Raw genomic sequence first — 288358 nt, 5'->3', positions numbered from 1 at the left:
AAAAGTGTAATTCCTACTAAATTGGATTTATGCATGGAAAGATGCATAAAGAATTTATTTTAATCCAAAAGTGTCATTCTCATTTAAAAATGAATTTATGCATGGGAAGATGCATAAAAGATTGATTTTAATTCAAAAGTGTCATTCTCATTTAAAATGAATTTATGCATAGGAAGATGCATAAAAGATTGATTTTTAATTCAAAAGGGTTATTCTCCTTAAAATAGAATTTTTGCATATATAGATGCGTAAAGAAATCTTATATCAAATATAAGAATTCTCTTGTATTCTATAAATAGATATTAAGATGTGATAAGATGCATATGAGATGAGTTGGGATGTGATAAGAGGAGTTAGGATGTGATAAGATGCATATGAGATGTGATAGGATGTGATAATATATATATGGGTTATGATAGGGCGAGAATGGATGTGATGTGAAAGAATAGATGTGAATGGGAATGTGGAAATGGATGTATGAAGGTGAATGTGGATGTACAGATGTGAAAATGGATGTATGCATGTAGAAGTGGAAGTATGGATGTGAATGGGAATGTGGATGTGGATGTATGTATGTGGATGTGGATGTATAAATGAGGATGTGAAAACGGATGTATGTATGTAGAAGTGGATGTATGGATGTATGAATGAATGTGGATGTGGATGTATGAATGAATGTGGATGTGGATGTATGAATGTGAATGTGGATGTGTGGATGTGGAAATGAAAGTGTGGATGTATGCATGTAGAAGTGGATGTATGGATGTGAATGGGAATGTGGATGTGGATGTGGATGTATGAATGAGGATGTGAAAATGGATGTATGTATGTATGTGGATGTGGATGTATGAATGAGGATGTGAAAATGGATGTATGTATGTAGATGTGGATGTATAGATGTGAATGTGGATGTGGATGTGGATGTATGTATGTGGATATGGATGTGTTTGTATGAATGCGGATATGGGATTGGATGTATGATGTGGATGTACGAACGTGGATGTGTATGTAGAATAATGAATGTGAATGTGAATGTGTATGTGAAATAATGTGTCGTCGATATGAGTGAACGGATGAGAATGAGTACACATATGAATGGAATGTGGAATAAGTAATGTGGACTGAGGAGGGATAATGTGGAAAGACGAGAGTTCGAAATAGAAACTATATTTTGTGACCTGTTTGTAAATGATTGTTTTATGTCAAGAATGCTGGGGAAGCATTTTGACCATCTTGTGGATTAAGGTCATTGAGACCTAACTATTAAAGTTGCAACTGCTGACGGAGAGTCACTGGAGGACGTCAACACCATATTGGGGAATATGGGAATTTTCCACAAGTTTGGGACACGTGGTCAAAAGTTTGGATTAACCACCATAACTTGAACACCACTAATCCAAAATGAGCGCTTTATAGCTCTTTAGATTCCATTTTTCAAGCGCTTTCCAATGATAGGTCATATGATAGGGCTTTGAGAAACTTACAAACATGTTATCCATGTCCCCCTTTTTTAAGTATTCAAAAATGAGAATTGGAAAATTCCCAAATTCACTAATATGGTGTTCGTCTCGCGTAGCAAGGTCAATCGAGGTCTTGACCAGCCTTGGTTCTATTTAAACGGTGGATGAGGGACCAAGGAAGCGGCCTATGAGTGAAGCGCTAGGTCACCTGCGAAGGATCCTAGAGGGTGCTTACCATACGGTGCTCGGGCTCAGGGTCGCCGAAGATACCCACACGTGCGTCGTGGAAGATATTGGAACAAGGAGTAAGAGTTGTTTTCTGAAACCGGGCATGGATCTCGTTGATTGACCTTGCTGGTCCTCAATGGATGAGTCCATGGCTCTCTTATATGGATCTGTTGATTGATCTTGCTGATCTTCAACGAGGATTCCATCTTGATTTTTATATGTGAAAATATTGTCGGGTACTATGAGCTAGGAACTATTGAAAAGGCCCCTGAGTGAACAGGTGGTGAGCGTTCTGGTTGCCAATGATGCCATAAGTGCATCGATGAATGTATGATTGGAAATATGGTCCATTCAACCACAGATTTTGAGGATTGTCATCAGTGACATAATGGTTTCATTAATATGCATGAGAAAAAGGCAATTTCATATTGGGTGTGTAAGTGGTGTGACTATTTTTTTGTTTGCATGAAATTCCGGCTAGGGGGCCTGGGAACTCTTTTCCCTGGTACCCGGGACAAAACCTAACCAAATTCCTAATTGGATCCCATCACTACAGTGGTTGGGCAGTTGGCTAACCCATGGGACTGGATGGGGTTAGGCTGGACTGATGGATTCGTAAATCGAGACTCAATTTCTATTATTACGATAGATAAAGTAAATCCCGAATAGTAATTGTTCTATGGATAGGAATCAACGGCTGTGCCTCTTGATGGGGGAAAAAGCGTTGATCCCAATGATCCAAGTGCAAGTTTCTTCCTTGATCTGACCGAGTATCTTTATAGGTGCAGTCAGATCAACTTGATCAGTAATGGTCTTGACTACGCTAGAGTAAAAAGTTATCCTTTTGGAATCGCCTGTGCTTTCCAGGTAAGGGAAGTTTTTCCGAGTTCGGTTTTGGAAAAACCGACGGATTAGTCTCTTGTCCGGATATCCGTGGACGAGGCCCCGAGTGTGGGACCCTGCCACGCGCAAGAAGTGCTACTTCCGCTGCTAGCACCCCGAATCCATTGCGTGGTAGGGACGGGGATTTCACTGTTCGCACCGCGCAACGAATTCTGGGGTGCTAGCAGCGGAAGTAGCACTTCTTGCATGGGACAGGGTCCCACACTCGCGGGGCCTCGCCCACAGATACCTGGACAAGAGACTAATCCGTCGGTTTTTCCAAAACCGAACCCGAAAAAACTTCCTTTGCTCGGAAGGCACGGGTAGGAAAAAGTGAGCCTCTAACGAAGCCAACTGATTCTAGAATTTTCCAGATCAATTTGGTCAATTTTTGACCATTTTTAGGTCAATCTAGCTTACTTTTTGGATCTAGTGGAAACAAGAGAGAGGATAGATGAAAATACCTCATTATTTTTTAGTTTAAAACTCCTCCACACATGTGAAATAGGTGCCTCCTTCATGAGGGGAGATCCCCCACATTGAGGTGTCAAAAATGCATCATTTCTTCTAAATATCTCTTTTTTTTTAACTAATAAACCTTGTCCTTAGTCAACTCTTCATCTTATGTGAGCATTTACTCATTTTTGGGAGATTTTCTTTTATTCTTCAATTTATCTCCTCCCTACATTTGGATTAATCTTATTGGTTCATAGGAACCTTAATTGGAGCATAATTCAAAAATTTCTAAAAATCTGGATACTTAGGCTAAGGTCCTTTATACCTATTTTTAATTAATTCCAATTGCACATTGGAAAGTTCTTTTTGAATTTTTGTTTTAGGGGAAATCATTTTAGACACTAGGAGGACTTTAATATCCAAAAATATCTCAATTTTGAATTACCTCCCTCTAGACATTTTCTCTCTCCAGGCCAAAACAGATAGAAACAAGATCTGTTATTATTCGGAAAAGGGGATTGATTATAGGGGGAGAAACTAGACATCTTGAAGGGATGGGGAGGAATCTTACATCCTACCCCACTTAAAAAATGCGATACATCCTACCCCACTTAAAAAATGCCAGATGTCCTCATCTCGTAGGTAGAGTATGCTCTCTTTCATCTTCTTCTTCTTCTTCTTCTTCTTCAATCACTTCGCGCGTTACTGCCTTGGAAGTGGACGGCCGATTTGGGAACATCTCTTTTTGACTTCCCCTATTCTGAGGTGGAGGTCTTGCATTACTTTGGATTGAGACTGCGGGTTGGTTAGAGGCTCTACCTCTGGGATTTCCTTAATTTTGGTGGAAAGGAACCTGATTACTCTCGAAGGAAGGAGCTGGAGTCTGGAATCATGAGCCCTAATTTCCCTGCCCCGAAAACCTTGATACAAAAGGAGTTGGGAAATCCATACTTTGATGTCCAAATCCTTGACAGTTATAGCATTTCACTCCTTTGTTCAAGGGTGTAACTTCTGAAGTTGAATTCTAGGGGATTGGGTTTCGAGAAAAGGACATTTTTTCCATTCTAGAACTTCCCATATCCTAGGCTTGACCCTGATATCTTTTAGGCGAAGGAAGGTTGGAATCACCTTCTGGAATTAAAAACCTTTTAAAAGGTGATGGTGCTGGCTTTGTCGGGACTTTGATATCAAAGGCCTTGGCGAAATCCTTTGCCATCCACACTACTTCGGCCATGGACACTAGCTTGGAATTCTTCACCAGGATATTCAAAGGTTCGTTCAGTCTCCGAATGAACCTAACCATCAGCTGTTGTTCATCTAGCACTGGAGAGAATTTGAGGAGGAGAGCGAACGCTTGGTGATATACTTTAATAGTTCTGCTCCCCTGGGTTAACTCTAAGAGTTCGTTCATATTTTTTTCCAAAAAGCCGAGAGGACAGAACCTCATCCTTAGGTGGATTTTGAGATCATTCCATGTCTGGGTATTCCGATCCAGACAGTTTCTCTCGCAGTGGTTTCTCCATGCCACTCTGGCTGTTTCTACTATCTTCAGCCTTGCATGAGCCATTTTGCTCTTCTCATCGTACCCAGTGACATCGAAGTACTCTTCAATTGCTTCGATCCACTTCTCCACAGCCTCGCCCAAGTTTTCCCCTTCACCCTTGAAAGGTCTAGGCTGCAATCTATGAAGAGTTTTACGAAGATCCAAGTCGCCTCATCGAGTTGGGGGTTATCATTTCTACCACGACGACCTCGATCCATGCTCCTATCAATACAAAAATTCTTGTTAAGTCCCTTTATTTATGATTCAAATTTGATTTTAGATTCAACTGATTGTGGGGTTCTTTAGATTGGTCAGTTCCTCATCACAAAATCATGGGATAAAGATATTCATATAGAATTCATTATTAGATAACAATTCATTCAAAACATATCATTCATATCTTTTACACAATAATGGTCCATTAGACCGAAATTTCCATCTGAACAATCCTCCATGGGAATTACAATTATACAGATTTTTAATTTGTTATCCCTTAACTTGATCCATTGGGTGTTAACAGTAGCAATTTGTCAGCACAATCCACTAATCTCATAGTGATTTGCTAAAGTCATTATCGTCATTCCAGTTACGAACATTATCAGAGGGACTCATCCCATTCATCCTCATTGTGGTTTTTGCTCAGCTTATCGTTTCAACCAAAATTCAGGAATCATCATTTTTCAATCAGAATCCAAATCAACTCACATCAGTTCTTCTCAACCAGAATTTTAAAATCATATCAACCACATTCAAATTCATCATTTGGATAGCATTTATGCTTATAATTTCAAGGTCTTAGATTTACTCGTATATACTGCCAATAAAGAGCTGCAGTTATACCCTCGGTATATACTCCTTGGAATTATAAGGTAAATACCATCATGTCTAGGCCTCAAGCAAGTCAGGGATTCCATATAATTGTGGTACTTCCATCTGAAGACCCAATTACCAATTTATGAATTTCAGTCTGAATAACAGTTTGTATGAATTTCATCACACAATTTCAACCTTTTACTGCTACTTCATAAATTTTTGACATTTTTGGCTTCTCGGTTGATCCACATTAGCCAACGTGGCTCTAATACCAGCTGAAAGATCCTTGTCGCCCCCGCGCAACGAATGCAGGGGTACTAATAATGGAAGTAACACTTCTTGCGTGGGGCAGGGTCCCTCACTTGGGGCCTCACCCATGGATATCCGGACGAGAGACTAATCCATCGGTTCTTCGAACCCGAAAAAACTTCCCTTGTATGGAAAGCACGAGCGATTACTCCAGGATAATTTTCCTCTACCGTAGTCAAAAGCCTTAACTAACTGAACTGATTTGACCGAACCCATAAGTCCCATAGTCACATTAAGGAAAAGAGTGCACTTGGATCATAGAGACCAACGCCTTTTTCCTCACTGAGAGGCACAGTCGTCGACTCTTTTCCATAGAACAATTTTTGTCCGGGATTTACTTCATCTATCGTAACATAACAGAATTGAGTCTCAAGCCTAACCCCATCTAGTGCCATGGGTTAGCCAACCGCCCAACCACTGTAGTGATGGGATCCAATTAGGAATTTGGTTAGGTTTTGTCTCGGGTACCAGGGAAAAGAGTTCCCAAGCCCCCTAGCCAGATATTCATGCAAACTTAAAACTAGTCACACCACTTACACACCCAATATGAAATTGCCTTTTTCACAGATTCAGCTGTCTTTAAAACAATCATTTAATGAAATCATAGTGACACTGATCATAATCCTCCAAAATCTCCAGTTGAATCCTTATTTCCAATCATTCCTTCATCATCGGTGTACCTATGGCATCATTGGCAACTAGAACACTCACCACCTGTCCACTCAGGGGTCTTTTCGATGGTTCCTAGCTCATAGTACTCGGCAATATATTCACATATTAAAATGGAATCTCCGTTGAAGATGAGCAAGATCAACTAATAGATCCATATAAAAGAACCATGGACTCATCCGTTGAGGACCAGCAAGGTCAATCAACCAGATCCATGCCCGAATTCAGAAAACAACTCTTACTCCTTGTTCCAATATCTTCCACGACGCACGTGTGGGTATCTTCGACAACCCAAAGCCCGAGCACCGTATGGTCAACACCCTCTAGGATCCTTTGCACGTGACCTAGCGCTTCACTCATAGGCTGCTTCCTTGGTCCCTCGTCCACCGTACACCGGAAGCTCACCATTTGAATCAAATCGAGGCTGGTCAAGACCGAGGCCAACCTTGCTACGCGAGACGTCCTCCACTGACTCTCCGTCAGCTATTGCAACTTATCAAATTAGGTCTCCACCACGACCTCATTCATAAAGCCAAAATGCTTCCCCAACATTCTTGACATAAAACAGTCATTTTAAAAACAGATCATAAATATAGTTTCTATAGCAAACTCTCCTCTTTTCACATTGTTCCTCATTTATTTCATCTGTATTCCCATTCTCATCACATCATAATCATTCACATCACATATCACATCTATCCCAATTTAGATCACATCTCATTCATTCACATCTCGATTCACATGACATCACATCTCCTTCATTCACATCCTGACTCACATCACAACACATCAATTCACGTCCATCACATTCATTTACATCACATCCATTTACATCCATCACATCACATTCATTCATATCCATCACATTCGTTCATTCATATCCACCACATACATTCTCATAACCATCCCATCACATACATTCTATCCATATTATATCACATCACTTATATCCACATCATATCTTATTCATACACAATCGTTCACCTGTACGACTACCCACATCTATTCATACATTCATATCTATCACTTCACATCCACATATATTCATGGCACATCACATCTCTTTTCATCACATCACATTCTTTCGCACACACATCCACATCACATTCTTTCACATACATCCTCCACTCACATCCCATATCATTCATTTACATCCTGATTCACATGACATCACATCTCATTTATTCATTCACATTTATCTGATTCACATCACATCTCATCACCTCTATTCACATCACATCCATCCATCCATTCATTCACATCTAATTCATAGAATTTAAGAGAATTCTAATTTTGATATAATGATTCTTTACGCATCTATTTATGCATAAAAATCAACTTCAGTGGGAATAACAATTTTATAAAAATCCTTTTATGTATCTATTTATGCATAAAATCAATTTTAATGAGAATAACACTTTTGAAATAAAAATAAATCCTTTAGGCATCTTTCTATGCATAAAATCAATTTTAATGAAAATAACACTTTTGAAATAAAAATAAATCCTTTATGCATCTTCCTATGCATAAAATTAATTTTAATGAAAACAATACTTTTGAAATAAAAATAATCCTTTATGCATAAAATCAATTTTAATGAAAATAATACTTTTGAAATAAAAATAAATCCTTTATGCATCTTTTTATGCATAAAAATCAAATTTGATGAGAATAACACTTTTATAATAATAAAAATTTCCATTATGCATCTTTCTACGCATAGAAATTAAATTCAATGAAAATAACACTTTTATAATAAAAATTTTCATTATGCACCTTTCTATGCATAGAAATTAAATTCAATGAAAACAACACTTTTATAATAAAAATTTCCATTATGCACCTTTCTATGCATAGAAATTAAATTTAATGAAAACGCACATTTATAATAAAAATATTTCCATTATGCATCTTTCTATGTATAGAAATTAAATTTAATAATTAATATTAGTGATATCCATGCATATTCATAGGTGAATATGCACATGGAGTAAATTAGAATATTTCTTTTAGAATGCACAAACGGTGGGAATTACTCTTTTGGAATAACATAAAAATAAACTTTCTTTTCCACAAAATTCTAAAAAATTTTACCATAACCTCCTTTGTATGGCAGCTGATCATTTCTCATTTTTAACATTCTATTTTCAATTTAAATTAACCCCAATTAGATGTAAAGGACTCTAATCTACACAATTTTTAATTTCCAAGTGAATAAACAATAAGAAAAGTTTAATTATTCTTTTTCTTAAACATTCTAGGATAAAGAAAGGCTGAACTGTAAAGAAGAGAAGGGGATGGCCTTTTCATCAAGGCATAGCATTAGAATTTACTTTAATCAACTAAATAAATAAGAAAATCAAGAAAACCATAGATGTAAAATTACAAAGTAAGAAAAATTTAGCTTACATGGAGTTGTAATCTTTCCTTTGGCTTGAGGGATTGAGGGTTCTACTCTTGTTTGAAGCAAGAGTGGCCACCAATCGCTTTGGAGAGGATAAAGCCAAAAACAATTGAATTATCAAGAAAATTCAATGTAAATGGCTCTGGGTAGGAGTGGAGTAACAGTGCATAAAACACCATTAAGCTTTTACAAAGATGGAGGAGTCTATTTATAGGAAAAAGTGAGTCTCTAACCAAGCCAACTGATTCTAGAATTTTCCAGATCAGTTTGGTCAATTATTGACCATTTTTAGGTCAGTTTAGCTTACTTTTTGGATCTAGTGGAAATAGGAGAGAGGATAGATGAAAATATCTCATTATTTTTTAGTTTAAAACTCCTCCACACATGTGAAATAGGTGCCTCCTTCATGAGGGGAGATCCCCACATTGAGGTGTCAAAAATGCATCATTTCTTCTAAATATCTCTTCTTTTTTTTCTAATAAACCTTGTCCTTAGTCAACTCTTCATCTTATGTGAGCATTTACTCATTTTTGGGAGATTTTCTTTTATTCTTCAATTTATCTCCTCCCTACATTTGGATTAATCTTATTGGTTCATAGGAACCTTAATTGGAGCATAATTCAAAAATTTCTAAAAATCTGGACCCTTAGGCTAAGGTCCTTTATACCTATTTTTAATTAATTCCAATTGCACATTGGAAAGTTCTTTTTGAATTTCTATTATGGGGGAAATCATTTTAGACACTAGGAGGACTTTTATATCCAAAAATATCTCAATTTTGAATTATCTCTCTCTAGACATTTTCTCTCTCTAGGCCGATAGAAACAAGATCTGTTATTATTCTGAAAAGGGGATTGATTACAGGGGGAGAAACTGGACATCTTGAGGGGCTGGGGAGGAATCTTATATCCTACCCCACTTTAAAAATGCGGGATGTCCTCATCTCGCAGGTGGAGTATGATCTCTTTCATCTTCTTCTCGCAGGTGGAGTATGATCTCTTTCATCTTCTTCTTCTACTTCTTCTTCTTCTTCAATCACTTCCAGCGTTACTGCCTTTTGGAAGTGGATGACCGATTTGGGAACGCCTCTCTTTGACTTCCCCTATTCTGAGGCAGAGGTCTTGCATTACTTTGGATTGAGACTGCGGGTTGGTTAGAGGCTCTACCTCTGGGATTTCCTTGATTTTGGCGGAAAGAAACCTGATTACTCTCGAAGGAAGGAGCTAGAGTCTGGAATCTTGATCCCTGATTTCCCTGCTCCAAAAACCTTGTTACAAAAGGAGTTGGGCAATCCATACTTTGATGTCCAAATCCTTGACAATTATAGCATTTCACTCCTTTGTTCAAGGGTGTAACTTCTGAAGTTGAATTCCAGGGGATCGGGTTTTGGGAAAAGGACATTTTTTCCATTCTAGAACTTCCCATATCCTGGGCTTGACCCTAATATCTTTTAGGCAGAGGAAGGTTGGAATCACCTTTTGGAATTAAAAACCTTTTAAAAGGTGATGGTGCTGGCTTCGGCGGGACTTTGATATCAAAGGCCTTGGCGAAATCCTTTGCCATCCACACTACTTCGGCCATGGAAACTGGCTTGGCATTCTTCACCACCAGGATATTCAAAGGTTCGTTCAGTTCCCAAATAAACTCAACTGTTCTTTATACCAGTAGTGGGGATCCAGTAGTGGCGAGAATTTGAGGAGGAGGGGGAATGCTTGGTGATATACTTCAATAGTTCTGCTCCCTTGGGTTAACTCTAAGAGTTCGTTCATATTTGTTTCCAAAAAGCCGAGAGGACAGAACCTCGTCCTTAGGTAAATTTTGAGATCATTCCATGTCTGGGTATTTCGATCCAGACGGTTTGTCTTATAGTGGTTTCTCCATGCCACTCTGGCTGTTTCTACTATCTTCAGCCTTGCAAGAGCCATTTTGCTCTTCTCATTGTACCCACCAGTGACATCGAAGTACTCTTCCATTGCTTCGATCCACTTCTCCACAGCCTCGCCCAAGTTTTCCCCTTCACCCTTGAAAGGTCCAGGCTACGATCTATGAAGAGTTTTACGAAGATCCAAGTCGAGCTCTTCCTCATCGAGTTGGGAGTTATCATTTCTACCATGACGACCTCGATCCATGCTCCTGTCAATACAAAAATTCTTGTTAAGTCCCTTTATTTATGATTCAAATTCGATTTTAGATTCAACTGATTGTGGGGTTCTTTAGATTGGTCAGTTCCTCACAAAATCATGGGATAAAGATATTCATATAGAATTCATTATCAGATAACAATTCATTCAGCACACATCATTCATATCTTTAACACAATAATGGTCCATTAGACCAAAATTTCCATCTGAACAGTCCTCCATGGGAATTTCAATTATATAGATTTTTAATTTGTTATCCCTTAACTTGATCCATTGGGTGTTAACAATAGCAATTTGTTAGCACAATCCACTAATCTCATAGTGATTTGCTGAAGTCATTATCGTCATTCCAGTTACGAACATCATCACAGGGACTCATCCCATTCATCCTCATTGTGGTTTTTGCTCAGCTTATCGTTTCAACCAAAATTCAGGAATCATCATTTTTCAATCAGAGTCCAAATCAACTCATCAGTTCTTCTCAACCAGAATTTTAAAATCATATCAACCACATTCAAATTCATCATCTAGATAGCATTTATGCTTATAATTTCAAGGTCTTGGATTTACTCGTATATACTGCCAGTAAAGAGCTGCAGTTATACCCTCGAAATATATTGCCAGTAAATGCAGTTATACCCTCGATATATACTCCTTGGAATTATAAGGTAAATACCATCATGTCTAGGCCTCAAGCAAGTCAAGGATTCCATATAATTGCCGTACTTCCATCTGAAGACCCAATTGCCAATTTATGAATTTCAGTCTGAATAACAGTTTGTATGAATTTCATCACACAATTTCAACCTTTTACTGCTACTTCATAAATTTTTGACATTTTTGGCTTCTCGGTTGATCCACATTAGCCAACGTGGCTCTGATACCAGCTGAAAGATCCTTGTCCCCCCCGCGCAACGAATGCAGGGGTACTAATAATGGAAGTAACACTTTTTGCGCGGGGCAGGGTCCCTCACTTGGGGCCTCACCCATGGATATCCGGACGAGAGACTAATCCATCGGTTCTTCGAACCTTGGAAAACTTCCCTTACGCCCGGAAAGCACGGACGATTCCTCCAGGATAATTTTCCTCTAAAGTAGTCAAAAGCCTTAACTAACTGAACTGATTTGACCGTACCCATAAGTCCCATAGTCAGATCAAGGAATGGGCTTGACCCTGATATCTTTTAGGCTTAGGAAGGTTGGAATCACTCTCTAGAATTCAAAACCTTTTGAAAGGTGATGGTGCTGGCTTCGGCGAAACTTTGATATCAAAGGCCTTGGCGAAATCCTTTGCCATCCGCACTACTTCGGCCATGGAAACTAGCTTGGCATTCTTCACCAAGATATTCAAAGGTTCGTTCAATCCCCGAATGAACCTAGCCATGAGCTGTTCTTCATCCCAGCAGTGCGCGAGAATTTGAGGAGGAGAGCGAACGCTTGGTGATATACTTCAATAGTTTTGCTCCCCTAGGTTAACTCTAAGCGTTCGTTCATATTTGTTTCCCAAAAGCCGAGAGGACAGAACCTTGTCCTTAGGTAAATTTTGAGATCATTCCATGTCTGGGTATTCCGAATCATACGGTTTGTCTCGCAGTGGTTTCTCCATGCCACTCTGGTTATCATTTCTACATAAAGCTTTTACAAAGAGGGAGGATTCTATTTATAGGAAAAAGTGAGCCTCTAACCAAGCCAACTGATTCTAGAATTTTCCAGATCAGTTTGGTCAATTTTTGAGGTCAGTTTAGCTTACTTTTTGGATCTAGTGGAAAAACAGGAGAGAGGAGAGATGAAAATATCTCATTATTTTTTAGTTTAAAACTCCTCCACACATGTGAAATAGGCACCTCCTTCATGAGGGGAGATCCCCACATTGAGTATCCCATGATTCTGTGAGGAATTGATCAGTCTAAAGAACCCCAAAATCAGTTGAATCTAAAATCAAATTTGAATCATAAATAAAGGGACTTAACAAGAATTATCGTATTGATAGGAGCATGGATCGAGGTTGTCTCTCGTGGTAGAAATGATAACCCCCAACTCGATGAGGAAGAGCTCGACTTGGATGTTCATAAAACTCTTCATAGATCGCAGCCTAGACCTTTCAAGGGTGAAGGGAAAAACTTGGGCGAGGCTGTGGAGAAGTGGATCGAAGCAATGGAAGAGTACTTCGATGTCATTGGGTACAATGAGAAGAGCAAAATGGCTCTGGCAAGGCTGAAGATAGTAGAAACAGCCAGAGTGGCATGGAGAAACTAGTGTGAGACAAACTGTGTGGATCGGAATACCCAGACATGGAGAAACAACCAGAGTGGCATGGAGAAACCACTCCGAGACAAACCGTCTGGTTCGGAATACCTAGACATGGAATGATCTCAAAATTTACCTAAGGACGAGGTTCTGTCCTCTCGACTTTTTGGAAACAAATATGAACGAACGCTTAGAGTTAACCTAGGGGAGTAGAACTATTGAAGTATATCACCGAGCATTCGCTCTCCTCCTCAAATTCTCGCCACTACTGGATGAAGAACAGCTGATGGGAAGGTTCATTCGGGGACTGAACGAACCTTTGAATATCCTGGTGAAGAATGCCAGGCCAATTTCTATGGCCGACGTAGTGCGGATGGCAAAGGATTTCTGGAAGGCCTTTGATATCAAAGTCCCGCCGAAGCCAAGCACCATCACCTTTCAAAAGGTTTTTAATTCCAGAAGGTGATTCCAACCTTCCTCCGTCTAAAAGATATCAGGGTCAAGCCCAGGATATGGGAAGTTCTAGAATGGAAAAAATGTCCTTTTCTCGAAACCCAATCCCCTGGAATTCAACTTCAGAAGTTACATCCTTGAACAAAGGAGTGAAATGCTATAACTGTCAAGGATTTGGACATCAAAGTATGGATTGCCCAACTCCTTTTGTATCAAGGTTTTCGGGGTAGGGAAATGAGGGATCAAGATTCCAAACTCTAGCTCCTTCCTTCGAGAGTAATCAGGTTTCTTTCTGCCAAAATCAAGGAAATCCTAGAGGTAGAGCCTCTAACCAACCCGCAGTGTCAACACATGTTTTGTCAACATCTTTATGACACCAACGTAAAGAATTCTACATAACGCAATCACCTTCTATAAAGAGAGCAGTCACCTTTCTATAATAAACAATCTTAATTTTTAATCAATGGATAATAATTAATATCTTATCCTAGTACTCAAATCAAGTCGAGACATAGTTGTAAACATTGCATTACCAAACCAAATCCTAGGTCTTGGGAGCTCATATTAACTCCTGGAAGGAAGCAAGTCCTATCTTGTGAAGGATAAACCAATTTCGTATCATTATTTCAAATTTGGTCATAACCCAAGACAATTAACGAGAGTAAAAGTATTTTTTAAAGCATTTTATCAATGATCTCAACTCCTCATCAATCAGCTCAAGTCCTCATCAACAAACCAGTTCAAACTATGATCCCAAGTAGTGAAGTAAAATATTTTGAGTTAAGATCAACTTACTTACAGTTCCAAATAGAAACGAAGAGTAATGCAAGACCTCCGCCTCAGAATAGGGAAAGTCAAAGAGAGATGTTCCCAAATCGGCCGTCCACTTTCAAGGCAGTAACGCTAGAAGTGATTGAAGAAGAAGAAGAAGAAGAAGATGAAAGAGATCATACTCCACCTGCGAGATCAGGACATCTCGCATTTTTAAAGTGGGGTAGGATGTAAGATTCCTCCCCAGCCCCCAAAGATGTCCAGTTTCTCCCCCTGTAATCAATCCCCTTTTCAGACTAATAACAGATCTTGTTTCTATCTGTTTTGGCCTCTTGGAGAGAGAAAATGTCTAGAGGGAGGTAATTCAAAATTGAGATATTTTTGGATATAAAAGTCCTCCTAGTGTCTAAAATGATTTCCCCCTAATTTCTATGCATAGAAAGATGCATAATGGAAATTTTTATTATTATAAAAGTGTCATTCTCATCAAATTTGATTTTTATGCATAAAAAGATGCATAAAGGATTTATTTTTATTTCAAAAGAGTTATTTTCATTAAAATTGATTTTATGCATAAAGGATTATTTTTATTTCAAAAGTGTTGTTTTCATTAAAATTGATTTTATGCTTAGGAAGATGCATAAAGGATTTATTTTTATTTCAAAAGTATTATTCTCGTTAAAATTGATTTTATGCATAGAAAGATGCATAAAGGATTTATTTTTATTTTAAAAGTGTTATTCTCATTAAAATTGATTTTATGCATAGAAAGATGCATAAAGGATTTATTTTTATTTCAAAAGTGTTATTTTCCTTAAATTTATGCATAAATAGATGCATAAAAGGATTTTTATGAAAGTGTTATTCCCACTGAAGTTGATTTTTATGCATAAATAGATGCATTAAAGAATTTTTATAAAAGTGTTATTCCCACTGAAGTTGATTTTTATGCATAAATAGATGCGTAAAGAATCTTTATATCAAAATTAGAATTCTCTTAAATTCCATGTATTCTATGAAATAGATGTGAATGAATGGAAAGATGGATGTGATGTGAATAGAGGTGATGAGATGTGATGTGAATCAGATAAGTGTGAATGAATAAATGAGATGTGATGTCATGTGAATCAGGATGTAAATGAATGATATGGGATGTGAGTGGATGTATGTGAAAGAATGTGATGTGGATGTGTATGGGAAAGAATGTGATGTGATGTGACATGAATATATGTGGATGTGTATGTAAGAATGTGATGTGATGTGACATGAATATATGTGGATGTGAAGTGATAGATATGAATGTATGAATAGATGTGGGTAGTCGTACAGGTGAACGATTGGATGGATGTGTATGAATAAGATATAACGTGGATATAAGTGATGTGATATATTATGGATAGAATGTATGTGATGGGATGGTTATGAGAATGTATGTGGTGGATATGAATGAACGAATGTGGTGGATATGAATGAATGTGATGTGATGGATGTAAATGGATATGATGGACGTGAATTGATGTGATGTGATGTGAATCGGGATGTGAATGAAGGAGATGTGATGTGAATCGGGATGTGAATGAAGGAGATGTGATGTCATGTGAATCGAGATGTGAATGAATGAGATGTGATCTAAATTGGGATAGATGTGATATGTGATGTGAATGATTATGATGTGATGAGAATGGGAATACAGATGAAATAAACGAGGATTGGTGTGGAACAATGTGGAAAGAGGAGAGTTTGCTATAGAAACTATATTTATGACCTTTTTTTAAAATGACTATTTTATGTCTTGCTACTCCAACTCACCACGGCACTTCCAAGTGTAAAAGCATAACCACTAGTAGACCTCCTGTCATATGAGCTACCTGCCCAATCAGCATCTGTGTAGCCATGTATATCCAAGCTTTTACCACTCTCATAAAGTAGACCATAATGTGCAGTGGTCTTAACATATCTCATAATGTGTCTCACTGCATCCAAATGAGGTTTCCTGGGGCTCTGCATAAACTGGCTTACTAGCCCCACAGCATAACTCAAATCCAGGCATGTGATAGTCATGTAAATGAGACTACCAACCATCTTTCTGTACATAGATGGATCATCCAACTCCTCACCATAATCAGCCCGCAACTTCACATTCTGCTCCAAAGGTGTACTCATAGGCTTACACCCTGTCATGCCATATTTTGCAATGCATATTGGTGCTATACTAACCATGTACTTGCATGATCTTTGATCACTTCTATTCCAAGAAAGTATCTCAACTCACCAAGGTCTTTCATGTCAAATTGCCCACTCAATGCTTTCTTGACATGCATCACATCTGTACCATGATCACCTGTTATAATCAAGTCATCCACATAGAGTGAAGAATCCCATGCTCTGTCTTCTTCACATACAGTGAAGAATCTACTGTAGAGATCTGAAATCCAAGTGAGATAAGATATCTGCTCATCTTATCACTCCAAGCACGAGGTGCTTGCTTCAAACCATATAATGCCTTTTTCAATCTGCATACATGAGTGGGATATCTTGGGTGAACATAACCTTCTGGCTGTGCCATATATACTTCTGCTTGTAAATCACCATTTAGAAATGCATTTTTGACATCCATTTGATGCATTTCCCAACCATTAGCTGCAGCCATAGCAATGAATGCTCTCATTGTGCCCATCTTTGCCACTGGACAAGTAAAACAATCCCATGCTCTGTCTTCTTCACATAGAGTGAAGAATCTACTGTAGAGATCTGAAATCCAAGTGAGATAAGATATCTGCTCATCTTATCACTCCAAGCACGAGGTGCTTGCTTCAAACCATATAATGCCTTTTTCAATCTGCATACATGAGTGGGATATCTTGGGTGAACATAACCTTCTGGCTGTGCCATATATACTTCTTGTAAATCACCATTTAGAAATACATTTTTGACATCCATTTGATGCATTTCCCAACCATTAGCTGCAGCCATAGCAATGAATGCTCTCATTGTGCCCATCTTTGCCACTGGACTAAAGGATTCATCATAGTCCAAACCTTGGGTCTGTGCATAACCCTTTGCTACCAAATCTTGCTTTATGTCTTTCAATGGAACCATCAGATTTGCACTTCACTTTGTAAACCCATTTACATCCAATAACATTTTTGTCCCTTGGTAGTGCAACCAAATCCCATGTATCATTATGGACCAATGCGTCCATCTCAACATCCATTGCTTTCTCCCATACATGCTTTCCAATAGCTTCTGTATAGCATGTAGGTTCCACATGCTTTACCATAGATGTCATATATGCATAGTGCATAGAAAAATCTCGATATACCAATCTATCAACTGGATATCTGACTCTCTGGGATCTCCGCAATGCCTGCGGATCACTCTGAACACCTGTAACTCTAGCATGTGGTGGCACATATCTATCCTGCCTAGCACTAGGTGTGCGTAAAACAGGTATGCCAAGCTCCTCATCCAAACTCTCCGAACTAGATGACTCATAACCTGTGATTCCAATTCCTTCGACCTTCTTATTTCCTTTATCCATAGCACTACTCCCAGTGCTCACACTCTTATGCCTCAAACGTCCTGACCATGGACGTACAGTACTACTCTCAGCTTCTGCATGCTGCTGGCCCAGACATAGAAGTAGAACTAGAACTTGCTTGTAGCGGCAAGTTCACATGCACATCAGCCTCAAGTGACTCAATGACACCTTCATCTTTTGCTTTGTACCAACTAGCAAGCTCATCAAACACCACATCTCGTGAGATGACCACTTGTCTAGTTTATGGGTTGTAACATTTGTATGCCTTTTGATCCTATGCATATCCAACAAATACACATTTCTCTGCCTTAGGATCCAACTTCCTTCTTCTTTCATCAGGCACATGTACATAAGCTATGCATCCAAAAACTTTGAGGTGTCCAATGTCTGGCCTATAACCTGTAAGCTGCATCTCTGGCGTGCTTCCATGAATGGCTGCTGTAGGTGTTTTGTTCAGTATATACACTGCAGTAGCACATGCTTCTGCCCAATAATAATCTGGCATGCTCTTTTCATTAAGCATTGCCTTGGCCACTTCACATATGACTCTATTCTTTCTCTCAGCCACACCATTCTGCTGAGGTGTATACCTGCAAGTCAATTGTCTTCTTATTCCATGCTTCTTCAAGAAATGCTCAAAAGCTTTTGAGGTGTATTCACCACCTCCATCTGTTCTCAAACATTTAATCCAACAGCCATATTGCTTTTCTGCGTAAAAGCTTTGAAATCCATGAGCTTTTCCAACACTTCACTCTTCTCTATGAGAAAGTATATCCATGTCATCCTGCTGAAATCATCTATGAATGTCACATAGTATAAACTGCCTTTGATAGATGGGTTTTGTGTAGGACCCCATACATCACTATGTACGATCTCAAGTGGCCTACTACTCATATTTCCTTCTCTAGGAAACCTCAACCTTGCCTGCTTTCCAAACTAACAGGCTTCACAAACATGCATATTCCCATCATATTTAAATCTAGGCAATCCACTGACAATGCCTCTTGTCTGCATGTTCTTCAATCTTTGTATATTGACATGTCCAATCCTCTTATGCCACATATCAATGTCCTGTACCACATTCCTGCTTTTAGAGAACATGGTTGATTTTAGCTCAGGAATTCCAGCATCTAGCTTAAACAATCTGCCTTCTTTCTTGCCTTTAGCAATGACTCTACATCCATGTTTGAAATCTTCAACGAAGCAACCATGCTCGTTGAAACGAACCTGTAATCCCTGTTCCACCATTTGACCAACTGAGGCCAAGCTTTTTGTGATCAAAGGCACATACAATACATCAGACATAGATTTTGTTTGACCATTGTGCATAACCAATGGTACACTTCCAACATGTGTAATGACATGCTGGGTATCATCACCTGTCTCCACATAGCCTTTCACATCCATAGGCTTCATATGCTCAAACCATTCACCATGACAAGTCATATGGTTTGATGCTCTTGAGTCCATTTACCAAGTATCATCATTCTCAGCATTTGTCATCATCGATCCCACAACATGTTTCATGGCAAACAAATGATTTGCAGTGCCATCATTACTGCTTGATGCATAATTTCCACCACCATGTTGTGTATAATTTCCACCATAATGACCACCACGTTGTGCTCTACCCCCTCTCAAATCATTCTATTTGCGGAAACAATCTCTCGCCATATGTCCAAATTTGCCACAGTAATGGCATTCCACATCTTGCATAGAATTTTGTTGGCCTTGCCAACGTCCTCTACCATGGGGGTTACCTCTGCCTCTCTGAGGTGCATATCCATGACCACCTCTAGCACCATATGAAGGCTGAAAATTTTGTTGTGGTGACCTGTCCTGCCATCCACGACCATTACCACCATGACCACGTGATGAAAATCTCCCCCTGCCTCTAAAACCTCTCTGCGAGTAGAAAGCCTGATTTCTGCCATTATCATCATGGCTAGTAGATGCATCCAGAAATGAATCACCGAGTTTGATTTCCTCAACAAGTAAGAGTGAAACCAACTCATCAAAGTCTGGTAAACCTGTACTCCGAACCGAGATGGATGTATCAAAAGGTTTATATTCCTTGCCAAGACCACGCAAGGTAATATCCACCAAATCATCATCAGGCATGGGGGCATTTATTGTTGCCAATGCATCTGCAAACTTCTTTATTTCTTGCACATAATCATGGATGCTATCCAGCTTTTCGCCAACAATCTGTACTGGATTATCCGACATGTTTGGTCAATGCAATACACCTTCCGCACAATTCCAAATCTATAACCAAGCCTTCCTCATCTCAACCACACTCCAATGAGTGTTTTAGATACTCCAAAGTAGTCAACAAACTCCAAATTTGATGTAGAAAATCAACCTGTATGCATCCAAAATGAACTCGCTCACGCAGTCCGAGATACCCTGCTTTGATGCACTTTCCACGGCTCCAAATCACAATGTAGTGGTGCAATCAAGTATGGACAACTTGTATTGACACCTAAACAACCTCAATGTAGAGTATCAACACCATCTGACATGTGTACATATCAATTTTTGAAAACCCCTTTCTCTGTTTTGGGAAAAGCCAGAAAAAACCAAAATAACCAATAGCAAATTTGCTCTAATTTCTTCAATATTTGTCCAAACTCAGCAACCAGGCATTCATTAGCTTAGCAATAGTGTCCAATAACTCCATGTAAGAGGAATTTGTCCAATTGTTTAAGACCAAAGATTAATTGCTCAATTAAAATTGCTATGTTTCTCTGCTGCAACCAGTGGACAGGCTTTTTCATCAGCTCATTCCCAGCTCAATTAAGCATAATTGATCAAACCAACCATGTAACCCTCTTCTCCAATGTGTCTAGCAACCAATTGCTAAAGCAATTGTGAATTATATCAAGCAACAAAGTTGTAATTGATCTCCTCATACCAAAATGATCAATTTTCTGCCCTGTTTCTCTGTTGGAGCTACGCCGCCTACTCTACAGGGATTTGTGAGTGGTTGTAATACAAATTGATGATGAATATAAGTGCCCAACACACTTGGGTATGTGTGCAACCAATCAATGGTTTGATTTTAGCCAAAAACACGCTCCAAATGCATCAAATTTTGACTCCTTTTTCTCTGTTTTGTGAGAGCTCAAAAACCAGAAATTTTCATACATTCATATGCATCCAAATTGCTCCAAAATCAGTATAGGGCTTGCATAGGAGTTGCCAATACATCTCTCCTTGTGAGATACATGTTTGCTTTGCTAGATTTACATGTATTTCCACCATACATCAATGCTTTCAAGCTTTAATGGAAAGCTTCCAAAAACCAAAAATTTGCTTTGCTTTGAGTTGCTCTAAATTGCTTTGTTTTTTGCCTGTATCACCTGCAATCCGCTCAAGGATGTTTAGAAGACCTTACTCGATAGGCCAAGCTCTCAGATCTGATAGTAGTTGGTGTGCTCCAAGCTTCACATCTCCAATGGCAAGCTTCACAGCTTCTCTTCACAGCTTCTTCTCCCTCTTCACTCACTCACTCATAAACTCTAATAAACAGCACAAGGCTCTGATACCATGTTGAAAGAACGGTAGAGGGAGAGGAGACACACACACAGGAGCAAACCCTAATGTATATTGCAAACCCTAACCATAGAGGGAAGCCATCTCCCTTCTCACACAAAGCATAATGCCATAATCCATAATACACACAACACACTATGAGTTGTGTCCACACACATCTAACCCTAGCTAATGTCCACACACTATAACCAGCTAGACACGCGGTCATTTATGTCTCACACATGTTCCTACCTAACATGCCAGCACATAGCATAGCTGGCTCACACTGACATCGAGCTTGAATCTCAACAGCCCCTCTCAAGCTCATGATGTACTGCCAATGAAGATGTAGATGAGCTTGGGATATCACATCAACACCTGAGTGGACAGGTGGTAAGCGTTCTGGTTGCCACCAATAATGCCATAGGTACACCGATGATGAAGGAATGATTGGAAATAAGGATTCAACTGGAGATTTTGGAGGATTATGATCACTAACACTATGATTTCATTAAATGATTATTTTAAAGACAACTGAATTTGTGGAAAAGGCAATTTCATATTGGGTGTGTAAGTGGTGTGACTAGTTTTAAGTTTGCATGAATATTTGGCTAGGGGGCTTGGGAACTCTTTTCCCTAGTACCCGAGACAAAACCTAACCAAATTCCTGATTGGATCCCATCACTACAGTGGTTGGGTGGGCGGTTGGCTAACCCATGGGACTGGATGGGGTTAGGCTTGAGACTCAATTCTGTTATGGTATGATAGATGAAGTAAATCCCGGACAAAAATTGTTCTATGGAAAAGAGTCAACGGTTGTGCCTCTCAGTGAGGAAAAAGGCGTTGGTCTCTATGATCCAAGTGTAATCTTTTCCCTGATCTGACTATGGGACTTATGGGTTCGGTCAAATCAGTTCAGTTAGTTAAGGCTTTTGACTACGTAAGAAGAGAATTATCCTGGAGGAATCGCCCGTGCTTTCCGGGCAAGGAAAGTTTTTTCGGGTTCGAAGAACCGATGGATTAGTCTCTATTCCAGATATCCATGGGTGAGGCCCCAAGTAAGGGACCCTGCTCCACGCAAGAAGTGTTACTTCCGTTATTAGTACCCCTGAATTTGTTGCGCGGGGGGAACAAGGATCTTTCAGCTAGTATCAGAGCCAGGTTGGCTAATGTGGATCAACCGAGAAGCCAAAAATGTCAAAATTTTATGAAGTAGCAGTAAAAGGTTGAATTATATGGAATCCCTGACTTGCTTGAGGCCTAGACATGATGGTATTTACCTTATAATTCCAAGGACCATGAGTACCTGTATATATACCGAGGGTATAACTGCAGCTCTTTACTGGCAGTATATACGAGTAAATCTAAGACCTTGAAATTATAAACATAAATGCTATCCAGATGATGAATTTGAATGTGGTTGATATGATTTTAAAATTCTGGTTGAGAAGAACTGATGAGTTGATTTGGATTCTGATTGAAAAATGATGATTCCTGAATTTTGGTTGAAATGATAAGCTGAGCAAAAACCACAATGAGGATGAATGGGATGAGTCCCTATGATGATATTCATAACTGGAATTGTGAGATCCCTGTTCCCATCGAGCAACGGATTCGGGGTACTAGCAGCGGAAGTAGCACTTCTCGCGCGGGACAGGGGTCCCACACTCGGGGCCTCGCCCACGGATATCCGGACAAGAGACTAATCCGTCGGTTTGTCCAAAACCAAAACCGAAAAAACTTCCTTTACCCGGAAAGCATGGGCGATTCCACCAGGATAACTCTTTACTCTAACGTAGTCAAGATCATTACGGATCAACTGATCTGACTGCACCTTTAATGGTACTTGGTCAAATCAAGGAAGAAACTTGCACTTGGATCATTGGGATCAACGCTTTTTTCCCCATCAAGAGAGGCACAGCCGTTGATTCCTATCCATAGAACAATTTCTATCCGGGATTTACTTCATCTATCGTATTAATAGAAATTAAATCTCGATTTACGGATCCATCAGTCCAGCCTAACCCCATCCGATCCCATGGGTTAGCCAACCGCCCAACCACTATAGTGATGGGATCCAATTTGGAATTTGGTTAGGTTTTGTCCCGGGTACCAAGGAAAAGAGTTCCAAGGCCCCCTAGCCGGAAGTTCATGCAAACATAAAACTAGCCACACCACTTACACACCCAATATGAAATTGCCTTTTTCTTAGCATCAGCTAACTTTAAAACAATCCTTTAATGAAACCATAGTACCACTGATCACAATCTTCCAATTTATTCGGTTGATTCATAATTTCCCATCATTCCTTCATCAGAGTATCTATGGCATCATTGGCAACTAGAACGCTCACCACCTGTCCACACAGGGGCCTTTTCAATAGTTCCTAGCCCATAATACTCGGCAATATAATCACTTATAAAAATCAAGATGGACTCTCGTTGAAGATCAGCAAGATCAACCAACAGATCCATATAAAGAGCCATGGACTCATCCATTGAAGACCAGCAAGGTCAATCAACCAGATCCATGCCCGGTTTCACAAAACAACTCTTACTCCTTGTTCCAATATCTTCCTCGACGCACGCGTGGGTATCCTGGGCGACCCAGAGCCCGAGCACCGTATGGTCAGCACCCTCTAGGATCCTTCGTAGGTGACCTAGCGCTTCACTCATAGGCCGCTTCCTTGGTCCCTCATCCACCGTACCGGAAGCTCACCATTTAAATCGAACCGAGGCTGGTCAAGACCTCGGTCGACCTTGCTACGCGAGACGTCCTCCATTGACTCTCCGTCAGCAGTTGCAACTTTAACAGTTAGGTCTTCATGACCTTAATCCACAAGATGGTCAAAATGCTTCCCCAGCATTCTTGACATAAAACAGTCATTTACAAACAGTCACAAAATACAGTTTCTAAATCAAACTCTCGTCTTTCCACATTATCCCTCCTTAGTCCACATTACTTATTCCACATTCCATTCAATGTGTACTCATTCTCATCCATTTCCCCATCTCGACGACACATTAATTCACATTCACATTCATACATCCACATTTACATGGATACATCCATTTTCATATCCTCATTTATACATCCACATCCCATATCCACATTCATACATACACATCCATATCCACATCCATACATCCACATTCACATCCACATTCACATTCACATCCTCATTTATACATCCACATCCACATCCATATTCACATCCATACATCCACATCTACATGCATACCTCCATTTTCACATCCTCATTTATACATCCACATCCCTTATCTACATTCATACATACACATCCATATCCACATCCATACATCCACATCCACATTCATATTCACATCCATATATCCACATCTATATGCATACATCCATATATCCACATCTATATGCATACATCCATTATCACGTCCTCATTCATACATCCACATCCACATACATACATACATCCACATCTACATACATACATACATCCACATCCACATTCCCATTCACATCTATACATCCATATCTACATCCACATACATACATACATCCACATCCACATTCCCATTCACATCTATACATCCACATCTACATCCACATTCATATACATCCACATCCACATTCCCATTCACATCTATACATTCACATCTACATCCACATACATACATACATCCACATCCACATTCCCATTCACATCTATACATCCACATCTACATCCACATTCACATCTATGCATATACATCTTCATGCATACATCCATTTTCACATTCATACATCCACTTTCACATTCATACATCCATACTCCCATCTCCACATCCACACATCCACATACATACATCCATTTCCACATTCCCATTCATGTAACCCCATATGTCTTCACATCTAATCTTTTACATCACATCCGTTCTCGCCCTATCACAACCCATATACATCCTATTCTATCACATACACTTCTTACCTCATCCCATACACATCTTATCACATCCTATCACTTTCCATACGCATCTTATCAATTCTTATCACATCTCATACACCTCTTATCACATCTTATCACATTTCATATCTTTTTTTTTTAAAAGAGAATTCTTATATTTGATATAAGATTTCTCTACACATTTATTTATACATAAATTCCATTTAAGGAGACTAACACTTTCGAATTTAAAATCAATCTTTTATGCATCTTCTTATGCATAAATTCAGTTTGGTAGGAAATTACACTTTTAGAATAAAAGAATTTCTCTTATGCATCTAAGTTAAGCATAAAATCCATTTATGAGAAAAATCACACTTTTAGTATAAAAAGAATATCTTTTATGCATACCTATATGCATGAAATCCAATATGATAAAAGTAACACTCTTACAATAAAATAATCAACTTTTATGCATACCTCTATGCATGAAATTCAATTATGATATAAGTCACACTTTTATAATAAAATAATCAACTCTTATGCATACTTCTATGCATGAAATTTAAAAATGATAAAAGTAACACTTTTGATATAAAAATTTATCATTATGCATACTCTTATGCATGAAAATAGAAATGATAAAAGTAACACTTTTGATATAAAAATTTATCATTATGCATATTCTTATGCATGAAAATAGAAATGATAAAAGTAACACTTTTGATATAAAAATTTATCATTATGCATATTCCTATGCATGAAAATAAAAATGATAAAAGTAACACTTTTGATATAAAAATTTATCATTATGCATATTCCTATGCATGAAAATAAAAATGATAAAAGTAACACTTTTGATATAAAAATTTATCATTATGCATATTCCTATGCATGAAAATAGAAATGATAAAAGTAACACTTTTGATATAAAAATTTATCATTATGCATATTCTTATGCATGAAAATAGAAATGATAAAAGTAACACTTTTGATATAAAAATTTATCATTATGCATATTCCTATGCATGAAAATAAAAATGATAAAAGTAACACTTTTGATATAAAAATTTATCATTATGCATATTCCTATGCATGAAAATAAAAATGATAAAAGTAACACTTTTGATATAAAAATTTATCATTATGCATATTCCTATGCATGAAAATAAAAATGATAAAAGTACACTTTTGATATAAAAATTTATCATTATGCATATTCCTATGCATGAAAATAGAAATGATAAAAGTAACACTTTTGATATAAAAATTTATCATTATGCATATTCCTATGCATGAAAATAAAAATGAATAAAAGTAACAATTTTGATATAAAAATTTATCATTATGCATATTCCTATGCATGAAAATAGAAATGATAAAAGTAACACTTTTGATATAAAAATTTATCATTATGCATATTCCTATGCATGAAAATAGAAATGATAAAAGTAACACTTTTGATATAAAAATTTATCATTATGCATATTCCTATGCATGAAAATAAAAATGATAAAAGTAACACTTTTGATATAAAAATTTATCATTATGCATACTCTTATGCATGAAATAAAAATGGTAAAAATAACACTTTTGATATAAAAACTTATCCTTTATGCATGATATTAAAATTCAATTTCTCCATGATTGTAATGAAATTCTTTCAATTAATCTAGGATGATAATTCCTAGAATATGGTAGGAAGTCCTCTTTTTATGCTTTGAATGAGATTATTTTATGCATAATTTTTATAAAAATTTTGCCATAGCTCCGCTACTATGACTGATAAATCTCAATTTTTCTAAGGGATAATGCTTATCATTAAGGAAATAATTAAAATAATCTCTAATTGGATTATTAATCCATAATGGATTGAATCATTAATATACATAAACTAAAAGCATAGAAAAAAAGCCATTAATTTGGCCTCAAGCATAGCTTAATCTTGGGTTAAGGAAAAGCTTTATGAAAAGCTTCATGTGGATTGAGAATGGGTCATGAGTATGACCATTTCTTGAGTGAGAGAGAGAAATTACATAAAAACCATTAGAATTTAAACATAAATAAAAATTAACTTCAATAGCATTTTTTAAATTATGTAACTCTTCACTACTATTCACCAATTAACTTTAATAGCATTTAAAAAACCATACCAATTAAGCTTCTCAAGCTTGAGAGGGGTTGAGAAGAGAGAAACATTGAGAAATTATAGAAAAGAGCAATATTCACTAATTACCTTACAAATTGCTTGATTCTTTGTTCACGGTAGAGGCCCCCAACCAATCAATTGGTTAAGTATGTTGATGGAGCCACTAATGGGGATTGAAGAAAGAGGGAAGCTCCAAAAACTAGTGAATTATTAAATGAATTCACAGTTCTTGGCTTAGGTGGAGTAGAGTAACGATGCATAAACACTATCTATTTTTCAACAAGGGGGAGGCTTCTATTTATAGGAAAAATTGAGCTCCTAACCAAACAAACTGATTCTAGAATTTTCTAAATCAGTTTGGTCAATATTTGACCATTTTTAGGTCAGTTAAGCTAACTTTTTGGAACTAGACTTAAATGAGGAGAGAGGAGAGATGAAATATCTCAATTTTTATGAGTTTAAAACTCATTCAAGCATGTGAATATGCACCTCCTTTAAAGAACTCTCTTTCCTTACATAAGTGTCATAATGGAATCATTTTAATATTGCTCATAGTTTTTTACTAATAAACCTTGTACATTTTCAACTCTTCATCTTATGTGAAATATGCACATCCTTTAAAGAACTCCCCTTCCTTACATATGTGTCATAATGGAATCATTTTAATATTGCTCATAGTTTTTTACTAATAAACCTTGTACATTTTCAACTCTTCATCTTATGTGAGCATTTAAGGGACTCTCCTTCCTTACATATGTGTCATAATAAAATCATTATTCCCAAAATATCTCATATTTTTAATATTGCTCATAGTTTTTTACTAATAAACCTTGTACATTTTCAACTCTTCACCTTATGTGAGCATTTACTCATTTTTGGGTATCTTTTTTTTTACAAATTGGATTTATCTACTCCCTACACATGGATTGATGCTATTGGCCCATAGGAACCTTAATTGGACCATAGTCTAAAGATTTCTGAAAATCTAGACCCTTAGACTAAGGTTCTTTATACCTATTTCCAATTAATTCCAATTGCACATTGGAAAATTCTTTTTGAATTTCTGTTTCAGGGGAACTCATCTGAATTATAAGAGATATTTTTCTATCCAAAAATATTCAAAATCTGAATATTCTCTCTCTAGAATATTTTCTCTCTCTAGGCTAAAATAGTTAGAAACAAGGTCTTTATATTTTTGAAGAGGGGTTGATTACAGGGGAAGATACTAGACATCAAAAAGGGGTTGGGAGAGGAATCTTACATTCTACCCCACTTAAAAAACGCGAGATGCCCTCATCTCGCAAACTGGGGGTAATTTCGCAAGATGCACAAGTATGAGACTGAGAGAAATTTTTTTTAATTAAGATTAACCACCAATTAAAAAAAAGTCTCAAGAGAGCAAGATTCAAGATAAGAACAAGATTTAAACTTTATTCATTCTTGGAACTTATACAGTAAAGATAGAAGAACTCTTTACACTTCCATAAGTCCGTCCATCATATGGTCACAAAAGCAGTCCTCACAAGCTGCACAAGTATAGGGTAACTCATCTATGGGAATGATTCTGCTAGTTATTGCCGCACCTATCTCAGTGGTATGAGGCGATCTAACAAAAGGACCTCTGAGAGGCAAGCCAAAAACGGGATAAAGACATATCTTCTCATGAGGAAGAAAACACGCCAGTAAGAAGACCCGCTCAGAAAACCCAAGATGCCTTGATCTCATGACGCAGTAGTACCGGGGACCCAATCCCAAAGCTTCAATAGCCATGGCCAAGCGGACATTATTACGAAAATGTTGCTGACCCCAGGGTGTTACCCTAGTTATGTCTTGATAGGTCCGCCATTTGGTTTGCGCTACAGAAGTTCCCAAGTGAGGGAAAAGTGAGCGCTCATACTGCTCTATAAAATCCTTCTTCACAGACTCACTTGCGTCTTGAAGGTGAGGAATCATTATGGATAAAACTAGTTCTTGTTGCCAAGCCATGAAGGAGATTAAGAAAGAAAGGAGATCGATGGAAGTAAGATTACTGTGAGCGACAAGTAAAAGTTACGACTTATATAAAGGAAGGAGCTAGCGTAACTTAGAAGCCAACGGTAACTTGCCACTGAAGTTTTACCGTCTTTCCATGATTTGGGTTTGGCACGTTTTTCTATAGAAGGCATTCAAAACTTTGAGATGAGGAGATAAAAGAAGTTCGTAAGCTGAATCACCTACTTTCTTTGGTCCACAATATCTGGGAGATAACTTCTTATACTTCCCAAGAGATAAAGAACTTCTTTTGGGCCATACTCGAGACCAAAACCTTGATATCCAAAACATCGATTCTCACTTCTGAACTCGTTGTTCTGAATCCTTAAAACAGGTGGGACTCTTGAGAAGTATTCAGGAAAAAGGTTCTTCCTTTTTTAAACAGAATCTTTCTTTTATTTTAGAGAGAGAATAATTATAAGATCAGAAAGGGAGATTCTTACTCCTGTATACCTCTAAGGCTGGGGGAGAATCTTACATTCTACCCCACTTGAAAAGAGCGAGATGTCCTCATCTTGCAAGGTAGAGGACAACTCTTTTTCTTAAGATCCAATTTTATTCTGGGTTCCTTATATTCTGGTCAACCCAACAGAAGACTGGGATAATTATCCCTTAAATAGAACTCATCATTAAATAACAAATCATTTAAATCATATCATTCATAACTTTAACACGATAATGGTCCATTAGACCGAAAAAATTCCTTCTGAACATTCCTCTACGGAAATTTCAGTTTAGCTAGATCTCAATTTGTCATCCCTTAACTTGATCTACCGGTCAAGTGTTAACAGTAGCAATCTGACAGCACAATCCACTAATCTCATAGTGATTTGCTGAAATCATTATCATCATTCCAGTTATGAATATCATCACTGGGAGTCGTCCCATTAATCCTCATTGTGGTTTTGTTCGGATTTTTATATTTCAACTAATTTCAGAAATCATCATTTTTCAATCAGAATCCAATTCAATTCATCAATTCTCAAACAAAATTAAAAATCATATCAACCACATTCGAATTCATCATCTGGATAGCATTAACGCTTATAATTTCAAGTCTTAGATTTACTCGTATATACTGTCAGTAAAGAGCTGCAGTATACTCTCGGTATATACGGGTAGTCACGGCCCTTGGAATTATAAGGTAAATACCATCATGTCTAGGCCTCAAGCAAGTCACGAATTCTATATAATTGCGGTACTTCCATCTGAAGACCCAATTACCAAATTACGAATTTCAGTTTGAATATCAAATTGTATGAATTATATCACACAATTACAACCTTTTTGATTCTTGAAAATTTTTTGATATATTTGGCTTCTCGGTTGATCCTCATTTAACCAAAATGCTCTGATACCAACTGTGAGATCCCTGTTCCCATCGAGCAACGGATTCGGGGTACTAGCAGCGGAAGTAGCACTTCTCGCGCGGGACAGGGGTCCCACACTCGGGGCCTCGCCCACGGATATCCGGACAAGAGACTAATCCGTCGGTTTGTCCAAAACCAAAACCGAAAAAACTTCCTTTACCCGGAAAGCATGGGCGATTCCACCAGGATAACTCTTTACTCTAACGTAGTCAAGATCATTACGGATCAACTGATCTGACTGCACCTTTAATGGTACTTGGTCAAATCAAGGAAGAAACTTGCACTTGGATCATTGGGATCAACGCTTTTTTCCCCATCAAGAGAGGCACAGCCGTTGATTCCTATCCATAGAACAATTTCTATCCGGGATTTACTTCATCTATCGTATTAATAGAAATTAAATCTCGATTTACGGATCCATCAGTCCAGCCTAACCCCATCCGATCCCATGGGTTAGCCAACCGCCCAACCACTATAGTGATGGGATCCAATTTGGAATTTGGTTAGGTTTTGTCCCGGGTACCAAGGAAAAGAGTTCCAAGGCCCCCTAGCCGGAAGTTCATGCAAACATAAAACTAGCCACACCACTTACACACCCAATATGAAATTGCCTTTTTCTTAGCATCAGCTAACTTTAAAACAATCCTTTAATGAAACCATAGTACCACTGATCACAATCTTCCAATTTATCCGGTTGATTCATAATTTCCCATCATTCCTTCATCAGAGTATCTATGGCATCATTGGCAACTAGAACGCTCACCACCTGTCCACACAGGGGCCTTTTCAATAGTTCCTAGCCCATAATACTCGGCAATATAATCACTTATAAAAATCAAGATGGACTCTCGTTGAAGATCAGCAAGATCAACCAACAGATCCATATAAAGAGCCATGGACTCATCCATTGAAGACCAGCAAGGTCAATCAACCAGATCCATGCCCGGTTTCACAAAACAACTCTTACTCCTTGTTCCAATATCTTCCTCGACGCACGCGTGGGTATCCTGGGCGACCCAGAGCCCGAGCACCGTATGGTCAGCACCCTCTAGGATCCTTCGTAGGTGACCTAGCGCTTCACTCATAGGCCGCTTCCTTGGTCCCTCATCCACCGTACCGGAAGCTCACCATTTAAATCGAACCGAGGCTGGTCAAGACCTCGGTCGACCTTGCTACGCGAGACGTCCTCCATTGACTCTCCGTCAGCAGTTGCAACTTTAACAGTTAGGTCTTCATGACCTTAATCCACAAGATGGTCAAAATGCTTCCCCAGCATTCTTGACATAAAACAGTCATTTACAAACAGTCACAAAATACAGTTTCTAAATCAAACTCTCGTCTTTCCACATTATCCCTCCTTAGTCCACATTACTTATTCCACATTCCATTCAATGTGTACTCATTCTCATCCATTTCCCCATCTCGACGACACATTAATTCACATTCACATTCATACATCCACATTTACATGGATACATCCATTTTCATATCCTCATTTATACATCCACATCCCATATCCACATTCATACATACACATCCATATCCACATCCATACATCCACATTCACATCCACATTCACATTCACATCCTCATTTATACATCCACATCCACATCCATATTCACATCCATACATCCACATCTACATGCATACCTCCATTTTCACATCCTCATTTATACATCCACATCCCTTATCTACATTCATACATACACATCCATATCCACATCCATACATCCACATCCACATTCATATTCACATCCATATATCCACATCTATATGCATACATCCATATATCCACATCTATATGCATACATCCATTATCACGTCCTCATTCATACATCCACATCCACATACATACATACATCCACATCTACATACATACATACATCCACATCCACATTCCCATTCACATCTATACATCCATATCTACATCCACATACATACATACATCCACATCCACATTCCCATTCACATCTATACATCCACATCTACATCCACATTCATATACATCCACATCCACATTCCCATTCACATCTATACATTCACATCTACATCCACATACATACATACATCCACATCCACATTCCCATTCACATCTATACATCCACATCTACATCCACATTCACATCTATGCATATACATCTTCATGCATACATCCATTTTCACATTCATACATCCACTTTCACATTCATACATCCATACTCCCATCTCCACATCCACACATCCACATACATACATCCATTTCCACATTCCCATTCATGTAACCCCATATGTCTTCACATCTAATCTTTTACATCACATCCGTTCTCGCCCTATCACAACCCATATACATCCTATTCTATCACATACACTTCTTACCTCATCCCATACACATCTTATCACATCCTATCACTTTCCATACGCATCTTATCAATTCTTATCACATCTCATACACCTCTTATCACATCTTATCACATTTCATATCTTTTTTTTTTAAAAGAGAATTCTTATATTTGATATAAGATTTCTCTACACATTTATTTATACATAAATTCCATTTAAGGAGACTAACACTTTCGAATTTAAAATCAATCTTTTATGCATCTTCTTATGCATAAATTCAGTTTGGTAGGAAATTACACTTTTAGAATAAAAGAATTTCTCTTATGCATCTAAGTTAAGCATAAAATCCATTTATGAGAAAAATCACACTTTTAGTATAAAAAGAATATCTTTTATGCATACCTATATGCATGAAATCCAATATGATAAAAGTAACACTCTTACAATAAAATAATCAACTTTTATGCATACCTCTATGCATGAAATTCAATTATGATATAAGTCACACTTTTATAATAAAATAATCAACTCTTATGCATACTTCTATGCATGAAATTTAAAAATGATAAAAGTAACACTTTTGATATAAAAATTTATCATTATGCATACTCTTATGCATGAAAATAGAAATGATAAAAGTAACACTTTTGATATAAAAATTTATCATTATGCATATTCTTATGCATGAAAATAGAAATGATAAAAGTAACACTTTTGATATAAAAATTTATCATTATGCATATTCCTATGCATGAAAATAAAAATGATAAAAGTAACACTTTTGATATAAAAATTTATCATTATGCATATTCCTATGCATGAAAATAAAAATGATAAAAGTAACACTTTTGATATAAAAATTTATCATTATGCATATTCCTATGCATGAAAATAGAAATGATAAAAGTAACACTTTTGATATAAAAATTTATCATTATGCATATTCTTATGCATGAAAATAGAAATGATAAAAGTAACACTTTTGATATAAAAATTTATCATTATGCATATTCCTATGCATGAAAATAAAAATGATAAAAGTAACACTTTTGATATAAAAATTTATCATTATGCATATTCCTATGCATGAAAATAAAAATGATAAAAGTAACACTTTTGATATAAAAATTTATCATTATGCATATTCCTATGCATGAAAATAAAAATGATAAAAGTACACTTTTGATATAAAAATTTATCATTATGCATATTCCTATGCATGAAAATAGAAATGATAAAAGTAACACTTTTGATATAAAAATTTATCATTATGCATATTCCTATGCATGAAAATAAAAATGAATAAAAGTAACAATTTTGATATAAAAATTTATCATTATGCATATTCCTATGCATGAAAATAGAAATGATAAAAGTAACACTTTTGATATAAAAATTTATCATTATGCATATTCCTATGCATGAAAATAGAAATGATAAAAGTAACACTTTTGATATAAAAATTTATCATTATGCATATTCCTATGCATGAAAATAAAAATGATAAAAGTAACACTTTTGATATAAAAATTTATCATTATGCATACTCTTATGCATGAAATAAAAATGGTAAAAATAACACTTTTGATATAAAAACTTATCCTTTATGCATGATATTAAAATTCAATTTCTCCATGATTGTAATGAAATTCTTTCAATTAATCTAGGATGATAATTCCTAGAATATGGTAGGAAGTCCTCTTTTTATGCTTTGAATGAGATTATTTTATGCATAATTTTTATAAAAATTTTACCATAGCTCCGCTACTATGACTGATAAATCTCAATTTTTCTAAGGGATAATGCTTATCATTAAGGAAATAATTAAAATAATCTCTAATTGGATTATTAATCCATAATGGATTGAATCATTAATATACATAAACTAAAAGCATAGAAAAAAAGCCATTAATTTGGCCTCAAGCATACCTTAATCTTGGGTTAAGGAAAAGCTTTATGAAAAGCTTCATGTGGATTGAGAATGGGTCATGAGTATGACCATTTCTTGAGTGAGAGAGAGAAATTACATAAAAACCATTAGAATTTAAACATAAATAAAAATTAACTTCAATAGCATTTTTTAAATTATGTAACTCTTCACTACTATTCACCAATTAACTTTAATAGCATTTAAAAAACCATACCAATTAAGCTTCTCAAGCTTGAGAGGGGTTGAGAAGAGAGAAACATTGAGAAATTATAGAAAAGAGCAATATTCACTAATTACCTTACAAATTGCTTGATTCTTTGTTCACGGTAGAGGCCCCCAACCAATCAATTGGTTAAGTATGTTGATGGAGCCACTAATGGGGATTGAAGAAAGAGGGAAGCTCCAAAAACTAGTGAATTATTAAATGAATTCACAGTTCTTGGCTTAGGTGGAGTAGAGTAACGATGCATAAACACTATCTATTTTTCAACAAGGGGGAGGCTTCTATTTATAGGAAAAATTGAGCTCCTAACCAAACAAACTGATTCTAGAATTTTCTAAATCAGTTTGGTCAATATTTGACCATTTTTAGGTCAGTTAAGCTAACTTTTTGGAACTAGACTTAAATGAGGAGAGAGGAGAGATGAAATATCTCAATTTTTATGAGTTTAAAACTCATTCAAGCATGTGAATATGCACCTCCTTTAAAGAACTCTCTTTCCTTACATAAGTGTCATAATGGAATCATTTTAATATTGCTCATAGTTTTTTACTAATAAACCTTGTACATTTTCAACTCTTCATCTTATGTGAAATATGCACATCCTTTAAAGAACTCCCCTTCCTTACATATGTGTCATAATGGAATCATTTTAATATTGCTCATAGTTTTTTACTAATAAACCTTGTACATTTTCAACTCTTCATCTTATGTGAGCATTTAAGGGACTCTCCTTCCTTACATATGTGTCATAATAAAATCATTATTCCCAAAATATCTCATATTTTTAATATTGCTCATAGTTTTTTACTAATAAACCTTGTACATTTTCAACTCTTCACCTTATGTGAGCATTTACTCATTTTTGGGTATCTTTTTTTTTACAAATTGGATTTATCTACTCCCTACACATGGATTGATGCTATTGGCCCATAGGAACCTTAATTGGACCATAGTCTAAAGATTTCTGAAAATCTAGACCCTTAGACTAAGGTTCTTTATACCTATTTCCAATTAATTCCAATTGCACATTGGAAAATTCTTTTTGAATTTCTGTTTCAGGGGAACTCATCTGAATTATAAGAGATATTTTTCTATCCAAAAATATTCAAAATCTGAATATTCTCTCTCTAGAATATTTTCTCTCTCTAGGCTAAAATAGTTAGAAACAAGGTCTTTATATTTTTGAAGAGGGGTTGATTACAGGGGAAGATACTAGACATCAAAAAGGGGTTGGGAGAGGAATCTTACATTCTACCCCACTTAAAAAACGCGAGATGCCCTCATCTCGCAAACTGGGGGTAATTTCGCAAGATGCACAAGTATGAGACTGAGAGAAATTTTTTTTAATTAAGATTAACCACCAATTAAAAAAAAGTCTCAAGAGAGCAAGATTCAAGATAAGAACAAGATTTAAACTTTATTCATTCTTGGAACTTATACAGTAAAGATAGAAGAACTCTTTACACTTCCATAAGTCCGTCCATCATATGGTCACAAAAGCAGTCCTCACAAGCTGCACAAGTATAGGGTAACTCATCTATGGGAATGATTCTGCTAGTTATTGCCGCACCTATCTCAGTGGTATGAGGCGATCTAATAAAAGGACCTCTGAGAGGCAAGCCAAAAACGGGATAAAGACATATCTTCTCATGAGGAAGAAAACACGCCAGTAAGAAGACCCGCTCAGAAAACCCAAGATGCCTTGATCTCATGACGCAGTAGTACCGGGGACCCAATCCCAAAGCTTCAATAGCCATGGCCAAGCGGACATTATTACGAAAATGTTGCTGACCCCAGGGTGTTACCCTAGTTATGTCTTGATAGGTCCGCCATTTGGTTTGCGCTACAGAAGTTCCCAAGTGAGGGAAAAGTGAGCGCTCATACTGCTCTATAAAATCCTTCTTCACAGACTCACTTGCGTCTTGAAGGTGAGGAATCATTATGGATAAAACTAGTTCTTGTTGCCAAGCCATGAAGGAGATTAAGAAAGAAAGGAGATCGATGGAAGTAAGATTACTGTGAGCGACAAGTAAAAGTTACGACTTATATAAAGGAAGGAGCTAGCGTAACTTAGAAGCCAACGGTAACTTGCCACTGAAGTTTTACCGTCTTTCCATGATTTGGGTTTGGCACGTTTTTCTATAGAAGGCATTCAAAACTTTGAGATGAGGAGATAAAAGAAGTTCGTAAGCTGAATCACCTACTTTCTTTGGTCCACAATATCTGGGAGATAACTTCTTATACTTCCCAAGAGATAAAGAACTTCTTTTGGGCCATACTCGAGACCAAAACCTTGATATCCAAAACATCGATTCTCACTTCTGAACTCGTTGTTCTGAATCCTTAAAACAGGTGGGACTCTTGAGAAGTATTCAGGAAAAAGGTTCTTCCTTTTTTAAACAGAATCTTTCTTTTATTTTAGAGAGAGAATAATTATAAGATCAGAAAGGGAGATTCTTACTCCTGTATACCTCTAAGGCTGGGGGAGAATCTTACATTTGGAATGATGATAATGACTTCAACAAATCACTATGAGATTAGTGGATTGTGCTAACAAATTGCTATTGTTAACACCCAATGGATCAAGTTAAGGGATAACAAATTAAAAATCTGTATAATTGAAATTCCCATGGAGGACTGTTCAGATGGAAATTTCGGTCTAATGGACCATTATTGTGTTAAAGATATGAATGATATGTGTGCTGAATGAATTGTTATCTGATAATGAATTCTATATGAATATCTTTATCCCATGATTTTGTGAGGAACTGACCAATCTAAAGAACCCCACAATCAGTTGAATCTAAAATCAAATTTGAATCATAAATAAAGGGACTTAACAAGAATTTTTGTATTGATAGGAGCATGGATCGAGGTCGTCGTGGTAGAATTGATAACCCCCAACTCGATGAGGAAGAGCTCGACTTGGATGTGCGTAAAACTCTTCATAGATCGCAGCCTAGACCTTTCAAGGGTGAAGGGGAAAACTTGGGCGAGGCTGTGGAGAAGTGGATCGAAGCAATTGAAGAGTACTTCGATGTCACTGGGTACGATGAGAAGAGCAAAATGGCTCTTGCAGGGCTGAAGATAGTGGAAACAGCCAGAGTGGCATGGAGAAACCACTGCGAGAGAAACCGTCTGGATCGAAATACCCAGACATGGAATGATCTCAAAATTTACCTAAGAACGGCTCTGTCCTCTCGGCTTTTTGGAAACAAATATGAACGAACTCTTAGAGTTAACCCAGGGGAGCAGAACTATTGAAGTATATCACCAAGCGTTCGCTCTCCTCCTCAAATTCTCGCCACTGTTGGATGAAGAACAGCTGATGACTAGGATCATTTGGGGACTGAACGAACCTTTGAATATCCTGGTGAAGAATGCCAAGCCAGTTTCCATGGCCGAAGTAGTGCAGACGGCAAAGGATTTTGCCAAGGCCTTTGACATCAAAGTCCTGCCGAAGCCAACACCATCACCTTTTAAAAGGTTTTTAATTCCAGAAGGTGATTCCAACCTTCCTCCGCCTAAAAGATATCAGGGTCAAGCCCAGGATATGGGAAGTTCCAGAATGGAAAAAATGTCCTTTTCCCGAAACCCAATCCCCTGGAATTCAACTTCAGAAGTTACACCCTTGAACAAAGGAGTGAAATGCTATAATTGTCAAGGATTTGGACATCAAAGTATGGATTGCCCAACTCCTTTTGTATCAAGGTTTTCAGGGCAGGGAAATTAGGGATCAAGATTCTAGTCTCCAGTTCCTTCCTTCGAGAGTAATCAGGTTTCTTTCCGCCAAAATCAAGGAAATCCCAAAGGTAGAGCCTCTAACCAACCCGCAGTCTCAATCCAAAGTAATGCAAGACCTTCGCCTTAGAATAGGGGAAGTCAAAGAGAGACGTTCCCAAATCGGCTGTCCACTTCCAAGGCAGTAACGCTGGAAGTGATTGAAGAAGAAGAAGAAGAAGAAGATGAAAGAGATCATACTCCACCTGTGAGATGAGGACATCTCGCATTTTTTAAGTGGGGTAGGATGTAAGATTCCTCCCCAGCCCCTCAAGATGTCCATTTTCTCCCCCTGTAATCAATCCCCTTTTCAAAATAATAACAGATCTTGTTTCTATCTGTTTTGGCCTAGAGAGAGAAAATACGAAATTTCCATCTGAACAATCCTCCATGGGAATTTCAATTATACAGATTTTTAATTTGTTATCCCTTAACTTGATCCACTGGGTGTTAACAGTAGCAATTTGTTAGCACAATCCACTAATCTCATAGTGATTTGCTGAAGTCATTATCGTCATTCCAGTTAGGAACATCGTCACAGGGACTCATCCCATTCATCCTCATTGTGGTTTTTGCTTAGCTTATCGTTTCAACCAAAATTCAGAAATCATCATTTTTCAATCAGAATCCAAATCAACTCATCAGTTCTTCTCAACCAGAATTTTAAAATCATATCAGCCACATTCAAATTCATCATCTGGATAACATTTATGCTTATAATTTCAAGGTCTTAGATTTACTCGTATATACTGCCAGAAAAGAGCTGCAGTTATACCCTCGGTATATACGGGTACTCACGGTCCTTGGAATTATAAGGTAAATACCATCATGTCTAGGCCTCAAGCAAGTCAAGGATTCCATATAATTGCGGTACTTCCATCTGAAGACCCAATTACCAATTTATGAATTTCAGTCTGAATAACAATTTGTATGATTTTTATCACACAATTTTAACCTTTTATTGCTACTTCATAAATTTTTGACATTTTTGGCTTCTTGGTTGATCCACATTAGCCAACGTTGCTCTGATACCAGCTGAAAGATCCTTGTCCCCCTCGCGCAATGAATTCAGGGATACTAATAGTGGAAGTAACACTTCTTGTGCGGGGCAGGGTCCCTCACTTGGGGCCTCACCCATGGATATCCGAACGAGAGACTAATCCATCGGTTCTTCGACTCGGAAAAACTTTCCTTGCCCGGAAAGCACGGGCGATTCCTCCATGATACTTTTCCTCTAACGTAGTCAAAAGCCTTAACTAACTGAACTCATCTGACAGAACCCATAAGTCCCATAGTCAGATCAGGGAAAAGAGTGCACTTGGATCATAGAGACCCATGCCTTTTTCCTCACTTATAGGCACAATCGATGACTCTTTTCCATAGAACAATTTTTGTCTGGGATTTACTTCATCTATCGTACCATAACAGAATTGAGTCTCAAGCCTAACCCCATCCAATCCCATGGGTTAGCCAACCGCCCAATCACTGTAGTGATGGGATCCAATTACTAATTTGGTTAGGTTTTGTCTCGGGTACCAGGGAAAAGAGTTCCCAAGTCCCCTAGCCAGATATTCATGCAAACTTAAAACTAGTCACACCACTTACACACCCAATATGAAATTACCTTTTTCACAGATTCAGCTGTCTTTTAAACAATCATTTAATGAAATCATAGTGTCACTGATCATAATCCTCCAAAATCTCCGGTTGAATCCTTATTTCCAATCATTCCTTCATCATCGGTGTACCTATGGCATCATTGGAACCAGAACGCTCACCACCTATCCACTCAGGGGCCTTTTCAATGGTTCCTAGCTCGTAGTACTCGATAATATATTCACATATTAAAATGGAATCTCCGTTGAAGATCAGCAAGATCAACTAATAGATCCATATAAAAGAACCATGGACTCATCCGTTTTTGAGGACCAGCAAGGTTAATCAACCAGATCCATGGCCGAATTCAGAAAACAACTCTTACTCCTTGTTCCAATATCTTCCACGACGCACGTGTGGGTATCTTCGACGACCCAGAGCCCAAGCACCGTATGGTCAACACCCTCTTTGATCCTTCGTAGGTGACCTAGCGCTTCACTCATAGGCCGCTTCCTTGGTCCCTCATCCACTGTACACCGGAAGCTCACCATTTGAATCAAACCGAGGCTGACCGAGGCCGACCTTGCTACGCGAGACGTCCTCCACGACGCACGTGTGGGTATCTTCGACGACCCAGAGCCCAAGCACCGTATGGTCAACACCCTCTTTGATCCTTCGTAGGTGACCTAGCGCTTCACTCATAGGCCGCTTCCTTGGTCCCTCATCCACTGTACACCGGAAGCTCACCATTTGAATCAAACTGAGGCTGACCGAGGCCGACCTTGCTACGCGAGACGTCCTCCACCACTGACTCTCCGTCAGCTGTTGCAACCTATCAGATTAGGTCTCCACCACGACCTCATTCATAAGACGGTCAAAATGCTTTCCCAACATTCTTGACATAAAACAGTCATTTTAAAAACAAGTCATAAATATAGTTTCTATAGCGAACTCTCCTCTTTCCACATTGTTCCACATCAATCCTCATTTATTTCATCTATATTCCCATTCTCATCACATCATATTCATTCACATCACATATCCCAATTTAGATCACATCTCATTCATTCACATCTCGATTCACATGACATCACATCTCCCACATCTCCTTCATTCCACATCCCAATTCACATCACATCACATCAATTCACGTCCGTCACATTCATCTACATCACATCCATTTACATCCAGCACATCACATTCATTCATATCCATCACATTTGTTCATTCATATCCACCACATACATTCTCATAACCATCCCATCACATACATTCTATCCATATTATATCACATCACTTATATCCACATCATATCTTATTCATAAACATCCATCCAATCGTTCACCTGTACGACTACCCACATCTATTCATACATTCATATCTATCACTTCACATCCACATATATTCATGTCACATCACATCACATTCTTTCACATACACATCCACATATATTCATGTCATATCACATCTCTTTTCATCACATCACATTCTTTCGCATACACATCCACATCACATTCTTTCACATACATTCACATCCATTCTTTCACATACATCCACTCACATCCCATATCATTCATTTATATCCTGATTCACATGACATCACATCTCATTTATTCATTCACATTTATCTGTTTCACATCACATCTCATCACATCTATTCACCTCACATCTCATCACCTCTATTCACATCACATCCATCCATCCATCCATTCACATCTATTTCATAGAATTTAAACATAGAATTTAAGAGAATTCTAATTTTGATATAAAGATTCTTTACGCATCTATTTATGCATAAAAATCAACTTCAGTGGGAATAACACTTTTATAAAAATCCTTTTATGCATCTATTTATGCATAAATTTACTTTTAAGGAAAATGACACTTTTGAAATAAAAATAAATCCTTTATGCATCTTTCTATGCATAAAATCAATTTTAATGAGAATAACACTTTTAAAATAAAAATAAATCCTTTATGTATCTTTTTATGCATAAAATCAATTTTAATGAAAATAACACTGTTGAAATAAAAATAAATCCTTTATGCATCTTCCTATGCATAAAATCAATTTTAATGAAAACAACACTTTTAAAATAAAAATAATCCTTTATGCATAAAATCAATTTTAATGAAAATAACTCTTTTGAAATAAAAATAAATCCTTTATGCATCTTTTTATGCATAAAAATCAAATTTGATGAGAATAACACTTTTATAATAATAAAAAGTTCCATTATGCATCTTTCTATGCATAGAAATTAAATTCAATGAAAATAACACTTTTATAATAAAAATTTCCATTATGCACCTTTCTATGCATAGAAATTAAATTCAATGAAAGCAACACTTTTATAATAAAAATTTCCATTATGCACCTTTCTATGCATAGAAATTAAATTTAATAAAAACACACATTTATAATAAAAATATTTTTATTATGCATCTTTCTATGTATAGAAATTAAATTCAATAATTAATATTAGTGATATCCATGCATATTCATAGGTGAATATACACATGGAGTAAATTAGAATATTTCTTTTAGAATGCACAAACGGTGGGAATTACTCTTTTGGAATAACATAAAAATAAACTTTCTTTTCCACAAAATTCTAGAAAATTTTGCCATAACCTCCTTTGTATGGCTGACCATTTCTCATTTTTAACATTCTATTTTCAATTTACAATAACCCCAATTAGATGTAAAGGACTCTAATCTACATAATTTTTAATTTCCAAGTGAATAAACAATAAGAAAAGTTTAATTAATCTTTTTCTTAAACGTTCTAGGATAAAGAAAGGTTTAATTGTAAAGAAGAGGTTGAATTGTAAAGAAGAGAAGGGGATGGCCTTTTGTAAAGAAGAGAAGGGGATAAATAAAGATTGAATTGTAAAGAAGAGAAGGGGATGGCATAGCATTAGAATTTACTTTAATCAACTAAATAAACAAGAAAATCAAGAAAACCATAGATTTAAAATTAAAAAGTAAGAAAAATTTAGCTTACATGCAGTTGTAATCTTTGCTTTAGCTTGAGGGATTGAGGGTTCTACTCTTGTTTGAAGCAAGAGTGGCCACCAATTGCTTTGGAGAGGATTAAGCCAAAAATAATTGAATTATCAAGAAAATTCAATGTAAATGGCTCTGGGTAGGAGTGAATTAACAGTGCATAAAACACCATTAAGCTTTTACAAAGGGGGAGGATTCTATTTATAGGAAAAATAAGCCTCTAACCAAGCCAACTGATTCTAGAATTTTCAAGATCAGTTTGGTAAATCTTTGACCATTTTTAGGTCAGTTTAGCTTACTTTTTGGATCTAGTGGAAACAGGAGAGAGGAGAGATGAAAATATCTCATTATTTTTTAGTTTAAAACTCCTCCACACATGTGAAATAGGTGCCTCCTTTATGAGGGGAGATCCGCACATTGAGGTGTCAAAAATGCATCATTTCTTCTAAATATCTCTTCTTTTTTAACTAATAAACCTTGTCCTTAGTCAACTCTTCATCTTATGTGAGAATTTACTCATTTTTGGGGATTTTCTTTTATTCTTCAATCTATCTCCTCCCTACATTTGGATTAATCTTTTTGGTCCATAGGAACCTTAATTGGAGCATAATTCAAAAATTTATAAAAATCTGGACCCTTAGGCTAAGGTCCTTTATACCTATTTTTAATTAATTCCAATTGCACATTGGAAAGTTCTTTTTGAATTTCTGTTTTAGGGGAAATCATTTTAGACACTAGGAGGACTTTTATATCCAAAAATATCTCAATTTTGAATTACCTCCCTCTAGACATTTTCTCTCTCCACAAAACAGATAGAAACAAGATCTGTTATTATTCTGAAAAGGGGATTGATTACAAGGAGAGAAACTGGACATCTTAAGGGGCTGGGGGGGGAATCTTACATCCTACCCCACTTAAAAAACGTGAGATGTCCTCATCTCGCAGGTGGAGTATGATCTCTTTCATCTTCTTCTTCTTCTTCTTCTTCAATCACTTCCAGTGTTATTGCCTTGGAAGTGGACGGCCGATTTGGGAACATCTCTCTTTGACTTTCCCTATTCTGAGGCGGAGGTCTTGCATTACTTTGGATTGAGACTGTGGGTTGGTTAGAGGTTCTACCTCTGGGATTTCCTTGATTTTGGGGGAAAGAAACCTGATTACTCTCGAAGGAAGGAGCTGGAGTCTGGAATCTTGATCCCTGATTTCCCTGCCCTGAAAACCTTGATACAAAAGGAGTTGGGCAATCCATATTTTGATATCCAAAGCCTTGACAGTTATAGCATTTCACTCCTTTGTTAGAGTGTAACTTCTGAAGTTGAATTATAGGGGATTGGGTTTCGGGAAAAGGACATTTTTTCCATTCTAGAACTTCCCATATCCTGGGCTTGACCCTGATATCTTTTAGACGGGGGAAGGTTGGAATCACCTTCTGGAATTAAAAACCTTTTAAAAGGTGATGGTGCTGGCTTCGGCGGGCCTTTGATATCAAAGGCCTTGGCAAAATCCTTTGCCATCCGCACTACTTCGGCCATAGAAAATGGCTTAGCATTCTTCACTAGGATATTCAAAGGTTCGTTCAGTCTTCGAATGAACCTAGCCATCAGCTGTTCTTCATCCAGTAGTGGCGAGAATTTGAGGAGGAGAGCAAACGCTTGGTGATATACTTATTAGTTCTGCTCCCCTGGGTTAACTCTAAGAGTTCGTTCATATTTGTTTCCAAAAAGCCGAGAGGACAGAACCTCGTCCTTAGGTAAATTTTGAGATCATTCCATGTCTGGGTATTCCGATCCAGACGATTTGTCTCGCATTGGTTTCTCCATGCCACTCTGGCTCTTTCTACTATCTTCAGCCTTGCAAGAGCCATTTTGCTCTTCTCAATGTACCCAGTGACATCGAAGTACTCTTCCATTGCTTCGATCCACTTCTCCACAGCCTCGCCCAAGTTTTTCCCTTCACCCTTGAAAGGTCTAGGCTGCGATCTATGAAGAGTTTTACGAACATCCAAGTCGAGCTCTTCCTCATCGAGTTGGGGGTTATCATTTCTACCACGAGAGACAACCTCGATCCATGCTCCTATCAATACGACAATTCTTGTTAAGTCCCTTTATTTATGATTCAAATTCGATTTTAGATTCAACTGATTTTGGGGTTCTTTAGATTGGTCAATTCTTCACAGAATCATCGAATAAAGATATTCATATAGAATTCATTATCAAATAACAATTCATTCAGCACATATCATTCATATCTTTAACACAATAATGGTCCATTAGACCGAAATTTCCAGGGACTCATCCCATTCATCCTCATTGTGGTTTTTGCTCAGCTTATCGTTTCAACCAAAATTCAAGAATCATCATTTTTCAATCAAAATCCAAATTAGCTCATCAGTTCTTCTCAACAACCAGAATTTTAAAATCATATCAACCACATTCAAATTCATCATCTGGATAGCATTTATGCTTATAATTTCAAGGTCTTAGATTTACTCGTATATACTACCAGTAAAGAGCTGCAGTTATACCCTCGGTATATATACGGGTACTCATGGTCCTTGGAATTATAAGGTAAATACCATCATGTCTAGGCCTCAAGCAAGTTAGGGATTCCATATAATTGTGGTACTTCCATCTGAAGACCCAATTACCAATTTATGACTTTCAGTCTGAATAACAATTTGTATGAATTTTATCACACAATTTCAACCTTTTACTGCTACTTCATAAATTTTTGACATTTTTGGCTTCTCGGTTGATCCACATTAGCCAACCTGGCTCTGATACCAGCTGAAAGATCCTTGTCCCCTGTGTGCAATGAATTCAGGGGTACTAATAGCAGAAGTAACACTCCTTGCGCAGGGCAGGGTCCCTCACTTGGGGCCTCACCCATGGATATCCGGACGAGAGACTAATCCATCGGTTCTTCGAACCCAGAAAAACTTCCCTTGCTCAGAAAGCACGGGCGATTCCTCCAAGATAATTTTCCTGTAACGTAGTCAAAAGCCTTAACTGATTGAACTGATCTGACAAAACCCATAAGTCTCATAGTCAGATCAGGAAAAAGATTGCACTTGGATCATAGAGACCAATGCCTTTTTCCTCACTGAGAGGCACAGCCGTTGACCCTTATCCATAGAACAATTTTTGTCAGGGATTTACTTCATCTATCGTACCATAACAGAATTGAGTCTCAAGCCTAACCCCATCCAGTCCCATGGGTTAGCCAACCACCCAACCACTGTAGTGATGGGATTTAATTAGGAATTTGCTTAGGTTTTGTCCCGGGTACCAGGGAAAAGAGTTCCCAAGCCCCCTAGCCAGATATTCATGCAAACTTAAAACTAGTCACACCACTTACACACCCAATATGAAATTGCCTTTTTCACAAATTCAGCTATGAGAACAATCATTTAATGAAATCATAGTGTCACTGAAATTACCTTTTTCACAGATTCAGCTATCTTTAAAACAATCATTTAATGAAATTATAGTGTCACTGATCATAATCCTCCAAAATCTCCGGTGGAATCCTTATTTCCAATCATTCCTTCATCAACGGTGTACCTATGGCATCATTGGCAAAGCAGAACACTCACCACCTGTCCACTCAGGGGCCTTTTTGATGGTTCTTAGCTCATAGTACTCCGCAATATATTCACATATTAAAATGGAATCTCCGTTGAAGCTCAGCAAGATTAACTAATAGATGCATCATTAAAAGAACCATGGACTCATCCGTTGAGGACCAGCAACAACGTCAATCAACCAGATCCATGCCCGAATTCAGAAAACAACTCTTACTCCTTGTCCCAATATCTTCCACAATGCACGTGTTGGTATCTTTGACGACCCAGAGCCCGAGCATCATATGGTCAACACCCTCTAGGATCCTTCGCACGTGACCTAGCGCTTCACTCATACGCCGCTTCCTTGGTCCCTCATCCACCGTACACCGGAAGCTCACCATTTGAATCAAACCGAGGCTAGTCAAGACGGAGGCTGACCTTGCTACGCGAGACGTCCTCCATCCACTGACTCTCCATCAGCTGTTGCATCTTATCAGATTAGGTCTCCACGACCTCATTAACAATACGGTCAAAATGCTTCCCCAACATTCTTGACATAAAAAAGACATTTTAAAAACAGGTCATAAATATAGTTTCTATAGCAAACTCTCCTCTTTCCACATTGTTCCACATCAATCCTCATTTATTTCATCTGTATTCCCATTCTAATCACATCATAATCATTCACATCACATATCCCAATTTAGATCACATCTCATTCATTCACATCTCGATTCACATGACATCACATCTCCTTCATTCACATCCCGATTCACATCACATCTCCTTCATACACATCCCGATTAACATCACATCACATCAATTCACGTCTATCACATCCATTTACATCCATCACATCACATTCATTCATATCCATCACATTCGTTCATTCATATCCACCACATACATTCTCATAACCATCCCATCACATACATTCTATCCATATTATATCACATCACTTATATCCACATCATATCTTATTCATACACATCCATCCAATCGTTCACATGTACAACTACCCACATCTATTTATACATTCATATCTATCACTTCACATCCACATATATTCATGTCGTATCACATCACATTCTTTCACATACACATCCACATATATTCATGTCACATCACATCTCTTTTCATCACATCACATTCTTTCGCATACACATCCACATCACATTCTTTCACATATATACATTCACATCCATTCTTTCACATACATCCACTCACATCCCATATCATTCATTTACATCCTGATTCACATGACATAACATCTCTCTTATTCATTTACATTTATCTGATTCACATCTCATCTTATCACATCTATTCACCTCACATCTCATCACCTCTATTCACATCACATCCATCCATCCATTCATTCACATCTATTTCATAGAATTTAAACATAGAATTTAAGAGAATTCTAATTTTGATATAAAGATTCTTTACGCATGTATTTATGCATAAAAATCAACTTCAGTGGGAATAACACTTTTATAAAAATCCTTTTATGCATCTATTTATGCATAAATTCAAATTTAAGGAAAATAACACTTTTGAAATAAAAATAAATCCTTTATGCATCTTTCTATGCATAAAATCAATTTTAATGAGAATAACACTTTTGAAATAAAAATAAATCCTTTATGCGTCTTTCTATGCATAAAATCAATTTTAATGAAAATAACACTTTTGAAATAAAAACAGATTCTTTATGCATCTTCTTATGCATAAAATCAATTTTAATGAAAATAACACTTTTGAAATATAAATAATCCTTTATGCATCTTTCTATGCATAAAATCAATTTTAATAAAAATAACTCTTTTGAAATAAAAATAAACATCTTTTTATGCATAAAAATCAAATTTGATGAGAATAACACTTTTATAATAATAAAAATTTCCATTATGCATCTTTCTATGCATAGAAATTAAATTCAATGAAAATAACACTTTTATAATAAAAATTTTCATTATGCACCTTTCTATGCATAGAAATTAAATTCAATGAAAGCAACACTTTTATAATAAAAATTTCCATTATGCACCTTTCTATGCATAGAAAATAAATTTAATGAAAACACACATTTATAATAAAAATATTTCCATTATGCATCTTTCTATGTATAGAAATTAAATTCAATAATTAATATTAGTGATATCCATGCATATTCATAGGTGAATATGCACATGGAGTAAATTAGAATATTTCTTTTAGAATGCACAAACGGTGATGGCACGGAAGCGGTAGAGCTGTCTACGCCCTTATAGGATGCCACACTTGCACACATGCATATGAACACACCAGAACACCAGACCAAAAAGCATGAACAAGACTTATATTTCAGATCTGGCTGTTACAACTCGTACCCAAATGAACAAAGAAACAAAAGAACTCTCTGGCATCACCAAACACCAGCCACAGCTAATCAAGAGAAATTTACAACTCTGGCTTGAGTCCCCAGAAGAGGTAGAAAACCACAAAATACCACACACACGCACTCTCTCTCTCTGGCTCTATGTGCCTGTAGATCACCACAAAAGATAAAAAGATATCTCTCCTCTGCGGCTCTTTTATTTTCCTGTACATAGCCTTTCTTTTACATCTTGGCGGCCAGCTTTATCCCTTTCTTTTGGCTACCAACCCCTGCCAGTACTCTGCCAGTTCTAAGGTAGTCCTCTCACTTTGTCACACAGCTCCAAGGGCGTCTTAACACTTTCTCTTCACACGGGAGGCCTACCACCTTTGCAGCCCGTGAGTTCTTCGACTCTCCTTGCACTATCAGCTCGGCTACCGGCTACTTTAGTGGTTCACCCTTTGGCGCCATCACCTGTAGCAGCTGCCCAGCCTCTCGATCACCTTGTACAAACAGCCCCAGTCACCTTTGATGCTAGTCACACACGCTCCTTGACGACGGTCGTCAGCCTCTCGATCACCTTTTGTCACCTCCGCAAGGGCGACTCCCTCTCAGCCTATGACCAGGGCGCCTCCACGCTGTCGTTATCACCTCAAGGCCTTCTCCTCTTGCACCTCTTTGGCGTCTTCACGCCCTCTGCTCGCCAGCAGAGCAGCTTCACTCCTTGCTGCTCTACACAAGGGAGGCCTCGACACTTTTGTTGCAGCCCTGTCTTCTAGCTTTTCTGTCGCCAAGCTGCAGCTTCACTCAAGGACCCCCACGTCTCCATGATGGCCACTCTCCAGGCGCCCCTCTCTCAGTCTCACGCCAGCCCAACCAAATCCTTCAGGCGCTGTCCACTGCAGCTGTGCCTTCCTCTGCCACACCTGCCGTTGTGCTCCGAAGATCCCCCCTACAAGGCTCGTCTGTCTGCTGTGCAGCACCCCAGTGACCTTCGCACACCATCAGCCCTCTCTCCCTTCCACCAGAATCACCTGCGCGGCTGCTCCAGCCACCACACAAAGCACCAGCGCCTAGAGCCTTCTCCTTTCTCTTCAGCTACTCTGCCAGAGGGTCATCCTCCCTTTTGCTCACGAAGCCGCACACCCTTTTTCTCTCCAGCCGACTCCCCACGTTCTCCCAGGGCTGCTTTGCCAGCCTTCTGGTGGATGGCATGCGTTGGCAGCAGCTCATTGCCTCCATGCCACCTTTCCACGTTCATTTTTCCTATTTTATTTAACTTTGAAAAATGGCCACTATATTATTTCCTTTCATACCAAGTCCAAGGTACATGGCCCCTCATTGCCCTTTTCTCCCATGCTCCACATATCTCAAATGTGACCTTGAGTGCCCATTATATTTTTAACGCACCCACACATATTCAAACATCCGAGCAGCTGACATCTTCTCCATCATCTAACCTCTCACCCGGACAGGCCTGTATATGCTCACATCAATACATTTACTATGTACACCTAACAATGCTCTCAAAAGCAAAACTTCACACACGCCATGTACATGTATGTACACATTTCAACTCCTATTTTTGTCCACACATATTTAGCAACCCCCTACTTCTGCTGAGACATTCATGTCCAGCAGCTGTACAAACAGGGATGAAATATCCAGATTTTCCTCTGTACCTTCGACATCCTCCTGACATGCATTACAAGCTTCCTGATCTTCTTCTTTCACGGCTAACATCAATCAAGCAAAATATTTCTTTAGTCGTAAACCATTCACTCTCCTTTTATGCTTCTTTCCATCCAAATCAGCAAGCTGATAACTCCCATTATCAGATTTTCTCTCAACTTTATACGAACCTTCCCACTTTGTCTGGAATGCAGTATGAAAAGTGCTATCCAGCTTGCTATTATACCTGAGAACCAGATCACCCTCTTCAATTTCTTTCTGCTCCACCTTCTCATTCTCTCTCTCTTGTCTTTTTAATTGCATAGCTGCATAGTGATCAAATGCTAGCTCTTTGTCCAACTGGACTATTTGCAAAGCCAGTAATCTTTCTCTGTAACAATCAATAGGCTCATGTCCTTCCTCAATTAAAAGCTTCAATGCTGGAATTTCCACATCAATAGGCATGAGTGCTTCTTTCCCATAAACTAAATGAAAGGGTGAGAATTGTGTACCAAATTTCACAGCAACCCTGTATGCCCATAATACACGATTCATCTCTATATCCCAATTCTTGATATGGCCTTCTGTCATTTTGGTTATCATCAGCTTAAATTCACCATTGAATCTTTCATTCAAGCCATTGCATTGAGGGTGATAAGGAGTGGAGTATTTGTGGTTGATATTCAATCTTCTGCATAAATAGTCAACTACCTCTCCTCTAAATTCAGGTCCATTATCTGATAGTATCTCCAGAGGAATACCAAACCTGCAGCATATATGTTCATACACAAAATCAGCCACCTCTTTACTATCCACTCTCTTCACTGCCTTCACTTCCGCCCATTTTGATAAGTAATCTACCGTAGTAAGCACATAACACTTTCCTCTGGCTGTCCTGGGAAATGCTCCAACTGCATCCACTCCCCATCTTTCAAAAATGTCATATACCAGCATGATATTTCTCGGCTCCATTTTTAAGATCCTCTTCCCCATTCTCTGGCACTCATGGCAAGACCTGCACCAGTGCTGAATATCCTTCTGGATGGAAGGCCATACATAACCCTCCAGTAACATCTTTTGCAAGGTGATCTTAAATGCATAATGACCCCCACATGCTCCCTCATGATTTGAAGATAAAATATAATAAATCTCTTCTCTCCAGGGAATTCTCCTCAATACCTGATCAACTCCCTGCATGTATAATTCATCCCCAATCATGACATAATGCTTACTTTTCTTGATAAAATGATACCTTTGGCCTTTTTTGAGCTCTTCAGGCAAGCGTCCTGAGAGTAAGTAATCCACCACTCTCGACAGGTATTCCCTCCCTCTGTATAATGGCTCTTCAATTTTTGCAATTACTGGATCCTGATTAATTGCCTCCTGAGCCAACTCATGTGCCATATGATTTTCCTCCCGCCGCACATGTTGAATACTCCATGCTGTAAATTGATGTAGCAGCCTTCTAACATTAGCCAGACATTCTTTTAATCTCGGATTCTTTGCTCGCCAGCTACCCAAGACCTGCTTTACCACTAATAGAGAATCTCCCTTTATGATTAACTTTTGAATTTTCTGCTTTAAAGCAACCTGCAACCCTTGAAACAATGCTGTGTACTCAGCCTCATTGTTACTTTCAGCTTCCAGATGTATTCCATTCTTTAGAATCAGCACACCTTCTGAATCCTGGATTATATATCCCCCGGGGTGGCCTGATGTATACTCCTTTTATACGAACCATCAAAGAATAAAACATGAGCTCCAGGAATGATAATCTGCTCTTCTTTTTCTATCTTTGAATCCACTTCCTTCACCAGTATCGGGCCATCTTTGCATGTTAGAAGATCTGCCAGAGTTGCCTTACAAGTATCTTTAATCAAAAATGAGAAATCATACTCTTAAAGCTCCACTAACCATCGCATCATACCTTTTGAGAGTGAAGTACCATTCACCAGCTGAGGGAGTAGAGTATAATTTGTCAGCACCACAAATGGTCTCATCAGGAGATATGACCTGAATTTCCTGCAAGCATACACCAAACTTGACAAAACCAATTCAGCCTCAGTATATTTCCTCTCTGCATTTGTCTTCACTCTACTTGCATAATACACAGGCTTCATATATCTGGATTCATCTCCTCTCTGCATTAAGATTGCTCCAACTACATCCGGACCAAAAGATGGATTCACATAAAAAACCTGAGAGAAATCCGGAGCTTTCACACTAGAAATACCTCCCAATACCTCTTTCACTTTCTCAAACACTTCCTCGCATTCTTCATTCCATTGCAATGGTTCTTTCTTCATAGCCTGCTGAAGAGGATAAAGCAGTTGAGACATTAAAGGAACAAATCTTGCCATATATTTTACCTTCTGGACAAAAGTCTGCAAGCTGTCTGGATGTTGATGGTGCAGATAATAAGACAAGAGCTTTTATCTTCTCTGGATCAGGTTCAATTCCATTCTGAGATATCATATGCCCCAACAGCTTCACCTTTGAATGTCCTAAATGACACTTCTTTGGATTGAGCTGTCCACCTACATCATCCATTTTAGAAAATACTTGCTCCAATTTATTACCATGCTCTTTTTGAGAACTATACACACATATATCATCCAAAAAAGCTCTCACAAAATGATCTGTAAGAGGTGCAAGTACTCTATCAGTGTTCCTCTGATACCACGAGGGTGCATTTTTCAAACCAAATGGTACTACTCGGTAACAGAAGCAACCCCACGGTGTAATGATAGTGGTTTTAGCCTGATCTTCCTCAGCAATTGAGATCTGAAAGTATCCAGAGAAGCCATCGCATACACTATACCTCTCATATCCAGCTACCTTGTCCAAAATATCATCAATGAACGGCAGAGGATAATGATTGCTTTTTGTTGCAGCATTCAGAGGCTTGTAATCAATACAGACTCTCCACCCACCTGTATGCTTTGGAGTAAAGACCACTGGATTTGCCCAGTCTGAGTGATCTACTGGATAAATTAACCCTGCTTTTAATAACTTATTCAGCTCCTCTCTTAATACAGGCAATAACTCTCTATTTATCCTCCTCAGTTTCTGAAACACTGGCCTCACACCCTCTTTCAATACTATAGGCATTGGCTCACATTTGAATCCTCGGATCTCTTCATATGAAGTAATGAACAAATGAGGGAATTTATGTATTACCTTCATATACTCTTCTTCCTCCACTGGCTGCAATTTAGGATTCAGCATGCCCTGTAATAACAGCTTCTCTTTCTCTGCACTGGGTGATGGAGGCTGCATCAGACTGTCCATATCTTCAAGTCTGCTCTCTTCTTCCTTCTTTAACTCCTCTTCAGCTTGCATCACATGCTTGTTTTCTTCCTTCATTATAAATGATACCTGGCTCTCATCATCAGAAGTAGAACTCTCTTCTTCAGTTTTACTATCTGTATACTCATCAGCACTTGTTTCTTCAGGTTCACTCTTCATTTCCCACTTACTACTCATGTTGAATTTCCTGGCTCTCCCTCTCCTATTATGTACTGTTATGGTTCCTCTTTTCTAGTTTTGGATGGCACCCACCTGTCTGAGCCAAGGTCTGCCCAAACCAGCCAGCATAATATGGCAATTTATATTGCAAACCACACCAAAAGCAGTCACTGGCACTTCTGTGCATATACCCAGACACTTCACTTTTGCATGATTTGCCAGACGGAGTCTAAAGTATGAACTAGCATTCAGCTTCAACCCCAATCTCTCCATACACGACTGAGTCATCACACTGATTTGTGCACCGCCATCAACATATGCTTCTCCAACACTCACACTTCCACACCAGGCATCAACTGATGGACAAATATCAGGAAGGTCTTCCACAGACATGAGCTCCATTTCGCCTTGTGTGGGTTCCTGCTCATTTACTTTCCTCGGATTTGCCAACTTTTTCCACTCTCTCTTAAGCTTCGGACACAATCCAAGTAATTGGGCAAATGTTATATTGGCTACCCTTCCCTTTAAGTCTCCCATCAATGTATACTCCTCCTGACCTTGACCAATATGCAAATCTAAAGTTTTATAATGTCTTCTTGGCTTCCTCTTCTTCTTCTCTGGTTGAGGGCTTATATCAAATTGGACATGTTTACCTTTCTTAGAAGATGGTTCAGGTTCTGCCATTGTACTCCTCGTCCTCTTTGCCACAGGCATAATCTCTAGAATGGTCTCCACTCCTATCAAGCTGAGAGCCGGTCCTTTCCTTTTATCTTCCCATTTGACTCCACTGGTAGAGGGTTGATTTGGATCTTTTACTTCAACACTATGATCCCCTGATCTATCATTAGTCCTCTGCATCACAGGATATATTCCACCACCTGCTCTGGGCGGTTTGTCACATTGAGGGCTGATATGTCCCCGCTCCCCACAGTTCCAGCATTGGACATTACTCAAATAGTAGCCCCGTCCTCTCCCTGTTCCTCCCATGTTCCCTTCACCTGTTGACATATTATCCCTTCTATTATTTGGTGCACCTCGGCTTCTTCCCTTTCCACCTGCTTCCATCTAATTCAAACTTAGAGACTTCATGAGCTCCACTGCATCATGTATGTCCCTCTTCAAAGTGTCCTCCTGTTCTGGAACAATAGCAGCTTCCCTTTCAGGATGTATACTCTCGATCTCTGGCATCTTCACAAACTTCTTTGGCTCTTCCTGTATTCCCATTTGCCTCAGACGCTTCACCTTCCACTCCTTCTCACGAGCTACTCTGACAGCTTCCTCAAAGCTATCCAGGTTCTTCAGCTCCACCTTCAGACGGAGGGTTGGCTCCAGACAAGCCACAAACCGGTCTCTCTTTATCATCTGCGGGGGTACTTCAGGAATCAGAGCCTCACACCATAGACTCCACAGTCTACCAAATTCTATCAGGTACTGATCCACATCCTGACCATCTTTCTGCTGAATGTTACACAACTCCTTCCACACTTCATTCGGACTCCTCACTCGAGCAAACTGTGCCAAAAATGCAGCTCTGACTACACGGTACTCAGGATCCTGTTGATGAATGTTCCTGTGTGTAGTCACAAACATCTGTAACCAGGTTTTTGCATCACCCTGCAAGCAATAAGCCAAAATCTGAGAAAGGATCTCCGGGGTTGCCCTGTCTTTCATCAAGGCTGTAAACTCCATCTTTTCCAGAAACCTGACTGCACTTTCCTGTGGCAATCCCCAATACTCCGGAAAATCCTGAGCCATTTCCAAATCTTTCTTCACACAACCCCTATCTTCTTTCACAAACCAGAGGAAATCTCCTCCTCAGTGGGGGCACCAAAAAGTGATGGCACGGAAGTGGTAGAGCTATCTACGCCCTTATAGGATGCCACACTTGCACACATGCATATGAACACACCAGAACACCAGACCAAAAAGCATGAACAAGACTTATATTTCAGATCTGGCTATTACAACTCGTACCCAAATGAACAAAGAAACAAAAGAACTCTCTGGCATCACCAAACACCAGCCACAGCTAATCAAGAGAAATTTACAACTCTGGCTTGAGTCCCCAAAAGAGGTAGAAAACCACAAAATACCACACACACGCACTCTCTCTCTCTGGCTCTCTGTGCCTGTAGATCACCACAAAAGATAAAAAGATATCTCTCCTTTGCGGCTCTTTTATTTTCCTGTACATAGCCTTTCTTTTACATCTTGGCGGCCAGCTTTATCCCTTTCTTTTGGCTACCAACCCCTGCCAGCACTCTGCCAGTTCTGAGACAGTCCTCTCACTTTGTCACACAGCTCCAAGGGCGTCTTAACACTTTCTCTTCACACGGGAGGCCTACCACCTTTGCAGCCCGTGAGTTCTTCGACTCTCCTTGCACTATCAGCTCGGCTACCGGCTACTTTAGTGGTTCACCCTTTGGTGCCATCACCTGTAGCAGCTGCCCAGCCTCTCGATCACCTTGTACAAACAGCCCCAGTCACCTTTGATGCTAGTCACACACGCTCCTTGACGACGGTCGCCAGCCTCTCAATCACCTTTTGTCACCTCCGCAAGGGCGACTCCCTCTCAGCCTATGATCAGGGCGCCTCCACGCTGTCGTTATCACCTCAAGGCCTTCTCCTCTCGCACCTCTTTGGCGTCTTCATGCCCTCTGCTCGCCAGCAGAGCAGCTTCACTCCTTGCTGCTCTACACAAGGGAGGCCTCGACACTTTTGTTACAGCCCTGTCTTCTAGCTTTTCTGTCGCCAAGCTGCAGCTTCACTCGAGGACCCCCACGTCTGCATGATGGCCACTCTCCAGGCGCCCCTCTCTCAGTCTCACGCCAGCCCAACCAAATCCTTCAGGCGCTGCCCACTGCAGCTGCGCCTTCCTCTGCCACACCTGCCGTTGCACTCCGAAGATCCCCCCTACAAGGCTCGTCTGTCTGCTGCAGCACCCCAGTGACCTTCGCACACCATCAGCCCTCTCTCCCTTCCACCAGAATCACCTGCGCGGCTGCTCCAGCCACCACACAAAGCACCAGCGCCTAGAGCCTTCTCCTTTCTCTTCAGCTACTCTGCCAGAGGGTCATCCTCCCTTTTGCTCACGAAGCCGCACACCCTTTTTCTCTCCAGCCGACTCCCCACGTTCTCCCACGGCTGCTTCGCCAGCCTTCTGGATGGCATGCATTGGCAGCAGCTCATTGCCTCCACGCCACCTTTCCACGTTCATTTTTCCTATTTTATTTAACTTTGAAAAATGGCCACTATATTATTTCCTTTCATACCAAGTCCAAGGTACATGGCCCCTCATTGCCCTTTTCTCCCATGCTCCACATATCTCAAATGTGACCTTGAGTACCCATTATAAACCACATAGATGGAGGATGAGATTCATCAAAAACTAGACCAAGGTGGTCATACCAATGCCTTAGAAGAAAGCATAGATAATGCAACCGTCTTGTGGGATAAGAGCTCAGACATCCAACACGATTAACCAAGTATCAGAGATTATTCTTCCATCAATGATGCACGATGAATGCACAATGATATAGCACATGCAACATTCCCAACTTTGGCTATAGGATCACAGCAGACTGACCAATCCAACCCAGCAGTAAAGAGTGAACAAACTTGCAAATTTGACCCAACAGTAAAGAGTCAATAGATTGGCAGCTCCGAACCAGCAGAGAAGACTCAGATGATGGGGATAGTTATGGCCCATCAATAAAAGGTTAGCCAAGAATCAGATCTAACCCAGTGAAGAGTCAAATGACAACAAATCTAGCCTATTAATAAAAAGCAAGCCCATGAGTGGTCCCAACCCATCAATGACCCAACCCAATAAAATTGACTAATCAATGTATCATGCAGTCACTAAGCTATGAAATGACTAAAATCTTGTGTGAAGATTTCTTTGATCAAGTAAATATTTTGTGATGTTTCCTAGATATTATTAAAGAGCTAAAATCAAAGGATGATGATGATGATGGAAGCGAGTGCACTACATGTGTAGTTGTAGGTGGCATGGAACATCGGGGCACAAGGATACATATGTTCATATGATGGCTTTTGGTCAATGATTGCAAGATGTTGATGCCAAAGATTCATGTCTATTGGAAAATTATAATTGGTGTACCTTCTCACCAAACCAACATTTGTATGTAAGGCCATGGATTACTTATTCAAAAATTATCCAATTGTGAACTTTCTACCTCCAACCCATGTGATAGATCCGGCCTCAAAGATATGTAATATATGCGACCTTTCTACCTCTAACTTGTGTGATAGATCTGGCCTCATACATGTAATATATGAGACCTTTCTACCTCCAACCCCTGTAATAGATCCAGCCTGTAATATATGCTCATACGGATGCAGCATTGCAATCATCCGGTCAGTCAGATCTGATGGAGTCACTATAGTTAGAGGATGAGTCCAATCTATGGGAGCCTTAAGAAGACATAACCAGATCTGCTCAGGATGCTGCAACATGGAGGATGCTTCATGATGAAGTTTCCCATGGCAATGCGAATATACAATAAACCTTAAACCGAAGAACAATCCAACCTAGCATGCTAGGGTCCACTTCAATAAAATCATAAATCAGGGAATTTGATAGAATCTACAGAAACACTAAAAATGGGCAAAGAAGAGAAGGACTAAGAAGAAAAGAAAAGTTGGAGAAGAGGGAAGAAGGCCAACAAACAAAATGAAGAAGAACGAAGAAACTGGTGATGAACGAAACAAAGCAAGAAGAAGAGGACCAAGAAGGCAACCTAAGCAACAAGAGCAAGAAAAGAGAAGAAGCTAAGGTAAGCGGAAGTAGAGGGTGGAGTCAAGGGAAGAAGTGAAGAAAAAAGCTAAAGAAAAGCAATGGACAAGTAGAAGGGCAAGAATAAGAAGCAAAACAAAGAAGTGAAAAGACAAGGCAGACAACAAATGAAGTAAAGCTATAGAAGGGGCAACAAAAGTAAAAGCCAAGATGGCAAGGTGAAGGGCAAAAGAAAAGAACTAGTGCAAATAGAAGCCAAATGGACACAAGAACAAAGTGTGTCTAAGTCCAGTAAGTTTGATTGGAAGTTCACGAAGAAGGAAATAAAAGCCCACCACCGTTAAGAATCAACGTGCAAGTGAGACAAGCACACTACGAGAACAAGAAGTCTAAAAGCACAGCATTTTACCAAGCAAACCAAGCAAGAAAGTGACAAACAAGAGTCAAAAGTAGCAAAAAAGAAGAAGAGTAAACAAAGAGCACACAAGAATAATAAGAGCCATGAGAGCATGAGACCAAGCAAGAAAGCGACAAACAAGAGTCAGAAGTAGCAAAAAAGAAGAAGAAGAGTAAACAAAGAGCCAACAAGAATAATAAGAACCATGAGAGCACGAGACCACCAACAAGAAACAACTACCAAAAATCTGCTTCCTATAAGCACACATGAATTAACACTACCACCATCACAGTCGTGCCATTCCGGCAAACAAGTGTAGTAAGTTTTCTCAACCCTCGTTTCATTGCTTATTTTAGCTCCTACACCTGAGAGGGTAGAGATATTCTCCACTGAGTGTTTAGAGCAAGTAAACAACTATGTATGTTCTCATGCAGGTACCCACCCAGAAAGTCTAAAGGCATACACACAAAGTCCAAATGCTTCTAACCAAAAAGTCCAAGAAACCACACCAAAGCCTACATCGCCCATAAGATTCCAAACTTCCCAACCCACACATTCTCATGTAGGCATAGTACACATATTACATATCATAGTGCACATAGCTCATTCCAAGATCATAAGTGGCCTTCACCACAACTCATTGCATTGCACATAGCCCCCTCTCATGCATTGAGTCTTGTTTTGGCTAGCCCTCTTCCCCACATATGACTCTGCACATACTGATACTAAGGACTTAGTCCTTGTACAAGGAATAGCAACCATAGGCACCATGGCTGGCGACACTACCTCCACCTCATCCCCAATGTGGTAGGAAACCAACATAGAGTTAGAGATCTTCTTAATCCATTGGAGGACACTCGAAAATATTCTTACTCCATAGATCCTAAAATGCACCACAAGTTATTGGGATGTCATTTCATCTTTCACCTACCAAAAGTAGTCAGCTACCTTGATAAGGGCAGCCTCAATGCCATCCAAAACTAGCTATCATAAGGCCCAAATATCCCTCTCACCTTGCACTTCATTAAGTCCTACCAACATAGACAATTCAGGGGAGGTTGAGATATTGAATGGGCCAAAATGCACTCTCAAGGTACATCATAGAGGTTAGCATGAGAACATAGTTGTTTAGACAAAACCACCATCGACACTCTAAAATAAGGTGCATCATAGAGGTTAGGAGCCTCTTGGCCAAACTCACGTTAAAGAAGAAGCTCACGCTTGTCCATGATCACACAGTTAGAACCGTGAGACCAATTAAGCACACGATCAAAACCCAAATACTATCCAAAGTGTGCATCCACCATATCCTCATCATCATTCGCATTCGTTAAGGCACATCTTTGGATGGGAGGACCATGGTGGGTGAAAGGCTCGCCCATGTCCTCATCATTGACATGTGTCTAGGTTCATCTTTGGATGGGGGACCATGGTGGAAAGTTGGCCCATGGTATGACCCATCATCACCATTCCATTGAACAGTGCTCCATGCACAAGTGGGTGTTCTACCATTATTTTGGGTAACCCATTCTTCTCAACAGCCAACTCCGCAACATGACAAGCCTTGGCATGAGAAAGCCCCTTATTTTTTTTCCCCAACCAAGTGAAAAAATTGTTGAAGAAAGCATGCATAATAGTCAAAGAAAGCAGGCATAATAGTCAAAGATTGTCGGCATAATAGTCAAAGAAATGTTGCAATGTGTGGGAGCTCCAAAGCAAGTCATGTAGATACCAAGGTTTTATAGTGGAGATCCTGCCTTGGAGTTCTGACTGGTTCCGACTGACATTGGGTCAAGTACCTCCCATGGATGCATTGGAAGCATGGTATCATGGTCACCTATGGACGAAAGCTACAACTACAAATGTGTGTTTTAATGGCACCATGAGGATCAGTTATTGTGTTGGGAAGCTCCAATGCTTAAGCGATAATTGTCCATACTTCATCAAAATAGGGAGGTGAAATGGAACAATAGGATGAGGAGGAAAAGATGTGTCTTGGGAGAATCAAGAAATGAAGACAAACAAGTTAATTGCCACTATTGTACGCGACCACAAACATGCATCATGCAAGGCATACATTTACTATGTTATGCTTCACGATGCTACATTCATGCACCTAATAATTAACCTTGGAACCCACCACCATGAGGTCTAACCAAGCACATCAAAGGTGTTGATAGAAAGGACATGAGAAATGGTGAGGAGGGTATCATGGACAGGAATGCTAAGATCACATGCATCACATTCTAATCATACATGCCAAACTAGGATGATATATTGAGCATGTAAAGATCCTGAGTAGCCTATTTATGATGTACACCCCACACAGACCATATCAACTATACCTACCCGGACCATATGGTTACACCAGGATGACACCAAGCATATAAACATCTCAAGAAGATTGTTCTGACTATGTGAGGACCATATCAATCGTAGTAAATATGTTGGGACAACATCGACCATGTAAAGATTTGACAACCCATTCTAACCATGTATAGCCCATATGGTCCATGATGAGAACACACCATGAGAGATCCAAGCACATAGAGATCATGTAGAGCCCTTTTCGCCCAATATATATCACATGGACTATATAGAGCATACCTCAAGAGAGACCAAGCATATCATCAAGGACACATATGATCGGACTATATGTATGGTGCATTGACCATATAGGCCACACAGGGATAATGCTAACCACATAAAGATCTAAGGCCACACAGGGATAATGCTAACCACATAAAGATCTAAGGCCATGATCTACGGATGATCCAACCCTTTCCACACATGTACGAGCCATATGAACCATCCAAGTCTATATGGATAATAACTAGGCGCATAAAGATCTCAAGTAGTCTATTCTATCCATGTACAACTTCTTCACCTTCTGTCCTACCTCCTTTTCCACAAATTTAAAACACTGTTCAAACTTGCCAAAAGCTTTAGCCATATCATAGAGGAAATAAACCCGCATCTTCCTACTCTGATCGTCGAACTAATAACATAAAGTAAGAAGATCCCCCCAATGTAGTAGTAGACATCTTACCACAAAGATCAGCATGTACCAGCTCTAAAGGAGACTTTGCTTGATTGCTTCTCTCTAGTGGAAATGCCTTCTTTGTTGCTTTCCCATCATACAAGCTTCACATGGTTCCTGCAATTCTGCAAATGCATGCAAATTTTCAACCATCCCCATTTTCTACATCTCCTTCAGTACAGCAAATTCGATGTGACCGAATCGCTCATGCCAAAGTTTGCTTATGCCCTTATCTACAAATAGCTGCTGTAAGAGCACTTAGCTCATACAAATTGTTATTCCTCATAGCTTTGCTAACTGTCTTCCCACCATCAGCATTTAGAATCTTTGCTCTTGTTTTCTTGAAGCGTACTTCAAGGCTACGATCTATTATTGCACCAAACTGAGAGAAGGTTTCTCTTTATTTAAGGCATATAGAGCACATTAGACAGCTTCTTTTCTTCACCTATAGAGCTATCACAAATGAGATGGCTCCTGACCCTTCGGCTGGACATTTAGCATTATTCCAAATAATAACATTGATGGATTCTTGTTAAGGCTACCAGGAACTATACCAGTCCTCTTTACTGGTCATATGTCGGGATGCCCCACTATCCAAATTCCATGAACAATGAGCAGATGAGCAGCTTGGGAGTTGTTGGCTATTTCCTCTCCCTTCCATGAAGTTTTCATGGTGTCGTTCTTCTTATCAACTTACTTCTTTCTGTAGTCTTTGATGGCATGACCCTTCTTGTCACAATAGTAGCATGTACCAAAAAACTTCTTCTTTTTGGGCTTCTTCTTCTTGTCTTCAGAAGTAGCCCACCTTTTCCTTTTGCATCCGTAAATACGGTGTCACCACCATCATGGATCTTCAACCATCTCCTCCTCAAACAGCATAGCACTAAATTTTTCAAAAGAAAGATGTGGTACTCTAACCTGGGTGTTTAGTGTCATAACCAAGCCATCATACTTATGCGGTAGAATTCAGATGCATCTCCAAGCCAACTCTTTGCTAATCTTCATGATTTCCACAAAAGCCATCTGGTCTCGTAGGTTTTTGATCCAAGAGATAAATGCTTCTCTAGCCTCTCCTTAGCAGCAAGCTAATTCTCCAAGTTTTGAATCCTAGTTTGATTCCATTTGGTCTCGTAGGTTTTTGATCCAAGAGATAAATGCTTCTCTAGCCTCTCCTTCAGCAAACTTTTTAGCAGCAAGCTAATTCTCCAGGTTTTGAATCCTGGTTTGATTCCAAGTCTCATATTGATTTCTCAGTATGGTCCAAGCCACAGATGCCTTAGTCGTGTGTTGAATCATAGTAAGGATAGAATCACTTACACTCACAATGGCCCAAAGTGCATCTGCATTGTGCCACTTCCATGCCCGAAGAAGAACAACATCTGCTGGAATCATTGCTATGGTCAATGGTTTCCACTAATTCTTGGTCCGTTCTTAGAATAGTCTCGAGTAGCTCATAGAATCAAGGATGGCATTGATTTTGAACTTCCAAAGAATGTAGTTTATTCCATCTAACTTGCCTTGTGAAGGCAGGTGGATGGATTTGCAACACTAGAATAGCAGCAGCAGCGTACTGGACCCTGAAGCAGACATCACTCCAAGATACTTCTATGCAAAGAAAGACTAGAATTTATGTACTATTGTTGCTAAGAGCACCTACAGCTCTGATACCACGTATGAATATGGCACAGCAAAAAGAGATACAACAAGAGAAAAGTACGATAGACAATGCAATAGAGAGAATGGAGAGAATTTTAAAATTCTAGTTATACCAAACAAGAGATAGATACAATATGATGTTCTTGTCCACCCATGCGCTCTTGTGTAGAGCTTAGATGGAAATCTAGACAAAGTCTAGATGGAGGGTGTACTGAGAGTATAGGGAATATATGCTCACAAGAATTGGATGCCCTAGCTTGTGCCAACTATGTCCATTTATAGTATTACAAGTAGTGCGATGGGCGTGTCTAAGATGTGGGTGGCTATACTGCACGGCTCATCGCCCGCATATCCATAATCCATCCCAACCGACCACTGCCCACTAATGATGAAATTAGTATCTAAGGGAATTTCCCTATGCCCCTCAACATCTCCTAACCATCCAACGATCACAACTTCAGCCCCTTCTAGCATCTAAGCTGGGTTCCCAATAAAGATATGTGCACCCACTGGCTTCTCCTCATAATGGGGGGTGTACAAATGTGCACCATACATCAATGTGAGATACATGCTGAGAGGTGGGCATTGAACACACACTAAACACCCTGCACCACTTGTAGTAAGAATGGTAGATCAATGGAGAGTCATGTCTCTTGACATAGTATGAGGAGAATAAATAAGCATCAATGGATGTGACTTTTTTATTGTTTTCGTATACCCTATGCTATTGGGGATAGGGGATGGCTTCAATCAAATAGCATTAGAAGAAGGATTGGATCGTAATCCAAAAAGGGAAGAAGAAAATCAAGTGGTAGTAAATCCAAAGGTAGACATCATTCCTTCTATCCACCTTGTGCATGCAAAAGGCTTAAACCTTCTAGATAGGGTGGAAGACGATGAAGAAGAAGCAATCAACAAACAAAACCCAGAGATCGTCTCATTTTTCAATGTTTATAGTTTTCCTATGCAACCAAAAAATCATGATGGTGCATGCAAAACCTTTCAGTGTGATGAAAAAAGATGAGGATTTTCCATAACTATCTCTAGAGGAGACGAAGGCCGAGATGGAAGCATAGTAAACAGCACATAGTATAAGAAGAGACGAGATAACATACATGAACTTGGGTGATGCAGAATCATCATGGATGGTCAAGGTTAGAGTAAAAGTAAACTCAAGCAACAAAGTGAAGGAACCATTGAGAAACTTAAATAGTAAGTGAGGGAACCATTGATAGAATACAAAGCTATATTTTCCTAGAATTACACAGATCTCAAAGATATTTATCCCTCCTTGATCAATCTCAAAGAAGATGCAATACAGCTCTCGGATGAATCCAAAACTTTCAACCTATCAAGTTGCTCAAAGTGGGAGTAATTTATCTAATGGAAAAGGAAAGTTGGGTATCACCCATGGTAATATTACCAAAGAAAAATGGCAAACTCACTGAGTGTGTGTGGATTACAACAAACTCAATGTTGCCCCTATTTTCAACCTATTTCCACTACCTTTTAGAGATCTGATGCTTCATGCAGTAGTAGTTGATATGAAATGTACTCCTTCCTTGATGGATTCAGTGAGTATAATCACATCTGCATGGCCCTAGAGGACAAGGAAGGTACTCCTTCCTTGATGGATTCAATGGGTATAATCACATCTGCATGGCCCTAGAAGACAAGGAGAAAATAATCTTTGTAATAGAATGGGGAAGCTTTTTCCTCCAAAATGTAATGACCTTTGGGCTAAAAAATACACCTGCAACCTTTCAACGGATGGTACAAGAAATCTTTAAGTACCTCATAACATTAATGAATTTGTGTGGATGATTTTAGTGTTTGCACTATGTTCTCTTGGCTTGGTTCAAACTTAGTCTACTTGCTTCTTGATGAGGGTGTGGCATACAAGGCATCCTACGATTATTATTCTCCACAACTATATGTGACCATATTATTTTCTTTTTCCAAATAACAAACACTAGAAATAGAAAAGAAAAATTGCATCATCACTTTTTGTCTCTTCTATTGGTAACTGCACTTACTGGCATGTGCTTTTTCTACCCTTGCATGTACACTCCTACTCTCAAATCTAGTATTGGATTGTTGTAGACCAACCCATGATATGGCTGCAATTTGAATCCACTAACTGCTTTGGAAGTGGCATACCATCTGGTGCTTTTATTTATAACTGCACTTCTTGCCGGCATGTGCTTTTTCTACCCTTGATGGTACACTCCTCATGTCATACCTACTATTGGATTGTTGACTAGCCCCCATGATATGGCTTGAGTCTTAATCCACTAACTGCTTTTGGCAGTGGCATGCCATTTGGTGAAGTAAGATTGAATGTGCCCTTTGGCCCTGGTGTTCTAGTTATCTAAGCTTTTGGTGGCAGTGGCATGCCATATTGTAAAGCTAGACTAAACATGTCATGCCGTGGTGTTCCAATTATCTGAGCTTTAATTTTCCAAGATGTGAACCTATTCTTGAGTTGAAAAACTAGCACCTAGCCACCTTCTTGTAGACCCATTAATGAGTTCAACACTAGCACCCAGTTGTTAACTTTGCAGCAATGTGATGAGCTATGGGGGATCAAATGCTAGAATCAACATCATTAGAAAAGAGATTAGATGAGCAATTAACTGATAGCTTGATGTAGGCATGGATAATCAAAAACCAGCAAATTCTCATTAGGCCAATGCCTCAATTTATAGAGTTTACATCCAAGCATCTAATCCCACTGATCTCTCCTTGATTCACTCCATCTCTCCCATTGATCTCTCCTTGATTCACTCCACCTCTTTTGCTTGATTCTCTCCACCTCTTCCCAAAATATCTCCACACCTCCTAAATCTTCTCATGCTACCCTTTATTCTCTCCCAGTAGATACTTCTCACCTTTTCATTCTCTCTCATTTACAGATTCTCTTTTACAGCCTCTTGCTAAGGCCTTGTTCCCGCACACACCCTATTCACTTGTATATTTCAACACCAGTCACCTTCTTGGAAGAGTTTGTACTTTTTGTGTTCCTATCTACCCATTCTTTTCTTCTATGCTATGCATGACTTTTGCTAGAATGTCACTTTTTTCCTATCATCTTCTAGTGCTAACAATTGTTTTAGTTTGTGCTGCTTGCACAGACTAATTTGGGAAAAGCTACTCCTGCATTGTCACTCTTATGCTTGGCCCTAGGAGCTCCATGGGTACAATTACTTCTAGCCCATCCACTAATTTAAATGATTCTGATCCATTCTGAATGCCCATAGTGCATACTGTAGCTTCTGGTCCCAATCGACTTTTGGTTTGTCTGATTTTTGTTGATAATCGTTTTTAGTATTTTTAGCAAGACTTGGTTGGTTAGTAGACTAATGATTTTTTGTGTAACCACCATCTCTAAGGATTATTTTAAGAAATGACCAGTCATAATTTGAAATTAGTATAAGTCATAATCTGAAAGTAGCACCTTGCATATAAGTCACTTTTGTAGAGCTTTTGCTTACTTCTTGTATTGTTAACAATCTTGAAAGAAATACACTCCTCATTCTGGAACTAAGATTTGATTAAAAATTAACCACTCATGTGATTATAGATAGTGACTAAAATTAATGATCAATAGCCACTAAAATTGACAAGTTTGTGCTTGTATTTATTTAATTATATTAGTTTACACCATGAATATCACTTTTCACATGGATAGATTTCCATTAATTATGGTGGCCATGGAGACAAAATTTGTGCTCAAGTTACTCTTGACTCAAAGCCTGAGAAGTGAACATAAGATTACTGTTTCAGATGTGAAATAGTTCTTGGCAAAAATCTATTGTACATCATGAATCAACTACAGTTTTCATGAGTGAACTATTTGAATTCATGCTTGTATGACCTTTTAAGTATACAATAATTACACACATTACAACTAATTTTGTATAATATTTCACGTGGCATGAATCATTTTATATGACATTTTGCACCATAAATTAACATCGCTCACATACGTAAATGAACTTATTTTAATCATCTTGCAAGGTTGTTTGACATTTTGCACCGTAAATCAACATCGCTCACATGTGTATGAAGGAACTTATTCACATCATGGTGCAAGGTTGACAACAAAAAAATTCCTAAACTTTCAGGACCTTGTAGCCCTTCTAATCAGTGATGAGATGAATGATGCTAGGAATAAATCATCCTCTCTAGTAATATGCAAATGTAGGCCTTCCACAAACACATCATGTAGTAGAGATAGAGGCAGATCTTCATCTACAGGCCGAGGTGCAGGTTGATATGGAAACAAGAATCATGGACAACAAAATAGGATTCCAATTTGCAAACATGTGGAAGAGTCACTCTACAGGAAAGGGGAGCAGAGAGACCGAGGTGGATAGTCAGTGAATAGTAAATAAGTCACTGGAATTAAAACACCTTAGAGTGCTATTACTGGAAAACTAGGGCATATAGCAAAGAACTACTATAAAAATTAGAATGACATAAAAGTGAGAAGTTGTAGCAAGAGAACTATGCATCGTACATTATATGCTTAGCTCCATGAAGTCCTAAAAATGCAATGAATTTAGGAGATGTTACGTTGAGATACGAGGTGTATACAATCCATCATTATGCATGTATGGTCAAACATATCTGATATATGGTCAAAGATATACAAGAAGTAGAATTCGCATGTTTTGAGGAGGTTCTTGGACATAAGCATTGGGAAGATTCATGGATGAAGAGATGGTTGCATTAGATGCTTATGAGACATCGAATTTGGTGCCATTACCTACGGAAAAGAAGCCAACTGATGTAAGTAGATCTACAAAGTGAAGCATATTTATGATGGTTCTGTTAATGTACGATGCCAAAGAAAAGACCTGGAAGCCACCATTTTTCCAAAACCCAATCCATTAGGAGATATCTACCAAGTGTGAGCCTCAAGAAAAAGGTGTTATAGCCTCAACCTAAGCTATGTTTGGAACCTTGTTAGATGTAAAAATTGTGCACATATGCCATAAGTGTTATAGGAAAATCAATCATTGCTTCTCTATCGTCGCTCGTTCATCAACATCACATCTTTGAGCTCACCACCATTAGTAGCTTTGTTAGCACCATCATTATTGGCATTGACTTTTGCATGCTTGCCATTAACATTTCTACACCTCTACATGTTGCCATTTGTCATACAGTTTCCATGTCTCTTCACAATTAGTAATTTTTTAGTAGCCATATGGGTTGAATTCATCTCAGTGGGAATTAAGAGTACTTGTAGGTTGTTGGATATTTCATTTTGTGTTAGAGATTCATTATTTTTAGGGTGAAATAACAAGAAATGAGATGTATTTGGGATGCTTTCCCTTGAGGATAAAACTTGATGGGACCAACTATACCCATTGTGGTCCTATATAATGCGTTACGTATAATTGGCTACCAAAGTGCTTTAGAATGTCGTTATTGGCATTGAGGCATGATGGTACATGATAGTACAAGTGCTTCATATGATGATACTACTTCAGATGTAATTGTGGCATTCACCTTCACAACTAGTAGGCATGGATGCACATGCACATGCACATGCACATGCATTGGTGGCACTTTCTGTGAAAAGGAGAATTATCCCTCATATTTTCTCATGTAAAATTGCCCACTAGGCTTGGGATATGTTTGCTACACTTTACCAGTGCATAATGAGGCACACGTGGCTTATTTACACAATAATAAAGTCTGAGCATATGAGTGAGGTAGACTCGATCAATGAGTTTCTCACAAGGATCAAAGATCGTAGAAAGAGACTTGCATGTATTGATATGAGGCCTATTCGGACACTTCATTGGTGTCTATTATTCTCATAGCTTCACCCAATTTATCCCAGGGTTTTGTATCTACACTTTGAATAATGCTGAGGGGTACACATTTGCATGTTTTTGGTTGTCTTACTTATGCTCTTATGATTGAGAAACAATGCAATAAGATGGATGATAAGGCAGTGAAATGCATTTTTATGGGATACAGCTCATTGAAAGAAAAAAACATATAGACTCTACCATCCAGCCACACAAGGTGGATTTTGGTGATTAGAGATGTTTTCTTTATTAAGAACTCAATTTAGCCCATGATTTTATGCAAAAAATAGCAAAATGTATGCTCACAAGACATCTTTGACACTCAGGATACCTTTGTACCTACCTTTGTAAAATGTTGAGGACAACCATATGTGGGGAGAAACAAATGAACGCTCAACAAGGTGCTACAAATCCGCTCATAAACTACTGAAAATCAGCTCGAATTTCAATCCATAGATCAGCCTATTGATGAGTTGTGGATAATCCAGTGGATGAGGAAAGGGTATACATACATGCATCCAAGCATATGGCCAAAATGGCTGGTGTGCAGACATTGCAAGATAGTAAACTACTTTGCCTACCTAGAGATGTGTAGATTCTCATTATGCATTTTATTCTTTTGTGCCACTTTATGTGAACCAATCACATCAATATACGTCTACCGTATATGTGCAGATCCCAAAATCTCTTTAGACACTTAAAAAAAAACCATTGTATTATTAACAATTTGTGCGGAATATGCACCAAAACATTGTATAGCTAAAACCTATCACTGTTGACAATTGTGAAGAGTGTGTAAAAAAAACCTTGCAGGGCTAAAAAAATGAGATATGAAAAAATGACTTTGGATGGCAAAAATAACAATAGGATGGCCCTTCGTGCTCAAACAGAGTATAAACTATCCTTTAGCCTTCTCAAAGAGAGTTCTTCCCTAAGATATAAGAGTGTCCCTCCTTCTGTGCTTACTAGGCTATCCTTGACTAGTAGTTACCTATAGAGATTTACTTTTGAATCAAGGGGAAAGAGATAGAGTTACTCTTTTTCAAGACCTTTATGACACTTGGAGAGAATCCTTTTTCTCAAACACAAAAATTAGAGCAAACCATAGACTTGAAATAAATTAAGAGCATGAACCTTACCTAAACAAATTTTTACCTAAGTAAATAAGCATGAAAGCTTGAAAATAAGAGAGAGAGAGATCACCGCTGTCAACACAAGATTGGGTTTAATCTCCCATAGATGAGTGTGGCCCATCATACCACTCATTCATATTTATATATATTAATGCTTTCTTTTCAAAAAGATAACTCTAAAAATAATGCTTAAGAGGTTTTTCTAAAAATATAGCAAGCTAAAAATATCAAGTCTTGGGTCTACCAAAAGCATAAATACTAAATGGTATGTACAAAGGGTTGAGGCCTTATCCTTCCAAAATTATAAATGCCAAGATATGTAACCTTAATAGGTATTCATATGTCTTCTAAAGTATCTCATTGTGATCCAATACATGTTTCATCCACAGCTAATAAATAGTATGCCACTTAATCATCGCCTACATCAAAATAATATTAGTCATCAGTGCACAAAGTCGATTAAACATATTAACCTTGACTATATTATACAAGCGCACACAACTAATTAAACACATTAATCTTGAAAAATGATAGAAATAAAAGGTGCATCCCACACATAAATATCCCCGATAAATATACATCACACCTATGGAATTAATAATAGCATCATCCACATTCCCATGTGTAAGTAATGACATATAAAGCATCTCCACTTGATTATAGAGGTTATGATTAACCTTCCCTCTTGCTCGGCTTATAATTAACGTCAATTTCATGGATGGTATGAGTGGATGAGATTTTGGTAAGAATAAAAAAACCTTTTTGGCATCCATTTAATAGGATGATTCTTGAAAGTCACAAGATACTTTACATAAGTGTTGCCTGTGCGTGTAGTGGTAGTCTCATGGTCAATGATAGACTCAAGAACAAGGTGTTCTTCTTCATGTACTAACTCGGGAGATTCTTCTAATATAGGATGAGAAGGTAAAGGTCCTCTAAAAGGTCTCAAACGACTAATATGAAAAGAGTTATAAATATGCCAATTGGAGGGTAGCTCCAACTTAATTGTATTATTATATATCTTTGCAATAATCTTTAAAGGTCCATAAAATCTAGGAGCTAACTTTACCACAAGATTTGTCTCTATGGACTTCACTCTCCTTTTCTCAAGGTGAAGAAGCACAAGTTATCTTTGTTGAATATAATAACATTACCACAAGATTTATTTTTATGGACTTAGCTCTCCTTTTCCCAATGTGAAGAAGCACATAGCCATCTTTGTTGAATATAACATGTTTACGTTTACGATTTGCATACTTTATGTACTTTCCTTGACCTTTTTGAATGTTCAATTTCATTAACTCATGAATTTGGTCAAAGTATCTAATAAAGTTATTTGCAGCCTCAATAGAGTGCGAAAGAAGATGAGTCATAGAAGTCGGCAAAGCCTTACCATAGACTATCTCAAATGGTGCTTTCTTAGTAGCAACGTGAGGATAGTTATTATACGCAAATTGAAAAATGTGTAAATACTTATTCCACTACGTAGGCTGAGATAAAACATAAGATCTAAGCAAATCAACAATTGTACTATTTGTTACTTCAGTTTACCCATTTGATTCAGGATGAAAAGTAGTAGAAAAATCAAGTTTTTTCCCAGATTATCAAACAAAGTAGTTCAAAAATCACTACAAAACTTTCTCTCTATAAAAAAGAATGATAGTTGATAATCCATGATGCACAAACATTTATTTGATGAAAATGTGTACATCTTGATAGGTAATGGCATAAGCAAACCAATTTTCTTTCCTTTATGACTCTTAATGTTTTAACAAGTAACATATTTAAGCACACACTATGCAACATCTCAATATGTTTTAATAAGTAACATATTTAAGCACACACTATGCAACATCTCAATACATATTAGGCCAAAAGAAATCTCTGGCAATAATTTGTAAAGTATATGAAACTCCTCAATGACCAATAAAAGGCTGTTGATGAGATTCTTCAATAATAGCTTACCTAAAATTTGATCTAGTAATGCACAACTTCTTTTGAATGAAAAGAAAACCATCATCATAAGAATATTCCAAATGAGGTAACAATCATTTTTTGTCATTTTATTGTATGCATCAAAAAAATCAAAATCACTTTCATAAGTTCCTTTCATGTTATCAAAAGAAATCCCCTCAATATAACATATATATTATTAATGCTAGGTCTCCTACTAAAAGCATTAATAATATATAACATATATATTATTAATGCTAGGTCTCCTACTAAAAGCATCAACAGCAACATTCTAACAATTAGGTGCATATTGAATAGCCACCTAAAAACTTTGAATAAAAGATACCCAATAAATATGTCTATCCGACATTAAAGGTTATGAAAGCAAATGTTTAATACTTTGTTGATCAGTTTTAATGATAAACTTAGAACCCATAAGATAATGCTTTCAAATTTTTAATATATAAATAACAATAATCAATTATTTATCATAAGTACTATGCTTAACCTCAAATGGTTTCATTTTTCTACTTTAAAAAAATTTAGATGATTATCTTGCATAAGCACAACACCAATACCATGTCCACCAGCATTAGTCTCATGCGTGACCACAACGAATGGTCTAAGAAAATCAAATGATGTTAAAACATGTGCATGGGTTAGTGCATATTTAAGAGCATTGAAAGAATTTTTGTGCATGTCAGTCCAATGAAAAACTTTTCTTTTCAAAGTACATTACTTGACTAAATTTTTGAAAAAGGCTATCGAAGAAAATAACCATGAAATTTTGATACTTCATGAATATACGGTTTATCATGAGACTAAATGTAGCCAGAGCATTAGTAAGTCCAAAAGGTATTACTAAAAACTCATAATGACCCATTTGTGTGCAAAGGTAATCTTCTAGACATCTTCTTTAGCCATTCTAACCTAATAATAACCTAGTTTAAGGTCAATTTTAACACCTTGGCTCCTCTCAACTTATCTAAGAAATCATCCACATGTGGGATATGATATCCATTCTTTGACAAAATAACCATGAAATTTTGATACTTCATGAATATACGGTTTATCATGAGACTAAATGTAGCCAGAGCATTAGTAAGTCCAAAAGGTAATACTAAAAACTCATAATGACCCATTTGTGTGCAAAGGTAGTCTTCTAGACATCTTCTTTAGCCATTCTAACCTGATAATAACCTAGGTTAAGGTCAATTTTAACACCTTGGCTCCTCTCAACTGGGCTTTATGAGTTTGGATAGGTATGAGAGATTGGCATGTACTTCTTCAATCACTGCCACGTGCTATGAATGGCGCGAAGTTGGAGCTATGACATGCCTACTTTGGTCACTTGAATTTTAGTAGTTTGTTACACTTTAAAAGGCAAGAGATGGTGTTATATTTTCCAAAGCTTGAGGCCCATCTCAAAGATGTATGTGAGAGATGTATTTTGGGCAAGATGCATCATTCCCAAAAGATGGATCAATAAGATCAGTCCATAAATTACAGCTTATATATAGTGATGTATGTGGCCCTATGACTACTCTACGCACACTTGGGTGTATCTGTTTAAAAGCAAAGTCAAAGGTTTTTACATACTTTACACACTTTTTTCTATTGGCTGAAAATTGTCTACACGCAAATTTGGCACCCTTTGTTTCTATGGCTTTAAACATGTCTACATGTAAATTTAACTACTCCACACATACGTGGGTGTATCTATTGGAAGCAAAGTTATAGGCTTTTACATACTACAAATACTTTGTTTCTATGGCTGAAAATGTGTCAGCATGTAAATTTGTCACCCTATATACAGATAGAGCGGGGGGACATATGTCAAAGGAGTTTTATGCATATATGATTGAAAGAGACATGAAACATCAATGCATAATGCCTCACACACCTTAGCAATGTGGGTGACAAGAAGAACCGATCTCTCATGGAGATATGTTACATGGTTAAAGTCCAAGATTTTTCTCATGTTTTTTGGTTTGAGGCACTTATTAAAGAGAATGTGTAGGAGAGGGAGAGCTTGAGTTCCTTACAAGAAAACACACATAGATAAGAGAGAGATGGATGCTTGAATTTTCTTCTATCTTCTTCTCTTCTCTACAACCATAAACTAAAGAGATAAGAGTACATATGATAACGGAAAGTACTCTCCTACTATAACTTACAAAGGCTAATTGTCCTAGCTTCATGCAGTGTCCACACTTTGACTTATGCTTGAGTCTGTATTTGCATTGATAGTGTCCCATCATTCCACAATGGAAGCATTTCTTGGTGGTTTTGTTGAAGAGTGCTTGGTTGCTGTCATTTATGGCTCCTAAGGTTGATTCTTTAGCTTTATTTTTTATTCAAGAAGTGATGAGATGCATCCTTAAAATGTGGGTGATGGAAGATTCCTTAATGTGGTCCACTAATGCATCATATTCTAGTGGCATGCTCTTCAAGAGAATTACTAATGTATCCTTCTCTCCTACCTTTGCATTTATGCCTTCTAATTGGGTCTTCTAATTGGGTCTTCTATAATTGGGTCACGATGCTCTTACATTTTTTCACATGTTATGCTAGTGACTCATTGAACATTTCTATCCCATAAAACTCAATTTTGAGATGAATTTCTTGATTTTTTGCTTTAGCCCCAACACAGTTTCCATACATCTTTGGCATTATCCTTGTGAGGAAGGTGGTGAATGAGATTAGGCTCCAAATCTGATCCAATGAGTGACAATGCTTGCTCATCTTTCTCTACCCATTCATCAATTTTGTTATTAGGTGAATCTTCTTTAACAATCTTTCACAGCTTTTTATGCATTAAGAGGTGCTTTTCTTATGTCTACAAGGTGTGAAACCCTTCCCTACTACTAAACCTTTCAATGGATGAAGTGCTTACTGCCATTGAGAGGGTCTTAACAATGAGTACTACTTAATTGCCAGTGTTTACTCTCAAACAAGGCTAACAATGCACAAGGTTTTCAAGTACAAAATCAAGCAATGAAGTGATTTGAATGAAAGTAAGTATTTGCAAGTGTCAACAAATACTATCCTGACTTATGATTCACAACCTCATTTTTTGCCAATAACAATTAATTAATTGTTATTGATACTAATTAAATCTTAATTATTATGATTAAATCTTAATTAATTATTATTGATACTGATTAAATCTTAATTATTATGATTAAATCTTAATTAATTATTATTGATACTGATTAAATCTTAATTATTATGATTAATAGAACCAAAGCATAGAGTATCAAATTAAGCTTATATGAGTGGATTGATGGGGGGGTTTGTATGGTAATGCTCCCCTTGATGAGAGGGAGTGGCCCAAGTAAACACCTTCATCTCTAGATCTTCAAAACATTGTAGATCTAACAAAAAAGGAAGTGACTGTTTTTTCTTTGTTGCATTAGTCATTTATATGGTTGACTTGATTATTATTGACGATAGTGATGCTGACATACATACTGTCAAGATGCTTTTGAAGTAGAAGTTTGAGATAAAAGATTTGGTGAGCTACGATATTTCTTAGGTATAGAGATGGTAAGATTATCTCATGGAATTTTGTTGTAAACAAAGGAGGCAGTATGGCTTAGCCATGTTGTCCAACTATAAAATAACATGTTGTAGACGTATTTCAGTATCATTGGAGCATAACATAAAGATTTTTGCAGATATAAGTGAGCTTTTGGAAGACCCCACTATGTACAAGCGCATAGTGGATAGTTTGATCTACATAAACATCACTAGGTCAAATTTGAGCTATGTTATTAGACTTGTTAGTCAGTTTATGCAGGCCTCTAGGAAGCTACACTTGGATGTGGCCAAATGGATTTTGCACAATTGATTATGGACTTTTCTATGAGGCTACATCGAGATACAACTACATGGGTATACATATGTTGATTGGGTTGATAGTGTTGTAGACAGGAGAGCTATTAGTGGCCTTATGTTTTCTTTTAGGAGTGCTCATGTAAGTTAGAGCAATAAGAAACAGCCAATATTTTCCTTGTCGTGTACAAAGGCAGAGAGCACAAGGGCGTTGCACTATGGTAGCTTGAGAGGTAGCTTGGTTTCAGAAGCTATCTAGTGATATGGGTGAGCCCATGGATAGGGTTGTTGTCATTTATTATGACAATATGAGTAGCATACAACTAGCCAGTAACCCAGTATACCATCTTAAGATGAAGCACATTGAGGTGCATTATCACTTTGTAAGAGAGAAGGTTCTAGTAGGTAATGTAGATTTGGTATATGTTAGCACATAGAATGAGGTGGTTAACATCTTCATGAAGGCATTGGACACAAAGAAGACTTACAGGTCCAGGAGCTTACTTGGAGTGTAGTGTGTGGAATTGAGCTTTAGGGGAAGTGTTGAGATATCAAGCTCAACTAGTGTTAAACATTGATGACTCCCTTGGTTAATAGCTTTTGTACTTATGTCACTGGTACGATTGGTGGGATTATGGTTGATACGTTGCTAGTGGACGAAAGGCTCTGTTGTGACAACCACTTTTTGGAGTACTAGAGTTATTGCATAGTTATAGTGCCAGCTTATGGCCTTTTACTTCAATTTGTGTAGTCATCAGAACTTTGCAGAAAAAAGTGTAAGAAAATATGGGTCACTTTTCTTCTATAAGCACATTAGGTAAAACCCTCTTAGTGGTACTTAGACTACACGCTAAGGAATCTTTAGCCAAAATCTCTTTACATTTCATCTATAAAGCACAATCCCTCTATTTGTCTTTCTTCTCACATAGTGAAAAATCTACATTGGATATCTGAAATCCAATGATATCAAGATACTCCCTGATCTTAGTTGACTATGCTTTGGGTGTCTCCTTAAAGAAGCCATACAAGGCTTTGTGTAACCTTGAAATAAAATCTAGGTGTGCATCACTCTCATAACCCAATGGTTACATCATGTCTACTTTTTCTTACAAATCACCATACAAGAAAGCATTCTTTATATCCATCTGATGTAAAGAACAAACCTTTCTTCTGCTCTGCACAATTGGGTTGAATGTCTTCTCATAGTTAATACCGTACCCTTGTTAACTAATCTTGCCTTGTTCCTTCTTACTCATCTATTTGAGTTATGCTTGACCTTATGCATCCACTTACATCCAAATGCCTTCTTTTCCTTAGACAAAAACACTAACTATCATGTTACATTTACATCCAATGTTGCCAAATTCTCATCCATGGCATCTTCTCAATTTTTTTTTCCAAGTGCCTACTCAAAACAAGTGGACTCTAACTCTTGTATTACTTTAATCATGTAAGCATAATGACGGAATGTATATCTATCATACATTATAAGTCTGGTTCTCCTTACACTAGAAGTAACCACTACTCACAAAATGCTAAGCTCCTCATTAAGGCTCTGCTTAGACCCACTAGAGTCACGATCCCATACGAGTGACATATACGAGTGACATGTTGACAAATCAAGCACATTCAACAATTTTCGAACTTGTGATATATGATAAGATTTTGGGAGAGACAAACCCTTTTCCTCTTTAACACGGTCTTAAATCCTTTATCCAAATGCATATAGATCATAGCATATGATTGAGAGCTTATACCTACTTTATCACATATACCTTGAGTATTACTGACTATAAAAGCCTGATTCATCTTTTGTAAAAAATTTATCAAAGACTACTTTACATTTTGAACATTGGAGTGCATAACTCACTATGTCTTTTGTGAGAACTCTTGTAATTGCACTATCCCCTTTGTCATTTAGACTTATGAACATTTTCTATGATATTCTTACATGCTCTAATTTGACGCTTCCATGGCTAGCCTATTAATTAGTTTTAGCTCCCGTGGACCTAATAAAATCCTCTTCTCCAACATAGTTTGAATCTTCCTGGTAGTCTTCTCCATTCTCTGCACATTATCAGACAACTGAGAACTTTCTATTTGCATAAAACGCATTGCACCTATAAATAATCACTCCAAATGTATAAACACTATTTGCTTGGTTGGTAAGTCTTTTTGTGTATGACCCTCACGTACATAGTTAATAAAAGATGTGTGTATGTGAATATAATGATCCCTCCACCCAAAGATCAATAATTTTTTTTCTGTCTCTATGTTGTTGCATGACCAATTGCTGCATCATACTTTGTTTTATCCTCTTGTGTATAAAGGTGTATATTGAGCATCTAGTTGAAAGTGTATCTCTTTTTTTATTTCTTTCTCTATCCTATGTACAAAACTTATTGATTAATAAATTATACACTTAGATTAGTAAAAAATAAAAAATTAAACAATTCAAATTACTTCATGTTCAATAAACCAAGTTCAAGACAACACTGAGATTCACAATTTCTCTGTACAAAGGAGGACAATTAAGATAAATTAAACAATTCAAATTACTTCATGTTCAATAAACCAAGTTCAAGACAACACTGAGATTCACATTTTTTCTGTACAAAGGAGAACAATTAAGATAATAAATCAAACAATTCAAATTACTTCATGTTCAATAAACCAAGTTCAAGACAACACAGAGATTCACATTTTCCCTGTACAAAAGAGGACAATTAAGATAACAAATTAAACAATTCAAATTACTTCATGTTCAATAAACAAGTTCAAGACAACACTGAGATTCACATTTTCTCTGTACAAAGGAGGAGAATTAAGATAAATTGAAAAAGCACTCATAATATTACAAAAGAACACCCTAAAGACATGGATAGCTTAAAAATCTTATAACTAAATACAAGAACATTAAAAATTGAGCCATGAAAATAAAATCTACAAACTCTAAATTATTGAATAAAAATTTTAAAAAATACACAGTAATACTCTTTAAGCTCTAACCTAGACATGGATAAAAAGAAATTTCAAAATACGAAGCTTATAAGTAGATATTAAAAATATTAAAAGAGCTCAAATCTAATAAATTTGAGAGAATTTGAAAAGGAAAAGTCAGGTGATTAGTTAAGAGTGTCACAACAACCAAGCTGTATGTTTTTAGTTTAAATAGAAAAATATTTTTTGAGATTTTTAAACTTTTAGGAGATCTAGTCTTAGCCTTAGAAAAGGATACTGTCAGAATTAGAAAATGACTTAATCTATTATAATTTAGCCAAAACATCCTAAATGAAGAGAGTGAATTTTTTTATAATTCTTTTTACACTTTTCCTTGATTCATGGAAGACAAAGAAGGCTCTTATATATGATCTCTTTTAGAGTCGAAATTTTTCTTGATGGTACTTTGACTACAACATCACAATACCATAATCACATTGCATAAACTATATACCCAAATCATAATGCAGTAAACCCAAATCTATCATCTCAATGATACATGTAATTTAGCCTTGAAGGCTAAAATCTCCTCCTTATTATGGTCTGTGAGCAACATGTTATCAACATATAAAATGATGACCACTAATAAACAACCTTTACTCCTCATTACTTAGACGATAATCTCACATGGACTATTGTTACAAAAACCATTTACAACCAAGTATACATTTATCTTCTCATACCATGCTATGGGAGTCAACTTAAGACCGTATAAAGCTTTTCTAAACTTGCATGCTTTACTCCTTTCTCTTTTAAACAAAACTACGAGACCAAGCAAACCTCCTCATGTAAATCACCATTAAAGAAGGCAATCTTAATAGCCAACCAATGTACAATTGATCCATGATACACTGCTAATGTAATAATGTATCAGATTGTAGTCAGACAAGACATGGGAGCAAAGGTCTCATCATAATCTATGCCTAAGCATAACCCTTGCCCATTACAATGAAATCTAAGCCTTTTGGGCTTTAAAAGCATGCAAATTACTAAAAAACTAGGCTTTTTTCCTTCCAAGCTAAGCAAATATAATGTCTTAATACAAATAAACTTCAAATCAAAATGAAAAATAATAAGCTAAATACATCCAAGACTCCAAAACCGTATGTTGAAATGTGGCCTTTTATTTAACAATGGGCAATATTGGATAATCCTAATAGCTTGGAATACAACCTCCTAATCAACAATGGACAATATTTATTGTTAAAAATGACTTATATAATACAAGTGACTAATTTTCACATTAGACCAGTCAAACTTAAAATTAGTTCAACCTCTAGTACTAGTCTTTAACAAGTATGTACACGAAGTACTTAAACTTTTCCTATTTGATACTAGGCATAAGACAAGGTTGCTTTATGTGTTCCACTGCTATCTTACAAATGATAAGTGCTCATTCGAGTCGGTAAGATGGTAAAACATGTTGCAATAAGTTGGATGGGTGAAACCATGTTAAGCTATGGAGTGGTTGACACCATCCTCAAGCTCTCAATAGCAAATGATAGGACCTCTTCCAAGAGAAAAGCCCTCACTCTAGAACTAACAAAAAGATAAAGAGCTCTAAAAAAAAGCAAGAAGCGCTAACATAGAAAAGATTGTTCAACCTTACATGTACATACATATCAATGACCTTTGAGCTTAGTGTGATACTCTTGTGGCCCCTCTGTCCTTTTGGTCCTCTGCTACATGTTGTCGTTAACCAAAACACTTATCACTAAGTGTTGTGTGAACGTGGTCATACTCATGTGCTCCCTCAAACCAATTAGTCCCCGTGCTACATAACGATTGTCACTAATGCATTACCCTACGCTGCCAAGGGTTCCATGCATTTGAGCACTCGAATTGTCAAGGATCATGCTCTGAACGCTTTTGTGTGGCCATTTCTGTGAGCATTGTCAATGCATATGGTATGCCTACGTATAAGCAAACCAAGCATAAGCAAAGAATGTTTACCTTAGAAAGGATTTTTGGATGATTGATGGAAATACACGAAATTTCATTCTGAGAAGATTGAGCCAGTGCTCTGTAACCTAAGGCTTCATAAAAATTTACCTTTAATATATTAGCTCTCTTGCTCAGAAATCTCTAGTTGTGGAAAAGTATCAAGATATAAAGAGGATCCAAATGTAGCCATTTCACTTCCATCCTTGATAAAATCAGCTTTATGTCGATTGAATTTCGTGAATAACTCAAAAGCTATGGCAAATAAGCTTTCATTCAAAAGCAAGTTGATGTGCTACCTTGCCTTTTGCATGAATTCCCTCAATGCTCTTGGACCTTGATTTGGTTACCTTTTTTCAAACCAAGAAAATTGATAGGCCTTGGCTAGCCCCTATACTTTCTAAACCTATCCTTGATTATGTGCCTGATTCGAATCGTTATCCTCGACATCTATAACCACTCCATGAAGCCACTTCCTTGACACTAAGAGATGCAAAAATTGGGGTTCCAACGACATCAAACCAACACACACTGATTGTGTTGGGGTTGGTGTGTTTATAGGGGCCTTTCTTTTCTTTTTTTCCCCAGGGAAAAAGATCCTTCTATTAGTTAATGAAAAAACAGCCACAAAGGGCTAGATCAAACACAAAGGGCTGGACACAAAACTGCCTCATTTAAGGGCGAAAATCAAATGATCAAAAGGGGGTGAGACGCTTCTTCTCTGACGGGCCACTCTGTGAGGAGAAGGCTATCTCGGGGTTGGAGGGAGGGGACAACCACACATGTGTCTGTAATGCCAAGTGGGGTCACCACCTCTATCTATGAGAAATGGGCCAGGCCTCCAAAGCCTCAAGAAAGCTTCCCGCCGCTTCCGCATGCGGTCAAAACCTCCCTGAAGTTTCCACCACTAACCACGGAGGGCCGCGAACGGAATAGCTGAGTCGATGTCGATGCTGAGCTTATCACTACACCGGACCTTTGTCAGAGACCTCTCTTCTGTACCTCCAAGGATAACTGCCTGTGTGCAATCCAATCTCCAAGAGACCTGGTTGGTCCCATGCTCAAAACGCCCCATGATACATGTGGTCAAGCTCCCAACATGTGGCCACTGGGTAGACGGACCAGGGGGACGAAGTGATGTACCACATGGTGGCAAGAAGTACCTGGTTTGCCACCATTCTGTTCCCTAGGGAGAGCCTCGTTGAACTCCAGTATAAAATCTTCTTCCGAATACTCAGAAGAAGCGGGGCGAGCTGCTCCTCAGGGGAGAGATGAATGCCAACCTAAGATAACAAACTAGGGTGCCCCTTAGAATCCACTGGAAAGCCCTAAGATAACAAACTAGGGTGCCCCTTAGAATCCACTGGAAAGCCTCAACTAGTGGCCAAGTCGGGGCGGGGTGCTGAGCTTGCCCAAAAACCACACGACTTGTGCCAGTTGATCTGTGCTCCTCATGCGTGGCAAAAAATCTCTATCGCCTCCACGAATCTCTGGAGATTCCCCACATCTCCTGAAAGGAAAGCTATTGCCCAAAAACCACACGACTTGAGCCAGTTGATCTGTGCTCCTCATGCGTGGCAAAAAATCTCTATCGCCTCCACGAATCTCTGGAGATTCCCCACATCTCCTGAAAGGAAAGCTATTGTGTCGTCTTCAAAGTCTGGGTCAAGCAGCTCCTCCTGCGTGCAGAGGGGAAGATGCAATCCCTGAAGTCTAGTTTCCTAGGCTGAGAGAAAGCTGCTCATGGCCTCAATGATGAATAAGAAGAGGTAGGGTGCCAAAGGACAGCCATGTCGAACCGAGCGGGAAAAGGGGAATCTATCACGGGCTCCTTGAATGAGAACCTGGCTGTGTGAGGCTGAGTAAAGTCCTGAGACTCCATGAATCCACTTCATGGGAAATCCCATCCGACTCATTGTGCCTTCCAGAAAGCTCCAATCCACCCTCTCATAAGCTTTCTCAAAGTCTAGGAGAAGCACAATTGAGGTCATGCTACCACATCCTCACCGAGGTTGTCGCCTCCTAGAAGATAAAGATGTTGTCCATGATGCTCTAACAAAACCTATCTGAGTGTCGTGGACCAAGTCTGGGAGGAAAGGCTAAAGTCTCATGTTGATGGCCTTGGCCAAGATCTTATAGGCTGTCCCTAGAAGAGCGATGGGTCTCCACTACCGAATACTGATCCTGTCCTCCATGTGACACCATTCTCTGTGAGCGCGAGTGTATGCATACTCCGGACTCCATCGATCATAGTGGAGGTATCTATAAGAAGGGGGAAGAGGTACCGCGGCAGAAGTATGCATGAATACAAAGAGCAACACCTCCAGGCTGAAGGCCACCATCACCCCCGATATGTTGAACCTCCAAGCTCTATCCTAGCCAGAGGCTAAAAATGGGTGAGAATGTCGGTGATGCGAAGATTGTGGAGATGGTGGAAAAGCTCGACTGCCTGTCCCTAGATGGCAGTTGCCACCAACTCAAGATCCCACTCTGTCCCCGGGGCTGCATTGAGGGGGAAAGAGAAGATCATCGCGCCATTATCTGGCGTAGAGGGTATGGAGTGGTGAAAAACCACACATACCCATATAAGGGCTATTGTCTCCTCAGACATATCGGTCCCTTCCACCTGCAAACATTGCAAGAAACTATAGTCCACATGCTGCCCCAAGATCCTGGGGGCCCCACCTAGGAGCTCTGACGGGAGGGCCCTCAACGGGGAGGCAGCAACGGTCATCTCAACCGGCTCAGAAAAGCGGTGAATCAACCGACAGACGAAACTCGCTGACTGCCTCAACTCCGGGTTGGGAGCTGGGGGGGGGTAGGGCTGGGATGATGAGGACGAGGCAGAGTGAATTGCTGCGCGTAAAGTCGGTGTCGAGGATGGAGGGGAAGGGGGGGAGGCGGTGAAGGGCCGGAGAGGCCGGAGAGGGGTGCTACTGTGAGAGATCCATCGGAGAGGAAGGCTGTGGAGAGACCCATGTGCCTACAAATGAAGCATTGTCCTGGAAGGCCTGAATACTCCATGCGCTGCTATATGGGGTCACCCCGGAGGCTAGGAGATGGTCCAGTCTGCACTATCTGTCTATATCATTCTAGCACCAGCAAACACGTGCTGCTTAGAAGAACACAGGCATAAATGATGCTTTCAAGTATTGTATGCCCTGAAATGCAAGATAGGTTGTTTACCTGCTGCAAACACGATGGAAGTAAAATAATTTACAGGGAGATCTTGATGGTGAAAATGAGCTGTTACAAACAGAATGAGAAGCACAATAATTTACAGGGAGATCTTGATAGTGAAATGAGCTGGGAGTGCAATATACACAGTAGAGGGGCCCTCCAACCTTAGAGATAAAAATATTGCATCTACAACTGATCTCCTAACCTTACTAGTTTTCGACCCCACGGTATATAAATGTAGAGCTGTATCTTCCTTCAGCGATAGCCCATAGCATATTGAGCTAGATAAACTGGATTTTGAAATATATAGAAAGCAGGAAATTATCCTCGAAGTCCATCTGTTGGGGGGAGTGCATAGGGTGTCAATTCCCCAATCTCTTTATTTTCAGTCTGCACTCAAGGCAACAAAGATCTTTAATTAAATTAAATGTAACTGAGAGGCAACCATATAACAGTCAGACCTGATGAGCTTCTGTTACATATCAACATGCACCTGGGGGTCTAAAATCCCCTTTTCCTTCAGATGCCCTTCAGAAGAAGGAAAGTACATACATGCACTTCCGCAACAAACTATTCAACCAATAAAATTTAGGAAATGCTTTAGGTGTTTTATATTTCAGAATGTATACAAACTGTACTTTTTTGGTCTGCCATTTTGGCCTTCCATAAATGCTAATAAATCTCGACCTTCTCGCGCCGGCTCAGTTTTACCACCTTGAGCACCATGTCACAGTGGCCCATGAAGGATGTATTAGGGTGATATGAGAGCTCTCTGCTCATGTACCTACATCAGATTTTATAGCTCTAGATTTTTGTTACCTTTCTTTATTACTATTTTGTACCCAGGATGATGTACCTCATGGATATGATGTAACCTTTTTCATTTTGGCCTTTTGAGCCGTTAATACAACTCTCTCTCTCTCTCTCCCTCTCTCTCTCTCTCTCTCTCTTCACAGGATGCTATTGACAGGATGCAGACTGGGTGAGCATAGGATCATGATGGGCTCCTCACCGAGCATTTTGGCCTTTTGAGACGTTAATACAGCTCTCTCTCTCTCTCTCTCTTCGCTACTATTCGCCGCCTTAGGAGATCACAAAGGACATGGAGGGAAAACTCGAAGCCAAACAGTCAGGATGGGTTGAGGTGGTGAAGAAGAACATCCGTAAAGAAGTGAGGGAGGAGACTCAAAGGGAAGAACACCAAATCATTCACACCACCATTGAGGAGGAGAAGATGAGGCATGCCCGCCGCCTCAACATTCGAGTCACAGGTATAGCCGAGACACCTGACTCCACTCCCGAGAAAGATGGACAGCTTCTATGCATGAAGCTCGGCTATAGGGGAAGAGGACCCTCTCCCCTTCACCAAAGCATGGAGAGCCGGGAAAGACTCAACACGCAAGCGAGCCCTCATCCTACAGTTTGCAGGAGAGATGGAGGGGGTCACCTTCATGAGAAAGAGGGTGATTCTACGAGGATTACAGGGAGATCCCATCTATTTGGATGACGACGTTACAAGGATGCAGATAGAACACAGGAAAACATGCATGCCGAGAGTCCTACAGGCCCGGATAAAGGGCAAGAGAGCATTCTATCACGATGGCCGTGTCATCATCGATGGCAAGGCCACCGATTAGCGCCAAGCGGCCTATGGGACATTGGCTATGGAGGATCCAGATTCACAAATACACATAGCAGTTTGGAACTGCAATGGAGCACTTTGGACACATCCTGGGAGGATGGAGGAGGTCGTGGAGGGACGGGACATTATACTACTTAAAGAGACGCACCAGAGCCTAGAGAGGGGGCTACCCAAAGTAGAGGGCTATTAGTGGGAGTTTACATATAGGGGGACCACACGGCAGAGCACATCGAGAGGATCTGGAGGTATAGCGGTACTCTTCAAGCGAGAGCTACAGGAGCGCCTACAGGTGGTAGCACGTGACCAGGAGGCTAGATACATGTGGATTAGACTGCAGCTCTCAGCAGACAGGGTGTTCACTGTTATACATTGCTCTATGCTACTTCTCTCCTAGAGGATCAAGATATGTCATGACACCACAAGATGAGAGTAGAGGCGAGGAGGAGGACACAGGGCCATTGGGAGAGTCACCATATGCAGCCCTTTCAGATGAGATCATACACTACTCCAACCTGGGGGAAGTCCTCCTTATAGGGGACTTCAATGCACGGACACAGAGCCGACAGTGCGACATTTATGATTTTGAGCACCCCGAGGTGATGCACACACTGGAGGTGGAGGACACGGGAGCTGGGCCGGATAACACCAGATATGGTCATCACTTACTTGAGCTGGGAGCACAACACCATCTTGTTATTTATAAGAGGATGAGACAGTGACAAATTCAGGAGCACTGCATGCTTTCCACGATCAGGGGGGGTAGCACAGTGGACTACATCATGGGGTCCATGGAGACCACACAGGCAGTGACATCTTTCACCATCCCCCCGTCCTATTGGTGAGGATCACACGTACCTCTTACTGTCACTGGTGGCGAGCTCCACACCAGCACCCACACAGGCCACACAGGCATCGCATAGAACTTTCTACTTCACCCATGACTTGGCAGACATATATGAGCATCATGTATATGATGGGCTATTCCAGATGGATCCCCTGTCACCTCTAGACACACTCACCACCCAGCTGTCATCTCTACTACATACGGCCGCCACCCGCAGCTTCCCCCCATACACACATTGCACACACAGATAGATCTAGGAGCATGCCCCAGAATCGGTGGTATGATGATGAGTGCAGAGAGCTATATAGACACCTCTGTGCCCAGAGAGCACTGGGGACCATTACACAGAGACACGCGAGCCGACAGATGAGGATCCTCACATGCCGTAAGAGGCGTGCATATGAGGAGGCACAGTACTGGTTTATATACCACCTACTCATGAGCAAAGATGCAGCCACTGCATGGCGCAGGATGAGAGAGCCTCGACCTCGTACCCCGATTGAGGATCCACACACAAGGCACATATATGCAAAGAGCCTCTACCATATCCCTCAGGAGCCGCCCATACCACAGCCACAGGAATCCCGCCCTACCACCTCTACTTTCTTTACCGCCTCGATGCTAGAGAGAGCTATCCGCCGGTTACAGCATGGGAGATCGGCTGACCACAGAGGCATACAGAGTGAGCATCTTATTTATGCAGCTAACACACTGGGACCCTTTGTTGCTCACCCCTTTAATAGGGCACTAGTGGAGGGCCTCATGCCCTAACAGGCGAAGAGATGCTATTCACCGATTGCGTGGCCAGGATGGAGCTATCGTCTCTGACCCCCTCCCATGTGAGAGCCATTGCCACGGACTTTTCTTGGTACCTCCTCCCAGGTGCTCCATTATCCCCACAGTTGGTGGACGAGCAAGAGCGAGTCTGGGGCGGTACACGAGAGAGGTGGTTCCCCCCGCTCTCCGGACCTTCTTATTGACCCCCTTCATAGCATAGGAGCTGGCAGAGGCCTTGACGGCTTTTCCTAGGGGCAAATGCACAAGGGCGGATGGGCTTCCAATTTCCTCCTGGGATCTCATGGAAGACGGCCTTCGAGCAGCCTTCAATGAGATTATGATTACAGGCGCCATGCCAGAGAGGCTCTCAGAGGGTTTGATTCATTTGATTCCTAAGGAAGGTGGTGACAGATTGGAGATCCGACAGTGGAGACCCATCACCCTCCTTGGGACTGCCTACAAGATCTTGGCCAAAGCCATCAACCAGAGACTTCAGCCTTTCCTCCTTGACTTTATCCATGACCCTCAGACATGTTTTGTTCAGGATCAGAGTGTTCTGGACATCTTCACTTTCTGGGAGGCGACAGCTTTGGCCAGGCTGCGGCAACAGGACCTGATAGTGCTCCTCCTAGATTTTTAGAAAGCTTATGATAGGGTTGATTGAAGTTTTCTGGAGGACACGATGCCCCGGCGGATGGGGTTACCAGGGGAGTGGATCCGTGGTGTTTCAAGACTTTACTCAGCTTCCCACAGTCAAGTCCTCATTCAGGGAGCTTGAGGCGACATATTTACCCTTTCTCGCTCGGTCCCACAGGGCTGTCCACTGCACCTTACCTTTTCCTATTCGTCGCCAAGGCCATGAGCAGTTTCCTCTCCGCTCAGGAGACCGGACTCCAAGGATAGCATCTCTCCCTCTGTACTTAGGAGCTGTTGGACTCACACTTTGCAGATGACACAGCAGCATACCTATCCGGAGATGTGGGGAATCTCCAGAGATTCGTTGAGGCAATTGAGATATTTTGTCGTGCATTAGGAGCACAGATCGACTAGCACAAGTCATGTGGTTTCTAGGTAGGCTCCACACCCGCCCCGACTTGGCGCCCACTTGAGGCTTTTCAGTGGGTCTCGAGGGGCACTCGAGTCCGCTATTTGGGATGCCATGTAGGCATCGATCTCTCTCCGGAGCAACAGCTCGCCCCTCTTCTTCTGAGCATGGTACTAGAGCTCTACAAGGCTATCCTTAGTTGGTTGAGTGGTGGTGACGCACCAGGCCCTTGCCACCATGTGGTTTGGCATGTTTACTCGGCATGATATTCTCTTGGCAGTCCATGGCGAATGCATCACTAGTTTGTTTGGGTCACACGGTTCTGGGATAGACCGCCTCCCCCCATTTGAGTATAACTTGGACTCGCCCTTCCTTGATCTCTAACGACATGAGATCAACCGCATCATCTGTCTAGATCTGACTAGACTCCACAAAAACAGGACATGGATATCACCGAGTGAGCTTTCCCCAAAGCTTCATTGCTATAGAGAGCATTGCTTGAGGGTCACTGGGGAAGGTTTCATTGAGAGGCCCAGTTATCTACTCATGAGGGTGCTCTAACATTGCCTTCAGGTTGAGGTAGGGAGAAAGAAAGAAAGAAAGTTATATTTACGTCTTACAAAAGGCGTGATGGGCCTATCAGACAAGAGATGATTACAAATATCATCGAATATCATCATCATAGAAAACTGAAACAAAACTGAAACTGAAACTGAAACTGGAAACCTAGTAACTGAAGCTGAGTCCTAGATAAATGCACATAACAAATGGGTATGCAGGCTATGTAGTACTGGGGGGAGATCAAGTCTGAGAGCAGAGGGCATCCCACAAGACAAAAAGGTATGCAGGCTATGTAGTACTGGGGGGAATTCAAGTCTGAGAGCAGAGGGCATCCCACAAGACAAAAAGGTATGCAGGCTATGTAGTACTGGGTGGAGATTGAGTCTGAGAAGCATTACATACTTAGATGCCGAGTTTACTATGAGATACGTGGACGCTGTCTCCTTAGGGTGTCTCTTTAGAGAGGGATTCGGGCCCTTGTCACGGGTGATGCACAATAGAGATCAGAGAAGCTTGGGACTAAAGAGTTTAGACACCACAAAGGCAGACTATTGAGGCAGCAGCCTGAGATGTGCGATACCGCAGAGACATTTATCAATGACTTCTTTGGCTTCCACCAAAGTGCCCCAACTCATACTCAGCTTGTATGAGATTCCCCGAGGCATGTCGATGTCGAGACCATGACAGGTTGTACTTTGGCTTCCACCAAAGCGCCCCAACTCATACTCAGCTTGTATGAGGTTCTCCAAACATGGGATGTCGGGACCACGACAGGTCCCAACATCCCATGGAGTGAGCACCCTCCAGACCTGCCGCAGGCTGGCATCACGCACCTGGGGAGCCCTCCAAGAGAGAGCACAGTCCCTCCAGAGATCCAGATGCCCCCGCTCTCCCGATGACCCAGACTCCACTTGCCAAACACACAAAGCAGGGCATTAGCACCTAGTCAATTAGTCACACTTTTAATTGGGCCTTGTAGCTGAATTCAGTCTCAGAAAGCATTGTGCAAGTGTGTATGCTTTACTCTAAAACAAGGCCATTCATTTTTCACTTGTCAAAACTAGCAATATCAAACATTCAAAGAGTAAAGACATTTACCAATAGCTGTGTTACACTCCATTCATTTCGAAAAAGTAAGACCGGCCTTCCCCACTGTCAATAAGCAATACAAGCGTTCAAGAGTGTTGCAAGGTAAAAAGAGCATCAAACTCCAACTCAAATCATCTTACCACCAGACAAAAAACTAGAGTAGAAGCAATAGGATAAACACCAAATAAAGTGCTAGGCTATTGGTCGGATGCAAGTGTTAACAGAGATGATTAACACAATGGAAGACTTGAGAAAGCACAAGCACACATCAATAACCTACTACTACTATACTTCTAATGTACCTTAAGCAAACGCTCCATGTATAAAGCCAGTCAAGCGACTCAAGGATAAAACATAATTGAACAAATCCCCAACCACCCGAGGTGCATGAGAACCTTTGTTTGCAAGCAAACGCTGGGTGAAGATGGAAGGAAAAACTTACTGTCAAAGTTTGGGGCTGAAATCTGCACCTCCTAGCTACTTTGCGTATGGGAAGTCTTAGTTAAATGGAAACTTCAATTGCAAAAATAAAGAATGAGGGAAGAAGTGGGCCAGTTATAGGTGCTGAATATTCTTAGAGGACAAATTTCTTTGTGGTTAAGTTTGTTCTTTTTCCCTATTAGTCAACTATGAAAAGACCCCCTTACGCTCATCTTTAGGGTTCAATCTCTTGTCCCAACAATGTACTATGGTGAAGGCACGTTTCTAGCGACTTTCTCACCCGTTTACACCACTTTCTACTTCCCAACCTATTGCTAAATTATGATGTCTATTAGTATCCAAATGTCCTAGTGTCCCAAGGTCCAATTGTCGACCCTGGCCTGTGTGGACCTGTTTGTTGCATACATAGCTGTCCTAGGCACCGCCCATAGCTAGTGTGTCGAGCACCACTATCATGCACGTGCCTCTTCCTTGACGCAGGGAGGAGACAAGGTGACAGGGGATTTCTTCACGTCCACTGGCCCTCACCACTGCCAAGATGCCATCTGCCGCCTTCCTTGCATCCAATCCCTCACCTCTGACTCCTACCTAGCACTACCCCCAACCTTGAGAGATTTCTTGGACTCCCACTTTTCGGAGGACAAACTGGAGTAGGCTCTTCTAGCCCCCCCATGCTGGATATGCGTGGATGAGGAGCACTTTTCCTTTGGCACTAGGACTTCATGAACACTGGTTTTTGGATGGCCTTTAATGAGGTCAACAAGCTCCCTCCCTGATCACTCGTTGAGGGTCTCATCCACCTAATCCCCAAGGAAGTGTGCGATCGCCTGGAGGTGCAACAGCGGTGGCCTATCACGTTGCTGGGTACCGCCTACAAAATCCTCGTTCAGGGTTTTCTCCAAGGGAATGCTTGTGTATTTAAATGTACCCAAGAGTTCTGAGACTTTGATATGCAAAATTATCCCTTAGGTACTAAGGACATTACAAACTGAAGAGGTAGGTGAGGTTGCCTATAAACTTGAATCGCCTCCACGAGTGTTTGAATCGCCTCCACGAGTGCAAGTTAATCCAATTTTCCATGTAAGTAGACTTAGAAAACTCGATAACCTTGTGTCACCTTAGGAACTTGTTGAGGTTAAGGACTTGTGCTTTGTTCCACATGAACCGGAGTTCATAATAGAATTCAAGGAGAGGAAGCTTAGAAATAACTTGATTTTTCAATACAAGATTAACTACAAAGATAGGGCAGAGGAGGACTCAACTTGCGAAACAGTGGGCTAGTTTGAAACATAAATTCCCTGACTTCATTTTCGAGGACGTAAATGTCTGAAGAGGGGAACAATGTTATGTACCTGATACTAACCGTAGGCTTAATTGGCCTGACTAGGGGTTAGGAAACCCAGGGATTAGGAAAAGCAGGCTGATTTATAAGGGTCAGGGCTCAACCAAGATGGACTTTGGACCTAGGTTTTCCAAGCTTATAGCATTCCTTTTACTTGTCTTTGTGGACCAGCCCACAACTACTAACTTGTTCATATGTCTGGTTCATAGTTGCTCTCTTACGTCGCATGACACTGTCGTACAGTACGTACGGTATGGTATCGTGCAGTAACCGTACGGACAGTCCCCCCCCCCCCCCCCCCCCCCCTTCTTTTGTTTTTGACTGTTGCTGTTTTGACCTTTTTAATAATAATAAAAATGGCTGTTATGCTGTTTTTGACTGTTATGGGGCGTGCTTGCTTTTCTTTAAATAGAATCTTGAGCAGACTAATTGTGTTTCTTACCCAATCTTTTACTGTGGCACAGTTGTAAAGCTTTCCAGCCTTCTCAATTGCAGGCCAGCCTCGTGTAACCCATCTAGCAATGCTATAACCTAGAGGTTCAAGCTGTACCTCCACTCCATATTCACTCATCATCCTGTATTGTAATACCTGAGCAAAGAAAGAAACCCAAAAATTAGCCCCTGGTGTTGTGAAAAATGCATTGTTATAATGAAGCAATCATGTAGCATAGCTGTCACCGTGGCCAACCAGATACCAGTGACACAGTAGAACACAACCACGCCTCCCAACTTTGCTGGATGGCAGATTCAATGCCAAATGGGCCCTCTGCCAGTAGCAATTTTATAAAGGGGACAGCCACTCCTTCCACAAAGTCAGCCTGCTCAATCTAGACTGACCTTGTCCACACCCTATGCAGACGATGGGAGTGCCTTGTAAGACCGACGCGGACAGCTTTTCTATGCCACCAGACCTTTCTTATTTGGAGATGAGAATGAAATCACTTGGCAATACAAACCCCAGTGTGGCTCTTCAACCCTCATATGCAGCCTCCCTCTAAGAGCAGCATGGAGGGAGCCCTACTACTCTCTTTTTACCTCATTAGAGGGCTAGTATGTGTTACTTCAGATGTACATTCCTTCTATTGATGAAAGGATGTCATTTTCTTGAGTTGTAGGGGGGAGGGGGAAAGTAATGAAGTATGCGACAAATATAACCTCGAACTGCAGTTGCCCAACGGCTGCCAAAATTGGATCTGTTCTTCCTGTATCGATGGAGTAAAGCACCTGTGGGCATGCACACCAGAAAGACACAGACAGGTCATATCAGGTTAATCTTGAGAAATAAAGCTGGCATTTCAATGAAGTCTTGAAACAAGCCAATCAAACTGCAGGAATTATAGCAAGGTCTGTATGATTCAAAGCAACCACCTGAACTGCACCCTCACCCAGAAGCTCCGTGAGCCCCTTTTGGAACTGCTTGTATTTTGACGGGTTAGGATTCCGCATGTAGCTAAACAGTTCTGGCGAGAAAGAAGGGATTCCAGGAAAAGTCACACGGGAACCTGTGTATATAGTATCTCCAATGGCAAATGTATTCGGATTGTTCAACCCAATGACTGAAGCCACAAAATCAGAAGTCCATTAAAAGTAGAGGAGACAAACGCTAAAAAGAGCCAACAAAAACACATCAAACTGGTGTGATATCCACCATTTCCAAAACATGTCCTTTCAAATTTCGTAGTTCTAACAACAAATTGCAAATACTGCTTCACTATTCTTTAATGCTATCATACTCATGACGAGATCTCACCATCCCCTGCAAAGCCAGTCTCTATTGTCGAACGGTCTTGAGCAAACATCTTCTGTGGCCTTGTCAAGGACACCAGTTTTCCTGTCCGTGCTAGCTGCACTTTCATGCCCTTTGTAAACTGGCCTGGTACATAAAACAAACTCTCCATTTTATTCTAACCCATGATGGTTGTAGATGCTCATGCAAATCCTCTCTCTCTCTCTCTCTCTCTCACCGATCCATGATGATTCACAGTTGTATCCAGACACATGCACACTTTTTCTTTTGTTTCTTTTCTTCCGATGACCGGAAGAACACAGTTGTATTATTTTTTGTCTCATAGGCCGACTTTGGCCTCTCGTAGACGTTAATATATCTTTCTTCTTCTTCTTCTTTCTCTCTAGCCCCACTGGTCACAGATGCTCTCGTCCAAACCACTACTTACTTTCAGCATGTATACTCCCAGGACAGAGACCATCTCCCTCGGCTACCACTAGAGTCTTCTATGCAGCTGTATCATGAGAGGGAGACAGGCCAGACTTCCCTCCACAACTTGCAGAAAAGACCACCACCATCTTTAATTTCATGCACATGGATTGCAGATGGATCATCTTCCCCCATTTCAGTACAACCTAGACTCCCCACACCTTGACCTCTCATGACACAAGATCAACTAGATCATCCGGTTGGATCTACTCAGCCTACACATATGCCACACTTGGGTGTCATCATTAGAGATAGGGATGAAAAGTGAGCTTTACAAAGATCATTTTTTGAGATCCCGAGGTACATGCAAATCCACATGCTATGCGCACCATGATTGGTCAACTCAAAGTACCCTCTCACCGCTTCCAAGTAGAGATTGGGAGAGCTGAGAACAACCCACGAGAGGAGCGGATATGCACAATATGAACCATAGGGGAGGTAGAGGACAAGGCCCACTATATGTTCAGATGCCCTACATATTATAAGATATGGGGGAGATTTCACTGCCTCTTCCGGGAGGGGTTCGGGCTACAGGCACAGGTGATGCAGTATGAGGACGAGAGATGTCTTGGTATGTTCATTATAGAGCTTAGTCGACATAGGGACGGAGTATTAAGAGGACATGATGAGAGACAAGGCTGTTGGGAATCAAGGTCTTACCTGGGTATGAACCTTGTTATAACATAAGCAGTGATGTCACTGAGGCAACCTTTGTAACCTATAAAGGTACATTTCCTTCACTAAATCAAATATATAAGAATCACATCATTGAGTCATGTAGTACACTCTCTCTTGAGCATTGTCTCCTCTCTCTAGCTCTCTCTCTCCCCATGTTGCTGCTCACACAACCATAGCCATGAAGCTCTTAAAGCCTCAATAGCCTAGTGTATTGTGGGTCCCTACGCCTGCTGCCACTCACCATCTGCTCCTGCATATAAACGAGAGAGAAAGAGAGAAAGAAAGAAAGAAAGAAAGTTAGTGAGAACAAAAGTAATACAATGGTACCATGGATATATCAACAAGAGAGAGAGAGAGAGAGAGAGAGAGAGAGAGAGAGAGAGAGAGAGAGAGAGAAATGAAATGAAATGAAATGTTATATTAACGTCTTCAAAAGGCCAAAGTGACCTATGAGACCAAAGTTACAACCATATGACACCTGATACACTATCTGGAAAAGAAAAGAAAGGACTGAAGGTAAGTATCTAGCCCTACAATACATCAGTAGGGAGCATCCGGAAGCAGCAACTAGGGAGAGTGGGAAGCTAATGCTACTAGTCAAAATGGGGTACATGAGTACATGGATACATGAATACATGAATATGGGGGAGTACAAAAGTGACAGTGAGTGCAACAGTATATGGCTGGAGTGGTAATCATCCTAGGAGCTCTAGCATGGGTCTCTGCCGGATGGCCTAGATATCTGCCATAGTGAGATGCCTGGTCGGACGGGCCCAATGCCTCGCAATGATGCTCTGAATCCTCTGGTGTAGACACCGTCTCTGATGTAAGGATCCGCGAACCCTCGGGCGTCTGGATCTGCCCAACTGGATAGCTCTCTCAACTAGAGTCCCACGGGGTGCCCACTATTGGGCAGAGAGAGAGAGAGAGAGAGAGAGAGAGAGAGAGAGAGAGAGATTAAGCGTCTACTAAAGACCCAATGGGCCTATGAGACCAAAGTGATACAATAATGTCCATGGCATATCTCATCATGGAATGGAAAATAAAACAGAAATAAAACATAAACATAGCTATCTCATTGGGGTGATACAAAACTGTCCATGGAAACTCATCATGGAATACTAAGAACATAGAAACATGAGAGCAACATCAGCTCCGAGTAGATGGTATACCACTCTCCAAAATATCAAATATCAAGCATGGGGCTAATGAGTATGGCCGAGAGGTCTCCCTCAGCTATGTCACGTGGAAAGGTAGCTCAATGGCGGTGTAGCATGTCCTGGAGTGGAAACTACTGCATACCATACTCCAGAGTGACCCTCAAGTGCTAGCTGTCTCAAGGACTCCAGGGCAAGCCTCAGGTACCTGTGGGGATCCATGTGACTGATGTGATGGTGGTATGTGACTGTCTGGAAGAGTGCATCCACTACCATCGGGGCTGCAGCAAACTCTACCTGGATAATCTGGTGCAGGACTGATGGTTTGTTGCGGATCATACAGGACAACATCATTACCTGGGGCCTCTCAACTCGCTGCCAATCCACATCGGATAAATTTGGCCCCATACATCAAGGCTGGTGTGACGAGGGTGTCAAAAAGCCAGCCCTTCATCCTGGGCTCCTAGAAATGTGCTTGGAAGCACTGCCGCTCAAGTAAGCTCAAGGCTGCATATCCCCGTGTCACTGTGGCATGTGCTGCGCGAACTATGGTAAAGCGTGGGCCACTGAAAGTGACACCAAGGTAGACATAGGATGAGACAATCTCCGCAGGATCCCCTCTATATGTGAAGCTCAATTTGAGAGAGAGAGAGAGAGAGAGAGAGAGAGAGAAAGAAAGAAAGAAAGATATATTAACGTCTGCAAAAGGCCAAAATTGGCCTATGAGACAAACAAGTAGTACAATGATGTTCCTTCAGTCATCAAGAGGAAAATGTGGAGTGAGAATAAAATGTACAAGTAGGACAACACGACCATAGGGGACTCAATGGTGGTGTACAAACGAGAGGGTGTGGATGGAGTACCAGGGCTACTAAAGCATCTCTATATGCTGAAGGGGTGATACAAGTATGATATGTTATCTACTCCTAACTCCATCCAATCCCATAGTCTGGGTACAATATGTCATACATCCGATCTGAGGATGCCGTTGTCAGGCATTTTTCTGTAAAGGTGTTTTGAGTCCGTGTATATATGGGACGCATGGTGTGCAATAAAACTTTGCCCTGAATGCCCTGGCAAATGTATAGGCTGAGTGGTTTTGTTGTGAGCTGGTATATGCACGTGTTTTTTTTAAGGGAACAAACGCTGGAGATCTGGAAGTTTATTGCAACATATGGTGAGCGGGTGGTTACTAAATGCATGGCACCGAGACTGAATGGCAACTCATGATTGGTAAGTTGATGTAACTGATGATTTTGGGCAGTGGGCGGCTCTGGTTTTGGAAAGGTTGTGGGTACGGCGTGATGATCCGAAACAAGGAGATGCGAGGGCATTGGTGGCCACCATTTTGTGGCTTTGAAGCTTTTAAAAAAACAAAAAATAAATATGTTATGTGGCCACCCTATGATGACCACGTAGAAGGCTTGATTGGCTGCCAGCGCAGCATCCAGAAGCCGGCGAGAGCGTGAAGGAAGGAGAGGATGGCCGCCTCGGAGATATAGCCGCCGAGTAAGAGAGAGATGGCCTAGCACCAGCGAAGGGGAGCTGCAGAAGAGGGAAGCTGTCGAGAGCTGCCTGGAAAGATGACCGCCTTGCTGGTATGAGAGGGAACCAGAGAAGAGGAGCGCAGATGAGCTGGCAGCAGGTTGTGTGGAGCTAAGGAGCCGCCTTGTGAGGGACCTTGGTAGCTAGTGGATAGCGGCGCTGCAGAGACGCAAGAGGAGGTTGCTGCCTTGTGTGTTGGTGAAGCTGGCAGGCGAGAGGAGAGCGTGCATAGGTGGTTGGAGAGACCGCTTGCAGAGGTGCTGCGGCAGCCAGAGGCGAGGGAAAAGGACCGACTTCCTGGGGAGCTGGCGAGTCCAAAAAGAACAGCTGCAGGGACGGACAAAGAGCGTGGTAGCCGCCCAGGTGTGAAGAGCTGAGCATAGAGAGCTGGCTGGCGGCGGGTGAAAGTGGACTGGCCGCCTTGGGTCGACCAGAGGGGCTGTGGTGTGTGTGGAGAGCGCCGGCCATGGGGCTGGCGACTGGCTTTGAAGTGTGGTGAGCAGCCGGTGGGCAGTGCATGAGAGTTAGTGGGAGCGCCTGGTTAGTGTGGCTGCGGCGGCTGGAAACAGAGTAGAGAGAGCCGCCTTGGTACTATTGCAGATAAGGGTGATGGTAAGGTTTTGCTTGGGCTAGCTGTGGCTGTTGAAGATGGGCGGGGGACAACGACGTGTGGAAGGTGACCGCTTTTGGAGTGCAGGACAGCGAGGCTGGTAGGCCACGTTTGAAGTTGCTGGCGCCAGAGAGGGCTGGCTGCGTGAAAGGAACCGTCTCAAGAAGGCTGTGGTGACTGAAGCAGAGCAAAGGAGCTGCCTCTGGCAACTGTGAGACTAGGTGTTGGTGCAGCTGCTGGCTTTCTACTGGAGGTGGCCGTCTTGTTTCGAGGCCTCTGGTGTGATAAAATTTATGTGACCCCTTGTAAATGGACAACAGGGTGTGTGTTGATGATATGTGAGTGGCTTAGCCTTGCTGACAGATAAAAGGCTTTTATAATGAGATATGTGAGCTGTTGAAACTGCCTTTCTTTGGGTATCTCTGTGTGGTATTTAGAGAAATTTCTGTTTCCAGCATTGTGCTGGTGGTGCCCCTTGTGCTTGTGAGTGTTCCAAAGGTGGTGAGTCGGCGAGCTATAGCGGCCTTCTTGTGTTCCTGAGCTGCCTCACATCTTTCTGGTGCCCCCACTGAGGAGTTGCTCTGGCGTTGTCTGACTGAGGGATTGCTCTGCTATTTTCTTCAGTTTACCAGGGTGTAGGCCCTAGGTGTTGAGAGTTTCAGGGAAGGTTTTCTTGGATTTGAGGTGAAGTTTGGGGGTTAAAATGATGTCTTATCCAGAGTTTTATGGTAGCCCTAATGAGGATGTGGCAGATTTCTTGGAAAGGATGGAGGTTGCATGCATAAGCAACCACATCAATGAGTCGGTACAGGTGTTGCGGCCACTGAGCATCTGCTTGAAAGGGGATGCAAGGACCTGGTACAGAGCTTATGAGGAGTCATTGAGGGTTGCTGTTCCACATCTTGATATAACTGAGAATGGATTAAAGACAGCACTCAACAACAAGTTCAAGAAAGTAGAAGATCCCGACAAGGTTTGGCATGAGGTGCAAGCTCTGACACAAGGTGAGTTTGAATCATTAGATGATTATATGAAGAAATTTTCTTTGCTTTGGGAGACTCTATGCAGGGCTTTAGGGGAAGACCAGGTACCACCTGACATGATGAAGAAAAACAAATTTGTAGCCGGGCTTAAGAGGAGTATTCGCTGGAAAGTGGAATTGAAGAAGCCCAGGTCTTATGAGGATGCGGTGGAAATTGCTAAATCAAAAGATTGGAAGTTGCAGCGGATGAATCAGCTGGGGATGATTCCAGTTGTAGCACAGCCGGAGATTCAGAGTGGAGGCTACACCCATGAATGCAGTGATTGAGACGATGAAGCCCACTGAAGCCCAAGCTATGCAGATAGTACCACAAGCTAGTCAAGGAGTACCTATGGTTCCTGCAGGTTCTGATGAGGGATTGCGACAGGATATGAAACAGATGGTTGATCTTATGAAGAATTTGAGCTTAAATTTAATGGGAAGTACAGGTGGTGGACGTGGTAGAGGCAGAGGCAATAATCATGAAGGGGGAGACCCTGCTTATTATGCAAAGAAATGGTCCCATACCTCCAATCCTGTACTGCACCCACCACTCGCAACCAGGGTCGTCCAAGAATAATTGGAAAAGCACCAAGACCCGCAAGCATCACATGAAAATCTACAGTAGCTTTGACATTAAAAGCTTCAATTTCCAATTCCTTTATCATACCAAGACATTTTACCTTTTGATGATTAGCCATCCTGATTCGAAAACCAGAAACCCCAGACACCCTCAAGCCTGATTGCTCCACACATGATTGGGTAATCACACAGATTTGAGCTTCTCCATCAATATAGGCCTGACCAAGGTTCCTACCTTTACTCCACACCTCCACAATAGGGCAAATACCTGGAAGCTCTTCTAAAGATGGTACTTTGACTGACCTCTTCTCTGACTCCTTTTCCATTGGATTCACAAGTCCCTTCCATTGCCTTCTTAATTTTGGCACCATCTCCACCAACTGCCCAAAGGTGATGTTGGCCTTCTTGTTCACCATCAGATTTCAACTGGTTTGCCCATCCCCCAGTGGGAAGTCTGACACCTGGAACCTTCTACGAGGCTTCCGTTTCCTTTTGGCTTTCACATCTTCTCCTTCCTGCTGCTTCCCCTTCTTACGGCTGGGTCCAGCCACCCCTTTTCCTTCTCTTTCATCTGTTGTGCGCTTGCCAACGGGCATCACATTCCCTTCTTCTCTCACCTGTACATTCTCCAGAGTAACAACATTCATGACCTTTGCCTTCCCCTTCTCTTCAGCTGTGATTCCACTGGGACCTGCTTGATCCCTGATATCAATACCATAATCATTTGACCTATCAGGTAACTGTGAAGGTAGTGGGTACATATCACCACCCATTCGCTGAGGCTTATCACAATCTGTACTTAGATGACCAAGCTCACCACAATTCCAGCATGTAGGGATGAAACGACGGCCCCTACCACGACCACGTCCATACCCTGCTTGTCCAAAAATCTTTTGAGATGCATAGTAGGAGATCTTTGAATGAGGTGTGGGAGAGGCCACAGGATTCGAGTGAAGAGGAAACTACCACCAGTACTTCTGAATCAGAGATGGATTCATCGACTACTGCTACTAGTGGAGAAGAGGCAGATGTGGCTTTCCTAATATCAGAGCAACAAGGTAATGAAGATAAAGTAGTGCATGAAGTGGGTGCTGAGGACGAAGATACTTTGGGGTCGTATGAAGTGATCGAGGAATTACTGCAGCCAAAGATAGAAGTGAAGAAGAAGCAGGAGCTGATGAAGGAATGCTGAGTCCGGATCTCTCGAGTGGAGAAAAGGTTAGATATGTTAATATGTTGTCTCATTTTCCAGAATTGTTTATCACCTCTTATAGGGAGATTCGAGGATTTAAAGGGCCAGATTTGAGGATTGAATTGAAAGAAGGTGTAAAAACAGTTAGGCAAAAGCTTCGCAGGATGGGACGAGAATAAATGCAGGCCCTGAGAGAGGAAGTTGATAAGCTGTTGAGTGCAGGTTTCATTACACCAGTGGATACAGCTGAGTGGGTAAGTCCTACAGTGGTGAGTCCAAAGAAGGATGGCAGGTGGCGTATATGTGTGGATTTCAAGCCTTTGAATGCTGCTACAAAGAAGGATTCTTACCCCCTACCTTTTTTGGATGAGATCTTGGATACTGTAGCTGGATATGAAAGGTATAGTGTTTGTGATGGGTATTCAGGTTATTTCCAGTTAAAGATTGCAGAAGAAGATCAGCGCAAGACGACTTTCATTACACCGTGGGGGTGTTTCTGGTACAAAGTTCTTCCTTTTGGATTGATGAATGGACCAGCCTACTATCAGAAAAGGGCAAATTGGATATTATCTCCTTTTTTGAACAAGTTTGTGAAGGATTTTATTGATGATTTTTGTATATACAGCTCCAGGCAAGAGCATTGTGATAGGCTGGCTACAGTTTTTCAGCGTTATGATGAGTGTGGTGGTCAATTAAATCCAAAAAAGTGTTTTTTAGCTCAACCGAGGGTGAAGCTCTTGGGCCATGTTGTTTCAGAGAATGGTATTGATCCAGATCCTGATAAAGTCAAGTCTCTTCTTCTTCTTCCTACACCAAAGAATACAAGGCAACTGGCTACTTTTGTGCAAAAGGTGAAGTATATGGCTCGATTCATCTCTCTATCTTCACAGTTGTTATATCCTTTGCAGCAAGCAGCAAAGCATGATCCTTTGCATTGGACGGAGGAATGTGAGGTAGTTTTCCAAAAAGTGAAAGAGGTGTTGGGTGCTATTCCTACAGTGCAGGCGCCTAATTGGGAACATGTATTTTATGTCAACCCTTCAGTAGGTGAAGATGCTATTGGAGCTATGCTGTTACAGAAGGGGAAAGAATCACATTATATGCAACCAGTCTACTGTGCTAGCAGAGTAAAACTTGCCAGAGAAAGGTTGTTATCAGAGGTGGAACTTGTTATGGTTAGTGTGATGTATGCATGTAGGCGGTTCCACCATTACTTGTTGCCTCGCCCCTTTGTGTTTTTGACGAGCTACACTTTTTTGCCTCAGTTGATAAATAGCACAAATTTATCCAAGGCTATGATGAAGTGGGTGATTGAGTTGCAGGAATTTACTTTCTCATTCTTGGTGGAAGAGAGTACCCGGGCTCCCTTAGCTGATCTACTGACAGATAAGGAGAGTCCTCTTCTTATAAAGGAGGAGGCCATCAAGAAGCCAGTTGAGGATGCGGCTGAGTTGGTGAATGCACACTTATTATATTTTGATGGTTCTTACAGGAAAAGCCATGATGCAGCCTCAGGAGGTTTGGTGCTTTATGATCCACAGGGTTGCCTTGTTTTTAAAAAGGGTGTTAAGGTGGATGCACATAGCAACAATGAAGCGGAGTATCTGACTTTGGAAGTTGGATTGCAAATATGTTTGAAGCATGGTGTACATAGGATTCGCATTCGAGGAGATGCATTGCTTGTGGTAAAACAGGTATTGGGAGTTTGGAAGTCAAAGAATATGTTACTCAAAGAAATGTGTTTCAAGATTAAAGGTTTGTTGAAGGAATTTGAAGCTTGGAGTCTAAAGCATGTGGATCGAGGCCATAATGAGGAAGCTCATGAAGCAGCCCAGGGAATGATTGGTGAAGTTTTTGTTCTTAAAGCTCATGCACCATTTTATTGTGGCAGGGAGAATTTACAGGATGTTGAGGAGTTTTTGTTAACAGGGATGATTCCTAATGGTATTGACAAATCAAAAAAATATGGTTTCATCGAGAAAGCTGCAAGGTATGTGATGGTTGGTGATGCTTTGTATTTGAAGGGAATTGACTTGATAATGCGACGGGTACCTTGGAAGGAAGAAATCTACAAAAGTCTTAAGGAAAACCATGAAGGAGCATGCGGTGGACATCTTGCCTCAAAGATTACCATGCATAAGGTATTGCAGGAAGGTTATGTGTGGCCAAGTGTACATAAGGATGTTAATCATTGGTGCAGGTCATGCAAACAATGCCAAGCTCACAGTAGACGGATATTAAAGCCTGAGATGAGGAAGACAATTCTTGCTTATGATGTTTTTGAAAAATGGAGAATTGATGCTGTTGGACCATTGCCTATTACCAGCCGAGGGAAGTGCTACATCTTGACTGCAGTTGATTACCTTTCTAGATGGGCGGAAGCAAAGGCAGTGACAAATTACTGCTAAGGAAGTGGCAAAGTTTGTAGGAGAGAGGGCAGCCCTACTTCACACCAATGGTGCTGGCAATCATATCTGATAGTCCCCCTGGGCATCTAACTCGTCCAAACACTTGCTCATATAATCTCTGAATCCCCCACCACATCATGTCGGGGGGTATGCCCAGTGTCTGTAAGCAGTGGAAGAGGCGCTCTCTCAGGACTGTGTCGAAGGCTTTGCGGAAGTCCACAAAACAGCAATAGAGTCTCTGTCTCCATGCCCGAGTTTGGTCAATCAGGCATCTCAAGGTGAAAATGTGATCAATAGTAGAGAAGGCTCGCCGAAAACCTGCCTGACCAGGGGCACGAAGCCCCTCCCTCTCAGCGTGTGTGCTCAATTTTGCCTCCAGGATAGCCCCATAGAGTTTGGCCAAGGTATGACCAATCATGATAGTCCTGTAATTACCGGGGTCCAACATGTCCCCAGCTTTGTGGATCGGTACAATAGTGTGCATCGTCCACTCAGCCGGGAAACCTTCTATCAGAGCCCTGTTAAAGAGGTAAGCAATAAAAGGAGAGAGTGTGTCAGTTGCATAAATGAAATGCTCACCCTGTAAGCGGGTGTGATCCTTAGCTCTCCCATGTTGGAATCTATGTATAGCTCGAGATACCATATCGGTAGTATAGAAAACCGATGAGGTCAGTGGAGTCTCGGTGGGGCGAGGGATGAGTGGCTGGTGCGGAACATCATAAAGCCCTTCTGCATAACTCTGCCAGCGTTGAGGATCAGTAATCGGGGTGGGAAGGCGTGGCTCTCTAAGGCGTCGCCAAGGAGTGGCTGCATCTTTGCTCATGAGCATGTGGTAGATGTCCCAGTATTGAGCCTCCTCATATGTGCGTCGCTTACAGCGTGTAAGAGACCGCATCTGTCTACTGGCCTGCTGCTGCTGTGTTATTTCCCCTTTCGCTATCTAGGCTCGGAGATGTTGATGAAGCTCTCTGCACTCATTATCATACCATCTATTCTGGGGCATGTCCCCGGATCTAGGTGGCTTCCCTGTCTGGAGATGGTGTGGAAAGTTGTGGCTAGCTGCTGTGTGCAGTATGTGTGAAAGCTAGGCTATTAGTACATCGATGGGTGCTGTAGGGTCCATACCAAAGAGGCCATCATGTACTTTTGAATCATAAACGTCTGCAAGCTCCCGGGTAAAGTGGAAGATGGTATGAGATGCCTGAGTGGTCGGGGGTGGCAGATCAAGAGAGCTCCTAAGAAATGAAATGAAATGAAATGATATATTAACGTCTTCAGAAGGCCAAAATGACCTATGAGACCAAAAAGGTTACAACAATTGGTGGATTTGATACAATGTCTGTGTAAGAAAAGCTAAAAACAACTAACTGAAACTAAAATAACTATGAGGAAAAGTACGGTACTAGGAGCTCCTAATGGATAACATCTGGGAGGAAAACTCCAGCAACAAAGGTAAGCATCATACACATCACCCAAAGATGTCTCTCATCGGTCGATGGCGGATATCCTCAATGTCCTCCATGGTGAGTACTCTGACTGGACGTCTCCCATGCCGTGCTAGTATGGTCCTGATCCTCTGTTGTAGTCTCCGCCGGTGTCGAGATGGGCCTCTCATGCTCTGAGTGTCAAGATATGGTCAAGAGTGGAGAAACCTCTCCTGAACCCTGCCTGCCCTGATGCACGTATGCCCTCTCTCTCTGCCCATCTACTCAACTCCTGCTCAAGAATAGATGCATATAATCTAGCCAATGTGTGACCAATCATGATGGTACGATAATTCCCAGGAAGCATGGGATCCCCTGACTTGAAGATAGGCACAATCGTGAAATATTCCAAGTCTCAGGAAAACCCTCACACATGGCTCGGTTAAACATCATAGCAATAAGCTCTGCAAGCATATCTCTGGCATGAATAAAGTGCTCTGCTACTAAACCATCATGATCATATGCTCTCCCAGTCCTCATCCTATCAATAGCTTTCCTTACCATCTCAACAGTAAAGAAAGCACATGTCTCTGGGCATGGCTCCGATGGGTCTGGCAGGGGCGGCTGTCATGTTGCTGTGTACAGGCATGCTGCATACTCACCCCAAATCTCTGTGGTGAAAGAGTCTATCAGGTCTGTGCTCTCCCGCGAGCCCAATATGTAGTCCACAATGCTGCTGCCTCCTGATGATGGGAAACATGTGAGTCTTCCCAATTCTAGCCATTGTGACATCCCATTATAAATAACGAGATGGTGTCTAGCTCCCAGAGGTCCAGAAGGTGTTGCCCATAACCTGTACTGTCTGGCCCACTATCCTCTGACATCCTCGTGGTCCCTGCATATACATCGTCTAGTGCCTGTAGGATGAGGGGATCTGGGAAGTCGAATGATTCACACTGTCGATTCTGTGTGCGTGCATTGAAGTCCCCCATCAGGAGAACCTCCCCCATGGTCGAATAGTGTAGGATATCTGCGGATAGAGTGGCGTATGGAGACTCACTAGGAAGGGCCCCTCTCTCCCCTCCTCCTCCAATCTGGTCCTCCATGTGACCTGTGTTGAATCTCGACCCCTTCGGCGGGAAGTAGCATATTGCCAAGTAAATTGTTCTCACCTCTGAGAGCTGTAGGCTAATCCACATGTAGCGTGCCTCTGGGTCTCTCGACACCACCCGGTGTAGTGCTCGTCTGAATAGTATAGCGATCCCACCTGAGCCTCTGGAAGTGCCCTGTCGCATCCCTTGTCTATACATTGATTCCCATTGGTACCCTGCTACCCGTGGTAGGCCTCTCTCTGGGCTTTCATGTGTCTCTGTCAGAAACATGATGTCCCGGTTCTCCATAACCTCCTCTAGTCTGCCGAGAGAGAGAGAGAGAGAGAGAGAGAGAGAGAGAGAGAGAGAGAGAGAGAGAAAGAAAGAAAGATTTTATTAACGTCTTCCAAAAGACCGAACTCGGCCTATGAGACAAATCGGAGTACCTGTATGAGGTATCCTCTGTCATCCCAACAAAATGAAAAAGTACTGAATAAAAAAGCTGAATCTGGGTGTGCAGGGGATGGAGCTCTATTACTAGGAGAATGCAAAGCTATATGCATGGAGTATACAATCATGATATGCAACCTAGCTAGCTCCATCCTGTACCATACTGGGGGTATAAAATGGTATACATCAGTGAAGGGGGTGTCCACAGCTCCCTGAAGAACATGCCTGGGTGTGCTCTGAAGCGAGCCAGTCGCTCCGCACCCTCTCTGTGAAACTGAGCTCTGATCTCTGTCATCTCTCTCTGGTATAGGCGTGGTGTCCGAAAGCCAGGTGTCCTCTGTCTCCTGCGGGCTCTAAGTGTCTCTGCTCTCTGGAGAGTAATTCCCTGCCGTGTAGGGGCTGGGAGGAGTATGGATCTCTGAAAAAATGTAGTAATCTGTGTCTGTCGCCCCCCCTCTGGAGCTGTCTGAGCCTGTAATAATGTCTCTCTGTGGCGCTGTATGTCTAGAATGTATCTCCCCAATATGCGCTGGTCTGCTGTCTCAAAGATCTGGCGTAGGGAATGTGACTCTCTGAATAAAATGGGATATCTCTCTCTGATGGCTGTATATGCTCTGCATCTGCATACATAATGCTCCTCACTCTCCATCTCCTCTCTGCACAATCTGCATATCCTCTCCTCTCGGGGGATCCGTGCTGCTCTGCCAGTCTCAATCTCCAATCGGTGTGATGAAACTCTAAGCTGACCAATAGCCACTCGGGAGCCGTGTGGTAAAAAGCCCTCCATGTATCTAGGCCTCTCTATAAATCCATCATCAGTGATACTCATGAAGTGATCTCTGTAGTATAGCATCTTCGGTGGAAGAGGCTGTGTAGGCGATATCCATGTCTCTCGTGTATAGAGCTGCCATAGATCTTGTCTCAATACTCTGTTCCTCTCACTATGAGAGAGACGGATATGTGGTGCATCCCTGTCATACTGGAATGGTGGTAGATGATCCATGTCTAGGCCATGCTATGAGAACCAATGTGTGACCTGTGCATACCATGATCCTCTGTCTCCTGCCTCAGCCAACTGTCTAGATGCCTGAAAAGCTCTGTATGATAATCTGTCCTGTGGCATCTCTCTGAATCTGTCTAGCAGGCATATAGTTTGAAATATGGCCTCTACCATCATAGGAGGCGCAGCAAACTCTGCTCGGATAATGTCATGAGGTACTGACGGTTTGCTGCGTATCATGCGTGCCATCATGAGGGCCTGTGGTCTCTCTATCTGTGTCCACCAATGGGTAGCAAGGCCTGGCGCCCATACTGCTGCTCCATACATCAATGCCGGTGTGACTAATGTGTCAAATAGCCACCCCTTCGTCCGGGGCTCCTGAAAATGCGCCTGGTGGCACTGTCTCTCTAGCATAGCCAATGCTGCATATCCCCGTGTCAATCTAGCTCTGGCTGCTGAACCCATGGTAAAGCGTGTGGCTGCTGCAGAGAAGGTAACCCCTAGGTACACGTATGATGTCACCACCTCCACCTGGCATCCTGCGAGAGTGAATGTCAGCTGACTCCTGCCCTGTCTCGATGTATGAGAGACCATAACCTTGGTTTTCCCAAGGTTCACAGTAAGACCCCTCTGTGTGCAGAAATCATGGAGTGCATGTAGATGCTGCTGTAGACCACCTGGGGACTCAGACACTAATACAATATCATCAGCATAGAGCATAATATGTACTGAGGTACCTGCTAAATCAACTCCATCTCCGCCTCCCCGTGTAATGAAGTCAGCCACCTCATCAATGTATAACCCAAATAGCGTGGGGGAAACATCCTTGCTTCACACCAATGGTGCTAGCAATAGTCTCGGACATACCTCCTGGACATCTGACTCGCCCAAAAACCTGCTCATATAATGCATAGATGCCCCATGTCATATCTGCTGGTATGCCAAGAGACTGCAGGCGCTGAAAGAGCCTCTCTCGTGGTACTGTGTCAAATGCCTTGCGGAAATCCACAAAGCAGCAACAGAGCTTTCTCTTCCTCACTCTGGCCTGATCAATCATACATCTCAAAGTGAATACATGGTCAGTGGTAGAGAAAGCTCTCCTGAAGCCTGCCTGCCCTGATGAGCGTAAACCTGCTCGCTCAGCATATAAGCTAAGCTCCTGCTCCAGCACTGCACCATAGAGTTTGGCCAGCACGTGGCCAACCATAACCGTCCTGTAGTTGCTCGGATCGAGCATATCCCCTGTTTTGTGAATCGGCACAATGGTGTGCATCGTCCACTCCGCAGGCAAACCCTCTGCTAGTGCCCTGTTAAACAGGTGTGCAAGAAAAGGAGCTAAAGAATCTACTGCATATATGAGATGCTCACCCTGCAGGCCCATATGGTCGGTGGCCCGTCCATGCTGTAGGCGGCGGATAGCTTCCTGTACCATCGAGTGGGTAAAGTAGCTGTGGTAGGTCGAGGCTCCTGTGGCTAAGGTATAGGTGGCTGCTGTGGGGCATGGTATAGACCCTCTGCATATGTGTGCCATGTCTGTGGGTCTGCAATAGGTGTCGGGGTCCGCGGCTCTCTGAAGTGCCGCCATGAGACAGGGCTATCTCTACTCATGAAGAAATGAAAGATCTCTAGCTCCTGTATCTCTGCGAAGGCCCACCTTTTGCGACGAGTAAGTCTCCTCATCTCTCTCCTCGACTCCTGCTCTGTGATGGCTCCCAAGGCTCTCTGTATGCGGAGTCGTGAGTATAGGGCTCTGCACTCGTCATCATACCATCTGTTCTGGGGCATAGTCCCAGGTCTCGCAGGCTCTCCTGAGTGTACACGATGTGGGAAGCTCTGTAATGCAGCCGTGTGTAGGAGTGATGCGAGCTGGGCTGTAATGGTATCCATAGATGCCAGGGGATCCATGAGTAGGAGCCCATCCTCTACTCTGCCAGTGTATATGTCTGCCATGTCATGTGTGAAGTAGATGGTAGTGTGTGGCGTCAGTATGTGGGGGGCTGGTGATACTGGTGATCCGGCTAGTGAAAATGCCAAGTATGTATGATCTGCCCCAATAGGACGAGGTGGAATGGAGAATGAGGTGACAAGCTGTGATGCCTCCAAAGACCCCATAATGTAGTCTACCACCGTGCCTCCGGTCCGTGTATGACCCCCATGTGGGAAGCATGTCAGCCCTCCTGATCCCGGCCACTGTAGCATCCCGTTATAAATAACGAGACGATGCCTAGCTCCCAACTCTAGTAAGTGGTCCCCATAATGTCCTCTGTCTGGTCCAGTGTCCTCTGATGCCCGACTAGCCCCTATCTCCTCTGGATCCACAGGGTGGAGGATCTCCATGTCATCATAGTCATACACCTCACACTGTCTGCTCTGTGTGTGGGCATTGAAGTCGCCCGTAAGAAATACTTCCCCTAGTGTAGAATAATGCATAATCTCCTCTGACAGACAAGTGTATGGCGAGGCTCCTATCTCCTCCTCCTGTGGCATGTCCTCTGTAATGACATAGGAGGATCCTGATGGAGAAAAGTAACATAGAGCTATGTATATAACCCTGTCCTGTGAGAGCTGTAAGCTGATCCACATGTATCTGGCCTCTGGATCCTGTGCTACCACTCTCAGTCTCCCCTGTAGCTCCCGTCTGAATAGGACTGCTACTCCCCCCGACCCTCTCGAGGTACCCTGGCGTGTGGTCCTCCTGTATGCTGACTCCCACTGGAATCCCTCTACTCGAGGTAGCCCTCTCTCTGGGCTCTGATGTGTCTCTGTCAGAAGTATGATGTCTCTCCCCACCATAACATGCTCCAGTCGTCCAGGCTGCACCCATAGTGAACCATTACAGTTCCATATTGCTATGTGTATCTCTGTCAGTGGCCTGGTCTGTGTCCCATAGGCCCCAAACCGCTAATCCATGGGCCGGCCATCAATGATGACCCGACCATCTCGATAGAAGGCCTTCTTGCCTTCTCTCCTCGCGTGTAAGACTCGTGGCATGCAAGTTCTCCTATGCTCAAGCTGCATCCTCGTGAGATCATCATCCAAGAAAATAGGAGCTCCCTCTAAACCCCGTAGTATGACCCTCTTCCTCATGAAGGTGACCCTCTCCGTCTCTCCTGCAAACTGTAGGATGAGGGCTCGCTTGCGTGTTGAGTCTTTCCCGGCTCTCCATGCTTTGGTGAAGGGGAGAGGGTGCTCTTCCTTGTAGCCGAGCTTCATGCAAAAGTTGTATTAACGTCTACAAAAGGCCAAAATAACCTATGAGACAAAAAGGTTACATCATGTCCATGAAATACATCATCATGGGTACTAAAAATAAAAATCAAAGAAAGTAATAAGAGCTGAAATGTCAGATCTGATCCCAAAATAAAAATTGTCAAGCTCTCATCTCACCCTAAAATATCTTGCATAGGACGCTACAACATGGCACCCAATGTAGTTGTTGGGGTAAAGGCACTATGCCCACCCTTATAGTGTGTACAAGCCCATAAGTTATAGTACATAGTACACTTAGTACTTTTAATGTACTAAGTGCACTATGTGTACTAGTGCAATATACATGTGTGATAGGGGAGTCACACACTCATATCTTCATGAGTTGACTTATCCCCACAACTCTCTCTCTCTCCCTTGTTTCTCTGTGTATGTCTCCCACATGAACTCTAACCCTAATTCTTCATTCTCCCATTCAGAGGGAGGTTTGCCCAGCCAATCAGGCGCATACCCAGAAGCTCCAACTCGTTGAAGAAAGCACGGTGACCAGCATCTGTCCAGTGGCGCTAGAGGGAGGTTTGCCCAGCCAATCAGGTGAGCGTTCGTAGAAGGCTGCTCAGGCTGCCTAGCGCAATTAACCTACAGCAGCTGGGCGTAGGCAGCCCAGCCAGCGTGGGCTGCCCATTCAAACTCCAGCCAGTAGCGTACAAAGGGCAGGCGTGTCAGGCGCCACCTGAGCCGTCGACTGCAAGCGTCGGCTGGGCGTCAATACAACTAGGCGAGGGCGCCAGCGCTAGGCGAAGGCAGGCGGACACGCCCAGCAGGCGCACTTCAGCGCACCAACAACTGGGCGTGAGTGAGCGTAGGCGAAGGCAAACGCAACAGCGCTCACAGCAGCGACCAGATACAAGCAGGCAGCGCAGCAGGTAGCGAGGAGGCCAGCGAGGAGACGTCTCACGAGGAGAGCTATGCAGCCTAGCATCCGTACACGCACAGCAATCTGCAGGCGCATCAGCATCAACCTGCGTGCTTCCCAATAGTGTGGTGCTGCTTCAATAGCCGCACGAGCTGCTGCAAAGGAGTCCTTCATGTTGCACTAATACTGCAACAACATCAGCAAACCCCTCTTTCCTGCAACAAAAATTCAGAAATTACAAGGTATCTTGCTTCATTTTTTTTGGGATTTGCAATTGAGCAAGTACAGAAATCAATTGAGCAGGTACAGGTGCCCAATTGCTCAATTTTTGAGCAAAATTGGCAAAATTGGGTGACATTGGTCACAATCAGGATCAATTTGCAAGAAATTGGTCACAATCAGGATCAATTTGCAGGAAATTGGATGTCAAAATTTGGGGCTTTTGATGTAATTGTGCAATTAAGCACTCATACATGCTGTATGATGTGAGAAATCGCACATTTGGGCAAAATTGCAGCAAATTGCAGTGCAATTCAAGGGGCTTTTGTGCCGATTGGGTTGATTTGCATGCAGGCACTCGCAGTTGCTGCTGTGGATAATGTGTTGATGCCTTACAAGCACTCAATGTGCCTGTAAATCAAGGGGCTTTCATTATTTGGATGTATATGTGGCCAGGGGGAAGCATTGTGAACACTCTGGATGCCTTCATGTGCGTCAATGTACCATGTATGATCAGAAATTGATCTTAAATCAAGGGGCTTTTTCAAGTTTGTATGCTTGTTAAGCTTGGCAAAGCAGCAGGCAAGACATTCATGCCTTAAATCCCCAGAAATCAGCTTGCAGTCAAGGGGCTTTTGCCCAATTTCTGTTCGGGACTGTTGTATGCAGTGTACGGGACTGTAAAAGTCCGATTTTCACTCATTTTGACAACCAGGAGAGCATTTATTGCTACTGTACCTGCTGGTACAGATTTGGCACAGCTTTGTGCAAGTTTTGGCATGGCTGTACACTGTTTTGAGTGACCAAAAGGTTCAATTTCAGCTGCTGTACTTGCCGGTACAGGTTTGATACATCATTGGTGAGCAATTGGTACTGTTTTACAGTACTTTGGAAGGGCAATTGAGCACATTTAAGGTGCTGTCCAAAATCTGCAGCAACCAGATTTTGGTGATTTCATCACAAACAGTGGGAGAAAAGTTGCATTCTTGCTTCCGCAGTGGGAGATAAAGCTTGGGAGAATAACTATGAGCACTTTGTGTGCTTTTGGTGCAGTGTTTGCACATTTTGCAGGGAGTCAGGCATTGACAGGTTGCATATTGCTATGGCAACCACAGGTGAGAGCTCTTCATTGCTTCACATCAAGAAGCTTGAAGGCTCACATAACTATGATATTTGGCAAACCCAGTGCTATAATGTGTTGCTCCAGAAAAAGCAGCACAAGCCTATCAAAGAAAGGGGTGTAATGCCCGCTTCTCTTACTGCTTAAGAGTGGGAAGATATGGATGAGCTGGCAAGATCTACTATCATGTTGTCTGTGTCAGACTCATTACTTTTCAGCATTCGTGAAAAGAAGACAGCTTGGGGAATGTGGCAGAGATTGCAGGACTTGTATGCCCAGCAAAGTGCCTCAAGCAAAGTGTATTGGTTGAAGAAACTCATAGGTCTTCAGATGAAGGAAGGGGCGTCTATGACAGCCCATCTAAATGAGTTTAATGGTATTGTCAGCCAGGTCATTAATCAAAAGTTGGCAATGGACGATGAGTTCAAAGCCACTTTTCTGTTATGCACTTTGCCAGAGAGTTGGGACACATTCAGGACAGCCACTAGCAATTCGCATGCTATGCTGTCATATGCAGATGTTGAGGGTGCTCTTCTTCAAGAAGAGATGAACAGGAAAAACAACTCTGTTGGAAAGTCCAATGCAATGAATGCACGTGGGAGATCCCAGCAAAGGGGGAAAAGCCAAGAAAGGGGAAGGAGCAAGTCTCGCTCCAAAAAGGATTTGGAATGCCATTATTGTGGCAAGAAGGGACACATTAAAAAGCAATGCTACAAATGGAAAAATGATCAAAAGGAAAAGGCAAAAGGCAAAGACAAAGAGAAAGACGAAGCCAAAGATGTAAAGCCAAAGGGCAAAAGTGGAGTCAAGATTGAAGAAATCAATGTGTCACATGCAGCTGGCAGTGAGGATGAGGTCCTATTTACGTCTTCACTTGATGCCCATTCACTTCTTACAGGTGGTCATGGTATGCACTCATGGATCATTGATTCACGTGCCTCCTTTCATGTCACAGGTTGCAGAGACTTGTTTGTCAGGTATACTGCTGGCAATGAAGGAGTGGTTTATTTGGGTGATAACCATGCATGCAAGATTCTTGGCAGAGGTGATGTGAGGCTTGTGTTTTCAGATGGCTCACAGCTTATGCTCCATGATGTCAGGCATGTGCCTGAGATCAAGAAGAATCTGCTTTCTACTGGACAGCTTGATGATGCTGATTATGTTACCACATTTGGTCGTGGAAAGTGGAAGATTAGTAAGGGCTCACTGGTTGTTGCCAGAGGCTCTAAGGTGGACACTCTTTATTTCATGCATGCAGGTGTTTGTCACCATGCTAATGTAAATGCAACCGAGCTGTCGGAAAACTCTATGTGGCATAGCCGGTTGGGACACATGAGTGTCAAAGGAATGGAGCAATTGTCTCGTTTGGGTTACTTGCCTTCTCTAAAGTTTTCAAGTTTTCAGTTTTGTGAGCATTGTATATATTGTCGGCAACTACAGTGCCCCCACAAGAAAGCTCTTGGACAGAAAGATGCTCAGTTAGAGCTTGTGCATACAGATGTATGTGAGATGCCTCAGCTTTCTTTGGGAGGGGCAAAATATTTTGTGTCTTTCATTGATGATGCCACACGCAAGGTGTGGGTTTATCCTCTTCGTTTCAAGAGTGATACATTCTCAGTGTTTGAGAAGTTTGTTGCTCTTGTTGAGAATCAAACTGGCAAAACACTGAAAGCTTTGCGTTCCGACAATGGTGGAGAGTATATGTCCAAACAGTCTCAGGACTTTTGTGATGCTAAAGGCATCAAGAGGGAGCTCTCTACTCCTTATGATCCTCCACAAAACGGGACAGCAGAGAGGATGAACAGGACCATTCAAGAGAAGGTCCGTTCTATGTTGTCACATGCTGCGTTACCTCATGGTTTTTGGGCTGAAGCTGTTATGACAGCCGTTCACCTTATAAACAGGTCACCTAACACAAGGCTTGGTGGGAAAGTACCTGAAGAAGTATGGACAGGGAAGCCTCCGTCATACAAGCACTTGAGAGTGTTTGGTTGCGTTGCGTACGTGCACATACGCAGGGAAATGCGCACCAAACTTGATCCTAAGTCTCACAAATGTATATTCCTAGGATATGGTGACAGAGGTGAAATGGGGTGTAGACTTTGGGATCCCGTGAATAGAAAGATTATACGCAGCAATGATGTCATTTTTGATGAAACATGCATGTATAAGGAGCCTGCAAGGCAACAGGAGCCTAGCAGAGTCATCTTTGATGATGATGGACATCATGGACAACAACCAAGGGCTGTAAATCAGCCATTACAGCAGGAAAACCAGCCCTTAAATGGTGCTAAAAATGGTCCAAATGGACAGCCAGAGGTGGCAGAAGATATCCCTATGGATATACCACAATTAGAGGAGATACCGGGCATGATTTTTCAGCCTTATGGCATGGAACAGGAGCCACCAATGGGTGATATGCAGGCTGGACAGAAACCTGCAAATGATGGTCATTGGGTACGGAGGTCCACAAGACCCTCCAGAGCCCCTGACAGGTTTGTTCCAGGGGTTGACTACTTGATGCTCACTGACTGTGGGGAGCCCTCATGTTATAAGGAGGCTTTACAGAGGGCAGACAAAGCTCTATGGGAGCGTGCCATGAAGTCAGAGATGGATTCTCTGCACAAAAATGGAACATGGAAGTTGGTGCATTTGCCTGCAGGCAAGAAGGTTTTGCCATGCAAGTGGGTTTACAGGCTCAAAGTTGCACCTGATGCAAAGCCAGATACAAAGCCAGGTTAGTGGCTAAGGGCTTCAAGCAGGAATATGGTGTGGACTTTGAGGAGATCTTCTCTCCAGTGGTCAAAATGACCACACTTAGAGCTGTGTTAGCTTTGGTTGCACATGATGATCTGGACTTGATTCAGATGGATGTGAAGACTGCTTTTCTTCACGGTGATCTCCATGAGGAGATATATATGCAGCAGCCAGAGGGTTTTTTTTTTTTTCTGAGAAAAGATCCTTTCATTAGTTATGTAAAAACGCCCGTAGGGCTACAAAAGATCTCTCCTGCTCCTAAGAGAGAGAAGAGCAGTGAATACATCATGGCAGCCCGGGAGACTCTCCCTAGGTGCCGCAAAATACAAGCATCAGTATAAAGAACTGAGCGGCTAAATCATACAATAGGGGAGGGGAAGAGCCAAACAGGTGGCCTGTAGTGCCAACGGGGGGATCCCGTGTGTAGGGTGTAGAACGGGCCGCAGCGCCAAGTGGTGTGAAAGGCCTGGCGCCGTAAGATCGCCTCATCCGAGTCTCCCCGGATGCGGTCGTACTGTCCTCGCAGGGTGTGGATCAACTCCTGCCAAATCCCCCGAACAGTCTCTGCTGGTGGCTCTAATCTCCCCTCAAAGGCCGTAAAGCACCGGGCCCTCCAGGTGTACCAGATGGTGAGGCTGCTGAGGAGCTCCCATCGTAAATCCCTCTCCTGTGTCCAGCTGGCAGACGAGAAATCCGGTGCCGGAACCAGGCGAGGCTGGCCCCTAATAAATCTGATGGCCTGACTGCCCTGCTCCATCTCATAGCCCATAGCAGGCCCTCACGAAGTCGACCAAGCAGCGGCACCCCACGTAAACATACCCTCTGGATAGCATCCGCAGCCAAATCTGCTGTGCCTGAGGGCAGTCCCAAAGGCAATGTCTCTGTGTCTCCATAGGGTAGCCGCATCGGACGCAGGCCGCCGGAAGACCGCTGTAAACAAGCCAAGTGCCAATTTGCTGAGCCCCTGGGCGACCAGCCACTGAAAAGCCGAGATCCTGCGGGCCTGTCGACTAGCCCAGAGCCGAGCCCAAAAATCCTCCAGGAACTCCTGTGAAAGTCCCAGCAATCGCCAATGCCCCGCGGCTGCTGGAGAAACTGTCCTCCTCGCCGTCAAAATATTGCCGTCCCAGCCGAACAGTATACTGGAAAAAAGTGATCTCTGTGGCCTCAAGGGATGCATAAGGATCATGCCACTCGTACTCCCCGGGGTCCCACTGTAGCCGGGCCAAGGGGCGCGCTGCATATGCCCATATGCGCCAATCCGGGAGCACATCAGCAGGGTCAGGGTCAATATGCCACTTCCGAGAAGTGGCAGCCACTACCCGAATCCTCTGAAAGGTGCACTCTGCAACCAAAGGCGACTCCACCTCCACTCTCTGGAGTCTGCCCTCATCCTGAATCTCATAATAGAGGCATCTGCCATCCTCAGTGCTGGCTCTGACAGCAATCAGGATCTCCAACTGTGTAAAGGCTCCCATCCACCGTGGGGCCACTGGCTCGAGGGGTGTGAACCACTCCCCCCTCTGAAGTGACTCAGCCTCTCCACCTGGGTCTCCTCTGGTAGACTGCAGAAAGCCTGCCAGTCTCCAAAACTACGAGCGGGGCCTGCCGCTAAAGGTCCCCAGGCTAGACGAGGCCGAGAACCCAGCATATGACCCTGCTTCGTACGAACCGCTGGGCTCCAGATGAGCGGCTGCCTGGCCCGCTCCTCAACACAAGAAGGAGGCTGCTGAGAGAGCCCCGGTCTCAGCAGCTCCCAAGCTCTTAGGATACTCAAAGCAAATCTGTCCTCCCATCCTCTACTGAGGCCTGTCCTCCTCATCTCTATGAAGATCCAGCGAATCTCTGGTGCCCAAGAACCCCCTCCAGGGGGCGCCCGAGCCTGCAGTCGCTGCAAGAGGAGCTCTTTCCAAGGCTCAGCGCCTGGAAGCAACCCCCGAACAATAAGCTTCCCCAATAAGGCTCTACTCTGATCGACTGGATCTATAATGCCCAAACCGCCCTGAGCCAGCGGAAGTGTAATAACTGCCCATGCAACCTTTGCCCGAGCTGGCTGACCGTCCCGCCCAGACCACAGAAAGTTCCTGATCAGCCTCTGTACCTGGCTGATGCAAGAGCTCGAGAAAATCAAGCAAGACGTAATGTACCACATGTTTGCTGCTTCTGTTGATAGTTATTCAAGGATGGATCTTTCTCATGACTGTTGTAATGCCGAGAATGTTTGCGACGAGCATGCAGACGCTCGAACGAAGGTATTTGATATGTGGTGGTCTCTACAGAACTGTGCTGAGGACAAGAAACCTGTTGTGGGTGTTGTACGCCGAGAAGTTGCTTGCCGGGAGCTTGAGGAGGCTTTGGCTCACCATGGATCAAGTGTGACGAAAAGGTTGCCAGAGAAGGCTTCAAGAGTAGTTGAACTGCCTTCATTTTGATTGCACTAGTAAGAACCATTCAATGGAACATGTGCTACCACGAGCATACGCGCCAAAGAAACCTTGGAAATAGACAAGGTAGCCGGAGAAATGTGAAAGGTAGTCAACATGCATGCCAAGAAAGCCATTGCCAGAGACAAGAGGGGCGTACATGAAGAGGGCGGCCTCTTGACAGCCGCGGGGGGGGGGGGGGGGGGGTGGTCGCCAACGGAAAGGGGTGCCGGTTCACACTAGCGCACGCTCATTGGTTTTTTTTTTTTTCAATGCGCTGCTCGGGCTGGCCGTTGGGTTCTCTTCTTTTTTTTTTGTATGCTTAGCGCTGGTCGCTGGTCGCTGGGTTCCCCCTTTTTTTTTGGGGGGGGGGGGGGTGTGCGCTGGTCACTGCTGGGTTTCCTTGCGCTGGCGGGTTGCCTTTCTTGGTCGGGTGGCCGTTGGGTGCCGACTGCTCACGTGGCTGGTGGAGGCCACGTGTATAGAAGGCTTAAGTATAAGCCTTAAATTACAAGGCTTTTTTTTTTGTGTGTGTGTAAAGGTGACGGCCTGGATCGCTTCGTAGGGGCGCCGCCAGCAAAGCGAAGAGGTGGCAGGCTGTCACTATTCGGCGGCGAGGAGCTCTGCGGCAGCTGCATGAATCAAACGAGGGGCCCACAGCCTGCAGCGCACGAAGCAAGGAGGGGGGAGTAGTCGATACTCAGCAGCTAGGGGCGCTCAGGGCCGGCAGTTGCACATAGAGGGGAGGGGGCACATAGCCTGTATAGCGAACGAAGCAAGGAGGGGGGTGTTACGCCAGATCTGCCATTGCTCCATAACTCCCATACAACACACGTGTGGGTTGTCGAGGAGGGAGAACGCCGAGTGAAGAGGCTATAAGTGGCCCGCAAAACCCACGGGAGGAAGGAAAAAAGAAAATATTTTACAGCACCATGGGCAAAGCTTTACGCCAAGTCCACCATCGCTCCGCTGCTTCCATACAACACCGAGAAGAGGGGTGGACGAGGGAGTGCCGCGGAGAGGGTGAGGGCTTCACAACCCACGGGTAGGAAAAAATTTTGCTCTGATACCACTGTAAAGCTTTTATAGCTTTATTAACATGATTAAGACTTAATTAACAAACATAAGACAAATGCTGTAAGAAAGATCGAGTTGTTTGCATTGAGACAGGGGCCTTTCTTAAATAGAGGCCGAAAGGGTACAAGTGAAGAGACACATCTCTGGGAAGGGGTGTGGCTCTTGAGTCAACGGTTATGTCCTTTGGACTTAGGGGTGTGTCTTTTAATGAATAGACATGTCCTTTGATAGTGACCCATGTGTAAGGGTGTGACCCTTCACAGGTGTTCTTTCAGTTAATAAGAGATTAAGGAGTAATTAAGGAGAGATTAAGAGAGTTAGTCACAATCGTGACAGAAAATCTACAGACTTAGTATACATAGTTACTTAAGACTAGTAATAGAGACCGGACCATTTTTAAGTTTGGCCGACCTAGTGTGAAAACTTGTCACTTGTACATAAGTCATTTTTGACAATAAGCAATACACGATCATTTCCTTGCAATAGTTTTCTTGTGAGCTCTCCTTCTTCCCTCTTCTTGCTTGCTTGCATGCTATTGTGTTCTTACTTGCTTGATGGATGCTTGTTTGGATCGGTGTGATTTTAGGTTTCTCTCTTGCATTAGCTTCTTCTTTTCCTAGATTTTGTGAGAAAGAACCATCGTGAAAGACCGTCTCTTTTTGCCTCCATCTAAGCATTGAGAGCTCTCCCTTCACCCCTTTGGCAAAGGAGCATTCTGGTGTGACAACGGAGTGAGGACACGACGGACGATCTAGTGCACCCACATGGGAAGCTACATTTGCGGCTCGAAACAAAACCCAATGAGACATACTTCGGCAAGGCTAAGGTAAGCTCTTGGCTTAACTGCTCTGTTTTTCCGTCCATTCCAAGCTATTCGGACCACCCAATATTTCCCGGTGTTGATTAAGAAGTCACACTCCAAAAAACATACGGTTTTGGAGCCTTGGATGTGTTTGTTTGTTACTTTTGATTATTACTTTTGATTTCAATTTTAATTATTTTGCATTAGGGCATTCTATTTCATCTATTGGTAGTGCAAAACCCTAGTTTTTCAATGATTTGTATAAAATTGGAGCCCAAGAGACTTAGATTTCATTGCTTTGAATTAGCTTAGCAATTGTGATTAAAAGTGGAGTCCACTCCAAAAACATAAGCATTGAGCTCCATTAGATTGAATTAGAGTGAAACTGTCAATTTTGGTTCATGAGTTTCATATTTTTTTTCATATATTACCTAGACTGCCAAGCCCATGCTTTTATAGGGTCTTTATCTATTGGTGGATCTACTGAAAAGCTATCGGACTGCTAATTATTGCTCCACGACCAGATAAAACAGCATAAAACAGACACCTTTCACAAGTGTGGCTTTATGGGTTGGCCGACAAGCTGGGTGTTGGCTGGCACAAGCCTAGCCCTCCTATGGGCTGCCAAACTGTGGCCTGGCCCTTCCATGGGCTGCCAAACTGTGGCCTAGGGCCTTTATGAGCCCTAGGAAATGGCCCTTGGGCTGCCCAAAGGTAGCCCAAGTGTAGGGCAACATAGACATAGTCTATGGCCCAGCACTTCCTGCGTCTACATACATCTATATGCTACCCTAGTGCCCTTGCATCTAGCTGAAAGCCTATCAATGCTCAAAAAACCACATGATCATTCCCGAGAGTGACTCGGAGTACAAATTGGCACTACTCCATGTTTCGGACATGCACACTGACCATGACCATGTACGAGACTTGTACACTGGACCACGGACACTTAGAGCCCTTCTCTCCTTGTTGGCTTGTTGAGTATAGGCCTCCAAGGCTTTAGCCGACTTGTCCTTCACATACTCCAAAATCTACTAGTAGTGAGGCATGAGGATGATGTCCTGGTCAAAAAGACAGACGGACTTCCAAATGCTATCTCTTACGGAGTGACTCAACATCAGGCATGTCTGGCTGCTGATTTTCAGCTTGTATGGGCTGATGTCCAGCCATAGGCTGCGTGTCCAAATCCCCAACACTAGATAAATATGTACCATACAAACGAAGAAGAGTATCAAAGAGATCTTGTGAGCCAACATGTGCCTGCTTTTTGCACTCAATCAAGGGCTGTGATGAATTCTCCACAAAGACCACATCTCTGCTAACCATAATCCATTGTGAGACAATATGGTAGAGACGGTACCCTTTGCTCTCTGAACTGTAGCTCACAAAAATGCATTTCAATGCCTTATTTTGTCAAGCTTTGTGTGATGTTGCTCAGGCACAGGAGCATAAGCCAAGCATCCAAATACAGCATATGAGCCACTAATAGCTTCCTATCATGCCAAGGAGTGATGTTTTGCAAAGCCTTTGTCGGACATCTGTTAAGAACACGGGCTGCACACATGACACCTTCCATCCAAAACTTGTGAGGCAAGTGTTGGCCTTTGACTATACATCGTGCCATCTCCATGAGAGACCTATTTTCTCTCTCAAATACACCGTTTTGCTGAGGTGTATAGGGCATGGTACATTGATGTTGAATGCCTCTTTTCCACAAATATGCATTAAACTCTTTGGACATGTACTCTCCCCCCCCCCCCCTCCCCCCCCTCTTCTATCTGTAAGTGATCTCTGAATCTTACATCCAAATATATTTTCAGCCATGAGCTGAAAGTGCTTAAAGCACATCAAAAACCTCTAACTTCTATTCCATAGCATAGACCCAGTTGAATCTAGAAAGGTCATCAATGAACGTAACAAAGTAGAGATAACTCCAATGGATAGTGTCCACATACATCACTATGTATGAGCTGCAATTTCCGGGCAGCCCTCATTGAACCATCCTTGGGAAATGGTGACTGATGCATTTTGCCTAAAATGCAGTCCTCACATACATGTTTGACAAGTGCATCAAGTGCCGGCAATGTGGAGACCATATCATGCCTTTTCAGACGTAGTAGACTAGCAAAGTTCACGTGACCAAACCGAGCATGCCAAAGCTCTACATCTATCACATTGGATGTACTATAGACACTGCATGTGCATCATATGCAACTCTCTCATAGGCATCAAGTCTATAGAGACCATGACATAAAGTACCGGATGCAATAATAATATCCCCATCACTGCAATCATGTGTAGTGCATCTGTCATCCATAAAACGGACCACTAGACCGGACCCAACAATGACCGAAACTGACAGGAGATTCTTCTTGATACCTAGTATATACAATACATGAGTGAGAGTGATCGTTTCACCATTCTTTCCAACTCCTTTGATAGCATAACACGAGTTGTTTGCACATGTAACTGTGCCCCCTTGGGAGCATCCTCAAACGAAGAGAAGAGATGACGTCGTGATGTGATGTGATGTGCTTGCTAGCACCACTATCAAAGTACCATACATCAGCATCTGTAGCCATGCATACATCATGCAAAGAGGGATTATAGCTGCATTGTACCTGGAATTCTAATTCATCTTGAGCATAGCTAGCTGAATCCTTTTTGTTAGCACTTAGTGCTGTGATCCATCGGCCCCACACAAACATGCCAGAGTCTTTCTTCTCCTTCTCTTTTGCAAGCCTCTTCTTGCATTCATTTATGTAGTGCCCTGGCTTCTGACAGTAATTGCATTTGCCGCCTTTTTGGGCTTCTCCCTGTCACCCTTGTCTACATCCTTGCCAGATGAGGCAGTTGTCCCACCTTTGACCTTGTAGCCACTGGCACTATATGCCTTGCCTTTACCTTTGCCTTGAGCAGCAAAAGCCTAATCACCAACCCTCATTCCTAACCTCTTCATTCAAGATTGCTCCTCTTGCAGACTTTTTTCCAAGGAAAGGTGCCAACTGCTATACTGAAGATGTAGGCAAATGGTTGAACAGCCAATTGGAACGATTGGCTGTTGAAAGCATCTACTATGCTACTAGAGGTTTTTATGATGTTATTTTGAAACTTGCAAACACCATCAAAAAAACTTTTTGAAAAATCCCCTTTGTTTTATGGAACACAGATGGTGCATGTGCTCCTGTGGTCTCCCACTGCTGATTATTAATCACTACTGCGTCAGTAGGGTCCTGTCAAGGTGGAGGTAGTTGACTTTCCGGCACCATACAGAAATGCTTTGCCTTACATAGCAAATCAATTGGGAACAATTATTTGCCCCCTATCTATGACAAGCAATAGGAATCGCTTTTGTGTACTCTGGGATACAGATAAGCCAATTCTTGAATCCATTGGATTTGATGTAGGAGAAGTGCATATGGGAGAAAGATTTAATGCTTTAAAATGGGGAACTTTTGCTGGAGCTTGTTTCCGTTGTGGTAAGTTTGGACACTACTCTACTAATTGTCCAAATCTAGCTCTGCAAACCAAGGTTGTTTCCGTACGGCATACGATGGCTTATCATACAAAATATGGTACAGTACGATACCCTACATACTCGTATGGATTTTTTCCAAAAAAAAAAAAATTTAAAAAATATTTTTTTTGGGAGGTAATGGTCTTTTTTTTGCTTATCTATGGCTGTTTGAGCTTCCTTTGTACTATGATGCTTCTCTCCTTTCTAAAATACTCCTTATCTGGACTTGAAAATACCTAAGTTTATAAGTATTTTTTTAAAACACCGTATTTTATCGTACGATAAGAAAAAAATTTATATCATGCCATATTTTCCCGTACAGTATCGTATCGTATCATACGAACCATACAGTATCATACCTAACAACTATGTCTACAACCCCCGGTAGATTTGATTCCACCTCCTCCAATGTTTGTGAAGAAATCTGGTCCTAAAGCAAGTTATGTAAACAAGAAGTAAAGCTGTTGTCACCCAATCAAGAAGTGGTCAATAGAAAACTAATGTCAAAAACAACATGTCTCCAGAAAAAAGGAGTCTCAGACAATGAATGCTCGCAGACTCCCCATCCGAAAAAAGTTATCTCCCAAAGCCCAAGACAGCTTCAGATATAAGAAATTGGGTTGATCCCCAGCTTGCTCTTAAGAAAGCCTCATCCTCAACAAATGTTGATGTTGGTTTTTCATGGAGTCATATAGTAAAAGGAGGTGTTTAGATTTTGCATGATCCACAAGAGGATGTAGATATGTCCACCTAGTATTCAGATTTTGCATAATTTACAAGAGGATGTACATGTCCACCCAGCTTCTTGCATATACTCATGAATGCTCCTATCAATTTTTTAACATATAATATACAAGGTCTTAGTGATCCTAGAAAATGGCGTTTGTTATGGGATTAGGTACATACTACAAAATCAGATGTGTTTTGTTTACAGGAAGCTAATCAACATGCTTGGCAGGAAAGCTAGGTTTCTTCCAAGGCTATTGTATATATTATAGTGGAGTACACTCTTACTCTAAGGTTTGCCTTTTGATCAGACATGAACTAAATCCTGTTGCAGCTTCTAATAATAGTGATGTCAAATTGCTCATTGTTCAATGTTTGCTAAATGGGCAATTTATGAGACTGGTGCATTATATGCTCCCACGGTCTCTGCCAAGGGAGCTCTTTTATGGGGTAAAATTGTCACTTATCCTTGGTCGACAAATGCTTTTCTATGCGGAGACTTCAACAGCTCTCCTTCCCGGCATAATAATCCTCGTGGAACCACTCACATGATAGCGATGGAGAGGGTTAGCTAGCAGAATGTAATTAGAAGCATGGACATTATAGATATATGGAAGGTTTATATACCATCATAAGGCCAGATGAATCTGAACTTACGACTAATTTTAAAAGAAAGAAGAGAATCACCAAAAACAAACAAAATTTTAAAAAATAAAATAAAATTTTAAAAAAAAGCTTAACAGAGACTCAAGAAAAAAAAATAGTAATAATAACTTGCAAAAATATACAAATACATAACTAAATCACACACGCCCACACACACACAAATAAATTCTTTATTGAACCACAACAAAAGAATTTCTAACCAACAAGCTAAATAAATTTTTAATAACTAGTTAGCAAAAACAAACTTTAAATGACTAATTCACTAAAACAAAACAAGTAAAGACAAGAATACAAAAAGTGCGAACTTTACCTCAAAGATTGTCCAATCATGAAGTATAAGATCATCAACTTCATCACGCATAGCATGGACTAGGTGCTACGACATCCCTACTCACGTCATCAGCGCCCCAGAGTAGGTGCAAGTTTACATATAAAAAATTGTCCCAACCAAGAGGACACAATATGGAAGGTTGCTTGTCCTCACAAAAAAAGCTTCACCTTTCATTATAATTCATTTATAGGTTACAAGGCGAGACTAGATAGATGGTATCTGTTACATGCTAACCAGGCTGATCCCCTTCCTTGCCAAATCTGGGTGGATCATACATTACAACTTTCTAATCATGCACCTGTATGGCTGGGGTGAATATCCAGTTGCCTGTTAAGTGCCTTTGTTTGGTAAACATTAGATATCTTTCTCATCAATTGTATCAAGATATGGTTGCAAATGTTATTGATGCTCTTCACGCTGAGACCTATGAAGACAGAGATATTGCTTGGTATCATTTTGCACATCGCATGCAAACTGTCATCAAAGAATATGCAAAATGGTATATGGGCATAGAAAGACAACAGCTTCTTATGGCCAAGCAAGACATCCAACAACTGGAAGAATTAAGCCGTACATGTACTCTTTGTCATGAAGAAGAAGAGCGTTTACAACAAGGCAGTTAAATATTTGGAAAGATGGAAATCCGAAATCCCCTAGATGGGATGGTTTAACAATAGAATTTTTTTTTGCAATTCTAGGATCAACTTGCAGAGCCCCTCATCATGGCAAGAGGGACTTGTAAAACTCATTCCTAAACAAACCTATCGGATTGGCTGCCTATCACATTAATGCCAGTAATCTACAAGATCATCACCAAAATGCTTGCTAATAGATTGTCAAAATTTCTCCATAAAGGCTTGCACCTGGCACAATATGGATTTGTTCCTCAACGACAAATCACAGACAATATTTGTAATGCTTATGTGGGTATTGAATATGCCAAATACGCTGACCAAGAAGTGCTCTTACTACAAGTTGATGTAGCCAAGGCTTTTGATACAATTCAATGGGATTACATTTCTATAGTTATGCAAAAGCTTGGTTTTGGCACTAAAATGCAGAATGTTATTTACTAGTTGTACAAAGACAGCCCAGCTTGTTGTATTCTAGGAAAAGGATTGTCTTCTCAATGGGTATTGGGCCGCTTAGTAATGCAAGGATGCCCCTTGAGTGCATTGTTGTATGCTATTGCTACTCATCCTCTGCTTGTTTATATGGATGTGCTCTCTAAACAAGATCATGTTCAAGGTCTGAAATTGCCTACCGGAGGCAATCTCATTGCTCAAGCCCTCCTGATCACTCTTTCTTTTTCCAAAAAACATGAGAGAGGATCTACAATGTCTCATGCAAGAATTACAATTGTTTGGAGGAGGAGCACGGCTTTTTATCAACTTTCAGAAGTCTAATTTGTTGCCTCTCAAACAAGCACATCGGCATGCTTTCTTGTGGTCTGGAATTATATGCCAACCTCATGAGATAGTGCGCCATTTGGGTTATCTATTGAGCTGGAATATTTCTTTTAAAGATGCCAGATATTGGGTTATGCAAAAACTTTATGTGAAGCGACGCTGGATTACTGGCATTTATCTACATGGCCTTTGAATGTTCACCTCAGAATTGTGCTGGCATACATACATTTTTTCCTCCCACTCTTGGTGTGGACAAAAAAGCAACTTAATTCTTTTATGTCTCAAGTGATGGAAGTCTTTTGGATGACTTCTATCCAGAAAAAAGGCCTACATCTCCTGAAATCTGATTGTATCTGCTCCCCCAAAATGCATGGTGGGCTGAATATTCTCAATATTCATTATCATGTCTAGGCCAGAAAAGGCACTATGCTTTCCACATACTTTGCACAGAGTCAACCAACGACTTTGATGATCTCTGACAAGTGTCGAAACTTTAAAGTTGGCTCTTTTGGTAAATGGGAGCTCACTCCATTGGAGATTTTGGTAGGTCATGTGACTAGCAAAATTGTCGGATGCCCTTATTCTACTCGACTAATTAAAAATTGGCAAAAGATTCTACAATATCTTCTTTGGTCGCTGGACTTTGAAAAGAATGGAACATGGACCATTCCCTAAAGTTCCTTTATCAAAGTTCATTGCTTCTAGATTATATTGATTGATTCTCCCAGAACCATGGTTTTTTAATTATGCTAATCATCTCTAGGGAATCCACCAAACCGCAAAATGGTGGAAGCAAAATTTGCACAAGATCTAGGACAGCAATTTACCTCTGAAGCAAAGAGTTCCCATGTGGAGATGTATTGCTAGAGTATTCCCTGTTGGATAATTTTTGGAAAACAACCATATTGCGTCTGCTAAATGCCTTTCTTATCGGCATTAGAAAGAAACAATGCGGAATTTATTTTGGTACTATTCAGACAATTTTTGAAAAGACTTTCTAGATTACTTGTGATAAAATTTCTTGGGATCACTTTTTCTACGAACTTTTGGATGTTTGGAAAATATGCACAACTTATAGATAAATATGTTCTCTTTATTGCTTGGCTACAATTTTGGGCACCATGGACTATATGGGTTGCTCGAAATCAAATGGTTTTCCGTTCATCAAAGATTGTGTGTGTGTGTGTGTACATACATGTATATGTATATAAATATACACAAGCACATACATACAGATGTGTGTGTTTGTGTGTGTGTATATAGTGTGTGTATACACACTTGGTAATATCCAGTGCAATATATTTATATACTCATAAATTTACAAGATGGGAAGTCTCCGAAATGGAGAGTATCCCAAATGTCAAAAACATAAAGAGAAAAGCTCTAAGCAAGAAGCATCCATATCACCCTCATGGCAGGCATCATATAAGGATTGCCGCAATGAGGCTCGAAAGGATTCATATGACTGATGATTCTGCCGACCCAAGTATGCCAAATTATGCTCACTCCAAATTGTCCAAAGAGAAACAGTGAGTATTGGGACAAGGACGCATAAATCTGCCAAAAAGCCAGAAATGTTTCCCAAATCTGTGACTCGGGAAACGGAGCCGAAGAAAATCTGAAATTCTCCTGAGGAGGATCTTGGAACAAGGGCAGTGCCAAAGCAGATGAAGAACAGTTTCTGAGGGAGCCTGACATCTTAGACATGCGGAAGGTGCAATGTGACGTTTAGCAACTGTGACCCCCACTGACAATGTGCCTATCAAACATCTCCAAAGAAAAAGTCTTTGTTTCAATTGCATTTTACACTTCCACAACATCCGGAGATTCTTCTGCCACCATGAGAGGGGCTTCCTTATATGCCACAGAGAATTAGCATGTTGGTGAATCCATGGGGGAGGCTGAAGAAGCCTGTAGGCTTTTATGGAGGTTAAGGCAGGAAGGGGAATAGGATGAATGCATGTAGTAGATGGCTGCAATTGCCAATCCATAAGCCTGTCTGTGTCAGCCACAGGTGGAATAGGTAAAAAGGGATGCAATAAATCAGCAATTTTCTTCCATATCGACCTATGATGCATTCCCAATGCATAGGAAGCAGTGGCCCGGGGAAAGGATAAGACATATCCCCGATCATCTACCACATCATGTATGTACCTAATTGCCAATTTCATAAGATTGTATGCCCGAACAGGTTCCTGTAAAGCAAGTGGAGTGTCAAAGATGACACTCCAATGAATACTTTCTTTCCTCATCGAGTTTGTCCTCAAGCAATTATCAGGAGCCCATTTGACCTTAGAGAGAACTTTTTTCCAGTCAAGTATGAGGGCAGTAGAGAAAGGGCAACCAGGTATCCTCCCTACAAATCTCCCAATAACAACCTCCCAATGATCCGTAATCCAATGACCATAAGCACAAGTCCTCATGTTGACACACATGGATGCTAACATACAAGTCCATGGCTGCTGTTGACGGAAGAAAGTATGCAACATTGTAGCCTTCCTTGCAAGTACCTGATATCTTATATTAAGGACATTGAGTCCACCATGCATCCTTGGGGAGCACACCATTTCCATCTTCATCAGTCTCAATGCTTTCACAGCACACCATTTCCATCTTCATCAGTCTCAATGCTTTCACAGCAGTTTTTGTCTTCCATAACATCTCCATAGCTTGAGACATAAAAGCTGAAATATCCCTGGAAGACCAATGCAGCAAGGGCAAATAGAACTGGACATAGGACATCACAATGGATTGTACTATTCGGAGCCTCACATGAAGAGGCCAAGTAGAAATCTTCCAGTATTCCAGTTTATGTTGAAGTCTTTGGAAAATCCATTTTAACTGCTGCTTTCTGGTGATATGCCATCCTATGGGATATCCCAAATGCCTGACAATATCTCTGGAATGCACCACCTGACCTGGCCAAAGAATAGAATGCTAGTCACATTGTTTCAGGGGGAGTAATTTAGATTTGTCAAAATTGACATGCAATCCCGCTGCCAACCCATATAAAGAAAGAGTGGCCACACACACACACACACACTATATATGTGTGTGTGTGTGTGTGTGTACACACGCACACTTTTTTTTTTTGGTGAAATCCATTGTTTCATTATAATTAAAATGTACATGCATGGCTGTCCTAGAGTGGGACAGCCAGTATCAAAAGCTAAAAACAGTGATAAAACACTTCCAGCTGAGGCAAGGAAAGTTGTCCAAGGAAATGAGCATCTTGAAGAGACTGAAGCAAAGAACACACACACACATACATACATACATGTATATGTATACAAATATACACATGCACACACACACCTAGAACCATTTAAAATGAGACGTAAGAAAAAACTAAAAATCTAAAGATAAGACCTTCACAATGCTCTTCAATTCATTCATTACAAAAACAAAAGGGTTGGGTTCTCACCAGAGCAAACACGAACAAAGGCAACCTTATCTCGGTGTTTGGGGTCCATGTTTGCTTGTAGCTGCCAAAACTCAAGTTCCATGTAAGCAGAATACCTTGGACTATAGGATTGCATGAGAGAGAGAAAGAGAGAGAGAGATGCTGGCAAACTTAGTTGATCATAAAAAGTGAAACCAACAGTTTGCTTTATTGTTTGATTTCATACCTTGAAAACAAAACCAGTAAATTCAGAATAGTCAGGGTCAATAGGTCCGGTATCAGCCATATGGGGTCCAGGTTGCTGAGCATACTTCAAGAAACTTTCAAGAAATAGTTTCACCTGCATCCATGTGAAAACAAATAGGCTTAATAAGCTACACCTCTCCAAATATTTCTCTTTTCTAATGCAAATATGCATTTTTTTAAACCAGCTTTCCACTGCTGGTTACTATTGATTGCTGACGGATAGATAGATAATAAGGTACAGATGATGGTATCAAACAATGAAAAGAGCTCCCCGGCTATCATACACAGGAATCTTTGCCACATGTAGAGCTTGGACAGGCAATCTCCCCCATCCAAGTCCCTGCCCGTCCCATGAGTGTGGGGGTTTATCTGTATAGGCGCATTGGTTCACCCTTTAGAGTTGCCTAACTTTCTCCATACTTACCCCAAAGTTATTCATGGCACTTCCAAAAAAGACCGGAGATAGCTCCCCTGCATGGATTTTTTCAAGGTCCAATGGCGGCGCCACTGCCTCAAGCAGCTCGATCTCTTCCTGCCAAAACAGTCCACGATCCGTCATCATGTAGATCACCAAAAACTGTGCAATTTCAAACCAAATTGAGATACAGTTTCCCACAAAAACTGTGTAATTTCAAAGCAGATTGAAATAGGGTTTCCCATAAGCTCTCCTAACTTTATTCATTGAAGGCAAATCTTTTTAAGAGAGATTTGATGCAAACTTTCTCATAATGAGTCGAACCTCGAGCTGCTGATAGAGGTCTTCTGGAATGATCTTCTGTAGCAAAGGGTCCCCCCATGGAAGAACTCGGACAGATGCTTCTTTACTCCCATGTTTTTGATCCCTCTCAAAAAGATGCACTTCTTTCTTCGGTCTAAAATATAACCCCATGAACCTACCCAAAGAAAAACAACAGTATTTTCCATCAACAGCATGCCTACAGAAACCTAAAAACATTTTATAGAAATAATAAATAAAATCTTTAAGCACCTTTGTTTTAATCTTCTGTAAGATGCAATTCTTAAAATTGAAAACAACCCACCCTTTCCCAAAGGGCTACTGTACCACCGTATGGTCAATGATAGGTGTGTGTGTGTGCAGGCTGTTATTCAGGACTATGGTAGATGGCATATGGGGGAAACTAGGTTACAAGTGGCTCATGCGAAATCAGCCCTGCAAGAATACATTGAAACTAGTTACTTGCGACCTTTGACATCTGATGAGCGTTGGAATATGACACAAGCCAAACATTGTCTTGATCAAAATGATGCTCGTAAATTGAACAAGTGGCAAACTTGAGCTAGACAAAATCCCCTTCTTGATATAGGTTGTTCTTCCAAATCCTTTTCCAAAAATTTGCACAAAGCCAGACAAAAACACTCTATTGCAAGAGTGAAATTATCTGATGGAACTTGGACATGTAACAACGCACAACTTGGAAATGTTTGTCATCACTATTTTGCAAACATGTTTTCTTCCCCTCAACCCCCTTCTGAGGAAGTATTACATGCATGTAATGAACTTGCAAATGTTTGTCATCACTATTCTGTAGACATGTTTGCTGCCCCTCAGCCCCCTTCTGAGGAAATATTACATGCATGTCATGGACTCTTGCAGAATGTTCACCCCTATAGTCACTCCGCATGAGGCAACTACTATGGATGCATCTTTTACTGAGGAAGAATTGGATGTAGCTCTCAAAAATTTGGGTAAATGAAAATCCCCAAGATGGGATGGTATTACAGTGGAGTTTTTTTACGCATTTTGGGATGTTCTAAAACAGCCCATCCTCTAGATGGTTATTTATTGCTAGTCTATTGGATCCTCCTGGAGAGAAGGCTTACTTAAATTGCTACCCAAAAAACAGCTCTATGAAGTTTTAATGGATTGGCATCCCATCTCTCTGATGCCAGTGGTGTAAATCCAAATCAATATGGTTTCATCCCAAGAAGGCAAATTATGGTCAAAATAGCCAATGCTTATATTGGCATAGAATATGCCAAATACATGCACCAAGATGTCCTCATTATGGAGGTGGACATAGCAAAAGCCTTTGATACTGTTCAATGGGATTTTATAGCACAAGTAATGGATAAAATGGGACTTGGGTGTGAAATGAAAAATGTTATTTACTGGTTGTATCAAGAAGGAGCAGCGAAATGCATTTTGGAAGGTGGAACTTTCAGCCCCTTGGAAGTTAGGGAAATCTATTAGACAGGGATGTCCTTGTCATGTGCAAGACATGCACTGACTAATCCTGAAGAGGCAACAAAATAAAGACACAAATAAGAACCTGATTTTGGAGCATGTGCAGCTTGAGTAGGCAGGGAAAGACTGGTGGAGGACAAGGGATGGTTGTCGACCAACGCCTGAAAGAGAAAAGGTTCAGTCAGCTATAGCATATCCATGTGGATTTGTCCAAGACTTGGCCGACAGCAATCGGCCAGTCCACTAGGCTTTTTCCAAGATCTATAAAAGGCACAAGTTGCTCATTGTTTAGATCATTATGTCTAGCCTTGGATTGGGTCCTAGATTTAAAAATAGATTAGGTTTTACACCTTTTCAAGAAGGCAGCCAAGGGCTGCAAGAGTTGTACTACCTTTTTGTACTATATGAATATACTAAATACTCAGCTATCTCTCTCTCTTCTCCCTCTTCAGCATGTGTTTGATGTTTAGGGCTGAAAGAAGACTCCAAAGCTTCCGCATGTAACATTGGTATCAGAGCATCAGGCTCAACAAGGTTAAACATTGATTCAGTTCCAGATGACGGTGCGCAGGTCCAAGGTACAGGAAAGTGCACATGTACAAGGCCCAAGGAAAGGAACACGAGACATGGAAGAATTCCCAGGAGGTTGGTTGGTGGTGTTCTACAAAACCCAAGGGAATGGCAGTCCTGTGAGTCGGGTGCCACTTGGGGCACACCAAGAAAGGCTTTTCAAGCAGGGAGGATGATCCTCCAAGGGGTGGAGTGAGAGTGCCAGACTAAATACTCAGGAAAGAAGACCAGAGAAAGTGTTCAAGGACACGGCATGAATGGAAAGGGGACAGGATGAAACAGATGCATAAATTTTCATCAGAGTTGGAGTGGATTTGGAGACCAGGCAAGGTTTTCAATGAAACAGGTTGCCGGAGAGGGAAGGATGACAAGGGGACTCTAGGAATAGATAATGGGATTATGACAGTCATCCAAGAACGCAAATTTGAATCCCGTCATCAAGTTTAGCAGAGGGGGATGTCATGTCCAAGACATGCACTGGCTAATCCCAAGGCTAATCCTATTTTGGAGCATGTGCTCCTTGAGTAGGCAAGGAAAGACTAGTGGAGGACAAGGGATGGCTGTCGGTCAGCGCCTGAAAGAGAAAAGGTTCAGTCAGCTACAACATATCCACATGGATTTGTCAAGGACCTGGCTGACACTAGTCAGCAAGTCCACTAGGCTTTTTCCAAGATCTATAAAAGGCACAAGTTGCTCATTGTTTAGATCATTCAGTATAGCCTTGGACTGGGTCCTAGATTTAGGGATAGATTAGGTTTTACACCTTTTCAAGAAGGCAACCAAGGGCTACAAGATTTGTACTGCCTTTATGTACTATATGAATATAGTGGATACTCATCTCTCTCTCTCCTCCCTCTTCTACATCCGCTTTGCATCAGCATGTTCAAAGAGGTGTTTAGGGCTAAAAGAAGACTCCCAAAGCTTCCGCATGTGACAGTCCTTTCAGTGCTCTGCTTTATGCTATTGCTACACATCCAATGCTAGTGTAAATAGACGTCACGAGATGGCCTACTACATGGAATTTCCATGGGGAATGGCAATAATTTTATGGCTCAAGCCTATGCTGATGATTCTTTTTTCCTCGGAATACACAACTTGATGTCAAGGTAATCATGCAAGCTTTGTCACTTTCTGGGTTGGCTACTGGGCTGAATGTCAACTTTGCAAAATCAAAGCTCTTACCGCTGAAAATTTGTGATTGGCATAGGGTACTCTCGCCAAGACAAATTGTGCCACCTAATCAGATAGTCAAGCATCTTGACACCCCATTGGATGGGATCATGGGAGCTCCCTTATAGAAGAGACTGAATGGGTGATGCAAAAGCTACATCACAAAATTGAATATTGGAAGCTATCTACTTGGTCTTTGCATGTACATCTACAAATAGTGCAATCTATAATCATGGCATATGTGCAATTTTATCTCCCTTTGCTGCCTTGGTCTCGCTGACAGATTGACATTTTCATGTCTAAAGCCTTGGAATGTTTGTGGAAAACAAAAGCAAACAGAAAAGCCCTCCGTCTAATGAAGAAAGATTTGGCTTGCTCACCCAAGATGCATGGTGGTCTTAATATTCTCAATATCCATTATCATGTTCTCACCAGAAAGGCGATGCTTCTACTTGATTTTGTGGCACAATCAAAGCCATAGGCTTGCATGTTGGGTAGTATGTCTCCATGCGTACACTTTTTGGTCGACTCTCTCCTACATTGCCAGCTTATGCAGTCTTCTTGGATTGGATAAGATTCTCGACTTTTTGAACTATGTCGACCCTTTTTCCTTCTTCCGTTAGATCTCTTTACCAGTCTCTCAAAGATTCTTATGATCTCGGATAGCTTGCTTTTCCACAGCTTGAGGTGTTTTTCTACTGTTTCTGATCTGAGTCCTGATTGTCCCTCTCTAGGACAGCTATGATTGTACATTTATTTTATCAATGAAGCAATGGTTTCATTTAAAAAGTGTGTGTGTGTGTGTGTGTGTGTGTGTGTGTGAAGCTGCGACTCTACTCGCCTGTGAGCCTGCGACTCTGTTCACCTGCGATTCCTGCGAGACTGTCCTCGCCAGCGTCTCCTTTCGATTCTGCTCGCCTGTGACACAACTGTCTGTGAGCCTGCAATCTCGTCTCTCCCTCCTCCTACTCTGTGTGTGTGTGTGTGTGTGTGTGTGTGTGTCGCTGAGATCTTCGCACGCCATCCTCTCTCCCCGTGCAGTTTCGCCTTCCTTTTCAGGTTCAATTCGCATCTGCAGATTTTCTAGAGTTCGAAGTCAGTTTCAGAATTCCAGTGTATAGAGCTTTTTTTTATTCGCATCAGCAGAAGTCATTTTCAGTATTCCAGTAAATAGAGCTTCTTTTTGATTCGCATCAGCAGAAATTTTAAAGGCTCCTGTATACAGCATACAGCTTTCATAAATAAAAAAAAAGTTGTTTAGCAGTGTTGTACAGACTTTACTCTTGCAATTATGTCTGAGACTATTGTGACCTATGCTCGCCGGGATAATGCTGCAGACAGTAACAAGAGGCAGCATGCTGCAATTGAATCTCTCACCATGATTAAGCAAGATTCGTCGGATGCACAGTTTGTATATGAGGCTTTATGTGAGGACTTTGTAGACAGTCGTGTCAAATGGAAGGACCCGCCTCCTTCTTTCAGTTACAACATTAAATTGCCGACGATTGTGTCTCCTCTGCGTAGATACTCAGAGAAAGGGATTATTCTCTTCTTTCCGGGTAAAATGCCTTCTGCGCAAGAAGTAGCTCAATGGATTCAGTCCATTCTAGGTGGACCCTTTGTAGATGGAGTTCACTTTGCAGCAAGGGGTTTTTATGATGTATTACTGTCTGATGGTCAATATAAGCAGCAGATGCTTGAAACTTCTCCCCTTATGTTTGGTGTACAGTTGGTACATGTGTTACCTTGGTCCCCGACCAAGGACTATCAGTCCTTGAGTAGGCATCGTTGTCCTGTTTGGGTCGAGGTCGTGGATTTTCCGGAATATTTGAGGGAACATTTGCCAGGTATAGCAGCCACTCTGGGCAAAGTGGTTTGTGCACCTCGTCCTACAGGAAACAAAAACAGATTTTGCATCTTGTGGGATACGGACCATGAGCAACCACCTGCGATTGCTGTTGAAGTAGAAAATGTGCGTGGCATGGGTGCACGTTACTTCAAATTAAATTGGGGAGTCTTTGCATGTGCTTGTTTTACTTGTCATAAGTTTGGGCATATGGCTTCTGAATGTCCTTCTCTGCTGCATCCTCCGCCGTTATCTGCTGTACCTCCCATTTCAGCGAATGTGCAGCCAACTCAAGTTAAGGAGATACCAACAAATCAAGCCACTCGAAATAATCAAAAGCAGAAAGAGAAAGGAAAAGCTAAAGTTATTCCACAAGTTGTTTCTTCTTTGGCCGTGCCTAATCAACCTAAGGATAAAGGAAAAGATAAAATATCTTCGGCTGAATGGAAAACTCCGAAAAAAGCTACTATGGTTCGTCGTGCTCCCGTTCCTTCACGTAATTGGACTGCATCTGCCACTATTGCACAGTCTTCCACTTCCTCGACTATGCTTTCTAGAATATGGTCGGATGTAGTTCGAGGTGCTTCCTCGAGTATGGATGCCGATGTAAATGCTTTGGATATGCGTGTTGATACGAATATGCATGAGTCTCTCTTGATTCAGGGCGAGGGCTCTCTCCCTGATTCAGTTGTTGTTATGCAGCACTGATTTTGTTGGCTGTTCACTGTATATATCTTTGTACAGATTTGATGTTTGATGCTCCAATAAAATGTCTTTCGTACAATATTAGAGGACTTTGTGATCCTAGTAAATTTAGGTTGTTTTGGCACTATGTACATAAAATGCAACCTCATCTGGTGTGTGTGCAAGAACACAATCAGCATACCTTAGTGGGTCAATCAGGTCACTTTGCTGGTTATGATATATTTTATGCAGGCACTCAGCATTACTCGGGAGTTTTTATGCTTGTTAAGCATGATCTGCAACCAATGTTGGCCTACAATGATTCTGCTGGCAGATGGATGGTCATTCAATGTTTATTGTATGGACAAATTTATGAATTTGCAACAGTTTATGCACCACAAAGCTCAGCTGACAGGACAAATATATGGTCACAAATGTTGGCTTATCCCTGGCTCCATAATGCATTCCTTTGTGGAGATTTTAATAATGCTCCATCTCCTGAATTTAATTCCACCGGAAGAACTCATATGCTTGGAGCTGTACGCAGAACATGGAATGATTTGCTCTCTTCCTGCAATATTTTGGACCTATGGCAGCATGTATTCCCTCGTCTGCAAGGGTTTACTTTTAATCAAAATGCTTTTCCACATATCTGGACACGTCTGGATCGCTGGTACTTGTTACATGCTGACCAATACGATGATTTTGTTTGCAAACTATGGATTGATCGTTCCATGTTACTCTCTGATCATTCTCCTTTATGGTTAGGCCTTTATTTTGATATGCCACAAGATGTCTCTATTCTTCAGAAACATAGGCTGTTGCTTTAAACAACAGTTATCTTGTGCATGCTGATTTCAAGGAAATAGTTTTGCAAGCCATTGAGCCTTTGCCCCTTCAAATGCATGAGGATATTGACATTGCTTGGTTTCAATTTGTTCAACGCATGCAGGCTGTGATCTGTGATTATGGTCGTTATTACATGGCCGACTTGCGGGATCGGATCTTGCAGGCTAAAGAAACATGTCAATCTATGGCTGATCTTGCTCAGTTTCGGGTTTTAAATACTAATGAACAAGAATCTTTAATGCAGGCTAAGCATTTCCTCATGCTAAATGATCAAAGAAAATTGCAAAAATGGTTGACACGTTCGTGACATCAAGCTATCATAGATAAGGGTTGCTCTTCCAAAGATTTTTTCAAAAATCTACATGCTTCAAGACAAAAGGAGTGCATCAGAAGGGTGAAAAAATCTGATGGTCAATGGACTCATTCTTTGTCGAAGCTCTCGTATATTGCTAGTCAGCATTTTGCAGCTCTTTTTGCTAAACCGCCAACTACTTCATCTGACATACTTAATGCTCGTTATGCTTTATTGCATCATGTTCGGCCCATTATTTCTCCACAGGATGCTTTGGAATTAGAATCTCCATTCACTGATATTGAACTTAAAGATGCTTTACGTTCAATGGGTCGATGGAAATCTCCCGGATGGGATGGATTGACAGTGGAATTTTTCCATGCTTTTTGGCCTCAGCTGGAACAATCATTGCTGTATATGATCAATGAAGCTTGGGCAAATGATGTACTACCATCTTCTTGGAAAGAAGGATTGGTTAAGCTTTTCCCTAAACGGGATCTTTGTGAAGCTTTTTCTGATTGGAGACCCATTACTCTTATGCCTGTCATCTATAAGCTTCTGACTAAGATGTTGGCAAATCGTATTAAAGGATTTTTACATGATGGTTTGCATCCTGCGCAATATGGTTTTATGCCTCGGAGGCAAATCAATGATAATTTGGCTAATGCTTATATTGCCATTGAATATGCCAAATACACTAAGCAGGATGTACTCATTTTGCAGGTTGATATCGAGAAAGCTTTTGATTCTGTGCATTGGGACTATATAGCTATGACTATGAGTTATCTTGGTTTCGGTGCGAAGTGGCAAAATATTGTGTATTGGCTCTATAATGACAGTGATGCTTCTTTGATTTTGAGCTCTTCTCTATCGGATTCTTGGAAATTGGGACGTTCAGTTCGCCAAGGTTGTCTGCTTAGTTCCTTGTTGTTTGCTATTGCTACTTGGATTTTTTGCAAGCTACTGATGAATTGCATGGCTTACAGCTTCCTGCTGGGCATACTTTCCTGGCTCAGGCTTATGCTGATGATTCTTTTTTTATGCCCAAGAATACGCAACAAGATCTTCAGAGATTAATGGAGGCTTTGGAACTTTTTGGTCTGGCTGCTGGTTTGAAAGTGAATTTCCGTAAGTCTACCTTGCTTGCACTTAACGTACAGCAATGGCATCATGTATTGTGGCCCGGTGGAATACCTCCTGGTGGACATATCGTTCGTCATTTGGGTTACCCTTTGGGTTGGCAGCTGTCATCTTCACAAATGATTCAATGGGTTATGCTAAAATTGAATCCAGGAAAAGGGGGGTTGATGCTGTGCAGAAGGGGGATGATGAAGCTGCTGTAGCTGATGTACGGTTGGCTGCCTGCTATGAAGCTCTCATCTTCAGCATTACTGTGCTGCGTGTATACAACTGAGAAACTCGTAGCGATTATGAAGTGCTCGGAACTCCTTTTCTCCACCTTTTTCCACAGCCAAGGCATCCTTGTCGACTTGGGTTTTCACGGAACACGCGTAAGGCTGAAAGTGGAGTCAGAGGCTGTAAGTGCGCTAGGCGAATGTCTGTGTCCGCGTTTCTCACGAGGCGAGCCGCTGCGTTGTATACCTTCTGGTCTACGAAGTCTGCCCAGAAGCGTGCAGTAGCACGTGCATGTGGGTCCTTTGGAAGGAAGCTGCTTGTGCTGCTCGGCCACACCTCGTCGATGTACTCCACTATGATGGCGGATTCACACACAGGCCGGCCGTTGTGCAGGAGGACGGGCACCTTCGTGTGGACGGGGTTGGAGGAGAGGAGAAGCTGGCTCTTGTCGGCCAGATCTTCTTCTTGGTACTCGTAGGCCACGCCCTTCTCCTTGATTGCGATCAGCACACGCATGCCAAACCCACTCGCCCACACGCTCAGCACAGTTTTTGCACGCCTCACCACGTCCAAGTGCTCCATGCCATCGCTGAGCAACCAACGCCCTTCACAAAGCTTCAAGGGCGCCCTTCTCAACACCTACAGGCTCCGAATGAACCAGGCAAACCTCCCTCTAGCTCTGATACCAGTTGTGTGGGAGAAACAGAATTAGGGTTAGGTTAATGTGGGAGACATACACAGAGAAGCACAAGGGAGAGAGAGAGAGAGTTGTGGGGATAAGTCAACTCATGAGGCATAAGTGTGTGACTCCCCTATCACACATGTATATTGCACTAGTACACATAGTGCACTTAGTACATTAAAAGTACTAAGTGTACTATGTACTATAACTTATGGGCTTGTACACACTATAAGGGTGGGCATTATGCCTTTACCCCAACAATCAAAGCTTACAGGCTTCTTCAGCCTGCTCCATGGATTCAGCAACATGCTAATTCTCTGTGGCATATAAGGAAACCCCTCTCATGGTGGCGGAAGAATCTCGGGATGTTATGGAAGTGTAAAATGCCATTGAAACAAAGACTTTTTCTTTGGAGATGTATGACAGGCACATTGTCAGTGGGGGTCACACTTGCTAAACGTCGCATTGCACCATCCACATGTTTAAGATGTCAAGCTCCTTCAGAGACTGTTCTTCATTTGCTTTGGCACTGCCCGTGTTCTAGGATCCTCCTCAGGAGAATTTCAGATTATCTTCGGCTCCGTTTCCCGAGTCACAGATTTGGGAAACATTTCTGGCTCTTTGGCAGATTTATGAGGTCTTTGTCTCAATACTCACTATTTCTCTCTTGGGTGAGATATTGGGCTCTTTGGACAATCTGGAGTGAGCATAATTTGGCTTACTTGGGTCGGCAGATTCACAAGTCATATGAATCTTTCCGAGCCTCATTGCGGCAATCCTTATATGATGCCTGCCATGAGGGTGATATGGATGCTTCTTGCATAGAGCTTTTCTTTTTATGTTTCTGATCTTTGGGATACTCTCCATTTCGGAGACCTCCCATCGTGTAAATTTATGAGCATATAAATATACTGCACTGGATATTACCGGGAAAAAAAAAAGTGTGTGACTCACTGCCCTCTGCCTCTCCACCCCTACATTGTGTGTGTGTGTGTGTGTGTGTGTGTGTGTGTGTGTGTGTGTGTGTGTGTGCATGTTCGTTTACGGATTCTCCAATCCATCTTGGTTGCCTATATTCAGTTCTATCTTCCTCTCATCAGGTTTTCTAAGGGGGAGCTGAAATTATTTATGTCCACCATCTTTGAGATATTCTGGAGGTCGAAGCAGGGAAAAAAGAGTGTACGTTTGCTTTCGGCAAATCGTTTGTGCACCCCTAAAATGCATGGAGGCTTAAATATCCTTAATTTACAGGTGCATATTCTTGCCCACAGAGGTAAACTAATGCTTCAATTTCTGGAAGGCTTTCAGCCTTGGACAGCGATGATCCGTCATTTGTTACTTCATCTGACGACTTCGGCTTTTGGCCATTGGCAACCTACTCATTGGGATTTTATTCTTGGTTACATTACTGGCAGAATTAAGGATTGTCCTCTCATTTCTGGCTTACTTGCTGATTGGAAGCTTGTCCTTTCAAATTTAAAATGGAATGGTCGCGGCTCCTTACAAGGCAACTCTCTCCGCGCTGAGAGCATCCATTGGTCCAAAGCATTTTCTGTTCCCCTGGTGGTGCAAGAACCCTGGCGTTCATATTTTCTCCACTCAAAGGGTGTTACCTCTGTGGGAGATGTCATCCAATGGCTCCCCTCTTTCTTTTCCACAGGCTACTGCACATTATGGCTTGGGACCTCATTATCGTCGTCTTTGGCGTGATATAATTCAGATGCTTCAGCCTTTTTTGCCGATCCCACTGTTGGAAATTCGAGATCGCCTGTAGGATTGGACTATCTCCTCTTTTGATTCTCATGCCATCCCTTGAGACTATCTGATATTGCAGTTGCTGGTCTGTATAAACATTTGTTGCCATTGCCTTGGGTTTCTGAACGGGCAAATCTCTTCTGACATATGCATCGGTCATCTTGGTGGTGGAAAAGACGATTGCGATCTCTTTGGCAGTCGAAGCTTCCTCTTCGACAACAGCTCTTTTTATGGCGCGTTCTTTTGGCTGTTATTCCCTCAGGACAGTTTCTGGCACGCAGACATATATCCTCATCCACTTGCCATAGATGCTCTGCTTCCAAGGAGACAGTCATTCATATTTTTTGGAGCTATCCTTCTTCTCGTCAGTTTTTTCTTCCTCTCATCCAGCTTCTGCGGGCTAGATTTCCAAATATGATATTTGGAAAGTTTTTCTGGCTATCTGGTCTTCATTTGCCCAGACCAGAGTTCTCTCTTTTCTTCTCATGGGTGCGCTACTGGGCTTTATGGACACTATGGAAAGTTCGCAACCATGCAGTTTTCGGTGATGCGGTTTTTTCTGCTTTTTCTTTTTTTCGGTACTCCCTGCATCAATCTTTCTTCGATTGCATGCAGGTTGACCAAATAGATCATGATGTATATATGTCTTATATTGACATCTTCAGTTGATGTACTTTCGGACTATCTACTTTGGATAGTCATCTTGTAAATCTAATATACTTATGATTCCACTAAAAAAAAAAAAAGTGTGTGTGGTGTGTGTGTGTGTGAGAGAGAGAGAGAGAGAGAGAGAGGCCACCTGCTCGCCTGCTCCCTCGACCTGCTCGCCTGCTGTTCTGCTCGACCTGCTCGCCCCTTGTGTGTGAGCACGTCTGGTAAGGCACGCCTGCTTCCTGGTCTGTGTCGGGCTTGCAACCCTCTTTGCGACCTTCTGAGGGTCCCTTCTTAGCGCACAGAAACACTGTATTCTCATCGTCAATCCTTTTTTTCTGATCTGTGTCTTCCTGCTGAATCGAATAGTCTCGATGGCAGAAACAAGCAAGTATTATGTCAAGAGAGCTCTTTCTCCTGAACCTAAAAGACAATCAAGGGAATCTCTGCCCCCCATAGCTCCTTCATCTGAAGATGCTTCCTATGTGTTTGACATGTTGAATGAGGATTTCCAACAAAGTAGAAGAGAATGGATTCTACCTGCTCCAGAACTCACTTACAAGATGAAGTTGCCTTCTCTTGTGCATCCTCTGAAGAAGCTCTCTCAAACTGCAGTCATCATCTTTTTTCCAGGTAAAATACCCTCGGCTACTGATGTGGGACAATGGGTGAATTCTCTCCTAGGTGGATGCTATGTAGAAGGAGTCTATTTTGCCTCCAGAGGATTTTATGAAGTTCATCTCTTGGATGCATTGACAAAACAAAAGATGCTAGAAATGTCCCCTTTATTTTTTGGTCGTCAAATGGTGCACATCATGCCTTGGTCTCCTAATAAGGATTATCAGAATCTCATTAAACATCACTGCCCTGTTTGGATTGAAGTCATTGATTTTCCAGATTACATGAGCACAGAGCTTCCAGGTTTAGCAATGACATTGGGACAAGTGATCTGTCCCCCTCGTCCCACAGGTAATAAAAATTGTTTTTGCATCTTATGGGATACTGATAGACCAACCCCTCTTCTATTGCAGTTGAGATTGAGGGTGTTAATTTGGGAAAGAAATATTTTACTTTGAAATGGGGCATTTTTGCTGGAGCTTGTTTCTCTTGTCACAAGTTCGGGCATCTAGCTTCTCAGTGTCCCTCGATCCTTCATCCGCCTCCTCCAGCTGCCATTCCTCAGCCATCTACTAAAGGAGGTCAAAAGACTTGTGTGGAAAAGACCGAAGCTAAAGGAGCAAAGCCTTCAGTTCATACAGGGAACCAAGCCGATTCAGCTCAAAACAAGGATAAAGGAAAAAGCAAGCTAGTTGAAAATAATTCATCTTCTCACGAGGGTTGGCAGAATGCAAAGAAGACGGTGCCTCTCAAACAAAGACCTCTCCAATCTCGTAATTGGGATGCTTCTGCTCCATCTCCTGGTCAACCTTCTACCTCTTCGGACAGCCCCATCTCAAAGGCATGGGTCAATGCAGTTAAGAAGGGTATTCCACTTTGTGAAGAAGATGATCTAGTCAGGGAATTGGATTCTGAGGGTCAGCAAGACCCTGTGGCAATGGCAGAGGCCTGATTCCTCCCTTTCTCTTTGAGGACTGCGCATCTCTTGTACATATTTTCATGCGTACTTCTCTTAAATGTTTTTCTTATAACATACAGGGCCTCTGCAATCAGCATAAATGGAGGCTCCTATGGCATTATATAAATAATACTCATCCAGATGTTGTGTCTCTGCAAGAGCATAATCAGCATTCTTTTGCTGGCCAACATGGGTTCTTTTCAGGATATGATATATTTTATGCAGGATCTGGACAATTCTTTGGGTTGTGTATTTTAGCCAGACATGATCTGCAGCCCTGTGTAGCATATAATGATCTTTGTGGCCGATGGATGATTATCCAATGTATGATCAATGGAGAGATTTTTGAAATAGGCTCCTTGTATGCCTCTCAAATTTCAGCTTCCAGAGCTCAAATGTGGGACTCCATAAACCAATATCCTTGGTCCTCAAATGCTCTACTTTGTGGTGACTTTAATAATTCTCCTCACTGGAAGGACAATACCACACATAAATCCCATATGCTTCCCTCTAAAATCCAGCAATGGGAACATATGACTTCATCACTTCATACTGCAGATTTATGGACAGCAACTCACCCTTCGGTTTTGGGATTCACATATCATCATAATGCTTTTACAGAATATTGGGCCAGGCTTGATAGATGGTATCTTATTCATGCTCAGCAATATGATGATTATACATGTCAAATGTGGACTTATTATTCTCAACAACTATCTGATCACACTCCACTTTGGCTCAACCTTTCATTTGGTATGCCTCTGGATGATATTCAGCTCTCTTTAGTCAGATATTTGCAGGTTAATCAATTATATCTTTCTCATGAAAAATTCCAGCAAATGATCAGATTGGCTTGTAAGCCATTGTTATCCCATGCTCAGGAGGATCTGGATTTTGCTTGGAACTCTTTTGTACATCATATTCAAAATGTCATTAAGGAATATGGAAGATGGTACATGGTAGAAACCAGACAGCATATCCAGTGGGCAAAATCATACAAGCAGTCTTTGGTACAGATTAGTCATCAAAGGTCTCTTTCTGCTTCTGAACAGAATTCATTGTCTTGTGCTTCTTCCATAATTGATGCTAATGATAAACGCAAGCTTTCCAAATGGCAGACAAGGGCTAGAGTTAAACCTATGCTAGATAAGGGTTGCTCCTCGAAATCTTTCTTTCAAAATTTACACACGTACAAACAAAGTCAATCTATCATGAGAGTTAGGAAACCCGATGGCCTTTGGACCCAGACTTTATCGCAGCTAGAAAAACAATGTCTGGAACCTTGAAACCGGCCTCTGATAAAAACCAGAGTGCGGTAGAAGCAATCACCCGTCCACTTGTAGTCTAGATGTGAAAACAAAGCAGATTGGAGCTAGAGTGCCCAAATCTGAAAACACAGCGACACCTGTTGGCCCCAAAGCTTGGCGCCCCTTGCGGTATTTCTTTATTCAATTATAATAAAATGAATGGCTGAGTACAACACAAAGATCAGCCAAGAGTTTACACCTGTAAGTCCAATCTGACGGCCCACAAATCCTTCTCAGCACAGAGGATCTATGCACACAGGTCTGTGTCTTCAAACAACACACTGTGCCTCCCTCTGATCAGCCAAGATCACTAAGCAGGCCAGCCATGGGCATACATCTGGCATAACTCAAGTGCATGATACATCTTCTCAGCTCAAACATACATGTGCTGCCCAAACTCTGTCTCAACCCTTGTCAATCTGCCATACCCCTCCTCTCACAAGGGGCCAGATAACACATATCTGCAACAGACATCAAGCAGTAGAAAGAGAGATAGATGAACAGAAACAGAGCTTACCAAGTTCAGCTCGTGAAACAACACTGGAGGTAGCAACAGCACCAATCTGTACTTGCAGGGACTTGTATCCACAACCCTGCTTCACACGTGTGCTTGTACTTGCCTGTATCCTCCTCCTGATGTTCACTCTTATGCTGTCCTTGAAAATACAGATCTGAAAATCAGCACTGTACCCGTCTGTACCACCTCGGGATACGTGCCAGGAGTTGTACTTGCACAAACAGTCGGCTGTCCTGATTCTGGTCGCCTGAATTTGAGTAACCAGGCCTGTCCAGCACCTGTCAGCACCCCTGCAGCAACTGTACTTGCTGTACCTGGCTGCCCGTACACTGTACGGCAGCCGTACAGTACTGTACTTGCTGAAAATCTGACTGTACAGCCTGTGTAGGGCCTGTGCACAACCAGTCCAGCAGTGAAGAAGTCTCACAGCTTGTACCAAAGAGAAAGAGAGAGAGTGTACTTGCACAATCTGGCCGTACAGTGCTGTACGGCTGATTTACACTCAGAAAAACAGCAACAGCCCTCCAAATCTGCAATCGACTTGCTCTTCCACCTTCCCACGTTTTGTCCACATGCGCTTGAAGAAACTCCACGATTCCCTTCCCAAAAAGCTAGAGAGAGAGGGAGGAGAGAGAAGCACTACTCCAAAAGTGGCTCCTCCCCAAAATTAATCCCTAGGGCCCCAAACTTTAATAAGTTCCTAGGGCCACTAAGGCCTAGGGGCAAACTTTAATAAACATTAAAATTTAATGTTTCTAGTTCCCCCCTTCACACCTAGGGATGTCCACACATCTTAAACTCTGTCCGGGCACCCCCCATGTGAATCATAAAATATTCTGACTCTGCAACCACCATGCCCACACTTGTACTGTTCCATTTTCACAGGGCCATGACATACCCCCCTCTTGAAAAATGGCAAGCGTCCTCGATTGCATTCTGGTGATGCATCAAAATATCCAAAGTGAAATATACATATGGCAAGATCAGCGTCCCAATCTCTCTAAGCCATACACATGTATCAACATTCACTGCAAACCAATGGCATAGTAATAGTCCAAGTTGTATACCACTGTGAACCATACATATCCACAAAAATCTCCATGTGACTAGTACACATATATCATAGAAGTCCCATAAACAGATGTACTGTCAGCCTCAGTACCTTCGGGTGAGATAAAAACTGCACCAAGCGACCTCTAGATGTCATCTGAGCCTGTCTGTATCAAGGGAGTGGAGGTGCTACCCCCCTCTTGAGCATCAGGTAATGCTCCAGACCCATGCTCTGCTGAACCTGAATGAGCCACAATAAGAGTCGGCTCTAACTCAAAGGCATCGAGATAAAGCTGCAAAACCTGAGGTGAATCTGTTAAGTCACCTTCCTCCATCCACTTCGCATCCATCGGTGAATAGTTCTTGAACTTCACAAGATAGCGACGGGAAACTTTGCCTCGTACCTTCCTTTCTTTATGTGCCAGTATCTGCTTTGGAATCAGAACCTCATCAAGTTCCTCAACTTCCGGCTGAGCCTCATCTGATACATCCTCAGGCACATCCCCACGGAAAGGTCTAAGAAGACTCACGTGAAAAGCATTGTGAATCCTCCAGTGATCTGGTAACTTCAAACGATAGGTTACCTCACCAATCTTTTCCAAAACCTGAAAAGGCCCATAATATCGCATGCTCAATTTAGGGAATAAGCGCTCTTTACCCTTCATCTTCTTGAGTCTAGCCTTTTCAAAACGCAAAAGAACCCAATCACCCAATGCAAACTGTAAATCACGTCCGTGAGACGGTCTACGGCTTTCTTTTGCTTCTGCTGAGTTTTTTGGAGGGCCAACTTAACTCTCCGATAAGCTTCATCCAAGCTCTCCACATACTGATCAGCCTCAAAGATCTTATCCTTTGTATGCAAAATGGGTGGTACCTTCTTCCCTCCTTCTACAATCTCAAAAGGCGCCTTGCCTGTCGAGCTATGTACAGTGTTGTTATATGCAAACTCCACCAAAGGAAGATACTTTTCCCATTGTTGCTTGTGCTCTGACACATAACACTTGAGAAGATCCAACACTGTAGAGTTAGCCTCTTCTCACTGACCATCTGTCTGTGGATGAAATGACGATGAAAACTTGAGAGTTGTACCCATGTTGTCAAACAACCCTCTCCAAAACAAACTCATCATCCGTGGATCACGGTCACTAATGATAGACGTAGGCAAGCCATGATACTTGAAGATGTTCGCCATGAACAACTTCACCATATGATCCACTTTAATTGTCTTCCTCACGGGAATGAAATGAGCCTGCTTACTGAACCTACATATGATAGTCCAGATGCCATCATTTCCCGTTTGTGTCCGTGGAAGATCAAATACAAAATCCATGGCAATGCCCTCCCAAGGTCTATCCGGAATAGGTAAAGGTTGTAATAACCCTGGTGTCTTTTGACGGTCAAACTTTACCTTCTGACATACGATGCATTGCCTCACAAAGGCATCAACATCTCTTCTCAAGGTTGGCCAATAAAAGAAAGTCTCCACTGCTTTGACCGTGGCGTCAATCCCTCTATGACCTGCATACGGTGGAGCATGACTTTCAATCATAACCTTGAGTCACAATGGCCTGGTAACACACAGTCTGCCATGCATCAATAAAACCCCATCTCTGAGAGTATAGTGCTCATGCCGCTGACCCTCAGACATCTGATCATACAACCTTTCAAAATCCTCATCATGGGCATACTGCTCTTTCATTTCATCAAGCTCATGATGATAAGCAAGTGAAACTGCAGAGACCTGTGGCTTGCGTGACAAAGCATCTGCCACTACATTCTTTTTGCCTTCCACATGCACAATCTGGAAGTGAAACATTGACAAAAAGTTTGCCCAACGCATATGCTTCTCTGAAAGCTTAGTCTGCGTGAGGAAATAACGCAAGGTCTGATGATCTGTCTGTACAGTGAAATCAGCCCCAAGCAAGTAGTGTTTCCATGTAGAAAGAGCGTGAATTACAGCCAACATCTCTTTCTCATACACCTGTAAATGCTTCTCAGCATCTTGCAAAACTCTACTCTCATAGGCTATCACATGTCCCTCTTGCATGAGAACTGCACCAATGCTACTTCCACATGCATCACACTGGACAACAAAAGCCTTTCGGAGGTCCGGTAACACCAATACTGGGTCCAAAGTAAGCTTTTCTTTGAGCTTTTTCAATGCTGTAATTTCCCGATCAGCCCATCTAAACGGAGTTGCTTTCTTCGTCAAAGCATGAAGAGGCGAAGCAATTTCAGCAAAGTGCCGTATGTAACGCCTGTAATAGGAACACAATCCTAGAAAACTGCGTACATCATGCACGGTCCTCAAAGATGGCCAATTAAGTATTGCTTCCACCTTTGCTGGATCCATACGGACTCCATGACCAGACACAATATGCCCCAAGAAATGTATCTCCTGCAAGAAAAACTCACTCTTCTTGCCATTAACCACCAATCTATGGTTTCTGAGTTCTGCAAACACAATGGTCAAATGCCTTCTATGCTCTTCCTCAGTTCGTGAATGCACAATCATATCATCAAAGAATGTGCCCACAAACTCTCTATGAGGACTGAAAATCCTGTCCATCATTCTATTAAATGTGGCAGGCGCATTCGTCAAACCAAAGGGCATAACCAAGAACTCATACAACCCAAATGTGGTTCGGAATGCTGTCTTATGCATATCCTCGGGTCTAATGCGTATCTGATGATACCCGCTTTTCAAGTCAATACGACTAAAAACTGTGGAGCCCTGTAAGCGGTCCAAGATGTCATCGATCCTCGGTATGGGGAATCGATTCTTGATGGTATTCTTGTTCAGCGCCCTGTAATCAATACACATGCGCCAAGAACCATCCTTCTTCTGCACTAAGAGCACAGGTGAGCAAAAGGGTGATGAGCTAGGCTGAATCAACCCCTTATTTAGAAGCTCCTGCACCTGACTCATAATCTCTTCCTGTTGGGCTGCACTAACACGATACGGCGGTCTATTCAGTGGAGTACTACCAGGAATCAGATCTATAGCATGATCTTCTGGCCTCTCAGGAGGTAATTCTCCTGGCAATGACTCGGAAAAACAGTCTTGAAACCCACTTAAGAAATCAGCCCTGTCCTTATCTAACATTGACAAATTAGACTTAGACTCATCATCCTGTGCATCCTTTACATAAATCAAATACGCGGAAAGATGCTTTTTCATTATTGATGAAATCGCCGAAGCGGATACAATAGGAACAGATTCCCCTTTGAGTTTTACATCCAATACATGCTCTTTCCCTCTATGAGTCAGAGTAATTTTCCTATTGTAAGTATCCACCACCGCATGTACCCTGTGGCACCATGGCATCCCCAACAAAACATCACAGCCATCCAAAGACATGATGAAGAACTCTTCGCTGTCCACATAACCCTGCAAATGAAGCCGAAGCTTCCCAATGATAGGAGTAACGGGTTCTGCATACCCTGGACAAGCCATATTAGCCTCATGTAACGGCCCCATCTCCTCTGCGCGAATCCCCAATCGGCCAGCCAAATCTGGTGAAATGAAGTTGGCTCTAGCACCTGTGTCAAAGAAGATCAAAGCATTCTGATCTCTCACTTTGCCCCATGCCTTGCACAACTCTGTAGCTTCACCACCTAGCTGCTCCCCCACAAGATCAGGAACTAAACCTGCAGAAGGCTTTGGTTTCTTTGGCTTGGGCTCTCCTTTATTGTCAGGGTCCTTTTTGGACGTTCTTTTGGGACAATTGAATGACATATGCCCCTCTTCAGTACAGTAAAAACACTTTTGAGCATCTCTCAAAGCCTGTCTTTCCTCAGAAGTCCTCTTGGGCATTGGCAACTTCTTATACTTTGTCTCTAAAGACCCTTTAGTATCACGAGAGGCATGCCCAAATTTTTCAGCTTTCTTGCCCAATTTCTTACTGCCTTTAAACCCAGATGAACCACCTGTGAGTAACGCATTAGCTGTCATAGCATTTTCAATCATCTGTGACATGTTCGTTACTCTTGTCTTTATACAATAATCTCGTACCTCCTTGGGCAGCCCACAACAATACTTCTCTACCTGCTCAGATAATGGCACGGCACGATAAGAAGTCACTGGGAGTAAAGCTTCCCAAAACTTCTTGTTATAATCCTCCAAACTATCACACTTTGAAGCATCCAGCTTGTGCCATGCGGTCATAACATCCACCTCAAATGTAGATGTGAGCCATACGGAAGAGAAAACTTGTTTGAATTGAACCCATGTGGTGGGTGCTATGCCCTGCAAAAGAAGAGTAGACCACCACTGCAAAGCATTGCCCTTGAGAAAAGTGGCAGCTTTCCTCACCTTAGAGGACTCTGTGTAATTCCCACCAGAAAAAGCAGCATCAAACTGCTGTAAAAAGGTAAGTGCCTTCAATTTATCCTTGGCCCCACTGAAAGTGTCAAACTTCACTGCAGCTCCCCCTTCCTTGTAATCCTTCGCCTTTCCCATAGGCGTTAGATTATCATATGGAAGTGGTTTCGCAAGATTGCTGCCCCCAACATTCATACCCATCATTGGGTCAACATTTTCCATTCCCATGCCAGGCATACCATACATTCCAACCATGTTTCCATACATTCCATTATGCATACCTGGCTGCATGCCACCAAACATATTGCCTTGCATCCCAGGTTGCATGCCTGCAAACATATTTCCAGCCATATCGGACTGCATACCACCATACATATTCCCTTGCATGCCAGGCTGAAAATTGGCTCCAAAAGGCCCATACATACCCATGCCTCCCTGAGGATAACCCCCAGTCATGGATTGAAACACCGAGCCACCACCAAAATAACCTGGATGCATATTCTGCTGAGGAATAGGTGGCTGTCCATAGAAGGAACTCTGAGAGTTTGCTCCATAAGCATGCTGCATATTCGGAAACTGGCCAAAAGATGGTTCCTGTGAGATGGCACCACTATGACCCTGAGGAAGTTTCTTCGAACGAACCTTCTTCTTCTTTTTCTGGGGCTCTGTGCGGGGCTCTGTGCGAGATCTCAAAAATTCAGCAAATCTCTCGCTCTGTGTGAGCTGCATAAAAGTATCCATAACACTAGCCAAGCGATCTTTGAACCGAGCATCATCATCCTCTTTACCATGCACATCTTCTGGCTGTGTTACATCCTCATAAGGCTCAACATCTGCAGCCTGTTCTCATGCAAAAATATCCTCAGATACATCTCTTTCAGGAGAAGTCTCTTGCTCTTCTTCTTCATGATAGAAGTACTCATCCTCTGTATCAGACATGATTGCTGAATTTTCAGCGATGGCTTTCTTCAAAGCAACCACGAGCTCACCCCCTTCAGAAAGTTGATGATTGGTCCCGGCAACGGAACCTTGAAACCGGCCTCTGATAAAAACCAGAGTGCGGTAGAAGCAATCACCCGTCCACTTGTAGTCTAGATGTGAAAACAAAGCAGATTGGAGCTAGAGTGCCCAAATCTGAAAACACAGCGACACCTGTTGGCCCCAAAGCTTGGCGCCCCTTGCGGTATTTCTTTATTCAATTATAATAAAATGAATGGCTGAGTACAACACAAAGATCAGCCAAGAGTTTACACCTGTAAGTCCAATCTGACGGCCCACAAATCCTTCTCAGCACAGAGGATCTATGCACACAGGTCTGTGTCTTCAAACAACACACTGTGCCTCCCTCTGATCAGCCAAGATCACTAAGCAAGCCAGCCATGGGCATACATCTGGCATAACTCAAGTGCATGATACATCTTCTCAGCTCAAACATACATGTGCTGCCCAAACTCTGTCTCAACCCTTGTCAGTCTGCCATACCCCTCCTCTCACAAGGGGCCAGATAACACATATCTGCAACAGACATCAAGCAGTAGAAAGAGAGATAGATGAACAGAAACAGAGCTTACCAAGTTCAGCTCGTGAAACAACACTGGAGGTAGCAATAGCACCAATCTGTACTTGCAGGGACTTGTATCCACAACCCTGCTTCACACGTGTGCTTGTACTTGCCTGTATCCTCCTCCTGATGTTCACTCTTATGCTGTCCTTGAAAATACAGATCTGAAAATCAGCACTGTACCCGTCTGTACCACCTCGGGATACGTGCCAGGAGTTGTACTTACACAAACAGTCGGCTGTCCTGATTCTGGTCGCCTGAATTTGAGTAACCAGGCCTGTCCAGCACCTGTCAGCACCCCTGCAGCAACTGTACTTGCTGTACCTGGCTGCCCGTACACTGTACGGCAGCCGTACAGTACTGTACTTGCTGAAAATCTGACTGTACAGCCTGTGTAGGGCCTGTGCGCAACCAGTCCAGCAGTGAAGAAGTCTCACAGCTTGTACCAAAGAGAAAGAGAGAGAGTGTACTTGCACAATCTGGCCGTACAGTGCTGTACGGCTGATTTACACTCAGAAAAACAGCAACAGCCCTCCAAATCTGCAATCGACTTGCTCTTCCACCTTCCCACGTTTTGTCCACATGCGCTTGAAGAAACTCCACGATTCCCTTCCCAAAAAGCTAGAGAGAGAGGGAGGAGAGAGAAGCACTACTCCAAAAGTGGCTCCTCCCCAAAATTAATCCCTAGGGCCCCAAACTTTAATAAGTTCCTAGGGCCACTAAGGCCTAGGGGCAAACTTTAATAAACATTAAAATTTAATGTTTCTAGTTCCCCCCTTCACACCTAGGGATGTCCACACATCTTAAACTCTGTCCGGGCACCCCCCATGTGAATCATAAAATATTCTGACTCTGCAACCACCATGCCCACACTTGTACTGTTCCATTTTCACAGGGCCATGACAATCATTTTCAGCTTCTTTTTTCTCTACCATCTTCTTCTACACCTCAGGCTGCATTGGCTCGGAGCAGATTTATTGAGCTTGTTTCTCCTATTGGTTCTTTGCAAAAAGCTTCAATGCTGGAAATGTCCTTTTCAGATACTGAATTGGATGAAGCCCTCAAGCATTTGGGTAAACATAAGTCCCCAGGCTGGGATGGTTTGACGGTTGAGATTTCTGTAGCCTTCTGGGATGAATTGAAGGGTCCAATCTTGAAGCTCATTAATGTAGCCTGGCAGCATCAACATCTTCCCTCAGCTTGGAAGCATGGTCTGGTTAAGCTTCTGCCCAAAAAACCTCTGTGTGAGACAATGGATGACTGGAGGCCTATCACTTTGATGCCTGTTATATATAAACTTATTGCTAAAATGTTGGTACATATACATGATAATATCTCCAATACTCTCATTGCAATGGAATATGCAAAATACTCTGCTCAAGATGTCTTGGTCATGCAAGTGGATGTGGCAAAGGCATTTGATACGGTACAGTGGGATTATGTTTCTCAAATCATGTCTAAACTTGGTTTTGGGCCAAAGCTAGTTAATGTCATATATTGGCTTTACTCAGATTCCAGTGCTCAATGCTTTATAGGGAAACATTTGTCTGAGTCTTGGACTCTAGAACGATCAGTTCGATAGGGATGCCCTCTCAGTGCTTTGTTCTATGCTATTGCTTCACATCCTTTGCTTCTTTATATGGATCATCTGGTTGATACTAGACAGTTACAGGGGCTTCAGATTTCTGGTTCACGGCCTTTCATTGCACAGGCTTATGCAGATGATTCATTCTTCATGCCAAAGAACAGTCCTCTGGAGCTTCGCCTATTGATGGATACTCTTTCAGATTTCGGGTTGGCAGCTGGTCTAAAAATTAATTTTCAAAAATCAAAACTCTTACCTCTCAAGCATTGTGACTGGCATGCTATTCTGTGGCCCGGCCAGATTATTTATCCGGAAAGCATAGTAAGACATTTGGGTTATCCCATTGGCTGGAAAATCAGAAATAAGCAACAAATATCTTGGGTGCTAAACAAAATTCAGCACAAATTAGAATATTGGAAGATCTCCACTTGGCCATTGCACGTTGTGCCATGGCACGTCTATGGTGTGAAACCATGCATGTGAGGCCATTAAATATAAATCTAGATGCATGGGATTAAGTGCCATGACTTGAGTCATTTTATGATGCCTATGTACATATGTTCATATTGTAAATGAGGTTCAATAAGACGAGCTGAGGCTGAGCCAGGTCTCGAAGCCTCTTACATAAATGTGGTGTGAATCATGGAGTTTTTGTGCTTATGGTAAACCTTGAGGTAGCACGAATTATCAATGAACCAAAAGCAGCATCACTTTCTTATGGGGCTAACAAGGAAGAGGGATTAGTTGCAGTTTTTGATCTTGATGGTGGAGGCACAAGAAAGACTGAAGGACCAGCAGCTGATCACTTCTAGAGAGGGAGTAGATAATATGGTTGAAGATGCATCCATGCAAAATGGCATTATGAACGTTTCTTTTGGGATGGTAGAAGCTTTAAAAGATGCTAACATTGCAGAGACTTGCCCTGGGGAGATACGTGGCACGTTGATTTCCATGAAAGAGGCCTTCATAGTTTTGGGAATATTGCTTGGATATCTTATTGGGTATCTAGCAGTTGATACGGTGGGAGGATGGCGGATCATGTATGGCATCGGTGCACCTATTGCCTTGATAATGGCAGTGGGCATGTGGTGGCTACCTCCATCACCACGTTGGATACTGCTTTGTGCTTGCAAAGGAAAAGGAGATGTGGAGTCGTCACAAGAGAGCTGCTGCAGCCATCTGCCGGTTGAGAGGAAACGATGTTGATGAAGTTGTAGGTTCACATCAAATGTAGGAAACCTTGCTATCCTTGCAACTTGTACAGGATGAAGTGAGCTTCTTCGAGATCTTTAGGAGCACCAGTTTGAAAGTTTTAATGATAGGTGGTGGCCTTGTGTTGTTCCAACAGATCACTGGACAACCAAGTGTTCTTTATTATGCTACATCAATTTTCCAGAGCGCAGGATTTTCTGCTGCTTCTGATGCCTCAGGGTGGTGTTTTGCGTGGGAAAAATACGAAGGCAGTGTTTTTCAAAAATTGGAATATCCGAATTTTAAGCTAAAAAAGGGGCGCAGCGTATTTTTCATTTTGGGAAACACGAAATTTTTGGCTGCAAAAGGCAATTCTGCCCGAATTCCCTGCGGGAAATGAAAAATAACTAGGCGGCGCACATATTTGGAGGGGGGGTCGTTTTTTTTGTATGTACAGAGTTTCTTTCTTATGCAGTCATGGTGTTTTCTTATCAAAAGTGGGCTTCTAGGGGTTCGATGTAATCAGTAGAGGGAGCTCTATAACATATACAAACTTGGAAAAATTGCAGTTTTTTTTTAGAAACGAAGAGTGGTTATAGCTTGTAAATAAGCTTGTCTTCATCAAAATGGAAAAAGCGCAGTTTTCTACATGGCTGGAAGCTATAAAATCAGCATTTTTATGTTTTCAATGAAGGAAGAGATGATCAAAACGAGTGCATGTTTCTGCTGTGGGGAGACGGATGCGTTTCTATGTGTGAGCTGCAATGATGGATGCCTCACTTTGCAGGAAGGAGAGAACTAAACGCACCAGCATCATTTTTATTGCATGAATGTTTCTGAAGACGGGAGAGCAGTTGTGCGTGTATTGTTCGTGGAGGGACTCTTCTGTAACAAGAAACCAGAGAGTGTTTTTTGCTGTGATGGTGCTGAGTATGAGAGTCTTGGATGTATATGCCATGAGTTGATTTTCTAGAGTGCAAAAACCTATGAGATATATATTATGTTTCCTTGCTGGGATTCGAAGCTAATCTCACAGCCAGAAGTCTCGCACTTGCCCAGCGATACCGCCCACGTCACGACAACGTACGGCTTCGAATTGTTCAGTCCATTGTTCTGGCTTATGTCCAGTTCTACCTTCCTCTCTTACATTGGTCATCTCGAGATCTTTCTTCTTTTATGTCTCAAGCCATGGAGATTTTTTGGAAAACTAAGCTTCATAAAAAAGCTTTAAGGTTGCTCAAAATGGACCTGCTTTGCTCACCAAGAATGCATGGTGGTTTGAATATTATAAACATCAAATTTCATGTGCTGGCAAGAAAGATCACTATGCTCAAAACCTTTTTTCAACAAGAGCAGCCTTGGTCTATCATGTTGGCAATTTTGTGTGGTCAGATGCGCACAAATGCTTATGGTCGTTGGTTAGATGATCCATCGGAAGTAGTACTTGGCAAATTTCAAGGTAAAATCCCTGGTTGTCCATTTTCTACTTCCTTGATTCAAGATTGGAAGAAAGTGCTCTCTCGCATCAAATGGTCTCCCCATCCTGCTTCTATAGCTTCCTCGCTTCAAATGGAAAGTATACATTGGAGTGCTGTTTTTTACTCTCCCCTTGCTATACAACAACCAATCAGAGCTTACAATCTTATGAAGTTGGGCATCCGGTTCATTGACGACGTGGTAGATACTCGAGGGCAAATTCTTTCTTTTCCGGCAGCATGCCAACAATACAATCTTGGGATGCATCATAGATCTATATGGAAAGCTATTGTAGATCTCCTACACCCTTTCATTCCGATTCCAACATTGGATGTAAGAGACAGGCTTCAAGATTGGCATCTTCAGTCTTCAAGTTCAAGATTATCCTCTCAGCCTTTGCATCTATTGACTTCTATACAGGCTTATCGATGGATATTACCTCCTCCATGGATTGCTCATCATGCTAATTCTCTTTGGCATCTGGATAAGTCTTTAGCTTGGTGGAAAGGAAAACTGACATTGATATGGAAGTTGAAAATGCCATTGAAGCAGAGACTCTTTCTTTGGAGATGCATTGTCGGTATTTTTCCAGTGGGAGTGAAATTGGCTCAAAGAAGGATTGCCTCTCCTCTTTGTCCAAGATGTCATCATGCTACTGAGAGTATTCCACATTTATTGTGGTCTTGTTCATATTCCAGAGACTTCTGGATAAGATCTCCTATTTTTTATCTCTTAGATTTCCTGCACACAGGTTCTACAGATTTTTCTGGATGTTTGGCACGTTATCAGCTTCTTTGTCACAATATTCTCTTTTTTTCCATTGGATCAGATACTGGGCCTTATGGACCCTCTGGCTACACCGAAATCATGCATATCTGAATTCACCCCTTCAGCACCCTTATGAGTTCTTCCGAGCCTCTTTGCGGCAGTCCTTATATGATGCCGTACACGAGGAAGATTTGGATGTTTCTTGTGTTCAGCTTTTCTTTTACTGTTTCTAATGGATAGGGCATAGGCTCTTTTCTTGAGCATTGCCCTGTTCTTGCATAGAACTTTTTTACTGTTGGTTTTAAGTTCTAGGGTTTAGACATCCTCTTGATGTCAAGCCCTTTTGTACATTTATGATATAATGCAATTTCAACTGGTTTTACAAAAAAAAAAAGTGTGTGTGTACTTTTTTTTATTCTGTGGTGTGTGTGTATTTTGAGAGCTCGCGTCTGTGAACCGCCTGCCGCCCTCTGCTAGTTCTACAACATCGGCCTCCTATCGTCCTCCGTTGGCAGAGCTCCGCTGCCTCTACAAAGCACGTCACCCTCTATCCTCAACTGCCTCTACAACGCTAGCTGATACTCATCCTATGCTCCCCTTGCAACGCCAGTCGTCTTGCCTCCGCCAAATGCCGCCTCTGCAGCACTGCTTGCCTACCGCCTGTTGCCTGCTCCCGCTCCAGTTGTTCATAGAACCTTTGTTCGTCTCTTCTGTGTGCATCCTCCTTTCTTCTGGGTGCGATTGTCTGTGTGCGCGTGCACGTGCGCGCCCATTTTCTTTGTCTCTCCTAATCTTTCTGTATTTAATAGTTTGCCTTCCTTTTTCCTTGGTGCTTTGCCCCCCTCTCCTCTTGTCTAAATGCATGTGTCTTCCTGGCTTCTATGTCTTGTATCTTTCGCCTATGTTTCTCCTCTCTTTTCCTTCATGGTCCAATCTATAGCTACTTACCATAGAAGGGAATTGTCAATTGATCCCAAACGCAGACATTTCCATTGTAATTCGCAACCTTTCCATTGTGACAATCCCGAACTGCAGCAGTTTTGCGACACTCTTGAGGAAGGCTTTGCAGATATCCGACAAGCATGGGATGCACCTGTGCCCGAATTTCATTTGAAAATCCATGGTCATGTACTCTTCGACCCTATTACGAGACTATCTCAAAAAGGAGTAATTCTTTTTTTCCCTGGTAAAATGCCTGCTATAGTAGATGTTGGCCGATGGATAAAAGCCATGCTTGGTGGATGTTTTGTGCAAGGGGTTACTCTACAGCAAGAGGTTTCTATGAGGTCATTCTCATTGAATCCAAGCATAAACAAATGCTGTTGGAAAAGTCGCCCTTGTTCTTTGGACAACAAATGGTGCATGTGTACCCTTAGTCGCCCACCAAGGACTATCAGAATTTTATTAAACGTAGGTGCGGTGCCCTGTATGAGTCGAATTGGTGGATCTCCAGGTTTACATGCGCCTTGCATTGCCTTGTCTGGCTGAATCGCTGGGTAAGGTTGTATGCCCTCCCAGATCTTCTGGGAACAGTGTAAACATATTATATACCTAGATGAATCCAGAAACATGCCCAAATTCACCTTTTAGGAACATGCACGTTATGTGCTCATGGTAGTCAACCCAACCCACAAGACTATATAACTATAAACTCCATTATGCATAGTATGGACTAGATACTACGACATCCCCACTAACGTCATCAGTGCCCAATAGTGGTGTAGAACTCTGTATCAAGATATGCCCTCACACACGCACTCCACACACACACACACACACACACACACACACACATAAGAGCATATACTCACACAAAGCCCTTCGTACTGAGTGTAAACATATTATGTATCCTTTGGGATACAGACAAACAAACCCCTGACAAGGTAGCAATGGATGTTGAGATGCAAGGAATTCGAACACAAGAAGTTTTCTTTAAGCTTAAATGGGAAAATTTTGCAGGTTCTTGCTATACTTGTAAAAAGTTTGGACACATGCAATGAGAATATCTGTCACTTTTGTTGGAGCCACCTGTTGCAACCATGCCCTCTCCTCAAACTGCTCATATGCCCTCTGTACAAACTCGAAAGGAGAAGAATGTAAATCATCCGCAGCATGCAGGTCTGGATAAAGGAAAAGAGCAAAAGTTGTCTTGACAGGCTCTCATGCGATGAATGTGAAAGATAAAGACAAATCTGACTCTGATAAATGGAAGACTCCCAAAAAAACCACTACTCCTAGACAGAGTGCTCTGCTATATGCCATTGCTATGCATGCGATGCTCATCTACATAGATAAGCTGTCACAAGATGGCTTGCTACATGGAATTTCCATGGGGAATGAAAACATATGCAATCAGAATGTCAGTCGCTTTTGTTGCGGCCGCCTGTTTGCAACCATGCCCTCTCCTCAAACTGCACCTATGCCCTCTTGTCATGTGCACAGAGGGTATCTACCGTGTGCTATGCGCATACAAGACTAGCTTCGAGGCTTGGGGAAGCTTGGAGCTAGGCACACTGATTGGCGAGTTGGACTAGGGATAGACTAACGGACAAGCACCCAAGTATGGACGGGCGGGCGCCCAAGTGTGGATGCCCGATGACCAGTCAAGAGCCTATAAAAGAGTGGCCAAGGCTAGTCAATAGTTCATAGAGTCTCGCATGTCAAGAGCCTATAAAAGGGTGGCCAAGGTTAATCAATAGGTCATCCCATATTTCATGTCAGTAGACTTAAGGAAGTACTGGGTGGAACAGACTAGCTAGTTACTCCTCAAGAAATCATAGATGTCGAGAACATGACATTTGTTCCACATGAGCCGGAAAAGATCCTTGGATTTCGTGAAAGACGATTGTGTAATACACTTCTCACGAAATACAAGATCAAGTTGAAGGATCGTGTTGAGAAGGATGTTACATGGGAGACATTGATTACCCTTAAGAGGGATTACCCTGGGTTTTTACTGAGCTCAGGAGTGAGCTCTTAGAGGAAGGGGAGTATGTCATGTGTACAAAGGGTATCTACCGTGTGCTACACACACACAAGACTAGCTTCGAGGCTTGGGGAAGCTTGGAGCTAGGCAGGCTGATTGGCGAGCTGGGCTAGGAATAGACTAACAGGCGGGCACCCAAGTATGGACGGGCGGGCGTCCAAGTGTGGACACCCGATGTCCAGTCAAGAGCCTATAAAAAGGTGACCAAGGTTACTCAATAGTTCATAGAGTCTCGCGTGTCTTTGTGAGAGCTCTATGGTCAGGAGCCTGGATCTAGTGCAGCCATGCACCTGCTTTATGCAACCAAGACTGGCAACAATCTCGAGGCCCACGAGGGTAGCTTCGTGGCGGTATGGGACATCATGGGGTAGAGATTGGTCGGTACGTCTAGCTAGCTAGCTCAGCTCGTGGCTCGGAGGGGACAGCCAAGACTTGTGGGTTTTGCCCAGGGCTGTCAAGGTTGGGAGGTGAGTTAGGCATGCACCCCCTTCACGTTTCTTGGCTTTGTTTTGCAAGTTTCGAGTCTTGTATCAAGAGCGTTCTACGAGGTGATCCTTGGGGGATTTGACACCTCTATACAAACTCGAAAAGGGAAGAATGTAAATCCTTCACAGCATGCAGGTCTGGATAAAGGAAAAGCAAAAGTTGTCTCAACAGGCTCTCATGCGATGAATGTGAAAGATAAAGACAAATCTAACTCTGATGCAGGGCAGACTCCCAAAAAAACAATAACTCTTGGACAGAGTGCTCTGCTATATGCCATTGCTACCCATCTGATGTTCCTCTACATGGATAAGTTGTCACAGGATGCCCTGCTACATGGAATTTCCATGGGGAATGGAAACAAGATTGTGGCTCAACCTTACGTCGATGATTCTTTCTTTTTTCCTCCGAACATAGAGCCTGATGTGAGCATTCTCATGCAAGCTTCGTCACTTTCTGGGTTGGCTATTGGGTTGAATATTAGCTTCACAAAATCAAAGTTGTTACCGCTGAAAAATTATGATTGGCATAGATTACTCTGGCCACAACAAATTGTGCCACCTAATCAGATAGTCAAACATCTTGGATATCCCATTGGATGGGAGATCTCCCTCAAAGAAGAGACTGAGTGGGTGATGCAAAAGCTACATCACAAAATTGAATATTGGAAGCTATCTTCAAGTCCATTGCATGTATGTCTGTGAATAGTGCAATCGTATGTGCAATTCTATCTCCCTTCATTGCCTTGGTCTCACAGACAGATTGATCATTTCACGTTTAAAGCCTTGGAATGTCTGTGGAAAAAAAACAAAAGTGAAAAGAAAAGCCCTTCGTCTGATGAAGCAAGAATTGGTTTGCTCACTTAAGATGCATGGTGGACTTAATATTCTCAATATCCATTATCATGTCAGTGTGAGGAAGGCGATGCTTCTACCTGATTTTGTGGCACAAACAAAGCCATGGACTCGCATGTTGGGCAGTATGTGTGTCTCCATGCATACAGAAGCATGTGGACTTGTCACCCGTTAATGGACTTATGATCATTGATGATATAGTTTTTGGACATTTTAATGGTAAAATCACGGGTTCTCCCTATGCAATTACTCTCATTCAAGGTTGGAAAGCTTTGTTACTCCCCCTACATTGGTCGGGCCGGCCCCCAAACCAAGGAAACTCTTTGACTATGGAGAGCATTCATTGGAGGAGGGTGTTGAAGCCTATAACCTTTCCGTGCTTGGAATTTGCCACATATGGGATATTATTGATGAGCATTGTATGGTTTTTTCGTTCCCTCAAGCAATCAGACATTGTGATTTGGGAATGCATCATAGGTCGATTCGAAGCGTCATTATGGAGATGATGCAACCATTGCAACCACCGCCTGCACTTCAAGAAGAAGCGCAGAGAGAGACCTCCTATCTATCTCGGTTATCACCACAGACTGTGACTTGCAAGTTCACTTCAACAAGAATGGTGCAGTCATTCTTGATGGAGGTGATAAGGTCATAGCAAAGGGCCTTTAGAGGAACAACTTGTATGAGCTTTCGATGTTTGCAGTCCAGACTAACTTGAGTAGCAACAAACTTTGGCATGAGAGGTATGGGCATCTGAGAATGCAGACTCCTTCAAAGATGCAGAAAGGTAAGCTAGTGGAACATTTGCTACCAATTTTTGACAATCCAAAAGTATGTGAAACTTGCATGATGGGTAAGCAGCACCGAAAACCCTTTCCACAAGAGGCCAGTTTTAGGGCCAAGGCTCCTCCTCAAAGACTGGATTTTTGACAGACACCTCCAGGGATATACACCTATTCCTTTTCATCACCTCACAGTTTCTAGGGCGTACAAGCTCCTTTTGCCCCTCCCTTGGATTCATGAGCATGCAAATCATCTATGAACAATGTCTAAATCCTTGCCTTCATGGAAAGCGGCATTGGGACGGATATGGAAGAGCAAATTGCCCTTGAAGCAATGATTGTTTCTATGGAGATGTATTAAGCGTGTTTTTCCAGTGGAGATTCTTTTGACACAAAGACACATTGCTTCAGCCTCATGTAGGCAATGCTCTCACCCACGTGAGACAGTGTCCCATCTTCTATGGTATTGCTCCCACTCTCGAGCCCTCCTAGACAAATTGTCAAGGTACCTACGGGCACGATTCCAAGGAGACTTTTTGGGAGGTAGTTTTGGCTTTTTGGTCGACTCTCTCCACCATTGCCAACTTATCCAGTCTTTCTAGATTGGACGAGATTCTGGGCACTTTGGACTATCTACCATGTCACTAAAAAAGTGTGTGTGTGTGTGTGTGTGTGTGTGTGTGTGTGTGTGTGCGCGCGCGCGCGCGCGCGCGCATGCACATGGATATGTATGTGTTTGGCTGGGAAAAATTTGGTGTCAATTTGTTCACCACAACCCTCCTATATATGTATATGTATATGTATATGTTTGGCTGGGAACAATTTGGTGTCAATCCCATATTAATACATTCCCCACAGCTCTCCAATCCATGAATGGCACTTCACTACCCTTTCGATAAAGAAGGCCAATTACCAATTCGAAAATTTGCATGCAACCACACACACACACACACATATATATGTATATCCATATTCATATACACATACACAAATATTTACATATATCTAAACACAGATATATATGTCTATATATGTCTGTATATATGTGTCTATATGTATATCTACACAAATATTTACGTATATCTAAACACAGATATATAGACATATATATATGTGTCTGTATATGTGTCTATATATATGTGTCTATATGTATATCTACACACACACACACACACACACATATATATATATATGTATATCTATATTCATATAGACACGTGTGTATGTGTATGCACGTCCTACTTTCTTGGAACAGCGTCTGTTATGAGACTGACAGGAAACACTATAAGGTAAGACTAGATAAGATTATTTATATGTACAAGGTTTGCATATAAATAAGGTTCATAGGATTTCAAATTGGAAATACCTAAAGGAATGGTTAATAGGCAAGGTCAATGTAAAAGGGATGTCGATGGTGCATAACAGAAGCCCAAAGGCCACAAAAGTAGGCGCCACCTTCTAGGGGGAGTTGAGGAGGCATTGGATAGTGAAAAGGCCATGCCTAGCCATTGAAAGGTCAAGGGGCTGAAGTTGGAAGGTCATGCATCATCTAGGCCTATATAACCATGTGTTTAGGATCCCTTTGGAATATGGTTGGGTGGAGAACCAAAATTCTAGTCTTACAAGTCCTCAAGCTATTGATGCAAGGAGCATTATATTGGTATCAGAGCTAAGTTCTTTCTTTTCCATGTTTCCTTTGAGCTACTCATTGCTAACTCTAATCTCTACTCCTTAATCTCTTTTCTATTCATTTCCATAAGCTAATCCTTATACTTCTCAAATCTTCTCCATACGAATGCCTATTGCTTAATAGATTGGACATACATCTTACCTAATTGATTGAGCATACCTCTTGCCTAATAAATTGGACATACTTTGGAGATTCATGAAGCAAGTGGAGCACATGACAACCTTGAAGAATCATTGAAGCAAATATTGTAAGCCCAACGGAGCGTGCCGTGATAGACTCAACCATGTATCCAAGAGATAGAGATATAGAGAAAGAGGGAAGAGAGAGGAGGGAATAGGAATCTTGCACAATACACCACATTGAGCGGGGAACAGGCCCCCCTCCCTTTCAAAAATTTATTCAAGAACAATCCACGGACACGCTAGCCAGGATCAATACAATCAATGAATACAAAACAAATAGATATGCCAATGGGTACCCTTGGCTCGCGGTCAACCTTGTTTGACTTTTTGCTTTTTGACCAAGAATGGTGCTTTTTCTCAATAAAACCTTATGGAGCCTATCCCCCTATCTTCTTCCACCTATCTGCTGTTCGGGCATGGATTTCATCATGTGAAATAGAGCTAGAAGGACCAAATAGTTACATTTCCTTCTCCTTACATCACAGTTGTCCTCAACTGCGGACCTCAAGTGTTCCAAACACATCCATATGTCCCTGGTATATCCATATGTTTCAAGATACATCAAGTACATCTATATGTTTCAAGATACAAGCCCCATCTGGTGAGCTTGTGCATCTGGTCTTTCCCCATATCCTTGGTGTCATCTACTCATCTGGCAACATCTCTGTGTCTTTTCTTTGACCGATGTCCTTGTTCTTGATGGTACATCTTCATTACCTGTCACATGTGTTAGATAAAATAAATGCATACTTACCTCCTGCAAAAACTAGACACAAGCTAGCCAACAACAAGAATGCATCATTCACATCTACTAGATACTCCAAGTACTGGCCAGGTAGTCTGGAGCCCAGTGGACTACTACATGCCATCAATCCAAGCATTATCCATACATCAAAAATAGCACACAAAGTCAAAGAAACTCAAAATACATCAGTGTGCAGTGCACAAGTAATGATCCTCCTATTCATGGATTGTCCTGTCTGGTTTCATCGAAACCGTGCTAAGCCTTCTGGCCACTAGGACTGCTCAAACTATCCTCAAGGCCATCTGGTCACTAGGACCGTCCGAGAGTTCATCAATAGTCATTTGGGCCATCTAGTCACATTGACCGTCCGACTATGAAATCACATACAGTCGTCTGGGCCATCTGGTCACAATGACCACCCGATTGCAAAATCCAATACAGTCATCTGGGCCATCTTGTCACGTGCATCTGGTATGGTTTTGGATGCCAGGTCATTGTGTAGATAGTTAGGGTTTGCATATAGGAAAGGGACCAGCCCATAGGGCTGCCCCAAGTACTTGTGTGGGCATGGGGATAGTGTAAAACCACCCCCATGAGGGCCAAGAAGGCCCTGGCTGTACCCACCAGCCATGGATAGACCATGGAGGGCTGTAGGACAGCCCTAGGGGCAGGCCAAGGGTAGCTTACAGGTTGTCCAGCCTTTTTATGGCTGTAAGGGCAAGTATGGGGCAGCCCATACAGGCTGCCCAGTCTCCAAACAGCATGCATACAGTGCCCAAGCCTGTTAGAAAACAGGCGCCTAATGCCCAGCCAACCATGAGAGTATGCGCAGCATTTAAGAGGATTTTTCTAGCATTTATTGCTATTTATCAATCGTGGGCTGAATTTCTGCCAGCCGACTCCCTTTATGGGTAGTATAAATACCAAGGGCCCAAGTCTTTTGTGTCATCTCATAATTCACCAAGAGCTAAGGCAATCAAAGGGCCGGGACAGCCAAGGATTTGCTAATGCAAAGGGGTGAAGGACTGCAGGTCAAAGGCAAAGTTATCTCAGCCAAGAAAGGTCAAGTTTTCTGTATTTTCTTTTCAGATTTGCATCATTCTAATAAAGCAAATACACCATTCGTGGTGGGGGCCCTACAGAGGGCATCGTTGGCACCCAAGCTAGAGCATGTTCAAATAACCATTATAAGCAAAATAATGATCAATTCCAATCCAATATATATACAATAAAGAGGGCTTGAGGTATAATCCCCTCTTGAATTTGTCTTGATCGCAAGATGTCCATATCTGTACTTCAAATATATATGGACCAACCACTTCCTCAATGCTCATAAGCTCGAAGTATATCTGGATAGTCCTAGAAGTACTCCTCTGGCATCCACTTCACGTCCAACAACGAATAACTCTTGAATTCCAAGAGGAAATTTCTTACCATTGTCTTTCCTCTTTTTCTCACAGAATGAAACACAATCTCTTCAGGCTCTTCCACCCCCGGTGGATCCTTCAAAACAAGTTCCTCGGGGAATAACCTATACATGGTTTCAATAAACTGTCACAGAAAACATTATATATCTTCCAATGATCTGAAAGGTCCAACTGATGACATACATGGTTGATCTTCTTGGTATCCTGAAAGGTCCATATACCATCATTCCCTGACTTTAGCAATCCAAAGATAAAATCCATAACAATATTCTTTCAATGGGTGCAATAATCCTGCTAGCTTTTGTCGATCAAAACTTGACCATCTGACAAAACCAAACATTCTTGAACATATAACTCAATGTCTTTTCTCATACTAGGTCAATAAAAAGTAGCTCTCCAAAGGAATTCTTCATCTTGGAGAAACTGTCTGAACTATTGAAAGTCATGATACTCTTCTGATAACCCTAGTTCCCATCCTGAAGTCCTGTATTGGCCTCATAGTTGTTCCCTTCATGAGGCCCTTGGTCTCCCTCTGCTCTCAACATGGGTCTGTCACCCCAAGAAAGTTTCTTCAAGAGAAATCCTGCTCTGATATCATTGTAAGCCCAACGGGGCGTGCCGTGACAGACTCAACCACGTATCCAAGAGATAGAGATATAGAGAGAGAGGGGAGAGAGAGGAGGGAATAGGGATCTTGCACAGTACACCACATTGAGTGGGGAACAGGCCCCACCCATTTTCAAGAATTTATTCAAGAACAATCCACGGGCACGCTGGCCAAGATCAATACAATCAATGAATACAAAACAAACAGATATGCTGATGTAGGATATCCAAGTCGATGTCGATGTCGAGGCACGATATCTCTGATGCCGAGCACACTATGGGGATGACCCACAAGTATCTCTCACCAGGCTAGTACCAAATCTAATATCCAAATCCAAATCCAAGTCTAGATCCAAGTCCAAGCTATATGTCTAAGTTCCATGTTCATGTCCAAGTTCCATAGCTCTATGTCCAAGTTCTCCATGTCTATGCTCCATGTCCAAGCTCTATGTTCCATATCCAAGCTCTATGTCCAAGTTCATATCCAAGTTCAAGTAGTCCAAGTTCCAATGAGTAATCTCCACAACTCCTACAACCTTGTCAATAAAGAAAACCATGGAAAAGCTCTTTCTGGCAAGAAAGATGATATAAAACCTATTTTAATGGTTTTAGGGGCGATAAAAACATCCAAAAAGTAATTTTTAGGGTTTTTTGAAACAATTTTAGGGTTTCTAAAATTTATGTTCGTACATGTCCATACAACTCCGTACCGCCCATGCATATGCCCATACAAGTCTAGGACTAACCGTACATTTCAAAAGCAAGTTGAAGAAGGTGGTGATGGCAAAGAAGAAGCTCTCTATTATCGTAATGATACCCACACACACTCCACGATCTCCTTCATGATGCAACAAGAGAGGTTCAAGCCTTTTTATACTTGAAAAGGACTCTGCTTTTTGCCAAAAGTTTGTCCATGCTTTTGCTTTGCCTTTTTATGCTTTGCTTTTTTTACTTTTATTAATAAATATTACTCAACTTTTGGTGCTTTGCTTTTTTGGCTTTAAGACCTTGCTTTTTGGCCTTAAGAGCTGTTTTTTGAGAAAGCAGCATTTTAGCTTTTTGGTTCGGCTCAGTCTCCTCTTTCCAATAATGCCATTGACTCGTGGTAATTAACCCTATTTGACTTTTTGCTTTTTCTTGCTTTTTGACCAAGAATGGTACTTTTTCTTAATCAAATCTTATGTTTTTGCTTTATAAGAAACTTTTCATTTTACTTATTGTTAGAGTAAATGGCTTCTCAAGGTGGGAAGGATGAAAATGGAGAGAAGGAAAAAAACCCAATGTCCTCTTTTCACATAGAAGAGGATATTACAAAAACAAATGAAATAGATATGCAAGATTTAGATCTTAATAAGTATGAGGATATAGAAATGAAGGAAATGAAAGAAAAAAAACTCTAATATAGAGAATAAACTTGAGAAAATGATGAGTCTTCTTAGCTCCTTAATGAGAGGGGAAGGATTGGGAGTAAAAGAAATATCTAAAAATAATTGATGAGGGAAGGAAAAAAACTCTAGAAAAAGAATTGAATGAAACTATAGTTGAAGAGGGTCTCAAAACTAGAGACCAGGGTATGGTATTCAAAGATTTAAAGGCACCCACTTTTAGTGGAGAAGAAAAGGAGAGAAGTAAAGATGCAGTCCATATTTTTCTACAAAAATGGCAAGATTTGCATTTTTTAAGAAATATTCCAGATCATAACCGCCCCATTGAAGCTAGTCTATCCTTACAAGGCAAAGCTTGTAAGTGATGGGTGAGCTTAGCAGAAGCTAGGCAAGTACCCGATTCTTGGGATTCATTTAAGGAATTATTCTTAAAGGAATATCTTCCTGAAAATGAAGAAGATCAAAATTAGGCGGAGTGAGATAATTATTCTATGGAACAAAAGAATTCAAATCTCACTCAATATATAGCTTGCTATAGAGAAATTGTCTTAAAGCTTAAGAGAATAGACAGTTTTCAAAAATAAGAGGCTTCATTAGAGGCCTAAAAAGAGAGTACAAGAAGAAAGTTCACTCCAAAGAGCCAAAAAACTTAGATGAGACTATAAAATTTACGAAAATTTTGACGATACCATTGGTGATGGTATTCGTAAAGAAAATGATTAAAAATTTTCATACAAGCCTCATGAAGAAAATTTTGGCTCTCAAAAAAGAGTTTTTTCTTTAAAAAGGAAGAACCTCTTAAAAAGCAAAAATCCAATCCTAGTAAATTTCTAAAAAAGCAAGATTTTGAGAAAGCACTTAAAGAAAAACTTTGTTTCTCTTGTCTTGGAGCAAGACATGATAAAAGAAGTTTTCCTAAGTCCCAAGGACAAGAACTTACTGAGAATGGTAATGATAAGCTTAAAGGAATACACACTTGAATTATTTTCATTAGGAAAAACACTTTTGAGAAGCTATTTGCATAATACACTAACATTTGAGCATAAAGAAAAATTTATTACATTGCAAGGAAAACCATCTTCTCCTTTAATATGTAATATTGAACTCCAAAAGCTTCATCTCAAGATAATGGAATAGAACAAATGTTTTTATGTTATGCAACATCTCAGTTTAAAAACCATTGTGAAAATTTTGATTTAAGTATTTGTGAAGTAGTTAATTCTTCTTTAAACAATTTATTAGAAGAATTTAAAGATGTTTTTCTGAAAACATTGCCAAAAGGTTTACCCCCAAATAGAGAAATAGATCATCCCATAGAAATTTTCAAGGATTCAAAGCCAATTAGTAAGTCATTTTATAGAATAAGTTTGACAGAAACACAAGAAGTTGAAAAGAAGTTGGCTGAATATTTAGAACAAGGCTTAATTAGGCCAAGTAAGTCTCTCTAGAATTCACCAATATTATTGGTGAAGAAAAAAGATACATATATATGCGCTTGTGCATATATTATTGTGGATTAAATTCAATCACAAAAAAAACATCCTATTTCTAAGATAGATAAGTTGTTTGATCAATTCAAAGGTACTAAATAGTTTAGTAAGATAGATTTAAAGTCTAGATATCATCAAGTAAAAGTTAGAATTGAACATGTGCCAAAAACAACATTTAGGACATCTTTTGGGCATTTTGAGTTTTTAGTTATGTCTTTTGGTCTAGCTAATGTTCTCGCTACTTCTATATTTAGGAAAATTTGTGGTGGTTTTTATTGATGATATATTAGTCTTTAGACAAAATGAACAAGAACATATTGAGCACCTTAGAAAAGTATTTCAATTATAGAGGAAAAATAAATTATTTACAAAAAAAAAACTAAATTCTTTGAAAGTAAAAGTTGAACAAAGCTCAAAGTAATTATTCAACTTATGAAAAAGAACTATTTACAATTATGCATATTTTTTTTATAAGTAGCGTCATTATTTGTATAGTGCCAATTTGAAAGTATTGCCTGACCACGAAAGTCTTAAATGGTTAAGTACTCAAAAGGAGTTAAAAGGTAAGAAGGCTAGATAGACTGAAATCCTACAAGGATTTGATTTTCAAATCGAATATAGAAAAGGAAAATTTAAGGTCATGGGATAGATGCTCTAAGTTGAGCACCCATGATAAATGAGTTGAGTTTTATTCAACTAGAAAGTGAGTTGCTGGCTCACTTGAAAGAAAAATGTGCTAATAACCCTAGCTATCTAGTAGTTTGGAATTACTTAATTAAAAGAGATAACTCTCAAATAGAAAAATGCAGCTGCTACTAGTGATAAAAGAGCATAGTTGTTACAATACGAAAATACGATACCGTACGGTACAATACTCTATGGGAATTTTTGGTAAGATATGAAATTTTGGGATACCGTACAATAAAATACGGGTTTTTTTTTTACACTTACAGACTATGGAGCTTCAAGCTTAAATGTGAGGGAAGGTTGGGACGGGAGGAGTCCACAGTGCTTGAGGAACCAAAACATGGAGATGTGTCTCTCCTAGTTGGATCTCCCAATTGTCTCCAAAAAAGAGCCAGCATGGGTAATGCGATACCAAAGATCTCCCAGTGTAGTGTTATAACTAAGGGACCGTCCTTGCACAGACGCAGGCAGTGCATCTAGGCCCTAGGGTGATAGGTTTAGGGAATCCTCTATAGATCAAAATGGCCCTGTTCAAATCTTCTCCCTCATACATAACTTGAGGATCTGACTGTCTAGCCTACCTATACCAAGGATCTCCAAGTGATGTAGCAAGATTCTCTCCTCATCCTACCAATCAAGTGCACACTACCAGTCTACCTTGCCAGATTTTTTGGGTCTCTCAGTAACCCCATATGGAATGCTGAGTGGACACGAAAGTTGCGAAGTATTGCAGGCATTTGGAATCTCCATTGAGCAAGATTTCTAAATTTTTTTAGCATTAAAGGAATCACTTAAAGAAGGATCAAAAGTGGAAAAGATCGTTAATGCATGGTAAAGATAGTTAATGTCTCGTAAAAGCGACCTCTCTATCTATAAATAAGAGTCTAAATCCTTGGAAAAGAGAAAAGACTATGAATTTTCATGGTGGTGATATAATAAAGTAATGTTTGCTTCGGCCACATTGTAAAAGTATGAGTATGTAATTATAAAAGAAAGTAATGACATGTACTCATTTGTAAAAAGAAAAGTTGACCATATTAGAGAGAGGCATTATTACGAGTGGTTATGCTCGTGATTGCATAATGGTAGACATGGTACAAGGAACCTTATAATTGTTTCTTTATATGCACAAAAGTTATCAAGAAAATAAGTTGCTTGAAAAAGGTTTACCAATAAAAAGACTGTTTATGTGGACATTGTTTACTTATTAAAGTGTAATAAAAAAGAAGTTATTACCTAGATCCAAATTCAAGGACGTCCAAACTTTTAAAAGGTTAAGGTCTACTGTTAATGACCGGTTACTCAAGATACTTGGGAGCAACTAGGTGGAATGGAATGCCTAGTAATGTGTGCTATGCCAACGTACGAGTAATCGAAAGGAGTTGACAGAGCAAAGTTGAGACTGTCTCATCCAAAAGAATTTCTCGATTGAGTCATCAGTCGAGAAGTAAAAGAAATTGGCCAAGGGAGTAAATGGTTACTTTACTCTTCATTGCTTATGGTATGCAAGGTCGGTCAACTAGTACGTAAGGTACTAAAAGGTAATAGAACAATCTTATTTGGAGATTGTGTCTCCTGGAAAGGAGGTTATCCATAAGATTAGTTCTAGTTAGTGTATACAAGTGTGCACTAGAAAAAGGATTGACGATAACCAAGTAAAGCTTCTGAGTGATCATGACACTCCAAAAGTAAAAAAGAGCAATGAAAAGTCATTAACTGCATACAAGCCTCTAATCAAGGACATATACAAAGTTGGTGGACATAATCATATTGGTTTGTCCTCATGTTTAGCATCAACTAGAACAAAATATTCATCTTAGAAGAAGATATTTAAGCCAACCTCATTGTTCTAAGGTTAACATAAAGTTCAACACCGTGTCAGATCTGTCTGGTGTGATGACACTTACATGGACAGTAGGTGTTTTTAAAAGAAAAAGATATTCTCTCGTAGAAAGGGAGTTTAAGAACACATGAACGAGGAAGTAATATTCCTCTACTAAAGGAAGTGTTTCTATAATTGAAATACTTATAAAAGAGAACTTATTCCAAGTTGAGTGGCTACACTAAAGAAAAGGTTTCCTGAGTTTGTTTTTGAGGACGAAAACTTTTCTTTCAAGGGAGAGGAAATGTTATGAGACTGACAAGAAACACTATAAGATAAGACTAGAAAAGATTATTTATATGTAAAAGGTTTGGATATAAATAAGGTTCATGGGATTTCAAATTGGAAATACCTAAAGCAATGGTTAATAGGCATTAAGGTCAATGTAAAAGGGATATAGATGGTGCATAAGGGAAGCCCAAAGGCCACAGAAGTAGGCGCCCGAAGCCCAAAGGCCACAAAAGTAGGTGCCCCCTTCTAGGGGAAGTTGAGGAGGCATTGGATAGTGAAAGGGCCATGCCTAACCATTGAAAGATCAAGGGGCTAAAGTTAGAAGGTCACGCATCACCTTGGCCTATATAACCATGTGTTTAGGATCCATTTGGGATATGGTTGGGTGGAGAATCAAAGTTCCAGTCTTGCAAGACCTCAAGCTATTGATGCAAGGAGCATTACAGCATCAGCCTTGGACACTCATGCTTTCTGGCTTGTTTGCCTCTCTCAGGACAGCAGCGTTTAGGCAGTGGACATCAACTATCCCGGATGTTATTTTCGGGCATTTTCAAGGCCGCATTCCTGGCTATCCTTTTTCTACCCGTTTGCTTTTCAATTGGCAATAGCTTTTGGCACATTTATCTTGGTCTAGCCACCCTCCAGATCTAGGCAACTCGCTTCAACAGCAGAGTCTACATTGGAGTCGGGTTTTTGATTCTTTGGCACTTTTTCAGACTCGTAAGGCTTATTTTTTGCATCGCTTGGACATTTCTCTGGTGGATGATGTAGTGGATGACAATGGCTACACACTGTCTTTTCCACCGGCCCGGACACGGTTTCATCTGGGGATACATCACCGCCCTATATGGCGTGCTATCGCTGAGTTGCTAAAGCCTTTCCAATTGGTGCCTCGCCTGTTTTCTCCTCTTCCACTACTTGATTGGACGTTTGATCGAGGGCTACCAAGTTATTCCACTTTCTCTTTTGCCGATCTATCTGCCAAAAAAGCCTACTGTCTTCTTCTTCCGCAACCATGGATTCAGGAGCATGGCAATCGTTTCTGGCATTTGGATAGGCCACTTGGGTGGTGGAAAACATGTCTTCATCGTATATAAAAAAGTAAGCTTCCCCTCAAACAGCAGGTCTTTCTGTGGCGATGTCTAGTGGGGGCCCTCCCAGTGGGTGTCCTTCTGGTTGCCCGACATATTGCCTCCTCGGTTTGCCCTACTTGTTCGCATCCGCGCGAGAAGGTCCTGCACCTTCTCTGGGCTTCTCTTGCCACTCGAGATTTCCTGGCTCGTTTGACAGTTCTTCTCCATGCCCGCTTTCCCAACCTTTCCTTTGGCATGCACTTTTGGCTGTTTGGTAGATATCCCTCTACCCCTGATTATGCTCTCTTTTTTCATGGTGCCGTTATTGGGCCTTATGGAGTTTATATCATGCTCGCAACACTCAGTTGTTCAGGCACACTTCAGTGGATGTCTTCGCCTTTTTTCAGATTCTCCTTGCTCCAGTCTCTCAAGATGCCCACTTTCTTGGAGACCTTTCTACGGCCTAGTTGGACATGTTTTATCACTGTTTCTAGTTTTCCCATAGTAGCTGCTCCATGTTGTTGGTGTTGGACTCACACACTTACACACACAGAAACCTGCACATTAGGGTTAGGTGCAAGAAGAAGAAGCTCACACAGAAATGAGAGAGAGAGAGAGAGAGAGAGAGAGAGAGAGAGAGCCAAAAGTGTGGTAGCCACAAAATGCAAGTCAACCCTTGCATGTGTGTCACATCCATATAATATAGAAGTACAAAATATTATATGTAGAGTGTCCTTTCACACTTGATATCCAAGGGGAAAAACCACATGAAAAAAAGTGCCCTTGGTTAAGCCCTGTTCACACATAGCACTACCATAAGTGAGCATATGCCTACAAATCCCCCCTGTGGTGAAAGTGTGAACCTGTACAAGGTAGCAGATCACTCTCTGTATGAGAGTAAGCCCAAAGCTTTGCGAAAAGCTTCAAACTTTTCTCGAGGTAAAGCCTTTGTGAATAGATCTGCAACATTATCCTATGTAGGGCAGTAAGATAAACTGATCTCCCCTGCATGTAACCTCTCTCTGACATAGTGATAATGAATCTCAATGTGCTTGGTACGTGCATGAAATACGGGATTTCATGCCACGGCCATAGCACTCTAGAGGGCTATCAGTGAGAATGGTAGTCGGTGTCTGCTGACACTCACGAAGATCAACCAATAATCTCCTCAACCATACACAATCTACTGTAGCTGTGAAGATTGCCCTATACTCAGCCTTGCAAGTAGATGTGGCAACAGTGGATTACTTTTTGCTCAACCAAGATATGCATGAACTGCCAAGAAAAAAACAATTCCCACTAGTGGATTGCCTGGTATCAAAATCACCAGCCCAATCTGAATCACTGTATGCATAAAGTTGCAAGCTGCCCCCCCTGGGATAGAACAAACCAAGATCCAGGGTACCCTGAAGATAACAAAAAATGTGTTTGATTGCCAATGCTTTGTGCCTGGGTTGTGCATGAATTTGCTCAACAAAGACACCCCAAAAGATATGTCAAGCCTCGTGTTACACAAGTAAATGAGGCATCCCACTACCTAGCTGTAAATGCCGGCCTCAAAAGGCTCTCCAATATCATGCATAGTAAGCCGTACACCTAGTTCTACTGGAGTAGAAATGGGCTTACATTCATCCATGTGAAACCTTTTTAGCAAACTTTTTATGTACTTAGTTTGCTGCATAACAATGCCATCATCTGTATGCATAAACTGTATGCCGAGATAGTAGTGTAAAGGCCTCAAATCTGACATATCAAATTCAGCTTTCAAATCAGCTTTGAAATCTGAAATTTGTGCTTTGCTAGTACCTGTAATGAGCATGTCATCTACATATAAGATGACTATGAGAATATCGGTACCGGTTTTCTTCACATACAATGTGCTTTCACCTGGACTATTCACATAACCTTGGCTGGTTAGATGAGAATGTATTTTATCATACCAAGCTCTTGGAGCTTGCTTTAACCCATACAATGTTTTGTGTAACCTGCATACTTTATGTACCTCACCAGGAACTACAAAACCAATGGGCTCATTTACATCTTGCATAGCTCAATGCTCATTCTCATGTGCTTCTTCATAAGAAGAAGGCTCTTTCTGAATCAAAGAGACCACCCATGGCTAATGCAGACTCCCCATGATGCATATTCGGAACTAGTCCTTGTTCTACCTATGAGTGGAGCTGCAAGTTTGCTTTCTTGCAAAGTTTTCAGCAAACATCTTGGCACCGACTTGGCTGTGTCTATGACTGTTTGCTCTTCCCTGACAAGACCTTATACTTCTTCCGTAGAAGGTGGCTGAATGGCTGGCTGTTCCACATGTTCTATATGAGGATTTTCTTGTGTAGGGGCTGGCTGATCTGAATCCCCCATAATTGCAATGGGTAATAGTCCATCAAACATGTCATGTATGCCTTTATCATTACTTTTATACAAGCTGTACATGGGCTGTACTGAATTTTCATCAAATACCACATCTCTACTGACAAAAATCCTGCGTGTTGTTGGATTATAAAGACAGTATCCTTTGCTCTCAGTGCTGTAGCCCACAAAAATGCATTTCATTGCTTTATCATCTAGCTTTGTTCGGAGTTGTTCTGGCACATGTGCATATGCCAAACACCCAAATGTACGCATATAATCCATTGTTGGCTTTCGGCTATACCAAGCCTCAAATGCTGTTATGGTTTTCAAAGCTTTTGTTGGTGGACACCTGTTCAACACATGAGTTGCACACATTATAGCTTCCATCCAAAAATTGTGAGGCAACTTTTGTGCTTGCCATCTCCATGAGAGATCTATTTTTCCTCTCAGCGACACCATTCTACTGGGGTGTATAAGGCACGGTACATTGGTGTCTGATGCCCTTTTAAAGCATATAATCCTTGAATGCATTTAACATGTATTCTCCACCTCTATCTGAGCGGAGTGTTTGGACTCTACATCCACACATATTTTCAGCCATTGCTACAAAGTGTCGAAAGCATGTAAACACCTCTGCTTTCGCTTTCAAGGGGTAAACCCAAGCAAACCTAGAGTAGTCATCAATGAATGTGACGAAGTAAAGATGCCCCTCTATGGATGGTGTCTGCATTGGACCACATACATCACTATGTATGAGCTGTAATTTACTTTCAGCTCTAACAGCTCCATCTTTGGAGAATGGTTTACGTTGCATCTTTCCCAAAATACACCCCTCACATACATGTCTTGTTGGAGACTCGAGACAGCATATTATCAACCATATGATGCTTCTGCAAAAGCATCAAACTCCGAAAATTTACATGCCCAAAACGAGCATGCCATAGCTCTGCATCATGCATAGCAAGAGTGTGGGCAGCCACTGTATTTGCATCATAAGTACGCTCGTCATAGCTCTCCAGCTTATACAAGCCTTTGTATCGTGTTCCAAAAGTGCCTATTTCATAACCCTTTGATGGGTCTTTTACCAAACACTTCCCATCTTCAAATTCAACCTTTAAACCTTGGTCGTTTATGGTTGAGATGGAGTGCAGATTTTTCTTTATCCCTGGAACATACAACACATTTTTCATACATATATTGGCACCATTGGCTGCAATAAGTATGACATCGCCAATTCCCTTTACTGGTTATGTGGTATGATCTGCACATGATACAATGCGGCCATTTGAAGCATAAACCAAGTGCTAAAATACATCTTTGCATGAAGTGATGTGGCTCGAAGCACCACTATCAAAATACCATGATACATCCTGTCTATCAGATGCAATGCAAGACATATCATTGTCTGAAGCACTTGGTGTGTCACTAGTGCATGTGACCAAAAAAGTGCTCTCTTCCTGAATTACATTAGCTGATTGCTGTGCTTTGTCATCAAAAGAGTCTGCGACTGCATTACCTGCTTCTTTCCTTTTCTCGTTTGCAATCCGCTTTCTACATTCACTGATGTAGTGTCCAGGCTTATGACAGTAGTGACATTTGCCCTTCTTTTTAGGCTTGTTTGCATCCCCTCGGTTAGACTTTTCACCGCCAAAAGAGGACTGTCCATGACCAACCTTGCTAGACTGTTGCCCCCCGTGCCTAAAGCTCTTTGCTTTACCCTTATCCTTGGCTGTAAATGCCTTGTCTCCACCATGGTTGCTAGATAAGTTTGCTCTTGTTTGCTCTTCCTTCAAGAGTAAACCCACAAACTCTTCAAAAGTGACGGGATCACCACCTGCTCTCATAGAGAGATTGAGAGAGGTGTGAAAGCCCAAGTAGGAAGGTGGTAAAGAATGAAGAGTGTTGGTGACCAGCTGTCTGTCTGGGATAACCTCATCAATGTTGAGCAATTGTTCCTGCAAATCTTTCACTTTGGTGAGATGATCTGCCATGGAGTCACCCTCATCCATAGAAAGAAGATCCAATTGCCTCTTCAAGTAGGCAACTCTTGCCTCGTTGCATACCTGATACATTGCTTCCAATGTGTCCCATGCAAGGTTCAATGTCTTGCAAGAACGAATGTGCGGAATAATAGTCCTTTTCATTGAAAGGGCTATCAATAACATGGCCTGTGCATCCCTAGAGTCCCATCTCTTCTGCTCTTGTCACGTGCACACCATTCAGGTATACAGTGACATGGCATTATTTTATGGCATCATAAACATCATCAGGCATTATTCAGGCATTTATTATTCAGGCATTTAAATGAATGTTTTCAGCATGTACCACATGGTATGGGTTGGATTCAGCATGGTAGCATCACATTAGCCATATAGACCAGCATTTGGGGCTTGTGGGGGCAGCCGACAGCATGTATACATCAGCCGACCAGCGTTTGTACCCTTTTATGACATTTATGGTATTTTATGACAGTCGTGGGCTTTTTGCATCTGGCCGACTACAGCCAAGCTGGCCGACCAGCACCTGTTCCCTCATATAAATAGAAGAGCATCATCACATCTCAGAAGAGAACATTCAGCAAAGTGTTCTCCAGCATTTCTCCTCCAGGAAGCCTTGGGAGCAGCATATTCAGCCACGCATCAGCATTCAGTCCATCATATTCAGCAAACGCATCTATCTCCTCAGCATTTCCTTCCCAGGTAACAGGAGAACATCTGCGTTTTCAGCATCACATCAGCATTGCTTCAGTCCCAAAGCCATCCCTTCAACGTTTCCTTCCCAGGAGACAAGGGAAAGACAGTGGGACAGCAGTATATTCAGCATAGTAGAATATTCAGCATATAGGCAGCATATTCAGTATCATAGATCTATTCAGATCTCATTGTAACCGCATTCATCATCTAATATAGCTGCATTGCATTGACACATATTTGTCTATCTCTTAAACATCATTAAGTGCAGTTTAGTCAGACTAAGGTTGTGATTACTACGGTCAAAGACCTCACATGTCACATTGGTATCAGAGCGTTACAGGGTAACCAGCCTTAGATCATTTTCATTCCATCAGTCATTCAGTCAGACATCATGTTAATCGCTTCCGCACAGTTAAACCCAGTTCTCAAAATCTTGCAGGCCACCCTTAGGGATTTTCCCTTAGGTATGCATTAGTAACCCATCCATCTGCATTCTTGCACAACATATAGGGTTGCACATGGCTTGCATAGTAGTCATCTTAGCAGTCAGTCTTGCATCTGCAAGGCATACATGTTTACCCATGAACTCTCTGGGGAAGAATGACATCCATCATCAAAGGAGGACATAAGTTTTGGGCTTCAACTGGCAGCAGCAAGGGGTTTCTCTTCCACAGAAGACGGAAGTTTGCTCCAACATCGCGTCAGGAGGTTCAGAGCTTCAGGAACGACGGAGATGGTAGGTGAAAGGTTTCCAGAGATAGGTCAGGGGTGACTCAGGTATTTCCAAGCAGTTTTAGCAGCATTTGCCATTCAGTTCCCGCTGTACATAGAGTCTTGGCTCAAAAGATTTCACTCCTGCAGACGACCTCAGTCCCGGCAGCAAAGGACAGAACGGGCAGTGGTTCGGAGGAGAAGGATCACTAGAGGAGTCGAAGGTTGCCACGTATACCACCCAGCAACAGTTTAGCAGCGGGGAATGTCACGTGCACACCATTCAGATGTACAGTGACATGGCATCATAAACATCATCAGGATTTATCAGGCATTATTCAAGCATTTAAATGAAACCACATGGTATGGGTTGGATTCAGCATGGTAGCATCACATTAGCCATATAGACCAGCATTTGGGGCTTGTGGAGGCAGCCAACAGCATGTATACATCAGCCGACTAGCGTTTGTACCCTTTTATGACATTTATGGTATTTTATGACAGTCGTGGGCTTTTTGCATCTGGCCGACTGCAGCCAAGCTGGCTGACCAGCACCTGTTCCCTCATATAAATAGAAGCACATCATCACATCTCACAAGAGAGCATTCAACAAAGTGTTATCCAGCGTTTCTCCTCCAGGAAGCCTTGGGAGCAGCATATTCAGCCACGCATCAGCATTCAATCCATCATATTCAGCAAACGCATCTATCTCCTCACCGTTTCCTTCCCAGGTAACAGGAGAACATCTGCGTTTTCAGCATCACATCAGCATTGCTTCAGTCCCAAAGCCATCCCTTCAGCGTTTCCTTCCCAGGAGACAAGGGAAAGACAGTGGGACAGCAGTATATTCAGCATATAGGCAGCATATTCAGTATCATAGATCTATTTAGATCTCATTGTAAACGCATTCATCATCTAATATAGCTGCATTGCATTGACACATATTTGTCTATCTCTTAAACATCATTAAGTGCAGTTTAGTCAGACTAAGGTTGTGATTACTACGGTCGAAGACCTCACATGTCACAGCTCTTGTGTGGGAGCACGTTCTATCTCAGGAGCTCTTTGAGCACCTCCCCTTTGAGGCGTTACTAGCTGTATGGTAAGTGGGCGTGTGTCATCACCACACACAACCCCAAAGCCCTTTGGCTACCAGCAAATTACGGATCATGAAACTCCAGAGGGAGTAGTTAGATCCATCCAACTTGTCCTCCTAGGTGAGCACACCAAATACATCTGTAGCATTTTGAGCCATGTCAACAAAATACACCTGCAAGAAAACCAAGCACCAATGTGCACTGCCAGGCAACCAAATGTCCTGTGCAAATTTTTTGCCTGCAAACTAAAGCAAGTGTAAACCTGCACCAAATTGTCCAATTACACACAATGTGTATACATATGCGACAAATCACTGCTGTAATCCCCAATTACATGCTCCAATCTGAAGAGCCCCAATTTTTATACATTGCAATTGCTTCAATGTGCAGTTAATTGGCCAATTTTCACAAAAGCTCCAAATTTTTGGAACTGAAAGAGGCTCAATTTGCTGATTTTGACCTCAATTTGGAAAACTCCCAAATTCTAAGCAAAGCAGCATGTCCAATTTGTCCAATTTGTCATCAAATTGAGAAATCAAGAAATCCTCCAAATTATCTGAACCCTGTACCACCTGCAATTTTCCAATTTTCCTGGCAAAGGGGAATTTCGGCAGACCCCCAAAATATATATATATATATAAATCTGAAGCAAAGGTACTTGCAGGTGAGGACAGTACTTATGGTGTCACTCGCGCAGTACACGAAGGCATAGGCATCACCCGGGCAGTACGGAAGCTGGCCGGCGCAGGTACAGTTGGCGGGACTGAGCTGGAGGCCGTACGATGTCAGCCGGGCAGAGGGTGCAGGCGAGGATGCTCTCCGCCCGACGAGCAGGACAATGGGCGTTGTAGGCCTCCACGAACTTGCCAGCGCACATGGAGGTCGACTGGAGCAAAGACGGAGGTCCCCACACTAGCTCAGCCAGCGGGCGAGGAGGAGACGGAGGTCCCCACACTAGCTCAGCCACCGTGAGCAGGAGGCGGAAAACGACGGTAGCGGTTTGCTGGGCAGTAGCGCGGTCGATTGTGGCAGCAGGAGTGGGGGGCGCCGCCTGTGAGGTGAGCGGTGGCGGTCCTCTCCACACTAGTGCCGCCAGTTCTAGGCGGAGCAGAGGACAGAACAGAGTTCTGGACAGAAACAGACAACGGACGGACTGGCTCCGACGACGGAATTCCACAGGCGACAGATCTGTTCGACGGAAATTCATAGAAAACTGCAGAGACTGAATTTCCAAAAACTGAGAACCTCCAGAGCTCTAATACCAATTGTTGGTGTTGGACTTACACACTCGCACACACAGAAACCTGCACATTAAGGTTAGGTGCAAGAAGAAGAAGCTCACACAAAAATGAGAGAGAAAGAAAGAAAGAAAGAAAGTTATATTAACGACCACGGGAGGCTGAATCCGACCTATGGGACAGATCAGGTACATCCATTTACATTCCACTCTGGGTATCGATGCCAAAGAGGCATAAAACTGGAAAAAAAAATAACTCAAAATGAACTCTTAAGACTCTTAAGAGTTTAAATTACAATGGGTTCTATTGCATCTAGTTCAAAATTGAGTTTCAAAATAAAAATAGCTATATTTCATCCATGGATGGATTTGCTCTTGAGGGAGGTGGGGTACGGAATTCTTTAATGATTGCTTGCCCTCCTCTGTATACTGCCCATTTTCCATTCTTTCTTGCTTCTTTAACTTTATTCAGCTCTGCCGATCTGTTCTTGAGTTGTAGCGGGGTGAGTTCATCAGCTATCCATACCTTTGTCCCCTGGAGAGACCTTGTTTGCTTCATCACTGCTATTTTCTCATTGTTGTCCATTTAGGAGACTTTTTCCTGTGTACCTATAATAGAGATAGGGTCTCCTAAGTCCACGAAGGGGACTACTTTGCTCAGTTGTGCTGTAAGTACATCTGTATCTAATATGTAGTCTTCTTGAAGCTCTGGAGCTATGTCTGTCCTATCCCAGCCTTGAGGAAGACCACCGACTTTGATTACCTTTTTGTTACTTTCCATTCGTTCCTTTTCTTTGACCGCTGATATGACTTCTTTAACAAAATGTTGTGAGTTAACTAAATTTACCTTTGAAACATGGTTTGTCGTTTCTGTTTGTAGTGTTGTAGGTATGGGTCCTTCTCGTGCTTCCTCTTGCTTCGTCTTCATGGCTTGCACTTGCACTTTCAGTTCGTTGATTTGTTCATCTTTCTTGATGGTCTCGTGTTTCAGTGCTGCTAATTTTCCCTGGAGTTTCTTCAGTTCTTGCATGAGGTAGGCTTCCCATGGTGTCGGCTTGCTCACGGGTGGAGGAATGGGCGGTAATCGTGAAGCGGTGACTGAGGCAAAAGACTTCTTACTTTCCATGTGTTGCTGCTGATAAAGGAGAGGGCTGTTGGTGGAACGAGTCTCCCCTCAAGAGTACCCTCTCCCCTTTGGGGACACTCAGAAAATGGGACCTACAAGATGCTCAGCTACAGGTGCAGGGGGGCGCGCAAGGTATGGGCTGAGTGGGGCGCGACTAACAAGCGACGCGCTGGAGAGAGAGAGGGCAGGGTGCGCGCAGGCGACGCGCTGGAGAGAGAGAGGGCAGGGAGACGAGGGGCTGGCGCAGAAGGCGCTGGAGGTGCGAAGGCGAGGCGCTGGAGGTGCAAACGCGCTGGAGAGAGTTGCTTGAACTTTGAAAACTTGAGGGCTGGCAGAAGGTAGGCGCTAGAGAGAGAGAGAGAGAGAGAAAGAAAGAAAGAAAGAAAGATTTTATTAACGTCTTCCAAAAGACCGAACTCGGCCTATGAGACAAATCGGAGTACCTGTATGGGGTATCCTCTATCATCCCAACAAAATGAAAAAGTACTGAACTAAAAAGCTGAATCTGGGTGTGCAATAAGTACAATGAGTGGTGAAGGGGATGGAGCTCTACTACTAGGAGAATGCAAAGCTATATGCATGGAGTATACAATCATGATAAGCAACCTAGCTAGCTCCATCTTGTACCATACTGGGGGTATAAAATGGTATACATCAGTGAAGGGGGTGTCCACAGCTCCCTGAAGAACATGCCTGGGTGTGCTCTGAAGCGAGCCAGTCGCTCCGCACCCTCTCTGTGAAACTGAGCTCTGATCTCTATCATCTCTCTCTGGTATAGGCGTGGTGTCCGAAAGCCAGGTGTCCTCTGTCTCCTGCAGGCTCTAAGTGTCTCTGCTCTTTGGAGAGTAATTCCCTGCCGTGTAGGGGCTGGGAGGGGGATGGATCTCTGAAAAAATGTAGTAATCTGTGTCTATTGCCCCCCTCTGGAGCTATCTGAGCCTGTAATAATGTCTCTTTGTGGCGCTGTATGTCTAGAATGAATCTCCCCAGTATGCGCTGGGGAGCTGCCTCAAAGATCTGGCGTAGGGATGGGATATCTCTCTCTGATGGCTGTATATGCTCTGCATCTGCATAGCTAATGCTCCTCACTCTCCACCTCCTCTCTGCACAATCTGCATACCCTCTCCTCTCAGGAGATCCGTGCTGCTCTGCCAGTCTCAATCTCCAATCGGTGTGATGAAACTCTAAGCTGACCAATAGCCACTCGGGAGCCGTGTGGTAAAAAGCCCTCCATGTATCTAGGCCTCTCTATAAATCCATCATCGGTGATACTCATGAAGTGATCTCTGTAGTATAGCATCTTCGGTGGAAGAGGCTATGTAGGCGATATCCATGTCTCTCGTGTATAGAGCTGCCATAGATCCTGTCTCAATACTCTGTTCCTCTCACTATGAGAGAGACGGATATGTGGTGCATCCCTGTCATACTGGAATGGTGGTAGATGATCCATTTAGGCCATGCTGTGAGAACCAATGTGTGACCTGTGCATACCATGATCCTCTGTCTCCTGCCTCAGCCAGCTGTCTAGATGCCTCACAAGCTCTGTATGACAATCTGTCCTGTGGCATCTCTCTGAATCTGTCTAGCAGGCATATAGTCTGAAATATGGCCTCTACCATCATAGGAGGTGCAGCAAACTCTGCTCGGATAATGTCATGAGGTACTGACGGTTTGCTGCGTATCATGCGTGCCATCATGAGAGCCTGTGGTCTCTCTATCTGTGTCCACCAATGGGTAGCAAGGCCTGGCGCCCATACCGCTGCTCCATACATCAATGCCGGTGTGACTAATGTGTCAAATAGCCACCCCTTTGTCCGAGGCTCCTGAAAATGCGCCTGGTGGCACTGTCTCTCTAGCATAGCCAATGCTGCATATCCCCGTGTCAATCTAGCTCTGGCTGCTAAACCCATGGTGAAGCGTGTGGCTGCTGCTGCAGAGAAGGTAACCCCTAGGTACACGTATGATGTCACCACCTCCACCTGGCGTCCTGCGAGAGTGAATGTCAGCTGACTCCTGCCCTGTTTCGATGTATGAAAGGCCATAACCTTGGTTTTCCCAAGGTTCACAGTAAGACCCCTCTGTGTGCAGAAATCATCGAGTGCATGTAGATGCTGCTGTAGACCACCTGGAGACTCAGACACTAATACAATATCATCAGCATAGAGCATAATATCTTCTGAGGTACCTGCTAAATCAACTCCATCTCCGCCTCCCCATGTAATGAGAGAGAGAGAGAGAGAGAGAGAGAGAGAGAGAGAGAGAGCCAAAAGTGTGGTAGCAACAAAATGCAAGTCAACCCTTGCATGTGTGTCACATCCATATAATATAGAAGTGCAAAATATTATATGTAGAGTGTCCTTTCACACTTGATATCCAAGGGGAAAAACCACATGGGAAAAAGTGCCCTTGGTTAAGCCCTGTTCACACATAGCACTACCATAAGTGAGCATATGCCTACACATGTTGGGGCAGCTATGAATGTACATTGCCTTTATAATGAAACAATGGTTCTCACCCCAAAAAAAAAAAAAAAAAAAAAGTGTGTGCACATGCGTGCATGTGTAGCAGTCATGCAAAAAGTCTCCAAGGATAGAATAGCCATCAGTAGATTAGGTAGGCAAGGGACTGTGTGTACATATGTATATGCAACCCTAACATAGTTAGATGCTGTTTTTTCATTCTTTCGTTACTCTTTGTATAGATATGTGCGTTGCATGTTGGCTCTCATATGCCGTATTTGGCCTCAGAAGACAGTAGTATAATCTCTCCCTCTCTCTCTCTCTCGAGTCTCTCTCTCTCTCTCTCTCTCTCTCTCTCTCTCTCCTTTTTGCATGTGAGCAGGATTGTTTGTTTGCACCCCTTGGTGGCTAACAATTTTATTTGCAAATTATTAATTTTCCTGCATATATGTGTGTGTATGTATTCACATAATATATATACATACATACGACTCTCAAAAAAAACAGACCTCCTATTCTTTGGGCTCGTTTGTATCTTGCTGCCTCTATTGAGAATTATAGTCTGCATTATGCATATGTTTTCTTTTGACTAATAGAAGGACCTATCTTGGGGGGGAAAAAAACTAACCTGTCACCAGAGCCAATAGGCCAGTCTACTGCATGGGTGGAAAGCTCAAATTCTTTCTCTATTTCATCCAGTAATTCCAATGCCTGTAGTGCTGGGCGATCCATCTTGTTAATGAACGTGAATATGGGAAGTTTGCGCATTCGACAGACCTATCGCAATACACAAAAAGCTGAAACACCACAAATAATTGCCAACCACAAAGATGCCACTTCAATTTTTTCCCTTACGACTTTCAATATCTAATTAGAAAACAGGCCGACCTCGAATAGCTTCCTTGTTTGTGGTTCTAAACCTTTTCCTGCATCTACCAGCATGACTGCATTATCTGCAGCTGCTAAAGTACTGACCTCAACTCCAAAATAGCCACTCAGTCAGCCTAGAAAGCTCCAAGCATTGCAAAAAACAAAGAATTTGAAAGGAAATGAATGATACGGCGACATGTGCCATATGGAAAATAGTTAAAGATAAATGTATGCCTTTGGATAAAGGCTATCATACCGGTAGGTATCCTCGCCAAAATCCTGCAAATGAAGACCAAACAAGCCTCATTACAAGCGATCATCACTATAAAGCTTCACCAAGATGACATCCTACACACATGAAACACGCTAAAAGGTGGTATCTCATACACATGAACCACAGGGAGTTTAAACAATATCATTTTTACCAGTTACAGAAGCACAACACCCTAAGTATCAAGGTTTCAGGTCACTTCTAAACAAAGGCAATAAGTGAAGCCATGATATGCTGAACTTCCAAGAAAAAGTGTGATGAATGAATTTTCACTGGCTGGCACGAGAAAAGATTATAAGGAGTTTTTTAAAGAAATGTGTACTATGGCAACCCGGTTACCTTGTTAATTTTGAGGCTGAAAAAGGATAAAAAAATATGAGCAATATAACTAATTGGTACTGGCCTAGGATTAAGGACAGATTCATAGCAGAACATATACGAAGCAGATCAATAAATTCTGACTCACAGGTGCTTACAGGCCGTGTAGTACACCCAACATGCATTTTGAGCCCCTCTTACATTGTTATGGCTGCATAGACCTACCCATGCTTCATTGACTTTTAGCAAGACATGTGATGAAGAACGTTAGGCCACCTTACTTCTAGAAACTTTTATCCATCCTATGCATGCATCACATCCCCCATCTCTACTTCCATCCTCTTCACCATAGCAATAAAGGTTTCAGATGTTTGGGCAAAAAACTTCTGCTATGAACTTTTTTTAATTCTTGAACTTGTTTTTTGATGCAAGAAAAAGCTGTTCTTTAGGTTTGACAGTAACATAGAGCCCCAGTACTCCTATGTTTATTATATGTAACATGAATCACTTCGCTGATATGGATAAGAGTAAAAAGAATGCGCCAATGAGGTGATAGCTCAAGTAGTAAAGATGTTTGGTAAAGGTGTTTGCCTATGAGGTGATAGCTCAAGTAGTAAAGGTGTTTGGTAAAGGTGTTTGGTAAAGGTGTTTGCCTAGGACCAACAGGTCCTAGGTTCAAAACAACCCTTGGTGTTTCCTTGGCGGCATCGCCTATGGGCAGATAATTAAGCGCCTACGAGTGGTGGAAAATCAGTAACTACGGGAGTATCTTGGGCCTAAGGCCAGTCCAAAAAAAAAAAAAAAAGTTAAAAGAATGCATAGAGAAAGATACTCATTCTAAGGTATCTTGGGCAATTGAGGATTTTTAAATTGTTACTACTTACTATATAAACTTGGCTTATAGAAGCTTCTTCAAAACCATGAAGACTGAACAATTTTTTCAAAGCCATAAAACCAAATCTCCCTTAATCTAGCAATTCTAGCAGAAAAAGATGGATAGGAGACGTTGAATGAAAGTGTTAGAAAAAGATGGAGAGGAAGCATCAGAAGGTGGTGCTCTAAAAGCATTGACATCCACAAAAAAATTGGGAAATTTTTCATGTATCAAACCTTGCCTACCTGAAGGCTAGTAAGAAAGGGCAGTGACGACTGATCACTTAACTTTGAGGAAAAGGTGAGGAGGCATTTGGGACACTCAAAAGCATTCTTTCAAAGGCGGACCTTTACTTCTTTCTACCTGGGTTGTAACACTAGAATCCATCATTCTTATTGGCACGATCACGGGAAGCAAATCAGCCAGAGGCCACCTGGAGACAACCTACCCTCATCACCGAATGGGGGCGCATTACGAATGTTTAGTTACCTAACGGGTCCCTCGTTGAGTTCAACTCCAAGGTCTTGGCTGTCAATGTTATACAAAAAACACCCCCCCCTCACATTGTGCAATGCGTCTACAGCACATTGGAGGATGGACCGATGGCTTCTCACGTGACTCACCCTGATCTCGGTGACGTGAACAGCCAGCTTATCATTCACCACGTAGGCCAAGTGGTGGAAACCCCTACAATGAGTTCAACTCCAAGGTCTTGGCTGTCAATTTTATACAAAAAACACCCCCCCGCACATTGTGCAATGCGTCTACAGCACAGTGGAGGATGGACCGATGGCTTCTCACGTGACTCACCCTGATCTCGGTAACGTGAACAGCCCTTTCCCACGACCTTCTCCCAGCTTATCATTTACCACATAGGCCAAGTGGTGGAAACTCCTAATAGTATCTTTCTTGGACAAGCCCCAAAGCAAGTATCCCCAACCAGGGAGTTTCACCCACCTTCATTCAGTGCATCCAGTTTTCCAGGCTTCGCCAATGTTCCCCCTACCGTAAAATGGTGCATTTGGCTGACAATGCCCATAGAGGTGGATCTTTTCCAGGAACTCTCACAGGTTGCAATGAAACGCATTTCATACCTTCTCGAATGTTTCATGCTTGTTTTTTAAACTGCATTTAAAAGAAATATATATTGGGGTCGCTATCAAATAACATCCTGCCCCATACAAATGACCAGGAAAACGTGCATTGCTTCTCGTTTTGCACACTGGCCATCCTCATCGAGTGCCTGCAAGTGATGTCTTCAACAAGACCCACCTCAAAGACACTGTGTAGTGAAGTTTGGGTTCTAGACTCTCTATTTGTAACTCTATTTGAATCTTCAATGAGAATCAAAAATCACAATTCAGGTTTCAAAATGCAAAGTATTTGGTTTTTATGATGATGAATAACAAATTTACGCAAATATTGCATGCTCCATACAATTTATAGAGGTTGTGGGCCAACACTGAAACTTCAATCCCCCCTCCCTCCCCCCCGAAAGGTATGAAACGTTTTGAGAAAATACGAAATGTTTGTGAAATATTTATGGAATGTTTTTAAAACCAGGTTCAGCAAATGTTTTTAAAACCAGGTTCACCAAATGCCTCACAACCCTGGTCTGACTTAGGAGGCGCCTCACACGATGCCTTTGATGCCCCCACCCATCCCCTCTTACATTAATGTAATAAAACATGCAGAATGGCATGTAGCAAAACTTAAGAAAACCCAAATGAAAGAAAAGTTGAAACCCCATCCCTAGCTAGGGAATGCAGCGCAATAGCAAGAGCCAGCCAATACTTAAAGAAAAATCTAGAAGTGCTCAAATGCTATACAAATGGATGGCCATCTTCCATAGCTTAAATAAGGTACTAGAAATTGATATAAGAAGCATCCCCAATCAATATAAGGGGCATTGGTGATCAATTTAAGGGGTATCGGTGCTATGTTAGGGGCATCAGTAATCAATATCAAGTATAGTGATGCAGCTCTGAAGAATGCTCTGAAGTTGGACACCCTTAAATCAAGTTATGTCAAATAAAAGTCAGAGGTAACCACTCCTGGAGTAAGACATTATGTTTAGTATTAAATATCTAGGAAACTTCATCTAATCCAAAACAAACACACACACACACACACACACACATATATATGCTTGTTATTATTAGCAAGCAAGCACGCCCGCGCGTGCATGCACGAGAAATGAAATGATATATTAACGTCTTCAGAAGGCCAAAATGACCTACGAGAGAGAGAGAGAGAGAGAGAGAGAAAGAGAGAGACCTGATGCCCAGGAGTGTCAAGCAGAGTAATTTGATAGCCTTCTGTCTCAAAAACCAGAGCAGTAGATGTGATGGAAATACCTGAAAGCACAAAAGTAAAAAGTCACACTAGTCACACACAACAATACAGCACCAAACTAGCATGCATACTGGTGTAGAAAGAAATGTGGGAAAAAATATGGATTTTTTATAATTAGTCATGTCATGAAAATATATACTCAAGCTTAGACTTGGCAGATCATGTGTGTGCATGTGGGCACATGGGTGCGTTGAGTGTGTGTGTGTGTGTGTGTGTGTGTGTGCACGCGCGCGCGCGCACATGCATGTGTGCATGTGCATTTATGCGTGTATTCATAGAACATGTCAATCAAACTACTCAAAATTCATACCTCTTTGTTTCTCAAGTTCCATCCAGTCGGATGTGGCGTGCCTAGCTGCTCTTCTGGCCTTGACAGCACCAGCCTCATGTATGGCCCCACCATAAAGCAATAGCTTCTCTGTCTACGCAAAAGATAATGGCATGACCAAGAGGCACACTTTTCTTTGATGCCTAGCATACTATGAGATTAAAGCCACTTTCACAACCTATTCTCGGTGCAATTTGGCCCTCTTGGACCAAAGAAAGGTACATGGCACTCTTTCCAAATGAGATCTCACACACAACATAACCAATCAATTTCAAGAACAATTTAAGCACATGGATCAAGAAGATGAAAGAGCAACAGGAAGAATATGAGGAGCAAACAATGAAGAAAAGGTATCCAAAGACAAAGAAAGGGATCACTTCAAGGAAGTGAACATCAGAGAGGATGAACTAAATGAGCAAGCTGACAATACGTAGGAAGATAGCCGAGGAAGCAACCATACCAAAGTGTCACGATTGTGACTAACTCTCTTAATCTCTCCTTAATTACTCCTTAATCCCTTATTAACTGAAAGGACACCTGTGAAGGGTCACACCCTTACACATGGGTCACTATCAAAGGACATGTCTATTCATTAAAAGACACACCCCTAAGTCCAAAGGACATAACCGTTGACTTAAGAGCCACACCCCTTCCCACGGATGTGTCTCTTCACTTGTACCCTTTCGGACTCTATTTAACAAAGGCCCCTGTCTCAATGCAAACAACTCAATCTTTCTTGCAGCATTTGTGTAGAAGATGTGAGCCCTGTTAGAAACAAGGCAGGAGGGTGTTGCATCATGAGTTAAGAAAAACCATTGTATCATATCGAGCTTTTGAAAAGTGGGGTTTAAATGCAATTGGTCCTTTGCCCACAACTCCTAGGGGCAAGACCTACATCTTGACTCGAGTGGACTATCTGACTAGATGGTGGGCTAAGGCTAGATGTGTGAAGAGTGTTACTGCTAAAGAGGTGGCCATATTTGTTTTTAAAGACATCTGTGCAAGTTTTGGTATGCCATTAGAACTGTTGGCAGATCAAGGGCTTGGGTTTAGAGGATAGATTGTATAGGAGCTTATGCAGAATTTGCATATCACACACAGGTTTTCAACTCTTGATTAACCCACAATGTTAAAAAAAAAACCCATAAACTTACCTTACGGGCTCCTACGAAACGGCGCCACCCTTGCGGCCGTTTTCAGCCACGCGCTCGCCGTCGCTTGCCTTGGTCTCCTGCGCGCCAGCTTGCTGCCGCCTCCCTTCCTCGAAAGCAGCCTTCTTCATTGCTAGGCTCCTGCGGTCTATGTTGGTGTTTGGACCAGCCACGTGTAGTTGGTGTTCTCCGTGGCTTGACGGCTACTACCTTGGTGCTTCTTCTCCAGCGATACTATTTATTATGGCAACCTCCTTCAAGTGTGATCTTTCCATTTTCTTGAGTATACACATTTCACATAATGTGGAGTATTAACATATCAGCAACCCGCCATTTCATTCTTTTGCGGGCTCTCCACTCCTCCGGGCCAATACCCTTTTTTACGGGATCAAAGCACCTCTCCGATCATGTGGACACACATTACCCTCTTCTCCGACGGCTTATGGTGGCAGAGGAAACCTATGACTTCAGTTATTTACAAGATACACCCTCTCAGTCCATAGTGCCCTCTCCTACCCGTGTTTCTTCACTAATCCCAGCCCCTGTTCCAGTGAGTGTGCCCCCCTTTTTCCAGCCCACTCATTACCGCATACAAATAGCCACACCGACTTCTCACCTTCGAGAATTCAACGTGTGGGTGATCCGTGTTCGTACTTCTGCACAGGATCTGGATCATTATTGTTTTATACTCAGGCGTCATCCCTATCTGGGCGCTATCCTCTCCGAGCGTAGCATCATTTTTCATGAATATTGCACTTATTCTGAGGACATTCATCCATCTTCATTCACGGTGCGCCCCTCTACACCGGAGTATACACCCTTGACACCAGTAGCTGCCCCTACCCCTGTACCTTCTTCTCCAATAGCACACTCTCGTGCGAGCCCAGTCCCAGAGGATCGCCCTTACTATACTGGATGGTCTATAGCCACTTCACCAGTACGTAGCCTCTCCTCTCGGGATTTCCAGATGCCGCACCCTCCAGCCGATGGTTCTTACTAGACCCACCGGCGTCATCAGCAGCAAAAACCCCCAGAGCCTCATCACCCTGAAGCCTCTACATCAACATCTCCTCTCATGGCAGAACCTGTTGACATACCAGCCCCTCCGGAATGGCAGTCAGCTTTGTTGCAACTCCAACAGCAGTTCCAACAGCAAGTCCACGAGTCTATGGCATCCTTGGCCTCTCAGATCCAGCAGCTCCACACGGATCGCCACTCCTACACAAGTTCCGTACCAGCAGCAGATGTTTCAACAACAGTACCAGCAGACGAAGACGTCATTCCTTCCGAGATAGAAGGCGACGAGCTTAAAACTCTTTATCGTCTTTTACAAGCCAGTAAAACAAAGAAATTGGAAATTAAACCCCCTGACTCTTATGGTAGTCAGCGCAATAAGCGCATCTTAGACCAATGGCTCTACAAATTGCAGTTATACTTTGAAACCATGACCCTTTCTGACTCCAAAAAGGTGATTTTTGCAGTATCCCTCCTCAAAGACACTGCTTTATTATGGTGGCAACGACGACAGCACGCTGGAAAAATGGTTACAACGTGGGAAAATTTCGAGCGGGTCCTCCGTAAGCAGTTCATACCTGCCAATGCGGATTTCCAAGCCCGTACTCACTTACGCCATTTGGACCAAACTGGTTCCTTGGCCTCTTATATCTCCCACTTCACCAACTTGATACTGGAGATTGATTCTTTGTCTCTAGCGGACGAACTTCATGCCTTCGTTGAAGGGCTTAATCCCACACTGCGTGCCGATGTTCAGAAATATAACCCTGTCGATCTTGCCGATGCCATACGATATGCCGAGCGCGTTGCAGACATTAATTCTCGAAATCTGGCCTCTTCCGGTCGAGCTAATGACTTGCAGAAAGCCAATGGATCTCGTATGAGCCGAGATAGTTGCAAAGAGTGATCTAGCTCTTCTACCTCCCGACCTAATCCCCAATGGAATAATTCTCAACACCCTCGCCGATCAAAAGGATCGTCCTCTTTTCGGTTCCGACGTTCTCACTCCTTCCAACCACGCAGTTCGGATCGTGGACGGGACCAAAGACGTGACCAATCTCGCAATCCTCGTCCTTCTACTGTTCCTTCTGGACGGGATCAACAAAAGACGGGATTGTGCACAATTTGTAATGGACCTCATCATTGGTTTGAGTACCCCAAAAGACCAACCCATCGATAGAATTCTAATGCCGAACCCCCCACTTCTGAGGAGAAATCCCTAGTTGCTGACAAAGGAAAGCGTGCAGTTAATCACCATGCTATTGCACATGCTTCAGTAATTACCGCTACTGCTACAGCACAAACTACCTCTTCACCGTTGCCTCAACGGTCTACTCAGGTTTTGGTTCTTCAAGGTTCTATTTCCAGTCACCCTATTCAAGTGCTCATTGACAGTGGGTGTTCTCATAATTTTGTGGGAACCACCTTGACTCAAAGATTGAAGATTCGGACTTCTCCAAGTACTGTTGTTTATGAAGTAGAGCTTGCCGATGGTTCCACATCCTCGTGTAACACCATTGCCAAACACCTCTCCTTTCGAATTCAGCACTATCGTGACAAATTGGATTTCCAAGTCATGAATTTGGCACATTATGATATGATCCTTGGTCAAGAATGGTTGTATCAATATGATCCCCTAATCAGTTTCCGGAACCATTCTATACAACTTGCTCAAAATGGTATGCTTGTGGCTCTCGAAGGAATCAGAGACCAACCTTCTGCACCAACCCTTTCAGCTCTTCAAGTGAAACGGTGGATCCGCAAGAGTGGTTGTTCCTCAGCACTTTTAATGGTCTATTCAGCCAACGACCCTCCCGAGGACATAGATACAAAGGTGATGTATCTCAGGCAACCTTTCTTTGCTCCATACTTGGATCTTTTTCCTCAGGAGCTTCCTGCGGTTCTCCCACCTCGTTGACCATGCTATTGATATTCTTCCTGGCAGTGCTCAGCCTACTCGTGCTCCATATTGAGTTTCTTTTACGGAATCTCAGGAGATACACAGCGACAACTTACTGAATTTTTGGAGAAAGGACATATTCGACCAAGTAAAAACCCTTTTGGAGCTCCAGTGCTTTTGGTGAAAAAGAAGGATAAGTCTATGCGTCTTTGCATCGACTATCATGCCCTTAATAAGTTAACTATCAAGAATAAGTATCCTCTTCCACGCATTGATGAATTGTTTGATCAATTGCTCCATGCAAAGGTCTTCTCCAAAATTGATCTTAAGTCTGGATATCATCAAATTCGCATTCGCGAAGGTGATGAATATAAGACGGCTTTTCGCACAAAATATGGTCATTACGAGTACCTGGTCATGCCATTCGGGTTAACCAATGTCCTACAACATTTATGAGTCTGATGAATGATCTTTTTCGTCCTTTTTTGGACAAGTTCGTTATTATTTATCTTGACGACATCCTGGTGTTCAGTCGTAATATGAAAGACCACAAGGCACATCTTAAGATTGTTTTCTAGGTGCTTCGAGACAATGCTCTTTATATTAATCCAGGCAAAAGTGAATTCTTCAAGACATCCTTGGAATACCTTGGACATGTTGTTTCAGCAGACGGTATTGTCAAAGAAAATACAGGTTATTGTCAATTGGCCAACTCCCACAAACATCCATGATGTTCCTTCTTTTTTAAAACTTGCCAACTTCTATCACACAAAGGTTCATCGATTTTCCGAAATAGCTGCTCCTCTCACCGAACTTCTAAAGTCCGCTCTTGCATTCCAATGGTCTGAAGCCGCAACACAAGCTTTTGAAAATTTAAAGACAGCTTTGACAACAACTTCTGTCATGGCTATTCCAGACCCTACTCTCCCCTTTGATGTTTACACAAATGCTTCAGATATTGCCACTGGTGCCGTCTTAATGCAACAAGGACGTGCTATTGCGTTTGACAGTCATAAGCACTCTGCAATTCAAGGAAGATACCCGATATATGACAAGGAATTTTTAGCTATTGTTCATGCCTATCGTGCATGGAAACATTACCTCCTTGGTGCGGATTCAGTGGTGAAAACAGATCATCATTCTTTGAAATATATCTTCACGCAGCCAGTTATGAATACTAGGCAAGCACGCTGGGTCGAATTCTTAGCCAATTTTCATATGACAATTGAGTATGTTCCTGGTCTTACCAATGTGGTTGCGGATGCCCTCAGTCGTATGCCGCCAGCTTCGGTCTTGGCTATTTCTACAGTTGAAATGGATATACCTCAAAGTTTCAAGGACCGTTATTCAACAGATCGTGATTTTGGAAATGCATTTCGAATTCTCAATTCTCAGAATGCAACTCCTTCCGACTTAAAGATTTATGGAGCATATACAATAGTGGATAGTTTATTATATTATCAGGACCGTATTTGTGTACCTCATGATACTCATGTTCGAAGAGTATTGGTGAAAGAACATCAGGTCACTTATGCTGCACACCCAGACATCAACAAGACTTATCGTCTTTTGACAGCTACATACTATTGGCCTCAAATAAAGCAAGATGTTATTAAGTTTGTTACAGCGTGTCTCTCATGCCAACGTATGAAAGCTAGCAGACAAGTTTCACCTGGTCTTCTTCAACCACTTCCAGTTCCCAATGAACGCTGGGAAAGTATTAGTTTGGATTTTATCACTTCATTGCCACGTTCTTCTGAAGGCAACAGATTCTTGTGGTGGTTGATAGATTTTCTAAAATGACACATTTCATCCCGTGCAAGAAAGCAGCCCAAGCTTCAAATATTGCAGTACTGTTTATACAATATATCTTCAAACTTCATGGATTGCCAAAATCTATAGTTTTGGATCGAGATCCAAAGTTTACAGGACATTTTTGGACTTCGAAATTCAAGTCTCTTGGTACAAATTTACTCTTTAGCTTTGCTTATCATCCTCAGACATATGGACAAGTGGAACGAGTTAATCAGATTCTGGAAGAAATGCTGTGACATTACGTTCAGTCTCGATTAGCTTCATGGGAAGAATATTTATCTTTGGTGGAATTTGCTTATAATAATTCTTATCATTCAGCTATTGGAATGACACCTTTTCAAGCAACTTATGGCCATACTCCATTTATTCCTGCCAACTTTGTTCTTCAACATAAAGTGACTTTAGCACACCACCTCATTCAGGAAATGCAAGATATTCTATTACAGATTAAGGATAAGATGATCAGCGTCTAAGAGCACTATCAACACACAGCTAATAAGCGTCGTCGTCACATTGAATTTCAAGAAGGAGACTTGGTATTATTATATATTGCCCCTCATCGATACAAGACAGTGAAATCAGTTTTCCCAAAGCTTCGCCAAGATATTATGGACCCTTTCATATTATTAAGAAGAACTCATCTCTCAGTTATAAGTTGGAGTTACCACCTTCTTGGGATAGAATTCATCCAACTTTCCACATTTCTTGGCTCAAGAAGTTTGTGGACGGTGATTTTCCAGTTTTAGATCATTTGGATTATGTTCCAGAAATCGAAGATGAACACATACTCTTAATTCCGGAGATAATTCTTGATGTCAGACAGAAAGAGACACGATATAAACTCACTACAGAATTTTTGGCTAAATGGAGAGATCTTGATGATTCCGACTCTACTTGGCAAAGTGATGAAGACTTACAAGAATATCCAGAACTTCTTCGGAAATTCTGTCAAAGACAACCATCTCTTCTTAGCCGGAGTCTTATTTTAAGTAGGAGGGAATGTCACGATTGTGACTAATCTCTCCTTAATTACTCCTTAATCCCTTATTAACTGAAATGACACCTGTGAAGGGTCACACCCTTACACATGGGTCACTATCAAAGGACATGTCTATTCATTAAAAGACATACCCCTAAGTCCAAAGGACATAACCGTTGACTTAAGAGCCACACCCCTTCCCAAGGATGTGTCTCTTCACTTGTACCCTTTCGGCCTCTATTTAAGAAAGGTCCCTGTCTCAATGCAAACAACTCAATCTTTCTTGCAGCATTTGTCTTATGTTTATTAATTAAGTCTTAATCATGTTAATAAAGCTATAAAAGCTTTACACAAAGACCTAATGGCAGATGAAATCTGAGCAAACAATGAAGGAAAGATATCCAAAGAGGAAGAAAGGGATCACTTCAAGGAAGTAAACCTCAGAGAGCATGAACTAAATGAGCAAGGTGACAATCTGTAGGAAGATAGCCGAGGAAGCAACCATACCAAAGACCTGATGGCAGATGAAATCTGAGCTATTCTGAACCCTCCTAGATGAGGGAATAAGCTGGAAAGAGACGGCTCAGCCACTCCAAAAGGTCTGATCAAACACCTAGCTCAGCAAAGACTCAACTTGCGTCATTCCAAAACTGGCCTTTAAGTTAAAGCTCAATATATCATAATTTTTAGGAGCTGTAAAGAAAAACCCAGGAATTCATGCTCAAGGTTTTGAAATTTCAGAGCAATTTCATGAGGATGAATGGTAAATAACTTTTTAGTCATTACAAGAGAAAGCTCAAGAGTACACACACACGAGAAGATCCTCACTAGAAAATTGATGAGGAGAGCCTTTGTAAAAAGGTTCCGAATATTTCTTTCAAAGAATTGAAAAGCAACAAGCTAGAGGGCCAAAGAGACCCAAAGCTCAGCAGAAAAGACCACGGTCCATGCAATGCCACACCCAGACACGGGGAGGACCATTTTTTTTCTCCTGGCAATCCATGAGTATGGATTCCACTTATCCATGACCACTATCTTCTTAGGTTTCCAACTGTTTTGCTTTGTTTAGGTTGTAAGGGATGCCCTATGCCCATCTTATCATTGCTCTCGTGGGGCATTTAGGCCCTGGAAGATGTTTATAAACCCCTCTCTCTCTCTCTCTCTCTCTCTCTCTCTCTCTCTCACACACACACACACAGCAACACTTACCAGTGTTGTTTTCCCTGCATCTGGATGAGAAATGATGGCAAAATTGCGTCGTCTGGAAATCTCCTTCACTAAGGAGACAGTGAATGAAAGGCCAGCCTCCTTCTCTTCATCAGATGAGCTATCTTGGGTTCTTGGGAAATCATAAGAATCTTGGTAGATTCTTGGAGAATCCAAAGAATCTTCAGAGCCCTGTGCAAGCGTAGGCTCAACAAGGGATTCACTGATGGCGAGCACTGAGTGTCCATTGGGCACCAATTGGGCGATGGGCTTTTCGGAAACGATCGGAGAAGAGACCAGGGGGTCTCCAAGTGAACATGAGACGCTCGTGCTGTGGAGCTGTCTGGTTTTGAACGGGTGGGCGAGCAACGGTGGTGCAGACGCAATGGAGTCTGAGCTGAAGAAGCCTTTTGATGATAAGGCCAGAAGATTTAGAGAGGCCATATTGATGATGAAGGCCTCTCTCTCTCGATCGAATTTAAAACAGCTACCACCACAGCAAGCTCCTGGTGCTCATATGCAAACTAAATCGGATAGATTCCCGCCCACCTCCGTTGTGCTACACCTCTCCCTTCCTCCGCCCATCATTTGGTATGGGGGGCATGGTAGCACTTGTGCATGCTAGCATGCACATACATCCCACTCAAAGATCTCTAATCATTCAAGATTTTCCGCGTCCACTGCCACGCATTTTTTCCCAACATGCTTCTTCCTCCAATCAGATTTTCTTAGCTATACTTTTTTTCGAAAGATTAATTACTAGCAAGCAAGGTTTAAACCCGAATTCCTCTCAATTGTTTTTAGCTAGATTATGCAAAGCGTCATATATGAGTCCCTCCAAAGAGCTTTACAAACAAGCAAACCTATTCAAGCAAGCAACCCATCTAGCATGCACGAATCCAACAGCACACTAGGAAGCAAGATTAAAGAAGAGGGAGAGCCGACAAGCATTGCAAGGGAATAAATGTATATTGCTTAGTGTCAAAATTGACTTATATACAAATGACTAGCTTTCACACTAGGCTAGATAAAACTTAGAAATAGTCCACTAGCACTAGTTCTAGTCCTAAGTAACTATGTACATGAGGTTTATGATTAAGCTGAGGACAATAAGGCTACTTTACAAAGTTACATGCAGCTAGCATGCACATACATTCCACTCAAAGATGTCTAATCATTCAAGATTTTCCTCGTCCACTGCCATGTGTGAAACGTATTTTTTCCCAACATGCTTCTTCCTCCAATCAGATTTTCTTAGCTATACCTTTTTTCGAAAGATTAATTACTAGCAAGCAAGGTTTGAACCCGAATTCCTCTCAATTGTTTTTAGCTAGATTATGCAAAGCGTCATATGAGTCCCTCCAAAGAGTTTTACAAACAAGCAAGCCTATTCAAGCAAGCAACCCATCTAGCATGCAAGAATCCAACAGCATACAACGAAGCAAGATTAAAGAAGAGGGCAAGCCAACAAGTATTGCAAGGGAATAAATGTATATTGCTTAATATCAAAATTGACTTATATACAAATGACTAGCTTTCACACTAGGTTGGATAAAACTTAGATATAGTCCATTAGCACTAGTTCTAGTCCTAAGTAACTATGTACATGAGGTTTATCATTAAGCTGAGGACGATAAGGCTACTTTACAAAGTCCATCGTCGTCTTATAAGATTTGGGCTTCAATTACATGCAGGTGAGATGGTAAAGCACTTTATGGTAGGTCAAGTGGGTGAAACCATGTTAACATGTGAAGTGTTTAACATACTCCCCTTCTTGGTGGTGGCTGTTTCCTTGCATTACCAAGTTTGGGTGGTATAGAAGCTACCGATTCCGGAGAGGTGTGGATGGTTGAATAATATAGTCAATGACGAGACCAATCCACGTGTTTTAAGACCTATTAAAGGTAGGGTTTGGTTGGCCCTTGGAGTCAGGAAGCATGTCGAGGCAGCATGTGATGTAGTGGGGACAAAAAGATGCTTGATTTGAGGCCTCATGTTCGAGTTTGTGTGAGTTGGTTATTCCTGTACAAGGAACGAGGGCCCATGGTTGTGCTTGTCGGTTCATGCACCAAGGCCACACCTGCATAGTTGCTTGGAAATGACCGATGTGGTCAAGGCCTCGTGTTGGTCAGGCATGTGTAAGGAATAAGGGCATGTGGTTGTTCTTGTCAATTCATGCACCAAGGCCACCTGTAGTTGCTTGGCAATGGCCGATGTGGTCCTGAATGGTTTGGTAGGGCAAGGTATAGTTCCTAGATCTCAATTGTGAAACTAGAGACTCGGATGCTTCATTGTTGCTCGTTGGAGTTGGTGATAAGGTTCTTGTTGTGATAGTGAAGTGTTAGCTTTGAATGAAAGCAAAGTTGCAAATACACACTCACTCAAGTTCACACATCAAAGATAACACGAGAGTGTGTGTGTGTGTGTGTGTGTAGAAGGCTAGTTCACTAGGAGCAAGAGCTCTAGGTATAGTAAAGTACAAAGTGAACGGCAATCCTAAATTGAGGATGAGGTTACTTATATACTAGCTAACCCTAAGGAGTCATTCACACTTGGATGGCCATGGGAAAAAACCAAGTGGGACAAAAGTGCCCATGGTATAAGTGCATGACCTCATACAAAGATTATAGATCAGTCTCTTAAAGGGAAAAGGCCCAAAGCTTTACGGAAGGGCCCAAACTTTTCACGTGATGAGGCTTTAGTGAAAAGATCTCCCACATTGTCATGTGTACTGCAATAGATTATATTGATCTCTTTGGCATGGAGTCTCTCTCTGACATAGGGATAGTGCACTTCAATCCTCAAACTTTTCATGTGATAAAGCTTTAGTAAAAAGATCTATCACATTGTCATGTGTACTACAATAAATCTCTTCAGCATGGAGTCTCTCTCGAGCATAGTGATAATTCACTTCAATGTGCTTGGTCCTAGCATGAAAGACATGATTCTTTGCAATTGCCACCACTGCACTATGACTGTCGGTGATAATAGGAGTAGGGGTATCTGAAAGGATACAAAGATCCTCCATCAATCTTCTCAACCATACACATTCAACTGTCACAATGAATGTTACTCTTCAGTGTCATAGGACGATGTTGCCACAAATGGTTGCTTTCTTAGCCAAGATATGCATGAATTGCCAAGATTCAAGAAATAGTTTCTAGATGTAGACTATCGTGTATCATAATCACCTACCTAATCATAATCACTGAAGGCCTGTAGTTCTAAATTGCTCCCCTTGGTATAGAGCAATCCAAGATCTTGAGTACCTTGTAAGTATCTGAAGATACATTTAACTACTTGCCACAATGCTTAAGTACCTGGGCAATGCATGAACTTTGAAGTTGTGACATGCGATACTGGATGTTAGGTCGTGAGTTGCACAAATAGATTAGGCATCCAATAGCTTGATCATAAGTGGTGATGTCGAATGCTTCACTGAAATCCTACAGACTCGATTTTACGTTAGGTTCCATTGGTGTAGAGATAGGTTTGCAACTTTCGATGTTGAACCTCTTGAGCAATGCTTTAATGTATTGACTATACCATCATATTGGTGTGCCCAAATAGTAGTACAAAAGACCAAGATTTGACATCTTAAAATTTGAGACAAGGTCAAGGCTGTAATGAAATCCTCATCAATGCCTATCACTAGCATGTCATCTATATAGAGAATGCCAGCAAGCAATTTATACTTGTCCTTTTTCACATATAAAGTGCTTTTTGTAGTCTTTGTCCAGTCAAATAGGCATGAATCTTCTGGTACCAAGCTCTGGTACCAAGCTGTAGGAGCTTGTTTCAAACCCTATAAAGCTTTATTAAACTTGCACACCTTCTATACTTGACAAGGTTAGGAATAATTGAGCTACTTGAGTCACATAAACTTTTTCCACATAAACTTTTTCCTATAAGTCACCATTCAAATACACTGTCTTGATGTCCAATTGGTGCACTTTCCATCTATGATGGGCTACTACCAAAGCAACGAATAGTGGTCATATGGGAAGTGGGAGCAAAAGATTCATCATAATCAATCCCTCTTGCTAGGTGTGAGGTGAAAAAAAGAAGAAAGAACCTGCCTCTACAGCCCTTCCACCTCGCAAACTTGGAATAACACACACGAACGGGGCACCACCAGCCCTCTGTTACCTGCAGCTTATCTGCTTCCCTTTTGTCCTCGCTAGCAGCTCCCTTTGATGCCACATGGCCCTGTCCGCGCCACCCCTCACTAGGGAGGCTCCCCATCTACCAGCTCTGCTCCTTCAGCTTCGCCCTTCATTGCTTACACCAGCTACCACATCGCTCCAGCCTCTGCGCCGTCAGCCACTCTGATGGGTCCCTTGCCTTCACACCGCGTTACCACCACAAGGCGGCCTCCTCACACATGCTTGCGGCTGCACCCTCCACACACGGCTGCGCTCCAACCACGCCAGCCCATTTTTTTCACACTCTTCTCTTTACACCAGCTCGTCGTTTCCATACCTGGTGCCCTCCACACCAGCCACTGCACTTCACGCACACGTTGGCGCCCACTCGCCTTCACACGGGAGGCTCCCTTTTGTCCTCGCCTGCAGACCGTCAGTCAGCTACCACTTGCGCTCAAGCGCTTCTTTGGCCGGTCCTGTTCTCCCCTCAGCGCACACGTCGGCGCCTCCACCAGCAGCACTGCGGTGGCTTTAGCTCACCAACCCGTCGCCCTTACATCCCCTCTGCGTCGGCTTTGTCCTGCGGTGGCTGGTTTGCACTTCACAAGGGGGAACCCCCAGCTGCTACACGACGGCTACACACCCCATCTGCGCACCTCTCCACCAACACCTGCAGTTGCACCCCCGAGCCCCCATTCAAAACAAGGCGGTCGATCACTTCTTCATCTGCAGGCTGCCGACTAACCTCTGACGCCAGCTTCGCCATCTTCTAGAGGGTATTGCGCTGGCGGCCATATAAGTCTCCACGTCTTCTTTTCTTTTTTGGCCATTTAATATTATATATATATATATATATTTTTTATTTTGCCTAAGATGGCCACCCTCACTTCATTCACACTCATGTCCTACATATGTCCTTAACCCTTTGAATTGCCATGCCTTCCACACACATTCAAAATACAGCCTTTAATGCCCATTCCATTTGGGGACGCACACACAAATTCAGAGCTGCCAAATGGTTGATATCACCTCCAGCGAACCTCTCGTGGACCACTTCCGGACAGGCCTGCACAAGCCTCAAAACAAAAGCATCCACACTGTACACCTGGCAACGCATTCCCAAACAAAGCTCTTCACACACACCATGCATTCGTATATACACGAGCCCGAAATACCACTCAGAAAAATGCTTGACACTAGGCATAACCTTTTGCAACAAGTCTGGCCTTGAATCTGTCAACAGATCCATCTGCCTCTCTCTTGACTTTGAAAACCCACTTAGTACCAATAGCTTTCTTGCCAAGTGGTAGATTCACTAAATCCCAAGTGCCATTTTTTTGAATGGAATGAATTTCATCTTGCATGAAGTTTTGCCCAATTTAAATCTTCTTGAGCCTCTTAAAAAGACTCAGGTTCATCTACATCATGTAGAGAACTAAGAAATGCAAATTCAGCAATATTTGTTGCTGAAGAATTGGTTTGAGCATCGGATCTGGTTCTACTCTGCAAAGGAGCAGACAATTTGCTATCTTGCAAGGTGCTTTCCTAACCCATCTAGGCATAACCCTAGATTTATTAATTATTCATCTTTCGATAATTACTACATCTTCTAGCTGATTTGAAGTTAGTGCATCAATTCCTTGAGCATTCCCCCCTTGGAGTAAACAAGGATCAATAGTGCATCTTCTAGCTGATTTGAAGTTAGTGCATCAATTCCTTGAGCATTCCCCCCTTGGAGTAAACAAGGATCAATAGGCAAAATCTGTCGAGAATCAACAGAGATTGCCACAAGTAATAACCAATTAAACATGTCCAAAGAATTGACATAGGCATGATTATTGAATTCCAAAGAATTGGCATAAGCATGATTATTGAATTCCATCATTGGATAGACAGAATTCTCTGCAAAAGCAACATCCCTACTCACAATAATTTTCTTTGTGAGAGGATTGTAGAGACGACAACCTTTGCTTTCTGCACTATAACCAATAAAAATGCATTTCACTACCTTGTCATTGAGATTAGTTCTACTTTGTGCTAGCACATGTGCATATGCCAAACAACTAAAAACACGCATGTGTTCAACCTTAGGTTTTTTATTGAACCAAGCCTTATAAGGAGTGATAGTCTTTAAAACAACCAAAAACATTCATTTGTTTAACCTTTTTTCAATTGAATCGAGCCTCATAAGGAGTGATAGTTTTCAAAGCTTTAGTGGGGCACGTGTTCATCACAGCACAAATAAGTGCTTCTATCCAAAACTTATATGGAAGATGCTAACCTTTAACCATACATCTAACCATCTCCATGAATCATTGCTATGATTTATAAGGAGTTATAAACTCATGCTAAGGTAGCAGTGTATTAAAGATGTTATGTGAGCATGAGCATACATTCTGTTGTTTGTTACATAAAAGCATGGGTTGAACTAAGTTCTCAACAAAGATAATATCTAACCATGCATCTAACCATCTAACCATCTCCATGAATCATTTGCTATGATTTATAAGGAGTTATATATTGATGCTAAGGTAGGAGTGTATTAAAGATGTTATGTGAGCATGAGCATACATTTTGTTGTTTGTTACATAAAAGCATGGGTTGAACTAAGTTCTCAACAAAGATAATATCTCTACTCACCAAAATCCACCATTCCATTTTTTACTATAGCAATGACTTTTCTTTCATAGGATAAGACTAGCCATACTTGATGTAAGCATCAATGAATGTAACAAAGTTTCTTCCCAAAGAAATAGTCCTCATTAGACCACACACATCATTGTGTATGAGATGCGAATTGTGATCAGCTCTATTTGTTGCATTCTTTGGGAAAGGTTGGTGAGCAAGTTTGCCAAGGATGCATCCTTCATAAACATATATTGGTGGTGGATCAAGTTGAGGAAGATCTACCAATACAAGTGTGGCCAAACCTAGCATGCCACAACTAGCATTAGTGAGAAGTCTTAATGGACAACGATATCATCAGAGTCCTTTTTCTTTGGAACTCTTATTATTATAGACAAAACTGTTGAAGCCTTTATTGGATTCCTTTTTCTTCTTTTCCTTATTTTGAAGTTTGAAGCAATTTTCAATTGCATGTACGAGCTTCTTACAATATCAGTAAACAAGTAATCTTCTTTGGTGTTCTTTCTAGACTATTTTGCCTCCTACAACAATAAGGCTAATAAGCTCTTAATAGGTAAGAGGGGCTGCATTACCGCTCAAAGAAAGCCGAAGGGAAGTATTGAAATCCAGATAAGATTTAGGCAATGAGTTAAGGGTGATGTTAATCATATCCTTTTTTCAGGAATGACTTCATTGATATTGAGAATTTGCTCTCTCAAGTCCTGTAATTTTGTTAAATTTTCATTCATAGACCCCTTTTCTTGATATTTTCATTATTAAGTTTCCTTCTGAGAATCCTTGCATTTTTTTTAGCTTGATACAAAATATTTTGAGTGCTCCAAGCAAGCATGGATGCTTTACAAGAGCGAATGTGTAGAATAATATACCTTTTAATTGATAAGGCAATTAGTGCCAAAGCTTGAGCATCATGTGAATCCCATCTTCTTTGGTCCAGTAGTAATTAGAAGAGCTTGTTTGCTAGGTTTGATCCCTTTGAGGAGTAGCAGAAGTAATTATGCTAGGTGGAGGTTTTCACCATTGACATGACCCCATAAGCCCTTTGTAACAAGGACATTTTTTTACCATAAAACTCCATAGGGAGTAATTCAACGACCCATCTAATTTATCCTCCTTAGAAAGAATACCAAAAAAATCATTTGTAGAGTTATTGGCCATACTTGATTGTGCTGGAGAATTTGAGAAGGAAAGATGATAAAATAAATCTTGAACTGATATCAACTATGGGTGCTGATGAACAATCTACAACTGTTGAAAATTAGTACTAAAATAGGATGATCCTTGAAGGTGGAAGCAAATGAGCCAAGAAAGTGGAATCATTTGATTCGAAAAGTTGACTCAACGATCCAAGAAGTGGAATCGATTGATCCCAAAAAATACAATCAAGTGATCAAAAAGTGGAATCATCGAAAAATGGAATCGATGTAGAAAGTGGAATAATTGAAAAGTGCAATTACCAAAGGGATCGGTGTAGTTGAGATTGCTGGAGTAGGGAGAACCAAGAATTGAAGCGATTCCAAAATAGGAATAGTCAATCAAAAAGTGAAACCGGTCGATCAAAGAAACCAATGATTCAAGAGTTGAATCGGTTGATTGTAAAACTTGAAAATGATCACATAATTGGGAAATTGCACACCTGAAAATAATCCGAGATGAAAATGATATGATTCTATCATCCACATGTCAGATTATTATAGAAGTAGTGGAAAGTGGAGTAACTGTGAAAAATGGGTATTGGAATCATTGGTGAATGAGTTGAATCAATGATTAGATTCGCCTATAATGAAGTTGTTTCTTGAAGTAGAGGAGTTGATTTAAGATTTTGAGAGCCTCCTTCACTGTACAGAGAGAAAGAGAGCTTTAATGCAAGCTTGTAGCACAACCACTGAATAGCTTCAATTGTAGAGCGCTGTAACCACCTGATGAACAGAACAAGTTGTGGAAAGCTTGAACACAAGCTATGAAAATCTTGCACATAGTGTAGAGAAAAACACTAGAAAGCAATCTACGGAAAACAGTTGTATTACCAAATATCTAACATAAAGGTAGTCGAAGGAGAGGCAAATAGTCACATAAAGACCGCAAGGAGTCATTTTCGTTGGATATTGGGAGGTTCTTGCACACTCGAAAAAGATCTAGGAAATGGATTATACCATGGGCCAAGCTTTCACTCACCATGATCCCCCCATCTAGAGAGGTACATGTATGGTTGTTGATGATGGGGTTTAATGTAGGTGCTAGCTATGTGAGGCCTATGTATGTAAAGTGCAAAGCCCTTGTGAATAATGCACGTATCGTGCACGGGCTATGAGGCTTGAAGGTGTGCCCATATATTCTCCTCCAAATGAAAGTTCCAACTCTCTGCTTTCTTTGACTATTATGCCTACAATCTTCGACTATTATGCTTGATTTCTTCGACTATTATGAATGCTTTCTTCAACAAATTTTTCACTTGGTTGGGGAAAAAAAATAAGGGCTTTCTCATGCCAAGGCTTGTCATGTTGTGGAGTTGGCTGTTGAGAAGAATGGGTTACCCAAAATAATGGTAGAACAACCATTGTGCATGGAGCACCGTTCAATGGAATCCAGGTGATGGGTCATACAATGGACCAACTTTCACCCCACCATGGTCTTCCATCCAAAGATGAACCTAGACACATGTCGATGATGAGGATATGGGCGAGGCTTTCACCCACCATGGTCCTCCCATCCAAAGATGTGCTTTAACGAATGCGAATGATGATGAGGATATGGTGGATGCACACTTTGGATAGTATTTGGGTTGTGACTGTGTGCTTAATTGGTCTCACGATTCTAACTGTGTGATCATGGACAAGCGTGAGATTCTTCTTTAACGTGAGTTTGGCCAAGAGGTTGCTAACCTCTATGATAAACCTTATTTTAGAGTGTCGGTGGTGGTTTCGTCTAAACAACTATGTTCTCATGCTAACCTCTATGATGTACCTTGAGAGTGCATTTTGGCCCATTCAACATCTCAACCTCCCCTGAATTGTCTATGTTGGTAGGACTTAATGAAGTGCAAGGTGAGAGGGATATTTGGGCCTTATGATAGCTAGTTTTGGACGGCATTGAGGCTACCCTTATCAAGGTAGCTGACTACTTTTGGTAGGTGAAAGATGAAATGACATCCCAAGAACTTGTGGTGCATTTCAGGATCTATGGAGTAAGAATATTTTCGAGTGTCCAATGGATTAAGAAGATCTCTAACTCTATGTTGGTTTCCTACCACATTGGGGATGAGGTGGAGGTAGTGCACCAACCATGGTGCCTATGCTTGATATTCCTTGTACAAGGACTAAGTTTTTAGTCTCAGTATGTGCAGAGTCATATGTGGGGAAGAGGGCTAGCCAAAACAAGACTCAATGCATGAGAGGGGGCTATGTGCAATGCAACGAGTTGTGGTGAAGGCCTCTTATGATCTTGGAATGAGCTATGTGCACTATGATATGTAATATGTGTACTATGCCTACATGAGAATGTGTGGGTTGGGAGAAGATTGGAATCTTATGGGCAATGTAGGCTTTGGTGTGGTTTCTTGGACTTTTTGGTTAGAAGCATTTGGACTTTGTGTGTATGCCTTAAGACTTTCTGGGTGGGTACCTGCATGAGAACATACATAGTTGTTTCCTTGCTCTAAACACTCAGTGGAGAATATCTCTACCCTCTTAGGTAGGAGCTAAAATAAGCAATGAAATGAGGGTTGAGAAAACTTACTACACTTGTTTGCCAGAATGGCACGACTATGATGGTGGCAGTGTTAATTCATGTGTGCTTGTAGGAAGCGGATTTTTGGTAGTTGTTTCTTGTTGGTGGTCTCGTGCTCTCATGGCTCTTATTATTCTTGTGTGCTCTTTGTATTACTCTTCTTCTTCTTTTTTGCTACTTTCGACTGTTGTTTGTCGCTTTCTTGCTTGGTTTGCTTTTATTAGGGCTATCAATTTCTCCTTTTGCTTTTTCCAGTTTGCTTTTAGCTTGGTAAAATGCTGCGCTTTTAGACTTCTTGTTCTTGTAGTGTGCTTGTCTCACTTGCACTTTGATTCTTAATGGTGGGTTTTTATTTTCTTCTTCGTGACCTTCCAATCGAACTTACTGGACTTAGACACACTTTGTTCTTGTGCCCATTTGGCTTCTATTTGCACTGATTCTTTTCTTTTGCCCTTCACCTTGCCATCTTGGCTTCTACTTTTGTTGCCCCTTCTATAGCTTTACTTCATTTGTTGTCTGCCTTGTCTTTTCACTTCTTTGTTCTGCTTCTTGTTCTTGCCCTTCTACTTGTCCATTGCTTTTCTTTAGCTTTTTTCTTCACTTCTTCCCTTGACTCCACCCATCTACTTCCGCCTACCTTAGCTTCTTCTCTTTTCTTGCTCTTGTTGTTTAGATTGCCTTCTTAGTGCTCTTCTTCTTGTTTTGTTTCGTTCATCACCAGTTTCTTCGTTCTTCTTCATTTTGTTTGTTGGCCTCCTTCCTTCTTCTCTGACTTTTCTTTTTTGCTTGGTCCTTCTATTCTTTGCCCATTTGCCTACCCAATCTTCTCCATCATGGATTATCCATCTAGATGGCATTATTCTCTATAGCACATGCTCTACATTTTTAGTGTTTGTGTAGATTCTATCAAATTCCCTGATCTATGATTTTATTGAAGTGGACCCTAGCATGCTAGGTTGGATTGTTCTTCGGTTTAAGGTTTATTGTATATTTGCATTGCCATGGGAAACTTCATCACATGAAGCATCCTCCATGTTGCAGCATCCTAAGCAAATTTGGTTATGTCTTCTTAAGGCTCCCATAGATTGGACTCATCCTCTAAGTGTAGTGACTCCATCAGATTTGACTGACTGGATGATTGCAATGCTGCATCCATACGAGCATATATTATATATTTGAGGCTAGATCTATCACATGGGTTGGAGGTAGAAAGATCTCATATATTACACATATGAGGCCAGATCTATCACACGAGTTAGAGGTAGAAATGTCGCATATATTACATATCTTTGAGGCCGGATCTATCACACGGGTTGGAGGTAGAAAGTTCACAATTGGATAATTTTTGAAGAAGTGATCCATGGCCTTACATACAAATGTTGGTGAGAAGGTACACCAATTCTAATTTTCTCTTGCTTGGTAGGTAGGTTTCCATATTAACTCTTCATCCGTAGAGGTGCCAGATGTTGGGCATCCTTTAGCTCCGATTTATTTAACCCTTGCCAGCACAATGGGGATGATGGTGAGTTTTGGTTAGTCGGAGTAGGTTATGCTCTGCTAGGGTGATCTCTTTTGTATCATTCTAGCATTTTGTTGTGAAGAAGGGTGATGTCATATCAAGTTGCTATGTGGTCAACACGGTTGCAACATTGTGGTAGAGTTCGAGGGCTATTGATGCGTGTTATGTTTCTAGGGGTTATCGTTTTGGGGCAGAGATTTGTTGCCGTTAGTGCTGCCTAGTTAGATGTCCTATGTCACAAAAAAGCTCCCTTATGTATGGCTTGGTCATATTGAGAATGTGCTAAAAATGTTGGCAGTCGATAGCCACCATCAACATGTAGAGATGGGTTTAGAGGTGGGTTTTTATTAGACATTTAGACAACGTGCCAAAGAATTAGATGAAACATATAATAAAGGTCACTCTCATTGTAAAACATACGTAGAGGAGCAACATCATTGTATTAAGTTCATAAATACATGTTAACCATCCATTTAGTTAACACCTCTAGTTCATAATACATCCCCTAGTTCAAATTACATATTAACCATCCATTTAGTTCATGTCTCTAGTTCATAATACATCCTCATTCATTGGCATATAAAGAGGCTTTTATAGCTGAATCTGAGGGAGTGGTCTATGTAGTGGAATAAGTATTTACACATTTTTCAATTCGTGTATAATAACTATCCTCACGTTGCAAATACCTTTATTAGATACTTTGACCAAATTCATGAGTTAATGAAATTGAACATTCAAAATGGTCAAGGAAAGTACATAAAGTATGCAAATCGTAAACGTAAACATGTTATATTCAACAAAGACGGCTATGTGCTTCTTCACATTGGGAAAAGGAGCTAAGTCCATAGAGATAAATCTTGTGGTAATGTTATTATATTCAACGAAGACGACTTGTGCTTCTTTACCTTGAGAAAAGGAGGGTGAAGTCCATAGAGACAAATCTTGTGGTAAAGTTAGCTCCTAGATTTTATGGACCTTTAAAGATTATTACAAAGATATATAATAATGCATTTAAGTTGGAGCTACCCTCCAATTGACATATCTATAACTCTTTTCATGTTAGTTGTTTGAGACCTTTTAGAGGACCTTTACCTTCTCATCTTATATTAGAAGAATCTCTCGAGTTAGTACATGAAGAAGAACACCTTGTTCTTGAGTCTATCATTGACCATGAGACCACCACTACATGCACAACTTGGTAAGGTTCATGCTCTTAATTTATTTCAAGTCTATGGTTTGCTCTAATTTTTGTGTTTGAGAAAAAGGATTCTCTCCAAGTGTCATAAAGGTCTCGACAAAGAGTAACTCTATCTCTTTCCCCTTGATTCAAAAGTAAATCTCTATAGGTAACTACTAAGTCAAGGATAGCCTAGTAAGCACAGAAGGAGGGACACTCTCATATCTTAGGGAAGAACTCTCTTTGAGAAGGCTAAAGGATAGTTTATACTGTGTTGGAAAAGAAGGACCATCCTATTGTTATTTTAGCCATCCAAAGTCATTTTTTCATATCCCTGCAAGGTTTTTTTACAGACTCCTCACAATTGTCGACAGTGATAGGTTTTAGCTATACAATGTTTTGGTGCATATTCCGCACAAATTGTTAATAATACAATGGTTTTTTTTTGAAGTGTCTAAAGAGATTTTGGGATCTGCACATATACGATAGACGTATATTGATGTGATTGGTTCACATAAAGTGGCACAAAAGAATAAAATGCATAATGAGAATCTACACATCTCCAACTAGGCAAAGTAGTTTACTATCTTGCAATGTCTGCACACCAGCCATCTTGGCCATATGCTCGGATGCATGTATGTATACCCTTTCCTCATCCACTGGATTATCCACAACTCATCAATAGGCTGATCTATGGATTGAAATTCGAGCTGATTTTTAGTAGTTGTGAGCGGATTTGCAGCACCTTGTTGAGCGTTCATTTGTTTCTCCCCACATATGGTTGTCAACATTTTACAAAGGTAGGTACAAAGGTATCCTGAGTGTATCAAAGATGTCTTATGAGCATACATTTTGCTATCTTTTGCATAAAATCATGGGCTAAATTGAGTTCTCAATAAAGAAAACGTCTCTAATCACTAAAATCCACCTTGTGGCTAGATGGTAGAGAGTCTATATGTTCTTTTCTTTCAGTGAGCTATATCCCATAAAAATGCATTTCACTGCCTTATCATCCATCTTATTGCATTGTTGCCCAATCATAAGAGCATAAGTAAGACAACCAAAAACACGCAAATGTGTACCCCTCAGCATTATTCAAAGTGTAGATACAAAACCCTGGGATAAATTGGGTGAAGCTATGAGAACAATAGACACCAATGAAGTGTCCAAATAGGCCTCATATCAATACATGCAAGTTTCTTTCTACGATCTTTGATCCTTGTGAGAAACTCATTGATCGAGTCTACCTCACTCATATGCTCAGACTTTATTATTGTTTAAATAAGCCATGTGTAAATAAGCCACGTGTGCCTCATTATGCACTGGTAAAGTGTAGCAAACGTATCCCAAGCCTAGTGGGCAATTTTACATGAGAAAATATGAGGGATAATTCTCCTTTTCACAGAAAGTGCCACCAATGCATGTGCATGTGCATGTGCATCCATGCCTACTAGTTGTGAAGGTGAATGCCACAATTACATCTGAACTAGTATCATCATATGAAGCACTTGTACTATCATGTACCATCATGCCTCAATGCCAATAACGACATTCTAATGCACTTTGGTAGCCAATTATACATGATGCATTATATAGGACCACAATGGGTATAGTTGCTCCCATCAAGTTTTATCCTCAAGGGAAAGCATCCCAAATACATCTCATTTCTTGTTATTTCACCCTAAAAATAATGAATTTCTAACACAAAATGAAATATCCAACAACCTACAAGTACTCTTAATTGCCACCACTAAATTCAACCCATATGGCTACCAAAAAATTAGTAATTGTGAAGAGACATGGAAACTATCTGAAAAATGGCAACATGTAGAGGTGTAGAAATGTTAATGGCAAGCATGCAAAAGTCAATGCCAATAATGATGGTGCTAACAAAGCTACTAATGGTGGTGAGCTCAAAGATGTGATGTTGATGAACGAGCGACGATAGAGAAGCAACGATTGATTTCCCTATAACACTTATGGCATATGTGCACAATTTTAACATCTAACAAGGTTCCAAACATAGCTTAGGTTGAGGCTACAACACCTTTTTCTTGAGGCTCACACTTGGTAGATATCTACTCATGGATTGGGGTTTGGAAAAATGGTGGCTTCCAGGTCTTTTCTTTGGCATCGTACATTAACAGAACCATCATAATTATGCTTCACTTTGTAGATCTACTTACATCAATTGGCTTCTTTTCCTTAGGTAATGGCACCAAATTCGATGTCTCATAAGCATCTAATGCAACCATCTCTTCATTCATGGAATCTTCCCAATGCTTATGTCCAAGAACCTCCTCAAAACATGCGGACTCTACTTCTTGTATATCTTTGACCATATATCAATAATGATGGGTTGTATGCCCATCTTATCTCAACCTATCCATTGGATATGTTTGACCATACATGCATAATGATGGATTGTATACACCTCGTATCTCAACGTATCCATTGAATATCCCTTAATTCTCAGAAGTACTCACCATGGCTGATCATCATGTGGTTAGAGTCACCCAAATCAATATACCATACATCATGTGGTTAGAGTCACCCAAAACAATATTTTATACATCTCCTAAATTCATTGCATTTTTAGGACATCGTGGAGCTAAGCATATACTGTACGATGCATAGTTCTCTTGCTACAACTTCTCACTTTTATGTCATTCTACTTTTTATAGTAGTTCTTTGCTATATGCCCTAGTTTTCCAGTAATAGCACTCTAAGGTGTTTTAATTCTAGTGGCTTATTTACTATGTCTATCCGATATTAAAGGTTATGAAAGCAAAATGAAACCATTTGAGGTTAAGCATAGTATTAAACATTTGCTTTCATAACCTTTAATATCGGATAGACATATTGATTGGGTATCTTTTATTCAAAGTTTTTAGCCAGCTATTCAATATGCACCTAATTGTGAGAATGTTGTTGTTGATGCTTTTAGTAGGAGACCTAGCATTAATAATATATAAGTTATATTGAGGGGATTTCTTTTGATAACATGAAAGGAACTTATGAAAGTAATTTTGATTTTTTTGATGCATACAATAAGATGACAAAAGATGATGGTTACCTCATTTGGAATATTCTTATGATGATGGTTTTCTTTTCTTTCAAAAGAAGTTGTGCATTACTAGATCATATTTTAGGTAAGCTCATATTGAAGAATCTCATCAACAGCCTTTTATTGGCCATAGAGGAGTTCCATATACTTTACAAATTATTGCCAAAGATTTCTTTTGGCCTAATATGTATTGAGATGTTGCATAGTGTGTGCTTAAATATGCTACTTGTTAAAACATATTGAGATGTTGCATAGTGTGTGCTTAAATATGTTACTTGTTAAAACATTAAGAGTCATAAAGGAAAGAAAATTGGTTTGCTTATGCCATTACCTATCAAGCTGTACACGTTTTTATCAAATAAATGTTTGTGCATCATGGATTACCAACTATCATTCTTTTTTATAGGGAGAAAGTTTTGTAGTGATTTTTGAACTACTTTGCTTGATAATCTTGAAAAAAAACTTGATTTTTCTACTACTTTTCATCCTGAATCAAATGGATAAACTGAAGTAACAAATAGTACAATTCTTGATTTTGCTTAGATCTTATAGTGTATCTCAGCCCACATAGTGGAATAAGTATTTACACATTTTTCAATTCGCGTATAATAACTATCCTCACATTGCTACTACTAAGAAAGCACCATTTGAGATAGTCTATGGTAAGGCTTTGCCGACTTCTATGCTCATCTTCTTTCGCACTCTATTGAGGCTGCAAATACCTTTATTAGATACTTTGACCAAATTCATGAGTTAATGAAATTGAACATTCAAAAAGGTCAAGGAAAGTACATAAAGTATGCAAATCGTAAACATAAACATGTTATATTCAAGAAAGACGGCTATGTGCTTCTTCACATTGAGAAAAGGAGAGCTAAGTCCATAGAGATAAATCGTGTGGTAATTATATTATATTCAACGAAGACGACTTGTGCTTCTTCACCTTGAGAAAAGGAGGGTGAAGTCCATAGAGAAAAATCTTGTGGTAAAGTTAGCTCCTAGATTTTATAGACCTTTAAAGATTATTACAAAGATATATAATAATGCATTTAAGTTGGAGCTACCCTCCAATTGACATATCTATAACTCTTTTCATGTTAGTTGTCTGAGACCTTTTAGAGGACCTTTACCTTCTCATCTTATATTAGAAGAATCTCCCGAGTTAGTACATGAAGAAGAACACCTTGTTCTTGAGTCTATCATTGACCATGAGACCACCACTACATGCACAACTTGGTAAGGTTCATGCTCTTAATTTATTTCAAGTCTATGGTTTGCTCTAATTTTTGTGTTTGAGAAAAAGGATTCTCTCCAAGTGTCATAAAGGTCTTGACAAAGAGTAACTCTATCTCTTTCCCCTTGATTCAAAAGTAAATCTCTATAGGTAACTACTAGTCAAGGATAGCCTAGTAAGCACAGAAGGAGGGACACTCTCATATCTTAGGGAAGAACTCTCTTTGAGAAGGCTAAAGGATAGTTTATACTGTGTTTGAGCACGAAGGACCATTCTATTGTTATTTTGGCCATCCAAAGTCATTTTTTCATATCCCTACAAGGTTTTTTTACACACTTCTCACAATTGTCGACAGTGATAGGTTTTAACTATACAATGTTTTGGTGCATATTCCGCACAAATTGTTAATAATACAATGGTTTTTTTTTGAAGTGTCTAAACAGATTATGGGATCTGCACATATACGGTAGACGTATATTGATGTGATTGGTTCACATAAAGTGGCACAAAAGAATAAAATGCATAATGAGAATCTACACATCTCCAACTAGGCAAAGTAGTTTACTATCTTGCAATGTCTGCACACCAGCCATTTTGGCCATATGCTCGGATGCATGTATGTATACCCTTTCCTCATCCACTGGATTATCCACAACTCATCAATAGGCTGATCTATGGATTGAAATTCGAGCTGATTTTCAGTAGTTGTGTAAGCGGGTTTGCAGCACCTTGTTGAGCGTTCATTTGTTTCTCCCCACATATGGTTGTCAACATTTTACAAAGGTAGGTACAAAGGTATCATGAGTGTATCAAAGATGTCTTATGAGCATACATTTTGCTATTTTTTGCATAAAATCATGGGCTAAATTGAGTTCTCAATAAAGAAAACGTCTCTAATCACCAAAATCCACCTTGTGGCTGGATGGTAGAGAGTCTATATGTTTTTTTCTTTCAGTGAGCTGTATCCCATAAAAATGCATTTCACTGCCTTATCATCCATCTTATTGCATTGTTTCCCAATCATAAGAGCATAAGTAAGACAACCAAAAACACGCAAATGTGTACCCCTCAGCATTATTCAAAGTGTAGATACAAAACCCTAGGATAAATTGGGTGAAGCTATGAGAACAATAGACACCAATGAAGTGTCCAAATAGGCCTCATATCAATACATGCAAGTTTCTTTCTACGATCTTTGATCCTTGTGAGAAACTCATTGATCGAGTCTACCTCACTCATATGCTCAGACTTTATTATTGTGTAAATAAGTCACGTGTGCCTCATTATGCACTGGTAAAGTGTAGCAAACGTATCCTAAGCCTAGTGGGCAACTTTACATGAAAAAATATGAGGGATAATTCTCCTTTTCACAGAAAGTGCCACCAATGCATGTGCATGTGCATGTGCATGTGCATCCATGCCTACTAGTTGTGAAGGTGAATGCCACAATTACATCTGAACTAGTATCATCATATGAAGCACTTGTACTATCATGTACCATCATGCCTCAATGCCAATAACGACATTCTAAAGCACTTTGGTAGCCAATTATACATGATGCATTCTATAGGACCACAATGGGTATAGTTGGTCCCATCAAGTTTTATCCTCAAGGGAAAGCATCCCAAATACATCTCATTTCTTGTTATTTCACCCTAAAAATAATGAATCTCTAACACAAAATGAAATATCCAACAACCTACAAGTACTCTTAATTCCCACCACTGAAATTCAACCCATATGGCTACCAAAAAATTAGTAATTGTGAAGAGACATGGAAACTATCTGAAAAATGGCAACATGTAGAGGTGTAGAAATGTTAATGGCAAGCATGCAAAAGTCAATGCCAATAATGATGGTGCTAACAAAGCTACTAATGGTGGTGAGCTCAAAGATGTGATGATGAACGAGCGACGATAGAGAAGCAACGATTGATTTCCGTATAACACTTATGGCATATGTGCACAATTTTAACATCTAACAAGGTTCCAAACATAGCTTAGGTTGAGGCTACAACACCTTTTTCTTGAGGCTCACACTTGGTAGATATCTACTCATGGATTGGGGTTTGGAAAAATGGTGGCTTCCAGGTCTTTTCTTTGGCATCGTACATTAACAAAACCATCATAATTATGCTTCACTTTGTAGATCTAACATCAATTGACTTCTTTTCCTTAGGTAATGGCACCAAATTCGATGTCTCATAAGCATCTCATGCAACCATCTCTTCATTCATGGAATCTTCCCAATGCTTATGTCCAAGAACCTCCTCAAAACATGCGGACTCTACTTCTTGTATATCTTTGACCATATATCAATAATGATGGGTTGTATGCCCATCTTATCTCAACCTATCCATTGGATATGTTTGACCATACATGCATAATGATGGATTGTATACACCTCGTATCTCAACGTATCCATTGAATATCCCTTAATTCTCAGAAGTACTCACCATGGCTGATCATCATGTGGTTAGAGTCACCCAAATCAATATACCATACATCATGTGGTTAGAGTCACCTAAATCAATATACCATACATCTCCTAAATTCGTTGCATTTTTAGGACTTCGTGGAGGCATATACTGTACGATGCATAGTTCTCGTGCTACAACTTCTCACTTTTATGTCATTCTACATTTTATAGTAGTTCTTTGCTATATGCCCTAGTTTTTCAGTAATAGCACTCTAAGGTGTTTTAATTCCAGTGGCTTATTTACTATGTCTATCCGATATTAAAGGTTATGAAAGCAAAATGAAACCATTTGAGGTTAAGCATAGTATTAAACATTTGCTTTTATAACCTTTAATATCGGATAGACATATTTATTGGGTATCTTTTATTCAAAGTTTTTAGCCAGCTATTCAATATGCACCTAATTGTGAGAATGTTGCTGTTGATGCTTTTAGTAGGAGACCTAGCATTAATAATATATATGTTATATTGAGGGGATTTCTTTTGATAACATGAAAGGAACTTATGAAAGTGATTTTGATTTTTTTGATGCATACAATAAGATGACAAAAAATGATTGTTACCTCATTTGGAATATTCTTATGATGGTGGTTTTCTTTTCTTTCAAAAGAAGTTGTGCATTACTAGATCATATTTTAGGTAAGCTATTATTGAAGAATCTCATCAACAACAGCCTTTTATTGGTCATAGAGGAGTTTCATATACTTTGCAAATTATTGCCAGAGATTTCTTTTGGCCTAATATGTATTGAGATGTTGCATAGTGTGTGCTTAAATATGCTACTTGTTAAAACATATTGAGATGTTGCATAGTGTGTGCTTAAATATGTTACTTGTTAAAACATTAAGAGTCATAAAGGAAAGAAAATTGGTTTGCTTATGCCATTATGAGTTTTCATCAAATAAATGTTTGTGCATCATGGATTACCAACTATCATTCTTTTTTATAGGGAGAAAGTTTTGTAGTGATTTTTGAACTACTTTGCTTGATAATCTTGAAAAAAAACTTGATTTTTCTACTACTTTTCATCCTGAATCAAATGGATAAACTGAAGTAACAAATAGTACAATTCTTGATTTTGCTTAGATCTTATGTTGTATCTCAGCCTAGGTAGTGGAATAAGTATTTACATATTTTTTAATTCGCGTATAATAACTATCCTCACGTTGCCACTACTAAGAAAGCACCATTTGACATAGTCTACGGTAAGGCTTTGCCGACTTCTATGACTCATCTTCTTTCGCACTCTATTGAGGCTGCAAATACCTTTATTAGATACTTTGACCAAATTCATGAGTTAATGAAATTGAACATTCAAAAAGGTAAAGGAAAGTACATAAAGTATGCAAATCGTAAACGTAAACATGTTATATTCAACAAAGACGGCTATGTGCTTCTTCACATTGGGAAAAGGAGAGCTAAGTCCATAGAGATAAATCTTGTGGTAATGTTATTATATTCAACGAAGACGACTTGTGCTTTTTTACCTTGAGAAAAGGAGGGTGAAGTCCATAGAGACAAATCTTGTGGTAAAGCTAGCTCCTAGATTTTATGGACCTTTAAAGATTATTACAAAGATATATAATAATGCATTTAAGTTGGAGCTACCCTCCAATTGACATATCTATAACTCTTTTTATGTTAGTTGTTTGAGACCTTTTAGAGGACCTTTACCTTCTCATCTTATATTAGAAGAATCTCTCGAGTTAGTACATGAAGAAGAACACCTTGTTCTTGAGTCTATCATTGACCATGAGACCACCACTACATGCACAACTTGGTAAGGTTCATGCTCTTAATTTATTTCAAGTCTATGGTTTGCTCTAATTTTTGTGTTTGAGAAAAAGGATTCTCTCCAAGTGTCATAAAGGTCTTGACAAAGAGTAACTCTATCTCTTTCGCCTTGATTCAAAAGTAAATCTCTATAGGTAACTACTAGTCAAGGATAGCCTAGTAAGCACAGAAGGAGGGACACTCTCATATCTTAGGGAAGAACTCTCTTTGAGAAGGCTAAAGGATAGTTTATACTGTGTTTGAGCACGAAGGAGCATCCTATTGTTATTTTGGCCATCCAAAGTCATTTTTTCATATCCCTGCAAGGTTTTTTTACACTTCTCACAATTGTGGACAGTGATAGGTTTTAGCTATACAATGTTTTGGTGCATATTCCACACAAATTGTTAATAATACAATGGTTTCTTTTTGAAGTATTTAAAGAGATTTTGAGATCTGCACATATACGGTAGACGTATATTGATGTGATTGGTTCACATAAAGTGGCACAAAAGAATAAAATGCATAATGAGAATCTACACATCTCCAACTAGGCAAAGTAGTTTACTATCTTGCAATGTCTGCACACCAGTGTCTGCACACCAGCCATTTTGGCCATATGCTCGGATGCATGTATGTATACCCTTTCCTCATCCACTGGATTATCCACAACTCATTAATAGGCTGATCTATGGATTGAAATTCGAGCTGATTTTCAGTAGTTGTGAGCGGATTTGCAGCACCTTGTTGAGCGTTCATTTGTTTCTCCCCACATATGGTTGTCAACATTTTACAAAGGTAGGTACAAAGGTATCCTGAGTGTATCAAAGATGTCTTATGAGCATACATTTTGCTATTTTTTGCATAAAATCATGGGCTAAATTGAGTTCTCACAATAAAGAAAACGTCTCTAATCACCAAAATCCACCTTGTGGCTGGATGGTAGAGAGTCTATATGTTTTTTTCTTTCAGTGAGCTGTATCCCATAAAAATGCATTTCATTGCCTTATCATCCATCTTTTTGCATTGTTGCCCAATCATAAGAGCATAAGTAAGACAACCAAAAACACGCAAATGTGTACCCCTCACCATTATTCAAAGTGTAGATACAAAACCCTGGGATAAATTGGGTGAAGCTATGAGAACAATAGATACCAATGAAGTGTCCAAATAGGCCTCATATCAATACATGCAAGTTTCTTTCTACGATCTTTGATCCTTGTGAGAAACTCATTGATCGAGTCTACCTCACTCATATGCTCAGACTTTCTTATTGTGTAAATAAGCCACGTGTAAATAAGCCACGTGTGCCTCATTATGCACTGGTAAAGTGTAGCAAACGTATCCCAAGCCTAGTGGGCAATTTGACATGAGAGAATATGAGGGATAATTCTCCTTTTCAGAGAAAGTGCCACCAATGCATGTGCATGTGCATCCATGCCTGCATCAAAAAAATCAAAATCGCTTTCATAAGTTCCTTCATGTTATCAAAAGAAATCCCCTCAATATTACATATATATTATTAATGCTAGGTCTCCTACTAAAAGCATCAACAGCAACATTCTCACAATTAGGTGCATATTGAATAGCTGGCTAAAAACTTTGAATAAAAGATACCCAATAAATATGTCTATCCGATATTAAAGGTTATGAAAGCAAATGTTTAATACTATGCTTAACCTCAAATGGTTTCATTTTGCTTTCATAACCTTTAATATCGGATAGACATAGTAAATAAGCCACTGGAATTAAAACACCTTAGAGTGCAATTACTGGAAAACTAGGGCATATAGCAAAGAACTACTATGAAAAGTAGAATGACATAAAAGTGAGAAGTTGTAGCAAGAGAACTATGCATCGTACAGTATATGCTTAGCTCCACGAAGTCCTAAAAATGCAACGAATTTAGGAGATGTATAGTATATTGATTGGGGTGACTCTAACCACATGATGTATGGTATATTGATTTAGGTGACTCTAACCACATGATGATCAGCCATGGTGAGTACTTCTGAGAATTAAGGGATATTCAATGGATACGTTGAGATACGAGGTGTATACAATCCATCGTTATGCATGTATGGTCAAACATATCCAATGGATAGGTTGAGATAAGATGGGCATACAACCCATCATTATTGATATATGGTCAAAGATATACAAGAAGTAGAGTCCGCATGTTTTAAGGAGGTTCTTGGACATAAGCCTTGGGAAGATTCCATGAATGAAGAGATGGTTGCATTAGATGCTTATGAGACATCGAATTTGGTGCCATTACCTAAGTAAAAGAAGCCAATTTATGTAAGTAGATCTACAAAGTGAAGCATAATTATGATGGTTCTGTTAATGTACGATGCCAAAGAAAAGACCTGGAAGCCACCATTTTTCCAAACCCCAATCCATGAGTAGATATCTACCAAGTGTGAGCCTCAAGAAAAAGGTGTTGTAGCCTCAACCTAAGCTATGTTTGGAACCTTGTTAGATGTTAAAATTGTGCACATATGCCATAAGTGTTATACGGAAATCAATCGTTGCTTCTCTATCGTCGCTCGTTCATCAACATCACATCTTTGAGCTCACCACCATTAGTAGCTTTGTTAGCACCATCATTATTGGCATTGACTTTTGCATGCTTGCCATTAACATTTCTACACCTCTACATGTTGCCATTTTACAGATAGTTTCCATGTCTCACAATTAGTAATTTTTTGGTAGCCATATGGGTTGAATTCAGCGGGAATTCAGTGGGAATTAAGAGTAGGTTGTTGGATATTTCATTTTGTGTTACAGATTCATTATTTTTAGGGTGAAGTAACAAGAAATGAGATGTATTTAAGATGCTTTCCCTTGAGGATAAAACTAGATGGGACCAACTATACCCATTGTGGTCCTATATAATGCATCATGTATAATTGGCTACCAAAGTGCTTTAGAATGTCGTTATTGGCATTGAGGCATGATGGTACATTATAGTACAAGTGCTTCATATGATGATACTAGTTCGGATGTAATTGTGGCATTCACCTTCACAACTAGTAGGCATGGATGCACATGCACATGCACATGCATTGGTGGCACTTTCTGTGAAAAGTAGAATTATCCCTGATATTCTCTTATGTAAAATTGCCCACTAGGCTTGGGATACGTTTGCTACACTTTACCAGTGCATAATGAGGCACACGTGGCATATTTACACAATAATAAAGTCTGAGCATATGAGTGAGGTAGACTCGATCAATGAGTTTCTCACAACAAGGATCAAAGATCGTAGAAAGAAACTTGCATGTATTGATATGAGGCCTATTTGGACACTTCATTGGTGTCTATTGTTCTCATAGCTTCACCCAATTTATCCCAGGGTTTTGTATCTACACTTTGAATAATGCTGAGGGGTACACATTTGCGTGCTTTTGGTTGTCTTACTTATGCTCTTATGATTGGGCAACAATGCAATAAGATGGATGATAAGGTAGTGAAATGCATTTTTATGGGATACAGCTCACTGAAAGAAAAAAACATATAGACTCTCTACCATCCAGCCACAAGGTGGATTTTGGTGATTAGAGACGTTTTCTTTATTGTGAACTCAATTTAGCCCATGATTTTATGCAAAAAATAGCAAAATGTATGCTCATAAGACATCTTTGATACACTCAGGATACCTTTGTACCTACCTTTGTAAAATGTTGACAACCATATGTGGGGAGAAACAAATGAACGCTCAACAAGGTGCTGCAAATCCGCTTACACAACTACTAAAAATCAGCTCGAATTTCAATCCATAGATCAGCCTATTGATGAGTTGTGGATAATCCAGTGGATGAGGAAAGGGTATACATACATGCATCCGAGCATATGGCCAAAATGGCTGGTGTGCAGACATTGCAAGATAGTAAACTACTTTGCCTAGTTGGAGATGTGTAGATTCTCATTATGCATTTTATTCTTTTGTGCCACTTTATGTGAACCAATCACATCAATATACGTCTACCGTATATGTGCAGATCCCAAAAACTCTTTAGACACTTCAAAAAAAAAACCATTGTATTATTAACAATTTGTGCGGAATATGCACCAAAACATTGTATAGCTAAAACCTATCACTGTCGACAATTGTGAGGAGTCTGTAAAAAAACCTTGCAGGGATATGAAAAAATGACTTTGGATGGCCAAAATAACAATAGGATGGTCCTTCGTTTCCAACACAGTATAAACTATCCTTTAGCCTTCTCAAAGAGAGTTCTTCCCTAAGATATGAGAGTGTCCCTCCTTCTGTGCTTACTAGGCTATCCTTGACTAGTAGTTACCTATAGAGATTTACTTTTGAATCAAGGGGAAAGAGCTAGAGTTACTCTTTGTCAAGACCTTTATGACAATTGGAGAGAATCCTTTTTCTCAAACACAAAAATTAGAGCAAACCATAGACTTGAAATAAATTAAGAGCATGAACCTTACCAAGTTGTGCATGTAGTGGTGGTCTCATGGTCAATGATAGACTCAAGAACAAGGTGTTTCTTCATGTACTAACTTGGGAGATTCTTCTAATATAAGATGAGAAGGTAAAGGTCCTCTAAAATGTCTCAAATGACTAACATGAAAAGAGGTATAGATATGTCAATTGGAGGGTAGCTCCAACTTAAATGCATTATTATATATCTTTGTAATAATCTTTAAAGGTCCATAAAATCTAGGAGCTAACTTTACCACAAGATTTGTCTCTATGGACTTCACCCTCCTTTTCTCAAGGTGAAGAAGCACAAGTCGTCTTCGTTGAATATAATAACATTACCACAAGATTTATCTTTATGGACTTAGCTCTCCTTTTCCCAATGTGAAGAAGCACATAGCCGTCTTTGTTGAATATAACATGTTTACGTTTACGATTTGCATACTTTATGTACTTTCCTTTACCTTTTTGAATGTTCAATTTCATTAACTCATGAATTTGGTCAAAGTATCTAATAAAGGTATTTGCAGCCTCAATAGAGTGCGAAAGAAGATGAGTCATAGAAGTCGGCAAAGCCTTACCATAGACTATCTCAAATGGTGCTTTCTTAGTAGTAGCAACGTGAGGATAGTTATTATACGCGAACTGAAAAATGTGTAAATACTTATTCCACTACGAAGGCTGAGAAACAACATAAGATCTAAGCAAAATCAAGAATTGTACTATTTGTTACTTCAGTTTATCCATTTGATTCAGGATGAAAAGTAGTAGAAAAATCAAGTTTTTTTTCAAGATTATCAAGCAAAGTAGTTCAAAAATCACTACAAAACTTTCTCCCTATAAAAAAGAATGATAGTTGGTAATCCATGATGCACAAACATTTATTTGATGAAAACGTGTACAGCTTGATAGGTAATGGCATAAGCAAACCAGTTTTCTTTCCTTTATGACTCTTAATGTTTTAGCAAGTAATATATTTAAGCACACACTATGCAACATCTCAATATGTTTTAACAAGTAGCATATTTAAGCACACACTATGTAACATCTCAATACATATTAGGTCAAAAGAAATCTCTGGCAATAATTTGCAAAGTATATGAAACTCCTCTATGACCAATAAAAGGCTGTTGATGAGATTCTTCAATAATAGCTTACCTAAAATATGATCTAGTAATGCACAACTTCTTTTGAAAGAAAAGAAATTCATCATCATAAGAATATTACAAATGAGGTAACAATCATTTTTTGTCATCTAATTGTATGCACAAAAAAATCAAAATCACTTTCATAAGTTCCTTTCATGTTATCAAAAGAAATCCCCTCAATATAACATATATATTATTAATGCTAGGTCTCCTACTAAAAGCATCAACAGCAACATTCTCACAATTAGGTGCATATTGAATAGCTGGCTAAAAACTTTGAATAAAAGATACCCAATAAATATGTCTATCCGATATTAAAGGTTATAAAAGCAAATGTTTAATACTATGCTTAACCTCAAATGGTTTCATTTTGCTTTCATAACCTTTAGTATCGGATAGACATAGTAAATAAGCCACTGGAATTAAAACACCTCAGAGTGCTATTACTAGAAAACTAGGGCATATAGCAAAGAACTACTATAAAAAGTAGAATGACATAAAAGTGAGAAGTTGTAGCAAGAGAACTATGCATCGTACATTATATGCTTAGCTCCACGAAGTCCTACAAATGCAATGAATTTAGGAGATGTATGGTATATTGATTTGGGTGACTCTAACCACATGATGTATGGTATATTGATTTGGGTGACTCTAACCACATGATGATCAGCCATGGTGAGTACTTCTGAGAATTAAGGGATATTCAATGGATACGTTGAGATACGAGGTGTATACAATCCATCATTATGCATGGATGGTCAAACATATCCAATGGATAGGTTGAGATAAGATGGGCATACAACCCATCATTATTGATATATGGTCATAGATATACAAGAAGTAGAGTGCGCATGTTTTGAGGAGGTTCTTGGACATAAGCATTGGGAATATTCCATGGATGAAGAGATGGTTGCATTAGATGCTTATGAGACATCGAATTTGGTGCCATTACCTAAGGAAAAGAAGTCAATTTATGGAAGTAGATCTACAAAGTGAAGCATAATTATGATGGTTCTGTTAATGTACGATGCCAAAGAAAAGACCTGGAAGCCACCATTTTTCCAAACCCCAATCCATGAGTAGATATCTACCAAGTGTGAGCCTCAAGAAAAAGGTGTTGTAGCCTCAACCTAAGCTATGTTTGGAACCTTGTTAGATGTTAAAATTGTGCACATATGCCATAAGTGTCAAATGGAAATCAATCGTTGCTTCTCTATCGTCGCTCGTTCATCAACATCACATCTTTGAGCTCACCACCATTAGTAGCTTTGTTAGCACCATCATTATTGGCATTGACTTTTGCATGCTTGCCATTAACATTTCTACACCTCTACATGTTGCCATTTTTCAGATAGTTTCCATGTCTCTTCACAATTAGTAATTTTTTGGTAGCCATATGGGTTGAATTCAGTGGTGGGAATTAAGAGTACTTGTAGGTTGTTGGATATTTCATTTTGTGTTAGAGATTCATTATTTTTAGGGTGAAATAACAAGAAATGAGATGTATTTGGGATGCTTTTCCTTGAGGATAAAACTTGATGGGACCAACTATACCCATTGTGTTCCTATATAATGCATCATGTATAATTGGCTACCAAAGTGCTTTAGAATGTTGTTATTGGCATTGAGGCATGATGGTACATGATAGTACAAGTGCTTCATATGATGATACTAGTTCAGATGTAATCGTGGCATTTACCTTCACAACTAGTAGGCATGGATGCACATGCACATGCACATGCATTGGTGGCACTTTCTGTGAAAAGGAGAATTATCCCTCATATTTTCCGATGTAAAATTGCCCACTAGGCTTGGGATACGTTTGCTACACTTTACCAGTGCATAATGAGGCACACATGGCTTATTTACACAATAATAAAGTCTGAGCATATGAGTGAGGTAGACTCGATCAATGAGTTTCTCACAAGGATCAAGGATCGTAGAAAGAAACTTGCATGTATTGATATGAGGCCTATTTGGACACTTCATTGGTGTCTATTGTTCTCATAGCTTCACCCAATTTATCCCAGGGTTTTGTATCTACACTTTGAATAATGCTGAGGGGTACACATTTGCGTGTTTTTGGATGTCTTACTTATGCTATTATGATTGGGCAGCAATGCAATAAGATAGATGATAAGGCAGTGAAATGCATTTTTATGGGATACAGCTCACTGAAAGAAAAAAACATATAGACTCTCTGCCATCTTGCCACCACAAGGTGGATTTGGAGATGTTTTCTTTATTGAGAACTCAATTTAGCCCATGATTTTAAGCAAAAAATAGCAAAATGTATGCTCATAAGACATATTTGATACACTTAGGATACCTTTGTACCTACCTTTGTAAAATGTTGACAACCATATGTGGGGAGAAACAAATGAACGCTCAACAAGGTGCTGCAAATCCGCTCACAACTACTGAAAATCAGCTCGAATTTCAATCCATAGATCAGCCTATTGATGAGTTGTGTCCAGTGGATGAAGAAAGGGTATATATACATGCATCCGAGCATATGGCCAAAATGGCTAGTGTGCAGACATTGCAAGATAGTAAACTACTTTGCCTAGTTGGAGATGTGTAGATTCTCATTATGCATTTTATTCTTTTGTGCCACTTTATGTGAACCAATCACATCAATATACGTCTACCGTATATGTGCAGATCCCAAAATCTCTTTAAACACTTCAAAAAAAACCATTGTATTATTAACAATTTGTACGGAATATGCACCAAAACATTGTATAGCTAAAACCTATCACTGTCGACAATTGTGAGGAGTGTGTAAAAAAACCTTGCAGGGCTAAAAAAATGAGATATGAAAAAATGACTTTGGATGGCCAAAATAACAATAGGATGCTCCTTCGTGCTCAAACACAGTATAAACTATCCTTTAGCCTTCTCAAAGAGAGTTCTTCCCTAAGATATGAGAGTGTCCCTCCTGTGCTTACTAGGCTATCCTTGACTAGTAGTTACCTATAGAGATTTACTTTTGAATCAAAGGGGAAAGAGATAGAGTTACTCTTTGTCAAGACCTTTATGACACTTGGAGAGAATCCTTTTTCTCAAACACAAAAATTAGAGCAAACCATAGACTTGAAATAAATTAAGAGCATGAACCTTACCAAGTTGTGCACGTAGTGGTGGTCTCATGGTCAATGATAGACTCAAGAACAAGGTGTTCTTCTTCATGTACTAACTCGGGAGATTCTTCTAATATAATATGAGAAGGTAAAGGGTTCTCTAAAAGGTCTCAAACGACTAACATGAAAAGAGTTATAGATATGTCAATTGGAGGGTAGCTCCAACTTAAATGCATTATTATATATCTTTGTAATAATCTTTAAAGGTCCATAAAATCTAGGAGCTAACTTTACCACAAGATTTGTCTCTATGGACTTCACCCTCCTTTTCTCAAGGTGAAGAAGCACAAGTCGTCTTCGTTGAATATAATAACATTACCACAAGATTTATCTCTATGGACTTAGCTCTCCTTTTTCCAATGTGAAGAAGCACATAGCCGTCTTTGTTGAACATAAAATGTTTATGTTTACGATTTGCATACTTTATGTACTTTCCTTGACCTTTTTGAATGGTCAATTTCATTAACTCATGAATTTGGTCAAAGTATCTAATAAAGGTATTTGCAACCTCAATAGAGTGCGAAAGAAGATGAGTCATAGAAGTCGGCAAAGCCTTACCATAGACTATCTCAAATGGTGCTTTCTTAGTAGTAGCAACGTGAGGATAGTTATTATACGCGAATTGAAAAATGTGTAAATACTTATTCCACTACGTAGGCTAAGATACAACATAAGATCTAAGCAAAATCAAGAATTGTACTATTTGTTACTTCAGTTTATCCATTTGATTCAGGATGAAAAGTAGTAGAAAAATCAAGCTTTTTTTCAAGATTATCAAACAAAGTAGTTCAAAAATCACTACAAAACTTTCTCTCTATAAAAAAGAATGATAGTTGGTAATCCATGATGCACAATCATTTATTTGATGAAAACATGTACAGCTTGATAGGCAATGGCATAAGCAAACCAATTTTCTTTCCTTTATGACTCTTAATGTTTTAACAAGTAACATATTTAAGCACACACTATGCAACATCTCAATATGTTTTAACAAGTAGCATATTTAAGCACACACTATGCAACATCTCAATACATATTAGGCCAAAAGAAATCTATTGCCATAATTTGCAAAGTATATGAAACTCCTCTATGACCAATAAAAGGCTGTTGATGATATTCTTCAATAATAGCTTACCTAAAATATGATCTAGTAATGCACAATTCTTTTGAAAGAAAAGAAAACCATCATCATAAGAATATTCCAAATGAGGTAACAATCATTTTTTGTCATCTTATTGTATGCATCAAAAAAACAATAAGATGACAAAAAATGATTGTTACCTCATTTGGAATATTCTTATGATGGTGGTTTTCTTTTCTTTCAAAAGAAGTTGTGCATTACTAGATCATATTTTAGGTAAGCTATTATTGAAGAATCTCATCAACAGCCTTTTATTGGTCATAGAGGAGATTCATATACTTTGCAAATTATTGCCAGAGATTTCTTTTGGCCTAATATGTACTGAGATGTTGCATAGTGTGTGCTTAAATATGCTACTTGTTAAAACATATTGAGATGTTGCATAGTGTGTGCTTAAATATGTTACTTGTTAAAACATTAAGAGCAATAAAGGAAAGAAAATTGGTTTGCTTATGCCATTACCTATCAAGCTGTACACGTTTTCATCAAATAAATGTTTGTGCATCATGGATTACCAACTATCATTCTTTTTTATAGGGAGAAAGTTTTGTAGTGATTTTTGAACTACTTTGTTTGATAATCTTGAAAAAAAACTTGATTTTTCTACTACTTCTCATCCTGAATCAAATGGATAAACTGAAGTAACAAATAGTACAATTCTTGATTTTGTTTAGATCTTATGTTGTATCTCAACCTAGGTAGTGGAAAAAGTATTTACACATTTTTCAATTCGCGTATAATAACTATCCTCATGTTGCTACTACTAAGAAAGCACCATTTGAGATAGTCTATGGTAAGGCTTTGCCGACTTCTATGACTCATCTTCTTTCGCACTCTATTGAGGCTGCAAATACCTTTATTAGATACTTTGACCAAATTCATGAGTTAATGAAATTGAACATTCAAAAAGGTAAAGGAAAGTACATAAAGTATGCAAATCGTAAACGTAAACATGTTATATTCAACAAAGACGGCTATGTGCTTCTTCACATTGGGAAAAGGAGAGCTAAGTCCATTGAGAAATCTTGTGGTAATGTTATTATATTCAACGAAGACGACTTGTGCTGCTTCTTCACCTTGACAAAAGGAGGGTGAAGTCCATAGAGACAAATCTTGTGGTAAAGTTAGCTCCTAGATTTTATGGACCTTTAAAGATTATTACAAAGATATATAATAATGCATTTAACTTGGAGCTACCCTCCAATTGACATATCTATAACTCTTTTCATGTTAGTCATTTGAGACCTTTTAGAGGACCTTTACCTTCTCATCTTATATTACAAGAATCTCCCGAGTTAGTACATGAAGAAGAACACCTTGTTCTTGAGTCTATCATTGACCACGAGACCACCACTACATGCACAACTTGGTAAGGTTCATGCTCTTAATTTATTTCAAGTCTATGGTTTGCTCTAATTTTTGTGTTTGAGAAAAAGGATTCTCTCCAAGTGTCATAAAGGTCTTGACAAAGAGTAACTCTATCTCTTTCCCCTGATTCAAAAGTAAATCTCTATAGGTAACTACTAGTCAAGGATAGCCTAGTAAGCACAGAAGGAGGGACACTCTGATATCTTAGGGAAGAACTCTCTTTGAGAAGGCTAAAGGATAGTTTATACTGTGTTTGAGCACGAAGGACCATCCTATTGTTATTTTGGCCATCCAAAGTCATTTTTTCATATCCCTACAAGGTTTTTTTACACACTTCTCACAATTGTCGAGAGTGATAGGTTTTAGCTATACAATGTTTTGGTGCATATTCCGCACAAATTGTTAATAATACAATGGTTTTTTTTTGAAGTGTTTAAAGAGATTTTGGGATCTGCACATATACGGTAGACGTATATTGATGTGATTGGTTCACATAAAGTGGCACAAAAGAATAAAATGCATAATGAGAATCTACACATCTCCAACTAGGCAAAGTAGTTTACTATCTTGCAATGTCTGCACACCGGCCATTTTGGCCATATGCTTGGATGCATGTATGTATACCCTTTCCTCATCCACTGGATTATCCACAACTCATCAATAGGCTGATCCACCAGCCATTTTGGCCATATGCTCGGATGCCTGTATGTATACCCTTTCCTCATCCACTGGATTATCCACAACTCATCAATAGGCTGATTTATGGATTGAAATTCGAGCTGATTTTTAGTAGTTGTGAGCGGATTTGCAGCACCTTGTTGAGCGTTCATTTGTTTCTCCCCACATATGGTTGTCAACATTTTACAAAGGTAGGTACAAAGGTATCCTGAGTGTATCAAAGATGTCTTATGAGCATACATTTTGCTATTTTTTGCATAAAATCATGGGCTAAATTGAGTTCTCACAATAAAGAAAACGTCTCTAATCACCAAAATCCACCTTGTGGCTGGATGGTAGAGAGTCTATATGTTCTTTTCTTTCAGTGAGCTATATCCCATAAAAATGCATTTCACTGCCTTATCATCCATCTTATTGCATTGTTGCCCAATCATAAGAGCATAAGTAAGACAACCAAAAACACGCAAATGTGTACCCCTCAGCATTATTCAAAGTGTAGATACAAAACCCTGGGATAAATTGGGTGAAGCTATGAGAACAATAGACACCAATGAAGTGTCCAAATAGGCCTCATATCAATACATGCAAGTTTCTTTCTACGATCTTTGATCCTTGTGAAAAACTCATTGATCGAGTCTACCTCACTCATATGCTCAGACTTTATTATTGTTGTGTAAATAAGCCACGTGTGCCTCATTATGCAGTGGTAAAGTGTAGCAAACATATCCCAAGCCTAGTGGGCAATTTTACATGAGAAAATATGAGGGATAATTCTCCTTTTCACAGAAAATGCCACCAATGCATGTGCATGTGCATGTGCATGTGCATCCATGCCTACTAGTTGTGAAGGTGAATGCCACAATTACATCTAAACTAGTATTATCATATGAAGCACTTTTGCTATCATGTACCATCATGCCTCAATGCCAATAATGACATTCTAAAGCACTTTGGTAGCCAATTATACATGATGCATTATATAGGACCACAATGGGTATAGTTGGTCCCATCAACTTTTATCCTCAAGGGAAAGTATCCCAAATACATCTCATTTCTTGTTATTTCACCCTAAAGATAATGAATCTCTAACACAAAATGAAATATCCAACAACCTACAAGTACTCTTAATTCCCACCACTGAATTCAACCCATATGGCTACCAAAAAATTACTAATTGTGAAGAGACATGGAAACTATCTGAAAAATGGCAACATGTAGAGGTGTAGAAATGTTAATGGCAAGCATGCAAAAGTCAATGCCAATAATGATGGTGCTAACAAAGCTACTAATGGTGGTGAGCTCAAAGATGTGATGTTGATGAACGAGCGACGATAGAGAAGCAACGATTGATTTCCCTATAACACTTATGGCATATGTGCACAATTGTAACATCTAACAAGGTTCCAAACATAGCTTAGGTTGAGGCTACAACACCTTTTTCTTGAGGCTCACACTTGGTAGATATCTACTCATGGATTGGGGTTTGGAAAAATGGTGGCTTCCAGGTCTTTTCTTTGGCATCGTACATTAACAGAACCATCATAATTATGCTTCACTTTGTAGATCTACTTACATCAATTGGCTTCTTTTCCTTAGGTAATGGCACCAAATCATCTAATGCAACCATCTCTTCATCCATGGAATCTTCCCAATGCTTATGTCCAAGAACCTCCTCAAAACATGCGGACTCTACTTCTTGTATATCTTTGACCATATATCAATAATGATGGGTTGTATGCCCATCTTATCTCAGCCTATCCATTGGATATGTTTGACCATACATGCATAATGATGGATTGTATACACCTCGTATCTCAACGTATCCATTGAATATCCCTTAATTCTCAGAAGTACTCACCATGGCTGATCATCATGTGGTTAGAGTCACCCAAATCAATATACCATACATCATGTGGTTAGAGTCACCTAAATCAATATACCATACATCTCCTAAATTCATTGCATTTTTAGGACTTCGTGGAGCTAAGCATATAATGTACGATGCATAGTTCTCTTGCTACAACTTCTCACTTTTATGTCATTCTACTTTTTATAGTAGTTCTTTGCTATATGCCCTAGTTTTCCAGTAATAGCACTCCGAGGTGTTTTAATTCCAGTGGCTTATTTACTATGTCTATCCGATACTAAAGGTTATGAAAGCAAAATGAAACCATTTGAGGTTAAGCATAGTATTAAACATTTGCTTTTATAACCTTTAATATCGGATAGACATATTTATTGGGTATCTTTTATTCAAAGTTTTTAGCCAGCTATTCAATATGCACCTAATTGTGAGAATGTTGCTGTTGATGCTTTTAGTAGGAGACCTAGCATTAATAATATATATGTTATATTGAGGGGATTTCTTTTGATAACATGAAAGGAACTTATGAAAGTGATTTTAATTTTTTTGTGCATACAATTAGATGACAAAAAATGATTGTTACCTCATTTGTAATATTCTTATGATGATGAATTTCTTTTCTTTCAAAAGAAGTTGTGCATTACTAGATCATATTTTAGGTAAGCTATTATTGAAGAATCTCATCATCAACAACAGCCTTTTATTGGTCATAGAGGAGTTTCATATACTTTGCAAATTATTGCCAGAGATTTCTTTTGGTCTAATATGTATTGAGATGTTGCATAGTGTGTGCTTAAATATGCTACTTGTTAAAACATATTGAGATGTTGCATAGTGTGTGCTTAAATATGTTACTTGCTAAAACATTAAGAGTCATAAAGGAAAGAAAACTGGTTTGCTTATGCCATTACCTATCAAGCTGTACACGTTTTCATCAAATAAATGTTTGTGCATCGTGGATTACCAACTATCATTCTTTTTTATAGGGAGAAAGTTTTGTAGTGATTTTTGAACTACTTTGTTTGATAATCTTGAAAAAAAACTTGATTTTTCTACTACTTTTCATCCTGAATCAAATGGATAAACTGAAGTAACAAATAGTACAATTCTTGATTTTGCTTAGATCTTATGTTGTTTCTCAGCCTTCGTAGTGGAATAAGTATTTACACATTTTTCAATTCGTGTATAATAACTATCCTCACGTTGCTACTACTAAGAAAGCACCATTTGAGATAGTCTATGGTAAGGCTTTGCCGACTTCTATGACTCATCTTCTTTCGCACTCTATTGAGGCTGCAAATACCTTTATTAGATACTTTGACCAAATTCATGAGTTAATGAAATTGAACATTCAAAAAGGTAAAGGAAAGTACATAAAGTATGCAAATCGTAAACGTAAACATGTTATATTCAACAAAGACGGTTATGTGCTTCTTCACATTGGGAAAAGGAGAGCTAAGTCCATAGAGATAAATCTTGTGGTAATGTTATTATATTCAACAAAGACGACTTGTGCTTCTTCACCTTGAGAAAAGGAGGGTGAAGTCCATAGAGACAAATCTTGTGGTAAAGTTAGCTCCTAAATTTTATGGACCTTTAAAGATTATTACAAAGATATATAATAATGCATTTAAGTTGGAGCTACCCTCCAATTGACATATCTATACCTCTTTTCATGTTAGTCGTTTGAGACCTTTTAGAGGACCTTTACCTTCTCATCTTATATTACAAGAATCTCCCGAGTTAGTACATGAAGAAGAACACCTTGTTCTTGAGTCTATCATTGACCATGAGACCACCACTACATGCACAACTTGGTAAGGTTCATGCTCTTAATTTATTTCAAGTCTATGGTTTGCTCTAATTTTTGTGTTTGAGAAAAAGGATTCTCTCCAAGTGTCATAAAGGTCTTGACAAAGAGTAACTCTAGCTCTTTCCCCTTGATTCAAAAGTAAATCTCTATAGGTAACTACTAGTCAAGAATAGCCTAGTAAGCACAGAAGGAGGGACACTCTCATATCTTAGGGAAGAACTCTCTTTGAGAAGGCTAAAGGATAGTTTATACTGTGTTGGAAAAGAAGGACCATCCTATTGTTATTTTGGCCATCCAAAGTCATTTTTTCATATCCCTGCAAGGTTTTTTTACAGACTCCTCACAATTGTCGACAGTGATAGGTTTTAGATATACAATGTTTTGGTGCATTGTAAGGTCCCTCCCAAGCCATATATGTATGTGTCTCTTTTAATATAGATTTCAATAAGAAAAGAGAGTGTAATTAGAAAGAGTGAGACAATAAGGCTAGAAACATTAGAAAAGTGTTAGAATAAAAATATGAACTCCAAAAATCCTAAAAGAAATAAAAACATAAGAATAGTTCTATTAAAGAGATAAGTATCCCCAAAAATAGAATTTCGATTTTAGGTGATAAGAGGTCATATTTAGAGTACTTTTACACATTTAGAGTCCATGCATACTAAAAATGTGGAAAAACAACGTGTTTCCATATCCCTTCATTCTTATCTAATATCTCAGAAAAGCTTAGATTTCTATGGTCTTTCGGAGGAAGAGACCGAAACTCCATAGCTTTTCTTTTAGAGAAAGAATACTCTGCTGTAGACCTGTAGGAGAAGGCTATTTTGCCATAGATCTTAGAAAGAGAGAAGAATCACAGTATGAGTAAGAGGAGAGAAAGCTTGGAGATTATTGGATGATTTCAATCAAAGGACAAGGTGTTAGAAGACTCTATTCTCATATGTCAAGTTCTAAAGCTCTTGTTGACAAGCAAGGACAACGAGATAAACGATAAATTTCTATAAGGTATATATATCTTTTGTTTTTTATTTACATATCATTCTTAGGGGTTGAGGTATGGCCCCGACTTCTCTATTGATTGTTACAGTGATCTATTTGATTGGTTTACCATTTAAAGTTTGTATTCTTTTAAGCAATAGCATATGCCTTAATAAAGAATGTCTTATCGCAAAATCTCAAGTTGAAATGCTAAAATCTTTGTGAAAAAGATTGTTTGCTTAAAGAAGGTGACATGGATCCTAGTCATATGGTTTAGTGAGTAAATGGATTGTTATCTTGGTTAAATTAAGGTACAGGTACAACTTCTCCCTGCCTTGACGCTGCCCCGTTCTAGTGCTTGTGTAGCCGGACGGCGGAGACGTTAGTAAGGCCCAAAGTTGGCCCATGGTATCCCTCATACCATTGGGAGAATGAGGTTTGCCGATTGAGGCAAGTGATTGTGAGATGATGTTGCCTAGTTCTGAGGGCCCAGGCTAGTGCGGTGAATTAGCCCACCCTAGTGCGCAGACATCCCTCTGAGGGGCGGGAGGATCGAGCGATGGAGCCTGAGAGGGCGACAGGCCGGCTTGAGTCCTCGCCAGCGGGCGGCCGACGATGAGGTGTATGGTCCCGTAGGGTTTTGCCCAGCATGTGGAGGCTGGAAGGCCGAATTCTAGATCATCAGCAGTATAAAGGAAAAGAATAAGAGAGCCAGTTTGGCTTGTATGAAATTGATTCATGTTTAAACTTTGTCTTTGGTATGATTGTATTGTAGAAAAAGGCTGTTTTAACAAACCTTGTGAAAAGGACCTTAATTAAGGAACATGTTTATTTATGTCAAACAGTGTGGTAGGATTAATTAGAAAACAAATTGACGCGTGAGTAGGGTGGAAAGTGGGAGGATGGAATGCCCCGACGGCACCATCCTACGGACGGGTGGACCCGATTAGTCGGGTAGCTTTCCAACAGATTAAGTGAAAGCCCTACGCTAGATAAATAGGTTCTCGGGCAACTCTATTCTAGAAGACTAGGCCAGCGGCTGTGCCTTGTATGGATGAGGAAAAAAGCGTTGCCTCTAAAAATCAAGTCTTGTAGTTGCCAAATTTATGTGATCAATTATCCTATGGGTGATTTGATTTTAGAAGACCACGCTCCCATTGCGGGATAGAACTAGGTCTTACCTATGAATCGTATCCTTGAATCTCTGTATGGTCAAGGTGTCGATGAGTAGGAAATTTTCTCTAAGATAAGACTTAGCGGACTATCTTAAGTGTTTCCCCTATTTGTGGAAGGGGGGAACCTTACATGTATATTCCGCACAAATTGTTAATAATACAATGGTTTTTTTTGAAGTGTCTAAAGAGATTTTGGGATCTGCACATATACCGTAAACGTATATTGATGTGATTGGTTCACATAAAGTGGCACAAAAGAATAAAATGCATAATGAGAATCTACACATCTCCAACTAGGCAAAGTAGTTTACTATCTTGCAATGTCTGCACACCAGCCATTTTGGCCATATGCTCGGATGCATGTATGTATACCCTTTCCTCATCCACTGGATTATCCACAACTCATCAATAGGCTGATCTATGGATTGAAATTTGAGCTGATTTTTAGTAGTTGTGTAAGCGGATTTGCAGCACCTTGTTGAGCATTCATTTGTTTCTCCCCACATATGGTTGTCAACATTTTACAAAGGTAGGTACAAAGGTATCCTGAGTGTATCAAAGATGTCTTATGAGCATACATTTTGCTATTTTTTGCATAAAATCATGGGCTAAATTGAGTTCTCAATAAAGAAAACGTCTCTAATCACCAAAATCCACCTTGTGTGGCTGGATGGTAGAGAGTCTATATGTTTTTTTCTTTCAGTGAGCTGTATCCCATAAAAATGCATTTCACTGCCTTATCATCCATCTTATTGCATTGTTGCCCAATCATAAGAGCATAAGTAAGACAACCAAAAACACGCAAATGTGTACCCCTCAGCATTATTCAAAGTGTAGATACAAAACCCTGGGATAAATTGGGTGAAGCTATGAGAACAATAGACACCAATGAAGTGTCCAAATAGGCCTCATATCAATACATGCAAGTTTCTTTCTACGATCTTTGATCCTTGTTGTGAGAAACTCATTGATCGAGTCTACCTCACTCATATGCTCAGACTTTATTATTGTGTAAATAAGCCACGTGTGCCTCATTATGCACTGGTAAAGTGTGTGCCTCATTATGCACTGGTAAAGTGTAGCAAATGTATCCCAAGCCTAGTGGGCAATTTTACATGAGAAAATATGAGGGATAATTCTCCTTTTCACAGAAAGTGCCACCAATGCATGTGCATGTGCATCCATGCCTACTAGTTGTGAAGGTGAATGCCACAATTACATCCGAACTAGTATCATCATATGAAGCACTTGTACTATCATGTACCATCATGCCTCAATGCCAATAACGACATTCTAAAGCACTTTGGTAGCCAATTATACATGATGCATTATATAGGACCACAATGGGTATAGTTGGTCCCATCTAGTTTTTTCCTCAAGGGAAAGCATCTTAAATACATCTCATTTCTTGTTACTTCACCCTAAAAATAATGAATCTGTAACACAAAATGAAATATCCAACAACCTACTCTTAATTCCCACTGAATTCAACCCATATGGCTACCAAAAAATTACTAATTATGAAGAGACATGGAAACTATCTGAAAAATGGCAACATGTAGAGGTGTAGAAATGTTAATGGCAAGCATGCAAAAGTCAATGCCAATAATGATGGTGCTAACAAAGCTACTAATGGTGGTGAGCTCAAAGATGTGATGATGAACGAGCGACGATAGAGAAGCAACGATTGATTTCCCTATAACACTTATGGCATATGTGCACAATTTTAACATCCAACAAGGTTCCAAACATAGCTTAGGTTGAGGCTACAACACCTTTTTCTTGAGGCTCACACTTGGTAGATATCTACTCATGGATTGGGGTTTGGAAAAATGGTGGCTTCCAGGTCTTTTCTTTGGCATCGTACATTAACAGAACCATCATAATTATGCTTCACTTTGTAGATCTACTTACATAAGTTGGCTTCTTTTACTTAGGTAATGGCACCAAATTCGATGTCTCATAAGCATCTAATGCAACCATCTCTTCATCCATGGAATCTTCCCAATGCTTATGTCCAAGAACCTTCTCAAAACATGCGGACTCTAATTCTTGTATATCTTTGACCATATATCAATAATGATGGGTTGTATGCCCATCTTATCTCAACCTATCCATTGGATATGTTTGACCATACATGCATAATGATGGATTGTATACACCTCGTATCTCAACGTATCCATTGAATATCCCTTAATTCTCAGAAGTACTCACCATGGCTGATCATCATGTGGTTAGAGTCACCTAAATCAATATACCATACATCATGTGGTTAGAGTCACCCCAATCAATATACCATACATCTCCTAAATTCGTTGCAATTTTAGGACTTCTGGAGCTAAGCATATACTGTACGATGCATAGTTCTCTTGCTACAACTTCTCACTTTTATGTCATTCTACTTTTCATAGTAGTTCTTTGCTATATGCCCTAGTTTTCCAGTAATTGCACTCTAAGGTGTTTTAATTCCAGTGGCTTATTTACTATGTCTATCCGATATTAAAGGTTATGAAAGCAAAATGAAACCATTTGAGGTTAAGCATAGTATTAAACATTTGCTTTCATAACCTTTAATATTGGATAGACATATTTATTGGGTATCTTTTATTTAAAGTTTTTAGCCAGCTATTCAATATGCACCTAATTGTGAGAATGTTGCTGTTGATGCTTTTAGAAGGAGACCTAGCATTAATAATATATATGTTATATTGAGGGGATTTCTTTTGATAACATGAAAGGAACTTATGAAAGCGATTTTGATTTTTATGATGCATACAATAAGATGACAAAAAATGATTGTTACCTCATTTGGAATATTCTTATGATGGTGGTTTTCTTTTCTTTCAAAAGAAGTTGTGCATTACTAGATCATATTTTAGGTAAGCTATTATTGAAGAATCTCATCAACAGCCTTTTATTGGTCATAGAGGAGTTTCATATACTTTGCAAATTATTGCCAGAGATTTCTTTTGGCCTAATATGTATTGAGATGTTGCATAGTGTGTGCTTAAATATGCTACTTGTTAAAACATATTGAGATGTTGCATAGTGTGTGCTTAAATATGTTACTTGTTAAAACATTAAGAGTCATAAAGGAAAGAAAATTGGCTTGCTTATGCCATTACCTATCAAGCTGTACACGTTTTTATCAAATAAATGTTTGTGCATCATGGATTACCAACTATCATTCTTTTTTATAGGGAGAAAGTTTTGTAGTGATTTTTGAACTACTTTGTTTGATAATCTTGAAGAAAAACTTGATTTTTATACTACTTTTCATCCTGAATCAAATGGATAAACTGAAGTAACAAATAGTACAATTCTTGATTTTGCTTAGATCTTATGTTGTATCTCAACCTAGGTAGTGGAAAAAGTATTTACACATTTTTCAATTCACGTAGAATAACTATCCTCACGTTGCTACTACTAAGAAAGCACCATTTGAGATAGTCTATGGTAAGGCTTTGCCGACTTCTATGACTCATCTTCTTTCGCACTCTATTGAGGCTGCAAATACCTTTATTAGATACTTTGACCAAATTCATGAGTTAATGAAATTGACCATTCAAAAAGGTCAAGGAAAGTACATAAAGTATGCAAATCGTAAACGTAAACATGTTATATTCAACAAAGACGGTTATGTGCTTCTTCACATTGGGAAAAGGAGAGCTAAGTCCATAGAGATAAATCTTGTGGTAATGTTATTATATTCAACGAAGACGACTTGTGCTTCTTCACCTTGAGAAAAGGAGGGTGAAGTCCATAGAGACAAATCTTGTGGTAAAGTTAGCTCCTAAATTTTATGGACCTTTAAAGATTATTACAAAGATATATAATAATGCATTTAAGTTGGAGCTACCCTCCAATTGACATATCTATACCTCTTTTCATGTTAGTCGTTTGAGACCTTTTAGAGGACCTTTACCTTCTCATCTTATATTACAAGAATCTCCCGAGTTAGTACATGAAGAAGAACACCTTGTTCTTGAGTCTATCATTGACCACGAGACCACCACTACATGCACAACTTGGTAAGGTTTGCTCTAATTTTTGTGTTTGAGAAAAAGGATTCTCTTCAACTGTCATAAAGGTCTTGACAAAGAGTAACTCTATCTCTTTCCCTTGATTCAAAAGTAAATCTCTATAGGTAACTACTAGTCAAGGATAGCCTAGTAAGCACAGAAGGAGGGACACTCTGATATCTTAGGGAAGAACTCTCTTTGAGAAGGCTAAAGGATAGTTTATACTGTGTTTGAGCACGAAGGACCATCCTATTGTTATTTTGGCCATCCAAAGTCATTTTTTCATATCCCTACAAGGTTTTTTTACACACTTCTCACAATTGTCGATAGTGATAGGTTTTAGCTATACAATGTTTTGGTGCATATTCTGCACAAATTGTTAATAATACAATGGTTTTTTTTTGAAGTGTTTAAAGAGATTTTGGGATCTGCACATATACGGTAGACGTATATTGATGTGATTGGTTCACATAAAGTGGCACAAAAGAATAAAATGCATAATGAGAATCTACACATCTCAAACTAGGCAAAGTAGTTTACTATCTTGCAATGTCTGCACACCAGTGTCTGCACACCAGCCATTTTGGCCATATGCTCGGATGCATGTATGTATACCCTTTCCTCATCCACTGGTGGATTATCCACAACTCATCAATAGGCTGATCTATGGATTGAAATTCGAGCTGATTTTTAGTAGTTGTGAGCGGATTTGCAGCACCTTGTTGAGCGTTCATTTGTTTCTCCCCACATATGGTTGTCAACATTTTACAAAGGTAGGTACAAAGGTATCCTGAGTGTATCAAAGATGTCTTATGAGCATACATTTTGCTATTTTTTGCATAAAATCATGGGCTAAATTGAGTTCTCACAATAAAGAAAACGTCTCTAATCACCAAAATCCACCTTGTGTGGCTGGATGGTAGAGAGTCTATATGTTTTTTTCTTTCAGTGAGCTGTATCCCATAAAAATGCATTTCACTGCCTTATCATCCATCTTATTGCATTGTTGCCCAATCATAAGAGCATAAGTAAGACAACCAAAAACACGCAAATGTGTACCCCTCAGCATTATTCAAAGTGTAGATACAAAACCCTGGGATAAATTGGGTGAAGCTATGAGAACAATAGACACCAATGAAGTGTCCAAATAGGCCTCATATCAATACATGCAAGTTTCTTTCTACGATCTTTGATCCTTGTTGTGAGAAACTCATTGATCGAGTCTACCTCACTCATATGCTCAGACTTTATTATTGTGTAAATAAGCCACGTGTGCCTCATTATGCACTGGTAAAGTGTAGCAAACGTATCCCAAGCCTAGTGGGCAATTCTACATGAGAAAATATGAGGGATAATTCTCCTTTTCACAGAAAGTGCCACCAATGCATGTGCATGTGCATGTGCATGTGCATCCATGCCTACTAGTTGTGAAGGTGAATGCCACAATTACATCTAAACTAGTATTATCATATGAAGCACTTTTACTATCATGTACCATCATGCCTCAATGCCAATAATGACATTCTAAAGCACTTTGGTAGCCAATTATACATGATGCATTATATAGGACCACAATGGGTATAGTTGGTCCCATCAACTTTTATCCTCAAGGGAAAGTATCCCAAATACATCTCATTTCTTGTTATTTCACCCTAAAGATAATGAATCTCTAACACAAAATGAAATATCCAACAACCTACAAGTACTCTTAATTCCCACCACTGAATTCAACCCATATGGCTACCAAAAAATTACTAATTGTGAAGAGACATGGAAACTATCTGAAAAATGGCAACATGTAGAGGTGTAGAAATGTTAATGGCAAGCATGCAAAAGTCAATGCCAATAATGATGGTGCTAACAAAGCTACTAATGGTGGTGAGCTCAAAGATGTGATGTTGATGAACGAGCGACGATAGAGAAGCAACGATTGATTTCCATTTGACACTTATGGCATATGTGCACAATTGTAACATCTAACAAGGTTCCAAACATAGCTTAGGTTGAGGCTACAACACCTTTTTCTTGAGGCTCACACTTGGTAGATATCTACTCATGGATTGGGGTTTGGAAAAATGGTGGCTTCCAGGTCTTTTCTTTGGCATCGTACATTAACAGAACCATCATAATTATGCTTCACTTTGTAGATCTACTTACATCAATTGGCTTCTTTTCCTTAGGTAATGGCACCAAATCATCTAATGCAACCATCTCTTCATCCATGGAATCTTCCCAATGCTTATGTCCAAGAACCTCCTCAAAACATGCGGACTCTACTTCTTGTATATCTTTGACCATATATCAATAATGATGGGTTGTATGCCCATCTTATCTCAGCCTATCCATTGGATATGTTTGACCATACATGCATAATGATGGATTGTATACACCTCGTATCTCAACGTATCCATTGAATATCCCTTAATTCTCAGAAGTACTCACCATGGCTGATCATCATGTGGTTAGAGTCACCCAAATCAATATACCATACATCATGTGGTTAGAGTCACCTAAATCAATATACCATACACCTCCTAAATGCATTGCATTTTTAGGACTTCGTGGAGCTAAGCATATAATGTACGATGCATAGTTCTCTTGCTACAACTTCTCACTTTTATGTCATTCTACTTTTTATAGTAGTTCTTTGCTATATGCCCTAGTTTTCCAGTAATAACACTCTGAGGTGTTTTAATTCCAGTGGCTTATTTACTATGTCTATCCGATACTAAAGGTTATGAAAGCAAAATGAAACCATTCGAGGTTAAGCATAGTATTAAACATTTGCTTTTATAACCTTTAATATCGGATAGACATATTTATTGGGTATCTTTTATTCAAAGTTTTTAGCCAGCTATTCAATATGCACCTAATTGTGAGAATGTTGCTGTTGATGCTTTTAGTAGGAGACCTAGCATTAATAATATATATGTTATATTGAGGGGATTTCTTTTGATAACATGAAAGGAACTTATGAAAGTGATTTTGATTTTTTTGTGCATGCAATTAGATGACAAAAAATGATTGTTACCTCATTTGTAATATTCTTATGATGATGAATTTCTTTTCTTTCAAAAGAAGTTGTGCATTACTAGATCATATTTTAGGTAAGCTATTATTGAAGAATCTCATCAAAACAGCCTTTTATTGGTCATAGAGGAGTTTCATATACTTTGCAAATTATTGGGCGAGATTTCTTTTGGCCTAATATGTATTGAGATGTTGCATAGTGTGTGCTTAAATATGCTACTTGTTAAAACATATTGAGATGTTGCATAGTGTGTGCTTAAATATGTTACTTGCTAAAACATTAAGAGTCATAAAGGAAAGAAAACTGGTTTGCTTATGCCATTACCTATCAAGCTGTACACGTTTTCATCAAATAAATGTTTGTGCATCATGGATTACCAACTATCATTCTTTTTTATAGGGAGAAAGTTTTGTAGTGATTTTTGAACTACTTTGTTTGATAATCTTGAAAAAAAACTTGATTTTTCTACTACTTTTCATCCTGAATCAAATGGATAAACTGAAGTAACAAATAGTACAATTCTTGATTTTGCTTAGATCTTATGTTGTATCTTAGCCTAGGTAGTGGAATAAGTATTTACACATTTTTCAATTCACATATAATAACTATCCTCACGTTGCTACTTCTAAGAAAGCACCATTTGAGATAGTCTATGGTAAGCCTTTGCCGACTTCTATGACTCATCTTCTTTCGCACTCTATTGAGGCTGCAAATACCTTTATTAGATACTTTGACCAAATTCATGAGTTAATGAAATTGAATATTCAAAAAGGTCAAGGAAAGTACATAAAGTATGCAAATCGTAAACGTAAACATGTTATATTCAACAAAGACGGCTATGTGCTTCTTCACATTGGGAAAAGGAGAGCTAAGTCCATAGAGATAAATCTTGTGGTAATGTTATTATATTCAACGAAGACAACTTGTGCTTCTTCACCTTGAGAAAAGGAGGGTGAAGTCCATAGAGACAAATCTTGTGGTAAAGTTAGCTCCTAGATTTTATGGACCTTTAAAGATTATTGCAAAGATATATAATAATGCATTTAAGTTGGAGCTACCCTCCAATTGACATATCTATAACTCTTTTCATGTTAGTCATTTGAGACCTTTTAGAGGACCTTTACCTTCTCATCTTATATTAGAAGAATCTCCCGAGTTAGTACATGAAGAAGAACACCTTGTTCTTGAGTCTATCATTGACCATGAGACCACCACTACATGCACAACTTGGTAAGGTTCATGCTCTTAATTTATTTCAAGTCTATGGTTTGCTCTAATTTTTGTGTTTGAGAAAAAGGATTCTCTCCAAGTGTCATAAAGGTCTTGACAAAGAGTAACTCTATCTCTTTCCCCTTGATTCAAAAGTAAATCTCTAAAGGTAACTACTAGTCAAGGATAGCCTAGTAAGCACAGGAGGGACACTCTCATATCTTAGGGAAGAACTCTATTTGAGAAGGCTAAAGGATAGTTTATACTATGTTTGAGCACGAAGGACCATCCTATGGTTTTTTTGGCCATCCAAAGTCATTTTTTCGTATCCTTGCAAGGTTTTTTTACACACTCCTCATCACAATTGTCGACAGTGATAGGTTTTAGCTATACAATGTTTTGGTGCATATTCCGTACAAATTGTTAATAATACAATGGTTTTTTTTTGAAGTGTCTAAAGAGGTTTTGGGATCTGCACATATACGGTAGACGTACATTGATGTGATTGGTTCACATAAAGTGGCACAAAAGAATAAAATGCATAATGAGAATCTACACATCTCCAACTAGGCAAAGTAGTTTACTATCTTGCAATGTCTGCACACCAGCCATTTTGGCCATATGCTCGGATGCATGTATGTATACCCTTTCCTCATCCACTGGATTATCCACAACTCATCAATAGGCTGATCTATGGATTGAAATTCGAGCTGATTTTCAGTAGTTGTGATCGGACTTGCAGCACCTTGTTGAGCGTTCATTTGTTTCTCCCCACATATGGTTGTCAACATTTTACAAAGTTAGGTACAAAGGTATCCTGAGTGTATCAAAGATGTCTTATTAGCATACATTTTGCTATTTTTTGCATAAAATCATGGGCTAAATTGAGTTCTCAATAAAGAAAACGTCTCTAATCACCAAAATCCACCTTGTGGCTAGATAGTAGAGAGTCTATATGTTTTTTTCTTTCAGTGAGCTGTATCCCATAAAAATGCATTTCACTGCCTTATCATCCATCTTATTGCATTGTTGCCCAATCATAAGAGCATAAGTAAGACAACCAAAAACACGCAAATGTGTACCCCTCAGCATTATTCAAAGTGTAGATACAAAACCCTGGGATAAATTGGGCGAAGCTATGAGAACAATAGACACCAATGAAGTGTCCAAATAGGCCTCATATCAATACATGCAAGTTTCTTTCTACGATCTTTGATCCTTGTGAGAAACTCATTGATCGAGTCTACCTCACTCATATGCTCAGACTTTAAAATTGTGTAAATAAGCCATGTGTGCCTCATTATGCACTGGTAAAGTGTAGCAAACGTATCGCAAGCCTAGTGGGCAATTTTACATGGGAAAATATGAGGGATAATTCTCCTTTTCACAGAAAGTGCCACCAATGCATGTGCATGTGCATGTGCATGTGCATCCATGCCTACTAGTTGTGAAGGTGAATGCCACAATTACATCTAAACTAGTATTATCATATGAAGCACTTTTACTATCATGTACCATCATGCCTCAATGCCAATAATGACATTCTAAAGCACTTTGGTAGCCAATTATACATGATGCATTATATAGGACCACAATGGGTATAGTTGGTCCCATCAAGTTTTATCCTCAAGGGAAAGCATCCCAAATACATCTCACTTCTTGTTATTTCACCCTAAAAATAATGAATCTCTAACACAAAATGAAATATCCAACAACCTACAAGTACTCTTAATTCCCACCATTGAATTCAACCCATATGGCTACCAAAAAGTTACTAATTGTGAAGAGACATGGAAAGTATCTGAAAGATGGCAACATGTAGAGGTGTAGAAATGTTAATGGCAAGCATGCAAAAGTCAATGCCAATAATGATGGTGCTAACAAAGCTACTAATGGTGGTGAGCTCAAAGATGTGATGTTGATGAACGAGCGACGATAGAGAAGCAACGATTGATTTCCATTTGACACTTATGGCATATGTGCACAATTGTAACATCTAACAAGGTTCCAAACATAGCTTAGGTTGAGGCTACAACACCTTTTTCTTGAGGCTCACACTTGGTAGATATCTACTCATGGATTGGGGTTTGGAAAAATGGTGGCTTCCAGGTCTTTTCTTTGGCATCGTACATTAACAGAACCATCATAATTATGCTTCACTTTGTAGATCTACTTACATCAATTGACTTCTTTTCCTTAGGTAATGGCACCAAATTCGATGTCTCATAAGCATCTAATGCAACCATCTCTTCATCCATGGAATCTTCCCAATGATTATGTCCAAGAACCTCCTCAAAACATGCGGACTCTACTTCTTGTATATGTTTGACCATATATCAATAATGATGGGTTGTATGCCCACCTTATCTCAACCTATCCACTGGATATGTTTGACCATACATGCATAATGATGAATTGTATACACCTCTGAGGTGTTTTAATTCCAGTGGCTTATTTACTATGTCTATCCGATACTAAAGGTTATGAAAGCAAAATGAAACCATTCGAGGTTAAGCATAGTATTAAACATTTGCTTTTATAACCTTTAATATCGGATAGACATATTTATTGGGTATCTTTTATTCAAAGTTTTTAGCCAGCTATTCAATATGCAGCTAATTGTGAGAATGTTGCTGTTGATGCTTTTAGTAGGAGACCTAGCATTAGCAATATATATGTTATATTGAGGGGATTTCTTTTGATAACATGAAAGGAACTTATGAAGGTGATTTTGATTTTTTTGTGCATACAATTAGATGACAAAAAATGATTGTTACCTCATTTGTAATATTCTTATGATGATGAATTTCTTTTCTTTCAAAAGAAGTTGTGCATTACTAGATCATATTTTAGGTAAGCTATTATTGAAGAATCTCATCAAGAGCCTTTTATTGGTCATAGAGGAGTTTCATATACTTTGCAAATTATGGCCAGAGATTTCTTTTGGCGTAATATGTATTGAGATGTTGCATAGTGTGTGCTTAAATATGCTACTTGTTAAAACATATTGAGATGTTGCATAGTGTGTGCTTAAATATGTTACTTGTTAAAACATTAAGAGTCATAAAGGAAAGAAAATTGGTTTGCTTATGCCATTGCCTATCAAGCTGTACATGTTTTCATCAAATAAATGATTGTGCATCATGTATTACCAACTATCATTCTTTTTTATAGAGAGAAAGCTTTGTTGTGATTTTTGAACTACTTTGTTTGATAATCTTGAAAAAAAACTTGATTTTTCTACTACTTTTTATCCTGAATCAAATGGATAAACTGAAGTATCAAATAGTACAATTCTTGATTTTGCTTAGATCTTATGTTGTATCTTAGCCTACGTAGTGGAATAAGTATTTACACATTTTTCAATTCGCGTATAATAACTATCCTCACGTTGCTACTACTAAGAAAGCACCATTTGAGATAGTCTATGGTAAGGCTTTGCCGACTTCTATGACTCATCTTCTTTCGCAATCTATTGAGGTTGCAAATACCTTTATTAGATACTTTGAGCAAATTCATGAGTTAATGAAATTGAACATTCAAAAAGGTCAAGGAAAGTACATAAAGTATGCAAATCGTAAACATAAACATTTTATATTCAACAAAGACGGCTATGTGCTTCTTCACATTGGGAAAAGGAGAGCTAAGTCCATAGAGATAAATCTTGTGGTAATGTTATTATATTCAACGAAGACGACTTGTGCTTCTTCACCTTGAGAAAAGGAGGGTGAAGTCCATAGAGACAAATCTTGTGGTAAAGTTAGCTCCTAGATTTTATGGACCTTTAAAGATTATTACAAAGATATATAATAATGCATTTAAGTTGGAGCTACCCTCCAATTGACATATCTATAACTCTTTTCATGTTAGTCATTTGAGACCTTTTAGAGGACCTTTACCTTCTCATCTTATATTAGAAGAATCTCCCGAGTTAGTACATGAAGAAGAACACCATGTTCTTGAGTCTATCATTGACCATGAGACCACCACTACATGCACAACTTGGTAAGGTTCATGCTCTTAATTTATTTCAAGTCTATGGTTTGCTCTAATTTTTGTGTTTGAGAAAAAGGATTCTCTCCAAGTGTCATAAAGGTCTTGACAAAGAGTAGCTCTATCTCTTTCCCCTTTGATTCAAAAGTAAATCTCTAAAGGTAACTACTAGTCAAGGATAGCCTAGTAAGCAGTGGAGGGACACTCTCATATCTTAGGGAAGAACTCTCTTTGAGAAGGCTAAAGGATAGTTTATACTGTGTTTGAGCACGAAGGAGCATCCTATTGTTATTTTGACCATCCAAAGTCATTTTCTCATATCTCATTTTTTTAGCCCTGCAAGGTTTTTTACATACTCCTCACAATTGTCGACAGTGATAGGTTTTAGCTATACAATGTTTTGGTGCATACTCCGTACAAATTGTTAATAATACAATGGTTTTTTTTGAAGTGTTTAAAGAGATTTTGGGATCTGCACATATACGGTAGACGTATATTGATGTGATTGGTTCACATAAAGTGGGACAAAAGAATAAAATGCATAATGAGAATCTACACATCTCCAACTAGGCAAAGTAGTTTACTATCTTGCAATGTCTGCACACTAGCGATTTTGGCCATATGCTTGGATGCATGTATATATACCCTTTCTTCATCCACTGGACACAACTCATCAATAGGTTGACCTATGGATTGAAATTCGAGCTGATTTTTAGTAGTTGTGAGCGGATTTGCAGCACCTTGTTGAGCGTTCATTTGTTTCTCCCCACATATGGTTGTCAACATTTTTGAAAGGTAGGTACAAAGGTATCCTGAGTGTATCAAATATGTCTTATGAGCATACATTTTGCTATTTTTTGCTTAAAATCATGGGCTAAATTGAGTTCTCAATAAAGAAAACATCTCTAATCACCAAATCCACCTTGTGGTGGCTGGATGGTAGAGAGTTTATATGTTTTTTTCTTTCAGTGAGCTGTATCCCATAAAAATGCATTTCACTGCCTTATCATCCATCTTATTGCATTGTTGCCCAATCATAATAGCATAAGTAAGACATCCAAAAACACGCAAATGTGTACCCCTCAGCATTATTCAAAGTGTAGATACAAAACCCTGGGATAAATTGGGTGAAGCTATGAGAACAATAGACACCAATGAAGTGTCCAAATAGGCCTCATATCAATACATGCAAGTTTCTTTCTACGATCTTTGATCCTTGTGAGAAACTCATTGATCGAGTCTACCTCACTCATATGCTCAGACTTTATTATTGTGTAAATAAGCCATGTGTGCCTCATTATGCACTGGTAAAGTGTAGCAAACGTATCCCAAGCCTAGTGGGCAATTTTACATGGGAAAATATGAGAGATAATTCTCCTTTTCACAGAAAGTGCCACCAATGCATGTGCATGTGCATGTGCATGTGCATCCATGCCTACTAGTTGTGAAGGTAAATGCCACAATTACATCTGAACTAGTATCATCATATGAAGCACTTGTACTATCATGTACCATCATGCCTCAATGCCAATAACAACATTCTAAAGCACTTTGGTAGCCAATTATACATGATGCATTATATAGGACCACAATGGGTATAGTTGGTCCCATCAAGTTTTATCCTCAAGGGAAAGCATCCCAAATACATCTCACTTCTTGTTATTTCACCCTAAAAATAATGAATCTCTAACACAAAATGAAATATCCAACAACCTACAAGTACTCTTAATTCCCACCATTGAATTCAACCCATATGGCTACCAAAAAGTTACTAATTGTGAAGAGACATGGAAAGTATCTGAAAGATGGCAACATGTAGAGGTGTAGAAATGTTAATGGCAAGCATGCAAAAGTCAATGCCAATAATGATGGTGCTAACAAAGCTACTAATGGTGGTGAGCTCAAAGATGTGATGTTGATGAACGAGCGACGATAGAGAAGCAACGATTGGTTTCCATTTGACACTTATGGCATATGTGCACAATTTTAACATCTAACAAGGTTCCAAACATAGCTTAGGTTGAGGCTACAACACCTTTTTCTTGAGGCTCACACTTGGTAGATATCTACTCATGGATTGGGGTTTGGAAAAATGGTGGCTTCCAGGTCTTTTCTTTGGCATCGTACATTAACAGAACCATCATAATTATGCTTCACTTTGTAGATCTACTTCCATCAATTGACTTCTTTTCCTTAGGTAATGGCACCAAATTCGATGTCTCATAAGCATCTAATGCAACCATCTCTTCATCCATGGAATCTTCCCAATGCTTATGTCCAAGAACGTCCTCAGAACATGCGGACTCTACTTCTTGTATATCTATGACCATATATCAATAATGATGGGTTGTATGCCCATCTTATCTCAACCTATCCATTGGATATGTTTGACCATCCATGCATAATGATGGATTGTATACACCTCGTATCTCAACGTATCCATTGAATATCCCTTAATTCTCAGAAGTACTCACCATGGCTGATCATCATGTGGTTAGAGTCACCCAAATCAATATACCATACATCATGTGGTTAGAGTCACCCAAATCAATATACCATACATCTCCTAAATTCATTGCATTTTTAGGACTTCGTGGAGCTAAGCATATAATGTACGATGCATAGTTCTCTTGCTACAACTCACTTTTATGTCATTCTACTTTTTATAGTAGTTCTTTGCTATATGCCCTAGTTTTCCAGTAATAGCACTCTGAGGTGTTTTAATTCCAGTGGCTTATTTACTATGTCTATCCGATACTAAAGGTTATGAGAGCAAAATGAAACCATTTGAGGTTAAGCATAGTATTAAACATTTGCTTTTATAACCTTTAATATCGGATAGACATATTTATTGGGTATCTTTTATTTAAAGTTTTTAGCCAGCTATTCAATATGCACCTAATTGTGAGAATGTTGCTGTTGATGCTTTTAGTAGGAGACCTAGCATTAATAATATATATGTTATATTGAGGGGATTTCTTTTGATAACATGAAAGAAACTTATGAAAGTGATTTTGATTTTTTTGTGCATCCAATTAGATGACAAAAAATGATTGTTACCTCATTTGTAATATTCTTATGATGATGAATTTCTTTTCTTTCAAAAGAAGTTGTGCATTACTAGATCATATTTTAGGTAAGCTATTATTGAAGAATCTCATCAACAGCCTTTTATTGGTCATAGAGGAGTTTCATATACTTTGCAAATTATTGCCAGAGATTTCTTTTGGCCTAATATGTATTGAGATGTTGCATAGTGTGTGCTTAAATATGCTACTTGTTAAAACATATTGAGATGTTGCATAGTGTGTGCTTAAATATGTTTCTTGCTAAAACATTAAGAGTCATAAAGGAAAGAAAACTGGTTTGCTTATGCCATTACCTATCAAGCTATACACGTTTTCATCAAATAAATGTTTGTGCATCATGGATTACCAACTATCATTCTTTTTTATAGGGAGAAAGTTTTGTAGTGATTTTTGAACTACTTTGTTTGATAATCTTGAAAAAAAACTTGATTTTTCTACTACTTTTCATCCTGAATGAAATGGATAAACTGAAGTAACAAATAGTACAATTCTTGATTTTGCTTAGATCTTATGTTGTTTCTCAGCCTTCGTAGTGGAATAAGTATTTACACATTTTTCAATTCGCGTATAATAACTATCCTCACGTTGCTACTAGTAAGAAAGCACCTTTTGAGATAGTCTATGGTAAGGCTTTGCCGACTTCTATGACTCATCTTCTTTCGCACTCTATTGAGGCTGCAAATACCTTTATTAGATACTTTGACCAAATTCATGAGTTAATGAAATTGACCATTCAAAAAGGTCAAGGAAAGTACATAAAGTATGCAAATCGTAAACGTAAACATGTTATATTCAACAAAGACGGCTATGTGCTTCTTCACATTGGGAAAAGGAGAGCTAAGTCCATAGAGATAAATCTTGTGGTAATGTTATTATATTCAACAAAGACGACTTGTGCTTCTTCACCTTGAGAAAAGGAGGGTGAAGTCCATAGAGACAAATCTTGTGGTAAAGTTAGCTCCTAGATTTTATGGACCTTTAAAGATTATTGCAAAGATATATAATAATGCATTTAAGTTGGAGCCACCCTCCAATTGACATATCTATAACTCTTTTCATGTTAGTCGTTTGAGACCTTTTAGAGGACCTTTACCTTCTCATCTTATATTAGAAGAATCTCCCGAGTTAGCACATGAAGAAGAACACCTTGTTCTTGAGTCTATCATTGACCATGAGACCACCACTACATGCACAACTTGGTAAGGTTCATGCTCTTCATTTATTTCAAGTCTATGGTTTGCTCTAATTTTTGTGTTTGAGAAAAAGGATTCTCTCCAAGTGTCATAAAGGTCTTGACAAAGAGTAACTCTAGCTCTTTCCCCTTGATTCAAAAGTAAATCTCTAAAGGTAACTACTAGTCAAGGATAGCCTAGTAAGCACAAGAGGGACACTCTCATATCTTAGGGAAGAACTCTCTTTGAGAAGGCTAAAGGATAGTTTATACTGTGTTTGAGCACGAAGGACCATCCTATTGTTATTTTGGCCATCCAAAGTCATTTTTTCATATCCCTGCAAGGTTTTTTTACACACTTCTCACAATTATCGACAGTGATAGGTTTTAGCTATACAATGTTTTGGTGCATATTCCGCACAAATTGTTAATAATATAATGGTTTTTTTTGAAGTGTCTAAAGAGATTTTGGGATCTGCACATATACGGTAGACATATATTGATGTGATTGGTTCACATAAAGTGGCACAAAAGAATAAAATGCATAATGAGAATCTACACATCTCCAACTAGGCAAAGTAGTTTACTATCTTGCAATGTCTGCACACCTGCCATTTTGGCCATATGCTCGGATGCATGTATGTATACCCTTTCCTCATCCACTGGATTATCCACAACTCATCAATAGGCTGATCTATGGATTGAAATTCGAGCTGATTTTTAGTAGTTGTGTAAGCGGATTTGCAGCACCTTGTTGAGCGTTCATTTGTTTCTCCCCACATATGGTTGTCAACATTTTACAAAGGTAGGTACAAAGGTATCCTGAGTGTATCAAAGATGTCTTATGAGCATACATTTTGCTATTTTTTGCATAAAATCATGGGCTAAATTGAGTTCTCAATAAAGAAAACGTCTCTAATCACCAAAATCCACCTTGTGTGGCTGGATGGTAGAGAGTCTATATGTTTTTTTCTTTCAGTGAGCTGTATCCCATAAAAATGCATTTCACTGCCTTATCATCCATCTTATTGCATTGTTGCCCAATCATAAGAGCATAAGTAAGACAACCAAAAACACGCAAATGTGTACCCCTTAGCATTATTCAAAGTGTAGATACAAAACCCTGGGATAAATTGGGTGAAGCTATGAGAACAATAGACACCAATGAAGTGTCCAAATAGGCCTCATATCAATACATGCAAGTTTCTTTCTACGATCTTTGATCCTTGTTGTGAGAAACTCATTGATCGAGTCTACCTCACTCATATGCTCAGACTTTATTATTGTGTAAATAAGCCACGTGTGCCTCATTATGCACTGGTAAAGTGTAGCAAACGTATCCCAAGCCTAGTGGGCAATTCTACATGAGAAAATATGAGGGATAATTCTCCTTTTCACAGAAAGTGCCACCAATGCATGTACATGTGCATCCATGCCTACTAGTTGTGAAGGTGAATGCCACAATTACATCCGAACTAGTATCATCATATGAAGCACTTGTACTATCATGTACCATCATGCCTCAATGCCAATAACGACATTGTAAAGCACTTTGGTAGCCAATTATACATGATGCATTATATAGGACCACAATGGGTATAGTTGGTCCCATCTAGTTTTATCCTCAAGGGAAAGCATCTTAAATACATCTCATTTCTTATTACTTCACCCTAAAAATAATGAATCTGTAACACAAAATGAAATATCCAACAACCTACTCTTAATTCCCACTGAATTCAACCCATATGGCTGCCAAAAAATTACTAATTGTGAGACATGGAAACTATCTGTAAAATGGCAACATGTAGAGGTGTAGAAATGTTAATGGCAAGCATGCATAAGTCAATGCCAATAATGATGGTGCTAACAAAGCTACTAATGGTGGTGAGCTCAAAGATGTGATGTTGATGAACGAGCGACGATAGAGAAGCAACGATTGATTTCCCTATAACACTTATGGCATATGTGCACAATTTTAACATCTAACAAGGTTCCAAACATAGCTTAGGTTGAGGCTACAACACCTTTTTCTTGAGGCTCACACTTGGTAGATATCTACTCATGGATTGGGGTTTGGAAAAATGGTGGCTTCCAGGTCTTTTCTTTGGCATCGTACATTAACAGAACCATCATAATTATGCTTCACTTTGTAGATCTACTTACATAAATTGGCTTCTTTTACTTAGGTAATGGCACCAAATTCGATGTCTCATAAGCATCTAATGCAACCATCTCTTCATTCATGGAATCTTCCCAATGCTTATGTCCAAGAACCTCCTTAAAACATGCGGACTCTACTTCTTGTATATCTTTGACCATATATCAATAATGATGGGTTGTATGCCCATCTTATCTCAACCTATCCATTGGATATGTTTGACCATACATGCATAATGATGGATTGTATACACCTCGTATCTCAACGTATCCATTGAATATCCCTTAATTCTCAGAAGTACTCACCATGGCTGATCATCATGTGGTTAGAGTCACCCCAATCAATATACCATACATCTCCTAAATTCGTTGCATTTTTAGGACTTCGTGGAGCTAAGCATATACTGTACGATGCATAGTTCTCTTGCTACAACTTCTCACTTTTATGTCATTCTACTTTTCATAGTAGCTCTTTGCTATATGCCCTAGTTTTCCAGTAATTGCACTCTAAGGTGTTTTAATTCCAGTGGCTTATTTACTATGTCTATCCGATACTAAAGGTTATGAGAGCAAAATGAAACCATTTGAGGTTAAGCATAGTATTAAACATTTGCTTTCATAACCTTTAATATCGGATAGACATATTTATTGGGTATCTTTTATTCAAAGTTTTTAGCCAGCTATTCAATATGTACCTAATTGTGAGAATGTTGCTATTGATGCTTTTAGTAGGAGACCTAGCATTAATAATATATATGTTATATTGAGGGGATTTCTTTTGATAACATGAAAGGAACTTATGAAAGCGATTTTGATTTTTTTGATGCATACAATGACAAAAAATGATTGTTACCTCATTTGGAATATTCTTATGATGGTGGTTTTCTTTTCTTTCAAAAGAAGTTGTGCATTACTAGATCATATTTTAGGTAAGCTATTATTGAAGAATCTCATCAACAGCCTTTTATTGGTCATAGAGGAGTTTCATATACTTTGCAAATTATTGCCAGAGATTTCTTTTGGCCTAATATGTATTGAGATGTTGCATAGTGTGTGCTTAAATATGCTGCTTGTTAAAACATATTGAGATGTTGCATAGTGTGTGCTTAAATATGTTACTTGTTAAAACATTAAGAGTCATAAAGGAAAGAAAATTGGTTTGCTTATGCCATTACCTATCAAGCTGTACACGTTTTAATCAAATAAATGTTTGTGCATCATGGATTACCAACTATCATTCTTTTTATAGGGAGAAAGTTTTGTAGTGATTTTTGAACTACTTTGTTTGATAATCTTGAAAAAAAACTACTACTTTTCATTCTGAATCAAATGGATAAACTGAAGTAACAAATAGTACAATTCTTGATTTTGCTTAGATCTTATGTTGTATCTCAACCTAGGTAGTGGAAAAAGTATTTACACATTTTTCAATTCGCGTATAATAACTATCCTCATGTTGCTACTACTAAGAAAGCACCATTTGAGATAGTCTATGGTAAGGCTTTGCCGACTTCTATGACTCATCTTCTTTCGCACTCTATTGAGGCTGCAAATACCTTTATTAGATACTTTGACCAAATTCATGAGTTAATGAAATTGAACATTCAAAAAGGTCAAGGAAAGTACATAAAGTATGCAAATCGTACACGTAAACATGTTATATTCAACAAAGACGGCTATGTGCTTCTTCACATTGGGAAAAGGAGAGCTAAGTCCATAGAGAAATCTTGTGGTAATGTTATTATATTCAACGAAGACGACTTGTGCTTCTTCACCTTGAGAAAAGGAGGGTGAAGTCCATAGAGACAAATCTTGTGGTAAAGTTAGCTCCTAGATTTTATGGACCTTTAAAGATTATTACAAAGATATACAATAATGCATTTAACTTGGAGCTACCCTCCAATTGACATATCTATAACTCTTTTCATGTTAGTCATTTGAGACCTTTTAGAGGACCTTTACCTTCTCATCTTATATTACAAGAATCTCCCGAGTTAGTACATGAAGAAGAACACCTTGTTCTTGAGTCTATCATTGACCACGAGACCACCACTACATGCACAACTTGGTAAGGTTCATGCTCTTAATTTATTTCAAGTCTATGGTTTGCTCTAATTTTTGTGTTTGAGAAAAAGGATTCTCTCCAACTGTCATAAAGGTCTTGACAAAGAGTAACTCTAGCTCTTTCCCCTTGATTCAAAAGTAAATCTCTAAAGGTAACTACTAGTCAAGGATAGCCTAGTAAGCACAAGAGGGACACTCTCATATCTTAGGGAAGAACTCTCTTTGAGAAGGCTAAAGGATAGTTTATACTGTGTTTGAGCACGAAGGACCATCCTATTGTTATTTTGGCCATCCAAAGTCATTTTTTCATATCCCTGCAAGGTTTTTTTACACACTTCTCACAATTGTCGACAGTGATAGGTTTTAGCTATACAATGTTTTGGTGCATATTCCGCACAAATTGTTAATAATATAATGGTTTTTTTTGAAGTGTCTAAAGAGATTTTGGGATCTGCACATATACGGTAGACGTATATTGATGTGATTGGTTCACATAAAGTGGCACAAAAGAATAAAATGCATAATGAGAATCTACACATCTCCAACTAGGCAAAGTAGTTTACTATCTTGCAATGTCTGCACACCAGCAATTTTGGCCATATGCTCGGATGCATGTATGTATACCCTTTCCTCATCCACTGGATTATCCACAACTCATCAATAGGCTGATCTATGGATTGAAATTCGAGCTGATTTTTAGTAGTTGTGTAAGCGGATTTGCAGCACCTTGTTGAGCGTTCATTTGTTTCTCCCCACATATGGTTGTCAACATTTTACAAAGGTAGGTACAAAGGTATCCTGAGTGTATCAAAGATGTCTTATGAGCATACATTTTGCTATTTTTTGCATAAAATCATGGGCTAAATTGAGTTCTCAATAAAGAAAACGTCTCTAATCACCAAAATCCACCTTGTGTGTCTGGATGGTAGAGAGTCTATATGTTTTTTTCTTTCAGTGAGCTGTATCCCATAAAAATGCATTTCACTGCCTTATCATCCATCTTATTGCATTGTTGCCCAATCAAAAGAGCATAAGTAAGACAACCAAAAACACGCAAATGTGTACCCCTCAGCATTATTCAAAGTGTAGATACAAAACCCTGGGATAAATTGGGTGAAGCTATGAGAACAATAGACACCAATGAAGTGTCCAAATAGGCCTCATATCAATACATGCAAGTTTCTTTCTACGATCTTTGATCCTTGTTGTGAGAAACTCATTGATCGAGTCTACCTCACTCATATGCTCAGACTTTATTATTGTGTAAATAAGCCACGTGTGCCTCATTATGCACTGGTAAAGTGTAGCAAACGTATCCCAAGCCTAGTGGGCAATTCTACATGAGAAAATATGAGGGATAATTCTCCTTTTCACAGAAAGTGCCACCAATGCATGTGCATGTGCATGTGCATGTGCATCCATGCCTACTAGTTGTGAAGGTGAATGCCACAATTACATCCGAACTAGTATCATCATATAAAGCACTTGTACTATCATGTACCATCATGCCTCAATGCCAATAACGACATTGTAAAGCACTTTGGTAGCCAATTATACATGATGCATTATATAGGACCACAATGGGTATAGTTGGTCCCATCTAGTTTTATCCTCAAGGGAAAGCATCTTAAATACATCTCATTTCTTGTTACTTCACCCTAAAAATAATGAATCTGTAACACAAAATGAAATATCCAACAACCTACTCTTAATTCCCACTGAATTCAACCCATATGGCTGCCAAAAAATTACTAATTGTGAGACATGGAAACTATCTGTAAAATGGCAACATGTAGAGGTGTAGAAATGTTAATGGCAAGCATGCAAAAGTCAATGCCAATAATGATGGTGCTAACAAAGCTACTAATGGTGGTGAGCTCAAAGATGTGATGTTGATGAACGAGCGACGATAGAGAAGCAACGATTGATTTCCCTATAACACTTATGGCATATGTGCACAATTTTAACATCTAACAAGGTTCCAAACATAGCTTAGGTTGAGGCTACAACACCTTTTTCTTGAGGCTCACACTTGGTAGATATCTACTCATGGATTGGGGTTTGGAAAAATGGTGGCTTCCAGGTCTTTTCTTTGGCATCGTACATTAACAGAACCATCATAATTATGCTTCACTTTGTAGATCTACTTACATAAATTGGCTTCTTTTACTTAGGTAATGGCACCAAATTCGATGTCTCATAAGCATCTAATGCAACCATCTCTTCATTCATGGAATCTTCCCAATGCTTATGTCCAAGAACCTCCTTAAAACATGCGGACTCTACTTCTTGTATATCTTTGACCATATATCAATAATGATGGGTTGTATGCCCATCTTATCTCAACCTATCCATTGGATATGTTTGACCATACATGCATAATGATGGATTGTATACACCTCGTATCTCAACGTATCCATTGAATATCCCTTAATTCTCAGAAGTACTCACCATGGCTGATCATCATGTGGTTAGAGTCACCCCAATCAATATACCATACATCTCCTAAATTCGTTGCATTTTTAGGACTTCGTGGAGCTAAGCATATACTGTACGATGCATAGTTCTCTTGCTACAACTTCTCACTTTTATGTCATTCTACTTTTCATAGTAGCTCTTTGCTATATGCCCTAGTTTTCCAGTAATTGCACTCTAAGGTGTTTTAATTCCAGTGGCTTATTTACTATGTCTATCCGATATTAAAGGTTATGAAAGCAAAATGAAACCATTTGAGGTTAAGCATAGTATTAAACATTTGCTTTCATAACCTTTAATATCGGATAGACATATTTATTGGGTATCTTTTATTCAAAGTTTTTAGCCAGCTATTCAATATGCACCTAATTGTGAGAATGTTGCTATTGATGCTTTTAGTAGGAGACCTAGCATTAATAATATATATGTTATATTGAGGGGATTTCTTTTGATAACATGAAAGGAACTTATGAAAGCGATTTTGATTTTTTTGATGCATACAATGACAAAAAATGATTGTTACCTCATTTGGAATATTCTTATGATGGTGGTTTTCTTTTCTTTCAAAAGAAGTTGTGCATTACTAGATCATATTTTAGGTAAGCTATTATTGAAGAATCTCATCAACAGCCTTTTATTGGTCATAGAGGAGTTTCATATACTTTGCAAATTATTGCCAGAGATTTATTTTGGCCTAATATGTATTGAGATGTTGCATAGTGTGTGCTTAAATATGCTACTTGTTAAAACATATTGAGATGTTGCATAGTGTGTGCTTAAATATGTTACTTGTTAAAACATTAAGAGTCATAAAGGAAAAAAAAATGGTTTGCTTATGCCATTACCTATCAAGCTGTACACGTTTTCATCAAATAAATGTTTGTGCATCATGGATTACCAACTATCATTCTTTTTATAGGGAGAAAGTTTTGTAGTGATTTTTGAACTACTTTGTTTGATAATCTTGAAAAAAAACTACTACTTTTCATTCTGAATCAAATGGATAAACTGAAGTAACAAATAGTACAGTTCTTGATTTTGCTTAGATCTTATGTTGTATCTCAACCTAGGTAGTGGAAAAAGTATTTACACATTTTTCAATTCGCGTATAATAACTATCCTCATGTTGCTACTACTAAGAAAGAACCATTTGAGATAGTCTATGGTAAGGCTTTGCCGACTGCTATGACTCATCTTCTTTCGCACTCTATTGAGGCTGCAAATACCTTTATTAGATACTTTGACCAAATTCATGAGTTAATGAAATTGAACATTCAAAAAGGTCAAGGAAAGTACATAAAGTATGCAAATCGTACACGTAAACATGTTATATTCAACAAAGATGGCTATGTGCTTCTTCACATTGGGAAAAGGAGAGCTAAGTCCATAGAGAAATCTTGTGGTAATGTTATTATATTCAACGAAGACGACTTGTGCTTCTTCACCTTGAGAAAAGGAGGGTGAAGTCCATAGAGACAAATCTTGTGGTAAAGTTAGCTCCTAGATTTTATGGACCTTTAAAGATTATTACAAAGATATACAATAATGCATTTAACTTGGAGCTACCCTCCAATTGACATATCTATAACTCTTTTCATGTTAGTCATTTGAGACCTTTTAGAGGACCTTTACCTTCTCATCTTATATTACAAGAATCTCCCGAGTTAGTACATGAAGAAGAACACCTTGTTCTTGAGTCTATCATTGACCACGAGACCACCACTACATGCACAACTTGGTAAGGTTCATGCTCTTAATTTATTTCAAGTCTATGGTTTGCTCTAATTTTTGTGTTTGAGAAAAAGGATTCTCTCCAAGTGTCATAAAGGTCTTGACAAAGAGTAACTCTATCTCTTTCCCCTGATTCAAAAGTAAATCTCTATAGGTAACTACTAGTCAAGGATAGCCTAGTAAGCACAGAAGGAGGGACACTCTCATATCTTAGGGAAGAACTCTCTTTGAGAAGGCTAAAGGATAGTTTATACTGTGTTTGAGCACGAAGGACCATCCTATTGTTATTTTGGCCATCCAAAGTCATTTTTTCATATCCCTACAAGGTTTTTTTACACACTTCTCACAATTGTCGACAGTGATAGGTTTTAGCTATACAATGTTTTGGTGCATATTCCGCACAAATTGTTAATAATACAATAGTTGTTTTTCAAGTGTTTAAAGAGATTTTGGGATCTGCACATATACGGTAGACGTATATTGATGTGATTGGTTCACATAAAGTGGCACAAAGGAATAAAATGCATAATGAGAATCTACACATCTCCAACTAGGCAAAGTAGTTTACTATCTTGCAATGTCTGGACACCAACCATTTTGGCCATATGCTCGGATGCATGTATGTATACCCTTTCCTCATCCACTGGATTATCCACAACTCATCAATAGGCTGATCTATGGATTGAAATTCGAGCTGATTTTTAGTAGTTGTGAGCGTATTTGCAGCAACTTGTTGAGCGTTCATTTGTTTCTCTCCACATATGGTTGTCAACATTTTACAAAGGTAGGTACAAAGGTATCCTGAGTGTATCAAAGATGTCTTATGAGCATACATTTTGCTATTTTTTGCATAAAATCATGGGCTAAATTGAGTTCTCACAATAAAGAAAACGTCTCTAATCACCAAAATCCACCTTGTGGCTGGATGGTAGAGAGTCTATATGTTTTTTTCCTTTAGTGAGCTATATCCCATAAAAATGCATTTCACTGCCTTATCATCCATCTTATTGCATTGTTGCCCAATCATAAGAGCATAAGTAAGACATCCAAAAACACGCAAATGTGTACCCCTCAGCATTATTCAAAGTGTAGATACAGAACCCTGGGATAAATTGGGTGAAGCTATAAGAACAATAGACACCAATGAAGTGTCCAAATAGGCCTCATATCAATACATGCAAGTTTCTTTCTACGATCTTTGATCCTTGTGAGAAACTCATTGATCGAGTCTACCTCACTCATATGCTCAGACTTTATTATTGTGTAAATAAGCCACGTGTGCCTCATTATGCACTGGTAAAGTGTAGCAAACATATCCCAAGCCTAGTGGGCAATTTTACATGAGAAAATATGAGGGATAATTCTCCTTTTCACAGAAAGTCCCACCAATGCATGTGCATGTGCATGTGCATCCATGCCTACTAGTTGTGAAGGTGAATGCCACAATTACATCTAAACTAGTATCATCATATGAAGCACTTTTACTATCATGTACCATCATGCCTCAATGCCAATAATGACATTCTAAAGCACTTTGGTAGCCAATTATACATGATGCATTATACAGGACCACAATGGGTATAGTTGGTCCCATCAATTTTTATCCTCAAGGGAAAGCATCCCAAATACATCTCATTTCTTGTTATTTCAGCCTAAAGATAATGAATCTCTAACACAAAATGATATATCCAACAACCTACAAGTACTCTTAATTCCCACCACTGTTAATTCAACCCATATGGCTACCAAAAAATTACTAATTGTGAAGAGACATGGAAACTATCTGAAAAATGGCAACATGTAGAGGTGTAGAAATGTTAATGGCAAGCATGCAAAAGTTAATGCCAATAATGATGGTGCTAACAAAGCTACTAATGGTGGTGAGCTCAAAGATGTGATGTTGATGAACGAGCGACGATAGAGAAGCAACGATTGATTTCCCTATAACACTTATGGCATATGTGCACAATGTTAACATCTAACAAGGTTCCAAACATAGCTTAGGTTGAGGCTACAACACCTTTTTCTTGAGGCTCACACTTGGTAGATACCTAGTAATGAATTGGGGTTTGGAAAAATGGTGGCTTCCAGGTCTTTTCTTTCGCATCGTACATTAACAAAACCATCATAATTATGCTTCACTTTGTAGATCTACTTACATAAATTGACTTCTTTTCCTTAGGTAATGGCACCAAATTCGATGTCTCATAAGCATCCAATGCAACCATTTCTTCATTCATGGAATCTTCCCAATGCTTATGTCCAAGAACCTTCTCAAAACATGCGGACTCTACTTCTTGTATATCTTTGACCATGTATCAATAATGATGGGTTGTATGCCCATCTTATCTCAACCTATCCATTGGATATGTGTGACCATACATGCATAATGATGGATTGTATACACCTCGTATCTCAACGTATCCATTGAATATTCGTTAATTCTCAGAAGTACTCACCATGGCTGATCATCATGTGGTTAGAGTCACCCAAATCAATATACCATACATCATGTGGTTAGAGTCACCTAAATCAATATACCATACATCTCCTAAATTCATTGCATTTTTAGGACTTCGTGGAGCTAAGCATATAATGTACGATGCATAGTTCTTTTGCTACAACTTCTCACTTTTATGTCATTCTACTTTTTATAGTAGTTCTTTGCTATATGCCCTAGTTTTCCAGTAATAGCACTCTGAGGTGTTTTAATTCCAGTGGCTTATTTACTATGTCTATCCGATACTAAAGGTTATGAAAGCAAAATGAAACCATTTGAGGTTAAGCATAGTATTAAACATTTGCTTTTATAACCTTTAATATCGGATAGACATATTTATTGGGTATCTTTTATTTAAAGTTTTTAGCCAGCTATTCAATATGCACCTAATTGTGAGAATGTTGCTGTTGATGCTTTTAGTAGGAGACCTAGCATTAATAATATATACGTTATATTGAGGGGATTTCTTTTGATAACATGAAAGGAACTTATGAAAGTGATTTTGATTTTTTTGTGCATACAATAAGATGACAAAAAATGATTGTTACCTCATTTGTAATATTCTTATGATGATGAATTTCTTTTCTTTCAAAAGAAGTTGTGCATTACTAGATCATATTTTAGGTAAGCTATTATTGAAGAATCTCATCAACAGCCTTTTATTGGTCATAGAGGAGTTTCATATACTTTGCAAATTATTGCCAGAGATTTATTTTGGCCTAATATGTATTGAGATGTTGCATAGTGTGTGCTTAAATATGCTACTTGTTAAAACATATTGAGATGTTGCATAGTGTGTGCTTAAATATGTTACTTGTTAAAACATTAAGAGTCATAAAGGAAAGAAAACTGGTTTGCTTATGCCATTACCTATCAAGCTGTACACGTTTTCATCAAATAAATGTTTGTGCATCATGGATTACCAACTATCATTCTTTTTTATAGGGAGAAAGTTTTGTAGTGATTTTTGAACTACTTTGTTTGATAATCTTGAAAAAAAATTGATTTTTCTACTACTTTTCATCCTGAATCAAATGGATAAACTGAAGTAACAAATAGTACAATTCTTGATTTTGCTTAGATCTTATGTTGTTTCTCAGCCTTCATAGTGGAATAAGTATTTACACATTTTTCAATTCGCGTATAATAACTATCCTCACGTTGCTACTGCTAAGAAAGCACCATTTGAGATAGTCTATGGTAAGGCTTTGCCGACTTCTATGACTCATCTTCTTTCGCACTCTATTGAGGCTGCAAATACCTTTATTAGATACTTTGACCAAATTCATGAGTTAATGAAATTGAACATTCAAAAAGGTAAAGGAAAGTACATAAAGTATGCAAATCGTAAACGTAAACATGTTATATTCAACAAAGACGGCTATGTGCTTCTTCACATTGGGAAAAGGAGAGCTAAGTCCATAGAGATAAATCTTGTGGTAATGTTATTATATTCAACGAAGACGACTTGTGCTTCTTCACCTTGAGAAAAGGAGGGTGAAGTCCATAGAGACAAATCTTGTGGTAAAGTTAGCTCCTAAATTTTATGGACCTTTAAAGATTATTGCAAAGATATATAATAATGCATTTAAGTTGGAGCTACCCTCCAATTGACATATCTATACCTCTTTTCATGTTAGTCGTTTGAGACCTTTTAGAGGACCTTTACCTTCATCTTATATTAGAAGAATCTCCCAAGTTAGTACATGAAGAAGAACACCTTGTTCTTGAGTCTATCATTGACCATGAGACCACCACTACATGCACAACTTGGTAAGGTTCATGCTCTTAATTTATTTCAAGTCTATGGTTTAGTCTAATTTTTGTGTTTGAGAAAAAGGATTCTCTCCAAGTGTCATAAAGGTCTTGACAAAGAGTAACTCTAGCTCTTTCCCCTTGATTCAAAAGTAAATCTCTATAGGTAACTAGTAGTCAAGGATAGCCTAGTAAGCACAGAAGGAGGGACACTCTCATATCTTAGGCAAGAACTCTCTTTGAGAAGGCTAAAGGATAGTTTATACTGTGTTGGAAAAGAAGGACCATCCTATTGTTATTTTGGCCATCCAAAGTCATTTTTTCATATCCCTGCAAGGTTCTTTTACAGACTCCTCACAATTGTCGACAGTGATAGGTTTTAGCTATACAATGTTTTGGTGCATATTCCGCACAAATTGTTAATAATACAATGGTTTTTTTTGAAGTGTCTAAAGAGATTTTGGGATCTGCACATATACGGAAGACGTATATTGATGTCATTGGTTCACATAAAGTGGCACAAAAGAATAAAATGCATAATGAGAATCTACACATCTCCAACTAGGCAAAGTAGTTTACTATCTTGCAATGTCTGGACACCAACCATTTTGGCCATATGCTCGGATGCATGTATGTATACCCTTTCCTCATCCACTGGATTATCCACAACTCATCAATAGGCTGATCTATGGATTGAAATTCGAGCTGATTTTTAGTAGTTGTGTAAGCGGATTTGCAGCACCTTGTTGAGCGTTCATTTGTTTCTCCCCACATATGGTAGTCAACATTTTACAAAGGTAGGTACAAAGGTATCCTGAGTGTATCAAAGATGTCTTATGAGCATACATTTTGCTATTTTTTGCATAAAATCATGGGCTAAATTGAGTTCTCAATAAAGAAAACGTCTCTAATCACCAAAATCCACCTTGTGGCTGGATGGTAGAGAGTCTATATGTTTTTTTCTTTCAGTGAGTTGTATCCCATAAAAATGCATTTCACTGCCTTATCATCCATCTTATTGCATTGTTGCCCAATCATAAGAGCATAAGTAAGACAACCAAAAACATGCAAATGTGTACCCCTCAGCATTATTCAAAGTGTAGATACAAAACCCTGGGATAAATTGGGTGAAGCTATGAGAACAATAGACACCAATGAAGTGTCCAAATAGGCCTCATATCAATACATGCAAGTTTCTTTCTATGATCTTTGATCCTTGTTGTGAGAAACTCATTGATCGAGTCTACCTCACTCATATGCTCAGACTTTATTATTGTGTAAATAAGCCACGTGTGCCTCATTATGCACTGGTAAAGTGTAGCAACCGTATCCCAAGCCTAGTGGGCAATTCGACATGAGAAAATATTTGGGATATTTCTCCTTTTCAGAGAAAGTGCCACCAATGCATGTGCATGTGCATGTGCATGTGCATCCATGCCTACTAGTTGTGAAGGTGAATGCCACAATTACATCCGAACTAGTATCATCATATGAAGCACTTGTACTATCATGTACCATCATGCTCAATGCCAATAACGACATTCTAAAGCACTTTGGTAGCCAATTATACATGATGCATTATATAGGACCACAATGGGTATAGTTGGTCCCATCTAGTTTTATCCTCAAGGGAAAGCATCTTAAATAAATCTCATTTCTTGTTACTTCACCCTAAAAATAATGAATCTGTAACACAAAATGAAATATCCAACAACCTACTCTTAATTCCCACTGAATTCAACCCATATGGCTACCAAAAAATTACTAATTGTGAGACATGGAAACTATCTGTAAAATGGCAACATGTAGAGGTGTAGAAATGTTAATGGCAAGCATGCAAAAGTCAATGCCAATAATGATGGTGCTAACAAAGCTACTAATGGTGGTGAGCTCAAAGATGTGATGTTGATGAATGAGCGACGATAGAGAAGCAACGATTGATTTCCCTATAACACTTATGGCATATGTGCACAATTTTAACATCTAACAAGGTTCCAAACATAGCTTAGGTTGAGGCTACAACACCTTTTTCTTGAGGCTCACACTTGGTAGATATCTACTCATGGATTGGGGTTTGGAAAAATGGTGGCTTCCAGGTCTTTTCTTTGGCATCGTACATTAACAGAACCATCATAATTATGCTTCACTTTGTAGATCTACTTACATAAATTGGCTTCTTTTACTTAGGTAATGGCACCAAATTCGATGTCTCATAAGCATCTAATGCAACCATCTCTTCATTCATGGAATCTTCCCAATGCTTATGTCCAAGAACCTCCTTAAAACATGCGGACTCTACTTCTTGTATATCTTTGACCATATATCAATAATGATGGGTTGTATGCCCATCTTATCTCAACCTATCTATTAGATATGTTTGACCATACATGCATAATGATGGATTGTATACACCTCGTATCTCAACGTATCCATTGAATATTCTCAGAAGTACTCACCATGGCTGATCATCATGTGGTTAGAGTCACCTAAATCAATATACCATACATCATGTGGTTAGAGTCACCCCAATCAATATACAATACATCTCCTAAATTTGTTGCATTTTTAGGACTTCGCGGAGCTAAGCATATACTGTACGATGCATAGTTCTCTTGCTACAACTTCTCACTTTTATGTCATTCTACAATTCATAGTAGTTCTTTGCTATATGCCCTAGTTTTCCAGAAATTGCACTCTAAGGTGTTTTAATTCCAGTGGCTTATTTACTATGTCTATCCGATATTAAAGGTTATGAAAGCAAAATGAAACCATTTGAGGTTAAGCATAGTATTAAACATTTGCTTTCATAACCTTTAATATCGGATAGACATATTTATTGGGTATCTTTTATTCAAAGTTTTTAGCGAGCTATTCAAAATATGCACCTAAGTGTGAGAATGTTGCTGTTGATGCTTTTAGTAGGAGACCTAGCATTAATAATATATATTGTATATTGAGGGGATTTCTTTTGATAACATGAAAGGAACTTATGAAAGCGATCTTGATTTCTTTGATGCATACAATAAGATGACAAAAAATGATTGTTACCTCATTTGGAATATTCTTATGATGGTGGTTTTCTTTTCTTTCAAAAGAAGTTGTGCATTACTAGATCATATTTTAGGTAAGCTATTATTGAAGAATCTCATCAACAGCCTTTTATTGGTCATAGAGGAGTTTCATATACTTTGCAAATTATTGCTAGAGATTTCTTTTGGCCTAATATGTATTGAGATGTTGCATAGTGTGTGCTTAAATATGCTACTTGTTAAAACATATTGAGATGTTGCATAGTGTGTGCTTAAATATGTTACTTGTTAAAACATTAAGAGTCATAAAGGAAAAAAAAATGGTTTGCTTATGCCATTACCTAGCAAGCTGTACACGTTTTCATCAAATAAATGTTTGTGCATCATGGATTACCAACTATCATTCTTTTTATAGGGAGAAAGTTTTGTAGTGATTTTTGAACTACTTTGTTTGATAATCTTGAAAAAAAACTACTACTTTTCATTCTGAATCAAATGGATAAACTGAAGTAACAAATAGTACAATTCTTGATTTTGCTTAGATCTTATGTTGTATCTTAACCTAGGTAGTGGAAAAAGTATTTACACATTTTTCAATTCGCGTATAATAACTATCCTCATGTTGCTACTACTAAGAAAGAACCATTTGAGATAGTCTATGGTAAGGCTTTGCCGACTTCTATGACTCATCTTCTTTCGCACTCTATTGAGGCTGCAATTACCTTTATTAGATACTTTGACCAAATTCATGAGTTAATGAAATTGAACATTCAAAAAGGTCAAGGAAAGTACATAAAGTATGCAAATCGTAAACGTAAACATGTTATATTCAACAAAGATGGCTATGTGCTTCTTCACATTGGGAAAAGGAGAGCTAAGTCCATAGAGAAATCTTGTCGTAATGTTATTATATTCAACGAAGACGACTTGTGCTTCTTCACCTTGAGAAAAGGAGGGTGAAGTCCATAGAGACAAATCTTGTGGTAAAGTTAGCTCCTAGATTTTATGGACCTTTAAAGATTATTACAAAGATATATAATAATGCATTTAACTTGGAGCTACCCTCCAATTGACATATCTATAACTCTTTTCATGTTAGTCATTTGAGACCTTTTAGAGGACCTTTACCTTCTCATCTTATATTACAAGAATCTCCCGAGTTAGTACATGAAGAAGAACACCTTGTTCTTGAGTCTATCATTGACCACGAGACCACCACTACATGCACAACTTGGTAAGGTTCATGCTCTTAATTTATTTCAAGTCTATGGTTTGCTCTAATTTTTGTGTTTGAGAAAAGGGACTCTCTCCAACTATCATAAAGGTCTTGACAAAGAGTAACTCTATCTCTTTCCCCTGATTCAAAAGTAAATCTCTATAGGTAACTACTAGTCAAGGATAGCCTAGTAAGCGTAGAAGGAGGGACACTCTCATATGTTAGGGAAGAACTCTCTTTGAGAAGGCTAAAGGATAGTTTATACTGTGTTTGAGCACGAAGAACCATCCTATTGTTATTTTGGCCATCCAAAGTCATTTTTTCATATCCCTACAAGGTTTTTTTACACACTTCTCACAATTGTCGACAGTGATAGGTTTTAGCTATACAATGTTTTGGTGCATATTCTGCACAAATTGTTAATAATACAATGGTTTTTTTTTTGAAGTGTTTAAAGAGATTTTGGGATCTGCACATATACATTAGACGTATATTGATGTGATTGGTTCACATAAAGTGGCACAAAAGAATAAAATGCATAATGAGAATCTACACATCTCCAACTAGGCAAAGTAGTTTACTATCTTGCAATGTCTGCACACCAGCCATTTTGGCCATATGCTCGGATGCATGTATGTATACCCTTTCCTCATCCACTGGATTATCCACAACTCATCAATAGGCTGATCTATGGATTGAAATTCGAGCTGATTTTTAGTAGTTGTGAGCGGATTTGCAGCACCTTGTTGAGCGTTCATTTGTTTCTCCCCACATATGGTTGTCAACATTTTACAAAGGTAGGTACAAAGGTATCCTGAGTGTATCAAAGATGTCTTATGAGCATACATTTTGCTATTTTTTGCATAAAATCATGGGCTAAATTGAGTTCTCACAATAAAGGAAACGTCTCCAATCACCAAAATCCACCTTGTGGCTGGATGGTAGAGAGTCTATATGTTTTTTTCTTTCAGTGAGCTGTATCCCATAAAAATGCATTTCACTGCCTTATCATCCATCTTATTGCATTGTTGCCCAATCATAAGAGCATAAGTAAGACAACCAAAAACACGCAAATGTGTACCCCTCAGCATTATTCAAAGTGTAGATACAAAACCCTGGGATAAATTGGGTGAAGCTATGAGAACAATAGACACCAATGAAGTGTCCAAATAGGCCTCATATCAATACATGCAAGTTTCTTTCTACGATCTTTGATCCTTGTGAGAAACTCATTGATCGAGTCTACCTCACTCATATGCTCAGACTTTATTATTGTGTAAATAAGCCACGTGTGCCTCATTATGCACTGGTAAAGTGTAGCAAACATATCCCACGCCTAGTGGGCAATTTTACATGAGAAGATATGAGGGATAATTCTCCTTTTCATAGAATGTGCCACCAATGCATGTGCATGTGCATCCATGCCTACTAGTTGTGATGGTGAATGCCACAATTACATCTGAACTAGTATCATCATATGAAGCACTTTCACGATCATGTACCATCATGCCTCAATGCCAATAATGACATTCTAAAGCACTTTGGTAGCCAATTATACATGATGCATTATATAGGACCACAATGGGTATAGTTGGTCCCATCAATTTTTATCCTCAAGGGAAACCATCCCAAATACATCTCATTTCTTGTTATTTCACCCTAAAAATAATGAATCTCTAACACAAAATGAAATATCCAACAACCTACAAGTACTCTTAATTCCCACCACTGAATTCAATGGCAAGCATGCAAAAGTCAATGCCAATAATGATGGTGCTAACAAAGCTACTAATGGTGGTGAGCTCAAAGATGTGATGTTGATGAACGAGCGACGATAGAGAAGCAACGAATGATTTCCCTATAACACTTATGGCATATGTGCACAATTTTAACATCTAACAAGGTTCAGAAACTCATTGATCGAGTCTACCTCACTCATATGCTCAGACTTTATTATTGTGTAAATAAGCCACGTGTGCCTCATTATGCACTGGTAAAGTGTAGCAAACGTATCCCAAACCTAGTGGGCAATTTCACATGAGAAAATATGAGGGATAATTCTCCTTTTCACAGAAAGTGCCACCAATGCATGTGCATGTGCATGTGCATCCATGCCTACTAGTTGTGAAGGTGAATGCCACAATTACATCTGAACTAGTATCATCATATGAAGCACTTGTACTATCATGTACCATCATGCCTCAATGCCAATAACAACATTCTAAAGCACTTTGGTAGCCAATTATACATGATGCATTATATAGGAACACAATGGGTATAGTTGGTCCCATCAAGTTTTATCCTCAAGGGAAAGCATCCCAAATACATCTCATTTCTTGTTATTTCACCCTAAAAATAATGAATCTCTAACACAAAATGAAATATCCAACAACCTACAAGTACTCTTATAGTTGATGTGCAAGATTTTGAAATTGGGGCAGATGCTGATATGCAAGCTTTTGACGTTGGGACAGATGTTTATGCTATAGTTGATGCGTAAGCTTTTGACTCTGGGGGGCAGATGCTAATGCTACAGTTGATGCACAAGCTTTGGACGTTGGGGCATATGTGGATGCCACAGTGATGCACAAGCTTTTGATGCACTGGGGTAGATGCTGATGCTACAGTTGATGCGCAACTTTTGACGTTGGGACAGATGCTAACACATCAAGCAAGGTGGCTGATACAAAATCCCCTGCACTAGTGGATGATGCGCAAGATGTACATCTTGGAGACTTAGGTGACATGGCATGCAAGATGGTTGATACTAATTGTGAAGAGACATGGAAACTATCTGAAAAATGGCAACATGTAGAGGTGTAGAAATGTTAATGGCAAGCATGCAAAAGTCAATGCCAATAATGATGGTGCTAACAAAGCTACTAATGGTGGTTGGTGAGCTCAAAGATGTGATGTTGATGAATAAGCGACGATAGAGAAGCAACGATTGATTTCCCTATAACACTTATGGCATATGTGCACAATTTTAACATCTAACAAGGTTCCAAACATAGCTTAGGTTGAGGCTACAACACCTTTTTCTTGAGGCTCACACTTGGTAGATATCTACTCATGGATTGGGGTTTGGAAAAATGGTGGCTTCCAGGTCTTTTCTTTGGCATCGTACATTAACAGAACCATCATAATTATGCTTCACTTTGTAGATCTACTTACATCAATTGACTTCTTTTCCTTAGGTAATGGCACCAAATTCGATGTCTCATAAGCATCTAATGCAACCATCTCTTCATCCATGGAATCTTCCCAATGCTTATGTCCAAGAACATCCTCAAAACATGCGGACTCTACTTCTTGTATATGTTTGACCATATATCAATAATGATGGGTTGTATGCCCACCTTATCTCAACCTATCCATTGGATATGTTTGACCATACATGCATAATGATGGATTGTATACACCTCGTATCTCAACGTATCCATTGAATATCCCTTAATTCTCAGAAGTACTCACCATGTCTGATCATCATGTGGTTAGAGTCACCCAAATCAATATACCATACATCATGTGGTTAGAGTCACCTAAATCAATATACCATACATCTCCTAAATTCATTGCATTTTTAGGACTTCGTGGAGCTAAGCATATAATGTACGATGCATAGTTCTCTTGCTACAACTTCTCACTTTTATGTCATTCTACTTTTTATACTAGTTCTTTGCTATATGCCCTAGTTTTCCAGTAATAGCACTCTAAGGTGTTTTAATTCCAGTGGCTTATTTACTATGTCTATCCGATATTAAAGGTTATGAAAGCAAAATGAAACCATTTGAGGTTAAATATTGTATTAAACATTTGCTTTCATAACCTTTAATATCAGATAGACATATTTATTGGGTATCTTTTATTCAAAGTTTTTAGCCAGCTATTCAATATGCACCTGATTGTGAGAATGTTGCTGTTGATGCTTTTAGTAGAAGACCTAGCACTAATAATATATATGTTATATCGAGGGGATTTCTTTTGATAACATGAAAGGAACTTATGAAAGTGATTTTGATTTTTTTGATGCATACAATAAGATGACAAAAAATGATTGTTACCTCATTTGGAATATTCTTGTGAGGATGAATTTCTTTTCTTTCAAAAGAAGTTGTGCATTACTAGATCATATTTTAGGTAAGCTATTATTGAAGAATCTCATCAATAGCCTTTTATTGGTCATAGAGGAGTTTCATATACTTTGCAAATTATTGCCAAAGATTTCTTTTGGCCTAATATGTATTGAGATGTTGCATAGTGTGTGCTTAAATATGCTACTTGTTAAAACATATTGAGATGTTGCATAGTGTGTGCTTAAATATGTTACTTGTTAAAACATTAAGAGTCATAAAGGAAAGAAAATTGGTTTGCTTATGCCATTACCTATCAAGCTGTACACGTTTTCATCAAATAAATGTTTGTGCATCATGGATTACCAACTATCATTCTTTTTTATAGGGAGAAAGTTTTGTAGTGATTTTTGAAATACTTTGTTTGATAATCTTGAAAAAAAACTACTACTTTTCATCCTGAATCAAATGGATAAACTGAAGTAACAAATAGTACAATTCTTGATTTTGCTTAGATCTTATGTTGTATCTTAGCCTAGGTAGTGGAATAAGTATTTACACATTTTTCAATTCACGTATAATAACTATCCTCACGTTGCTACTACTAAGAAAGCACCATTTGAGATAGTCTATGGTAAGGCTTTGCCGACTTCTATGACTCATCTTCTTTCGCACTCTATTGAGGCTGCAAATACCTTTATTAGATACTTTGACCAAATTCATGAGTTAATGAAATTGAACATTCAAAAAGGTCAAGGAAAGTACATAAAGTATGCAAATCGTAAACGTAAACATGTTATATTCAACAAAGATGGCTATGTGCTTCTTCACATTGGGAAAAGGAGAGCTAAGTCCATAGAGATAAATCTTGTGGTAATGTTATTATATTCAACGAAGACGACTTGTGCTTCTTCACCTTGAGAAAAGGAGGGTGAAGTCCATAGAGACAAATCTTGTGGTAAAGTTAGCTCCTAGATTTTATGAACCTTTTAAAGATTATTGCAAAGATATATAATAATGCATTTAAGTTGGAGCTACCCTCCAATTGACATATCTATAACTCTTTTTATGTTAGTCGTTTGAGACCTTTTAGAGGACCTTTACCTTCTCATCTTATATTAGAAGAATCTCCCGAGTTAGTACATGAAGAAGAACACCTTGTTCTTGAGTCTATCATTGACCATGAGACCACCACTACATGCACAACTTGGTAAGGTTCATGCTCTTCATTTATTTCAAGTCTATGGTTTAGTCTAATTTTTGTGTTTGAGAAAAAGGATTCTCTCCAAGTGTCATAAAGGTCTTGACAAAGAGTAACTCTATCTCTTTCCCCTTGATTCAAAAGTAAATCTCTATAGGTAACTACTAGTCAAGGATAGCCTAGTAAGCACAGAAGGAGGGACACTCTCATATCTTAGGGAAGAACTCTCTTTGAGAAGGCTAAAGGATAGTTTATACTGTGTTTGAGCACGAAGACCGTCCTATTGTTATTTTGGCCATCCAAAGTCATTTTTTCATATCCCTGCAAGATTTTTTTACACACTCCTCATCACAGTTGTCGACAGTGATAGGTTTTAGCTATACAATGTTTTGGTGCATATTCCGTACAAATTGTTAATAATACAATGGTTTTTTTTTTTGAAGTGTCTAAAGAGATTTTGGGATCTGCACATATACGGTAGACGTACATTGATGTGATTGGTTCACATAAAGTGGCACAAAAGATAAAATGCATAATGAGAATCTACACATCTCCAACTAGGCAAAGTAGTTTACTATCTTGCAATGTCTGCACACCAGCCATTTTGGCCATACGCTCGGATGCATGTATGTATACCCTTTCCTCATTCACTGGATTATCCACAACTCATCAATAGGCTAATCTATGGATTGAAATTCGAGCTGATTTTCAGTAGTTGTGAGCGGATTTGCAGCACCTTGTTGAGCGTTCATTTGTTTCTCCCCACATATGGTTGTCAACATTTTACAAAGGTAGGTACAAAGGTATCTTGAGTGTATCAAAGATGTCTTATGAGCATACATTTTGCTATTTTTTTGCATAAAATCATGGGCTAAATTGAGTTCTCAATAAAGAAAACGTCTCTAATGACCAAAATCCACCTTGTGGCTGGATGGTAGAGTCTATATGTTTTTTTCTTTCAGTGAGCTGTATCCCATAAAAATGCATTTCACTGCCTTATCATCCATCTTATTGCATTGTTGCCCAATCATAAGAGCATAAGTAAGACAACCAAAAACACGCAAATGTGTACCCCTCAGCATTATTCAAAGTGTAGATACAAAACCCTGGGATAAATTGGGTGAAGCTATGAGAACAATAGACACCAATGAAGTGTCCAAATAGGCCTCATATCAATACATGCAAGTTTCTTTCTACGATCTTTGATCCTTGTGAGAAACTCATTGATCGAGTCTACCTCACTCATATGCTGAGACTTTATTATTGTGTAAATAAGCCACGTGTGCCTCATTATGCAGCACTGGTAAAGTGTAGCAAACGTATCCCAAACCTAGTGGGCAATTTCACATGAGAAAATATGAGGGATAATTCTCCTTTTCACAGAAAGTGCCACCAATGCATGTGCATGTGCATCCATGCCTACTAGTTGTGAAGGTGAATGCCACAATTACATCTGAACTAGTATCATCATATGAAGCACTTGTACTATCATGTACCATCATGCCTCAATGCCAATAACGACATTCTAAAGCACTCTGGTAATTATACATGATGCATTATATAGGACCCAAAAAGTTTTATCCTCAAGGGAAAGCATCCCAAATACATCTCATTTCTTGTTATTTCACCCTAAAAATAATGAATCTCTAACACAAAATGAAATATCCAACAACCTACAAGTACTCTTAATTCCCACTGAATTCAACCCATATGGCTACCAAAAAATTACTAATTGTGAAGAGACATGGAAACTATATGAAAAATGGCAACATGTAGAGGTGTAGAAATGTTAATGGCAAGCATGCAAAAGTCAATGCCAATAATGATGGTGCTAACAAAGCTACTAATGGTGGTGAGCTCAAAGATGTGATGTTGATGAACAAGCAACGATAGAGAAGCAACGATTGATTTTCCTATAACACTTATGGTATATGTGCACAATTTTAACATCTAACAAGGTTCCAAACATAGCTTAGGTTGAGGCTACAACACCTTTTTCTTGAGGCTCACACTTGGTAGATATCTACTCATGGATTGGGGTTTGGAAGAATGGTGGCTTCCAGGTCTTTTCTTTGGCATCGTACATTAACAGAACCATCATAATTATGCTTCACTTTGTAGATCTACTTACATCAATTGGCTTCTTTTCCTTAGGTAATGGCACCAAATTCGATGTCTCATAAGCATCTAATGCAACCATCTCTTCATCCATGGAATCTTCCCAATGCTTATGTCCAAGAACCTCCTCAAAACATGCGGACTCTACTTCTTGTATATCTTTGACCATATATCAATAATGATGGGTTGTATGCCCATCTTATCTCAGCCTATCCATTGGATATGTTTGACCATACATGCATAATGATGGATTGTATACACCTCGTATCTCAACGTATCCATTGAATATCCCTTAATTCTCAGAAGTACTCACCATGGCTGATCATCATGTGGTTAGAGTCACCCAAATCAATATACCATACATCATGTGGTTAGAGTCACCCAAATCAATATACCATACATCATGTGGTTAGAGCCACCCAAGTCAATATACCATACATCTCTTAAATTCATTGCATTTTTAGGACTTCGTGGACCTAAGCATATACTGTACGATGCATAGTTCTCTTGCTACAACTTCTCACTTTTATGTCATTCTACTTTTTATAGTAGTTCTTTGCTATATGCCCTAGTTTTCCAGTAATTGCACTCTAAGGTGTTTTAATTCCAGTGGCTTATTTACTATGTCTATCCGATATTAAAGGTTATGAAAGCAAAATGAAACCATTTGAGGTTAAGCATAGTATTAAACATTTGCTTTCATAACCTTTAATATCGGATAGACATATTTATTGGGTATCTTTTATTCAAAGTTTTTAGCCAGCTATTCAATATGCACCTAATTGTGAGAATGTTGCTGTTGATGCTTTTAGTAGGAGACCTAGCATTAATAATATATATGTTATTTTGAGGGGATTTCTTTTGATAACATGAAAGGAACTTATGAAAGTGATTTTGATTTTTTTGATGCATACAATAAGATGACAAAAAATGATTGTTACCTCATTTGGAATATTCTTATGATGATGGTTTTCTTTTCTTTCAAAAGAAGTTGTGCATTACTAGATCATATTTTAGGTAAGCTATTATTGAAGAATCTCATCAACAGCCTTTTATTGGTCATAGAGGAGTTTCATATACTTTGCAAATTATTGCCAAAGATTTCTTTTGGCCTAATATGTATTGAGATGTTGCATAGTGTGTGCTTAAATATGCTACTTGTTAAAACATATTGAGATGTTGCATAGTGTGTGCTTAAATATGTTACTTGTTAAAACATTAAGAGTCATAAAGGAAAGAAAATTGGTTTGCTTATGCCATTACCTATCAAGCTGTACACGTTTTCATCAAATAAATGTTTGTGCATCATGGATTACCAACTATCATTCTTTTTTATAGGGAGAAAGTTTTGTAGTGATTTTTGAACTACTTTGTTTGATAATCTTGAAAAAAAACTACTACTTTTCATCCTGAATCAAATGGATAAACTGAAGTAACAAATAGTACAATTCTTGATTTTGCTTAGATCTTATGTTGTATCTCAGCCTACGTAGTGGAATAAGTATTTACACATTTTTTAATTCACGTATAATAACTATCCTCACGTTGCTACTACTAAGAAAGCACCATTTGAGATAGTCTATGGTAAGGCTTTGCCGACTTCTATGACTCGTCTTCTTTCGCACTCTATTGAGGCTGCAAATACCTTTATTAGATACTTTGACCAAATTCATGAGTTAATGAAATTGAACATTCAAAAAGGTCAAGGAAAGTACATAAAGTATGCAAATCGTAAACATAAACATGTTATATTCAACAAAGACGGCTATGTGCTTCTTCACATTGGGAAAAGGAGAGCTAAGTCCATAGAGATAAATCTTGTGGTAATGTTATTATATTCAACGAAGACGACTTGTGCTTCTTCACCTTGAGAAAAGGAGGGTGAAGTCCATAGAGACAAATCTTGTGGTAAAGTTAGCTCCTAGATTTTATGGACCTTTAAAGATTATTGCAAAGATATATAATAATGCATTTAAGTTGGAGCTACCCTCCAATTGAAATATCTATAACTCTTTTCATGTTAGTCGTTTGAGACCTTTTAGAGGACGTTTACCTTCTTATCTTATATTAGAAGAATCTCCCGAGTTAGTACATGAAGAAGAACACCTTGTTCTTGAGTCTATCATTGACCATGAGACCACCACTACATGCACAACTTGGTAAGGTTCATGCTCTTAATTTATTTCAAGTCTATGGTTTAGTCTAATTTTTGTGTTTGAGAAAAAGGATTCTCTCCAAGTGTCATAAAGGTCTTGACAAAGAGTAACTCTATCTCTTTCCCCTTGATTCAAAAGTAAATCTCTATAGGTAGCTACTAGTCAAGGATAGCCTAGTAAGCACAGAAGGAGGGACACTCTCATATCTTAGGGAAGAACTCTCTTTGAGAAGGCTAAAGGATAGTTTATACTGTGTTTGAGCACGAAGGACCATCCTATTGTTATTTTGGCCATCCAAAGTCATTTTTTCATATCCCTGCAAGGTTTTTTACACACTCCTCACAATTGTCGACAGCGATAGGTTTTAGCTATACAATGTTTTGGTGCATATTCCGCACAAATTGTTAATAATACAATGGTTTTTTTTGAAGTGTTTAAAGAGATTTTGGGATCTGGACATATACGGTAGACGTATATTGATGTGATTGGTTCACATAAAGTGGCACAAAAGAATAATAAAATGCATAATGAGAATCTACACATCTCCAACTAGGCAAAGTAGTTTACTATCTTGCAATGTCTGCACACCAGCCATTTTTGGCCATATGCTCAGATGCATGTATGTATACCCTTTCCTCATCCATTGGAATATCCACAACTCATCAATAGGCTGATCTATGGATTGAAATTTGAGCTGATTTTCAGTAGTTGTGAGCGGATTTGTAGCACCTTGTTGAGCGTTCATTTGTTTCTCCCCACATATGGTTGTCAACATTTTACAAAGGTAGGTACAAAGGTATCCTGAGTGTATCAAAGATGTCTTATTAGCATACATTTTGCTATTTTTTGCATAAAATCATGGGCTAAATTGAGTTCTCAATAAAGAAAACGTCTCTAATCACCAAAATCCACCTTGTGGCTAGATGGTAGAGAGTCTATATGTTTTTTTCTTTGAGTGAGCTGTATCCCATAAAAATGCATTTCACTGCCTTATCATCCATCTTATTGCATTGTTGCCCAATCATAAGAGCATAAGTAAGACAACCAAAAACACGCAAATGTGTACCCCTCAGCATTATTCAAAGTGTAGATACAAAACCCTGGGATAAATTGGGCGAAGCTATGAGAACAATAGACACCAATGAAGTGTCCAAATAGGCCTCATATCAATACATGCAAGTTTCTTTCTACGATCTTTGATCCTTGTGAGAAACTCATTGATCGAGTCTACCTCACTCATATGCTCAGACTTTATTATTGTGTAAATAAGCCACGTGTGTCTCATTATGCATTGGTAAAGTGTAGCAAACGTATCCCAAACCTAGTGGGCAATTTCACATGAGAAAATATGGGGGATAATTCTCCTTTTCACAGAAAGTGCCACCAATGCATGTGCATGTGCATGTGCATCCATGCCTACTAGTTGTGAAGGTGAATGCCATAATTACATCTGAACTAGTATCATCATATGAAGCACTTGTACTATTATGTACCATCATGCCTCAATGCCAATAACAACATTCTAAAGCACTTTGGTAGCCAATTATACATGATGCATTATATAGGAACACAATGGGTATAGTTGGTCCCATCAAGTTTTATCCTCAAGGGAAAGCATCCCAAATACATCTCATTTCTTGTTATTTCACCCTAAAAATAATGAATCTCTAACACAAAATGAAATATCCAACAACCTACAAGTACTCTTAATTCCCACCACTGAATTCAACCCATATAGCTACCAAAAAATTACTAATTGTGAAGAGACATGGAAACTATCTGAAAAATGGCAACATGTAGAGGTGTAGAAATGTTAATGGCAAGCATGCAAAAGTCAATGCCAATAATGATGGTGCTAACAAAGCTACTAATGGTGGTTGGTGAGCTCAAAGGTGTGATGTTGATGAATAAGCGACGATAGAGAAGCAACGATTGATTTCCCTATAACACTTATGGCATATGTGCACAATTTTAACATCTAACAAGGTTCCAAACATAGCTTAGGTTGAGGCTACAACACCTTTTTCTTGAGGCTCACACTTGGTAGATATCTACTCATGGATTGGGGTTTGGAAAAATGGTGGCCTTCAGGTCTTTTCTTTGGCATCGTACATTAACAGAACCATCATAATTATGCTTCACTTTGTAGATCTACTTACATCAATTGACTTCTTTTCCTTAGGTAATGGCACCAAATTCGATGTCTCATAAGCATCTAATGCAACCATCTCTTCATCCATGGAATCTTCCCAATGCTTATGTCCAAGAACCTCCTCAAAACATGCGGACTCTACTTCTTGTATATGTTTGACCATATATCAATAATGATGGGTTGTATGCCCACCTTATCTCAACCTATCCATTGGATATGTTTGACCATACATGCATAATGATGAATTGTATACACCTCGTATCTCAACGTATCCATTGAATATCCCTTAATTCTCAGAAGTACCCACCATGGCTGATCATCATGTGGTTAGAGTCACCCAAATCAATATACCATACATCATGTGGTTAGAGTCACCTAAATCAATATACCATACATCTCCTAAATTCATTGCATTTTTAGGACTTCGTGGAGCTAAGCATATAATGTACGATGCATAGTTCTCTTGCTACAACTTCTCACTTTTATGTCATTCTACTTTTTATACTAGTTCTTTGCTATATGCCCTAGTTTTCCAGTAATAGCACTCTAAGGTGTTTTAATTCCAGTGGCTTATTTACTATGTCTATCCGATATTAAAGGTTATGAAAGCAAAATGAAACCATTTGAGGTTAAACATAGTATTAAACATTTGCTTTCATAACCTTTAATATCAGATAGACATATTTATTGGGTATCTTTTATTCAAAGTTTTTAGCCAGCTATTCAATATGCACCTGATTGTGAGAATGTTGCTGTTGATGCTTTTAGTAGAAGACCTAGCATTAATAATATATATGTTATATCGAGGGGATTTCTTTTGATAACATGAAAGGAACTTATGAAAGTGATTTTGATTTTTTTGATGCATACAATAAGATGACAAAAAATGATTGTTACCTCATTTGGAATATTCTTATGAGGATGAATTTCTTTTCTTTCAAAAGAAGTTGTGCATTACTAGATCATATTTTAGGTAAGCTATTATTGAAGAATCTCATCAACAGCCTTTTATTGGTCATAAAGGAGTTTCATATACTTTGCAAATTATTGCCAAAGATTTCTTTTGGCCTAATATGTATTGAGATGTTGCATAGTGTGTGCTTAAATATGCTACTTGTTAAAACATATTGAGATGTTGCATAGTGTGTGCTTAAATATGTTACTTGTTAAAACATTAAGAGTCATAAAGGAAAGAAAATTGGTTTGCTTATGCCATTACCTATCAAGCTGTACACGTTTTCATCAAATAAATGTTTGTGCATCATGGATTACCAACTATCATTCTTTTTTATAGGGAGAAAGTTTTGTAGTGATTTTTGAACTACTTTGTTTGATAATCTTGAAAAAAAACTACTGCTTTTCATCCTGAATCAAATGGATAAACTGAAGTAACAAATAGTACAATTCTTGATTTTGCTTAGATCTTATGTTGTATCTTAGCCTAGGTAGTGGAATGAGTATTTACACATTTTTCAATTTGCGTATAATAACTATCCTCACGTTGCTACTACTAAGAAAGCACCATTTGAGATAGTCTATGGTAAGGCTTGGCCGACTTCTATGACTCGTCTTCTTTCGCACTCTATTGAGGCTGCAAATACCTTTATTAGATACTTTGACCAAATTCATGAGTTAATGAAATTGAACATTCAAAAAGGTCAAGGAAAGTACATAAAGTATGCAAATCGTAAACGTAAACATGTTATATTCAACAAAGACGGCTATGTGCTTCTTCACATTGGGAAAAGGAGAGCTAAGTCCATAGAGATAAATCTTGTGGTAATGTTATTATATTCAACGAAGACGACTTGTGCTTCTTCACCTTGAGAAAAGGAGGGTGAAGTCCATAGAGACAAATCTTGTGGTAAAGTTAGCTCCTAGATTTTATGGACCTTTAAAGATTATTGCAAAGATATATAATAATGCATTTAAGTTGGAGCTACCCTCCAATTGACATATCTATAACTCTTTTCATGTTAGTCGTTTGAGACCTTTTAGAGGACCTTTACCTTCTCATCTTATATTAGAAGAATCTCCCGAGTTAGTACATGAAGAAGAACACCTTGTTCTTGAGTCTATCATTGACCATGAGACCACCACTACATGCACAACTTGGTAAGGTTCATGCTCTTCATTTATTTCAAGTCTATGGTTTAGTCTAATTTTTGTGTTTGAGAAAAAGGATTCTCTCCAAGTGTCATAAAGGTCTTGACAAAGAGTAACTCTATCTCTTTCCCCTTGATTCAAAAGTAAATCTCTATAGGTAACTACTAGTCAAGGATAGCCTAGTAAGCACAGAAGGAGGGACACTCTCATATCTTAGGGAAGAACTCTCTTTGAGAAGGCTAAAGGATAGTTTATACGTTGTTTGAGCACGAAGACCGTCCTATTGTTATTTTGGCCATCCAAAGTCATTTTTTCATATCCCTGCAAGGTTTTTTTACACACTCCTCATCACAATTGTCGACAGTGATAGGTTTTAGCTATACAATGTTTTGGTGCATATTCCGTACAAATTGTTAATAATACAATGGTTTTTTTTTGAAGTGTCTAAAGAGATTTTGGGATCTGCACATATACGGTAGACGTACATTGATGTGATTGGTTCACATAAAGTGGCACAAAAGAATAAAATGCATAATGAGAATCTACACATCTCCAACTAGGCAAAGTAGTTTACTATCTTGCAATGTCTGCACACCAGCCATTTTGGCCATACGCTCGGATGCATGTATGTATACCCTTTCCTCATTCACTGGATTATCCACAACTCATCAATAGGCTGATCTATGGATTGAAATTCGAGCTGATTTTCAGTAGTTGTGAGCGGATTTGCAGCACCTTGTTGAGCGTTCATTTGTTTCTCCCCACATATGGTTGTCAACATTTTACAAAGGTAGGTACAAAGGTATCTTGAGTGTATCAAAAATGTCTTATGAGCATACATTTTGCTATTTTTTTGCATAAAATCATGGGCTAAATTGATTTCTCAATAAAGAAAACGTCTCTAATGACCAAAATCCACCTTGTGGCTGGATGGTAGAGTCTATATGTTTTTTTCTTTCAGTGAGCTGTATCCCATAAAAATGCATTTCACTGCCTTATCATCCATCTTATTGCATTGTTGCCCAATCATAAGAGCATAAGTAAGACAACCAAAAACACGCAAATGTGTACCCCTGAGCATTATTCAAAGTGTAGATACAAAACCCTGGGATAAATTGGGTGAAGCTATGAGAACAATAGACACCAATGAAGTGTCCAAATAGGCCTCATATCAATACATGCAAGTTTCTTTCTACGATCTTTGATCCTTGTGAGAAACTCATTGATCGAGTCTACCTCACTCATATGCTGAGACTTTATTATTGTGTAAATAAGCCACGTGTGCCTCATTATGCAGCACTGGTAAAGTGTAGCAAACGTATCCCAAACCTAGTGGGCAATTTCACATGAGAAAATATGAGGGATAATTCTCCTTTTCACAGAAAGTGCCACCAATGCATGTGCATGTGCATCCATGCCTACTAGTTG

The 288358-nt window shown here is 40.0% G+C and overlaps 1 protein-coding gene across 3 annotated transcripts; it reads right to left on the bottom strand.

The window, feature by feature from the left end:
- Positions 1-85511: 85511 nt before the first annotated feature.
- Positions 85512-200732, bottom strand: LOC147622747 (uncharacterized). Of its 3 annotated transcripts, none has more exons than XR_015269496.1 (17): positions 200169-200732; positions 192083-192194; positions 191695-191774; positions 188211-188233; positions 187973-188054; positions 187713-187861; positions 132221-132374; positions 131906-132013; positions 131462-131575; positions 131257-131317; positions 95040-95162; positions 94658-94845; positions 94445-94513; positions 93732-93878; positions 91516-91569; positions 85759-85938; positions 85512-85557 (listed from the first exon to the last, which is right to left on the bottom strand). XR_015269496.1 is itself a non-coding variant. In XM_086822377.1 (16 exons), exons 1-16 carry the CDS (start codon positions 200607-200609, stop codon positions 85870-85872), a joined length of 1974 nt encoding a protein of 657 aa, XP_086678503.1. In that variant the 5' UTR covers positions 200610-200732; the 3' UTR covers positions 85602-85869. The 3 variants fall into 3 exon arrangements, 1 of the variants encoding a protein (XP_086678503.1); XR_015269497.1 differs by having other exon boundaries at positions 85512-85554; XM_086822377.1 differs by lacking the exon at positions 85512-85557 and having other exon boundaries at positions 85602-85938.
- Between the last annotated feature and the right edge of the window lie 87626 nt (positions 200733-288358).

The sequence above is a fragment of the Cibotium barometz genome, chromosome 28 (genome assembly GCF_041138505.1).
Source record: "Cibotium barometz isolate CiBa-2024 chromosome 28, ASM4113850v1, whole genome shotgun sequence".
NCBI classification, from domain to species: Eukaryota; Viridiplantae; Streptophyta; class Polypodiopsida; order Cyatheales; family Cibotiaceae; genus Cibotium; species Cibotium barometz.
The sequence above is the reverse complement of the archived record's forward strand: the minus strand, read 5'-3'. Positions and strand labels throughout refer to the sequence as shown.

What these genes read in the sequence shown, in the direction of transcription:
- LOC147622747 (XM_086822377.1), bottom strand. Translation starts at nt 200,609, where the DNA reads ATGGCCTCTCTAAATCTTCTGGCCTTATCATCAAAAGGCTTCTTCAGC. An exon ending in TTTGGCGAGGATACCTACCG is followed by an intron (nt 188,055 to 188,210) that starts GTATGATAGCCT and finishes AGTTGAGGTCAG; the next exon opens with TACTTTAGCAGCTGCAGATA. An exon ending in GTGCCATGAATAACTTTGGG is followed by an intron (nt 131,576 to 131,905) that starts GTAAGTATGGAG and finishes ACATGGATGCAG; the next exon opens with GTGAAACTATTTCTTGAAAG.